This window comes from Pipistrellus hanaki, assembly GCF_964339955.1.
Source record: "Pipistrellus hanaki genome assembly, chromosome: 15".
Lineage (NCBI taxonomy): Eukaryota > Metazoa > Chordata > Mammalia > Chiroptera > Vespertilionidae > Pipistrellus > Pipistrellus hanaki.
Window position 1 is genome coordinate 36,262,189 of NC_140517.1, and position 288,358 is coordinate 36,550,546.

The 288,358-nt window shown below is 45.8% G+C and overlaps 5 protein-coding genes across 14 annotated transcripts in view; 2 read left to right on the forward strand and 3 right to left on the reverse strand.

The window, feature by feature from the left end:
* Positions 1-7,083: 7,083 nt before the first annotated feature.
* On the forward strand, positions 7,084-156,167 carry SIPA1L3 (signal induced proliferation associated 1 like 3; the record flags this gene model as incomplete). 2 transcript variants are annotated; one of them, XM_084860829.1, is made up of 20 exons in its annotated part: positions 7,084-8,584; positions 12,481-12,611; positions 25,834-26,022; positions 26,902-27,076; positions 35,839-35,942; positions 39,071-39,228; positions 46,586-47,162; positions 53,859-54,133; positions 92,824-93,075; positions 95,226-95,363; positions 108,573-108,700; positions 113,204-113,322; positions 116,561-116,988; positions 127,980-128,201; positions 141,957-142,122; positions 143,091-143,340; positions 147,089-147,232; positions 150,976-151,111; positions 152,608-152,689; positions 153,952-156,167. In XM_084860829.1, 20 exons carry the CDS (start codon positions 7,084-7,086, stop codon positions 154,093-154,095), a joined length of 5,319 nt encoding a protein of 1,772 aa, XP_084716955.1. In that variant the 3' UTR covers positions 154,096-156,167. The 2 variants fall into 2 exon arrangements, with proteins under 2 accessions (XP_084716955.1, XP_084716956.1); XM_084860830.1 differs by lacking the exon at positions 92,824-93,075.
* A 2,359-nt stretch (positions 156,168-158,526) lies between these two features.
* On the reverse strand, positions 158,527-171,209 carry DPF1 (double PHD fingers 1). 6 transcript variants are annotated; one of them, XM_084860854.1, is made up of 12 exons: positions 171,010-171,205; positions 165,315-165,475; positions 165,128-165,235; positions 163,831-163,958; positions 163,501-163,590; positions 163,040-163,118; positions 162,711-162,842; positions 161,753-161,803; positions 161,542-161,661; positions 160,414-160,526; positions 159,526-159,607; positions 158,527-159,382 (listed from the first exon to the last, which is right to left on the reverse strand). In XM_084860854.1, exons 1-12 carry the CDS (start codon positions 171,150-171,152, stop codon positions 159,312-159,314), a joined length of 1,278 nt encoding a protein of 425 aa, XP_084716980.1. In that variant the 5' UTR covers positions 171,153-171,205; the 3' UTR covers positions 158,527-159,311. The 6 variants fall into 6 exon arrangements, with proteins under 6 accessions (XP_084716980.1, XP_084716982.1, XP_084716983.1 ...); XM_084860856.1 differs by lacking the exon at positions 171,010-171,205 and adding an exon at positions 167,110-167,221; XM_084860857.1 differs by lacking the exon at positions 162,711-162,842 and having other exon boundaries at positions 171,010-171,209.
* A 48,177-nt stretch (positions 171,210-219,386) lies between these two features.
* Positions 219,387-227,534, reverse strand: PPP1R14A (protein phosphatase 1 regulatory inhibitor subunit 14A). Of its 2 annotated transcripts, none has more exons than XM_084861392.1 (4): positions 227,257-227,534; positions 224,923-225,003; positions 224,154-224,186; positions 219,387-222,708 (listed from the first exon to the last, which is right to left on the reverse strand). In XM_084861392.1, the coding sequence occupies exons 1-4, from the start codon at positions 227,455-227,457 to the stop codon at positions 222,595-222,597; spliced, it is 429 nt and encodes a 142-aa protein (XP_084717518.1). In that variant the 5' UTR covers positions 227,458-227,534; the 3' UTR covers positions 219,387-222,594. The 2 variants fall into 2 exon arrangements, with proteins under 2 accessions (XP_084717518.1, XP_084717517.1); XM_084861391.1 differs by having other exon boundaries at positions 219,387-222,964; positions 227,257-227,531.
* An 8,460-nt stretch (positions 227,535-235,994) lies between these two features.
* Positions 235,995-268,728, forward strand: SPINT2 (serine peptidase inhibitor, Kunitz type 2). Of its 2 annotated transcripts, XM_084860867.1 has the most exons (7): positions 236,011-236,623; positions 261,462-261,632; positions 264,393-264,452; positions 265,592-265,645; positions 266,228-266,389; positions 266,709-266,747; positions 268,083-268,728. In XM_084860867.1, exons 1-7 carry the CDS (start codon positions 236,518-236,520, stop codon positions 268,247-268,249), a joined length of 759 nt encoding a protein of 252 aa, XP_084716993.1. In that variant the 5' UTR covers positions 236,011-236,517; the 3' UTR covers positions 268,250-268,728. The 2 variants fall into 2 exon arrangements, with proteins under 2 accessions (XP_084716994.1, XP_084716993.1); XM_084860868.1 differs by lacking the exon at positions 264,393-264,452 and having other exon boundaries at positions 235,995-236,623.
* A 12,968-nt stretch (positions 268,729-281,696) lies between these two features.
* Positions 281,697-288,358, reverse strand: part of YIF1B (Yip1 interacting factor homolog B, membrane trafficking protein) — a 7,785-nt gene continuing 1,123 nt past the window's right edge. For both annotated transcript variants that reach the window (XM_084860861.1, XM_084860860.1), the window contains exons 2-8: positions 284,918-285,156; positions 284,730-284,834; positions 284,454-284,532; positions 284,266-284,323; positions 283,182-283,337; positions 283,007-283,100; positions 281,697-282,084 (exon numbers count right to left, since the gene is read on the reverse strand). In XM_084860861.1, the coding sequence (XP_084716987.1) occupies positions 281,929-282,084; positions 283,007-283,100; positions 283,182-283,337; positions 284,266-284,323; positions 284,454-284,532; positions 284,730-284,834; positions 284,918-285,156 (887 nt within the window). In that variant the 3' untranslated portion in view covers positions 281,697-281,928. The remainder of the gene's footprint in view (positions 282,085-283,006; positions 283,101-283,181; positions 283,338-284,265; positions 284,324-284,453; positions 284,533-284,729; positions 284,835-284,917; positions 285,157-288,358) is intronic.

The window sequence follows — 288,358 nt, forward strand, 5'->3', positions numbered from 1 at the left end:
GTGAGATCCCCTAGAATGTCAGGCCTCCTGGAACAATGGTTGTGCCCTTGATGAAGTCTCCCCAGAAGGGCTTCCCCAGAGGCCCTCATTTGACCTTTTAGGTTCCTCGTCCGGCTCTGTCACAGCATTCCCACTGCACAAGCATGGCTGCACTCCTGCAAATCCTGGGTGGGCCCATTCTTCAGGAAACATCCTTTTGTGATTTTGTATTTCAAAGTCTCATTTGAAGTGAGTGGGACTGCACCCAGAATTAGAAAAAGAAGCTCTCAATTCACATGTGCTTTGGGGGAGATAACAACCCCATAATCTAATCCATCCACAGGGTCTTGGAGGGGACACCTCCCCATGGCCCTGGCTCTGGGCTACCAGGATAGGGTGATTACTGATGTTAGCTGGGTAACACCTCCCCCACTTGCCACCTGACTTCTGATCCCAGAGGACCCAGGGTTCACTCCAGGGAGCATTTGGTACCATTTGTTTGCTTGAGATTTCTTTTTAGTACTACTCTAGTGGTCCAGTGCATGAAATTTGTACGGGGAGGGGGAGATGTTGCTCAGCCCGGCCTGCACCCTCTCTAATCTGGGACTCCTCGAACGATGTCCTACTGCCGTTTTACAGGGATCGGGCCTAAACTGGCAGTCAGACATTCCTCTCACAATCTGGGACTGCTGGTTCTAGCCACTCAACTGCCTGCCTGATTGCCCCTAACCACTCTGCCTGCCGGCCTGCTCACCACCAGCTGCCACCTGCCACTGGCCTGCTCACCCCCAAATGCTCCCCGCTGCCAGTCTGATCACCCCCAAGAGCCCCCCCTTGCTGGCCTGCTCACCCCCATCTTCCCTCCCCACTTGCCTGCCCATCTGCAACTGCCCCCCTGCTTGCCTGCTCACTCCAACTACCTCCGCCGCCCCCTCTCCCCCCCTGCTGTCCTAATCACCTCCAACTGACCCCCACTAACGGCCTGCTCACCCCCAACTGGCCCCACTGCTGGTCTCCTTACCCCCAGCGGCCCCTGCTGTCCCATCCTGGCCTGATCACCCCTACCACCATCCTTCCCCCCCTTTCCCCCCCCCCCCCGACCCCACAACCCAAGGTCCTAGCCCCTCCTTTTTTTTTCTTTTTTTTTTCTTTTTTTTTTCAGTGCCTCCTTGAGTGGAGGCCAGGCTGGAAGAAAGTATCTAGGGTTTATTTATCTTCTATAATTGAAACTTGGTAGCCTTGAACAGAGGCCAGGTCCGGCCAGGGCAGGCGGGAAGCTTGGCTTCCTACATTGCTGGGGCATCCCAAACCTCCTGCTTTACTCCAGCTCCATGGCCAGCCGCCATCTTGGTTGGGTTAATTTGCATAGTCGCTCCTGATTGGCTGGTGGGCATGGCTTGGCGTAGCACAGTGATGGTTAATTTGCATGTTTCTCTTTTATTAGTGTAGATGAGTAAAAATAATACAGCCAATACTTGTATATCACTGTATGCCTTAGCCTAGGAGTTATGCTCAATTATTATTATCTCCAATTTATAGATGGGAAAACTGAGGTGAAGAGAAGCCAAGTGTCCTGCCAGGGTCTAGCTAGTTAACTAGCAGAGCTGGGACTTGAACCTGGGTAGTTTAACCATTATGCTACAGGTACCACATCAGGAAACATCTCCAAGATGGTAATAAGTAAGAAAAGCAACTATGAGAGCATTAATCTGTGTGTTTTTTTAAGTTTATCCCTCTCTTTTTTTTTTTTTTTTTAATCCTCACCCAAGAATGTGCTGAGAGAGAAAGAGATCAGCTGCCTTCTGTTCGCACCCCAATCAAGGATTGAACCAGCAACATTTTTCTGCAACTAAACCACTCTGGTCAGGCTTTAATTCATCCTTTTATATAAGCATGAAATGATACAAGCATTTAACCTTATGCAACTTGAACTATGCCAGTTAGCAAACTAAAAACAAAGAAGGCACCATGCAATTTAAGCACTTTGGGTGACTGCAGCCTCCCTTTCACCGAGAAGCATGAGAACACAAGATCAGTGGCCCTTTCTTTTGTGGGGCCGGAGGTGAGCATCTTCAGGCCATAGAGGAATCTCCTCTTGGAAAGGTGCGTAGTTTTCAGACTCCTTGGGCCGTAGAGGCCATGCAGACTTGGGGCCTGGTGCTCTTCTATTCTGACCACCTTTTGTGTGGTCAGCACTTTTCAGGGGTGGCTTTCATTCACTGCCATGTTTCCCCTCGCATGCTCAAGAAGGAAATCTTAAGTTCTGTCTGAGATTCCCCTCCCCTGTTCATTTGTGAGCATTTCCTTATAGACTCACAGAGAAAGGTCTGGAAGAATAAAAGCTGTTCACAGAGCCTCTCTCAGGATGTGGATTCAGGGCAGGGCCTCATACTTGCAAAAACTCAAACACATAGATTCCTAAAAGTGCAATTGCTGTATTAAACTAAAATAGCATGCTCACCTGAAATTTCAGTGGAGGGCAGCCTTGAAGGACTGCGTTCTTTACCTATGAAGCCTGCACTATAGGTAGGTAGTGTCAGGATTGAGTTATGTGTAGGACACCAGTGGTGTCTGCAGAGAACTGGACAATTTGGTGTCAGAAATTTTGAGAGTACAAAACAGATCATAGTGGTATGCAGCCATGGTCAAGTGCCTGCTCATAGTGCTTAAACCCTTTGGAGTCCAGTCCCTGATGCATTACTCCCTAATGAGGTGTCAGTGTCCCATCCATCCATTTTGTTTCCTGGGGGAGCTCTAGAGTGGTCCCGTTTATACTCCAATTTCCAATAGAGTGGGGAAACTCATGGGGGAGAAAACAGATTCTGCACTGACGAGCTGTTGCTGCCTTCCCAGAGGTTTGTCTTTATGGATTGATTTTGAAGATACTTGCGTCATTCATGTATTCACAAGACTCTCATCTTTTAACTGCTTTTTATTTAGACTGTAGTGGTGAATGTATGGGAGCATACTGTCCAGGTTTGAATCCTAGCTGCTCCACCTGTGTGAGACTTGGCCCTGTGGCCTTTGTCTCATCTATAACATGGGCATGCTAAGAAGTTCCTACATTATAGTTATTATCACACACAAGCTAATGCATGCCAAGTGTGTTGCCTCAAGCCTCACACATTAGGAGTAATCATAGTGTTAGCCTTACTGTTTATTCCTGTCATCACCATATTATCTCTCCCCTGGTTATTGGACTGAAGGAATCAGTTTGCCTGCAGACAAAAAATCCAGTAAGACTCAAACAGGAGCTTGCAGCAAAGAAAGTAGGGTTTCTTTTTAGGAAGTAGTCCATGCCCAGAATCACAGGTGAGCTAATGCTCAAATACCTGGCTCCTCAATGGCTTCCAGGGGATAGTTCGAGGTGGGGAGGGGCACGCAACCATTAATCATGGAGACCAAGGGAGTTAGGGTCATGGTCTCTATCGATTGGTCAGGGCTAGGTTAGAGGGTAGTTGATCATTACATCTGGTCCTGATGTTAGCCATGGTGTCTCTCCATCTGGTTTTGCCAATTTTCTGGGTCTGGAGCTGAAACAAAATTGAAGCCTAGATGTTAACTCTAGTTTGATTAAAACTCTGTCCCTGTGTTCAATAGACCCAGGGCTTTGTTCCTAAGATTGTTTGATGCTGAACAGAATCTCATTGTCCTGAACCTTAATGATTGATTAAGGGAGTGGATGTGCAAAGGGGTGGGAAGTAGATGAGTCAGGGTGTGCCTAGGCTGGATAAGGCTTGTTTGGATCCAATGGAAAGCAGGAAAAAAGGTCAGATTAAAGAAGTGGTGTTTCTGTGCAGATGCACCTTCTCCTCTGCACGTGTCCAAGAACACATGTCATAGATTCCAGGCCACTGCAGACTTGAAGCTGCTTATAGTCTAAGGAGGACAAACGATACTCAGAGGCTTAAAAATCCTGTATGCTAACTCCTGTAGTCAAGGATGTGTGCAGACCCTCAGAGCACAGCAAAGGGTGAACGTGAGTGATCCTGTCGGGGATGTGGAGGGAAGTATGTAGACCAGCAGCACTGGGGGACAAGAGGTGTGTACAAGGCTCCCTGGAGCAGCAGTCCCGTGAAATACCACCTGTAGTAGTTCCCCAGGACTCTTCAGACCAATAATTGTTATGGTGCATGGCCCCAATCAACAACATTCAACCCTGCAGACCACCTGGTCCCCTTCAGACCACACCCACTACTCAGGCCTCTGCCACACCTACTTGCCTGTCTCTCTGCCTAGGCTTGCTCTGCCTATGTGTTCACTGGCTCTCAGATTTGAAGCCTCTGGGGCTTAGTGTCAAACCCTCTTCTCTTTGTTCTCTCTTCCTTCCTCTGTCCTCAGCCCTGGATACATATTAGAAACAGCTGCAGAACTTTTTTTAAAATTTTTAAATTATTTTAATGATTTCAGAGAAGAAAGAAAAGGGGGAGAGAGATAAAAACATCAATGATGAGAGAGAATCATTGACCAGCCTTCTCCTGCACATCCCACACTGGAGATCAAATCTGAAACCTGGGCATTGAACCATGACCTCCTGGTTCATAGGTCAACACTCCACCAGGAGCCACTCTGGCCAGGCTGCAGAACTTGACCCCACACCAGACCAGCTGATTCACACTCTCTCGGGGTGGGGTGTGAAGCACCTGTATTTTTACAAAGCTCCCTACTGCCTCAAATGGACAGTTGGGGACAACCCCATAAGGCCTTGTCCATCTGCCACTCCCAACTTTCCTGCCCCTGCTGGTCAGCCCCACTTATCAACACACCTGGTACATGACCGGTGTGCTCTCTTCATGCAGATTCCAGGTCAGACAGCACCTCCACAACAAGCCTTCCTGGTCTTCTCCCAACTGTAGATGAGTACCCTCCACCCCACCCTCTCACATTTTTGTTCCTTTATACTGCTTACCACGTTTGAAATTACCTTGTTTTCTGTCCTTGTTTACTTATTTCTCTGGCTTCCCTCTACTGCAACTAAGTTCCTGATACAGGAGTGTAGTCTGTCTTGCTCAGGGCTTTATTTTCAGCACATACAACAGTAGTACATTGTAGTAGGTGCTAAGAAACGTATTAAATAAATGGATGGGCTTTAAGTACTCAGTGTTTGTGGAATAAATCAATGAGTTATACATGCCTGATAACATATAACAATAAGTTTTTAGTGCTTTCTTAACAATAATTTGGATTGAATGATTTATAAGAATGTGATGTTTGTTGTATTGAATGAATGAGTTGTAAGGACTAGTTTTTACTTGACAAATAAATTACTTATATCTGCCCAGAAACAGTTACCACGTGTATGCCCTGAGGAGTCATCATTCCCCTTAGCCTCCGAGAGTAGCCCTTAGACACAGCTCTGAGCTATCCAGATCTTTTAGGTCCCACTGAGCCCCCATCACTGTGACTGGATCACATTTCTAAGAAGGAGAAACACCTTCAGCAAATCAGGCAGCCTTGGATACAGAAGGCTACCTGGGAAGGAGGCCTTGGCTCCCTGCCACCCCCATCTAAAGGCCTTTGAATAGGCAATGCCCTCCCTCTCCCTCTCCCCATGTATTACTTTCAGCTTCTTCCCAGGGGCAGATACACCTGGATACCAAGCAAACTTTATTTGCCCTTAAGTCACAGACCCCTACTGTGCCAGTGCTTCCTGGTTCATCCATTTATTTATTCACCAGCTATTTATTACGGCTTTTTATTTATCAGGTCTGTGTTTTTTTAATATATATTTTATTGATTTTTTACAGAGAGGAAAGAGTTAGAAACATCAATGGGAGAGTGTCAGCAGAGATATAAGCTAAGCTATTCATCTCTCTACTAGAGATATAAGCTAAGCTATTCATATAGGTGAAACGGCCTGCTGTCTGGGATTTACTCTAAAATAGTCTCTCAAAAAAAGTGTAGGAGGGGTGGATGGATAAAATAGCAATGGCAAATACAGTAGTCCCCCTCTTATTCACAGTTTCAGTTATCTATGGTCAACTACAGTCCAAAAATATTAAATCAAAAATTCTAGAAATAAACTATTCATAAGTGTTAAATTATGCGCCATTCTGACTACCTCACTTCATCTCATCACATAGGCATTGTTTCATATCATCTCAAGAAGGGTGAGTACAGTAAAATGAGGTATTTTGAGAGAGCATATTCACATAACTTTTACTATAGTATATTGTCATAATTGTTTTATTTTTATTATAACTTACTGTTGTTAATCTCAAACTGTGCCTAATTTATAAATTAAACTTGATCATAGTTATATATATGGGAAAAAGCATAATACATAGGGTTCCACTGGTGGTCTTGAAGTATATCTCTCACAATGAGGGAAGAATCCTATACAATAAAAGGGTAATATGCAAATTGACCTTAATGGCGGAACAACCAGAACTACCGCTGGACCTTGATCACCTTGCAGTCCCTTTCCCCAGCCAGCAGGCTCCAATCACCTGATGACGAATGGGGAACCCAGGGTGGGTGGTGGGGAATGTGTGCAGCGCCAGGCCAAGGTTCCCACCCCACTGGTCACCACACACACAGAGGGCAACCCATGGCAGGGTGGGCCCGGCTGCAGGCAGTTGGGAAAGATGGCCCGGATCGCAGGCCAGGCCTACCCATGCATGAATTTCGTGCACCGGGCCTCTAGTACTATAATAAAAGGCTCTTCATAGTCTTCTCTCTGCTTTGGGGTATGTTTGGAAATTTCCATAATAAAAAGATTTTTTTAATTGCCTGGAGCTGTCCAAAAAAGTCACTCTCTAGAAGCAGTAACGTCACATCTCACCTTTGCCTTTTCTCCCTTTTCAGCATGGCACCCCTGCAGCCTGCTGGCCCTCTTCCCCATCTGCTGTTTGCTCTGCCCTGCTGAACCACTCAGACTGTTGCTCCGGGACAACACCTGCCTCCTGAGATTGTCCTGGCTCAGCTTTCCACAGCAATGGTGGAGAATTGGACTCCACAGACTCATAACCTTCCTGTCAGGCTTCAGGAGTCAGCATCCTTCATCCTGGGACTGGTAGCCCTGAACAATGGCTGAGGGCCAGAGGACCCCATAAAGTTACTCCGCAGCTTATAGGGGCCAAAGCATTCCAGTGCCTGTGGACTATGACCACTTATCGGCCCATTCCCAATGATGGCATGGACCCGGCAGCCAGCTGTGGGGCTAGGGGAGGCAATGTCCTCCCCGGGCCCCAAACAGGAGACTATGCTCCCATGGGATTCTGGGTCCAGAATGGCAGCATGCCCCAGCCTGTTGCTGAGAGCCCAGCTACTGCCATCACCCGCCCCAGTCCCACCACCCCCACAGTGCCCAAGATGGGTGTGCGTGCAAGAGTGGCTGACTGGCCACCCAAGAGAGAAGCCCTGAGAGAGCAGAACAATCCAAGCCCCTCACAGGACACAGATGGCACAAAGACCACAAAGGTGGCCCATTCCATGAGGAGCATACAGAATGGAGAGCCCTCCGCCAGCACCCCAGCCTCCTCAGGGTCCCGGGCCTTCCACCGACTCTCCAGGAGACGGTCCAAAGATGTGGAATTCCAGGATGGGTGGCCCCGGTCCCCTGGCAGGGCCTTCCTCCCCCTGCGGCATCGTAGCAGCAGTGAGCTCACCCTTAGTGAGTGTGACATGGAGGACATGGGGGAACCTAGGGGAAGCCGGCTCATGGGAGCCTTGCCTCTCTTCCGCGAATATGGGAGCACCTCCTCTATCGATGTGCAGGGCATGCCTGAGCAAAGCTTCTTTGACATTCTCAATGAGTTCCGGAATGAGCAGCCGGAGGCCCAGGGCTCCCAGAACCTCACCAAGCTCCTCCAGGCCCATTCAGGCCCACACCTCCCAGGTGTGGGAGCCAAGGGAGATCTCCGCCATGAGCAGCCCACCAGGGACAACCTTCTCCCGCTACAGCCTGGGAAGGAGAAGGAGAGGGCCCGCAAGAAGCCTGTGCGGGGCCTGGGCAGTGGGGACACAGTGGACTCATCCATTTTTCGGAAGCTGAGGAGCAGTAAACCAGAGTGTGACACTGGCCGGTCCCCTGGGGAAATAGAGGAAGGGCGGAGCCCCCCAGAGGCCAGCAGGCCATGGGTCTGCCAGAAGAGTTTTGCCCATTTTGATGTACAAAGCATGCTGTTCGACCTTCATGAGGCAGCTGCCAACAGGGTGTCATCGGCCCAGAGGCGGAACACCACCACTGGGGCCTCAGCTGCCTCGGCCATGGAATCCCTTACAGTGTCACGGGCCCATGGCCTTGGGGGCCTGGACCCGGCCTTCACCAGCACGGAGGACTTGAACTACAAGGAGAACCTGGAGCAGGACCTGGGCGATGACAACAGCAATGACCTGCTGCTCAGCTGCCCGCACTTCCGCAATGAGATTGGTGGCGAGTGTGAGCGCAATGTGAGCTTCTCCCGGGCCTCAACCACCTCCTCGGGCAGGAGCGAGTGCCGCCTGGCCGAGCCCAGCCTCAGCACCTACCGCACCAACGCCAGCATCTCTGTGCTTGAGGTGCCTAAGGAGCAACAGAGGACGCAGAGTCGCCCGAAGCAGTACAGCATTGAGCATGTGGACCTGGGTGCCCGCTACTATCAGGATTACTTCGTGGGCAAAGGTGACTGGGGCAGGTGGGCGGGTGGTAGCTTGTCTCTGAGACTCCCCTGCTCATTCACTCATTGTGTGCTAGGAACTATGGCAGAGCAGAGCTGTGAAGATTTAGTGAGCAAGCGTCAGAACACAGGGCTGGCACGCCAAAACCTTGAACCATGTGAGGCATTCATTTAGCAAATACGTGCCTGGTTCAGCACTCTCTAGAACCTGGGGAAAGAGTATTGGCCAGTTAAACACAAAAATCTTGTTTCCTATCAATATAATGTTTTAGGGGTGGGTGAAAGGCAAACAATAAAATTAGATGAATAGCCTGGCCAGTGTGGCAGTGATTGAACATTGACCTATGAACCAGGAGGTCACGATTCAATTTCTGGTCAGGGCACATGCTCGGGTTGTGGGCTCGATCCCCAGTAGGTGGTGTGCAAGAGGCAGTCTATCAATGATTCTTATCATTGATGTTTCTATCTCTCCACATCCCTTCCTCTCTCTGAAATCAATAAAAATATTTTTAAAACTAAGTAAATCGATAAAATATATAAGGTATCATAGGGTAGGGAGTGCTATGGAGAAAAGTAAAGCAGCCAAGAGAAAAATAAAGTGTCAGGGTGGGAAGTTACGATTTTCAATAGGGAATGGTTGGGAAGAACCTCCTAATGGGTGTCATTTGAGTATTGAACTGAAGTAGGAGGGGAGGAAGACTAGTGACAGTGTTTCCAGCACAGGGAACAACAAGTACAGTAGTTCTGAAACACCAAATAGGAAGAAGGCCATTGTTCCTGGGCTGAGTAACTGGATGGGGGAGAAAGAGCTAAGGCAGAAAGGTGACAGGGGCAGATAATGTGGGACTTTGTGGGCCATAGTGAGGACTCTCACTTTTACCCCAAGTGAGATGGAACTGCAGGAGGTTTCTGAGCAGGAGAGGCCTGATCTGGCTATGTTCACAGCCTCCCTCTGGAGGTAGAGAGCCAAGAAGGAGATGATTGACACATCTAGGATAGGGGCAGGGAAGAAACAGGCAGGTTCTGGATCCCCTTTGAAAGTGGAATTATTGATGTTTTGAAGTCATTAACACCAGGGAGAGATAGGCTTTATATATCATTAAATTTATTGGTGCTGGTGGGACAATTCCACGAGGCAATGTAACATAGGGCAGAGACCACAAACCCAGGCAGGACACGTACAGAAGTGAAGCACACCAAGTAGGCACTACACAAAGGGCAGCTCCTGCTCAGCTCCAGCTCATTGTTGTCATGTAGGGAATGCAGACACACTCAGGGTTGCCATCCTTTATGATTTTTTTCAAGATTCTCCTAAAATTCAGATTTTTTAAAAATGTGGATTCTTCTAATGTTTAAATGATGGTAACTATCAATTCACAATTGCTTACAACTACCAATAACAGGCTTACACAGCATAGAAGTTTATTTCTCTCATGAAGAAGTTCAGAGGTCAGCAGCTCAGGGCTCATATTGTTACTCCTCAGCATTAGTGGAATGCCAATCTGAGTACATTATCTCCAGGCCTCAGGTGGTCTCCTGGTCCAAGATGGTTGCTGGAGCTTTAGTCATTTCATGCTTGTTTCCAGGCAGAGAAAGAGAGGACAGGATAAGGGCAAAAAGGCAGACCTCCTGTCAAGTCAATCCCTTTTAAAAAGTTTTCTCTGAAGCCCATCCAACTGTTACTGCTTATTGTCTGCTCCTATCTGCAAGGCAGGCTGGATAATAGAGATTTTTAGCTAGACATACTCTCTCTTTTTTTTTCTTCCCCCAAGATTAGAGGGTTTTCTTAAAAAAGGAAGAAGGGATGAATGGATAGGCAGCTAATACTTCATAGCAACTAATTGAAAACTTTAAAGTAGTGTCCTACTCAAGCATAACCACAAGGTTCAGAGTGCAGTCTCTGGAGTCAGGCAGCCCTGGACTCGGGGTGTTCATCCCATAGCTTATTAACTACATGACACATTTCTTCCTCTAGACTCCGTGTCCTCATGTGAGGAATAGACATGATTGTAGTAGTATTACATGCCTAAAAACAAAATGACATAGAAATTGAAAATAAAGGAATTAAAAAAGAAGTTTCAGTCAGTTGCTAACCAAGAGAAAGCAGGTAAGGCCATATCAGTATCACACAAAACGGATTTCAAGGTTAAAAGTTCTTTTAGGAGGAACTGAAAAGGCCATTTCAGGCTGATATTTAAAAATTCACCAAAAAGCTCTAATAGTTGTGAACCTTTGTATTTGCCAACCAGGTTTAGGGGCATATGTATATGTATACAGGGAGAAGTGAACAAATCCATAATCAGTGGCAGCAGCTGACAAGGCCTCGCATTGAAATTGATGGATCTAGGAGCCAAAACAATAAGGTGGACGTGGATTTGAATAACCCATCAAAACTGGGTTTTGATATTAGTATATATTTATTTTGTATACATATTACATATACATATGTATACAGTTATGCATATTAATTTTGTACCTAATTAACAGAGGATACATTCTTTTTAGCTCACACCTAGAAATAACTACATGAAAGGATTGTAATGAGGATCAAATAGGATTGTACATTAAAACATGTAGCTCTTCATTAGGCTGGTAGTAAGTACTCATGCAACTTTTTAAAAAGCAGCTTTCTTTAAAAAGTATTTATTTGTAGCCCTGGAAGTTCATAAATTAATTAGTCATTGGTCATTATTTATTAAGTGCCTACTGTCTGCCAGGACCATTTGGGAGATACCTGGGTATGCATTAGTGTATTAAAAAAAAAAACCAAAAAAAAAAAAACACAGCAACTGCTTTAGGAATGAACTGGTATTTGTGGAATATAGTATTTACTCTGTTCTCTGCCAGCTGGGGAAATTATTGAACCCACTGTAGGTGCTGTTCTGATTGGGTCATTAACTAACATATTATTTGGGCCTTAGATAAACCTTTGATTTGCAAAAGCATCTCATTAGGCACCATCAGTTCAACATCAGTGCACTGGGATGGGAAGGAATTTCTAGGTACATGCTGACTTCATGGACTTGGGTCAAGTCAGACTGTTGGTGGGTATCCACCACAGGCAGGAGATACTTGGGGTATACATCAGGAAGAACAGTTTGCTGGAAGCATAATAAAGCAGCATGTTTTAGAAAAGGGATGAGATAGCTGTCATTTCCTGGAGCGAGCAAGAGACCTCCTCCATGACTCATTAATGGCTATGTAAGCACAAGGGGAAAAAAGAGTAGTGGTTAAGTCCCCTGGGTCTATAGAAATGCGATCAGATAAAGGTGATGCTTATCGGTCCTTTTTCTGTGACAAACATCATGGCTTGGGTGTAGTAATAGCTAGCACTGCTCACTTGTTTGTTGTGTGCTTGTTTCTGTGCTGAGTGTTTAATACTTTTTAACTTAATTCTCACAATTATACTGAGAAATGGGTCCATGCTTACTGATCCCATTTTACTGATGAGAAGACTATCAAGTGACTTAGGCCAAATAGCTAGTCAGATTTCAAAGGCTCTTTAGCTAGAATCTTAATCACTTCTAGAGTGTTAACCATTTCTTGAGAGGTAATTTGGCAGCTAAACTGATGAACATTTGCAAATGCAGAAGAATCACAATGATACTGGGTTATTATGTGCTGTACCACACTGAGCATTTTATATTTGTAATTTAATTTCATCAGCTCTATGAATTGTGGGTAATGTCAGGGCCCTCATTTCTGAGAGAGCACTGAGGCTCAAGTTGCGTGACTTGGCAGACATGGTATAGTAAGATGGATGTTCACCTCTTACGGTCTCTCCATTGAATGTGGCCATGTCTGGACTGAGAGCCTGCCCTGACCCGCCGTCCCCTCAGCAGGCTTGCCATGGGATATTACCAGAGAGCTGTCTCTGAACTCACCTACTCTTCTCTCACAGAGCATGCCAATTACTTTGGTGTAGATGAGAAGCTAGGGCCAGTGGCCGTGAGCATCAAGCGGGAGAAGCTGGAGGACCACAAGGACCATGGGCCTCAGTACCAGTATAGGATCATCTTCCGGACCCGAGAGGTAGGTTCGCTATTACATAAATCATAGCTGCTCATATCTGTGCACTCTTCCTCCTTGCCAGGAACTATGGGCAGGCGCTTCAGCTCCTTCATCTCATGTAATCCTCCTGATAACCTCAAATCACGAGTCTCCTCATTTTACAGAAGAGAAAACTAAGACTTAGAGAAATTAAACATATCTAAGATCAGTGAATGAGTATCCAGGCCAGAATTGGAATCTGATGTGTCTATCTGATGTGCAGAGCCCTGGGTCTTCTATTTGCAAGAAATTATTAAAGGGAGGTATGCAGAGGATTCTTTCAGTACCATGAGGTATCCTGCAGAGTGGAAAAAAGATTTAAGGCAGCTTGCCTGGGCAGAGCAGGAATTTGGAAATCTCAGCCCAAAGCACTGCTATTGATACTGATGGCTCAAAACACTCCCATTGCATTTCTTCATCCTGGCTTAGTCAGAGGCCTTCCTCTTGGTTACATGTCAGCTGTGACTAAGGAACAAGGCTTATTGGGGACACCCTGCTTGATTAGGCTCTAAAGTTGTAAGTAACAAAAATCTACTTCTAACTTTAAGCCAGAAAGATAATTCATTGGTTCATGTATCTGCAAATCAAGGGGTGGGGCTAGCTTCTGGCATGGTGACCCAGGCACTCCAACAATGCCACCGGAGAACTCTGCCTGCTCATGTCTCCATTCTGCTTAGCTTCATTTTAGATTGTGAATGCCATTCTCTTTTGCCTCTAATAAACTCTCTTCATGTCACAGGAAAATGGAGACTGGCCTCTCAATTCTTCTATATCTTTATGCCTTCCTTTCTACAGGGGAGATATTCTTATCTGCTAAGTCTCTGGGAAGGACTCTGATTGGCTCTGCTTGGATCACAAAGTCCGCATCCTGGGCCAGCCATTGTCATCAGGGATGATAGAGGAAACTGGCCAGATCTAAGATAATGCATTCCACCCAGGGAACAGGGGCAGGGCAAGGCATTGTGATTGACAGTTTTATCAGAGCCACCTGGCGGAGGCTGCTTGACAAAAAAAAAGGGGGGGGGGCGGGGGGGGGGGGAAACCTGGGTGAGCAAAAACAATGGAGATTTCCAAAAAACCTTTCCAGAAAAGGAACAATTATCAGCTGGGAAGATCCCTAAAAATGGATCTCCCTCAGCTCTGCATAGCCCCTTGGGCCTGGCCTTTGCCTAAACATGATGTGTGAGGCCATCCAAGCCTGGAACTCATTCAGATAGGCAGATGCTATACCAAGGACCCAGCCCCAACCCCTCATGAAGACCTTCCCACTGAGGGGAAATGTGATAACACAGAAGCTTTGTGGCAGCTGAGGGGAGGCAGCCTCCAAACGTTGTGCCCCATTTTGCAGGAGATTACCTGTCTCTGCAGCACTCCTCCCTCTCCTTGCCTTTCTGGCCGCATGAGCATTGGGGCAGAATATGAGGACACAGCTCAGGTCACACTGTATGAGACTGTTGTATGACATGGGAAACTGCTAGGTGTGGTGGCAATGATCAAATACAAATAATATTTACTACAATTGTTTAGCACTATGTGTTGGGCATTTTCTATACCCTCTTATGTCTGTTCACTCACTTAAATGTCATGACAGTTCTGTGATGAAGGCATTATCATCCATTACAGATGAGGAAACAACCATAGAAAGGTGAAGGGACTTGTCCAAAGCACCCTCCAGTAAGAGGCACAGTGAGGTGTCAGCCTGTGCTCCAGCCACAGCTCAGCTGCTTCTGGGATTTTAGTAACAGCTTAGACTCTATGCTGACCCATTCATGAGTTGTGAACTCAGCTTCGTGTCAGTATTACTACTATTATGTTATTGTTTGTTGTTGTTGTTGTTGTTGTTGTTGTTGTTAGTGGAAATAGAATATGTAGAATGGATTTTTAAAATACCAGACTGCATTGCACATTCTGAGTCATGAGACTTTGGTGTCGAGATGATGGGTCAGGGTGCAATATTTTTGCTGTGGCTCCTTTTCAATAAGTTTGAAACTGACTTAGAACCATTTCTGGCTTGTGCCTGCTTCCATCTCCTTGCTACCCACAAAACCAACCTCCAGTCTGCCCACAGAGATTCACTCAGGCCTGGCCAGTGTGATTCAGTGGTTGAGCATCATTCCATGCACCAAGACATTGCCAATTCTATTCCTGGTCAGGGCACATCTCAGGTTGTGGGACGTGCAGAAGGCAGCCAATCGATATTGATTCTCTCCCATCAGTGTTGCTCTTTCTCTCTATCTCTCTCAAATCAATAAAAATTTATCTTTTTAATAAAAAAAAGAGAATCGCTTAGCCCTACCCTCTGACAGCTCTATGCTGGGCACTGAGGGAATAGTAACAAATAAGGCAGCAAAAAATGCTCATGCGACTGCATTCCTGTTGGAGAGGCAGACAATTCAGATACCTTAATAAATTATGTAGTGTGATTTGACAAAGTAGAAAGTAAAGCAAGGAAGGAGAGATGAGTATGAGGGAATCCTGGTGTGGATCCTGGTTTGGCCATTAGCAGTTGTGAAACCTTAGGCATATAGCTTCTCTCACAGCCTGTTTACTCTTAGGAATTTTCAGTTTCATAGGACTGGTGTGGGCTCTGTAACATTGTGCATATAAAGTGGGCAGTGCTGGGCCAGTGAAGTCAGCAGTGGGAGTGGTCTCAGTCCACTGTCCCCTTGTCCATGCCAGTCAGTCCTGTGAATTTTGACCTGCCATGAAGTTCACAATCACAAGCAGCCCTTTCTCTGTCTTCACACACACACAGGCCATACATAGATTCAGCCCTAGGCTAAGTCCTTGCATAGCTGCTCTGTTGGGCACTCAGGCCCAGGGGCCTCATCATCTGGAGTTGGAGGGAGAGGCAGCAAGATTTGCCTGGCTCCTTCCTAAGACCCTTTATGTTGTGGTGGCAGAGCAGAGAATTTCATAGTCTCAGAGTAGTTACAACAATAGCTAACACTTTTATGTAGTCTGTATTCCTGCCAGGCATTGTCCTGTGTGTTTTCTATGCACTGACCCTTCAAATTCTCTCTACAGTCTCATTATGATCCTTGCTCTATAGATGAGGACACTGAGGCCTGTGGCAGAGCTGGACATGGACCCAAGCTGCCTGGGGCCTGAGCTCATGCTCTTCACCACTCATCACATTCACTCTCAGGTCAAAACTGAATTCTGACTGGAGCAGACAGCCTTGGGATCAGTCTAGCTCTGCCACTCATTAGCTGAGTGACCTTCAGCAGATGGATTTACTTCTGGATGCCTCAGTATCTTCATCTGTAAAATAGACTTTGTGCTGCCCCCTGTTTCTTGGAGTGGCAAGAAGAGCACAGGTGTGAAAGCACAAGGCTGCAAAGCAGGGAGCTCTAAGTGGCAGATATTATGATGACACTGCTGTCATGGCTGTCGCCCTCTGTTGCAAGGTCAGGGTATACTCTGGAGAATAAGGATTGAGTTCATGCACAGAGTTCTATCCTCCTGTTTACACATATGTAGCAGGCTCTTGTAAACTAAGGCAAGGGGGCAGAGCAAGGGCCCAGTTTTCCAAGCCATCTGTCTGGTCTGGCCACCACCAGCCACCAAGCAGACAGCCAAGCAGGCCTACATCTCCTGGCAAAAGGAGTGTAAGTATTGGCAGCACTGAGCTTCCCACTGGGGCAAGAACAGAGTTGGAGCTGGGTTTTAGCAGTACACACCTAAGTGTCAGCCCCTACGCCTGGACAGGACAAGCCCAGACCAGGACTGCCCTGTCATCAGCCTCTTTACTGGCAATGTCTCCCATGACATAGGGAGCACCAAACCAGGAACTGCCTGATCCACCAAGATCAGCCAGTTCCATTTAGCCCTCCCAATGGTGAGTTTTTGACAGACCTTAGTTTTGTGAAGGTTAGAGGTTTGTATTTGTATTTTTTGTTTATTTAAAAAGTAACAGTCACTCACTGTTAAGAATTTAAACAGTACCTAAGTGTACCAAGTAGAAAAGGAAGAATTTTGATTGGGACCTTTTAATTCTTAACTGCATGTGTGGTTTTGTACAAATACATTTGACACATGTACGTATAATAATGGCTAACACTATTGCATGCTCACTGTATGCCAGATACAGTGCTAAGTACTGTATATGTATTAACTTATTGAATCCTGATAACCTTTTGAGGCAGGCACTATAATCTCTATTTTATAGACTAGAGGCCTGTTGCACAAAATTCATGCGGCAGGGAGGGGGCCTCAGCCCAGCCTGCACCCTCTCCAATCTGGGACCCCTGGCTCCTAACCACTCACCTGCCTGCCTGCCTGATCGCTTCTGACGGCCTCTGCCAATTTGCATATTACCCTTTTATTAGTATAGACTAGTGGCCCACTGCCTACCTAATCGTCCCTAAGTGCTCCCCCCTGCACCCTCCCCCCCCCCGCCAGCCTGATCACCCTTAACTGCCTCTGCCTACTGGCCTGATTGCCCCTAACTGCCCCGCCCCTGTCAGCCTGGTTGCCCCTAACTGCCCCCTCCGCCAGACTAGTTGCCTCTCACTGCCCTGCCTTCTGGCTTGGTTGCCTCTAACTTCCCTCCCCCCTGCTAACCTGGATGCCCCCAACTGCCCCCCTCCCCAAGCCAGCCTGGTCACCTCTAATTGCCCCGCCCCTACCAGCCTGGTTGCCCCCAACTGTCCTTCTTCCCCCCCCCTCCCCAACTGCCCCCCCACTGGCCTGGTTGCCCCTCACTGCACCCACCCGCCTTTCCCTGCTGGCCTGGTGGCCCCCAACAACCCTCCCTGCCTGCCTGGTCACCCCTAACTGTCATTCCCCCGACACCCACCAGCTTGGTTGTCCCCATCTGCCCCCCAATGCCTGCCTGGTCACCCCTCACTGACCTCCCCCCCCCCACCAACGTAGTCGTCCCTCACTGTCCCCCCTGCCGGCCTGGTCGCCCCTCAGTGCCCCCCCTGATAGCCTGGTCGCCCCTCAGTGCCCCCCTCTGCTGGCCTGGTCACCCCACACAGCCTGCTATTTGGTTGTTGTGTGAGGGCCCACCGGCCAATTTGCATATTACCCTTTTATTAGTATAGACTAGTGGCCCAGTACATGACATTCATGCACAGGGGGGGTTATGTCCCTCAGCCTGGCCTGCACCCTCTCCAATCTGGGACCCCATAAGGATCAGGCCTAACCAGCAGTCGGACATCCCCCTCACAATCCAGGACCATTGGCTCCTAATTGCTCACCTGCTGCCTGCCTGATCGCTCCTAACCACTCTGCCTGCTGGCCTGTTTGCCTATAACTCTCCCCGCTGCCAGCCTGATTGCCCCCAACTGCCCCTCCTTGCTGGCCTGCTCGCCCCCAACTTTCCCCCCTGCCAGCCTGCTTTCCCCCCACTGCCCTCCCCTCCTGGCCTGATGGCCCCCAATCATCTCTGCCTCAGCCCCGCCACCATGGCTTTGTCCAGAAGGATGTCCGGAAGGTTTCCTGGAAGGTCTAATTAGCATATTACCCTTTTATTAGTATAGATGAGGAAAAGGGCCCAGGGTCACACAGCTGGAGAAGTGGTAGAGCCAGGATTCAAACCCAGGCAGACTGACTACCAAGTGGCCTCCCAGGAAAACATGCTTAAAGGAGGGTGGATGCAGCACAGAGAAAGGCAGGGATATTGGTGGAGAACCATCTGTGTAGATAGGAACTTCCTTGTTTACGTGGCCCTGAGGTCCTTTTGTGGCTCACCTGACAAGTTTCCCTCATTGAAATGCCAGGGCCTTGCAGGCAGAGCAGTAAGTGTAGATTTTATTCTAAAAGTGATGGGAAATCCTTAGCAGGTTCTGGGTAGAGCAGAGACATGATCTGACTCAGGCTGTGGAAAGAAGGGACATGGGTGGGGTGGCAGCAGGGCAGGAGTAAGGAGGTCTGGAGGAGGCTGCTGTCACAATCCAGGTAGTACATGGCAGTGGACAGGACCAATCAGAGAGTAGAGGTGGCCACTCATTGTAGCCTGCCAGTGCCCTACTTACTGTCTCCAGCAAAGAAGGAGAAGCTTGGGGAGCTTTTCAAGTAATGGCTTTTGGTCAAGTAGTCAGAGTCAAAATGTGACCATAGGCCTCCTGTCTCCATTGTGGAAGAGAATATGAGGATTTCTGGTCCATGCTGATCCCTGGCCCCAGCAGAGGGTTCTTTGGAGCAGTGTCTGTGGGATACTAACACGCTGATCTTGTTGGTGCATTAATTGAAACCCATAGTTCCAAGGCCACCCAGATTGGCATTGCAAAGCATAAGACGTCATTGCTTTTAATGATCTATTTCAATACTCCCCTGCTTATGATAAGAGATTTGTTTGTGTATTAACTACCAAGATCAGAACTGGGAACTCCCAAGCATGAGGTCATTCCATTTCTTCCACGCACACCTCTTTTCCAGTTCCAGTTTGGCAAGGGTTAGCTGTACGTTTAAAAGCAATGTCATGACACATTATTTTTTGCCACCTTCTGTGTCTGTTGACTTAGGGTGAGTATGTTTTACTAGTTAGAATTGGTCCTCCTTAGTCTTTAAACCATAGACCCAAGTATATTTTGTTTGGGTGCTTATAACAGTCCCTCAGGGGAGGGTTTTTTCCTTGTACTGCTGCAGACCTTGCTGTACCATCTTGGTGTGGTCCTGGAGCTGTTGTGCCTAACCCCACATATGGCATCACCTAGTGGCCAGCAGCACATGGTGGATAGAAGTCTGAGCTATGGTTAGTGAGAATGCAAAGCAACAGGAGTTCTCAGACAGGGAAAGTGGAAATTGGTACAACCACTTGGAAAACTTTGCAGTGCAATATAATTGAATATTAACTTACCTGGTGTTGCAGCAATTTCTCTCCTAGGTATAAATCCAAAAGAAAATGTGTTCTTGTGCTCTAAGAGGTGCTTCTGTGAATGTTCCTGACTGCACCTCACAGTTGTCCATCACTGGAAGCAGTTTCCATGCTCGTCAACAGTAGAGTGGATTAAATCCATGGTGGTAAATATGTCAGCCTCCTGCAGCAACATGGTTAAATCTCATACCCATAGCATTCAGAGACAAAAGCCAGATATAAAAAAGAAATCCAAACTGCAGGAAACTAAAAAATAGGCATAATAAGTTATGGGGTTAGAAATCAGGATAAGGTTTCCTTGGGGAAGGAGGGGAAGGCACAGAAAGGTTTCTGGGAGCTGGTTGTGTTTTTTTTATATGGGTGGTGATTACCTAAGTGTTCACTCTGTGATAATTCCTTCAGCTCTGCTTATATGTGTTATAGATTATACTTCACAGTAAAAAAAAAAAAAAAAAAAAAATTCAAATGAAAAGAATAATGAGCTTTGGAGAATTCAAGCCTGGGTTGGAACCTGGTTCAGCCACTTAGCTGTGGTGACCTTAGATAAGGTGCCTAACCTCTCGGAGCTTACATTTTCTTTTAAGTTGTGAGGGATGTCTTTTTTCCCCACATTTTAAAAGAATATCTTTATTGTTGAGAGTATTACAGATGTCCCCCTTCCCCCACTCCCCCCCATTACTCTTCTCCACTGGGTTCCCACCCTGCCCCAGGCCTTCACTATCCTATAGTCTGTGTCCATAAGTAATGCATATATGCACATAAGATCTTTGGTTAATTCCTCCCCACCTCCCACCCTTCCCCACTTCCCTCTGAGATTCATCAGTCTGTTCCATACTTCCATGCTTCTGGTTCTGTTTTATTCATCAGTGTATTTTTTCATCAGAATCCTTGTTCATTTATTTTGCTTTTTAGATTCAATTGTTGAGAGAATACCCTTCAACATTTCATGTAATACTGATTTGGTGGTGATGAACTTCCTTAGCTTTTTCTTGTCTATGAAGCTTTTTATCTGACCTTCAGTTTTAAATGAGAGTTTTTCTGGGTAGAGTAATCTTTGTTAAAGGTCCTTGCTATTCATCACTTTGTATATGTCTTGCCACTCTCTTCTAGCCTGCAAAATTTCTGTTGAGAAATCAGATGACAGTCATATGGGTGCTATCTTATAGGTAACCAATTGCTTTTCTCTTGCTGCTTTTAAGATTCTCTCTTTGTCTTTAACCCTTGGGCATTTTAATTGATGATGTCTTGGTGTGGGCCCCTTTGAGTTCATCTTGTTTGGGACTCTGTGCTTCCTGAACTATCTATTTCTTTCACCAGGTACGGGAAATTTTCTGGCATTATTTTTTTTTCAAATAGTTTTTAATTTCTTACTCCCTTTCATTTCCTTCCGGTACACCCATGATACAAATGTTGGGATGCTTGAAATTGTTTAAGAGGATCTTTACACTATCTTCATACTTTTGGATTCTTTTTTTCTTTTTGCTGTTCTAATTGGGTGCTTTTTAGCTTCCTCATATTCCAAATTGCTGATTTGATTCTTGGCATCCTCTACTCTACTATTGATTCCCTATAAATTATTATTCATTTCAGTTAGTATATTCTTCATTTCTAACTCATCTTTTTTCATGTTTTTTATGTTCTTACTAATTTCCTTGAAATTCTCACAAAGTCCCTTGTAGCTCTCACTGTAACCATTGTGATCATGAGGAAAGAGACAGCATCATTATAACCATTGTTTTGAGTCTGTACTTAATAGTTTATTTGCTTTCATTTCATTTAGTTATTTTTCTGGAGGTTTCTTTTGCTCTGTCATTTGTGACATGTTTCTTTGTCTCTGCATTTTGATTTCTTCCCTGTATTTATTTTTATGTATTAGGTAGAGCTATTATGTTTCCTGGAATTGGTGGAGTGTCCTTGTATATAAGGAGTCTGGTAGGGCCAAGTGGCTCAGCTTTCCCAGTCACCTGAGCTGAGCACCTCTATGTGGGTGTGTGCACTATCCTGTTGTAGTTGAGCCTTGATTGCTGTTGGTGCCACTGGAATTGACCTCCAGGCCAATTGGCTTTGAGGATCAGCTGCAACTACAGTGGAAGAGTTGTTGGGCAGAAGACACTCTATGGAGTAGGACTTGCTTCAGTGGGGCTTTGGTGCTCACTGAGTCTGCCCCTTAAGTGGCATGGTCTGAGGCTGTGCACTGTCTGTGCCCTGCCTGGAGCTACCTATCAGGAGCCACAGAGGGATCTACAAGTGGCTGCTACTTGTGTTAGGATTGGAAGTGCTCGGGAAAGGCGAAGCTGAGAAGCAAGGCAGGCTACTGCTAGCTCTGGGCCTGGGTCCTATTGTTGAGATGTATGGGGCATGCTGAAATCAGCTGCTGCTTGTTTGAGAGATTTTAGGAAAGTCTGGAGCCATTTATATGGAAAACCTGCTGCAAACCTGCTGCAAACAGCTTAGGTCCCTTTCACATCTCCTTGCCTGAACTAGTCACATGGCCAGCTGTAGGGACAACTTGGAAAGCAATATCTGGGGAAGTGGAATTAAATGGTCAAGATTGACTAAAGGTTTTAAACACAGACTACATGTCAGAATCACCTGAGTGGTATTAAAAATGTGTGTGTGTGTAAGTATACACATATATAAGCATATGTATACTTACATACATACTTACGTGCCTGGGCTTCACCACAGACCAACTGAATCAGAACTATTGATTGTGCTTTTTTTTTTTTTTTTTTTAGGTGTCCCTACTTTGTTTTAATTCTAACTGAATAACATTTTTAGGAGAGAGAGGAGGGATACAAGACAACTCATCCCACACCACATGTGCCATGACTGGGAATGGAACCCATAACCTTTTGGTTCCTGGATGAGCCTGAAGCCCTGCTCATTCTGCAGGCCCTGGAAAGAGCGCTATGTGTCTCTTCCCAGCTTCCAGACTGAAATTTTTCTTGGTGGTATCTGTGATTGTGATTTTTGTCAAGAAACCAGATTGAGCCCTAGACAGTTGGGCTCAGTGGATGGAATGTCAGCCTGGGGATTAAAGGGTCCTGGGTTTGATTTGGTCAAGGGCATGTATCTTGGTTGCAGGCTCCTCTCTGGCCCTGGCCCTCCCTGGCCCTGGCCCTCCCTGGGTCTGGTCAGGGAATATGCAGGAGGCAACTAATTGATGTGACTCTCTCACATTGATGCTTCCCTCTGTCTTTCTCCCACTCTCTTTGAAAATCAATGGAAAAATAGCCTCAGGTGAGGATTAAAACATAAATAAAAATAAAATGGTAATTAAAAATAAAATAAAATGGTAATTAAAACTTTTTTAAAAAGAAAGAAACTAGATTGAAAATGAGTGCCATAGTTGAAGGCCCAAGTCTTCATATACTGATGGCCAGGGCACCAGTACATGGTATTATATTTACATACTAGAGGCCTACCACACAAAATTTGTGCACGGGTACAGTCCCTAGGCCTGGCCTGCGATCAAGGCCATCTTTCCCAGTTGCCTGCAGCCAGCCCTACCCACCACCTCCACCCACACCCTGTTCCCCCTCCACCATTGAATGATCAGTGCCTGACGGCCAGGAAAAGGGACGGAGATGTTGGCTGTTTCCACCCGTTCACCAGCTCCGCTCCCACTGTGGGTGGCCATCAGGCAATTGGAGCTTGCTGGCCAGGGAAAGGGACCAAGAGGTGGTCACTGTGCCTCATAATGACTGGTCCAGAGGTCGTTCTGCCATTAGGGTCAATTTGCATATTACCCTTTTATTATATAGGATGGAGGTCTGATGTACAGGTGGGGGCCAGCTGGCCTGCCTTGAAGGAGGCCCCAGATTGGGGTGAGGGTCCCTACTTGGGGACGGAGCCAGCTGGGGCAAGGGGCCACAGGGTTTGCAGGCCATCCCTGCCCCCAATCAGAGTTGGGGGGTCCCTGCTGGGGGGTGGGGCCAGGTTGGGCGAGGAGTCATCAGCAGTTTGCAGGCCAGCCACGCTCCTGATCGGGGTGGGGGATCCCTGCTGGAGGATGGGACTGGCCTGGGCAAGGGGCTGCAGGTGGTTTGCAGGCCATCCATGCCTCTGGCTTTGTCAGGAAGGACATCCAGAAGACTTTTGATCTATCCAGTCTAATTAGCATATTACCCTTTTATTAGTATAGACTAGGGGCCCAGTGCATGAAATTCGTGCACATGGATGAGGTGTCCCTCAGCCCAGTCTGCACCCTCTCCAATCAGGAACCCCTCGAAGGATGTCTGACTGCTCGATTAGGCCCACCAGGATTGGGCCTAATCAGGCAGTCAGACATCCCTCTCACAATCCAGGACTGCTGGCTCCCAGTCACTCACTACCTGCTTACCTGCCTGATTGTCCCTAACTGCTTCTGCCTGCCAGCCTGATCCACCCCCTAACCACTACCCTGCCAGCCTGACCAATGCCTAACTGCTCCCCTGCCAGCCTGATTGCCCCTAACTGCCCTCCCCTGATGGCCTAGTCACCCTTAACTGCCTGCCCTGCCAATCTGGTTGCCCCTAACTGCCCTCCCCTGCAGGCCTGGGTTCCCCTCAACTGCCCTCCCCTGCTGGCTATCTTGTGTCCACATGGGGGTGGCCATCTTGCATGTTGGAGTGTTGGTCAATTTGCATATTCCCTCTTTATTATATAGGACTAGAGGCCCAGTGCATGAAATTCGTACACAGGGCCGGAGTGTCCCTCAGCCGAGCCTATGCCCTCTCCAGTCCAGGACTGCTGGCTGCCAACTGCTTGCCTGCCTGCCTTCCTGATTACCCTTATACACTTCTGCCTTCCAACCTGATCACCCTCTAACCACTTTCCTGCCAGCCTGATTGATGCCTAACTGTTCCCCTGCCAGCCTGTTTGCCTCTAACTGCCCTCCCCTACAGGCATGGTCACACCTAACTGCCCTCCCCTGCAGGCCTGGATCCCCCTCAACTTCCCTTCCCTTCAGGCCCGGTCACCCCCAATTTCCCTCCTCTGCCGGCCTAGTCACCTCTAACTGCTCTCCCCTAAAGGCTTGATCACCCACAACTGCCTTCCCTTGCAGGCCTAGTTCCTCCCAACTGCCCTCCCCTGCTGGCCATCTTGTGTCCACATGGGAGCAGTCATCTTTGACCTCATGGTGGTCAATTTGCATATTATTTTGTTATATATGATAATATTGTAATGACAGTGAGAGTGTCCATTTGAATGCCTACCTCATGGAGCCTATTTTATCTGTTACTAGAGGCCTGATGCATGAAGATTCGTGCAAGAATGCGCCTTCCTTGCCCTGACTGCTGGCACCATTTTTGCTCCAGCCAGAGCCACCTTTTTACTCTGGCCCAGAGCTGCTGGGGCAATGCAGAATGCCATGACAACAGTGTCCCACCCTGCCCCCTGCGCTCAGTGCCTGTGTATGCAAATTAACATGCCATCTTTGTTGGGTTAATTTGCATATTCACTCATGATTGGCTGGTGGGCGTCACGAAAATATGGTTAATTTGCTCTTTCTTTTTTTTTTTTTTCTTTTCTTTTTTTTAAATATATTTTGTTGATTTTTTACAGAGAGGAAGGAAGAGTGATAGAGAGATAGAAATGTCGATGAGAGAGAAACATCGACCAGCTGCCTCTTGCACACCCCCTACTGGGGATGTGCCCGCAGCCAAGGTACATGCCCTTGACCGGAATCGAACCTGGGATTCCACACCCTTCAGTCCGCAGGCCAACGCTCTATCCACCGAGCCAAGCCGGTTTCGGCATGCTCTTTCTTTTTTATTAGTGTAGATACTTCTTGCTCCCTGATGTAATCCATCTCCCACTAAAATGCCAGCTCCTAGAACAGGGCTGGCATTTAGGAGGTGCTGAGTCAATATCTGTTAAAAGAAACGAAGTTATGCCTGGTCAGCATGGTTCAGTGGTTAAGCATTGACGCATGAACCAGGAGATCACTGTTAGATTCCCAGTCAGGTCACATTCTTAGGTTGTGGGCTTCATCCCCCAGTAGGGGGCATGCAGGAGGCAGCCAATCATTGATTCTCTCTCATCATTGATGTTTCTATCTCTCTATCTCCTTCTCCCTTCCTCTCTGAAATCAATGTTTAAAAAATGTTATATTCCATGCACTGTCTCATTTAGTCCTCCCAACACTCCTTTGGGGTTATAATATTGTCACTACCCATTTCACAAACGAAGACACATGAAGCTCAGAGATAGGCTTGACAAAGATAAGTCACTTAGTCAAGATCACATAGCCAAGAGGCATCAAGTTCAAGTCCTGGTCCAGACCCAGGGTTTTTTTGCCCAAGAGCCCAAGCTACTGACCATCACATATATGTTCTAATCCTTCCCTGGTTCCCAAGAGCCTCCTAACAGTCCCTTCTCTCCCTTGAGCAGCTTATCACCCTGCGGGGCTCCATCCTGGAGGATGCCACACCCACAGCCACTAAGCATGGGACTGGGCGGGGTCTACCTCTGAAGGATGCCCTGGAGTATGTCATTCCTGAGCTTAACATCCACTGCCTGCGGCTGGCTCTCAACACTCCCAAGGTGACGGAGCAGCTTCTGAAGCTGGATGAGCAAGGGGTGAGCTGGGGCTGGGTGAGGGTGTGAGGGCAGTACCTTCTGTCTTGGTCACTTTTTCCCCCCCCCAAAGATCAGAAACTAACGTAAGCTAATTTCAATAAATGGAGGAATCTGTTATCAGATTCTGGGATTGCCAAGAGCAGGAATGTAACTGGGTATCAGGAGGAAAATAGTCTAGGGATAAAGGAGCCACCAGGTTCGTGTGTGTGTGTGTGTGTGTGTGTGTGTGTGTGTGTGTATACATGTGACACTGTGTTTTCTCTCTCCCTCTGCACACTGGTACCTCTGCTTCTCTGGCCCTCCCTCCGCTCTCAGAGTTGCTGTTAGAATTGTGGCCACTTGCAGAGACCATCTCACTGATTTTCAGCCCAAGAGAGCCTCTACCTGGCCCACACTTAAGTCAGATGTCGGTCCATGTTCCCATCACCAGCAACTAGAGGAATCAGGGATACATTTTAAAAAAAAACAAAAACCCACACAGTTATTGCGGGCTCACCCCCTAAAAAAATGTGTTGACTCTACTGATTCCTGCACACTTCAGAATTTCCTTTTGTAGAGTCTTAGCCAGCACCAATCCACCTAGTATGGGAAGCTGGCCCAGGCAAGAGTCTCTTTCATGAGAGAGTGGCATTGCCCTCCATAGATAAAGAATTGGAGGCACTGGCACCTTGTCATGCCTTTCTATAATGGGAGGAAGGGAGAGGGAGAAGACAACTGGGACATGTCCCCATGCCTTTTCCTTCCTCTGGCTGTGGCCCTAAATTCCTGTGTCACTCCAGCAACTTCCTGGGCTCAGTGCCCAAGAAAGTCCCCCTTTGTTCCACCCTCTCTGACATCTCTGCCTGTCCTGCCTCCATAAAGCCACTCTCGCCTCTGCAGCTCTGCCGGAAACACAAAGTGGGGATCCTTTACTGCAGGGCAGGCCAGAGCTCAGAGGAGGAGATGTACAACAACGAGGAGGCTGGCCCTGCCTTTGAGGAGTTCCTCTCCCTGCTCGGTGAGAAGGTCTGCCTGAAGGGCTTCACCAAGTACGCTGCCCAACTGGACGTCAAGAGTAAGTAGCCTGGTGGGGGAGCCAGGTAGATCATAGTTAGAATTGGTGAACCACTCCTGCATGCCCTCCTGATGGGCAAAAGACCTGGTGATACTAGGTGAAGACCCTGGGCAATGGGAGCTCCAGGTCTCTGCTGATGGGAGTGCAAGTAGTACTCCACTTTTAAAAACAGCACTGCATATTCTGGTTAAGTCTGAAAATTCACCAACTCAGTCTCAACAATTATACTGCTAGACATGTCCTTTGAGAACTCATGTACATGTGCCAGGATATATCCTGCATACTTATAACTGCAGAGCCCAGGACAGTGCCCAGTGTGCATGAGCAGAGCTGTGGTATAGTCACATAGTGCCACTCTGTGTGGTGACAACGACGACAACAAACTGGTGTCTGGATGAGATGCATGGCCAGCAGGGCTCGGAAGAGGGGGTACTGAATGATGCCTTTTATACAGTAACTAGAGGCCCCATGCACAAAATTTGTGCAAGTGTGTGGGGACCTCTGGGTGGGAGGCCAAGGCCCTGCGCCCAGCCGCTTGCTGTCAGCTGGGGCCTGGGAGTGGCGGCCCTGGCCCCTGCCGCTGCTGGTCATTTGTTTTGTTTTGTTTTTTTCTTGATGTCAGTTTTTTTCCCCCATTGCTGCTGCTGCTGGTCGCCCTCTGCCTGGCTCCCTCAGTGCCTGAGCAGCAGTGCCCACCCCCCAGCGCCTCTGCTGCTGGTCGGTTTTATTTTCCCCTTTGTGGTCAGCACACATCAGAGCAGGCATCAAACTCCCAGTCCAAGTCTCATTCAGTCAACTGCCTGAGAGGACAATTTGCATATTTGGCTTTTATTACATAGGATTATTTTAAAAGCACATTCAATAATATATTGTTTTAAGGTTTATTCTTACATAATAAAACTAAAGAAAAACAAGACAATGATAGATGCTACAGTCAGGATAGTGGTTAGCTCTCTAGGGTATAACTGAGAAATGATACATTAGAATGTTGGTGGTGGTCTATTGCTTAAGGTGGGTAGTAAGTACAACATATATGTCAGAACATCCCCTGTACATATATATGCATATATTTCTGTACAATCTATGACAGCAATTTCAACCTGTGTGCTGTAAAACTAATTTTTAAAACATGTAATACCTGATTACTTAGTCAGGGCATTGACCTATTTTCCTTTAGATTGTTAAATAAAAAATGACAACGGCCAACACAGCAGCCATACTGTGTGAATGAACCAAAGTTATACCTATTTTTTGTCAGATCGGCAAAACAATATATTCTTGGTGTGCCACCAAGTTTTAGTAATTAAAATATGTGTGCCATGAGGTGAAAAGGGTTGAAAATCACTGATGTATGGGATTGCAGTGGAAAGTAGTTTGAAGGAGGGAGTGGAGGGTAACATTGTGAACTGGTGTCACAGCCTCTCTGGAGAGGACTTGGCCATTGATCTTGGGGGTGGACTGTCATTGGATTAGTTGCTCAGGCTAACTTGGAAAGCCACAAGATGGGGCCCTGGCTCGCTCACTCATTCTTTGCTTTGCCTTGCCATGCCTCAGTTTCCTCATCTGGAAAATTGAGGTCTGGATTAGGAGACCAAGTTTAGAGGGATAAATAGGAGTTTAGTAGGTGCCTGCAGCTGTCGTCATCATCACCTTTGCCTACGCCATTGAAGAAGGCGGTAGGAAGAAAAAGCATTTTATTGTGGCAGTTACTGGTTTTGTGGTCTCAGGTTTTCTCCTCTCTGCCTCAGTTTTCTCATCTGTAAAGTGACAGTAATAATTGCACTTAACTTGGGAGCACAGAATTGAACCTAACGTATTGTGCCAGTCAGTGGACCTGTCCAGCTTCCCAGAGCTCTGAAGGTGGGTATCGCCTGCAGTGTGCTGATGGGGTGCACAGGACTCTTATTACCACCTGGCACGCAGGAATCCTGCAGCAAGTGTGAGCATTAGTATTGTGGTTTTGTTGGTGAACCGCTGAAGGGGCAATACACTCAGAAAAAGGAATAGGAGACTTATCTCCTTCTCAAACAAATGCCTGCTTTTTGAGGCTCAGTGTCCTCCACTAAGTGACGGCAATAACTGTACCCTTCACTGGCTTACTGTGAAGACCGGATACCTAGCAGTGCCTTACAGAGAATTAGCTCTCAAATAAACATCAACTGCTGCCAATCACTGCAGTGTCACCTTGGGCAAGTCACTCACTCTCTGTACCTCAGCTTCCCCTTCTGAAACATGGAGCCAGTAATGAGGTGTACTTCTCCCTCTGTCGTAACCCCCCTCACATTAAAGGTAACCAGTATCCTGACTCCCATGATTATCATTGTTTTTTTCTTTATAGTTTTGCTACTTCTGTGTGCCTGTCTACACAACATGTTTTGCTTGTTTTGTAACTTAATGTGAATGCAATCATACAATGTGTGCTCCTTTGTGTTTGGCGTCTTTCATTCAACATTATGTTTGTCAGATTCAACTATGATTACGACTCATTCCTTTTCATGGTTGTGTATTTTCCACAGTATGAGTATACCAGTTTGTTTCTCCATTCTTTTTTTTAATCTTTATTATTGAAAGTATTACATATGTCTCTTTTTTCCCAATTGATCCCCTCCAGCTGCACCTGCCCTCCCCCTCCAGGCCCTCACCACCCATTGTCTGTGTCCATGGGCCATGGATATATGCATACAAAGTCCTTGGTTGATAATCTCCCACCCACCTGCCTTTCTTCCAAGATTGTGCACTCTGTTTTATGCTTCTATAACTCTGGATACACTCTGTTCATCAGTTTATTGTGTTAATTAGGTTCTATACATGAGTGAGATCATGTGATCTTGTCTTTCTCTGACTGACTTGTTTCACTTAGCTTGATACTCTCCAGGGCCCTCAATGCTGTCTCAAAGAGTAAGAGATTCTTCTTTTTTACTACTGCATAGTATTCCATGGTATAAATGTACCACAGCTTTTGGCTGTTTCTACATCTTAGCTATTGTAAATTGTGCTTCTATGAATGTAGGGGTGTATACATTCTTTCTGGTGTTTCAGGTTTCTTAGGACACATTCCTAGAAATGGGATCACTGGGTCAAATGACAGTTATGTATTTAATTTTTTTTAGGAAACTCCATACTGTTTTACATTATGGTTGCACCAGTCTGCGTTCCCACCAACAGTGTACTAGAGTTTTCCTTTCTCCACATCCTCCCCTCATTATCATTACAATTTTCATCTCTATGATGATCAGTGATTTTCAGCATTTTTTCATATGTCCCTTGGCCATCTGTATGTCCACTTTGGAGAAATGTCTATTTAGGTCCTTTATCTTTGTTTTGTTTTTAATTTAAATTCTTTATTGTTGGAAGTATTACCTTTACGTGCCGGGGCTGACCAGCAGACCCTAAGAAAAGAATGAATGATTACTCTGACACACATTTCTGTGAAAAGGAGGGCAAAGGGACTGTCTGGCTAAAAGAACCAGACAGCCCCATTCGCCTGCTTCCTTAGGCTTTTATTGTAACAACAGCTTGAACTAAAATTAACTATTAGATACTATCATCAGGGTAAGTATCCTTGAGAAGACACATGCATCTGTAGTGTCCTTTAAGTAAGAACATCTGGAAGATTCCAGTAAATACCCGGTGGCTCAGACACTGGGGATGTGCCCACAACCAAGGCACATGCCCTCGACCGGAATCGAACCCAGGACCTCTCAGTCCACAGGCTGATGCTCTATTCACTGAGCCAAACCAGCTTCAGCTCTGCTCTACTCTTTATGATTTCCTTCCTTCTGCTTACTCTGGGCTTTTCTTGTTGTTCTCCTTCTAGTTCTTTAAGTTCTAGGGTTAAATAGTTCATTATTAATTTTTGTGGGTTTTGTTGTAGTTTGTTGTGTTTTGTTTTGTTTTCTGTTAATCGTTACCCAAGGACATTTTTCCATTGATTTTTAGGGAGAGTGGAAAAGAGAGGGAAGACAGAGAGAAACATTGATGTGAGAGAAACATATCCCTGCACAAGCCCCAGCCAAGGTCTGGGCCAGGGAGAAACCTAAAACTAAAGTGCAGGAGCTTGACTACAATTGAACCTGGGACCTTTCAGTCTACAGACTGATGTGCTATCAACTGAGCCAAAATGACTAGGGCAGTTTTTCTTGTGTTTTTTTTTTTTTTTTTTTTTTTTTTTTGAGGTAAGCCTGTACTGCTATGAACTTCCCTCTTAGAACTGCTTTTGAATTTTCCCAATGATTTTGAGTTGTTGTGTGTTCATTTTTGTCTGTTTCCAGGAAGTTTTTTTATTTCTTTCTTGATCTCTTTGGTAACCCAATCATTGTTTAATAATATGCTATTTAGCTTCCAACTGTTTGAATGTTTTTGAGTGTTTTTACTGTAGTTAATTTTTAATTTCATTCCACTGTCATCTGAGAAGGTGTTTGATATGATTTCAATCTTCTTGAACTTGTAGAGACTTGTTTTGTGTCCTAACATATGGTCTGTCTTTGTGAGTGGCCATGTGCACTTAAGAAGAATATATATTCTGCAGCTCTAAGGTGAATAATCTCTAAATGTCAATTGAATCCATTAGATCCATCGTATCCTTTAGAGTCACTGTTTCCTTGTTACTGTTTTGTCTTGAAGATCTATCCAGAGAAGTCAGCAGCGTGTAAGACCCCTACTGTGACTATATTGTTCATCTCTCCCTTAAAGTTCTCTAGAAGGTTTTTTTTTTAATGTATTTAGGTGCTCCTATATTTGGTGCATATATATTTACCAGGGTTATATCCACTTGTTGGCTCGATCCCTGTAGTATTATGTAGTGACCTTTTTGTCTCTTGTGATACCTTCATTTTAAAGTGTATTTTGTTGGATATGAGTATTGCTACTCCTGCTTTTACTTTACCATTTTTTATTTTCCCATCCCTTCAGTCACATCTTTTGTGAATCTTTTGTTCTGAGGTGGGTCTCTTGTAGACAGCCTGTATAGTTGGGTTGTGTTTTTTTTTTATCCATTCATCTACTCTATGTCTTTGATTGGAGCATTTAATCCATTACATTTAAGGTTATTATTGATAGGAACTTAAATATTGCAATTTTAATTATGTATGCCTATATTTCTCTTTTTATTTCTTCTTCCCATTGCAGCAGTTCCTTTAGCATTTCTTGTAATGCTGGCTTTGTGGTGATAAACTCCTTTGAAAAACTCTTTATCTGACCATTTATCTTTTATAATAAAAGCCTAATATGCTAAGTGGTCACCCAAACATCCATTCAACCAATCAAGGCATAATATACTAATGATATGCTAAGGCCACTCAACCGCTTGCTATGACATTCACTGACCACTGGGGGCAGGGGGCAGATACTAGTCAACCAGTCATCCAGTTGCTGTGACATCCACTGACCACCAGGGGGCAGACACTCCAACTGGTATTAGCTTGCTGCTGGGGTCCAGCTGGTCGTGACTGAGCAAGACAGGCTGGACATGCCCTGGAGCCCTCCTGCGATCCCTCCCTGGCTGGCCAACCTCCCGTTAAGAGAGCTGTGGGACAACATGAAACATTTGTTGTTTATGCACAGCCTTGATTGTGCACCAGGCCTCTAGTTTTGAATAATAGCTTTGCTGGATATAGTAATCTTGGTTTCAGATTCTTGTTTTCTATTACCTTGAGTACTCATGCCATTCCCTTTTGTGCTGTACAGTTTCTGATGAGGAATCAGATGATAACCTTATGGGAACTCCTTTGTAGGTAACAGTTTGCTTTTCTCTTGCTGCCTTTAAGATTCCCTCTTTGTTTCTAATTTTTGGCATTTTAATTATAATGTGTTTGAGAATGGGCCTGTTTGGGTTCTTGCTTGGAACTTTCTGTGCCTTCTGAACTTGTTTAACTTTTTCCTTCACCAACTAAGGGAGGTTTTCTGCTATTATTTCTTTAAACATGTTCTCTATTCCTTTCTGCCTCATCTGGCATATCTACTATTCAAATATTGTAATGTTTCATGTTGTCCCACAGCTCTCTTAAGCTGTTCTAATTTATTTATTTATTTATTTATTTATTTATTTATTTATTTATTTTGGGGGCGGGGGGTGTTGTTTGTTTTAATCCTCACCAGAGGCCCTGGCCGGTGTGGCTCAGTGGATAGAGCGTCGGCCTGTGGACGGAAGGGTCCCGGGTTTGATTCCAGTCAAGGGCATGTACCTTGGTTGTGGGCACATCCCCAGTAGGGGGTGTGCAGGAGGCAGCTGGTCGATGTTTCTCTCTCATTGATGTTTCTAGCTCTCTATCCCTCTCCCTTTCTCTCTGTAACGAATCAATAAAAAAAAAAAATATATATATATATATATATATATATATATTTTTTTTTTTTTTTTTAATCCTCACCAGAGGACAGTTTTCCATTGATTTTTAGAGAGAGTGAAAGAGAGAGGGAAAGACAGAGAGAGATATGGATGTGAGAGAAACACATTGATTGGTCACCTCCTGCATGAGCCTTTACCAGGGCCCAGGCCAGAAAGGAGCCTGCAACCAAGGTCTATGCCCTTGACCAGAATTGAACCAGGTATCCTTCAGTCTGCTAGCTGACGCTCTATCCACTGAGCCAGACTGGGTAGGGCTATCCTGTTTTATAATTGTTTTTTCATTTTGGTTCTCAGATTGAGTGATTTTTTTCTATCCTGTCTTCTATTTCACCGATTCAATCCTCAACTTCCCCTAATCTGCTATTCCTTCCAATGTGTTCTTTATTTGTGCTATGTCATTCTTTATCTCTATTTTCCTAGTTACTATATCTTTTCTCTGTTGAGCATCTTTACCATCATTATTCTGAATGCTATATCTGATAAGATTTTTAGTTCTGTTTCATTTATCTCTTCTTCTGGAGAATTCTCTTGTTATTTCGTTTGGGGATTGTTTCTTTGTCTTCTCATTTTGGCTGCCTGTTTGGGTTTCTGACTATGTATTAGGTAGATATTGTACACCTCTCAATCTCTAATGCAGGACAGTGTCAATCCCTATTTCTGCTAATTAGATCAGGTAAAGACTCAAAGCCTCCAGAGACATCCTCTGCCTACAGACTGATTTGATTCAGTCTTGAATAGCCCTCAGGTAATGGTCCCTAGGTGTGGTAAGAGTTTTTCCAAAAAGGTGGGGCAATTGCTTCTGCCTAAAGTAAGGTGACCAGATTGTCCCTCTTTTGGTGGGACAATCCCGATTTCTAACAATTTTTCCCGCGTCCCGCCGCGTTTTAAAAAAGTCCCAATTTTTGGAAAAAATCTTTCCAATCTTTCCAAAAATCAGGAGTTTTTTAAAACGCCGTGGGATACGGGAAAAATTGTTAGAAATCGGGACTGTCCCGCCAAAAGCGGGATGATCTGGTCACCTTAGCCTAGAGGCTAATTGTTATTCTCAGTCTCTTAATGGGCCTCATCAACTTTACACTGTGGGGCCAGGTGTTTTCCAAAAGATGGGTCAACTGTCTTATCCCACACAAAACTACTTGCATAGCAAATTCTGGTGAGAAAAATGACCTCCACAGCACAAGGGAATGACTCAGCACAGGAAACTGGGGTGTTTGCCTTCTGAGTTCTAACCCCAGAGTCCCCAACCCTGGCTTCTGCTCACACAGCTCCAGTCCACTCTCTTCTCCCTCTGCTGTACCACAAGATGAGTGGCTGCACAGGGTATTTTGTGTGTTGGCCCTTTAATAGGGTGCCTGCATTTCTAGCCATCTTTCCCTAGCAGTTAGCAAGCCCACTACTTTTCACAGCCAGATGTTATGTGGGCATCTTTCCCACTTCTGGTACTCTGAGCCAGGGAGTCCAGCTTGGGGTTTAGACCTCAGAGTTCTCAGTGGCAACCCCCACAACTGAAATATCTCTCTAGAACTTCAGCTGCTGTCTGTGGGAACCTGGCTAGCCCTTTTATGACTTTGCACTTCTACCAGTCTCTGTGGTCTCCACTTTCATCCTCAGTTATCAGAGTTCTCTCTGGCCAGTCTTCAATAGATTATTCAGAAAGTTTTCTGTATTTTCGTTGTAATTCCAGTTTGGTCCTGGGTACATGTCCAAGCAGCATCCACTTACTCTGCCACCATTTTTTATTCCATTTATCCATTCTTTTGACTAACATTTGAAAATACTTATACCCATCTCTCAGGGCACAGGTGTGGAGTCATCTACACCATGATCCTAGAAGAGGAAGTACTGGATCATCCATTATGCCTATCTTCACATTCAATAGATATTGCTAAAATAAATAAATAAATAAAAATTAAAAAAATAAATAAATAAAAAATCTAAGTGGTTGTACCAACTTATAACCAGCCACATAAAGGATTTAAAAAAAAAAAATGTTTATTGATTTCAGAGAGGAAGAAAGGGGGAGAGATAGAAACATCAATGATGAGAGAGTCGTTGATTGGCTGCCTCCTGCACAACCCCACTGGCATGAACCCACATTCTGGGCATGTGCCCTTGACCGGAATTGAACCTGGAACCCTTCAGTTCGCAGGCTGTTATTCTATCCACTGAGCCAAACTGGGTAGGGTCCATATAAAGGATTTCAGTTACTCCACATTCCCACCAACCTGTGTATTGTCAGACTTTTACATTGTTACCAGTCCAGTGGGAGTATAATGTAAGGTTTGCTTTTTATCTAAATATTGAATTTTTAAGAACAAAGTGAACACATCAAGTTAAAAAATGACACAGATGGTATGTGGGAGATGGCAAAAACCCAGAGGTTTTGGAAACATGGTACTAACTTGTGTTTCTGTTTCAGCTGACTCCACGGGAACCCACTCCCTCTACACGACGTACCAGGACTATGAGATCATGTTCCATGTCTCCACTCTGCTCCCTTATACCCCCAACAACAGGCAGCAGGTCAGTAGGGTCCAGCTGATAATTTCCCAAGGCACTCTTTCCCCACAGCTGCTAACTGGCTGCCTGCCTGGCACTAGTGGCTCTGGTGTTGTCCTGTGCAGCAGTTGGAGACCTTTAGCCTTGGACCCCTGCACCACAGTCCCATCACCTGGGTCAGTTGTCATTTAATGGTAGTTTTTTCTTAGCTGTTCTTTGGCCTCTGCCCCAACTATACTCTAGGGCCTCTTTGGTCATTAGGGAGCATATGAAAAAAAGAAAAAAAGTGAACATGTCAACATTCTTTTAACTGCAACTGAATGAAATGCAAACCAAACTGGCATAAACAAAAAGTGGGATGAGCTTCACTATATGATTCTCAAGTGTTGCAAGAGTACTAGCTTTACGTATGGCTAGATCCAGGGCTTAAACAGTGTTAGGAATCCTTCCATTCCTGACCTTTGCTTTTCTTCATAGTGTTCTTATTTATAGGTCTTCCCAAGAATCAAAGATACCCATTAGCAGCACTTACATCATATCCCTTTAGCATAGCCACCTCAGGGGAGAGTGGTGCCTTCCAGGTGTCCCAGAGACATTTTAGCACTAAATCTCATTAGATCACTTGCCAGTCCCTAGGCTTGGGGTAGGGATGGACTGGGCTGAGTGACCTAGCCTGAAGTACATGCCCACCCCTAGCGAGAGTGATTGGGGTCAGGAAGGTGCTTTCCAAAAGGGGATTGCTGTGGCTGCCAGAAGGAGGAAGAGGTGAGGTGCTGGTTGGGCAACAACAGCTAATGCCCACTGCCAGGAGGCTCCTCTCCTAGACACACCATGCAGACTCAGTCAAGGAGCAACTCTTCCTAATTTCTAATGAACAGAAACCCTGCAGACTCTCAATGATTAGGGATATGTATATTTTTTCCATTGGTTCAAGTGGCATTGTAGATGTTATATGCCAGAAATGGTCAACTCAGTTATTTCATAACGTTAACAGCATGCTATAAGAGGATTGGCCTTAGAGTTAGACCTGAGGGTGAGGTCTTTCTGCACCACTTCCTAGCAGCATGACCTGACCTCTCTGAGCCTCAGGTTCCTCCTCTGTAAAATGGATGGAATGATAGTGCCCGTGTCTCGGTTTCATTGGGGAAGGTTCCTGCACTCTTGCTTGAAACTAGAGTACAAGGCAGATCCTGACCAGCGGGGCAGGGGAAGCGGTACCTATTTCTAGGTATTTGGGAAGTATGGGGGAGGGTGGAAGCTTGGGTTTGTTTTATTGTTTTATTTATTTATGTATTTCTTTATTTAAAGATTGGTTTTTAGAATCAGGCAGAAGTAGATTCAAATTCTGAGTCTTTCCCTCTGTGTCTTTGTGACCCAGAACAAGTTGTGTAACCACTGTGAGCCTAAGTCTTTTCATCAGTAAAAGGGGGATAGGATGAGTTAATGCCTCAAAGGACTGTTGTGAAGATTAAATGAGATTGCATCTTTAAGATATGGGTATAAGCCCTGGCCAGTGTTCTCAGTGGTTAGAGCATGGTCCCCTGCACTGAAAAGTTGTGGGTTTGATTCCCAGTCAGGGAACAAACTCTGATTACGAGTTCAATCTCCAGTCAGAGTACATGCATGAGGCAACCATTTGATCTCTCTCTCTTTTTTTCTCCCGCTCTCTTTCTCTCTCTCTCTCTCAAATTAATGAAAACTATCATATATCCTCAGATGAGGATTTAAAAAAAAAAAAAGATAGGGTATAAAATGCCAGCCATAGTAAATGAGTATTTTTATCTGGAAATTTACTTAATCCAGTTTAAAACACACTTAAAGAACTAACAATATAACAAAATGATGTGAGTCATGTTTCTAAGAGTGTCTGCATTTCCCACTGTGGCTACCTCATATAGAACTACACACAGCTCTTATCTGTGGATTCCTAATAGTTACATGAAGGCTAAACTTAGGTAAATAAGAACCATGTAATTTCAGCAAGTAAGTAATATGCCATGAATACATCACCTCCTACAAAGGTTGCAGAGTCTCCCTTGGACTGACAAGTAAGGGAGAGAGTACAGGGCTCCCATAAGCCTATATGAAGCTGAAGTTGGCCCAGTCTTCTCAACTCAGCTGTCCCAGGGAAGGGGCAGTGGGTTGGGATCAACTCTGTGGGCTGTCTCTGGTCTGCCTCTGCCATTGTCCATGAGTGTAGCCTTGAGCAAATTGAAAGCTGCCAGCCCATGCTGCCCTCCAGTAGATGTTTCTTGAGTACCTACTGTGTGCTAGGCATTGCTTCTGGCACTGAGGAGACAGCAGTGAACAGCAAACAAAACAGACAAAATCCCTGTTCTCATGAAGCTGACATATTAGTGCGAAGAGGCAGATGAGAAAACAAATGAAGACGGAAAAGCTACTGTTTGCTAAGTGTCAATAAATATTAAATAACAGGGACAGAAGAGCAGAGATTGGAGTATTGAGGGGGTGAGATCTGGGATAATACACTCAGCAAAGGCTTCTGTGGGAGGGTGACATTTCAGCCAAGACCAGGAGGGAGTGATGTGGGTATCTGCAGAAAGAATATTTCAGGCAAGAGACCTTATGCAGAGGCCTTGAGGACAAAATGTTTCTGGCATGTTTGAGGAGCAGCAAGAAGCCAGCGTGGCTAGAGCAGAGTGAGCAAAGGGGAGTGTGAAAGGAGATGTCAGAGAGATGATGAGGACAGCATGCCTGGAGCCCCCTGGGCCATGTGGCAACTGAGTGAGCCACAGGAGATCTCTGAGCAAGGAAGGACATGATTATCCCAGGTGTCCCAGTTCCCTCAGACCAGTGGTCAGCAAATTCATTAGTCAACAGAGCCAAATATCAACAGTACAACAATTGAAATTTCTTTTGAGAGCTGAAAACCGACTTCTGCGCATGGGCCACAAAGTTTCAGTCGCACTGTACATGTGCACTGCACGTAGTATTTTGTGGAAGAGCCACACTCAAGAGGCCAAAGAGCTGCATGTGGCTCGAGAGCCGCAGTTTGCCGACCACTGCCTCAGACTGTGGGGCAGGTGGGAATAGCAAGACAGTGAGGAGACTGCTGTGATTGTCCAGATAAGATCCTGGAGCCAAGTCGAACTTTGACGCTTTTCTCTCCCATTGTATTTCCCATTTACCAGCTTCTACGGAAGAGGCACATAGGAAACGACATTGTGACCATCATCTTCCAGGAACCAGGGGCACTTCCTTTCACCCCCAAGAACATCCGCTCACACTTTCAGCATGTCTTCATCATTATCCGAGCCCACAACCCCTGCACTGACAATGTTGGCTACAGGTATGCACCTCCGCACGTATCCAGGGCATTGCCCCACCTCGCCCCTATTTCCTTAAATCCCAAAAGCTATTTCCAACATCGAGGCAGCATGCAGAGAGACAGACAGCGAGCAGTGAGATAGCTCAGGTGGGGTGCTTTCTGTGTTTCATGTTTGTGCTTCAGTGGGAGAGCTCTTTCCACACACTCGCCCACCTTATAAGAGAATGATTCTCAGCCAGAAAGTGGCATAGTGCCCCAATTTTTATATTTTCCAGGAGTTTTGAGAAAACCCACTTCTATCTGACTTAAGGCAAGAAAGCAGTTGTATGTATTGGCTCTCACAAATGACAAGTTCAGGCCTAGCTAAATTTGTTCCATTGTCCTCTACGTTGTTTTATTTGTTGGCAGCTCTGAGCACATCTTTCCAGCTGCAAATCCAGCAAAAAGAGAGTTTGCCTTTCCTGTGAAAAGAAACTACAGAACTGAGGCTTGTTTACCTGGCTGAGGCTCAGGTGCCCATGCAAGAGCAAAACCTCCAGCTACACCTAGGCATCAGGTGTGTGAGGAGTAAGGTCCCAAGAGGAAGTCGGTAGAGGGAAGGATGGAGGCAGGGCAGGTAGGAACTCCCTTGTGTTTCCTGAGGTTTTTAGTTTACAGATCAAGTGACACAGGCCTCAAACCCATTCAGTATCTTCTCTAGGCACAAGTTGTCACCCAGTCCCCAAATGAAAAGCACTCTGGGTGTGGGGTGAGGATAGAGTTGTGGTCCTTGAAAAACCAGCCAATCACTAGTTCAGGCCCAGAGTCAGCAGTTTACCCTGGAGCAGTGCTGCAATCTCTGGGGAATGGGCTAGGAAGTGATATTTTCCATCTTTTGAAAGTGATTTGAAATTCAAAATATAGAAAAGGTAAAATTAAACAGTAAAAAATGATCTAAGTCTCCCACCTTTGCTTCTTAGTGGATTGACAACGAGAAGTGGGGGAGGTCTAAGTGCATGCACAGGCCGCACTCTGCCTGCGGTCCGGTCTGGGGACTTTCTCCTAGGCGCAAATGAAGAACTGAGTTCGTCTGTAGCCTAGGCAACAAGCCTTCAGCGTGAAGTTTAAGTCTCCCACTTTTGACCCCACACTAACCCAGTTCCCTCACAGAGGCAACTCCTAGTAGCAGTTTGTTATACATTAGAGGCCCGATGCACAAAGATCTTGCAAAATAGACCTTCTTCCCCTGGCTGCCGGCACCAGCTTCCTTCTGGCACTAAGGACCCAGGCCTTAGCTCTGGCTGCTGCCTTCCGCCTTCTCTCTGGCCCTGCCGCCCTCCTGTAGCTCTCTCCATCCCCTCGCGCCCAACCTGCCCCCCTCATAGCAGGAGTCCTGCCCAGCCCCAGCAGCTCTGCAAGAGCTTTGCAGGGACAGGCTGGGGGGAGGCAGTGGGGGGAGGAGGTGCGGGGGAGGGGGGGGGTGATGACGATACTTGCATCCTAGCCTGGCCACCGCCACCTTTGTCATGTCAATTTGTATATTCCATCTTTATTAGATAGGATTCTGCTATTTTGTGCACATTCAGGCAAATACGGGTTTTTCTTTTCTACCTTTTTAATACAGAAGGTAGCATATCACACACACTAACCTGCACTTCGTATTTTTTCACTTAATAGTCCTTGAGAGCTTCCCAAACCAGTATACAAGTGCTTTTTCATTCCATAGGACTGTGTAATATTCCATCATAGGGATACCTGAGAATCTTCCTCCATCCCTGTCATTTGGGTTGTTTCCTTTTAAAAAAACCATCCAGCAATGAATAACCTATTTGTACTCTCATTGTACACATGTCCAAGTATACACCTGGAGAGATTCCCAAAAATGGAGAGACAAAGTCAAAGGCTATGTCTGTGGGTGCGTTGGTAGCCTTGGTGGAATTGCCAGAATCCATCAGTTTTTTCTCAGCTAGTGTCTGAGAGAATTGAGGGCGTTCCCAGTGTGTGGCACTTGCTGTTAAGGACCATTGTGCTGGATGTGTGGCAAGGCCTCTATGCAACACAGGCTCAGGCCTAATCCCCCACTCCACCCCAGCCACCCCTCACCCCTTTGTTTCAGCAGCAGCTGCAAGTGCTTATGCCTTGTGGCTTGAGGTCACTCAGATGATATCCCATGTTCCTCAGCAGTTGAAAGATAGCCCTGAAGAGGAAAGATAGAGTTGTGCCTGGGTGCATGCACATACTCGGAGGAGGAAGTAGTCCTCTCATCACACATCAGAGGCAGAGGCTGAGCAAGGTTGGGTGGGCCTTCTCCCCTTCCTCCCTACCACCCTAAAAAGTACAGAAAATAATACAACAGAAGCCTGTGTGCCTACCACCAGATTTAACAGATGTTAACATTTTGCCGTATTTGTTCCAGCTCTCTCCTCTTCATTTTTAAGAAAGTAAATGTTAGAGATACAATCAAAGCTGCATCCTCACCCTCCTTAACTCTTTCCCCACAGGCCACTCCTCTCTGGACAAACCTTACCCTGTCCCCGCTATGTTCCCAAATACATTTCTGTCACAGCACTCATCACCCCTTAAAAATGACTTAGTGATGTGGCCCTTGCCTCCCTTGAAGGAAACCCTGTGTCATGTCTATCATGGCACAGTGCTTGCCATAAGTGGGTCCTTGAGACATTTTTGCTAGCTAGACAAATACCTTGCCCAAACACCAGGGACACTGAGGAAATAGTTGCTGAATAACTGTGAATACTCTAGAAATACTTAATGAGCTACAGTGAGCAGGTGACCTGGTAGTCACATGTCTCTAGTGGTGGGACAAGTTGTTCTCTTTTCCCATTTCACGTGTGCTGTTTCCAAATAGTACACCAGCATCCCTGCAGCCTGGGAGCTGTGAAAACCCAGCCCCTCCTGCTAGAGAAGTTAGAGTTCAGTGTTCTGGTTGTCCAGAAATCTTCAGCAGCTTACAGTTTCATGATTTTTTAAAATCATGAATCAGGACTATGGGAAAAGCCAAAATTTGTCACTGTAAACAGCCACGTGCTGAATGGAGAAGATGAAAAGCTATTCACATATGTAAAGCACAGTCTGAATGCACTGTTGTTTAATTAGAGTAGAGAGACTGGTGAGGTCATCTCATCCATCCCTCTGCCTGGGGACAAGGCCATGCTCACAGAAGAAAATCTGTGTGGCCTTTGAAGAGCCTTTTCACTTGAAAGTGCCACTTTCTGTCAAACCTATACACATTGTATGTGGTAGAAATCTGTTTCTTCTTTGTCTGTCCAAGATTAAATATTTAATTTTCTTTAAATTAATTAGTATTAAGAGCCTATGATGGTGCTGGAGAACCAACTAAGCCGGGGTGGCACCTACTCACATGGCCCTCCTAATACCTGGAACAGGGTCTCTGGACAGTGGACTGTGGAGGTGGAGAGAAGGGGTCTGGGCTCATTGCAGGCATCATGCAGGATCTCCCTCAGCAGTCTGCACCTTGGTCCCTTTCAGTCCTGCTTCATGGGAAAGCCACAGTAATCCTTGCAGATTGTCAGTCTGATTATCTCTCTCTTGCCTAGTGCCTGCATCAGCCAGGGACCTAGCAAGACACAAATGTCCCCCTCAGGGTTTTAGCTGAAGAGATTAATGAACTGACTACTAACAGCGTGGGTAGGTTAAGGGAACATATACATGAAAGTGAGGCATCTAGGGATCAGCAGCAGCAAGGGAAAGTTTCTGGAAGTTAGGGAGAGGTATGGCTTTGGGAGAGGGGCCACCTAACAAAAGCTATGGTTGTGAGTAAAGGACCAGGGACCAAGGACTACAGCTATCTCCACTATCAGAGCCCTGCAGAGAGGCAGTGAAAATAAATAAATACTCCACCTTCTCTCTCCTCTCACCTTCCCATCACTTGCCTGTGCTTCTGTTGGCTGAATTCACTTGGAAGACAGAGGGCACAGGAACACAGGTGAAAGTGACAATTTGTAGAAACCTACCTTCCAGGATGCTGAGCAGGTAGAGAATGGCAGGGACTGGATCTGAGAGCATAGATGGTAGATACCTGGCCCAGATAGTTAAATGCTTGCTAATTCTCATGATCAGGATGAAAAGTGCTAATACACTTGACCCCTGGTGACCTTACTAGCCTCCTGCTCTTTACTCTCTGAGCTCTGGCTCTTTCCTGGCCAGGCACATGCTACACTCTCTCTTTCGCTCTTCCTCTGGCTCCTGCTTAGCCTTAGATCCCAAGCTTCATTGTCACTTCCTCAGAAAGGCCCTCTCGGATTCCCCATCCAAATCAGTTCCTTCTATTGTTCTGTCATATCCATTCCTTTTTTTGTCTTTATAAGTTAACTAGAGGCCTGATATATTAAATTAGTGCACTGATAGGGTCCCTAGGCCTAGCCAGCGATTAGGGCTGATTGGGACCTTCTGGCTGCTGGCCGGGCCCTCCTTTCCCTGGCAGCCAGCTGCTGGCTGGGGCCTTCCTTCATTCTGCACTGCCCCCAGTGGTCAGCACATGTCATAGCAAGTGATCCAACAACTGGTTTCCTGGTTGAACTCCCAAGGGGACACTGCACATTAGACTTTATATAGATAGATTTGTGAGTATGTTTCTCCTCCTAGATTAAAGGCTCAGGAGGGTAGGGCCCATTATATCCCAATGCCCAAGGAATGGGCATCCCAGAAATGGTTGTCAAATGAATATTGTACTGGCCACCTTGTGTTGGGAGTCAAAACCAAAAAGCTTACATAGTGTTTGGGGCTCATGGAATATGTTTTAATCAAGAATCTCATTATTTAGCCCTAGCTGGTTTGGCTCAGTAGATAAGAGCATCAGCCTGTGGACCGAAATGATTCAGAATTTGATTCCAGTCAAGGGTACAGGCTCCTTCCTAGTCCTGGTCAGGGCTTGTGCAGGAGGCAACCAATCAATCTGTTTCTCTCACATCGATATTTCCTTCTGTCTTTCTTTCTCCTTTCCACTCTAAAAATGAATGGGAAAATATCCTCAGATGAGGATTAAAAAATACTTTTTTAAAATCTCATAATTTAAAAAATTGTCCTACAGTACAAAGAGAAACAGTAGATCTCTTTTTTTTATATATATTAGAGGCCCAGTGTACGAAATTCATGCATGAGGGGTTCCCCTCAGCTTAGCCTGCACCCTTTCCAATCTGGGATCTCTTGGGGGATGTCCAACTGTCGGATGACCAGCAGTCGGACATCTCTCTCACAATCCAGGACCACTGGCTCCTAACTGCTCACCTGCCTGATCACCCCTAACTGTCCCCCCCTGCTGGCCTGGTTACCCCCAACAGCCCCACCCCCCCCACCCCCCCTGCTGGCTAGTTGCCCCCAACTGCCTCCCCTCCACTGGCCTGGTTGCCCCTAATTGCCCCCCCATGCGGGCCTGGTCACCCCATGCAGCCTGCTGCTCAGTCATTTGGCCTCCCCTCACTAACCCCCCTGCTGGCCTAGTCACGCCATGCAGCTTGTTCGGTTGTCCGTTCAGTTGCGATGGTTGCTTAGGCTTATATTTATGTACTAGAGGCCCGATGCACAAAGATTCATGCAAGAATAGGCCTTTCTTCCCCTGGCTGCCAGCACCGCCTTTGCTCCAGTCCGGAGGCACCTTTCCGCCTTTGCTCCAGCCAGAGCTGCTTTCTGCCTCTCACTTTGTTGCATCAATTCCCTCCTTATTGGCTGTGGGTGCCGCCATCTTTGTCACAAAGTTACAGTCAATTTGTATATTTCATCTTTATTAGATAGGAGGATAGATATTTTTTAAATTGATTTCAGAGAAGAGAGAGAGAGGCAGAAACATCAATGATGAGAGAGAATCATTGATCAGCTGCCTCCTGCATGCCCCAAACTGGGGATCTAGCCTGTAACCCGGGCATGTGCCCTGACCAGGAATTGAACTGTGGCCTTCTGATTCATAGGTTGACACTCAACCACTGAGCCATGCCAGCCTGACAGAAAGTCTTTTATAACACCATACTCTCGAGTTGAAGTTGTTGTAGAGACCCAGTACCATACTCAAAGGAAAAATTAATGAACTTATTGCTCACTCATTTACAGCAACTCATACCATTTTTTTAATCATCATATGTAAAAAGCATTACTTGCAGTGACTCTGTAGCTCCTTGAAATGTCTTTCATCAAGAGTCATCCTCCTCAGTCCTGGGTGATCACTTTGGCAGATGCCACTGCCTATTCGCTTGATGTTAGAAATTATCTGTCTTTTAACCTCTGGGTCTCAGCTTAGTTTGGTTATTAGAATGTCCAAAGATACTTGTCAAATCTCCAAATTCTTTCCCCAAAAGGCTCAGGGCTGCTTCTGCCTGGAAGCCTCCATGGACCAAGTGGCTGGAAGGCTTACCTCTCCTCTGTTTCTCCGCCTTGCACTTGTTTCCCTGACTGCCGTGTCTCACCTGTCCAGGGTTGGAGCACAAAGAGAAAAGACCAGGAGGTGTCACTGAGATTGATTGAAGCTGGCTGCATGCTCTCTGGGCTCCTGCTAAGGGTCGCCTAGAAGGCCCTTAGCTGGGGATGGGCAGGGATAATGGGGCTCACCACCCAGCTTTCCCTAAATATTCACTCCCTCTCTCTATAGTTTGCATAGTGGGTGAGGAATTTGGGGGAACCGGTTTTATATCATTTCTTTTTTTCCATTCTCATTTGCTATCTGATTTTTATCATGGTGGCATCTTGGTCAAAACTGAAGTAGGCAGGGTTCCATTATAACTTCCTATAACAGTGAATTTTCAAAATGACCTTGATGAGATTATTTATATCACTCAGGTATTCTACAGTAGTGCTGCTTAATTCACCCTCCCCCCCTTAAACTCAGTGATTCATACATTTGCAGGTGAGCTGAGATCTAGCTGGCCTTGGTTCCAGGGCACAGGTCAGGTCTATGTCTACTCCACGTGGCCCTTATCCCTCTGGGACCAGTAGGCCATCTAGAGAGTGCTCATCTCATGGCAGGAGCACAGGAGGTGAGCCCAGCCCCCACCTCGCCACACATTGCATGCCTTTGCTTGACTAAATCAAGTCATGTGACCAGGTCCATGATCAGTGGGATAGGGGTAGACCTGCCCACAAAATATATATTACATATATATGTAAAATGAGAAAAATTGAAGTTAAGTGGTACAGGAGAATTATTCTTTAAATATCAACGATATTATAACATCTACTATATAAAAAGTAAAAAATGCACATATGTCCCCTAAGACTTACTAAAGTTTCCAGTCTAGTTAACTAGCAACTAACTAATTAGAGGTAGACTTCCATTCTTAAAAAGGTAAGCTCTGTTTCTAATCGTGTATTTTCTTTCTAAAGGGGATCTCAAATGCCTTTCTTTCTACCATCTAAATGATTTCTCCCTCTTCAGTATGGCTGTGACCCGATCCAAAGATGCTCCTCCTTTTGGTCCCCCCATCCCCAGTGGAACCACATTCCGCAAATCTGATGTCTTCAGAGACTTCTTATTGGCCAAGGTGATTAATGCAGAAAATGCTGCACACAAGTCTGACAAGTTCCACACTATGGCCACCAGGACCCGCCAAGAGTACCTTAAGGATCTGGCTGAAAACTGTATCTCCAACACACCCATCGATTCCACTGGCAAATTCAATCTCATCTCCCTGACCTCCAAGAAGAAGGAAAAGACCAAAGCTCGGGCAGGTGCTGAGCAGCACAGCTCAGGAGCCATTGCCTGGAGGGTGGCGGCTCAGGACTATGGCCAGGGGGTGGAAATTGACTGCATTTTGGGGATTTCCAACGAGTTTGTGGTACTACTGGACCTACGCACCAAGGAGGTGGTATTCAACTGCTATTGTGGGGATGTCATTGGCTGGACTCCAGACTCCTCAACGCTAAAAATCTTCTATGGACGAGGGGACCACATCTTCCTGCGGACCACAGAGGGCTCTGTGGAGGACATAAGGGACATTGTCCAGAGACTGAAGGTAAGGTCAAGACAGAAAGGGCTACAGCGGTTCTGTGGTTTGGCAGAGGCCTTACGAACCAATGAAATGCCTTTCCTCACCCTGTCAGTTAGACCATGACCCAAATTGGCCCCAAAAGAATCAGAATTGTCACATATACATAGGGATCTACTGGATCCTACAGCCTAGGTTTTTTCAGGGGAAGTTGTGGGTCAGGGATCTGAGATTGTCCTTGTCATTACCTTGGGAGGACAAAGGCATATTTATTCACTCTAGATGTTGATAGAAAACATAAGTTTAAGCTTATATTAAAAATGTAAGGTTACCTTCCAGAAGAATTAATAGAGTGAAAAGCTTCCAGGCCATTTAAGGACAGGGCATAAGCTAGGGGGGATGGGAGAGATATCAGAAAGCATGATAAAAGAAACAAAACAGCCCAGTGTGTGGCTCAGCGGTTGAGCATTGACCCAGGAACCAAGAGATTCCCAGTGAGGACAGAGGCCCAGATTGCAGGCTCAATTCCCAATAGTGGGAATGCAGGTGTCATTTTCAACATTGATGTTTCTATCCCTCTCTTCCTGTCCCTTCTCTCTGAAATCAATTTTTAAAAATACATTAACAAAAAAAACTGTAAAATTATATGGCACATCAGTAATCACAATAAATGTGAGCAGTTTAACTTCTCCTATTAAAAGACAAAGATTCAATATGGATAGAAATCTTAATCCTAGTGGGCAGCTCAGACTCAGACCACTGGCCAAACCAAGGGTGACAGATTGGTTTCAAGTCAGATAACAACTTAGTAACAACTATTTGAAACATTGTGCTAAGAAGTGCTTAGGTTGGCTTTGACTGGGCATCTCAATTGGTTAGAGCACATGTGTCAAACACAAGGCCCGCGGGCCAAATCCAGCCCGCCAGGCCTTGCAATGTGGCCCGCACCGCGCTGTCATCACTGCACTCCGCTGTCAGTTTATGACATTGTCAGTTTATGACTGTTCAGTAAACCATTCGGCCCGCGATTTAGGCTGGATTTTAGATTTTGGCCCCTTCTCTGATTGAGTTCGACACCCCTAGTTAGAGCATTGTTCCAATGCACCAAGTTTACAGATTCAATCCCCAGTCAGGGAACATACAAGAATCAACGAATGAATGTATAAATAAATGGAACAACAAATCGATCTCTCTCCCTTTCTTCCTCTCTCCCTCCCTTTTCTTCCCTCTCTATCTGCCCCTCTCCCTTTCTCTCTCAAATTAATAAATTAAAAAAAAAAAAAATACTCAGGCCACATCTGAGGTCCATGAGAAGGAATGCTGTGGTCAGTGATTGGCTGTCAGTGAGTTGAACAGAATGGCACATCATGGGTGCAAAATAGAGAAGGTAGCCTAGCATAGGAGTTAACACAGGTTCAGGATTCTGAAGGCCTGCCTTCAAGTTCTGGCACTGCCGCTTACCAGCCATGAGACCTTGAGCCAATTTGTTTAACTCCTATGTGACTCAGTTTCTCTATCTGAAAATAGGAATGATAATCATCCTATTTTGGGTGATTGCTTTAAGCATTAGATGAGTTATATTGCCCAGATAAGCTTGCTTGAGTTGGTGGACTGTGGCCTCCGGATGCCACTGTCTGCTGGCTGTCTTCACCTTTCTAGACCTTTGCACTCTCTGATTCAGTTCAAATGATTGGTAAAGCCCTGCTATCAGCTTCCCTCACTTTAAAAATCCATGCTCAGGTTTAGTATTTAGATTTTCCATTGGGATATGAAGTCCATAAACAGAGCCTCTGCTTTGCTCACTTGCTTATTTCATTTCCATAGATAAGGGATGGCACATAGTAGCTGTTTAATCAGTACTGATTAGTTGGGTAGTTGAATGGGTTTATTGAGCCCTGCTTCTATGTAATCATTTTATATGCATGATTTTACAATCCTCCAACCACCCCCATGGAGTATAAAGTGCTGTTCTTTTACCACTTGACAGATGAAATTGAGACTCAGAGAAATAGAGATGTTCACATAAGGTTATACAGCCAGTAGGTGGCAGACTAAGATCTAAATCCAGGTTTTTCTGACTCCAAAATCAATTTATGCCAGAACTCAAAACTGGTAGCCTACTGTTTACTCAGCATGTCCACTTGAGTGTCTATAAGCCCAAAAAACATGTCCAAGAGCAAACTCCTAGTTTTGCTTCCCTAGCCTCCCAGAGTTTTTCTGTCCTGGTAAAGGACAAGTTGGCACTTCATTTGTTGAGGTCAGAAGCCTTAGCATCAGCCTCACTCCCCTCTTTATATCACACACACATCCAATCTGTCAGCTCCACATCCAGTAGTCAGACTCTAGCTCCTTCTAGCCTTCTACAGCCTTCCCCCTGGCCTTTCCTGGATTAATAGCCTTCTTCAGACTCCATTGCCTCCACCCTTGCTGCCCTATAATCTGTTCTCAGGATGGTAGTCTGTTCATGTCACTGCTGTGCTCAAAACCCTCAGCTCACTCTAGGTAAAACCAAAGTCCTTATGGTGGCATGAGGTCAACCTCTCTGACCTCATCTCCCCATCACTGTCTCTGCTCCAGGCACACAGATTTTTGCTTTTCCCCAGTGTGCCAGGCAGGCATCCAACCTCAGGGCCTTTGCACTGCCCATGCCCTCTCACTGAAACAATTTTCCTGATCTGCACATAGCTCACTTCCTCCTCTCCTACAGGCCTTTATTCACATATCACTTTGCCAGTGGGGCCTCATTATCTAAAATTATAAACCCTCTCCACCCACTGCCCCTGCTTTAATTTTCTCTATAACTTTCCACCATTTGAAGTGGTTATATATTGTTCACCACTATCCCTCAGCACCAGGTCCAGCACCTGGTATGCAGTAAATATTCAGTGAACTTGTACTGAAAGCATGCATGTATAACACCTTGTAGTAAAAGCAAAAGTGAACATTTATGGAGAATTAACTGTGTCAGACCCCAACACCTTGCATGATTTTGCATTTCTTCCTCAAAGGGGCCCAGTGAGGGAGATACCATTGTCATCTCCACTTCACAGATGAGGAAACCGAGGCCCAGGGAGGTAAAGTGGTTTGCCCAGGACCCATAGTGAGTTAAGTGCCTGAGTTCTTCCTCCCCAAATCCTGAGAGCAGATTGCACATTTTACCCACATCCTCTTTGTGCCACTCCATTCCATGCCCACTTCATGCCTACTATGGGTGTGGTGCTTCTAGAGCACATTTCTGCAGCCCTCCTCACCATCTCAGTGCCCCAGAGCTCACTGAGAAACCAGGTGGCCAGGAAGTGATGGCATAAGCCATCTTCTGTGAAGGGCAGGCCCATCTAAAACAACTCATAAGAGCAAATCTCTCTTCTTAAATCTTTCGGGGTAAGGAGTCCACACCCTCCATGCCCACAGAATTGGGATTTGGACATCTTCTCTTGCTAAATAAATAAGTTTTATTATGTGCCTGGCCCTGGGTGGAGCAATGCTGAGACATAGCAGTGACTGTGATGGGCCCAGGCCTGCTCTTCTGTGGCTCCCACCTGAGGCCTAAGTACCAGGGTGCCAGAGGAACCTATCATGGGAGACACTCTCAACCAGCAGTGTGGCTGCAGCCCCAGACATATTCAGTTAGATACCAAACCTTAACATTCAAAGGATTTTATATAAATACTAGAGGCCCAGTGCAAGAAATCCTGCACAGGAGTTGGGGGGGTGGTCCCTTAACCTGACCTGCACCCTCTCCAATTCAGAACCCCTCTGGGGATGTCCAACTGCCTCTTGCAATCCGGGACCACTGGCTCCTAACTTCTCACCTGCCTACCTGATCTCCCCTAACTCCTCTGCCTGTCTGCCTGATCGCCCCTAACTGCTCCCCCGCTAGCCTGATTGCACCTAACCACCTCTGCCTCACCTGCACCCAGGACCCAGAATTCCCTCCTCTGGTCGGTCGCAGGCACCCGAGACCCAGGCTTCGTTCCCTCTGGCCAGCCGCAGGAACCCAGGACCCGGGTTGGCTGCAGCTGCAGGGTATGGCTTTGCCTGGACCGCAGCCGCTGGCACCCAGGATCGCAGGGCAGGCGGCTTGTCCCTCTCCCAGGCCAAAGCCTGACTGGTCCCCATTCTTCTCTCCCCAGTGTTGAGTGTCTGAGCCTTTATAGCTTGACAGTGTGAGGGTGTGAGGACCATTTGCATTAGCTCTTTATTTAATAGGACTAGCGGCCCACATTCCGCAGGATCCAGTGTCAAGTCCTTGCCCACCTTGAAGACAGTTGTGGACAGAAATAAGAATAGTTTCCTGCCCTAACCTTTCCTTCTCAGGAGCGCTTAAATTAACCTTCTTTGGAAGATGAGAATTGAACAGAGCAACACTTACTTGTTCCCATGAAGAAATCATATGACATTTGGTTGTGTCGTTTGGTCGTGACAGTGTTTGGTCATGATGGTATCACGGCCACAGGGTTTTTATAATAGAGATAGCTCTCTGGCTTCTCTTAAAAATGGCCTGCATTTGCATAGGACAGTAGTTAGCTGAAGCAGGTGTTGGGTGCCGCCTTTAGGTAATAAAAGAAGCATGCCATTTGACCATGGTTCCACCAACCTTCTACTCACTTACATTACTCACCAAGCACCTTAGCTTGTGAGCCTGGCCCCCAGAGTTGGGGCTTCCTCCATGAGGAAATTACTTTTATATGTGACTAGAGCAATAAATAAGAATCATCCTGATTGCCCTTAACCACCTCTGTGAAGAATGAGGGACAAAGAAACAAAAGAGCAAATGGCAGGGGGTGCAGCAGGGGAATACAGCACAGTGGCTGAAAGTTGGAGTTCCAGAGTCAGACCTAGGGGAACTGACATCACCTCAGGTTTCCACACCCAATAAAATAAGCTAATTATTAATACTAGCAAAATTGGGCATATAAAAGCATACCCAGCACCTGGTATACAAAAATCAGTCCTTAGGAGAATGAGCTTTCAGAGGTTCCTTCAAACTGATCTGTGTGTTTGGTTTCATAAGGTGTTCCCTCTGCCACTGGACCATTCTGGAACCTTGTAAACTTCAGGAATGGATCTCTTCTTTGGGCAGTGATTTATTTGGTTTGTTACAAAAGCAAAGGGGACAGGCACAGCAGTTTCAGGACATTGAGACAGTCGTCTTACCAGTTCCTGTCCAAAATGATTCAAAGTAACTGTTGTGGGTGGTTGTAGACTAAGCTGCTACCATAGTAGCTGAAATAAGGTGGGAGTTTAATACTCTTGTGCTTAGTGCTCAGGCTGTCAAGGACAGGGCTCACATCCCTTCCATCCCATGGTTTTCTCCTTTTCCTTCGGTCAGTCCATACCCACATCCCTGTCTGCTGGGAAGGAGAATGTGTCAGCATGGAGAGCAAGCAATTTTATTTTTAAAAACACAAGTAGAAGTTCCATCACTTCAACTCATATCCTGTTAGCCAAAGCCAATATGTCCACACTCAGCTGTGAGGAAAGCTGAGAAATGTGGTCCCCAACTAGATGGTCCTGTACCCATCAGAACTCTGACTTGCGGTGGGGGGTGGGGAGTCTTATTACTAAAGGGAAGGAGGGGAGAATGGAGTCTGAAGGCCATTAGCAGTTCTGCTGCAGCATTATCTGAGCTGTCTGCATTACCCGAACCCCCTCCACCCCCAGAAGACTGGGCTCTCCCCAGGACTCCCAGGGCTGGTGTGGCCTAATTGGTCATGGGCACAAACACAGAAGTGCAGACTTGACTCTATAACCCACAGCCAAATTCTTTGGACACAAGGATGACTGCTTCAAAGGGAAGAAATTTCGGCTCCCAAAGTAGAAGAAGTAGGTCAGGATAATCCAGTCATACTTTCTCTTTGAGGTCTTAAACAATTTTTTAATTGATTTGAAAGAGAGAGATGTAAAGAAAAATATTGATTTGTTTCACTTATTTATTATTATGTATATATATATATCAGAGTACACCCCAGTGAGTAAGGATTTCCACTCTTTTGTGGCATCCCCATCTTAGATGTTACCCTACTTCCCAAATTCTCTGTCCAAATCAGGAACCTAACAGATGTGTTTTCATTTTCAGGTAAATTTTTTCCATCCAAACTCATTTCTTGCTAACTACAGTCACAAATGTGATCAATTTGAGTTGCAAGGAAGATTTTTGTGTGTGTGCATATGTGAATGTGTAGTGTGGCTTGGGGGATAAATTAATTTCTTACTGTGGCCAGAAAAGTGTGAAAGCCACCACTCTTATAGGCACATTAAATAAGATAATTTCTAGCCAGGAGTTGACTTCTCACAGGAAATTTGAACCATCACACATTCTCTTCCCTTAATGCAGATTTAGGAAAGGGAAGACAGATCTTGATGGAACTTGCTTAATAGCCATAGCTTGTTAAGTTCATCTTTTTATCCCAAGAAGAGGATGTGCTAAAGGACAGGGTTCTGTTCCTTGGATTCTCACATCTATATATGTTTGGAGAACATGGCTTGGCTAGCGACTGCTGCCTCTCTCTGAGATAATGAGCCATATATTTTCTCTCCAGAAGTCAGGATCCTGGGCTGGGACTAGGTGGGTATTTGTGCTCCTGCACCCTGGCATCACCTTGGAGGTTACATGGGGATCAGCTGGGTCTTTGGCCTCAAAGGAAAGAATCTGATCAGGTGTCTTCCACAAGAGCTGACCCCAAACAGCTTGTGAAGCTAGATCCCACCTGTTGCCTGCAGGTGATGACCAACGGCTGGGAGACGGTGGATATGACTCTGCGGCGGAATGGGCTCGGGCAGCTGGGCTTCCACGTGAAGTACGACGGGACTGTGGCCGAGGTAGAAGACTACGGGTTTGCCTGGCAGGCCGGCCTCCGGCAAGGCAGCCGGCTGGTGGAGATCTGCAAGGTGGCTGTGGTCACCCTGACCCATGACCAGATGATCGACCTGCTGCGCACCTCCGTCACCGTCAAGGTGGTCATCATCCCACCCTTCGAGGACGGCACCCCCCGGAGGTAAGGGAGCTCACCCTGCAAGGTGGGAGGGGCATGGGGGTGACAGCTCCCAGAGTACTAACAGGAGGCCTCCCCAGGGTTGTTGCTTGAGGCCCTTTGTCATCTGGAGGAGTGGTAATGGTGATGGAGTAGGAGTCAACATCAACCAAACATATACTGCAAGCATATGTGTATTATCCCATTTCATCTCCACAGCAGCCCCATGAGATGGACACCCTCATCAGCCTGTTTTCTAGACAACACATGAGCATTAAAGTAACTTGCTTTAGCCCTGGCCAGTGTTCTCAGTTGAGCATCGGCCTTGCTCACCAAAGGGGCTCGGGTTCAATTCTCAGTCAAGGGCACATGCCTGGGTTGCAGGTTCAATACCCATCCTCAATCGGGATGCATGTAGAAGGCAACCAATTGATGTATCTCTCTCGCATTGATGTTTTTTGCTCTCTCTTCCCCTCCTTCACTTCCACTCTCTCTAAATATCAATGGGAAAAATATCCTCCAGTGAAGATTAACCAAAACAAAGGTAAATTGTCCCAGAGTACACTGCACTTCATTGATTTGTTTGGCACATGTTTATTGAGACCTTACTATGTGTGAGCTCCAATCAAAGTGCTCAGGATAGAAAAGTGAACAGTGCCTGTTCCCTTGGCATTTGTGTCCTACAGGGAAGGGAAGGCAATCTATACTAATAAAAGTGTAATATGCTAAGAACAAACGACCTTCCGGATGTCTTTCCGGACAAAGCCACCATGGCAGAGGCTGAGGCAGAGGTGGTTAGGGGGAATCAGGCAGGCAGGCAGGCAGGCGAGTGGTTAGGAGCCAATGGTCCCAGATTATGAGAGGGATGTCCACAGCAGGGATCAGACCTAAACCCGCAGTCAGACATCCCTGAGGGGGTCCCAGATTGGAGAGGGTGCAGGCCGGGCTGAGGACCCTCCTCCCCCACCAGTGCACAAATTTCATGCACTGTGCCTCTAGTCTATATAAAAACCTAAGTAACCAAATGACCAGTTGACCGGTCACTGTGACACACACTGACCACCAGGTCACTCAATGTAGGAGCTACTCCCTGATGGTCAGTACATTCCCATAGCCAACCTCCCACTGTCCCTCCCCCTGGCCAGCCAGCAAGCCTCCTGTGGCCGCTCCCCCCAAGCCAGCCCCTCAATCAGTCCCAATTGCTGGCCAGGCTGAGTGACCCCACCCGTGCACGAATCCGTGCACCAGGCCTCTAGTTATTAAATAGGTAGGTAATCTAGGATCAGGCAGCAATGAGATCTAAGGAGGAGAGGATTAAAGTGGGGTAAATACAGGGTCCGTACCATGGCAGAGAGCTACGGACAGAGTGGTCATAGAAGGCTCATGGGCAGAGGTAGCAATCTGGTTTTCTAGGCCAGGCAGGGCCAGGGCAGTCTCTGAAGTTCAAGTGTATTGGGCATGTTCCTACAGCACAGTGGCTGGAACAGAGTAAGCAGGGGTGAGAGGTGGGAGAGAGGGACTGAGGGGGCTTTCTGGACACAGTGATTAGCTTGGTATTATTCAGTAGGAAGCCAGTGCAAGGTTTGTTTCTTTTCTTTTTTTAATGAAATGTTTCAAACATATTAAAAGTATACTGAACCTGTTGTTTCAACATTTGTCAACATGTGGCCAGTTTTTTGTTTTTAAATCTCTAGCTTCCCCACATTGAACTATTTGAAACAATCCAAATTCTTGAATTGTATCTCTATCCCATTAGGAACTTTAAAAAATTACTACAACACTTACAAATTTTAACAGTAAGTGAATATCAAGTACCACAGTCCATTAACTACTGTCATATCAGAGAGATACTTTTAAAAAACAGTTGTTTTGTTAATCAGGCTCCTCCTCTTGCATTTGGTTGATGTATCTCTTTGTGCTCTTTTAATCTGTAGTTTCCCTTTTATTTTTTTCTTGCAACTTATTTGGGTAAGAAACCAGGCCACTGTTCCAGGAATTTCCCGCATCATGAAATTAGCTGCTTGCATTTCCTGTTCCTTTAGCACGTGTTTTTTCCCATAAACTGGAGTTCAATATTGACCAGATTGTGGTTAAATTTCTTTTGATAACACCAGTGTGTGTCGATCAGAGGCACCACGTATTTGGCTGTACCTCTGTTAGTGATGCTAAGGGCCATCAGAGGGTTCATGTGTGTCAACCTGACTTGTCATCATACATTTCCCCTCAGCTTTCAGCAGCCATTGCGACCATTACCTAGATTTGTTTTTTTCATTATAGTTTTTATTAGAGGCCCGATGCATAAAATTCATGCACGAATAGGCTTTCCTTCCCCCAGCTGCCCGCACCGGCTTCCCTCTGGCATCTGGGACCCGGCTTCCCTCACAACCCCAGCTGCAACGTCTGGTCTAATTAGCATATTATGCCTTTATTATTATAGATATGCTCAATGCTGTCATTTTTTTCTTCACTTATTGGCTGTAATTCTTCTAAAAAGAACTTGCCTTCAGTAACTATTTGGTTATTCTGAGGTATAATTTATACAGGGAAGACATGATAAATTCAATTTTTGGATTGATGAGTTGGTACCCTAGCTGCCTCCAGAACTGACCAGAGACAAAGAGGGAAAATCACTACATTCCAAGCTGCACAGAGGGCAGTCAAGGATTTGGCCCTGATGGAGCAAACAAATGGGTCAGGAGACAGACAATAAATAACTAAACAAATAAGACAATTTCATACAGCAAAAAGGGGAGGCAGGCGAGTGCAGTGGGAAGGTGGGCTCTGCAGTGAGATTGCCTCATTTTGAATCCCAGCTCCTTTTATAGCTATAGTACTTTGCAAGTGGCCTCACCCCCTGTATCTCAGTTTCTTCATTTGTAAAATGGGGACAATAATAGATCCTTTCCTCAAAGGGTTGTAGCAACATTGGAGAAGGTGAAACTGGTAAACCATATGAAATAGTATTTGGCCTGTAGGAGGCACTCTAGAGACACTACCTGTGAGATAATTGAGTGTGAAAAAATAAAGGGCATGACCTGATCTTGGAGAAGATGGTCGAGAAAGTAAGCCAGAAGAAGGCCTTTCAGGGAGGGAGCATCCATCACAAAGGTGAGAACAAAGGTCCTCCACTTGTTGACAGATCAGTAGGAGCATGATGTGACTGCTTTAAGAAATTAAAGGTGGAGGGTGGGAGGAACACCTGAAAGAATTTGAGAAGTTCCCAAAGTTCACAAGAGCCTGAACCAATTCCTCTTATCAACAGTTAAAAGAGATTAGCCGGGACCTGTTTGGCTCAGTGGATAGAGCATCGGCCTGCGGACTGAAAGGTCCCGGGTTTGATTCCGGTGAAGGGCATGTACCTTGGTTGCGGGCGCATCCCCAGTAGGGGGTGTGCAAGAGGCAGCTGATCGATGATTCTCTCTCATCGATGTTTCTAACTCTCTATCACTCTCTCTTTCTCTCTGTGAAAAATCAATAAAATATATTTTTTTTTAAAAAGAGAGATTAAACACACCCTCATTGGGTTGCTCATTGGTTATTCTGATGCACCAAGATTGTAAGTTCAATTCCGAATCAGGACACATACTAGGAGCAACCAATGAATACATAAATAGGTATAACAACAAATCAATATTCTCTCTCTCTCTCTCTCTCTCTCTCTCTCTCTCTCTCTCTCTCTCTCTCTCCCCCTCTCTCTGTCTCTCTCTCAAAATAAATATATTAAAAAGAAGAAGAAGTAGGGTGATGTGACTAGAGCAGAGTAATCCAAGAGGAAGGCATGAGATGAGGTGATAGGAGTGCTTATACACATTAACTCCCAGGACTGATGTGATTCCCCACTTAACAGATAAGAAAGTGAGGCCCAGAGTGGAACAGTCAAGTCACTTGGTGCAAAGTTGTACATTTAGTAAGTGACAGAGCAAACTCAATCCAGGTTCCCCATCTCCATATGCTCTGCTGCCTTTAAAAGATGTTTAAAACTCATCATAGCTTGTTTTGCTCAGTGGATAGAGCATCAGCCTGTGGACTGAAGGGTCCTGGGTTCAATTCCAGTCAAGGGCATATGCCAGGCTGCGGGCTCGATCCCCAGTGGGGGGCAGCCAATCAATGATTCTCATCATTGATGTTTCTATCTTTCACTCTCCCTTTCTCTCTGAAATAAATTAAAAAAAAAAAAAAAAAAGTTTAAAGAGAGATGTTGAAAACGCCCCAATATGCAAGTTCTGGTTATTCCATCCCCACCTTCCTGAGTCCTGCTTGCTCTGAACTCAGTGGGGGACAGTCTGGGCAAGTTTAAGCCCTGCAACCAAGGGTTTGGCCACTCACGTGCACATCCTAGTCCCTCAGCCTTGGAACTCCTGTCAGACCTCAGGTATCCCTTTTCCCAGTCCTATTCTGGGGCCTCCTCCATCTTTGCAGAACCGAAGCCCCGCCACCCATTATGAACTCTGCAGGGACAAGTCAAACCAAAGTAACCCCACAGGCTGGCTCCCCCTCTCCTCTCACTACATTCATGCTCATCCCTACATGTATGCATGCAGCAAGCCAGCCCACCTGTTGGATGACTCTGCACAATTCAGGGAATGTGAGAGGACGTGAAAGTGCCCTACACCTATAGCAGGGCCCAGCTGAATAAAGGTGAAAGTCTGCAATCTTACTTCTCTAGCTTTGGCAAGACATACCAGGGAGGGTGTGACTAGACAGACGAGTTCTACTCCTTGCCCTATTTAAGAGAAAAACTATCATCCTGCTTACTTTACAAAGTGGCTACAAAACAGGATCTCCTGTTCACAGGAGCGGGTGTGGGTTTTGTTGTACTCCAAATGCAAGAGTGTCTGGCCTCCTTCAGAGAGCTGATAACCCAACTAAAGAGTCCCTTCAGCCTCCTAATGCAACCCTGGCCTCCTGGCTCAAGGGTCACAATGAGCTCTGAGTGGAAACTCTCAGGGATGGGCAAAGATGCTCTCCTTGCCACTAGCCAGGCTCTGGAGGGCACATTTCCAGACCCCGTGCTCTTGGGACACAGGGTAGAGTACAGGGTGACATCCTTGCACCTCTAGACCACAGGCTGGGGTTCTCAAGTGAGCCCTGCACTGCTAGGCCATAGCTGGGCTGAACCAGGTAGCCAGGAGGACATCTCAGAGGGCCTGATGAAATATATGTCATTTTGACGTGGGTGCTTGCACAGGCTCAGAAGGGATGTTCTCACCTTGTTGTCTCTGTTTCTTTGCTTCATGCTTGGGAAAGGAGTCCCCATGACCCGCAGGAATTAGGAATCAAGACCAAGGAGGCAGTGAGGAAAAGTGGTCTGCAAGCCCAGGGGCATCCTCCTTCAGACATCTCCCGTGAGTGGCCGAGTTCGAAAAGGAATATTTAGTGCAGTGTTGTAGGTCAAGCAAAAGATTTAAAAGCAACTTAAGTATCCAGGCATAGGGTCTGGCTAATTAAATCCCAGGTTCTCACATGATGGAATAGTAATTGATTATTTAAAGTGAGGTGAGCCCTGGCTGTTGTGGCTAAGTTGGTTGGGCATCATCCCATGCACCAAAAGGTCATCAGTTTGATTCCAGTCAGGGCACATGCCTAGGTTGTAGGTTCATCCCTAGTCAGGGTGCCTACAAGAGGCAAGCAGTCAATGTTTCTCTCGCATATCAATGATCCTTTCTCCCTCCCTCCCTCCCTATCCTCCCTTCCCCTCTCTCTAAAAGTCAATAAAAACATTTAATAAATGGAAGGAAGCAAGGAAGGAAGATGAATCTGTTCATTAATGCCAAGGGGGCAGGGGGTGGGGAAGGAGGGAGGAGACAAATTGGTGTCTGAGGTTAAGTGTGCTGTTCCATCTATAATAATAAAAGAGTAATATGCTAATTAGATTGGAGAGCCAGATGTCCTTCCGGATGAAGCATGGTGACAGGGACTGAGTCAGAGGCAGTTAGGGGCCATCAAGCAGGCAGGCGAACAGTTAGGGGCTATCAGGCAGGCAGGCAGAGTGGTTAGGGGGAATCAGGCAGGCAGGCGAGTGGTTAGGAGCCAATAGTCCCAGATTGCGAGAGGGATATCAAGGAGCCCCAGATTTTGAGAAGGGTGCAGGCCAGGCTGAGGAACGCCTCCCTCTACCCCTCCCCATGCACAAATTTCATGCACCAGGCCTCTAATTTTAAATATTTCCACACCTCCATAGGATATTTCTTTTCTGTTTTGTTTTTTGTAGTATATTTTTATTGGTTTCAGAGAGGAAGAGAAAAGGAGAAAGAGATAGAAGCATCAATGATGACAGATAATCATTGCTCATTAGATGCCTTTTGCATGTCCCCCACTGGGTATGTGCCCTTGCCTGGAATCAAACCCAGGACCCTTCAGTCCTTGGCCAACACTCTGTCCACTGAGCCAAACCGGCTGGGGCTACATAGGATATTTCTGAAAGAATATGTAAGAAACTGGAAGCTCATTGTTTCTGATGGGTGAAACTAGAGGACAAAATAGGGGACAGTAATGTCCTTTTGTACCATTTTAGTCTTCAAAAACAGTTTAAAACCTAAATCCAAGAAGTGAGCTTCTCAAACATTTTTATCCCTACAGCTAGGTAAAATGCAGATTCCTGGGTCCCACCTCAAGGAGAATTCTGCTTCAGGTGAGCCAAGGTGGGATATAGGAACCTGCATTCCTCTACAAAGTTCTTAGGGGATTTACATGCTTTCATAATTTATTTTTAAATTGATGTGTACTTTTTTTAAAAAAAAAATATTTTTATTGATTTCAAAGAAGAAGGGAAGGGAAAGGAAAGGGATAAAAATATCAATGATAGAAAATCATTGATCAGCTGCCTCCTGCATGCCCCCTACAAGGTATTGAGCCCGCAACCTGGGCATGTGCCCTTGATCAGAATCAAATCTATGACCCTTCAGTCTGCAGGCACGGAGTCAAACTGGCTAGGGAAAATGTGGGTAGCTTTCAGATGGCTGGAGAGAAATTTGTTCCAGAGCCTGGGGTGGGTGTGATTTGACTTAAAAAAGAGGAAGAGAGAGACCACTCAGAGCAGGGGTCCTCAAACTTTTTAAAGTGGGGGCCAGATCACGGTCCCTCAGAGAGCTGGAGGGCCAGACTATATGAACTACTAATCCCTACTGTAACACCTTGGCTGCGCTCACTGCCCAAAAAACCTGGCGGGCAGGATCAGACTCCCCTGGGGACTGCATGTGGCCCGCGGGCCGTAGTTTGAAGACCCCTGTCTCAGAGGAATGGTAGCGTGAGAGCACACTTTGTCTTCTCCCTGTGAAATTTGAACAAGTTAACAAACTATAATTCAACAAAGAAATCTCTGCTCAACACAGACACACGCCTGAGTGACCCACATCTAAAAGTGGGCAACTGGGATTAAATGGGAGTCAAGAAGAGAGGAAAGCACAGACAGCCTGCAGTCACAGCCCTGCAACTGAGAGCTTGTGCCTTGCTTGGGAGGAGGGAGAATCTGGCAATAGCAGGTACTTCCTTGGCCAGGAGGAATAGCGAGCTGCAGTGGGGAGAAGGGGAAGGGACAGCCCAGCAAAGCGAGCAGTGAGAGAGTGCAGTGTCTGAGTCATCAGACACCAGACAGAGAATGGGGTTCTGCCATACAGCTCTCCACTGTCTGCTGGCAGTGGTATTTGAGGCAAAGAAACTGTTGCCACTTACTCCCATAACTCGCCTCCCTTTGCCCTTGAAGTTAGTCCAGGAGCATATTATTGGCAAACCAAGAGTTATTGCCGTAGAACCGGTTTCCCTCTGTGAATAGTCCCAGGAAGGGTGCTTGGGGCAGGACCCCACAGAGGTCAGAAGCCACCATTACTGTGAGGGCAACACAAACCCCACCCCCAAGCAGTAAGGCTGTACTGTCTTATGGAAGCCACAGAAATTCAAGACTGGGAGATCGCAAAGCTAAAAAAATCTTGTAATTCAGCGCCATTTACTGGAAAGTAGTAGAAAGACCTCTCCAAAGAAAGCTGCATGCCTAGACAAAGGAGAAAAGTAAATACCATGAATAACCACAGTAATAAGGATGGTTAGAAAGAAAAATCCCCAGAAAGCAAGCTGAAACACATGGAAATATCTCTCTATATAAAGAGGTAATATGCAAATTAGGCTGGAACTCCGTAATGGTCATGACCAAACAGGAGGAGGTTGTGCACACAGGTGAGGCCTGGAGCAGAGATGGAGACAGAGGCAGGGGTCCTGCCCAAGCCAGCATGGTGGCTTGGGCAGCCCAGAAGCAGACAGAGGCAAGGGGACCAGTATTGCATGGCACTGGGCTCATGGCAACTGTGGGCTCAGGCAGCTGTGAGGCCCAGGTCTCAGGCAGCCATGAGCCCTGGTGGCTGAAAGGCCTGGGGCTTAGACAGCCATGAGCCCCAGTGACTGCAAGGCCCAGGAGCTCACAGCAGCCATGGGCTTATGGCAACTGTGGGCTCGAGCAGCTGTGAGGCCCAGGATTCAGGCAGCAGTGGACTCACGGCAGCTGCTGGCTCTGGCAGCTGCAAGGCTCAAGGCTCAGGCCTTGCATCCCCTGCAGCTGGCAGTGGCAATAGCAGCAACAGCAGTGGGATGATGGGGGTGGTGCTTCCTTATTCAGCCAGGTTGCCTCCCACAGAGGGATTCCAGACTATGGCTTAGGCTCCAGAACTGTGAGAGGGAGCAGGCCAGGCTGAGCAGTATGTCCCCTCCAATGCACGAATTTTCATGCACCGGGCCTCTAGTGTGATATAAATGACAGAGATATTAAGATTGCAGTCCTGAAAATACTCAAGGATATGTGAGAAAATACTGACAGGCAATTAAGTGCACTCAGAAAATAATGGACAAAGCAAGTACTTTACCAAAAAGATTGAAACTTTTAAAAAGAACCAATTAGAAATCCCTGAAATGAAGCATGCAATTAAGGAGATTAAGAGGTAATACTTGCCGGGACCGGTTTGGCTCAGTGGACAGAGTGTCGGCCTGCAGACTGAAAGGTCCCAGGTTCGATTCCGGTTGAGGGCATCTACCTTGGTTGCGGGCACATCCCCAGGAGGGGGTGTGCAAGAGGTAGCTGATCGATGATTCTCTCTCATCAATGTTTCTAACTCTCTATCCCTCTCTCTTCCTCTGTGAAAAATCAATAAAATATATTTTTTAAAAAAAAAAAAGTTAACTACTGAGCATAGAAAACAGAACCAGCCAGATAGAGGAAAGAATTAATGATATTGAAGATAGGAATCAAGAAATGATGCAGAGGGAAGAAGAGAAAGACCTGAACATAAATAAAGGTGAATAAAGCTCTATGAGAGCAATCAGAAAAAGCAATATTAGAATTATAGGCATTGTGGGGAAGGAAGAGCGGGAGCATAGAATGGAGAGTCTATTAAAACAAATAGTGGATGAGAACTTCCCAAATCTATGGAAAGATTAGATGCTCAAATCCCAAAGAAGCAAACAGAACACCTAGTTACCTCAATCCAAAGAGGCCCTCTCCAAGGCAATTAGTATTGAAGCCATCAAAAATTAATGACAGCCCAGCCAGCATGGCTCAGTGGTTGAACACGATTCCTAGTCAAGGCACATGCTGAGGTTGTGGGCTTGATCCCCAGTGTGGGGCATGCAGGAGGCAGCCAATCAATGATTCTTGCCATTGATTTTTCTCTCTCCCCCTCTCTGAAATCAATTTAAAAATATATTTTAAAAAATTAATGACAAAAAAACTTCTCCAAGCAGCCAGGGAAAAGAGGTGACCTACAAAGGAAAACCCATCAGAATTTCAGCAGAAACTCTACAAGCCAGAAGAGAGTGGAACCAAATATTCAGACTCTGAAAGAAAGAAATTCCCAGCCATGAATAATAATATCCAGCAAAATTATTCTTTAAATATGAAGGAGGATAAAAACGTTCCCAGACATTCAGAAATTGAAGGATTTTATTACCAGAAAACCTCCATTGCAAGGAATATTCAAGGGAGTTATCCTACCTGAAACAAACTCACAACATTTGAGTAAGATCACCAAAAAACTTACAGCATAAGCACAGATAATTTTTGACAAAAAACAAAACAAAAAAGGAGGGGCAGAGGTCTGTATTGGCAAAGAGGATGAAGATCAGATGCACTCAAAAGAAAAAGAAAAACTGGTATATATGCAAGTTTATTTTGTATAAACCTAATGGTAACCACACACAAAAATCCCCAAATCGGAACACATAGCTTTAAAAAAAAAAAAAAAGGAAACCATGGAAAGAATGGAATACTACTAAACAAGCACAACAGACAGAAACACAAAGGAAAAGAACCAATTGAGGCACAGAACAACCAAAAAATAAGATAAAATGGCTATACGAAATCCTCATCCTATCTAATAAAAAGGGAATATACTACATAATTGTCATGCCCTCAAAGATGGTGGCGCCCACAGCCAATAAGTAGGGAATATGCTAATGACTGCCATACCCTCAAATATGGCAGCTGCCCAGCCACCCAGGGCTGGCCCAAGGCACAGGCAAGCCTTGGATGGCAGCTGCCCAGCCAACAGCCTAGGTGCAGGCAAGCCTCAGATGGTGGCTGCCCACCCCCCAGGGCCAACCTGAGGCATGTGCAAGCTTTGGATGGCAGCTGCCCAGTGCTGCCCAAGGCTCAGGTAACCACGACTTGCACTGCCAGCAGTAGCAGCAGCAGAGGTGTGATGGGGCGTCACCTTCCCCTGATTGCCCAGTCGCCTCCCACCCCTAAGGCTCTCCCAGACTGTGAGAGGGGGCAAGCTGGGCTGAGGGACCTCCCCCTCTCCAGTGCATGAATTTTCATGCATCAGGCCTCTAGTATATCAATAATTACCCTAAATGTAAATGGCCTGAATTCACTAATAGAGAGGCACAAAGTAGCAAAGTAGATACAAAACTATATGCTGCCCATATCCAAGTTGTAAAGACAAAGGTATATTTAAACTAAAAGGGTAGGAAATGATTCTCCAAGCAAATAGCATCGACAGAAAAGCAAGTATTGCCATACTTATATCTAGCAAAACAGTTTTCAAGATAACAAAGACAAAGATGGACACTTTATAATGATAAAGGGGACATTACATCAAGAAAACATAACTTCTATTAAGAATATGCACCCAACAAGGGAGCAGTGAAATATATAAAACATCTCATAGAACTAAAGAAAGAAACAGATCAAAACACAATCATAGTTGGGGACCTTAATACTCCATTGAAATATCTAGGCAGATTAAACAAACAGAAAATCAATAAAGAAATAACATCCTTAAATGAAACACTAGACCAAAGGAACATAATTGACATTTACAGAACCTTTTATCCCAGAACATCAGATTATTCATTCTTCTCCAGTGCACATGGAACATTGTCAAAGGTAGACCATATATTGGGTCACAAAACTAGCATCATCAACAAATTCAAGAAGGTTGAAATTATACCAAGCATATTTTCTGATTATAGTGCCCTGGAGTTAGAAATCAATTGCAAAAAAAAAGAAGTAAGGAACCACAAATACATGGAGATTAAACAACATATTACTAAAAAATGACTGGTCAAAGGAGAACTAAAATATGAGATCAGAAGATATATAGAGACAAATGAGAATGACAATATGCAACATATCAAAACTTCTGGGATGCAGTAAAAGCAGTAATAAGAGGTCTATCTCAAGAAATGAGAAATCCCAAGTAAACAACCCAACATCATATCTTTTTTTTTTTTTTTCTTTCATGTGTTATTTGTTCCAATTAATATACACTTATAAAGCCCCTACTATATCTCAGAAACTTTTTTTTTTATATATTTTATTGATTTTTTTTTTTGCCCCCCACCCTCCCTCCCACACATCCCCTCCCTCCCCAGAGTTTTGTGTCCATTGGTTATACTTATATGCATGTATAAAAGTCCTTCGGTTGATCTATTATCTCCCCCAGATCTTCCTCCCCTCCCCGCTGTAATTTGACAGTCTACTTGTTGATTTACTGTCTCTATATCTATCTTTTGGTTCATCAGTTTATAATGCTCTTTGTTATCCACAAATGAGTGAGGTCATGTGGTGTTTCTCTTTCATTGATTGGCTTATTTCACTCAGCATGATGTTCTCCAGTTCCATCCAGTTTGCTGCAAATGATGAGAATTCCTTATTTTTTATGGCCGCATAGTATTCCATTGTGTAGATGTACCAAAGTTTTTGGATCCAATCATCTGCTGACGGACACTTAGGCTGTTTCCAAATTCTGGCTATTGTAGATTGTGCTGCTATGAACATAGGGGTGCATATATCCTTTCTGATTGGTGTTTCTAGTTTCTTGGGATATATTCCTAGAAGTGGGATTACTGGGTCAAATGGGAGTTCCATTTTCAGTTTTTTGAGGAAACTCCACACTGTTCTCCACAGTGGTTGCACCAGTCTACATTCCCACCAGCAGTGCACGAGGGTTCCTTTTTCTCCACAACCTCACCAACACTTGTCGTTTGTTGATTTGTTGATGTTGGCCATTCTGACAGGTGTGAGATGGTACCGCATTGTTGTTTTGATTTACATCTCTCGGACAATTAGTGACTTTGAGCATGTTTTCATGTGCCTTTTGGCCTTCCTTCTGTCTTCTTTTGAAAATGTTCTATTTAGGTCCATTGCCCATTTTTTAATTGGATTATTTATCTTCCTTTTATTTAGTTGTATAAGCTGTTTGTAGATGTTGGAGATTAAACCTTTATCAGTGGTATCATTTGCAAATATGTTCTCCCACACTGTGGGCTTTCTTGTTGTTTTGTTGATGGTTTCTTTTGCTGTAAAAAAGCTTTTTATTTTGATGTAGTCCCATTTGTTTATTTTCTCTTTAGCTTCCATTGCCCTAGGGGTAGTATCAGTGAAGAAGTTCTTTTGGCATACGTCTGAGATTTTGCTGCCTGTGGATGCTTCTAGTATTTTTATGGTTTCCCGTCTGATGTTTAAGTCCTGTATCCATTTTGAGTTTATTTTTGTGAATGGTGTAAGTTGGTGATCTAGTTTCATTCTTTTGCATGTGTCTGTCCAATTTTCCCAACACCATTTATTGAAGAAACTGTCTTGACTCCATTGTATATTCGTGCCTCCTTTGTCAAATATTAGTTGAGCATAGTGATTTGGGTTGATATCTGGGTTCTCAATTCGATTCCATTGATCTATATGTCTGTTCTTGTGCCAGTACCAGGCTGTTTTGAGAACAGTGGCTTTGTAATATAGTTTGAAGTCTGGTATTGAGATCCCTCCTACTTTACTCTTCTTTCTCAGGATTGCTGTGGCTATTCGGGGTCTTTTATTGTTCCAAATGAACTTTTGGAGAGTTCTTTCTAGGTCGGTGAAATATGTCATTGGTATTTTAATGGGGAGTGCATTGAACCTATAGATTGCTTTAGGAAGTATGGACATTTTGATGATGTTGATCCTACCAATCCATGAACATGGTATGTTCTTCCATCTCCTTACATCTTCCTCTATCTCTTTTTTCAGTGTCGTGTAGTTTTCCCCATATAGGTCCTTTACTTCCTTAGTTAAAGTTATTCCTAGGTATCTTAATTTTTTTGGTGCGATGGTAAATGGAATTGCTTTTTTAGTCTCTGTTTCTGCAGTTTCTCTGTTGGTGTATAGAAAAGCCATGGATTTCTTGGCATTAATTTTGTATCCTGCTACATTACCAAATTCATTTATTAAGTCAATTAGTTTTTTAATGGAGTCTTTTGGGTTTTTTATGTACAATATCATGTCATCGGCAAATAAGGATAATTTTACTTCTTCTTTTCCAATTTGGATGCCTTTTATTTCCTCCTCTTGTCTAATTGCAATGGCTAGTACTTCCAGTACTATGTCAAACAGGAGTGGCGAGAGTGGGCATCCCTGTCTTGTTCCTGTTCTTAGAGGGAATGGTTTTAGTTTTTGCCCATTGAGTATAATGTTGGCTGTGGGTTTATCATATATAGCTTTTATTATGTTGAGGTATGATCCTTGTACTCCCACCTTGTTAAGAGTTTTTATCAGAAAAGGGTGTTGGATTTTATCGAATGCTTTTTCTGCATCAATTGATATGACTATATGATTTTTATCTTTCAATTTGTTTATGTGATGTATCACGTTTATTGATTTGCGGATATTGTACCATCCTTGCATTCCTGGAATAAATCCTACTTGGTCGTGGTGTATGATCTTTGTGATGCTCTTCTGGAGTCGATTTGCTAGAATTTTGTTGAGGATTTTAGCATCTATGTTCATGAGGGATATTGGTCTGTAATTCTCTTTCATTGAGTTGTCTTTATCTGGTTTTGGTATTAGGGTGATGCTGGCTTCATAGAAGGAATTTGGAAGTGTTCCTTCCTCTTGGATTTTTTGGAATAGTCTGAGGAGGATAGTTTTTAGTTCTTCCTTGAATGTTTGGTAAAACTCTCCTCTGAAGCCATCTGGCCCTGGGCTTTTGTTTGCTGGAAGCTTTTTGATGACTGTTTCAATTTCTTCCCAAGTCACTGGTTTATTGAGATTTTTAGATTCTTCCTGATTGAGTTTTGGAAGATTATATTTTTCTAGGAATATGTCCATTTCCTCCAGGTTGTTCAGTTTGTTGGAGTAGAGTTGTTCATAGTATTTTGTAACAATCCGTTGTATTTCGGTGGGGTCTGTTGTTATTTCACCTCTTTCATTTCTGATTTTGTTTATTTGGGTCCTCTCTCTTTGTTTCTTGGTTAGTCTGGCTAGAGGTCCATCTATCTTGTTTATCCTTTCAAAGAACCAGCTCTTGGTTTTGTTGATCTTATGTATTGTTTCTTTGGTCTCTATGTCGTTTATCTGTGCTCTGATTTTTGTTATTTCCTTCCTTCTACTTACACTGGGCTTTTCTTGTTGCTCTTTTTCTAACTCTTTGAGTTGTAGAGTTAGATCATTTGTTACACTTTTTTCTAGTTTTTTGCAATAGGCTTGTAAGGATATGAACTTCCCTCTCAAAACTGCTTTTGCTGTGTCCCATAGATTTTGGATTGTTGTGTTTTCATTGTCATTTGTTTCCAGGATGTTTTTAATTTCTTCCTTGATTTCTCTGGTAACCCAGTCCTTGTTTAATAGCATGCTGTTTAGTCTCCATGTGTTTGATTTCTTTGGATTATTTTTATTGTAGTTAATTTCCAGTTTTATGCCATTATGGTCTGAGAAGATGCTTGATATGATTTCTATCTTCTTGAATTTGAAGAGACTTTGCCTATGTCCCAAAATGTGGTCTATCTTTGAGAATGTCCCATGTGCATTTGAGAAGAATGTATATTCTGTGGCTTTGGGGTGGAATGTTCTGAAGATGTCAATTAATTCCATCTGGTCTAGTGAGTCATTTAGGATTGATATTTCTTTGCTGATTTTTTGTTTGGATGATTTGTCGAAGGGTGACAGTGGGGTATTAAAATCTCCTACTATGATTGTATTGCTGTTAATCTCTCCCTTAATGTCCTCCAGCAGTTTTTTTATGTATTTGGGTGCTCCCGTATTGGGTGCATATATATTTACCAGGGTTATTTCTTCTTGTTTGATTGCTCCCTTTAGTATTATGAAGTGGCCTTCATTGTCTCTTGTTATGTCCTTCACTCTGAGATCTAATTTGTCAGATATAAGTATTGCTACCCCAGCTTTCTTTTCATTTCCATTTGCCTGGAAAACCTTTTTCCATCCCTTCACCCTCAGTCTGTGTGCATCTCTTTTTCTGAGGTGGGTTTCTTGTAGACAGCAGATGTATGGGTCTTGTTTTCTTATCCAATCTGTTACCCTATGTCTTTTGATTGGAGCATTTAAACCATTTACATTTAATGTTATTAATGATAGGTACTCATTTGATGCCATTTTTATTCTATACCCCTGTGTTCCTTCTTCGCTTCCTATTTATTTATTTTTACAGTAGACCTTTGAGCATTTCTTGCATTGCTGGTTTGGTGGAGATAAATTCCTTTAGTCTTTTTTTGTCTGTGAAGCTCCTGATTTCCCCTTCAATTTTGATTGATAGTCTTGCTGGGTACAGTATTCTTGGATTCAGACCCTTTCTTTGCATGACTTTGTATATTTCATCCCATTCCCTTCTGGCTTGATAAGTTTCTGTTGAGAAATCAGTTGTTAGTCTGATGGGGGTTCCTTTATATGTAACTTTCTGTCTCTCTCTGGCTGCTTTTAAGATTCTAACTTTGTCATTGGTGTTTGCCAATTTAATTATAATATGTCTTGGCGTCGGTCTTCTGGGATCCATTTTGCTTGGGACTCTGCGAGCATCTTGGATTTGTGTGGGGTTTTTCTTCTCTATCTCAGGAAAATTTTCTGTCATTATTTCTTGAAATACATTTTCCATGTCTACCTCGGTTTTCTTTCCTTCCGGAACCCCTATTATTCGAATATTGTTTTGTTTTGCATTGTCCCAAAGCTCCCGTAGGCTCTCCTCCTGCTTTTTAATTTTTTTTTCTAGAAGCTGCTCTAATTGGGTATTTTTTTCCATCTTGTCTTCTAGCTCACTGATGCGATCCTCTGCTTCTTCTAGTCTGCTCTTGATGCTATCTATTGAGTTCTTCATAGTAGCGATGTCATTTTTCATTTCATCTTGAGTCATCTTCATTTCCTCTTGGGTTTTTTTCATTTCCTCTTGGGTCTTACTCAAATTGTCAAATTTGTCTTCCATTCTTTTTAGCCATCTTAAGATCGTTACTCTGAATTCTTGCTCTGGTAGGTTGCTTGCCTCTATATCGTTTACTTCCTTTTCTGGTGAAGCCTGCTTTTCTTTCATATGCGGGCTGTTTTTTGGTCTCCCCATGATCTATGATGTCTGGTTGTGTAGTTCTCTCTCTCCTGCTTTGATTTAAAGGCACAAAATACAACACAACCAGGTACAACACACAAGGCACTGAATCGAAATGTGTTTGCGATATTAATAACCACCAATAAGGGTGACTAGAACCCAGCTAACAAAAACATGCAATCAAACAAAAAGCATAGGCAAATCAATCTTATAAAAGAAAAGCATACAACTTCAGTAAAGTTAACATTCAACATACAACTTCAGAGTTAGAGAGTAAGACTGTTTTGTTTTTTTTGTTTGTTTTTTTTTGTTTTTAGGACAACTGCGAGGGAGGTGTGAATGGGTTTGGAGCAGGTAGTTGGAAATTAGATATATACAAGTAGGGTGAAATTTTAGGAGGGGGTAGACAGATGGAATGGGGGAAATCTAGAGCAGGAAAGGGTTAAGATAAACAGGGTATCAAAGGAGAAGATTGGAAAGAGGGTGAGGGCATAAAGGTAGGGTTGAGATAGAATAAAGCGTTGGAGAAAGAAGGATAGATAAAGACTGTAGAACAGTAATCCTGAAATTAAAAAAAAATATATATATATATATATATATATATATATATATATAATCAAATGGAATAAAAATAATAAAAATAAACAAAAGAAAATAAGATGAAAAAGGTAAATTAGTAGTAGTAATAATGTTGATTACATATACAATGTAATAATTATCAAGATAAAATCAAGTGAGGAAAAAGAAAAAAAATAGTTTCTTGAGTAAACGTTGCAAATAATGAAAACAAAAGTAAAAAACAAAAATTTAAAAATTAAAAAAATAATAATAATAAAATTTTAAAAATTTAATTAAAATTAGCAGTAATGAAGGTCATTCGCTTCCTCTATTGTTATGATCCAGTCCTGATTTTTAGGCAGGTTTTGCTTTGTTTTTATTACACTAGAGTCAATTTGTGAATTAGCCTCTGGGGGCAGTGTTTCTAGGTTGACTTCCCAGACTCTAAAGCCTCTCCAGCTTTTTTTTTTTTTTCCGTCCTCTCTGAAGCTGGAACTATGGAGGGGGGGAGGGGGCAGGTCCGAGCAACTGCAATCTCCCGCAACTCTCCGATATCCCTCCGAGCCGGATCCAAATGTGTTGCTCTTTAGATATCTCCCCTGTTAGGAGCCCCGTCCACTTTCAAGGGTGACAACCGCCCAACAGCAGGGGCTTCTACTTGTAATCACCACCCCTGTCCTCCAGCTTCCGGGAGCGCGCTCTGTGCGCACAGGCTTTTTGTTTTCGCCGCGAGCGCTCTCCACCCTCTCCCCGCGAAATCTGACCTTTTCGCTGAGCAGTGGGGCAATCCTGTGAGGGCAAGTGTTCGCGCCGCTTGGGATCCGCGTTCTGGGGGTCACAGATGCTTGGTGGTCGCTGCGGCTGTGGATATTCAGGCCTCTGACACGATCCTATCTTCCTCTCAAGATGGCGAGGTTTCCCCGTCCAAGCCGGTAGGTAGCTCCGGGCAGGGACACAGCCCGCGTGGGTGCTTCCCTGTGAGGGGCACCTCTGTCAGCAGCCCCCCAGCAGTTTCTTCTGGTGTTCGCTGTCTCCCAGCTTGCCAATAAACACTCACAGCCCCAACATCATATCTTAAAGAGCTAGAAAAAGGAGAACAAAACAGTCCAAAGTCAGCAGAAGAAAGAAAATAATAAAAATTAGAGCAGAATTGAATAAATGGAAAACAAAACTATACAAAAAAATAATAAAACAAAAAGCTGGTTCTTTGAAAAGATTATTAAAGTTGACAAACCCCTAGCTAGACTCACGGGGGGGGGGGGGGGGGGGGGGAGACCCATATAAACAAACTCAGAAATAAGAGAGAAGTCACCAAAGATATTACAGATACACAAAGGATCATCTTAGAATATCATTAAAAACTATATGCCACCAAATTCAATAATCCAGAACAAATGGATAAGTTCCTAGAAATATATAACCTTTCTAGACTAAATCATGAAGATTTGAAAAATCTAAATAGATGGATCAGCAGTGAGGAAATTGAAACAGCCATCAAAAACCTCCCCCAAAATAAAAGTCCAGAAACAGATGACTTCACCAGAGAATTCTACCAAATGTTCAAAGAAGATTTAAAACCTATCCTCAAATTCTTCCAAAAATTGAAGAGAAAATACTTCATAACACATTCTATGAGGCCAATAAACCCTGATACCAAAACCTGGCAAAGATAACACAGAAAAAGGAAACTACAGACTAATATCTCTGATTAATACAGATGCAAAAGTCCTAAACAAAATACTAGCAAATTGAATACAACAGTACATCAAAAAATAATATATCACAATCAAGTGGCACAAGGGTGGTTCAACACATGCAAGTCAATCAATGTAATACACCACATTAACAAAAGAAAGAATAAAAAGCATGAGCTTATCAATAGATGCAGAAAAAGCATTTGATATGACACAATATCCATTTATGATTAAAACACTCAAAATAGAAGGAAAATATTTCAACATAATAAAGCCATATAGGCCAAAGCCGGTTTGGCTCAGTGGGAGAGTGTCGGTCTGCGGAATGAAAGGCCCAAGGTTCGATTCCGGTCAAGAGCATGTACATTGGTTGCGGGCACATCCCCGGTGGGGAGTGTGCAGGAGGCAACTGGTCGATGTTTCTCTCTCATCGACGTTTCTAGCTCTCTATTTCTCTCCCTTCCTCTCTGCAAAAAATCAATAAAATATATTTTTTAAAATAATAATAATTATAAATAAAGCCATATAGGATAAACCCTCAACTATCCTATAAGCCCTTTGTCTTTGTTATCTTGAAAACTGTTTTGCTAGATATAAGTATGGCAATACTTAATGGTTAAAAATTGAAAGCTTTTCCTGTAAGATCAAGAACAAGACAAGAATATCAACTTTCACCACTTTTATTCAACATAGTGCTGGAAGTCCTAGCCAGAGCAATTAGGCAAGGGAACAATTAGAAACAATAAATAAATACAGTCAAGTTGCAGGATACAAAATCAGTGTGCAAAAATCCATTGCCTTTCTGTATATTAATAACAAAACTATTCTGTATATTAATAACAAAATGGGGGGAAAAAATCCTTTTGCAATTGCAACCAAAAGAATAAAATACTTATGAATAAACTTAACAAAGAACATGAAAGACTTATATCCTAAAAATTACAAAGAATTATTAAAAGAGATTGAAAAAGACACAACAAAATGGAAAAGTATCCCATATTTATTGATTGGAAGAATCAACATAGTTAAAATGGCCATATTATCCAAAGCAACATATAGATTTAATGCAATCCCCATCAAAATCCCAGTGTCAATTTTTAAAGAAATCATCAGATTTTTATGGAACCACAAAAGACCCCAAAGAGCCAAAGCAATCCTGAGGGGGGGAAAAAGAATGAACCTGACTTAAAATTATACTACAGAGCTACAATAATCAAAACAGTATAGTACTGGCAGAGAAATAGACACACAGATCAATAGAATAGTAGAGAGTCCAGCTATAAAATCACATGAATATGGACAGATAATTTTCAACAAAGGAGCCAGAAACACAATAGAATAAAGATAGTCTCTTCAATAATTGGTGCTGGGAAAATTAGAAAGCCACTATATAAGACACAAAACACTAACTTACACAAAAGAAAAGATAGGTACCAAACTTATGGACTTTGATTATAGAGGACATTTTATGAATTTGTCCCCAAAGACAATGGAAGTAAAGACAAAAATAAATGAATGGGACTATATCAAACTAAAAACTTCTAGACAGCAAAAGTAACTGACAACAAAACAAAGAGGCAGCCAATGAGATGGGAGATATTTGCAAACAGTATTTCCAACAAAAATTTAATTTCCAAAATATATAAAGAATTCATAAAACTCAATACCAAACAAATAACCCAATAGAGGATCTGAAGGGAATATAGTCAATAATATTCTAATAACTCTCCTAAGAAGACCTATGAACAGCCAATAGTTGTATGAAAATAAGTTCAGTATCGTGATTATGGAATTGCAAATCAAAAGTACAATGAGATACCACCTCACAATTGTTAGAGTGGATACTGTCAATAAGACAATGAATAACAAGTGTGGGAGAGGTTGTGGAAATGTAGGAATGTAGACTGGTACAACCACTATGGAAAACAGTCTGGCAATCCCTCAAAACATTTAAGAATAGAGCTACCATATGAACCAGCAATCCCTCTCCTGGGTATATACCCAAGAAACTCAAAATCATGTATCTGCAAAGATATATGCACCCCTTTGTTCATTGCAGCATTATTCATGGTGGCCAAGACATGGAAACAGCCAAAATGTCCTGCAATAGAGGGCTGGATAAAGATGTGGTACATATACATAATGATACTCAGCCATAAGAAATGACAAAATAGTGCCATTTGCAACAATATGGATGGACCTTGAGAACATTATACTAAGTGAAATAAGTCAGTCAGGAAAAGCTAAAAACTAAATTATTTCACTCATGTCGTATATAAAACTGAAACTCCTGGACACAAACAGCAGTGTGGTGATTGCCAGAGGAAAAAGGATGGAGGGTGAAAGTGGTCATAATATAAGATGACACGAGATTTGACTTTGGATGGTGAGCACACAAAGCAATATACAGATCTTGTAACATAGATATCCATCCCTGAAATGTATATGTCCACGTTGATCAATGTCATCCCAATCGATTTAAAACATAAATACTTAAGGTAATAATACAATTGAAAATTAAAGAAGAAAGTGAAAGAGAGACTTTGGATTCTGAGCATATGGGAAGAGCAAGGAGGCTGACAACAGAATTGGAGAAGGCTAGCCAAACAGAAACTGCCAGAAAGAAATGCCTTTTTATTAAGCACTTGGTGTGCACCAGACTTTCTACTAATGTTTCTAGAATGCTCACAACCACCCTATCTTCCTTTTAAAAGGAAATCTCTTACTCAAGGCCATTGAGGCCATGAGGGGCAGAACTGGAATTTGAAAGAGCCCAGGAACCCTGGCTCTCCACCACTGTCTGCTGCCTTCAACCTGATTGAATGAAAAGCAAGGACCTACAACCAAGATTGCTCCACCCAGCAAAGCTCTCATTTAGAATTGAAGGTCAGATAAAGAGCTATCAAGACAAGAAAAAGCTAAAGGAGTTCATCACCAACAAACCAGTATATGAAATGTTAAAGAGTCTTTAGGAAAAAGACGGAGCCCAGCCAGTGTGGCTCAGTGATTGGGTGTTGACCTATAAACCAGGAAGTAATGGTTCAATTCCTGGTTAGGACACATCCCAAATTGCAGGCTTAATCCCCAGTGGGGGATTCTCTCTCATCATTGATGTTTCTGTCTCTCTCTCTCTCCCTTCCTCTCTCTGAAATCAATAAAAACATTTTTAATATGTTATTGATTTTTTTGCATAGAAGGGAGAGGGATAGAGAGTTAGAAACATTGATGAGAGAGAAACACTGATCAGCTGACTCCTGCACACCTCCTACTGGGGATGTGCCTGAAACCTAGATATATGCTCTTGACCAGAATTGAACCCGGGACCCTTCAGTCTGCAGGCCAACACTATCCACTGAGCCAAACCAGGGCAGAACATATTTTTTTAAGAAGAAATATAAAGATCAAAAATATGAACAATAAAATGGCAATAAATACATATCTGTCAGAGAAACCAAGATGGTGGCATAAGGTAAACACCTAAGTGTAGCCTACCACAACAATTTTAAAATTACAACTGGAAAACAGAACAGAAATCATCCAGAAACACCAGAAAGCTGGCTGAGTGGAAGCTCTACCAACTAGAAAAAAGAGAAAGGATGCTGAGCCTCAGGATCTGTGGAGGTGCAGAGATCTGCGTGCGTGGAAAGGGAGGGCGGCTAAATAAGCTCCTGGCTTACTCGCGGCACGCACGGAGGGGGCAGGCAGCTAAAGCAGCTAGCTTTCTTCTTCGGGAGAAAAACAAAACCTCCCAACAGCACTGATAGCCAACTCCAGTAGGGGAGAAACTAACTGTCAGGCAGCGGGCGAAACTCTAGAGCAGCCTTCTCTCAGAGGTGCGCACAAGGCCAGCAGTCATTGCTACAGGACTCGAGAACAGGGCTATCAGTGTGGGGCTGATGGGAAACCAAAGGTTGTCTGCACCACCCTGAGACTTTGCCCCATCCAAGCTGAGCACAGAAACCTCCTAGCGAACACTGCTGATCATCACAGTCATCTGGCTTGGAGATCAACTCTCCCTTGTGATAACAACAACAAGCAAGGCTTAACTACAACAAAACTGCTCATACAGCCCACAAAGGGCTGCACCAAGAGGATCCACCACAGGTAACTGGGGAGGCTGAGCCACTGGGCCTTGCAAGGACACCTAGCACGCAAAGCCACTCCATCAACTCAGGGAAGCAGCTAAAATGTGGAGACAAAGAGGCAGGTCTCAATTGAAGGAAATGGAGGAAAGCAAAAGACTGGATATAGAGTTTAAAACCACAGTTATAAGGTTTTTCAAGAATTTCTTAGAAAAGGCTGATAAATTAAATGAGACCCTTGAGGATATGAAAAGGGATCAACTACCCTGTTTCCCCGAAAATAAGACCTAGGGCATGGAAAGATAAGACATCCCCTGAAAATAAGACCTAGCGCAACTTTGGGAGAAAAAATTAATATAAGACACTGTCTTATTTTGGGGAAAACAGGGTAGAAATTAAGCATTCACTGACTGAAATAAAAAATATTATACAGAGATATAAAAGCAGATTAGAGGATCACAAGAATCAAGTCAAAGATTTGGAATACCAGGAAGCAAAAAACATTCCTCCAAAAAAGCAAAAAGCAAATAGAATACAAAAAGTTGAACATAGTGTAAGAAGCCTCTGGGACAACTTCAAGCGTACCAACATAAGAATTATGGGGGTCCCAGAAGAAGAGAGAGAGCAAGATATTGAAAACCTATTTGAAGAAATAGTGACAGAAAACTTCCCCCACCTGGTGAAAGAAATAGATAGACTTACAAGTCCAGGAAGTGCACAGAACCCCAAACAAAAGGAATCCAAAGAGGACCACACCAACACACTTCATAATTAAAATTCCAAGAGCAGTCAAAAACCAATATGGCGGCATAGGTAAACAACTGGTCTGCCACTCGCACAACAATTTAAAAATTAAAACTAATATAAAGGACATCTATCATACAAAACCACGGGAAGGCTGGCTGAAAGAGAAAGGAGCGCATACGCTGAAAAGCTGAGGAGCCTAGGTAAGGAGGCACGCGAATCCGGCTGGTGGCGAATCGGGCTGGTGGCGGGCAACTGGACACGTGGCTTTTCTTTTCAACCCGAAAGGAAACAAGCTCCCAATCACTTTGAAATCCAGTTTCTGGGGTCACATTGGGGGACTCAGACGCCTACGGGGAGAAGCTGGTCTGTTGGCCATTGGGTCAGAAAGTGAGGGCAACTCTTGCAGAGGTGTACTCAGCAATTATTGTTTACTGTGCTGGATCGCAGGGAAGCAGGGACTTGGAAACATGGAAGGGCAGGAATGGCTGACGGCAGCCATCGCTGTTAGCCATGCCCCAACCTAGTGACATCCTGAGGCCCCACCCTGCCCTGAGACCCTGCCCTGAGGCCCCACCCACACATTCTACAGACCCTCCCTGGCACCACACAGCTGCTTTTACATATGAATAACCTGTATTGTGGCAGCTTAACCATATAAACTGCAGCTCCAGCTTAACCATATAAACTGCAAGTCCCAAGCAAACAGGAGAAAACTGTAGTTCTCACTATAGCTCCTGCAGGGTGGCTTCAGACAGTAGCTGAACTGAATTCCATTGGAGATCCAGAAGCCATTGTTCCTACTAGTCAATTTCAACCATTCACACCCATAAGTGACACATTTAAGAGACGGGCTCAGTGAGCACCAAAGCCCCACTGAAACAAACTGTGTCTCCAGCACAGCAGTTCTTCCTTTATAGACAGAGCAGGTCCTCACAGACAATTGTCCTGGAGATCAATTCCTCCCAGTATACCAACAGCAATCAAGCCTTAATTACACTAAGACTTTCCACTCAGCCCAAGAAGGGATATACCAAAAGCAACCACCTCAGGTGATGGGGGAAGCTGAACTACTGGACCCTATAGGTCACCTACCACACAAAGCCACTCCATCAATACAGGGAGGAAGCCAAAATGAGAAGACACAGAAACATGTCATGAATGGGAGAGATTGAGGAAAGTAAACTACTGGACGACATAGAGTTCAGAATCACATTTATAAGATTACTCAAGAATCTTCTAAAAACCTTTGAGAAACTTGATGAGACCTCCAAGAAGCTTGATGAGACCTTCAAGGACCTTAATGAGAATACAAAAAAAATGGGAAAGAACCAGTCAGAAATTAAGCATACAATGTCTGAAATAAAGAATATACAGAAACTCAACTATAGATCAACATACCCCAAGAATCAAACCAAAGATCTGGAATATAATGAAGAAAAAATCACCCAACCAGAAAGGCAGAAAGAAAGAAGAATCCAAAAGTGTGAGGATACACCTGTCAGAATGGCCAACATCAACAAATCAACAAACGACAAGTGTTGGCGAGGTTGCGGAGAAAAAGGAACCCTCGTGCATTGCTGGTGGGAATGTAGACTGGTGCAACCACTGTGGAGAACAGTATGGAGCTTCCTCAAAAAACTGAAAATGGAACTCCCATTTGACCAGTAATCCCACTCCTAGGAATATATCCCAAGAAGCTAAAAACATCAATCAGAAAGAATATATGCACCCCTATCTTCATAGCAGCACAATTTACAATAGCTAGGATTTGGAAACAGCCTACGTGCCCATCAGCAGATGATTGGATCCAAAAACTATGGTACATTTACACGATGGAATATTATGCAGCCATAAAAAGAAAAAATTCTCATCGTTTGCAGCAACCTGGATGGAATTGGAGAACATCATGCTGAATGAAACAAGCCAGTCAATGAAAGAGAGACACCACATGACCTCACTTATTTATGGATGATAAAGAACATTATAAACTGAAGAACCAAAAGATAGATATAGAGACAGTAAAGCAACAAGCAGACTGTCAAATTACAGCGGGGAGGTTGGGGAGATCTGGGGGAGATAAGAGATCAACCGAAGGACTTATATACATGCATATAAATACAACCAATGGACACAAAACTCTGGGGAGGGAGGATATGTATGGGAGGGTGGGGGGGCATTGGTATATGTACAAAAATAATAATTTAATAAAAAATATATATTATAAAAAATAAATTTTAAAAAATTTTAAAAAAGTGTGAGGATAGTGTAAGGAGCCTCCAGGATGGCTTAAAGTGTACCAACATCCAGATTTTTGGGGTGCCAGAGAAGAGTGAGCAGGATATTGAAGGCCTATTGAAAGAAAAAAATTACAAAAAACTTTCCCTACCTGGTAAAAGAAATAGACTTACAAGTCCAGGAAGCATACAGAACCCCAAACAAAAGGAATCCAAAGAGGACCACACCAAGACACATCATAATTAAAATGCCAAGGGCAAAAGACAAAGAGAGAATATTACAAGCAGCAAGAGAAAAACAGCTAGTTACCTACAAGAGAGTACCCATACGACTGTCAGCTGATTTCTCAACAGAAACTATGCAGGCCAGAAGGGAGTGGCAAGAAATATTCAAAATGATGAACAACAAGAACCTACAACCAAGATTACTCTACCCAGCAAAGATATCATTCAGAATTGAAGGTCAGATAAAGAGCTTCTCAGACAAGAAAAAGTTAAAGGAGTTCATCAACACCAAACCAGGATTACATGAAATGCTGAAAGGTATTCTTTAAGGAGAGGAAGAAGAAGAAAAAAGTAAAGGTAAAAATTACGAACAACAGCCAAAACCGGTTTGGCTCAGTGGATAGAGCGTCAGCCTGCGGACTGAAAGGTCCCGGGTTCGATTTCAGTCAAGGGCATGTACCTTGGTTGCAGGCACATTCCTAGTAGGGGGTGTGCAAGAGGCAGCTGATCGATGATTCTCTCTCATCGATGTTTCTAACTTTCTCTATCTCTCTCTCTTCCTCTCTGTAAAAAATCAATAATATATATATATTTTTTAAATTACGATCAACAAAAAGACATAAAATACATACCTACCAACGAGTGAATCTAAAAATCAAGTGAATAAAAAATCTGAAGAACAAAATGAACTGGTGAATATAATAGAATCAAGGACATAGAAAGGAATTAGACTAACAATTCTCAGGGTGAAGGAAGTCTGAGGGGTGAGGGAAGAGATTGGACAAAAATCTTACACCTATGGATGAAGACAGGGGCGGGGGTAAGGGCATGGGGTGGAGTTGGGGATCAGGTGGAGGGGAGCTATGGAGGAAGAGGGGGGAAGAGAGGAACACCTGTAATAATTGAACAATAAAGATTTATTATAAAATAAAAAATTAAAATTAAAAAAAATTCCCAAGAGCAAAAGAGAGAGAGAATTTTAAAAGCAGCAAGAGAAAAACAGTTAGTTACCTATAAGGGAGCACCCATACAATTGTCAGCTGATTTTTCAACAGAAACTATGCAGGCCAGACAGGAATGGAAAGAAATATTCAAAGTGATGAACAACAAGAACCTACAACCAAGATTACCCAGCAAAGCTATCATTCAGCATTGATGGCCAGATAAAGAGATAAAGAGTTCATCACCGCCAAACCAGAATTATATGAAATGCTGAAAGGTATTCTTTAAGAAGAGGAAGAAGAAGATAAAGATAAAAATTATGAACAACAAATACGTAACTATCAACAAGTGAATCTAAAAACCAAAGGAATAAAAAATCTGATGAACAGTATTAACTGGTGAATATAATAAAATCAGGGGTATAGAAAGGGAATGGACTGATGATTCTCGGGGAAAAGGGGAGTGGGGAAAGAGACTGAACAAAAATCGTATACCTATGGATGAGGACAGTTGGGAGGATGGGGTTAAGGGCAGAGGGTGGGATAGGAACCTGGTGGAGGGGAGCTATGGAGAGAAAAAAGAGGAACAATTGTAATAATCTGAAAAATAAAGATTTATTAAATTAAAAAAAAATACATATCTGTCAACAATTAAATCTAAAAATTAAAATAAGCAGAACAGAAACAGAATTAAATATACAGAGAACATTTTGATAGTTGCCAGATGGGAAGGGAGTTGGGGAGATGGATGAAAAAGGTAAAGGGATTTAGAAGTACAAATTAGTAGTTATGGTGTAGTCATGGGGCTGTAATGTATAGCACAGGAAATATGGTCAATACTATTCTAATAACTATGTAAGATGTCAGATAGGTATGAGATTTTTCAAGACAATCACTTAAGTTTTATGTCTTATCACGGGTGTACACCTGAAACTAATATGTATGCCAACTGTAATTTAAAAAATAAAAAAGAATGACTAGAAAAAAATTATTGGAGAAGGTTTCCCTCTTTGAGGTCATGCCCAGAGGCTTCTGGCCAAAGGTGAAACTATTAGTAATTGGGGGATAACGGGAGGGGAGGGAGGAAGAGTTGGGAACCCAAAAAATTACCCTTTGGTTCCCAAACCACTGCACAGTGAGCCAGTGTGTATGGTGGTTAACTTTGTGGGCTTTGGAGTCCACTGTTTGTTAATTTTAATTCTCACCTAATTATATGCTTTTATTGGTTTCAGGGAGAGAGAGAAACATCAGTCAGTTGCCTCCTATTTGTGTCCAACCAGGGAGGGAACCCACAATCTGGGTATGTTCCCTGACCTTAAATCGGACCTGCAACCCTTCAGTGCATGGGACAACACTTCAACCAACTGAACTACACCAGAAGGGCTCGGCTGTGTTTGAATGTAGTTTCATTTCTTACTGCTTGTGTGACCTTCTCTGTGCTTCAGTGTACATCTCTCTAAAGTGTGATGGGCTGATCAGGATTAACAGAACCAACTCAAGCACGATAAAGCAGAAGAGGGACAGTGCTGGCTTATGTTCTTGACAAGATTGGAAGACAGAGCAAGATTTAGGCAAGGCTCTGTGTAAGGACTCAGACACCCTCATCAGGAATCTATCATCTGCCTCTTTTTCTACATTACTGTCATTCTCAAGCCATCTCCTACTTCATGGGGAAAAAGATTGCCCACTCCTCCTCACAACCCCAGCTATTGGTCTCCCCAGCTCAGCAACCACAGAGAAATAGAATTTTCCTCCAGTAGTTTTAGAAACAGTTCCAGAGTTGATGCCCACAGTGTTGATTGGCCCCACTTTAGGGCACATGGCAAGTGGCACATGGCAGTCGTATCCAGTCATGTCCAAAAGGAGAGGAGTTTCTGACTGGCCAGACCTAGGTCACATGCTCTTACTTGGAGCCAAGCAATGGGATCAAGCCCTACCCAGAGCCCACAGACCTGCTCTCAGGAGCCAAGAGTGGAAGCTGGGCAGGCAACAGCAGGTGTGCATGCATTGCCTGAGGCCAGGATGCTGCCCTCCTCTACTTCTACCCAGCCTACCATATCTACAAGCTCTGTTAGATATTTGTGTTCTTGTCATTCCTCACCTGGTATCATTCTTCTCTGGACTGTCAGTACCATTCCTCTCTGACTGTTACAGCAAGCTGCCAAATGTCAGCTCTGACCTTCATGCTGCTGAGGGGCAATGTGTCTGCCAGGTGCCAGATCACACCCTCGGGTCACCTTCTGATAACTCTTTAGTAGCCATGTCCTGGGCTCGCAGCCACCAAGCCCTGAAAGTTCCCTGGCTCCAGAGGACTCAGGAAGGTCACAGAGTACTGGCTCATGGGGGCATGAGAGCTTCCAAGCCAAGTATTCTGTACTGAGCTCCCATGGCTGCTGGGAGGTGGTTTTCTTGAGCATAGCTCCTTCCTCAGGCTCAGAGCCCTCGCTGCACACTGCAGTCTCAGTGGAAAATGCCAATCCAGTCCAAGACTCTCCCCACCTGCAGTCAGCAATGCTGAAATTTCTGTGCCAGCCTGGTCTGGGGGAGTCACAGGCCGTTAGTTCTGCACTTATTTCAAGGTGCTGGATTTTGTGGCTTTTTATTTTTTTAATCCTCATCTAAGGATATTTTTCCATTGACTTTTAGAGAGAGTAGAAGAGAGAGGGAAAGACAAAGAAAAATATTGAGCCGAAACCAGTTTGGCTCAGTGGATAGAGCGTCGGCCTGCAGACTGAGGGGTCCTGGGTTCAATTCCGGTCAAGGGTATGTGCCTCGGTTGCAGGCACATCCCCGGTAGAGGGTGTGCAGGAGGCAGCTGATCGATGTTTCTCTCTCATCGATGTTTCTAGGTCTCTATCCCTCTCTCTTCCTCTCTGTAAAAAATCAATAAAATATATATTTTTTTAAAAAAAGAAAGAAAAATATTGATGTGGGAGAAACATATTAATTGGTTACCTCCTACACAAGCCCTGACCAGGGCCTGGGCCGGGGAGGAGCCTGCAGCCAAGGTACATGCCCTTGACCAGAATTGAACCCATGACCCTTTAGTTTACAGGCCAACTTCCTATCTACTGAACCAAACTGGCTAGGTCTGTGACTTTTTTTTCTTTTTTTTTTTTTTTTTTTTTAACCATCCTATAAAGTAGGTCCTCTGCTCCTCTTCCAGCTGTCATTGAAATTCTTGGAAAAAAGCAGATACTATCCTTTGACCCTAAGGATATCTTTCTTTCTTTTTCTTTTTCTTTTCTTTTATTTTATTTTTTTTATCCTCATGCAGGATCTTTTTTCTTTGATATTTTTATTAAGGTATTATATGTGTACATATCTTACCATTGCCCACCCCACCCCACTCCCATACATACCCACACCCCTCAGTGTTTTGTGTCCATTGTTTATGCTTATATGCATGCATACAAGTCCTTCAATTGATCTCTTATCTCCCCTACCTCTCCCTAACCTTCCTGCTATAATTTGACAGTCTGTTTGATGCTTTACTGCCTCTGTATCTATCTTTTTGTTCATTGGTTTATAATGTTCTTTATTATCCATAAATGAGTGAGATCATATAGTATTTTTCTTTCATTGACTGGCTTATTTCACTTAGCATAATGTTCTCCAATTCCATCCAGGTTGCTGCAAATGGTAAGAATTCCTTCTTTTTAATGTCAGCATAGTATTCCATGGTGTAGATGTACCATAGTTTTTTGATCCAGTCATCTGCTGGCAGGCACCTAGGCTGTTTCCAAATCCTAGCTATTGTAAATTGTGCTGCTATGAACATAGGGGTGCATATATCCTTTCTGATTTGTGTTTCCAGTTTCTTAGGATATATTCCTAGGAGTAGGTTACTGGGTCAAATGGGAGTTCCATTTTTAGTTTTTTGAGGAAACTCCATACTGTTCTCCATAGTGGCTGCACCGGTCTGCATTTCCACCAGCAGTGCACAAGAGTTTCTTTTTCTCCGCATCCTCCCCAACACTTGTCCTTCGTTGATTTATTGATAATAGCCATTCTGACAGGTGTAAGATGGTACCCCATTGTCATTTTGACTTGCATCTCTTGGATAATTATTGACTTTGAGCATGTTTTCATGTGTTTCTTGGCCTTCCTTCTGACTTCTTTGGAAATGTCTATATTTAGGTCTGTTGCCCATTTTTTTTATTGGATCATTTATCTTCCTTTTATTAAATTGTATAACTTGTATGTATTTGTTGAAGATTAAACTTTTATCAGTGTTAACATTTGCATTATGTTCTCCCATGCAGTGGGCTTTCTTGTTGTTTTGTTGATGGTTTCTTTTGCTGTGAAAAAGCTTTTTAGTATGATGTAGTCCCATTTGTTTATTTTCTCTTTAGCTTCCATTGCCCTAAGAGTAGTATCAGTGAAGAATTTTTTTCGGCATGTGTCTGAGATTTTGCTGCTTGTGGATTCCTCTAGTATTTTCATGGTTTCCCGTCTTATGTTTAAGTCCTGTTCTTTGAGTTTATTTAAAAAATAAATTTATTTATTAAAAAAATAAATCCATTTTGAGTTTATTTTTGTGTATGGTATAAGTTGGTGATCTATAATAGTTTCATTTTTTTGCATGTATCTGTCCAATTTTTACAACACCATTTACTGAAGAGACTGTCTTGGTTCCATTTTATGTTCATGCCTCCTTTGTCAAATATTAATTGAGCATAGTGGTTTGGGTTGATATCTGGATCTTCAATTCTATTCCATTGGTCTATATATCTGTTCTTATGCCAGTACCAGGCTGTTTTAAAAACAGTGGCTTTGTAATACAGCTTAAAATCTGGTATTGAGATACCTCCTACATTACTCTTCTTTCTCAGTATTGCTGTGGCTATTTCGGGTCCTTTTTTATTCCAGGTTAAGTTTTGGAGAGTTCTTTCTAGGACTGTAAAATATGCCATTGGTATTTTAATGGGCAGTGCATTGAATCTATAGATTGGCTTTGGGTAGTATGGACATTTTAATGATGTTGATTCTACCAATTCATGAACATGGTATGTTCTTCCATCTATTTACATCTTCCTCTATCTCTTTTTTGGGTAGTATGGACACTTTAATGATGTTGATTCTACCAATTCATGAACATGGTATGTCCTTCCATCTGTTTACATCTTCCTTTATCTCTTTTTTAGTGTCCTGTAGTTTTCTGCACCTAGGTCTTTTACCTCCTTGGTTTTAAGTTTATTCCTAAGTATCTGAAATTTTTTTTTTTATTTTTTTATTTTTTTTTTGGTGTGATGGTAAATGGAATTACTTTTTTAGTCTCTCTTTCTCTAAGATCACTATTGGTGTATAGAAATGCCATTGATTTCTTGGCGTTGTTTTGTATCCTGCTACATTGCCAAATTCATTTATTAAGTCTGTTAGTTTTTTTATGGAGTCTTTAGGGTTTTCTATGCACAGTATCATGTCATCTGCAAATAGGGACAACTTTACTTCTTCTTTTCAATTTGGATGCCTTTTATTTCTTCTTCTTGTCTGATCACAATGGCTAATATCTACTTCCAGTACCATGTCAAACAGGAGTGGTGAGAATGGACATCCCTGTCTTGTTCCTGTTCTTAGGGGAAATGGTTTTAGTTTTTGCCTTTTGAGTATAATGTTAGCTGTGGGTTTATCATATATAGCCTTTATTATGTTGAGGTATGATCCTTCTGTTCTGACCTTGTTGAGAGTTTTGTTTTGTTTTTATCAGGAAAGGGTGTTGGATTTTGTCAAATGCTTTTTCTGCATCGATTGATATGATTTTTTATCTCTCAATTTGTTTATTTTATGTATCATGTTTATATTGATTTGCAGATATTGTACCATCCTTGCATTCCTGAGATGAATCCTACTTGGTCATGGTGTATGATCTTTCTGATGTACTGGTGGATCCAATTTGCTAGAATTTTGTTGAGGATTTTGGCATCTATGTTCATGAGGGATTTCGGCCTGTACTTCTCTTTCATTGTGTTGTCTTTATCTGTTTTGGTATTAGGGTGATGCGGCTTCATAGAAGGAGTTTGGAAGTGTTCCTTTTGAATTTTTTGGAATAGTCTGATAGGTTTTAGTTCTTTCTTGAATGTTTGGTAAAACTCCCCTGTGAAGCTATCTGTACCTGGGCTTTTGTTTGCAAGAAGCTTTTTGATGACTGCTTCAATTTTTTCCATATTTATTGGCCTATTGAGATGTTTATATTCTTCCTGACTGAGTTTTGGAAGGTTATATTTTTCTAGAAATCTGTCCATATCCTCCCAGTTGTTTAGTTTGTTGGAATAAAGTTGTTCATAGTATTTTTTAACAATCTTTTGTATTTCTGTGGGGTCTGTTGTTATGTCACCTCTTTCATTTCTGATTTTATTGGGTCCTCTCTCTTTGTTTCTTGGTGAGCCTGGCTAGAGGTTTATCAATCTTGTTTATCCTTTCAAAGAACCAGCTCTTGGTTTTGTTGATCTTTTGCATTGTTTCTTTGGTCTCTATGTCGTTTTTCTCCATTCTGGTCTTTATTATTTCCTTCCTTCTGCTTACACTGGGCCTTTCTTATAGTTCTCTTTGTAACTCTTTGAGTTGTAGGGTTAGATAGTTTATTACCATTGTTTCTTGTTTTGTGCAGTAGGCTTGTAGAGCTATGAACTTCCCTCTCAAGACTGCTTTCACTGTGTCCCATAGATTTTAGATTGTTGTGTTTTCATTGTCATTGTTTTTTATTTCTTCCTTGACCTCTCTGGTAATCCAGTCATTGTTTAATAGCATGCTGTTTAGTCTTCATGTGTTTGATTTTTTTTGGATTGTTTTTATTGTAGTTGATTTCCAGTTTTATGCCACTGTGATCGGAGAAGATCCTTGAGATGATTTCTGTCTTCTTGAATTTGAAGAGACTTTGCCTGTGTTCCAGCATATGGCCTATATTTGAAAATGATCCATGTGCACTTGAGAAGAATGTCTATTCTGTGGTTTTGGGGTGAAATGTTCTGAAGATGTCAATTAATTCCATCTGGTCAAATGAGTCATTTAGGATTGATGTTTCCTTGCTGGTTTTTTGTTTAGAGGATTTGTCCAATGATGATAATGAGGTATTAAAGTCTCCTACTATGAATATTGCTGTCATTCTCTCCTTTGATATCCTCCTAGAGTTTTTGTATGTATTTGGGTGCTCCTGTATTGAGTGTGTATATGTTTACCAGAGTTATTTCTTCTTGCTGGATTGCTCCCTTTAGTATTATGAAGTGGCCTTCCTTATCTCTTGTTATGTTCTTCACTTTGAGATCTAATTTGTCAGATATAAGTATTGCTACCCTACCTTTTTTTTTTTTTTTTCCATTCACCTGGAAAACCTTTTCCCATCCCTTCACCCTCAGTCTGTGTGCGTCTTTTTTTCTAAGGTGGGTTTCTTGTAGACAGAGATATATGGGTCATGTTTTCTTATCCAATCCTTTACCCTTTGTCTTTTGATTGGGCATTTAATCTATTTACATTTAAAGTTATTATTTATAGGTACTTATTTGTCATCATTTTTATTCTTTACCCCTTTGTTCCTTCTTCGCTTCAATGTATATTTTATAGCAGACCCTTTAGCATTTCTTACATTGCTGGTTTGGTGGTGATAATTTCCCTTAGTCCTTTTTTGTCTGTGAAGCTCTTGATTTCACCTTCAATTTTGATTGATAGCCTTGCTGAGTACAGTATTCTTGGATTCAGACCCTTCCTTTGCATGACTTTGTATATTTCATTCCATTTTCTTCTGGCCTGATGAGTTTCTGTTGAAAAATCAGTTGTTAGTCTAATGTGGATTCCTTTATATGTAACTTTCTGTCTCTCTCTGGCCACTTTTAAGATTCATACTTTGCCGAAACCGGTTTGGCTCAGTGGATAGAGCGTCGGCCTGTAGACTGAAAGGTCCCGGGTTTGATTCCAGTCAAGGACATGTACCTTGGTTGCGGGCACATCCCCAGTAGGGGGTGTGCAAGAGGTAGCTGATCGATGATCTCTCTCATCGATGTTTCTAACTCTCTGTCCCTCTCTCTTCCTCTCTGTAAGAAATCAATTAAATATATTAAATTAAGATTCTTACTTTGTTGTTGGTGTTTGCCAGTTTAATTATAATGTGCCTTGGCATCAGTCTTTTGGGGTTTATTTTGCTTGGGACTCTGTGAGCGTCTTGGATTTGTGTGGGTTTTTTCTTCCCTATATCAGGAAAGTTTTCTCTCATTGTTTCTTCAAACAGGTTTTCTATTCCTTGCTCAGTTTTCTCTCCTTCTGCAACACTTGTTATTTGGATGTTGTTTTGTTTTGTGTTGTCCCAAAGTTCCCTTAGGCTCTCCTCCTGCTTTTTAATTTTTTTTTTCTAGAAGCTGCTCTAATTGGGTGTTTTTTCCCACCTTGTCTTCTAGGTCACTGATTCGGTCCTCTGCTTCTTCTAGTCTGTTCTTGATGCTTTCAATTGAGATTTTTACAGCAGCTATGTCATTTTTCATTTCTTCTTGCTTCTTATTTCCTCTGGTTCTTAATCATATTGTCAAATTTGTCTTCCATTCTTTTCAGCCACCTTATGACCATTTCTTTAAATTCTTTCTCTGACATGTTGCTTGCCTCTATTTCATTTACTTCCTTTTCTGATGATGCCTGCTTTTCTTTCATATGTGGGCTGTTTCTTTGCCTCCCCATGGTCTCTCTTCTCCAGATGTCTGGTTATGTAATTCTCTCTCTCCTGCATTGATTTAAAATCACAAAATACAACACAACTGGGTGCAAAATACAAGGCACTGAACAGAAATGCATTCACGATATTAATAACCCCCAATAAATGTGACCCCAGAGAAAGGCAAATTAGAGGATAGGAGAGAAAGTGGAAGAGGAAAATGAAAAAGGAGTCCCAAAATGTAATTGGGAAAAGGAAAAGGAAAAGGAAAAGGAAGAAAGGAAGAAAGGAAGAAAGGAAGAAAGAAAGAAAGAAAGAAAGAAAGAAAGAAAGAAAGAAAGAAAGAAAGAAAGAAAGAAAGAAGAAAGAAAAGAAAAGAAAGACTAAGAAAGAAAAGGGGAACAAACTATATATATATATGGAGAAAACTCCAAGAGAACAGCCACTAAGCCCAGCAAATGCTAGTAACAAGTACCTGGAGATTATTACAAACTACAAACAACAACTAATATCAAGTGAGGTGAGGGAAAACAGAAGAAACATACAAACAAAAACAAAGCAAACAAAAAAATCAGACAAAAAAAAAAAAGAATAAGCAAAACAATCTTACAAAAAAGCATAAAGAATTGATATAGCCAAAACCGGTTTGGCTCAGTGGTAGAGCGTCAGTCTGCGAACTGAAAGGTCCTGGGTTCGATTCCAGTCAAGGGCATGTATGTTGGCTGCAGGCACATCCCTGGTAGGGGATGTGCAAGAGGAGGCTGGTCGATGTTTCTCTCTCATTGACATTTCTGGCTCTCTATCTCTCTCCCTTCCTCTCTGTAAAAAATCAATAAAATATATATATTTTTTAATTGATATAGTCAACATTCAAGCAAACAACAACATAAGGACAGAGAGAAAAACAATTTTTTGGATAGTAAGACAGAGAAGAGAGAGGTGTGTGTGGACTTGGAGCAAGAGATTGGAAATTTGATATATTAGTAGGATGAAATTTTAACAGGGGGTAAAAAAGAAAGAATGTGGAAAATCTAAAGCAGGAAAAAGAGTAAGAGAAACAGGACAGCAAAAGGGAAAAAGTTAGGAAGACAGTGATGGCATAAAGGTAGAGTTGAGATAGAGAAAAAAGATGCAAAAGGAACGATGAAAACAGAATGTAGAACACTAATCCCAAAGTAAAATAAAGAGAAAATAAAATGATACTTTAAAAAAAAAGTAAAATAGTAGTAGTAATAATAATACTGATTGAAAATAAAAATGTAATAATTAAAAATGTAAAATCAAGTGAGGAAAAAAATTAGTTTCTTAAGTAAAAGATGAAGAAAATAAAAAGTAAAAAAATAAATGTGCAGTAGTGAAGGTCATTCACTTCCTCTATTGTTCTCTTTGGCATGCTGTTTCCCAGTCAAGACAGTGTTGCAGAACCCTCCTCAGTGTTGAAAGCCAGTCCTGATTTTCAAGCAGGCGGTTTCTTAATTTCTCATATTCCTTTATTTTTTATTACACAAGAGTCAATTTGTGATTCAGCCCCTGGGTGGCAGTGTTTCTGGATTGTCTTTGGGTATATACCCTGTTTCCCCGAAAATAAGACAGTGTCTTATATTAATTTTTGCTCCCAAAGATGCGCTAGGTCTTATTTTCAAGGGATGTCTTATTTTTCCATGAAGAAGAATATGGTACACATTTATTGTTAAATGAAATAAAGGAAATTTATTACCTGTATATGGTACAGTAGTACGGTGGTTGTCAACACAAACCAGACAAACTGTGAATCCTACAGTATCAAGAATTTACTCACTTATTCAATGATAATCATGTCATCATCTTCTGGAACAAAATCATAACAATCCAATTCCTGAATTTCCTGGTGAATTTCTTGTGACTCCATTTCTTTCAAAATCAGTGGACCAAATCTCTCATGTTTAGCCTAGCGGGGGGGGGCCTTAGTTTGGGGGGGATGCCTTATATTTCACTCAGAAGGAAACCTGTAAGTAGGTCTTATTTTCAGAGAATGAGAGGATGTCTTATTTTCGGGGAAATACAGTATATGGCCTCTTTAGCTTGTGTTTAGAGCCTTCTTTCACTGTGGCACTCAATACCAGTTTGTGGTAGTGGGCTGCCTCAGAGCTGGCTCTCAAACGGTCACTCTTCGTTCCAATCCCCAGGTTCCAAAAAAACAACTTTCCCCTGCAGTCTCCCAGGGTGTCCCCGATTGGGTGATCCTATGTATTGGGCTAGGGACCCATCTTTCTATTCTGTCACCATTTTTTATTCCGCACATAGGATTTCGATGACCATAGTTTTCTTGGTAAAGCCCACAAGTGATTGAGGTTTTACATGCTCTGTTTCACTCTACACAGCACCATTGCTGCCCCTGTGGCCAAACAGAGTATCCCTGGGTGAGTCCAAACCACCAACCTTTCAATTAACATTGATTTTTTTTTTCTTATAGAGAAAGGGAGAGACAGAGAGAAATATTGATGTGAGAGAAACACATTGATTGGTTGCCTCCTGCACATGCCCCGACCAGGATCCAGGTCCAGGAAGAACCCTGCAACCTAGATATGTGCCCTTGATGGGAATCAAATCAGAGACCCTTTGGTTCATAGTCCAACACTCTATCCACTGAGCCAGACCAGATAGGAGGGATCTGCTTTTCTGGCCCCAAGTACAGCTAAGGGAGGCTGAGCCAGTCCATGGAGGACACTAGCTGACTTGAAGCCTGGGTCAGGGAGAAGAGAGAGGAAGAAAAATGAATAGAGAAGGAGAAGAGGGGCAAGGAGATGAAGTCAAACCTAACAAAGTTTCTCTTCCTAGGGGGTGGCCAGAGACCTATGACATGAATACCTCGGAGTCCAAGCCTGAGCAGGACAGCATGCCCTCTGGGGGCCGGCCCCCCTACCGCAGCAATGTTCCCTGGCAGTGGAGTGGGCCTGCCTCCCACAACTCTCTACCAGCCTCCAAGTGGGCCACTCCTGTTACCCCTGGCCACGCTCAGTCCCTGAACCGACCCCCGAAGCAGACTTCCATGGTCCCCTTTCGGGAGTCCCAGCCTCTGCACAGCAAGAGGTAAGGACTCCAAGGGCATCAACCACTGTTCCCGCCTTCCTCCTGTCCTTTTCTCTTTCCTTCCAGTCCCTTTTAAGTCTTTCTCCTTTCCTTCTTGTCCTTTGTCTTCCCCCCTCCTCCCTTCATTCATCCATGCCTTCCTCCCTCCCTCTGTCCCTGCCTCCCTTTCCTTCAACTTACAATCTGAGCCTGTTGTGTGAGGGCCTAGTGCTAATAGCTTAGTGTCTAAGGTGGAAATTCACCATACTATGTATGGTTAAAACTATATATTTTTTAATAGGCCTAGGGACTGATAAGCACAGAGTATAGGATGGGATAACGTCCTAAGGGAGTCAGGGAAGTGGTAAGGGGAGCAGCCCACATGTGTATGGGTATTGCCACCATTCTAGTTTCAAAGAGTTTATTGCGGTGACATATACCTTATAGATAAATTCTTTTGAATATACTAGCTAATAAAAGAGTAATATGCAAATTGACCATCACTCCACGACAAAATGGCCACTCCCATAGCCACAAGATGGCGGCCCCCAGTCCTCTCATCCCCACTGGAGTCACCCAGTCTCAGGGAGGGTGGCACTAAGAGCCAGCAGAGTAAGCGGCCTGGAGGAATGCTGCCAAAAGGCCCTCCAGACCCTTTATAAAACAAAAACAAATTCACTCCCCACGACCCAATCCTCTCCCAGCAGAGGCAGCCTGGGGTCTCAGCCTGGGAGGGGCATACACTCCTAGGGCACAGTCCTCTCACAGCAACAGCAGCCTGGGGTCTCAACCACTGAGTCAAACCAGCCAGGCAGATATGGAGGAATCTTAAATGTTTCTTTTTAAAAATATATATATTTTATTGATTTTTTTACAGAGAGGAAGGGAAAGTGATAGAGAGCTAGAAACATCTATGAGAGAGAAACATCAATCAGCTGCCTCCTGCACACTCCCTACTGCAGGGGTCCTCAAACTTTTTAAAGTGGGGGCCAGATCACGGTCCCTCAGAGAGCTGGAGGGCCGGACTATATGAACTACTAATTCCTACTGTAACACCTCGGCTGCGCTCACTGCCCAAAAAACCTGGCGGGCAGGATCAGACTCCTCTGCGGGCCGCATGTGGCCCGCGGGCCGTAGTTTGAAGACCCCTGCCCTACTGAGTATGTGCCCCCAACCAAGGTACATGCCCTGGACTGGAATCAAACCTGGGACCCTTGAGTCTGCAGGCTGATGCTCCATCCACTGAGCCAAACCAGTTAGGGCTGTCCAATATGTTAAATAAAAAACCCTATCTAATAAAGAGGGAATATGCAGGGGAGGGCATTTATGGGTGACCAGGTTGTCAGGGAGGGCAGTTGGGGACAATCAAAGGAGCCCAGCAAAGGAGCAGTTAGGTGTCAAACAGGCTGGCAGGCAGAAGCAGTTAGGGGCAATCAGGCAGGCGAGCAGTTTGGAGTCAGCAGTCCCGGATTGTGAAAGGATGTCTGAGTGCCTGATTAGGCAGTGGAACATCCCCCGAGGGGTCCCAGATTGGAGAGGGTGCAGGGACACACACCCCCAGAGCACAAATTTCATGCACCGGACTCTAGTGTTATATATTAAAAGATAAAGGAAGGCCTTACCTGGTTTGGCTCAGTGGATAGAGCGTCAGCCTGAAGACTAAAGGGTCCCAGGTTCAGTTCTGGTCAAGGGCACAAGCCTAGGTTGCTGGCTTGATTTCCCAGTAGGGAACTTGCAAGAGGCATCCAATCAATGACTCTCTCTCATTGATGTTTCTATCTCTCCCTCTTCTTTCCTCTCTGAAATCAATAAAGATACATGGACGGGGGTGGGGGGATAAAAGAAGTTTTTCAAGAAATGGAGGAATCTAACCTGCAGAGAAGCATGTCATCCCAGGAGTGGGCTAGAACAGCCCCATGAGGCCCCTGTCAGGGCCACAGTGGCTGAGGGCATGGGAGGCCAAAGTGGGAGAGGAGGAGGGGAAGGGAGGGGAGAGGTATCCCCACCTTCCTGTTGCCCTTTGCTCAGCAGCCTTCTCGACCCCCAGGGGATGATAGCAGATAAAGGATGGGCCTGAATGTGGTTAGGTCTGTCTGTTTGTCTGTCCCTCCTCTGTGAGGGCAATGGTATCTTCCTCACTCACCAAACTTCTTCCCTCCTGTCTGTTCCAGGCCTGTTAGCTTCCCAGAAACTCCTTACACAGCATCACCAGCAGGGGTCGACAAAGCCCCTCCCTACCGACAGCCTTCTGGGAGCTTCTCCACCCCAGGCTCGGCCACCTACGCAAGATACAAGCCATCCCCAGAAAGGTCAGAATCTCCACTCTTTTTCAAACTAAGAAATCTGGTGAAACCTGGGGATCCTTCTTTCCCAGGAAATGCACATACCCTGTAAGTCCAAGGCCATTTTATGGGGTTTCTGGCACCCTGCAAGTCATCAAGGGTTGGCTGTGCCTGAGCAGGACTCTGTTGAGTTATCTTACAGCAAAATATTGATTGCCACTTTGATACCTATATCATTTGTTTGAGCAAGAGCATTCGCTTTCCAGCATGGCCATATATTTCTCTCTCCAGCCCCACTCCCCAAGACCAGGCCACCCGCATTACCCAGTTTTCATAGCCTCTCAGGCTTCAGTCCTGTCCCCTTGGATCCTTCTCCAGTCTGGTAGCCTAAGGGATTGTCCCAACTCCTCCATGACTCCGCATGCCTCCAGGATAAACCCAGCTACCTTCAGCTCCAGTGTCCTGTGCATTTCCTCCTCTGGGGTCCCAGGGACCCACACCATTCTCTTGTCATCAAATCTGAGCCATGGGACTCATTCTGGATGTCTCCCTTTATCCTCTCCTTTACTGTGGTCTTTAGCCTTCTGAGCATATCTGCCCCTACCCCACCTGCTGTCCCCACTGCCCTATGCTGGACACCTCCCTGAGCCCCCAGCTTCCCTCCCACTTCCTCTGGTTCATCCTCCACTCAGCAGCCAAGGGAAATCTTTCTATATCTGGCCATATATGTCCCCTGCTCCAGGGTGTCTTAGAGCCCTCAGGACACAGCCTCAGTGCCTCCCTGTTGGCACCAAAGCCCTATCTGTCTCTCCAGATTTCTGCAGTGCCACATGTCATTGTCCCCAGTCACTTCCAGTTTCTTAGGTAGGCTGTTTTCATTTCAGTTCTCATGTTCTTACCTCTGCCTGGTTAATTCTTCATACTCTTTTTTTTTTTTAATTGATTATGGTATCACATAATTGTCCTCATCCCCCCCCCCCCCATTCCCATCCCAAACCCCTCCCCACATATGCCTCCAACCCCCTGTTGTCCATGGCCACTGGCTAGGCCCATTTGCATGCACACAAGTCCATTGATTGTTTTCTCCCCCTTACCCCCACCCTCCCCTACTTTCCCTCTGAGGTTTGAGAGTCTGATCGCTGCTTCTCTTTCTCTGTGTCTGTTTTTGTTCATCAGTTTATGTTGTTCATCATTTCCTCTAGATGTGTGAGATCATGTGATCCAAGAAATACCCTTGTAAGAACCGAAACTGAGACAAGCCATAATGGTTATACTGAGAGGCAAATGAATCAGACTGTAGTGAGTTCCTTTCTGGGCCAACAGTTCTTTTGAGTCCCAATTTCATTGTCAAACAGTTTCTTATGTGTACATGTCAGCAATGATATTTCAGATCTGGTTGGTGGATAAATGGTGGTGATGCAGATCCAACCATCTCTGGTTTGGTCCTGTGCATCCTTCAGCAACATGCAGCTGCTGTCTGCTGGTATGGCGAGGCATCGTCTGCGTCTTCCATCTCTGAACTGTTTCTCTTCTGTCTTCATGGCTGGAGCACAATTCTTCACACTCTTGACCCTCTCACCCCACCCCTTTCCTGCCCATCTGAGCACTGGTGCTCCTCCTCCGGGAAGTCTTTCCTGAACCTCCCCTAGCACTAGGAGCTACCACTCTGCCCCTTAGTTTCCTGAGTGTTACCTGACCTTGAGCATTCTTCATTCTATTAGCCCAGTTGAGAGAGAGAGAGCACATTGATGCTTTTCAAGAGCTAAAACCTTCCCAGTTCATCTGTATGATTATCATACAGCACAGATCTGGCACATGGTAAGATTCTTGGTATATGTTTGATGAAAGGATGGAGTGAGTTAGTGATTGTGTTTATATAAGACCAAGGATCAGTCCACTAAGCTAGTGGGTCTCCATCTTTGGTGTGCCTCAGAATCACCCAAGAGGAGGCTTGTTAAAATACAAGTTGCTGGGCCTCTCCCTCTAGTTTCCAACTTGATGGGTCTGTAGTAGAATGTGCCATACCAATGCTGCTAGTCCAGGAAACACTTGAGAGCTTCTAACTAAACCATTGTTTGATTGAAAACCTCTGCTGTAAAATGGGGAAAACATACTTTTTCATCTTCTAGTAGTTACCATTCAACTTTCATTCAGCAAATGGTCCCAAGAGCTTTTTGTGTGCCAGGTGCAGGGAGAACTATTTGAAATAGTTATCAGGGGCTCCTGTTGTCAGTGTTACTGAATGATGGAGAGAGGGTTATAGAACTGATGTGTACTCTGATGTATGCTCAGATAGACTCAAGGGGAGTACAGTTCAGCTCCAAAGTTCTAGGCTGGCTATCTGGAGGAAGTGACACTTGAATGGGCTTTGAAAGATTAGTAAGAGTTTGCCACAGAAGGGAGGGAGTAAGCAGAATCGTATGGAACATAAGAGACATGGAGAGGAGTCATGCATAGGGGTGATGCTACTGATGACTCCAGAGAGCTTGTTTGTTTGTTTGTTTGTTTGTTTGTTTGTTTTCAAAGGCTTGGTGTCCTCCATTTTTATTATTTTTAAACTTTTTATTAGAAATAATAACAATTCACAGGAAGTTGAGAAGAAATGCATAGAGAATTCCTTCACCTAGCCTCCCCAGTGTTAACATCCTGCTAACTAGGATATAATATCAAACCTAGGCATTGGTACAATCCCTAGAAGTTCTTCAGAATTTATGCCCTGAGCATGCATGAAAACAAGTTATTTCTCTGGGATAAATGCCCAAGAATACAGTTGTTTACCAACATAAGGAATCAACCTAAATGTCAGTCAACAAATGAATGAGTAAAGGAAATGTGGCATATACACGCAGTGGAATATTATTCAGCCATGAAAGGGCTATTCGGCTATTTGCAACAGCATGAATGAGCCTGGAGGACATATGCTAAATGAATTAAGTCAGACAGAGAAAGACATATGCTGTACGGTATCACTTCTAGGCAGAATCTTAAAACGAGTCAAATTCAACAAAGAGGATAAAATGGTGGTTGCCTGAAGGTGGGAGAGATGGGGATATTTTGCTCAAAGGGTACAGAGTTCCAGTTATGAGATTAAAAGGTTCTGAGATGGACAGTATGGTGGCTATAGTTAATCAGTTAGCTGCCACATGTCCAAAATGGAAGGTCCGCTGCTTGTATCCTTAGATGCTTATGGGAGGCAAATGGTTAATAACTCTGTATTATACACTTGAAATATGCTGAAAGAATAGATCTTAAGCATTCACACCGCAAAAAAGTAATTGCATGAAATGATAAAGGTGTTAATTAACTTGATATAGAAATCATTTCATAATTCATATTGTACATTTTATTTTATTTTTTAAAAAATATATTTTATTGATTTTTTACAGAGAGGAGGAGAGAGGGATAGAGAGCTAGAAACATCGATGAGAGAGAAACATCGACCAGCTGCCTCTTGCACACCCCCCACTGGGGATGTGCCCGCAACCAATGTATATGCCCTTGACCGGAATCAAACCCGGGACCCTTCAGTCCGCAGACCGATGCTCCACCACTGAGCCAAACCGGTTTCGGCAATATTGTACATTTTAAATATATTACAGTTTTGTTAATTATACTTCAAAGCTGGGGAGAGATGTTTCTGAGAGTGCTCCTTGCTCAGCAAATTGAGAACAGCATTAATTCAATGAATGCGTTAACTGACTACTCTGCATTGCAAGTAAAGAAGTGTTTAGAAAAAAATACAGTTGCAAGAGAAACCAAGATGGCGGCATAGGGTAGACACCTGAATGCAGCCTACCACAACAAATTTGAATTTAGAACTGGAAAACAGGGGAAACATCGCTCTGAAGCGACGGATGGCTGGCTGAGAGGAGGCTCTACCATCTGGGAAGGAAAGAGAAGGCACGCTGAACCTCAGGAACTGTGAAGGTGCGGAGAACTGCGCACGCGAAAAGGCGGCTGCCTGACTTCGCTGCTGTCTTGCTTGCGGAGCACGGAGAGGGCAGGCCGAGTTTGCTTCTGGCTTACTCCCTGTGTGCGGAGAGGGTGGACAGCTAATGCACGGTTAGCTTTCTTGTTCGAGAGGAAAACTGAACCACCCTATTGCTGTGATAGACTGCCCCAGACAGGGAGAGGCCAGACTGTCAGGCAGTGGGCAGAGATCTCTCGGAGGTGTGTGAAGCCAGCTACCATTACTGCAGGACTCAGAAACCAGACCCTCGTAGGGAGGGGCTGACCAAAGCTGGTTTGCATCACCCCGAGACTCTGCCCCATCCAAGCTGAGCACAAAAGCCCTTCCAGTGGCTAGCTTCCAGGGAATAGGACTCTCCTAGGGAGGGACAGACAGCAGTCCAAAGCTTGTCTGTGCCTATACCAAAGAGGTGCACGCGCCTGCAACCAATGTTGCGGGATTCACCAAAGCTTGGCTGTACCACCCCAAGACTCCACCCCATCCAAGTGGAATACAAAAACCCTCCAAGCTGAGACACTTCTGATCCTCATAGCCAATTGGCTTGGAGATCAACGCTTCCCAGTGATACCAACAACAAGCAAGGCTTAACAACAAGACTGCACACACAGCCCACAAAGGGCTACACCAAGACTGTCCCCCTCAGGAAACTGAGAGGCTGACCCACTGAACCATATAGGACACCTTAGCACACAAAGTCACCCTAACAACTCAGGGAAGCTGTGAAAATGCCGAGACAAGGAAACAGATCACAAACAAAAGAAATGGAGGACAAGAAGCGACTAGATATAGAGTTTAAAAACCATACTCATAAGGTTTTTCAAGAATTTCCTAGAAAAGGCCGATAAAATAAACGAGACCTATGAGGATATGAAAAGGGATCAACTAGAAATAAAGATTGCATTGTCTGAAATAAAAATATTATACAGAGTCCTAAAAACAGAATGGAAGATTGCAAGAATCAAGTCAAAGATTTGGAACATAAAGAGCCAGAAAACACTCCTCCGCAGAAGCAAGAAGACAAGAGAATCCAGAAAGTTGAAGATAGTATAAGAAACCTCTGGGACAACTTCAAGCGAACCAACATCAGAATTATGGGGGTCTCAGAAGAAGAGAGAGAGCAAGATAGTGAAAACATACTGAAAGAAATAGTGACAGAAAATTTCCCCCACCTGGTGAAAGAAATAGACTTACAAGTCCAGGAAGCGCACAGAACCCCAAACAAAAGGAATCCAAAGAGGACCACACCAAGACACATCATAATTAAAATTCCAAGAGCAAAAGACAAAGAGAGAATATTAAAAACAGCAAGAGCAAAGCAGGTAGTTACCTATAAAGGAGCACCCATACGATTGTCAGCTGATTTCTCAACAGAAACCATGCAGGCTAGACGGGAATGGCAAGAAATATTCAAGGTGATGAATAGCAAGAACCTACAGCCAAAAATACTCTACCCAGCAAAGCTATCACTCAGAATCGAAGGCCAGATAAAGAGCTTCACAAATAAAATAATAAAAGCTAAAGGAGTTCATCACCGCCAAACCAGAATTATATGATTTGCTGAAAGGGGTTCTTTAGGAAGAGGAAGAAGATATAGATAAAAATTATGATCAACAAATATGTAACTATCAACAAGTGAAACTAAAAGCCAAGGGAATTAAAAAACCTGATGAACAATATTAACTGGTGAATATAATAGAATCAGAAGTATGGAAGGGGAGTGGACTGATGATTCTCAGGGAAAAGGGGAGTGGGGGAGGCGGGAAGAGCCTGAACAAAAACTGCACCTATGGGTGAGGACAATGGGGGGTGGGGAAAAGGGCAGAGGATGGGGTGGGAACCTGGTGGAGGAAAGCAAAGGAGGGGGGAAAAATGAACATTTGTAATAATATGAACAATAAAGATTTATTAAAAAAAAAAAAAAGAACTAATTGGACAAAAATGTATGTATAGAGATGCTCATCACAGCACTTTATATTATAATTAAAAAATCTGAAACAAAAAAAAAGAAAAGAAAAAAATACAGTTGCGTTATTGTGTGATGTGTCCATTTTTAGTTTTAAAAGGAACTGCCAAACTATTTTCCAGAGTGGCTGTACTATTTTACATCCCTCTGGCAGGGTAGGACTGCTCCGTTTCTCCTCCTCCTCAACACTGTTTGGTGTCATCACTGGTTTTTGTTTTAACCATCCCAATAGGTGTATAATGATATCTCACTGTGGCTTTAATTTGCATTTCTCTAATGGCTAACGATATTGAACACCCTTTCATTACTTATTTGCCAATTATATCTCTTCAGTGAAATGTCTTTTGCCCATTTTCTAATTGAATTTGATGCTCTTTCAATGTGGGAGATTCTTTCCATAATCTAGACACAAGTCCTTTGTCAGATATGTGATTTGCAAATATTTCCTCCCAGGCTTTAGTTTATCTTTTCATCTTAACAGGGTCTTTTGCAGAACTAAAGTTTTAATTTTGATGAGGTCCAAACTATGATTTTTTTTTTCTTTTATGGATTATACTTTTGGTATAAAGTATAAGAATTACTTGCCTAGATCTGGGTCCTGAAGATATTTTTATGTTTATTTTTCCAGAAGTTTTATAGTTTACATTTAAATCTATGATCCATTTTGAGTTAATTTTTGTAAGAGGTGAGAAGGTTAGGCTGAAGTTCCTTTTATTTGCCTACAGATGTCCAGTTTGTTCCACCATCTATTGCAAAGGATCTATTATTGCTTTTATCCCTTAAAGTAGGGGTGTCGAACTCAATCAGAGAAGGGGCCAAAATCTAAAATCCAGCCTAAATCGCGGGCCGAATGGTTTACTGAACAGTCATAAACTGACAATGTCATAAACTGACAGCGGAGTGCAGTGAAGACAGTGCGGTGCGGGCCACATTGCAAGGCCTGGCGGGCTGGATTTGGCCCGCGGGCCTTGTGTTTGACACATGTGCCTTAAAGCAAAAATTCATAGGAAAGGGAAATTAATTGGTCACATCTGCATGGGTTTATTTCTGGGTTCTCTAGTCAATCCCATTGATCTATGTGTATGACCTCAGCTCCACAGCTGGATAGTTGAAGTATATAATTTTACAGAAGGGAAACTGAGGTTCAGTGAGATGAATGCACTTAGTCAAGGTCACTCTTCTGGGAGTTGCTGAATCAGGACAGGAACTTGGGCCTATGTGATTCCAGACTGCTGGCCCTGACTCCAGACTCTGCTTCCTACCAAAGAACACTGAGCTCGTTCTCCAAATTAAGGCAACATCTCTCTGGCCAGTGTGGCTTGGTGGATAGGACATTGGCCTATATTCCAAAGAGTCTTAGGTTCAATTACCAGTCAGGGGCACATACCTGAGTTGCAGGTTTGATCCCCAGCCCTGGTCAGGGTACATAGAGAGAGACAACCAATCGATGTGTCTCTCTCACATTGATGTTTCTCTTTCTCCCTCCCTCTCTTACTTCCTTTTTCCCCCTCTCTAAAAATCAATGGAAAAAATATCCTCATGTGAGGACAAAAAAAAATTAAGGCGACATGCATGGTTCCTGTGGGCGTCACTGCCCCACTGTGATACTTAATGGCTGTGATTTTGTGTACTAGGCTCTCTGGCATTGACAAGTAGGAAACTAATACCTTTTCTTTGGGCTCAAGCCCTTCTCACCCTACCCTTCTCTTTCCAGTGCTCCAGTGGAGCCTTCCCTGGGCCTTATCTCAGCATGTTTATCTCTATCAGCAGTTGGACTTCAAGTTTTGCCAAACGTTCTTATCACACCTCATCTCTGAAACCCCCAGAAGTGTCTTTCACAGACTGTCACCAGCCTGCAGTAAGAGGCTGAAAGCAGGTCAGGGTGCCCCAGTGGCTTCTGGCCTCATCTCCTTTCCTCTTTTCCTGCTGCATAGTTGCCCTGTGATATCCTGGAGCCTGTGTCCTGAGCCAGACATTCCAGCCCAGCACCAGACATTCCTCCCTCGGGACTCCTCTGTCTCATGCTGTCTTCTCCAGCAGGTTGCTACTTTTAGGAAGGCAAAGGTCCTCATAGACACAACCTATCTTGTGGCCCATCTTAGATTTACCAAGAGACAAGATGGCAAGTTGGCCTACTCCTGCCTGCCAAGTGAGTGTGAGCAAGTGACTTTCCCTCTCTACACCTCCGTTTGCTCACAGTTAAAACGTCTGTCTCGCCGAAACCACTTTGGCTCAGTGGTAGAGCGTCGGTCTGTGGACTGAAAGGTCCCAGGTTCGATTCTGGTCAGGGGCATGTACATTGGTTGCGGGCACATCCCCGGTAGGGGGTGTGCAAGAGGCAGCTGGTCGATGTTTCTCTCATCGACGTTTCTAGCTCTCTATCTCTCTCCCTTCCTCTCTGTAAAAATCAATAAAATATATTTTTTTAAAAAGTCTGTCTCTGAGCAGTGTTAAGAATAATGAAGGATGGCCACCCTTTACAGCACTTGGAAAGGGGCCTGATACATAGTAAGTGCTCCATGAGGGTGATGACTGTTCCTGCTGAGCGTGGTTCCTATGCTGGCAGCTGGAGTACAGAGACTGGCAGATGCTGTTCCTGTCCTCAGGAGTTTGCTCCCCTCCTGTGCAAGAATAACAACCCACCCACTCAGTTCAGAGCATTGAAAGGCAGAATTGTATGCCCAGCTCTGCAAGCCGGCAGGGCTGGACTGGGCCCTAGACTTTTGCTCATCACACCACCTGGTTAGCTTTTGTTTATTTCCTGTTTTTCTCCTTCAGCTCCATAAAGAATGGTACATTTTATTAAGAGGCATTTGACTGCAAGTGACAGAAAACCTAACTCGAGAAGGCGGGAAGCATTGATGGGCTTTATCATCACTTAATAAGTCCAGAGTTAAGGTGGGTTTAGGGCTGGCTAGTTCTTCAATGAGGTCCTTAGGGACCAGCTCCATTCATGACCCACGACAGCTACTGTGGCCCCCAGCAAAACCAGTGCCCTGCAGAAGAAGAGGGAATGCTTCTCTTTGTTTACAAGAGTGCCCACTCCTGAATTAATCCCTGGCAAGGTCCCATTGGACCAGTGTGACTGTCTTTAACTGTCATGATGTGCTCAAACCACATGGCAGCATTATTGAGGGCCACCAGAGCAGAATCTGGGCTCCACCAGCAAGGACAAAGATGAAGATGGCTGGCTGTTGGAGTGGCTACATTGTCTGCCCTACCCTTCCATTGTCCCATTAGTCAGGGTAGGAGATGGATAGCAGTGGAGCCTTCCACCTAGGAGAAGCTCTTCCTCACATTCACATCTTTCTTTTTTCTTTTTTCCTTTGTTTGTTTGTTTGTTTGTTTGTTTGAAGTATTACAAATAGTAGTACATATGTCTCCTTTTTCCCCCGCTTGACCTCCCCCAGCCTCCCAGCATATGCCTTCACTTGCCCCCTACCCTGCAATTTTCATGTCTTTCTTGTTCCTCTCCTCTGTGGCCAAGTGGGAAGCTCTGTTCCAACATCCCAGTAGCCCAACCCTGCTGATCTTAAGGCAACCCCCACCTTGGCTTTCCCAGGGGCTTTCCCAGTCTGTCTAGTTTGTGCCTGGAGACACTTGAAACTGCAGCTAGTTAGTTCCTCACTAAAACCTGTGGTGTTTCTTTTTTTTCCGCGTCCCGCACGGAAAAACGACAGGTTCCTGAGGGGAGGAGCTGGGGATTAAAAAATTAGAGAAAGAAAGAGACAAGAGGCAGAAATAGATTCATAAAGCTGGGATCTAGGTGGGTGCCATCTCTCTCAAATACTTGGGTGAGTCAAGGTCCTATTTGTTCCTCATTCCAAGCACATGGATTAAGAAATCAGTGCTGATAACAGGATTCTGCCAGTGCCCTTGGGCTCAACTGATAAGAATTCAAGAATGTCCATGTGCCTTCTCAGGCGGCTCTCTACAAAAACTTCAAGCCCATTAATTTTAAAGTGATTTCCAATTATATTTTCTCAGAAGATATTAAAGATATATTTGATCTCTTGTTCTAAGGATTTTTGCCCAGAGCTGTGCATGGTGAGATGCTGAAATGTCCTGCATTCAACTTGACCAGACATGGCAGTAATAGAATGGCCCTAATGGGACTTATTTAGTACCCCAGAGAATGGTCAGCATAGGTCAGTCAGTTTGCACTAGGATTGTTATGTGAATGGACAAAGTACAGGTTGTCTTGATTGAGGACAGTAGCTGAGAGATAAAGCATAGTAAATACAGGGGAACCTCAGTTCTCAAATGTAATTCATTCCAGAAGGCTGTTTGAGAAGCGATTTGTTTTAAAGCCAAATCATTTTTCCCATTAAGAATAATACCAATTGAATTAATATGTTCCCGACCCCCTTTTCACCTATCACTGCCTCCAAAATGCTGTCACCACTGGCAAACTGCTTTTCTTTTATTTAAATCAACAACAGTTTTTCTACCTCTTTAATACCTGTGATTATTGTTTTGTGAGCACTTTCATATCCTCAGCAACATCAGCATACTCATGGCCCCTTTATGTTTTAAAATTGTGCTAATTGTATATTTCACCAGCAGCAAAAGAAGAAGAAAAAAAAACATGAAAATATTCACAGCCCAATTTCCTGAGATGTAGCATGAGAGGCATTTTTGTCATGCTGAAGTATCAGCATGAAGAGTTATCAGGTTGAGAACTGAAGTTGTATTAGAAAAGGGAGACATGTTTTTAGTGAACAACTTGGTCAAGAACCAAATTGTTAGATATGGGACATGTTTGAGAACAGAGGTTTGACTGTATGTCCCACTAAAGTTTAGGTTTAGCTGCATAAATATAGAAAGCAGATATTCAGATGAAATAGTTTCTTTCTTTCTCCCACATTGTCAGAGACCCAGGCTCCTCTTCACCAATGCTCTGCCATCCTTGGTCTGTTGCCTGTTGGTCTTAAAGTGGCTGCTGGAGCTTCAGCCGTAGGAGATGAGGCAATGGCACCCACAAAACACCTCCAAGAGATTTCCTGAAAGTCACATGTAGCACTTTTAACTCATTGGCCAGAACTGCAAGAGAGTCTGGGAAATGTAGTCTGTTAGCTATTGCTGCCCCAAATATGGTTGGGATTCTGTTAGCAGGGCAGAAGCAGAAAATAGATATGGGGGGAGCTGCCTTCATGTCTGCCACTCAAACCTTCCACTTTACTCTCATGGACCCCAGCCACTGCTGATGTTTTCCTTTAGTGCTCAGGATATGATATGATATAAACATTTTGAAAAAAAATAGAATAAATATGTCCATACTTCAATTTCCAGCTGTGGTGGAGCCACATTTTACCAGGTCACCCCATAAGGTGAAGATTGCTAATGCATTTTATTGTTTGGGCTCTCTCTTCCTTTCCTGGAGGCATTAGAAGTCAAGGTCTAGGAGGGCAGGGATAATATGTACACTCTGGGGAGGCGAGTAGAGTTGAGTTTTCAGAAAATCCAGTGCACCGCTGAACCACCACTCTGCTACCCTGGCAATGTTGATACCTAGGGGTTTGGAGTTGTCTTTGCAGAGGCAACCCTGGCTTTGTGGCTGGCAAGACGACCCTGGAGAAGCTAACTTCTGTTTGGAATGTTGGAGGTCCCAGTTTATCACCCTTCCAATCTGCAAGTATAGACACAAGCAGCCAAATGGGGAATGTCAACATCCACTTGATACATAGAGGCTCAGTAACCCCCAGAGTAAAGGCCTGTGTCCATGGGGGTGCAAATGACTAAAATTTGTCCAGTTCAAACATTTGTTTTCTCACAGAAAAGGAGGCTCAGAGGCAGAACAGGCTTCAGTGAGGCTTAATCAGGTATTGTGACAGCATTATTGAGGGCCTAGTTCCTCCGTCTCCTCTTTTCCGCCCTCAGCATTGGCCTCATCCATCTTCAGGCTGTCGTGAAAGGGCAACACAGACTCATGGTATTATATCTGGACCCAGCAATGCCTGGATGAAGAAGAGAGGCAATCTTGCCTTGTCATTTCTCTTAAGAGCAAGAGACTTTTCTCAGAAGCTCTCTCCCATGCCCCAGTGGACTTGCGCCATTTCAGTCAGGTTATGCTGAGTAACAGACATCGAAACTCTCGGTAACTTATATCAGTCAAGGTTCCTTTCACACCCACACTGCAGCCCCACTGTCAGTTGGCAGAATACCTCTAAGGACACAGGCACCACCACCTCCCAGTCATTTCCCTCACAACTCATCGATGAGATCTAGTCACACAGCCCACCCGGCCAATCTAAAGGGGCTAGGAAATGTAGTCCTGCTACCTGCTTGCCAGGTGGAGAGCCAGAATATTTTGTGGGAGTCTTAATAACTCACACCCTCTCCCATCTCAGTGGCCAAAATTGTGTCATTTGCCTGTCCTGAACCAACCCCAGGCAAGGCTGGTTTCCTTCATGACGGACTCTGATGTGTGGTGGCATGGACATCAGGCAGTGTGTTCATTGGATTCACTCCAGGGCATAGAGAATGCCACTGGGATTGAGGCCCACGGTGAGACTTCTGTCATGTCTCTTCAATTTCAGCCGTGGCCTATGGGTGTGCAGAGCTAGCCTCCAGGAGAATCTTTGACTAGGAGATAACTCTATTTCACCTGTTCCACACCCAGTGTGGTAGAAAATAATATCCCTTTTTTCAAATGGGAAAACTGAAACTGATGAGATATGCTGCTAGTAAGGGCCTCATTCTGAGACCTGAGTCCACAGCTTCTCCCACAGTGCCTTCCTCCACAGTCCGAAGGCCACTTGTCCCAGCTCACCCTGGGTCATGTGTCAGCCTCAGGCTAAGTGCTGGCATACAGGATGTCATTCAGTCCCACAAGAAAGAGACTGTTGTGATCATCTCTTGACAACTAGGCAAACTGAGGCTTCAAGTTGAAAAATTGACTGCCTGGCTGGGCAAGAGGCAGTAGTGAGGTTTAAACCCCAACCTGCTGGCTTCAGGGCTCCTATGTGTACACATAGACTGCCTTATCCTGCTTTTCCCCACCAGAGGGAGGGAGCCCAAGACGGGTCCCATTTTACAGCCAAAAAACGGGACCCCTGAAAAGCCTGTGGTAGGGTCATCGCCTAAGTGGCTTCTGCTCCTCCTCCCTGGAGAACCCTTCCTTGCCCAGCACTCCCTGCCACCAGCAGCTCCTTGGCCTCCTCCATCAGGTTGCAGCACATTTAGCCTCATCTAGTCTCCCTCCACTTGGGCTTTCCTGTGCTTAAAACCCACTGGAGACTAGCTCTCAGATGGTTTTGACACACCAGCCCTTCACCCTGCACTTGACTCCTCTCCCCTGCAGGTATGCGGCCACCCCACACCCACTGCTGTCGTTTGATCCCCACTTTGGCCATGATGGAACATCCAGCGGGGACTCCTCCTCAGGTGGACTGACCAGCCAAGAGAGCACGATGGAGCGCCAGAAGCCAGGTAGGGAAGGCTTCCCTTGGCCACCTGTTCCCTGCCTCATCACCCTACAAGATCTCTACTCACACAGCTTGACGGGTGACACCCCTCCTCCTGACAGATGGATAAAGCACATAGGAAAGCTGTGAGGGGGCCACACATAGATTAGAGAGGTCGCCCAGCAGAGCAGTGGGGACCACGGAGCAGATCCTTCTCCACCCAGACAGGGCATCGGAAGGGTGTCTTGCCAACATTGTCAGTCAAGTTTCAAGTTCAGTTGTGTGACATGAAGGTGGCAACTCCAGAGGAAAGAGATGAAAAGGACTTGAAAGTGGTGCTTGGGAAGCAGAGCCCACTGGGTTCTGAGGCTTTTCATTGCACAGACCCTCCTGTTTTATATTCTTCACTATTATGAGAAAAGAGCCCAGATCATGAATGTCCATTGTGATGACATCTCAAAGCAAGCATGCCATGTTCCACTCCCAGAGCAAGAACATGGCCCAGGCCCCTCCCAGTCAACACCCTGCACAGGCCACCCCGTCCTGCTTCTCACAGCCCAACTTCGTCTTACCTAGTTTTGAATTCCATGTATACAGAATGTAGAACTCATGCTGAATGAATGCATGAGTCTGGCTTCTGTTACTCAATATTATGTTGGTGAAAGGTGGCCATGTGATTGTGTGTAGCAACACAGTTTCTGAGTTGCTACACACATTCCATTATCTGAATGACCCACCACTGACTACTCCATTATCTGAATGACCCACCACTGACTACTCCATTCTAATGCTCATGGTCATTTGAGTGGTTTCCAGTTTGGCACTGGTTAGACTGGTGCAGCTGAAGATGAGCACTGTGTCTGTCTTTTGATGAGCACAGGCTCACACATTTGCAGGGTATATACCTGGGAGTGGAATCGCTGGGTCATATGTTTAACTTTATAAGAGATTGCCAAACCTTTTCCCAAAGTGACAAGCCATTTCACACACCCACCTATGACATCTGAGAGTTGTAGTTGCTCCATGTCCTCACCAACCTTTTCATTTCAGCTGTGTAGTAGTAGAAGCACATCGTGGTTTTAATTTGCACTTTTCTGGTGCCTAAAGAGACTAAGCATCTTCTTAGCTGTTTATTCTCCTATATGTAATGATCATCATGGATGCATACACTAAGATGAATATTTTCAGCATAATTTTTCATAACAAACTATTGCCCCTTTGAAGTCTGAGAACCACTAGATGAATGGGCAGATTCTAAAAGGGGGGGGGGAGTGAAATTATCAGACATTGGAGGGGAAGAGGATGGGGATCTTAGGGGATGTCAGCTTAGGGGATCTTCCAGAATTTCCAGGAAGCTCAGGATGACCATGTCAGCACACTAGCATCTTCCCCAGGCATTATAGGGTATGGAAGAGGATGCATAGCTCAGGACTGGTGACCTAGGGAAGTCCTTGGCATCCCAGCCCCATGGTGCCCTTAAACCAGAAAAACAGATGGACGCAGGCAAGTAGATTTCTCTCCAGGGCCTGTAGACACCCTTGGTCCTGCCTGTCCCTGCCTGCAAGTCTGTGACCTTGGCTCCAAGACAAACAGATTTGCATCTCTTTTTTTCCACCCCTGCCCAGCTCAGAAGAAGAGAAAAGTGTTACTTGGTGATCTCATTACACTAAAGTATAAACGAGGAGGAAATTTTTCCAGCATTCACCATGGGACCCAAATAAAGTGTCGCAGAAACTCACCATTATTCTTAGGTCTCCTTTCTTCTGTCTCCTAGAGCTCGGGTCCCTGGTCACTTCCTTGGGACCTTGTTATAAAAACTGACACCTTCTCCTGCTCCCCTAGACCTTCCCCCAAAAATCAGGGCAAGCATCATGAAGTCTGGGATGTATTCAAAATCCAGAAAAAAAAGGTAGTTCAGGTTGGGAGGAGTCAGGCACCATGGTAGACAGGATTTGCCTACCCCTAAGCAGATGATGATAATCTTAGTAAGAGCAACAGGGTTTTGTGTGCTTATTGTATGCATATTATATGTTCATACTCCACATTTCCTCCTATTTAATCACCTCAGGAACACAATAGAATGGGGCACTTTTCTTAAAATATATTTTTATTGATTTCAAAGAGGAAGGGAGAGGGAGAAAGATAGAAACATCAGTGGTGAGACAGAATCATTGACCGGCTGCCTACTGGGGTTCGAGCCCACAACCCAGGCATGTGCCCTGGACCAGAACCCAGGACCCTTCAGTCCGCAGGCTGACACTCTATCCATTGAGCCAAACCAGCTAGGGCTATAATGGGCACTTTTACCGCCCCATTAGAAATGAGGAAGATGAGACACAGAAAGGTGATCACTTGGCCGAGGTTCCTGCTGATAAGTGTTAAGATTTGAACCAAGGTCTGTCGGGTTCTAGAACGCTTCCTCACTCCACAGTTCCTCACCCACAGAATGTGGTCATTTCTCAAGCCTCAGAGCACACAGGTTGGGAAGGTGTCCCAAGTATCACCAGCTACCCCAAGTTCATGCATGGCCATGGTTTCAGCATGTAAAAGGTGAAGCATGAGAGTCAGGTCATTGGGGGCCAGTTCAGAGGATCAGTGAAGGGCCCAGGCTCAGGGCCAGCCAAGGGCAAAGCCAGGGATACTGAGGCAGCCGGATAGGGGAAGGAACCTGACCCTTCACTAACAGTACACCAGGCTGAGCACCAGGGATACAATGTGAGCCAAGCAGTCATATACCCTGACAATCTGCTGGGAAAGATGGACAGTGATAAGTACTTACCCATTATGCTGAGTATCAGGGGGAACTAATAGTGCTGAAATTGGTGGCATTTGGGAGAATCTCTGAGCAAATCAGTCAAAGGAGACAGCGGGGAGAACATTCCAGAGGAGGGAAGAGCTAGTCGACAACCCTGAGCTAGCATGACTCTGGTGTTGGAGGAACAGTACAAGGCCCATGTTGGGAGGTGACAGGGACAGACAGTGTGGTGCACAGATAGGATGGGATCTGCCTGAGGTGGTCACAAGGTCTCTCTTGCTACATAGTGGGGACCGTGGAGGGGGAAAGATGGGTGGATTCTGTACATGGTCATTTGAAGGTAAATTTTTTTTTTTTTTTTGGTGTTTTTGTGGGTTTTTAATTTATTTTTCTCATTTTGAAGGTAAAGTTGATAGAATTTACTGATTCCTCTATGTGAGTAAGAGAGAAAGGAATCAAGGGTGATACCAGGTTTTTGGCCTGAGGAACTGAAAGGATAGAGCAGCCATTGACTGAGCAGGAGAGACTGAGAGATTCAGGTTTGGAAGAAGATAAGGAGCTGGCTTTGACCATGTTCAGTGGGAGGTGCCCAGCCATTTATACCAGTCTGAAGTCAGGGGAGAGTCTAGGGCAGAGGCAGAAATATGTGCATCGTCAGTGTCCTAGGTGGTAGCTAAGACTGGGTGTGACAGCCCCAGGCTTGGCTCTGTAGAAACGTGGTTTCCCGGCATGGGTTGGCTGCCTCCCAGGAGACCAGCACCTTCTAGGGGTGTGGGGTGCTCCAAAGAGGATAATCATCTCCAGAGGCAGAGCAGATGGCCATCCTCCCTGCTCTCTTATATCCATGGTTCCCACGTGAAAGCCACACAGGCAGTGATACCTCGACTGTGTCAGACAGGCTGCTCTCGCAGTGATCCTCGACAGGCCCAGCTTCCCCAGAGCATTTAAAAGATTAATAGATATTAACTAGTCCTCCCTTGGTTATTTTTGGTGTTTTGGTGGTTGGTTTGGTTTGTTTGTTTGTTTGTTTGTTTGTTTGTTTGTTTTTAAGGCCAGATGTTCAATTCATGCTCACTGGTTTTAGGAATTTAGACTAATTTTTACCCACACCAGCCATCACAATTTCAAATCTGTTCCACATTTGAACCAGCAATCTCACTTGTATAATTCTGGCCCAGACAATCCTGCACTTGTTCAAAATATAAGTATATTGTAAAGTGAAAATCAACTTGTAGGACAGTGTTTATTATTATTCCATTTTCATTAAACAAAAAGAAATTGTTTATTTAACCAACAAAAGATTGCTACTTTGTGTGTATATGTGTGTGTGTGTGTGTGTGTGTGTGTGTGTGTGTGTATGTATAAAGAATCCTATACACCAACAAGATAAAAAATAGTCAATTCCATGAAAAACTGGGTAAAGTATGCAAGCAGGTAATCTTTTCTAATAAAGAGGAAATATTCAAATTGACCCTCACACCATCACAAAGATGGCGGCACTCATAGCCAATAAGGAGGGAATATGCTAATTAACTTTCCCACCCTCGAATATGGCAGTGCCCAGTTCCCTCAGCTTCGGCTGCTCCACACACCTGCTTCCAGAGTCCCACAAGATGTACATTGACCGGGTCATGGGCTTATGTGCACTGAACAGACAAGCTGGCAGGGATGTGGCTCCATCACAAACCATATTTAGGGCCAGATTCTTTGGATGGACTCAGGCCAGGACCTGAGTCACCTCTAACCACTGATGTGTCTCCTGTCTTCCTGCAGAACCTTTGTGGCATGTGCCCGCCCAGGCCCGGCTCTCAGCCCTGGCTGGAACCAGTGGGAGCAAGCACGCCTCCAGGCAGGATGCAGCAGGCAAAGATTCCCCCAACAGGCATTCCAAAGTGAGTCTGGGCCCCACCGCCTCACCTTGGGGAGTAAGGGCTATAGGAATTGGCTAATTGGTTGCTCGGCTTGCCATGACTGCTATGGGCCAGGCAGCTTCACCTGCCTGGGCCTCTCAACTCCACATGTGAGCACATTCTCTACCTTTGCCAACTTTCACTCGAGCAGAGGGGCTAAACACTAGAGTCAGAACCAACCAGGTGCACATCTTAGTTCCAGCTCTCACCAACTATGTTATCCAGAGCAAATCACTTCAGCTCTAGCTGGTTTGGCTCACTGACTAGAGCATCGGCCTGTAGACTAAAGGGTCCCAGATTTTATTCTGGTCAAGAGCATGTGCCTGGGTTGCAGGCTCAATCCCCATTGGGGGTCATAAAGGAGGCAGCTGGTCAATGATTATCATCATTGATGTTTCTTTCTTTATATATATATATTTTTTATTGATTTTTTTACAGAAAGGAAAGGGGAGAGATAGAGAGCTAGAAACATCGATGAGAGAGAAACATTGACCAGCTGCCTCCTGCACACGCCCTACTGGGGATGTGCCCACAACCAATGTACATGTCCTTGACCAGAATCGAACCTGGGACCCTTCAGTCTGCAGACCGATGCTCTACCGCTGAGCCAAACCGGTTTTGGCATCATTGATATTTCTATCTCTCCCTCTCCCTTCCTCTCAGAAATCAATAAATATGTAAATATATGTATATATTTATATTTATGTATATATTTTTTTTAATGACTTCAGCTTCTCAAGCCCTACTTTCCTCATTATTTATTCCATCATGATAAATATCTTCATCAGCTCAGGCTCTGTAACAAAAATGCCATATACTAGGTTAGCTTATATTAATAGATATTTCTTTTTTTTTTTTTCTTTTTCTTTTTTTTCTTTTTTTAGTATATTATTGAATTCAGAGAGGAAGAGAGAGGGAGAAAGAGAGAAACATCAATAATGAGAGAGAATCATTGATCAGTGGCCTCCTGCACGACCCCCAAAGGGGATCAAACTCACAACCCAGGCATGTGCCCTTGACCGGAATCACACCTGGGACCCTACAATTAGCAGGCCGATGCTCTAGCCACTGAGCCAAACCAGCTAGGGCAGATATTTATTTCTCATAGTTCTGGAGGGGTGGGAAGTCCAAGATCAAGGTGCAGGCAGATTCAGTGTCTGGTGAGGACCCATTTCCTAGTTCATAGGCAGCCTTCTCGCCCCATGTGGTGGAATGTGTGATGGAGTTCTCTGGGGTTCCTTGTATAAGGACATAAATATCCATACGGATTTTATAATCTTGTTCATGAGGAATATAAATATATATAAAAATAAATAGGTAAATATATATAGATAAGGATTTAAAAATTCTATTCATGAGAGTTTCACCCGCATGACCTAATCACCTCCCAAAGGTACTACCTCTAAATACCATCACACTGGGGATTAGGATTCTGCATAGGAATTTGGGGGGAGTAGGTTAACATTCAGTCTGTGGCAGTAGGTTAACAGCTATGACGGGCAGTCCCCAAATCTTAGTGACTTCACACAAAAGAGTTTATTTCCCTCTCATATAACAGTGCAGTTCAGGTATTCAGAGCAGCTCTCCACATGGTGATTCAGGAACGCATGTTCTGGTCTCTAACATCATCTTGTGGCCCCCACTGTCCCTCAGAGTCTTGGAGCCCTCTGCTGGGTTCCTGCCTCTTTCCAACAAGGGAATGGGAAGGAGAGAGATTCATCTGGGAAGTTTTTGTAATCCAAGCATGGAAATAGCAAAAATCACTGTCACTTATATTACCTTGGCCAGGACTTCATCCTTGACCACACCTCACTGCAAAGGAAGCTGGGAAAGTAGTAGTAGTCCTGTGTGCTCAGAAGGAGATAGTTTGGTTGAGCACTTGGCAGTCTGTTCACATCCATTCATTCAGTGAGTGTTTGATGAGCACTTGCAACAAGCCAGGCATTGGGGCCACAGTGACGAAGAAAACAGACGAGCCCCTGTGCTCACAAAGCGGACAGGCCATTAGGGGCAACAAACAATACGCAGAAAAGTCATGTAACACCAAGAACTGATTCTTGCTGGAAAAGGAAAACAAAGCACAGATAAAGGAAAAGGTGATTTAGGATGAGGAGGTTAGAAATGGCGTTTGAAGAGGTGACCTTTAAGCCAAAAACCTAAAAGAAGTAAGGGGTGATCCATGAAGACATCTGGGGGAAGAGCATTGCAGGCAGAGGGAACTGCAGGTACCAAGACCCTGAAGTGGATGTTTGCCTGCCATGCTCAAAGAGCAGCAGGGAGGCCCAAGTGGCTGGCCCAAAGTGAGCAAGAGGGAAATCAAGTTAGAGACCAGAACATGGGGCCAGATCACTCGGGGGCCTTTCGTGAGGACTCTTGCTTCTCCTCTGAATGACATGGAATCACAGGAAGGTTCTAAACAGGGAAGGAACATGAACTATTGTGGATGCAAATAGGGAACAAATGGGCAGGGTTGGCTGGGATATGGACAGGAGCAAGGAGACCTGGAAGAGGCCACTGTGGGAGATAGCGGATGGAGCTAAAAGAAGTAGTGAGTTCTAATCAGTTTTGAAGATGCTAGCAATAAGATTTACTGTTTAAGTGGGCATGGTGTGAGATCAAGAGCAGGATCGAGGGTGACTCCAAGGCTCTTGGGTGGGACAGCTGAAGGGATGGTAGTGCCATTATTGAGACAGGGAGAGGCAGATTCGGGAGGGAAGGCCAGGAGCTGAGTTTTAGACATGTTGAGCTTGAACTGTGAGCTCTTTTTTTTTTTTTTTTTTTTAATATATTTTATTGATTTTTAACAGAGAGAAAGGGAGAGAGAGAGATAGAGAGCCAGAAACGTCGATGAGAGAGAAACATCGACCAGCCGCCTCCTGCACACCCCCCACTGGGGATGTGCCCGCAATCATGCCCTTGACCGGAATCGAACCTGGGACCTTTCAGTCCACAGACCGACGCTCTACCACTGAGCCAAACTGGCTTCGACCGAACTGTGAGCTCTTGTCATCCCTCCAAGCGACCTCATGAAGTAGTTAGTATCAACCCATTTTACACATGTGGAAACTCAGGTACTTGCCCAAGGTCACATGGCCAGTAAATGAGGGAACCAGAGTTGGAAGCTGTCTGGCTCCAGGGGTCACACTCAGGGGAGTAGGACCCAGGGAGGGAAGGTTTGCCCCGTCCTAGAATCTAGAAATGACACTTCTCTTGCCTTCAGGGAGAGCCTCAGTACTCCAGTCATTCCAGCAGCAATACCCTGTCCAGCAACGCATCCAGCAGCCACAGCGATGACCGCTGGTTCGACCCCCTGGACTCTCTGGAGCCAGAGCAAGACCCCCTCTCCAAGGGCGGCTCCAGTGACAGCGGCATTGATACTACCCTCTACACCTCCAGCCCCAGCTGCATGTCACTGGCCAAGGCACCTCGGCCTGCCAAGCCTCACAAGTCACCAGGAAGTATTGGCCTTTGTGGGGGTGGGCGCGAGACCACTGGGCATTCCCACCATGCAGACAGGCGAAGGGAGGTCTCGCCTGCCCCTGTGGTTGCTGCCCAGAGCCAGGCCTACCGACCGAAGCTGTACAACTCAGGCTCCAGCACCCCTACAGGCCTGACCGGGGGCAGCCGCAACCTACCAAGGCAGACCAGGTAAGGCGCTGCTGCTCGTCTGGGGATCCTGACTCCATTCAACTTCCCCCACAGGCTTGATGGCAGGGTTCCAGTCCCAGAAACATGGTCACAAATGTATGAGCTTGTGTAAGAGTTTGCTTACAGAATTAGGAGGCTCATGGAGCACCCTCTGCTGCCTATCCATCAGCCTTTAAGGACACAAAAGAGGGAGAGAAATCCCTGGTTGGTTGTCTCATCTGTCTCTGATGTTCTCTGTTTCTTTCCTTCTCCCTCTGCTGGTTTTTATGCTTCCTGGGGTCACAGACTGCATCTGATAGGAGTGTGTTTGACTGGAGGTTATGGGAAACCTGATCCACACTAGCTTAAACACATAGAGGTTTTACAGTGCCCTGAAGAAAAGTCCAAGAGGACAGAACCTGGCTGATGCAGCAGCTCAGAGAGGGCCTCATGGCTGCACCCTGAGTCTTCCTGCTCTCCCATCCTTATCATTCAGGCTGCCACTTCCTGGTCTTTGGGTAACTGTGGAGCCCCTGGGGAACGTGGAAGCAGAGGGCAGAGGAAAGATTGTAGCATCTGTATAGGTCATTTTATATGGAGAACACAAAAGCTTTCTCCAAACCTTCTTCAGCAAGCAGTGTCACATGACCTTCCCAGCATCAGTGAAGTCTGGGAGATCAGGGTATAGTCTTCCAGCCACACAGTAACATGCAGTAGTCCCCAGACAATCCCCTGGAGGGCTGTTCAACACAGAAACTGGGTCTCACTCAGAGTTCCTAAAACAGTACATCAAAAGGGCCAAAGAATATGCATTTTTTAAAAGTCCCCAGTAGATCCTGGGACCACACTTTGAGAACCATTGGTAGACAGGCAGGGGAATGAGAAAGAACAGGCACTGGGCAACCAACAACCTGGAGTCCAAACTACACACTTAGAGAATCTGACGGAAGCAATGAACCATCTCCCAGAAAAATGAAAAGGTTTTTTGCAGCCACATGGCTCAGCCTGGTCCATGGGCCCTTTCAGAGGTCTATGGCTCCAGGCAAGGATTATTGAGCTACCTGACCCTAGAGTGAATCCCTAAAGCCGCAGCCTCACAGCCTCCCTTCCCTTCTCTGAGCACTCCTCAGCAGGGCTAGCCCAGGTCCCAGATCCCATCAGGGGTCCTTAGCTCTTTGGCTTCCTGATGCCTTTGACAGAGACTTATAGCTTCTTTCCACTCAGGACATATGCACCTTAGGCCTCCTTAACACAACTCTCAGTGGATTTATGTGTATGTCGGTATTTTTAAAAAGGTGAAGCAAAAATTTCCCAAACAATACTTAGCCTGTGTATGAAGCACTTAGATCTAGTCTCATCTTTTTAAAATGTTAGAATGCTGCTTGATACCTCCTGCAGTGATGTCATGACTTCACAGTGGTTCTGTGGCAGATTTGGATTTCAGAGTGCCTGTTGGTCAGTGCTTCCCCTTGCCTCAGTGCATAGATCCTGAGTCAAGGGGCCCAGGAGAAGGGGGAAGGTGGGGAGAGAGAAGTGTCCCAGCTGGGTCCCAGATCTCCATCTCAGACTGCCTCCCTAAACAGATAGTCTTTGATTGGAACTCACAGACTTTTGACAGCTCCTTCATTCATTCACTTATTTATTTATCTGTTCACTTTGCTCACAAATATTTCTTAGGGATTTTTTATGTACCAGACACCTCAGCCCACACCAGTGAGTGAGACAGATGAGAACCAGATCATCACTGAGACAAATGTCAAAGTGCACCCACCGAGTCCCAGGTCTCTGCTGTGGTGGCCCCTGTGCTAGGCACAGGCTGTGATAGTGACCTGAGTAACTGTAGGTTGCAAAGTCTTTGATATAAAGGTAGTAGCGCTGGGGAGTAAAGTATGTATGGCTGAGGCAGGAGGTGGGTATAAAATTACCTTGTGTCTGAGAGGATTTACTGAACCCAGAAATGAAGACAATAATGTGGGAGGGGAGCCTGCTAGGAAAGAGGGCCCTGCGGTTACAAGCTTTAATTTGCATACAGACAATTGATGCTAATTGCACATCATCCTTATCTAGTCATTAAAGCTGCTTCCGGAAGTTTTCTCCTAGGCAACCAGGCTCTAGTGTGGAACATTTCCCAAAATGTGATTTGGGTGGTACAGGAGTAAAATATATTTGAAACGGATGTATGTTTGCTTTAATGCGTAGTATTAAAGAAAGTGTTGCCACTGATCCTCTATAAAATAATATAGATATTGCCTTGACAAGTTCAGAAATATTAAATGTGTTAATTAAAAGAAACATCTTCATGGTAGGTGAGAGTATGGGCTCCAGAATCAGCCCACTGGTATTCAAAGCATCCCTCTGCCTTGTCTTGGCAATTATTTTTTAAAAGAGAGAAAGGAAAGCTGGGGTGTAGAAAAGGTGTCCCTATGCAAGTAGCATGTAAAAACATCCTGAGGTAAAAGAGGATGTGTACTATTAGGTCGCTGAACAGGCCCCTGGGCTCAAGTGTAGAAATTGAGGGGGCAGCTGAGTTTGGGGAGGTCAGCAGGGGGCAGACCGTGCAAGGCCCTTTCAGCCACGTTAAGGAGTTTGGATTTGATCCTAAGATCTGCGGGCAGCAAGGGAAGTTTTCAGCAGAAAGGGTAGTACAGACAGATTTATGTTTTGAAAGATAGTGCTATGCTGGGGCTGAGGCCAAATGTGAATGAGAAGGAAGAAGGCCTGATCAGCAGATAGAACAAGTGGCACTTCTAGGGCATAAGGAAGGAGACAGTCAGGGTCCAGGACAGTGCCAGCGAGCTGTGTAAGAGTCAGGGCCAGCTGCCCAATGTCAGGAGGCTGCTATAGACTGGGAGCTTGAGATTCTTAGAGAAGAGGAGAACATGACTCGGCAGGCCTGACCATTAAAGCACCCCCTTTGTGCCAGGCACTACTCCCAAAATGGTGACACAGCAGGGAACACAGTCAAACTGAGTCAACTTCCTTGTGTAGCTGATATTCTCCTGGAGAGAATGAGGCAGACAACTGAGCTACCATGTAATATTAACATGCCAGATGGCAATAAGGTCTGGGGAGAAAAACACTCGGGGCTACTCTAGGGCAAATAGATCATTTTGGGGGTAGAAGGAATGAGTTTGCAGGCAAAATTTGAGGGCTGCTAGGAAAGGAATGTCATGTTCAAACAGGGAAGCCCCACAAACACGGACGCCCTCTTATACTCCAGCCCTGCTGGGGAAGGCGCTGCAGCCTGTAGCAGCTTGTGCCCACTGATGATTTCAGTGCACAGACTCTCCCCCAGACATTCGTCATGGGAGCCTGGCTTCCAGGCACACTGCCAGGCGCTAGCGCCTACTGTGGGCACCACAGTGGGCTGAGTGATCCCAGGCGGGCAGCCACCTGGACCCCTGCCCTCTCCTGAGGCAGCACACACTCCAAACCTTCCTGGGTTTCCAGGGTAATTTGTCAGAGCTGTTTAGGGGCAATCAGAGGCTCTGGCTTTACGTAGAGCTGGCACAGCTGGGCGTTCCCAGGCAGGCAGGAAGCACATGGCCTCCCGTCCCAGGGCTGTGCTGCAGGAATCATCAGGATACCCTTCTGGGGGCAGAGCCCCAAAAGGTAATGTGAGGGCCTTAGGATCCATTGGGGCCATCCTACCTGTGTTAGCCAGGAGACTGGGGTCACATATGCCAGAGACCTCCAAGAGTCATAGCCATCTAGGGAAGAGGAACCCAGGCCAACTCGGAAGGTGGAACCATGAAGAGATCTTGGGGGAGAGAGGCCCTGAGGTGAAAATGTTTCTGGCAGGAATGGGAGCAAGTTCCATGCAGCTGGAGCAGAGGGAATAGGAGGGAGAATGGCAGAAGCCTGAAGGCAGATGGGACTTTCTCAGTGGCATGTGGAGGACTCTGATCTCACTCAGTTATTCCCAGACTCCTCCAGCTGTGTTGGGGGGGTGGGCAGGAGGAGGCTGCTGTGATGGTGAGTGGGCAGTGATTGCTGGAGGCAGCCAGCGCTGGTTGGATCCACATAGATTTTGACCCCATAGCCTCTGACTCCACTCTCTGAAGACCTGCCACTTCTGCTCCCAAGCCATTCATGGTTAATACACTGGCACGTTATTCCAGCCATATGTAAGGGCTGACTGATTCTCAGGCCATGGCACATACTAGGGAGAGAAGGCGAGATTGGTCCTGAGTTAAGGTTAAACATTAGGGGCCCACCTAAGGGTATTTGGGTGAGCAGTGTTATTTCCCAGGCTCTAGCTATGTCCAGGTCACAGTTCTACCACTAACCGACCATGTGATTTCCATCAGTTTCTCTGAGGCTCTGTTTCCTCATCTATAAATGGGAGTAATGATAGGCTCTGTGGTCTAAGTCTGTGTAGATAAACCAACATTATGCATTAAAGTACTTAGCACAGGACCTGAGATATATCTGGGTCCAAAATTATCAGCTGCTGCTAGATTTTCTGATCACTCACTACATATTGATCGTGACTTTCTGTTGTCATTGAAAGTACAGGCTGATGGTTAAAATCAGGTTCTCTTGAGACAGATTGTGTTTCCACCATGGCTCCATTTCCTCCCAGCTACATAATTTGGGGAAAGTTGTTTGATCTCTCTGAGCTTCAGTTTCCCCGCTTGAAACATGGGGATGGTGGTAGTTCCTGCCTTGTGGGGTTGCTGAGCTAACTGAATGAAATGACAGCTCTAAGATGCTCAGAGCAGGGCCTGGCTGTGCTCACACCAGCAGGATCAGTACTGTCACTGTCTCCTGCTCCACCACTGCTCTTCCTCCTGAAGGCAGGAGCACAGTGCCCTTCATGCTTTTCAACCACCATCGGCCACCTATCAAGACCAGAGTATTGCACAGGTCCATACAGCTGTGTGACTGCTCCATCTCGCTTATAGAGCCACAAAACCTTGTACTCCAACAAAATCTTCAATACTTCCCTGAGATAAAACTTAGTCTCTCTGGGTAAAGGTGGGGTGAGCGTGCCAAGTCCAGAGCCCATGTTTTTAGCTTCTGGACACACCATGTCCCTTTATAACTGCACCTCGGGGAGCGCATCCTGGTTCCTCAGACTTGCGAGTACTTTGCACATATGAGCTCATAAGGCGGGTGGGTTGTTGCCTCATTTCTCAGAGGAGGAAACTGAGCCTCACAGAGGGAAGGGACTCGAGCAAAGGTTGCAGTGTGTCCATTGGAGCTGGGATCGGAACCTGGGTCAGGTGAGCAGCACAGCTCATGTTCTATCCACCACTTAGTGCTGCCTCGTTTTTCAGGTCAAAGCTAAGGCCCAGGGAGGACACCTGTCCACACAGGTGCTACTGAAAGGAAATGTGTTTACTCTGGATTGCTAGACAGGTTAGGAACTCCACCCAGCACTGGGCACTTGGCACTGCTCATGTCCATTGGTATGTGGGAAAGGGTGCCCACCTCAAGGGGCTGAACTGAGATGCATGGATATTCAGAAGAATAGTTTTTGGTTGAGACCGTGGCTGAGGCACCATCTAGTCCTGAGCCTTGTCAAGGGTGAAGATGGGCACAATCATGGGAATATCTTTGTCTACAAGTAACAGAAAATCCCAGCTCAACTGAAGGAAGACGCTTAGCTCATATAACATGAAATCCCAAATTATGAAGGCCCCCAGGATTGTGTAATTTCTTGACTCAAGGACCCAGGATCTTGCCCTGTTTTTGTTCTATCTCCATCAGACTATAGGCTAGCTCCCTTCACAGTCTCAAAGAGACTGCCATTTTACCAAAGAATCACAGTGTCCAGAGGAAGTGTTGTTTTCTGTAAGTTTTTTGTTTGTTTTTATTTTTATTTGTTATAGTTTATTGATGTATGTGGGTTTTGTGTGTGTGTGTGTGTGTGTGTGTGTGTGTGTGAGTGTGTGTGTTGTTTGTTTGTTTTTTTAATTTCAGAGAGAAAGGGAGAGGGAGATATAAAAACATCAATGATGAGAATCACTGATTGGCTGCCCCCTGCACACCCCCTACTGGGGATTGAACCTGCAACCCAGGCATGTGCCTCGAACTGTGATCTCATTCATAGGTCCACACTCAACCACTGGGTCACACTGGCCGGGCAGTTTATTGATTTTTAGAGAGAGAGGAAGGAAGAGGGGAGAGAGTGAGAGAAATATTGATGTGAGAGTACAACATCAATTGGCTACATCCTGCACACTTCCTACCAGGAATTGAGCCTGAAACAGCAACCTCTTCATGCACAGGATAGTGAATCAACCAACTGAGCCACACTGGCAAAGGCTGTGTGTTTGTTTTTTAGTGAAGAGTTCTTCCCCAGAAATCACCCAGCAGACAACACACACACACACACACACACACACACACACACACACACACACCCAACATCTCACTGGCCAGAAGTAGTTCACAGGCCCACCCCACACCCATCCCAGACAAGTGGTGTCAACCAATCAGGATTTCTCTCATGGGTTGGGTGTTAGGTCCCCTTCCCCAAGCAAAGAATGAGTAAAACCAGCCTTCATATATATAGGGTGAGGGGACATTAAGATGACATGCTTAGTGTCTGCCACAGGGCCTGAAGAGGAGCAAACCCATATCAAAAGAGTCACTGGATAGCCCTGGCCAATGTGTCTCGGTTGGTTGGGCATCATCCCATGCATTGAAAGGTTGCCAGTTTGATTCCTGATCAAGGCACATGTTCAGGTTGCTGACTCAATCCTTCCGTAGGGAGTGCCCAGAAGGCAGCTGATAAATGTTTTGCTCTCACATCAATGTTTCTCTCTTTCTCCCAACCCCCTCTCTCTCTCTAAAAATCAATTTAAAAAAATTTAAAGACGCAGTGGATGGAGCTGGCTAGCAAACACAGAGACAAAGGGTATTTACCCTTTACCCCTCCTTCTTTAATCATGTTCTTTTAGCTTACAGAAGTTGACATTACTGATAACAAGGTAGAGAAAATATGTGCTGTAGAAAGTAAAAGTGAGAGTAAAATTGTTTATGATATAATCACAGAGTGGCCCCTCTGCAGCCATTCAAGAGAGAGGGCCTTGCATAGACTGACAATAGAGCGAGCTCCAGAAGATATTATTAGGGTCAAAGCCAAGTGCAAAGCAAGCTTACTATGTGCTGCCATTTAATTACAAAGAAAGGTTGGGAGGATACTCACTTCCTCACACATATGTGCTTGTGTATGCATAGGTGCTCTGTTGAAAAAAGGAAGGGTGGACCAAGGTTGCCTTGAGGAGGAAGACTGGGGTATCAGATGGTACTTTCTTTTGCCCTGTGTACCATATATATAGTTTCATTTGACTGTTATTCTGTACATGTTACCTATCTGCACTATATCCAGTGATATACAATATATAGTAATGTTAATGTATGCTCCCCCAGAGATTTTTCTCCAAACTTGTATCAGTCCAGTTCTTTCAAACATTTTTGACCATCCCCTTAAACAGGAAAGGCATTTTACTTTATAAGCCAGCATGGTCATCCCTATTGAAGTTCCACAAAACCATTTACCCTTACCTCACATGATGGTCAATGTTGGTTTTTATAATAGCCTATTTTTCCCCCCTTAATAATGGTCAGGACCCAGCAAGTTGTTTTTATGACCCACAGTTGGGAAAAATATACACATATCTTTTTGTAAAAACAAAACAAAAAACGTTACATAATCATACAATATATGTACATTTAAAAAAAGAAAAAAGAGTAGAGCCATCCTTTGCATCATGCCTTATTTCCACTTGCTGTCCTTATCCACAAACAGAAATCTACCTTATTCTTTGTATTGGCTGCATAGTTTTGGATCATGTGGGTATGGTTGTAATAATCTATTTAATCCTCTATGAAAAGACATTCAGGTCATGTCCAACTTTTTCTGGTTACACACAGCACCTTAGTGACCATCTTGTGCAGGCTTTTCTGTAGCATGGATTTCTGGGAGTTTATGTGTTAGATTGATGCTACTTATCCTTCACTTTTCAGCTCAGACACCATTGCCTCGGTGGGGGAGCCCTTCTGACCACTATAGACAGAGTTCATTCCCTATGTTATATGTCCCATGGCTCCCTGGACATCCCCCACAGATGCACAACGTAGGCCCTATTAATAGCTGTTGCTAAATTGTAGAAAATATAAATAATTGGAGCTTGCTTTTTAAAAATTCTTTATTGTTGCACATTTGCTTTTTTTTAATCCACTCTGACAGTCTCTTTCTTTTAATTGGGGTGTTTAAGCATTTACATTTAATGAAATTATTACTAATGAGTAGGTTCACATGTTCTGTTTTGGTTTTCTGATTTTATTGCTCCTCTTGTTTCTCTACACCCTCTTTTGTGCTAAAAAAAAAAAAAAGTTTTTTAATGTACTGTTTGGAGTCCTCTTGAGTTTTGGCTATTTTTTAGTTGTAATATGCATCTTATCAGGATAATTTAGATTAATACTAACTTAATTCCAACATATCATAAAAACTTTTCCCCACTATATTTTAATTCTCTTCCCCTCCTTTGTACTATTTTCTCATATATGTTATAAACCCAACAATATATTAGTATAATCACTTTACAAAACTTATATCTTTAAAGAAGTTGGAAAAGAAATAAGACAAATTTATAGAGTCTTTATTATAACCCATAAATTTACCAACTTGGACCCTTCATTTCTCTATATGGCTTCAGATTACCACTCACAGTCATTTTCTTTCAGTCTGAGGACCTCTTTTTTTACTTTTTAGGCAGATGTGCTAGCAATGCATTTTCTCAGTCTTTATCTGCAAAAATCTTTATTTTGCCTTCTTTTGTGAAGGGTAGTTTTGCTGGATATAGAATACTTGGTTAACAGATTTTCTTCAGTGCTTTGAAAATACCATTCCATTTTATTGTTTCAAATGAGAAGTCAGCAGTTGGTTATATTGCTACTCTGTGTGTGACAAATCCTTTTTCTATTCGTATTTTCAAGATTTTTATCTTAGTATTTGACTGTCATCTGGTTTTTTTTTTAGGGGGGTGAATGTCTTTGTATTTACTGGTATTTTGGGGTTTGTCGAGCTTCTTATATGTGTAGATAAATGTCTTTTATCAAATCTGGAAAGTTTTCAGCTGTTATTTCTTAAAACCTTTCTTCTACCCCATTCTCTTTTCTGGAATTCTTATTGCACATATGTTGATATGCTTAATATTATCCCAAGTATTCCACTGTGGCCAAACTTCCTTGTTCATTGAGCTGGGCAGGGGGATGAAAGGAGCCCTAAGCCAAAAATGCTTCAGATGTTTCTGTTCTTATCTGAAGTTCAGCAGTTTTTAAGCATAAATGAATCTTGGTTTGTTATATACCTTTGGTCAATTTATAGATCGCTAAAATGGTTGTTTTTGTCAAATTTCTGCTTTTGGAGTCCAGGATTTGCCAATCTCCTCATGAGGCCATAGTCAGAAGTTCCACCCCTCTAATATTGCTAAATTTACCTTCAGAGAGAATTTATTTTATTTTTCTAATTATCACCCAAGGATATTTTCTTCATTGATCCTTAAAGAGAGTGTGGAAAGGAGGTAGGAGGGGAGAGAGAGAGACAGAGAGAGAGAGAGAGAGAGAGAGAGAGAGAGAGAGAGAGAGAGAGAGAGAGAGAGAGAGAGAGAGAAGAGAGAGAAACATCGATGTAAGAAAGACACAATTGATACACGCCCCAGTTGGGGGCTAGGGATCAAACCTGCAACCAAAGTACATCCTTTGACCAGGAATCAATCTCATGACTCTTCAGTCTACAGGCTGATGTTCTAACCACTAACTCAAATTGAATAGGGCAGAAAAGATTTATTGAGGCATTATTTTCTCATTAAATACTTCTTATTTGAAGAGGAATTGGCTTCTTTTAAAAAATTAATTGCCTTTATGGTGTAAGTAGTTGGGTCCCCAAGAATTGGGTCCTAGTCAACAGCATGACATTTGTTATAGCATTAATTCCACAGGAATTCAGCATTTGTGATATTCAGCTATGGTTTGGGTTAGATCAGCTGGAATAGTGTCTGCTATGTAGTAGATGCCTTTAAAATTAATGAAGAGCTACATCACAGATATATTTTAAGTTAAAAGCCCCACATTTACAGTACAATATATTAACATGACCACAGTTATATAAACCATAATCCTCACTCCCCCTACCCTCTATTTCTGATTGTGTATATTTTAATGCGTAGGAAAAGGTTAAGACCATACATAGAGCAGACTGTAAACTATAGTTGCCTATAGACAGGCAGTCAGGATCCCCACCTTCAGATGTGTAGATTGTGCCTAGGAGGAGAAGAATTTCACAGGGGTCATCCACCCATTGGGGGCTATGTTTTTAGATTCCCATAGAGCCATGGTTGGCAAACTGCAGCTCTCAAGCCACATGCGGCTCTTTGGCCCTTTGAGTGTGGCTCTTCCACAAAATACCACGGTCTGGGTGAGTCTGTTTTGAAGAAATGGCATTAGAAGAAGTTTAAGTTTAAAAAACCTGGCTCTCGCTGAAACCGGTTTGGCTCAGTGGATAGAGCATCGGCCTGCGGACTGAAGGGTCCCAGGTTTGATTCCGGTCAAGGGCATGTACCTTGGTTGCAGGTGCATCCCCAGTGGGGGGTGTGCAAGAGGCAGCTGATCGATGGTTCTCTCTCATTGATGTTTCTAACTCTCTATCCCTCTCTCTTCCTTTCTGTAAAAAATCAATAAAAATATATTTAAAAAATAAATAAAATAAAAAATCTGGCTCCCAAAAGAAATTTCTATCATTGTACTATTGATATTTGGCTCTGTTGACTAAGGAATTTGCCAACCACTGCCATAAAGGAACTAAATGTGTTAGAAGGGCATTCCTGGTGGGATTGAGTGCTATGCAGCAGCTGTACCTTTAGAATTTTCTATAGCAGCAGTGTATTTATGTGTCTCTTGGGTTATTGAACTTTATTTCCCAAGAGTATATTTAAACAGATCTGTTTTGTGATATAGGATGAATTTCATCATTTAATTCTTTCATTTTTACTTTACAGTGACATGAACTCAAGGGCTGGCTACCCTGCTCAAGTTTACAAAACTACCAGTGCAGAGACTCCTCAGCCTTCACAGCTGGCCCAGTCCAGCTCCTTCCAGCTCTCTGCCTCTGTCCCCAAGTCCTTCTTCTCCAAGCAGCCTGTGGGCAATAAACACCCAGCAGGGTGGAAGAGAACAGATGAGCCCCCACCACGGCCCCTCCCCTTCACTGACCCAAAGAAGTAAGTGCCTGGTCACCCACTAAGGCAATGCAAGATCTAAGGCTCAGTGTCTCGGGGCCAGGAAGACAGTGACACTTCAGTCACTGATCATCAGGACACTGTGCCAATTCATACACTGGGAGTGCAGCTGTGGACAGGTGCACTGGGATCTCTGCCCTCAGAGAGCTAACATTTTGGTTGGGGAGTCAGAGAATAAAGAGAGTAACTAAGAAAAGCACACAGTGCCCGATGGGCGTGGCTCAGTGGTTGAGAATCAACCTATGAACCGGGAGATCTTGGTTCCCAGTCAGGGCACATGCCCAAGTTGTGGGCTTGATCCCCATTAGGGGGCATGCAGGAGGCAGCTAATCAATGATTATGATCATTGATATTTCTATCTTTTCCTCTCCGTTTCACTGTGAAATTAATAAAAATATTTTTAAAAAAAAAAAAAAAAGGAAAGCATACAGTAGATCAGTCAGTGGCTAACACTGTATAGTGTCTGGATGAAGAACATTTCAAGCAGAGGGAATAGTAACTGCAGAGAACCATGCTTAATCTGTAGGAGGAAGGCCAGTGGCTGGAATAGCGTGAGCACATGAGAACAGAGAGGTGCTGGGGACAGGTTACAGAGGGTCATGTAACCTGTCTTGGCATCTGCTATAAATGAAGTGATACCACGGAAGGGTGTGGAGCAGAGGAGGAACATGATCTAAACTGGGTGTCCTTGGGGGCCCTACTTCTGCGTGTGGGGCAGGGTCTGTGAGGAGCTGCTGTGACAGTCCAGGCAGGAGACAAGGAGGCTGGGACAGGGTGGAGGCCCAGGAGGGAAAGGGCTGCTTCAGAATAGATTCTCTGCTGTGGGAGCAGACAGAGTTGCTGACAGGTTGGCTGTGGTGTGAGAGAGGCAAGATAGAGATGATAGCTCTTATAGCCTAAAGGGTCCATTTGCCTTGAACTAAGATGGGACTGAGCAAGGAGCAGGCTTGGGTAGAGCTCCAGAGCACAGACCTGGATGGATTACATTCACAATGAGCAGAAGACATTGAGGAGGCAGTCGGGGGAGGAAGCTCAGGGGAGAGGTCAGGCTAGAGAGGGAAATGTGGATGTCGTCAGCATAAGGTGGAGGAGCTCACCTATAACCAGATGTGGGTAGAGAAGAGGGAAGGTATTATGACTGGTCCTGAGACCCCTCCAAGTTCAGAGAATGTAAGGAGAAGCCCAGGCAAGTGTGGATTTTGGGGAGCCCAAGAGTGATGGACCAGAAGCTGGGATGAACCTGATGCCTGAGTGTAGGAGTGAGCCTCATGGAGGTGACTGGATGGTGCAGGAGAGAAGGGTGGAGCAGAATTGGAGGCAGCTGTGTACGAAGCTCATGAGGAGAGGAGTATTCAGTTAAGAAAGGCATTTTGTTTTTTAAGGTAGGGGAAATGAAGTCTAACATTTATGAAGTCCTCACTATATGACAGTCTTGGTTCTAAGCTCCTGTGTGTTAATTCAGTGAATCTCACAGGATTCCATGAAGAAGACCTTTTATAGATGAGGCATGTGAGCCCAGACTCACACAGCTGTTAAGGGATGGAGCTTGGATTGGAGCCTTGGAACCTGGCCCAAGGCTCCTCTTCTGTTGGGTGGGAGCAAACCTGTCTTCCTTCGTTCTGTTTGTAACATCGTCCTTCATGACTTGGATGGAGCCATTCAAATGTGTGAATAACACAGACCTCATGAGGACAAGTGTCAGGAGATAGAAGCCAGGTTTGCAGAGATGGTGGTGGGTAGGCAAGCCTGCTACAGTCAACTCTGAGAATTCAGTTCACATACCTAACAGCCATCCAGACCGCTCTGAAAACTAGGTTCACATCCTCGCTCTCCTGAGTAAAATTCCCCAGCATCTTACCCCTTTCCAGGATTGATGATAAAGTCATACATTTCCTGAGTGCATAATTTGTACCAGGCAACAATGCACCGTGTGTTTTGCGCAAACTCCCATCCAGACTCTATGTGATCTTCCCTTTTGTCCCCTTGCCCTCATGTCCTCTCACTCTCCCCCTCACTCACTGCCCTCCAGCCACGTTGTCCCCTTGCTGCTCCTCAAACTTGCCAAATACAGTGCTGACCTCAGGGGCTTTGCAGGGGCTCTCCAGTGCCTGGACCGCTCTTCCCCCAGGTCTTCTGGCTGGCTCCAGAGGGGCTTAACCTAATGCCCCCTCCTCAGATGGGCCTTCCCAGTCTTCCACAGCCCCTGCCATCATTCTCTCTTTTCTCTGTTCTAATGCCTATTATCCCCACAGGAAAGCAGGTACTACTGTCTTGGTTGTTTGTAGCCTGCCTGGCACTCTGTGGGTGCTCCGTCAGTGCATGTATGAGCCATGCATCTCATTCTCACCTCATCCCCATATGATCCTGTAAGGCCCCCACTTTTCAGGGTGGCCAGAGGGCCAGGCCATGCCAGCCCTTTTATGCTTCTCCACAATGGCAGCTGCTCTGGTCACCCTTCCCCTGCGTGCTGTTCCCTCTGCCTGGGTGCCTCCAACCCCAGCTGGCTGACTCCTACCCCCCTGCATTGGTGTGTGAGGTGTGCCAAGACAAATACCAGAGTGGCTCAACAACAGAAATTTATTTTCCCACAGTTCTGGAGGTTACAAGTCTGAAACCAAGATGTGTGCAGGGTTGGTTCTTTCTGAGGGCCTTGAAGCAAATCTAAACCATATCTGTTTCCTGATGGTTTGCTGGCAATCTGGGACTTCTTGGCTTCTGCCAATTCACCCAATCTCTGCCTTCATCTTCATTCATTGTTCTCCCTGGGCGCATGTCTCTGTCCACATTTCCCCTTTTCATAAGGACACCCACCAATCACATTGGATTAGGGTTTGCCTTAAGGCCTAATTTTACCTCTATAAAGACTATAAATAAGGTCACATTCTGTGATCCTTTTGTTTAGGACTTCAATATATATTTTGTGAGGAGACCCTTAACACTAGCCCTTAGGTATCAATCAGCACTGACATGCCCTACTCAGATAAGCGCTCCTCACCCCACCCAGGCTCCTCCCTCCTGCTGACCTCATGGTGCTTTTCTTCCGTGGTGAAGGTCCCGGGGCACATCATGTCGTTCTGTTGCACCTGCTGGACAGAGAGATTTAGGAGAGCAAAAACACCTGGACCTCAACTAGGGCCTAGTACGTAGTAGATGCTCAGAAAATAGATCTACACACATGACAGTCCTAAACGAACAATCACCTCCTTTTTCCCAGGAAGGCTGTGTGTGTGTGTGTGTGTGTGTGTGTGTAAACAATCCATACAATATTTGAGGACACACAGAGTTTCATGGGTTCTTATAATATTCATTAATTAATACTTAAGTTTTTATCATATGTGTAGATATTGTTAATTTACAATTATTGCTCTTCTCCATATACTCCCATTTCATAAAGCTGTCTAGTTCAAGCTCTTCCTGGGCATTTTGGAGATAGTATCTTTGTCATTGTTAGAGACATTTCTGAGTCACTAACCTAGTTTTTCAGAAAATACTGTCATTTCCAGACCTGACTGGTTTGGCTCAATGGACAGAGCATTGGCCTGCAGACTGAGAGGTCCCAGGTTTGATTCCAGTCAAGGGCATGTACATTGATTGCGATCACATCCCCAGTAGGAGGTGTGCAGAAAGCAGCTGGCCGATGTTTCTCTCTCATTAATGTTTCTAACTATCCCTCTCCCTTCCTCTCTGTAAAAAATCAATAAAATATATTTAAAAAGAGAAAAGAAAATATTGTTACTTCCAGCTAAATTATTTGAGATTAAACATGTTTTTCTTTTTTTAATATGTTTTTCTTGATTTTTAGAGATAGAAACATTGAAGAGAGAAAACCTTCATTAATTGGCTGCCTCCTGCAAGCCCCCTATTGGGGATCAAACTGTCAACCCAGGCATGTCCCCTGACCGAGAATCAAACTGGTGACCTCTTAGTTCCTGGGTCAACGCTCAACCCTCTTGATGCTGTTACTGAAATTTTATCTCAAGGCATAAGAACTCATTTGTATGCCTAACTTATTTACATACGTTTAAATACCTGCTCTACCAGGTACTGTTGTAGCCCTTGACCTACATTAACTCATTTAATCCTCACTACAGAATGGTGAGATGAGAAAAACTGAAGTGTGGAATGATAAAATCACTTGCCCAAATTCACTCAGTTAAAGTTAATTACTTCAAAATATTATGAATGCTGGTTTTATCATTTTTGGTCCCACAAAGTCACCACATATTATGATCTTATCTCCCACCAGGAGAATTACCCAATCTATCTACTATATATCTTTGCTTCCTTTCTCCTTGGTTCTGGTCATGACTGAGGCTATGCATCCCCCAGAGAAACGATAGTGGTTGTGGCTGACACAGGGATCCCTACCTTCAGCCATGCTGCTCTGCTTGGGTTGGCCCCATTCTCCTGGCTATCCCATGAGAAAGATCCTGTTTCTGTCCCCATTTCTAGTTGAGACACAGTACCTAGCCCAGGTCACCAGCCAAAAAGTGGCAGAGCTAGGATTCATACCCAGCAAGATAACAGAGGCTCAAGGAAGACACGCACAAGGCAGTGACTCACATTTTCTGAGGCTGGGTTTCTTGGAGGGAATAGTCTCTTCTGTATTTGGCACTCCCTGCTATGTTTGAGCACATGCTCCATTTGGTGAATAGAAGATGCAGTGAGCTAGTGAAGGACGGCAATCTGCACGCAGAGGGGATTGAGAGCACTGCCACAGAAGGTCCCTCATGCTCGGTCCTTTGCTGCAGGACCCAGTCAATGCTGGCAGCTTCATCTCAGGAGATGGCCAGACAGCACCCTTAGACCGCTTTGTCTCAGGACTTGCTTAATTCATTGGCAATAAGACAGTGTCTTATATTAATTTTTGCTCCCAAAGATGCACTAGGTTTATTTTCAGGGGATGTCTTATTTTTCCATGAAGAAGAATACGGTACACATTTATTGTTAAATGAAATAAAGGATATTTATTACCTGTATACGGTACAGTAGTACGGTAGTTGTCAACACAAACCAGACAAACTGTGAATCCTACAGTATCAAGAATTTACTCATTTATTCAATGACGATCATGTCATCATCATCTGGAACATCGTCATAACAATCCAATTCCTGAATTTCCTGGTGAATTTCTTGCGACTCCATTTCTTTCAGAATCAGTGGACCAAATCTCTCATGTTTAGCAATAGCGCTGTCTTTAAATGAGTACTTCTTGTCAAGGTAGCCTGCTAGCAGCGCATTTGCAATGCAACTGTCAGTGATTTTCTCCCGTGAATTCTTCACCCAAGTCACAACTTCTTGCAGTTTAGGTTTCACAAAGTTTCCACGCTGATTTCTCTCCATTCTATTTTCAATGTAGTCATTAATTTCCATGCACAAATTGTCTTTGAATGGCTTGTTTATTGCAATATCAAGAGTCTGGAGATAGGCCGTCATTCCTGCGGGAATCATTATCTGATCTATTTTTCTTTCGTGAAGAAATGTCTTCATGTCTTCAGCGCGGTGAGTGCTGGCTGCATCCCAGACTAGCAGACCTTTTTGGCTCCCTTGCAGAACAAGCGGCAGCATTAAATCGACCCGCTTCCTTATAACTGCTTGTGTGGCCCACGCTTTTTCAGTTTCAAAAATAAAAACGCCCAAAACACGTTCAATCTTTTCCTTCTTGCCCTTAGAAATGATTAAAGGTGGGATTTTAGTGTCATCCAGACAAATTGCCAAAATACAGGAAACACGTGCACTTTCGTAAACAGTGGAGGGAATGTACACTAAGGAGGCATCCCGCTGTTTAATTGTTGTTTGAGATGATTGGCCCATAAACACTGCAGTTTCATCCATAGCGATCATGTTGGAAAGATTGTATTTAGAGAAGTCAGCATCATCAATAAAGGACTTGAATGCAAGTGCTCGCTTAATAACTTGAGTATCTTCCAACCTAAACAATGTTGTAGATCTTCTTAAAGACAGTTCACTTCACTGAAGGAAATTATCCAACCAGTGTTGTGATGCTTTGAAGTCTTCGGGGGCTATGTCAAACTGTGGTGCCATTGCAAGGGCAAATTCTTGAATCTGAGCCCTATTCACAACCAAAGCCTCTGCTCTCCTGTCAACAACCCATTCACAGATCAGGTCTTCCAGCTCAGAAAATAATGGTTGCCGACCTGATCCACACTTGCGCTTTTTAGCATTTCCCATGTCCACTTGTTCAATGAGGTTACCATACTCTGCTTGCCATTTTCGGACCAATTGGATACTCAACATCTTCTCCTTGCAGAAAGCAGTAAGATTTTGGCCCCAAGAGTCTTCCACGATTCCTTTCTTGTACTCCACGGAGTAGCTTTTTCTTTTTGCGCTCATTTCTAGGGGTAAAAAAAGGAATTTGGGTATCAAGGTGGGGGGAGGGGGATCACTTAAAATGACACAAGGGGTATCAGAGGGGGGAATCAAAATGGCACAGGAGAATCAGAGGGGGGATTACCATTTTAGTAATCCCTTTTGATCCTCCTGTGTCATTTTGATTGCCCCCTCTGATCCTCCTGTGTCATTTTAAGTGATCTCCCTCCCCCCATCCCTGTGCCACTGAACACCTTCACCAAACATTCCCCTACCCCTTTATCAGACATTTACCTCCTGGGGCCTGCCTGGGGACTGTCACTGGGCTTGCTGGGGCCTGGTTCTGGGCTGGAGCAGGGTCTGCCACTGACTGAGAACCTTCAGTCATCATGAGGGCAGCCCCAAGCACCAGGTAGTGTCACCAGAGACAGACCAGCACTCACCACCTTCACTGCATCCTGTCCTGTCCACTCTAATCCTCCTGTTCTTCTACACACATCTGCGAAAGTCTCCTCCTCTCTCCTGCCCCGCGCTCACCGCTCACTCTGACCTCCGCTCCACCTCGACACAGCAGTGACATCAGGGCTCCGCATAACGTCACTGGTTGCTAGGTGCCAGTCGGGGTGGCCCTAGCAACCAGTTTACAGTAAATTAATTTTCATTCTGAGACAGAGCCTGGGAGCGGTGGGCTTATTTTCGGGGGGATGCCTTATATTTCACTCGGAAGGAAACCTGTAAGTAGGTCTTATTTTCGGAGGATGTTTTATTTTCAGAGAAACACGGTATGCAGTCGTGGGATGGGTGGACCCAGCTTTTGTTGTTGCACTTGTGGTGAATAGGTGCTTACTCACAGTCGTGGTTCACTGGAAAACCCATGTTAGATTGCCAGGGAGGTGCACTAAATGACTCTGAAGAGCCCTAGCAGTGTAGTCCCGCAGATGAGGTGCCTGTGTGTCAGTATCTAGGCAAAGTGAATTCAAGGCTTCTACTGCTGGATGGGTGTGCGCCTCCTGCTTGTTCAAGATAGCATCCAAGGCAAGCTCACTGTGGCTCCCACTAGTGGCTTACAGTGGTCTGCTGGAACCTCACCTCTGTAGTGGCGTGTCCGTGGATATGCAATCTCAGGGCTCTGAGCTCCAATGTACACCTAGGGGTCCCAGCACTCAGTTGAGCAATTGGGCTAACCTCCAGGATTTCCACTGCAGGGCCTTGAGCCCTTGTCTGTACAGAATCCACTCTCTGGTGTTCTTGGTGTCTCCAGCGCACCGCCCCAGGAGGGATGTGCAAGCCCGGATTGGGATGTCCTATTGTGGGGTTGAAGTAACAAGTGCCCCAGGATAGGCGTGCAACCTTGGGGTGGGGTGTTCTTGCTAGTCTTAGCCTGCACAAGGCTGCTAACAAGTCAATCCAAGGGTTTTGCTGTCCAGCGCGAGCGGACACGAGGGGGCACGAATGAGCGAATCAGGCGCAAACCTGCGAATGCTGGAATCTGGGCACGAGCAGAGGCGAGGGGAAGTGAAAGGGGAGGGCAGGCATGAGCCCACGGACTCGAGGGAACCTGGGTCTTGCTGCCGGGCTAGAGCAAGCTCGAGGGGCGGCAAACACTAGAATCCGGGTGAGGGGCGGAGAATGCGCAAAACCGGGCGCGAGTAGAGGCGAGGTGGGTAAAGAGGGGATCTGGCTCAGGCGCAAATCTGCGAATGCCTGCAATCCAGGGTTTTGCTCTGCGGTGCGAGCGAGCGGAGGCAAGAGTCGGGGGGCAAATGGGTGGGGTGGGGCAGATACTCAAACCCGGGTTTTGTGGTTGGGGAGGGGGAGTGCACTTCAGCTGCCACGATCAGTGTATCTTTGGATGTGGAGGTCCGAAAGTCTGCAGCTAGGGTAGCAGGAAATTGGCTGGAATTGGTGCTGGGTTGCGGGGCAGTTCCAAGGCCTGTCTTGGTGGTGGTGTTGCTGGGTTTCTTAAAAAAAAGGCCCTTCTCCCCTTCAAGATGGTGTGGGCTCCGTGCTGGGATCCCGCCACCTGGGGAGAGCCCACAGTGGTGCTAGTCTCTCCTTGTCAAGGAGATGCCTTCTGCCAGTTCCTGCTGCTCCTGTGTGATTTAACGTTCCCTCACTCACTCACATGCCTCCCATGCCAGTCCACACACAATCCTTTCTTACTCTCACTCAGTTTCTCTCTCTCAGCTCAGTCCTACCAGCGCCATCTTTCTCCACCTCTCCCGATTCTTTTTGCTTTTTGTTTTTCTGGTTGGGTGTTTTTTCCTTCTTTGTATTTCAAATCTTTGACTTGGTTCTTGCAATCCGCTAGTCTGCTGTTGGGTCTCTGTATAATATTTTTTATTTCAGTCAGTGTGTGCCTAATTTCTAGTTGGTCCTTTTTCATATCCTGGAGGGTCTCACTAAATTTATCGGCCTTTTCTAGAAAATTCTTGAAAAACCTTATAACTGCTTATGTGAGGGAGGGGAAAATGGCGACAGAACAGACAGATCTGTTCTGAGCCTAGTCCCAGAGCAGATAGAAGGAGCACCTGAGAGTCGCTCGGGGAGTGTTTGTTGGCAAGCTAAGGGATAGCAGAACTCTAAGAGAAGGTGGGGTCTGCTGGACAGGGTTCCCTGACCAAGCAGCCTGCACTGCAGCTGAGACCTCTCCCAGAGCTACGGGCTCAGAGTGAAAACTACTCCATCTTGCAAGGAAAAATGGATCTTATCTGAGGCCTGAAAAAACCCACAACTATGGAGACCACCGAACAACTGTGAGGCCCAAATTGGCGCAAACACTCAAATTCAAGGGAACTATTCACTCAACCACAGAAAGGTCAGATTTTGCCAGGGATAATGTGAGGGATCTGGGTCCCGGCGGCAGTGGCTACACGGCTTCAGTGGCTATGACAGTGGCAGCAGTGGCAGAGAGAAACATGCACGCTGCAAGACCCTGAGGACCAGGGAAGTCTGTGCCCACAAAAGTCCCCCGCTATTGGGTCTGGCGTGATCCGTGATGGTAGAAGGGGGTCCTCAAGGTTGTTAACAGAGGGCATCTCTAAAAAGTAACCCATTCTGATCTGACACGGAGGGAGAGCATAAGAATTTGAAAGGTGTGCAGTCTGCTTAAACTTTCGCACACCTGAGCTTTTTCCCCTGCATCCCCTTGCTTCTGAGTACTAAGCAAAGACTACCCAGTTTGGCATATCCTGAGAGACTGCAGGGGGAAATTGCCTTTCTGGAAACCGGGGATCAGAGTGGGGAGAGACCGTCTGGGAGCCAGCTCGAGGCAGCCCACCTCCACAAACCTGTATTGAGTGCCATAGAGAAAGAAGGCTAGAGTAGCCAAAAAGACTGGGAAGTCACTCTAGAAACACTGCCACATAGGAGCTAAATTACAAACTGACTTCTTTTATTATTACTTTTATTTAATCAAAAATAGAGGGACACAAGAAACTAAGAAACAGCCTACTTAAAAATAAGGACTAGTTTACAACACTGAGTTGCAGTGGAACACGGGGAACTGCAATACTATCTGGACTGAGAAACAGGTGTGCCAAACAGAATAACAGAGGAAGTGAATGATCTTCACTACTGCACATTTTTGTGCTAATTTTTCTATTTTTATTTTATTTTCATTTTTTACATCTTTTACTTAAGAAACGAATTTTTTCTTTTTTCCTCACTTGATTTTACCTTTTTAATTATTACATTTTTAGTTTCAATCAGCATTATTACTACTGCAAAAGAAACCATAAACAAAACAATAAAAAAGCCCACTGTATGGGAGAACATATTTGCAAATGTTATCACTGATAAAGGTTTAATCTCCAGACAGTTTATACAACTTAATAAAAGGAAGATAAATGATCCAATTAAAAAATGGGCAATGGACCTAAATAGATTTTTTTCAAAAGAAGACAGAAGGAAAGCCAAGAGGCACATGAAAACATGCTCAAAGTCACTAATTATCCTAGAGATGCAAATCAAAGCCATCTCACATCTGTCAGGATGGCTATCATCAACAAATCAACAAACGACAAGTGTTGGCGAGGTTGCGGAGAAAAAGGAACCCTCGTACACTGCTGGTGGGAATGCAGACTGGTGCAACCACTGTGGAGAACAGTATGGAGTTTCCTCAAAAAACTGAAAATGGAACTCCCATTTGACCCAGTAATCCCTCTCCTTAGAATATATCCTAAGAAACTAGAAACACCAATCAAAAAGGATATATGCACCCCTAGGTTCATAGCAGCACAATTTACAATAGCTAGGATTTGGAAGCAGCCTAGGTGCCTGTCAGCAGATGATTGGATCAAAAAAACTATGGTACATCTACACAATGGAATACTATGTTGCCATAAAAAAGGAATTCTTATCATTTGCAACAACCTGAATGGAATTGGAGAACATTATGCTGAGTGAAATAAGCCAGTTAATGAAAAGAAAAACACATGATCTCACTCATTTATGAATAATAAAGAACATTATAAACTGATAAACAAAAAGATAGATACAGAGACAGTAAAACAACAAACAGACTGTCAAATTACAGCGGGGAGGGTAGGGAGATATGGGGAGATAAGAGATCAACTGAAGAACTTGTATGCATGCATATAAGCATAACCAATGGATGCAAAACTCTGGGGAGGGAGGGCATGTATGGAAGCACGGGGGGTTGGGGGGGGGGCATTGATAAGATATGTACACATATAATACCTTAATAAAAAAAAAATGAGGGGAAAAAAAAAACACACTTATAACCATGGTTTTGAACTCTATATCCAGTTATTTGCTTTCCTCCATTTCTTTTATTTGTGACCTGTTTCTTTGTCTCCACATTTTGGCTGCTTCCCTGAGTTGATAGAGTGGCTTTGTGTGCTAGGTGTCCTATAGGGCCCAGTGGCTCAGCCTCCCAGTTACCTGTGGTGGACATTCTTGGTGCACCCCTTTGTGGGCTGTGTGCACAGTCTTTCTGTTGTTAAGCTTTGATTGTTGTTGGTATCACTGGGAGGAACTGACCTCCAGGCCAATTGGCTGTGAGGATCAGCTGCATCTATGATGGGAGAACTTCTGTGCTGGAGACACCCTTATGAGACAAGACTTGCAAAAGCCTCTGTGCTCAACTTGGATGGGGCAGAGTCTCAGGGTAGAGCAGACAGCATTGGTTTCCCATCAGCCCTGCCCTAATAGGCTTCTGTGTCTCAGTGTCCCATGGTAATCACTGCAAACACCTCTGAGACAAAGCCACCCTCAAGTTCTGCCCACTGCCAGACAGACCAGTTTCTCCTCAAATGAGCCTGGGTACCCAGAGTCTTGCCCGGAACTGGAGTTCAATGCATTCGGGAATTTTTGTCTCCCTCCCATTTGAGAAAGCCAGCCACGTACTCAGTTGCCCACCCTCCCTGCGCACGCGCCTCAGTACCTCTGCCTTCCCCAGTTCCTCTGAGTCTCAGTGTGCTTTTCTCTTTTCTTCTAATTGTATTATTTCCACTCAGCCAGTCTTCCTGTGGTTCTGGATGATGTCCATTTTGTCTTTTAGTTGTAGTTTTAAAATATTGTGTGAGGCAGCAGTTTAGGTGTTTACCTATGCCGCCATCTTGGTTTCTCCCTACAGTTTTTTATCTGCCGCTGTGCCTTCTCTCCCTGCTGTGCAAGTTTAATAGCATACAGGGAGTCTTTGGGATGGGGGTGGTGTCTGCTGCACAATGAGGACTGTGATCCTGGTAGCTGTTGCTTTTTCTCTCCTAGCAATACCTCAGGTCAGAGGCCCAGTTTTCACCAGGAAAATAAGACCTGAACCCAAAGGCTGGGCTAGAATCAGAAGGCAGGAGGAGACCTCAGGGCAAGTCACAAGAGCAATGACCCCAAAACCCAGGGGAGGCCAGAGTGTTATCTAGTAGCGGCCTGTGGAGCCAGTAGAGGGGAGAGGGACCAGCTTAGGGTGCTGGTCAGCCAGGTAAACTGTTCTAAGGGCAGCCCTCATTTTCCCAAGCATCACTCTGGGTCAGATGCCAGCAAGTTTTGCAGCAAACCCTACAATGCCATAAGGTCAGCATATTTTCCTGGTGAGCAAACTGAGGGTCAGAATGATGGTGTGACTTACTCAGGGTCCCACAGAAGGAACAAGCAGTTAGGACTCAACTCTCGGCCTGTGTCTCCAGGGCTCCTGCCTTTAATCCAGACTGTGCTTCAGTAGCTTTTAGACCACAGAGTGTTCTGAAAGGCAGTGTGAGGTCGGCTTTGGGCAGGGAGCAGTGATTCGAGCTCACAGACCGGCTTCTAGAATGGAAGGCACAATAGAAAGTGGAGATGGGGCCGAGACCGGTTTGGCTCAGTGGATAGAGCATCACCTTCGTTCTCAAAGGTCCCAGGTACGATTCCGGTCAAGGACATGTATCTTAGTTGCAGGCACATCCACATCCCCAGTAAGGAGCGTGCAAGAGGCAGCTGATCAATGTTTCTAACTCTCTATCCCTCTCCCTTCTTCTCTGTAAAAAATTAATAAAATATATATTTAAAAGAAAAAAGAAAGTGGAGATGGGAAAGTCAGAGGCTCCAGGCCCCTGCCCAGGATTGAGGAACCTCATCTCTGGGCCCTGTTACCTCACGGTGTATGAGCTCCCTTCCCCTTTATAACAGATGAGGAAACAGGCTAGGATAGCTGATGGTAGTTCCTAGAGCACCCAGGCCAGAGATCTGCAGTCTGTAGCCTGGCACTTGCTGCTGGGGACCAGTTCCCCCACCAGGTCTCCCTCTGTGAGGTCTCATTCCTCTTTGTGACTGGTCTGGGCCATTTTGATCTCACCTGCAGGAACTTTCTCGCTGTCTCCCTGCTTCCCCTCTTGTCCCCACCTCTGTGAAGGTCACTTTTATGTTTAACAAACAGAGTAATCCTAAAAGGCAAGCCAGGACCCCGCATGCCTCCAGGTCCCCACTGTGGTTCATGAGTCTGCCCAGCCCGTACCCAGACCTCACCGCCCACCACACTGCCCTCCTCACTCCACTCCACCTTCCAGTCCTCAGACTCACCACTCTTGTTCCTATGTGACCCCCTCAGAAAAGCCATCCTCCACCCCGTCACCCTGTCCATTTACGAAGCTTCATTTTTCTTCTGACACCTCTTCCTACCGCACATTCTGGGATATCTGTTCATTTGCTCATTGTCAGGCTTCCTGACAGGAGGGCAACTCCATGCTCACTGCTGCGTTCCTCCTGAAGCAGCTTGGCGCATAGTAGGTCCCTGGGAAGTATTTGTGGTGTGAGTGAATGGAGGACAAACAAGGTCTCTCTTCTGTCACACCAGGTGGCGCCCAGTGGCATCAGGTCTTCTTGGGCCAGGACAGCTATGAGACTCAGCTTCTGCCAGGACAGCTATGAGGACTGTGATCCCATAACCCTGCTGACCCTAATCTCTTGTTTCAGGCAGGTGGACACCAATACGAAAAACGTCTTTGGGCAGCCACGGTTGAGAGCGTCCCTCCGTGACCTGCGCTCCCCACGGAAGAACTATAAATCCACCATCGAGGATGACCTGAAGAAGCTCATCATCATGGACAACCTGGCACCAGATCAGGAGAGAGATGCAGGAGTATGAAGTGGGCTGCGAGGGAGGGCAAGGGCGAAGGACCTACCTTACTCAGCCACTCCAGCCTCTTCCTGCAGGTCCTTGGCCTTTGACCCCTGCCCGCCCTGTTTGGGTGTATGTGGCTTTGTGACCGGAATTCGGGGCATCACATCATCAGTCAGGCCAGAGGCACGGTGTAAACCAGCCTGCTGGGCAGGCAGGGATTTATTCCACACTAGAGGACCTCATGTGACAGGGGATGTTCTTAGAGGTCTGGTGGAGCCCAAACCTCGGGCACTAAAAGTGGAGATAGGATTCCCAGGGACCAAAACCGCAGTTGTCCTTGGTCCCTCTACATCCATTGTCCCCACCTACCCTTGCCTGGTCTTGCTCTCAGGCATGCACTCACTCTCTCTTTTTTTCTTTTTTTTTTTTTAATATATATTTTATTGATTTTTTACAGAGAGGAAGGGAAAGAGATAGAGAGCTAGAAACATCAGTGAGAGAGAAACATCGACCAGCCACCTCTTGCACACCCCCCACCAGGGATGTGCCCGCAACCAATGTACATGCCCTTGACCGGAATCGAACCTGGGACCTTTCAGTCCACAGACCAATGCTCTACCACTGAGCCAAACCGGTTTCGGCAGGCATGCACTCTCTTGTGCAGATGGAGAGGCCTCTATCCCACAGCACTAGGGAAGGCAGCGCTCTGTCCCCAGTGGTACCAAGCAGTGGCCGATTCTCATTGGTCCAGCTCAGGTCACACTACATTCCCTAACCTTACCTGGAGCTGGAGGGCAGAACTGAGTGGTCTACAAGTTATGGAGGAGGAATCCTCAGGGGGAAACGGGGGCTTTGACCAGAAAGGGGCAAAAATGGAGGCTGGGTGGGAAAGAGCCACAGATGTCCAGGACAGGAAGGCACTTCTGAGGATAGTGACCATGGGCCAGGCCATGACCACACTCCGTGACCCTCCCCTGTCTCAGCAGCAGTCGCCACAGAAGAGTCTTCAGCGGACGCTGTCTGACGAGAGTCTGTGCAGTGGGCGGCGTGAGCCCAGCTTTGCCAACTCCACTAGCCTGGAGGCAGGCCTGCCCAGCGACGTGCTCTTCACCAGCACCTGCGCCTTCCCCTCCAGCACACTGCCCGCCCGCCGCCAGCACCAGCACTCTCATCCGCCAGGCGGCGGCAGCCCCAGCACCATCCCTGCCCCTGGCAACGGCTTCCCAGAGAAGACATGTGAGCCTGGGCTGGCAGGGGAGTTACCCCATGTTTGGAAAGCAAGAGGGACAGGGCTTGAAGGTCACCTGTAGGTTACCTGGAGGTCAAAGGCAAGAGGTCATTGGAGTCAGCTGAGGGAGGGAACTGGGCTACACATGAACTTCAAGGGGGCCTGATGGGTAGGCATAGTGTCACTCAGGAAGCAAGGGATTATTGGCTAAGACAAGATTTCCAGAGGTTCACCTTGGAACCTGGAGCACCTAAGGATTGGGTTCATCTGACGCCAGAAATAGGAGATCAGTCTTGCCAGGTATAGCTGGCTGGAGCCCTGAATATCAGGGGTTGGCATCAGCTGACCCCCAGCCCGTTACCTGTTCTAGCTTCAAACAGATTACCTAGTGATCATCGCTTTACCTACTGGACTTCCCCAGGTCTGCCTTGGAGGAAGTGAGGGCAGAGGTGTGGCTCATCCGTCCCTCTATTCATCCAGCAAATATTTACTGAGCATCCCCTATCAAAAAGCCTTTGGTCTGCCTTCAGATCCCTTTCTACACCCAAAGGCTCTGAAACTGAAGGGAGGGAGAAGGTAGGACCAGGCTCTCTGGCAGCACAACCCAACACTAATGCATGTGAGGCTCTTGATGGTCCTCGATTACCCCGCTTAGCGGGAAAGATGTTGCTTCGTTGCAGAATACCACCTGCCTCTCTAGGTGCTGCGTCACATGTAACACAGCCTCCCAAGTCCAGGCAGGTCTGGATTCCAGAGGTTGTTTTCCCCAAGGGTTTTGTCTGAAGGACTATGTCCCGTATCAATGATGGAGCCTCTTGTATGCACAGGCTGGATGGAGGAGGCTCTGGGATTTTTTTTTTGAAAGAGTCTGTTTCTCCGCTTAGAAGTCTGTTGACTCCCCACTGCCATAGTGCCTGGATCCATACTCATGTTTGGAAGCCCAAAATCAGCTCTTCCTCACAGTACCCTTCTTGAGATCCTCCAGGCCACCAGACCTTTCCTCCTCAGAGCATTCTACATGTCTGTTCCCTCTGCCTGTCATGCTATTCTCCCAACCCTGTTCTTGAAACTCCTACTTCTCCTAAAGGCTTTGTTCAGTTATTGCTCTTTCCTAGGTGTTTGCCCCAGCCCCAGGCTGGCCCATCTCCCTCGCTTCCTCTCCAGGCACCGGCCCAGCCCCTCATTACCTTCATTCCACTGTGCTGTGGGCCAGGCTCTGCTCTCGGTGCTGGGCACGCAGTGACAAGCACATCAGAGAACATTTCTGCCCCAGTGAGGCTGAGGTTTAGGGGGAATTCCTCAAGCTTCCCTAACCCTCACTCTGCCTCCCTCCTTTGTCTCTCATCCTTACTGCCCGGTCTGCCTCTGGCTGGACCTGGCACACTGTTGGCATTCAACACATACTGAGGAGAAGGTGAGAGAGGGCCAGGGCAGAGGTGGTATGCACAGAGAACAAAGAAAGACAGATGTGAATGCCTCTGACCAGCTCTGCCACATCCTGTCAGTCTCAGCTCAGATGCTGCTGCCTCCAGGATGAGTCAGGCACTCCTCTTGGCCCCCACCTCGGGGTGCTCCCATCCCATTCCTGATCCTTCTGCCATTTGTTTTCCCCATCACAGTCCCATTCACTTTGGTTGTCATGGGAGGATGGGCCTGCTTCCCTCACCGGACTGGAGGCTTCCTAAGAGCAGGCACACAGGTACACCTCTTTGCCCACATGACACCGTTCCCCTTTATCAGGGAGAGCGCCATCTGGCCTCAGCCTGGCCATGGTGTCTAAGTCTCTGCCTCTCCCAAGCCTGCTCAAGAGCCCTTTCCAAGCCATGTCAGAGCTGAGGACACCTCAGGCTTCCCTAATCACGGAGCCTCTCACAGCAGCACCTGCTGATTACTCGCTGGGCAATGGCAGCTGCTGCCCCCACCAGCTCAGCAGTGGAATGCCGGCAGGCTGAAGAGCATGGTGGTTAGGGGCTCAGCTTCCTTCCAGCCTTTGTCACTCCTATCGTCCACTGGGCAGATGCACCTGAGTTTGTGCCAGGTCCCCACTCATAGAAGTAACCTCTCTGTGCCTCAGTTTCCATGATAGCCTTATCAACTCCTCTGCTGCCCAAGCTCCTCCTGAAACTGTAAACTCTACCCTTCCTATCAGCCCTGATCCTGGTTTCCTAGCTGACCTTCAAGTTCAGCCACAAAACCCACATCCCGCAACCACAGCTCCATCACAGGCTCCCCTCTCCTCAGCCCAGCCTTAGTCACCCCCCAACAGAAACTCTCTTCCCTCAGTCCCCCACACTTCAGGGTTTCTTCTGCTCCCAAGGGTCCAGCTGTCAGAACCTCAGAGAAAAATCTTTAGTTTTTTGTCTTTTTTTTTTTTTTTAAGACATTTAAGTCTCCAACGTGATTCTCAAATGACAACCGTAGCTGTTTAAAAAAAAAATGTAAGCAAAAATACTGCCCACCTCACTGTGTTAACCTGAGAATCAAACAGTTAATATTGGAAAATGCTAGCACAATGCCTAGCATATAGTAAACACTGAAAAACAGCTATTAATTGTTTCTGTGATATTCTATCATCTGGAGCAAGTGTTATACTCTGCCATGGGTCAGCTTAACGCCTGAGTACTGGAGAGCAGGGTTAAAGCAGTGTCAACAACAACCTGACCACCAAAGCCATGTGGGCTTGGGCTTGGGCTTGGAGCAGAGTCAGTGTTGGACCACCGGCAAGTGTAACCATGGACAAGGCAACTTCTTGCTTTGAACTTCAGTGTCCCCCTGCACAACACCTGGGTCATAAGGACACCTCCCTCCTGGGTAATTGGAGGTGAAGCTGTGAGATGAGCCCCATGGTGCCCAGCAAGAGGGTGCACTCAGGGAACACAGCAGCCCTGGTTCAACCACTGGCTCTGCCTTGAGTTGCTCCTGACCTCTCTGTGCCTTGCTCTCCTCCTCTGTCCCATCCCCTTTATCACCTCTCTGGCCTCACTTCTCTGGTGCCTCGGTTTCTGTGGTAGTGAAATGGAGCAACAATAGTGCCTACCTCACTGTGTTAACCTGAGAATCAAACAAGTTAATACATAGAAAATGCTACACAATGCCTAGCATGTAATAAATACTGAAAAAAGAGCTATTTCCATTACTCTCTCTCCCCTTTTCCTCTGTCCCAGCCTCAGAGTTCCTTAAACCTACAGGCACATTCCTGCCTGGGGAATTTTTTACTGGCTGTTTCATCTGCCTGGATACTTTTCCCTTCTGTAACTCCTGGCTCAGTCCCTCCTCTCCTTCAGAGCTTTTACAAATGCCATCTTTGTAAGGCCTCCCCTAGTACCCTGTTTAAAATGGTACCCACGGAAATTATCCAACACTCCCACCCCCTTCCCTGCTGGATGTTTTCCACGGCATTTATCATCTAATACAGTGTTTCCCAAACTTTTGACATATGTGTACCCCTTCTATAATTTTCGTAACGCTGAGTACTTCTCGTACTCATGAGAATGTAGAATTAGGCGCAGCTAAGCACGGTGCAGTGCATATCCCCACCAAACTCCGGTGCAACGCGTACCCCCACCAAACTCTTCCCGTACCCCTGGAGGTACAAGTACCACACTTTGGGAAACACTGATTTAATAAATAAGGCATTTATTTAATTATATATAATGTTATAACAATTATATAATGTTCCATAATTATATATAAGGTATAACAATATATTAATTTCTTTGTTTCTCCCACCTCTTTATCTCTGTTCTCCTCACCCAGCCACCATCTCAGCCTCTGAGCTCTCACTGTCTGATGGGCGGGACCGGCCACTTCGACGCCTAGACCCTGGGATGATGCCACTGCCTGACACAGCGGCTGGCCTTGAGTGGTCCAGCCTGGTAAATGCAGCCAAGGCATACGAAGGTAAGTGTCCTCCACCCAACCCCACCAGATCCTACCGCTGCTGTGCCCTAAAAGGATCAACAGAGGGCCTTGGGGTTTTGAAAGGGGACACACTCAGGTTCCAGAATCAGGTGAAACAGAGTTCACATCCTTCCCCAGTCATTGTGCAGTCCTGGCCAAATGTCTTCATCTTTCTGATCCTGTTACCTTATTTGCAGATAAGGAGCATGACTGTTCCCATGACCTGAGACTACAGTGAGGATTACATGAAAGTTATGTAAAATATGTCAGGCACAGAACAAGCCCTCAACAGACAATACTTTATATTATTACTATAGGGCAAAACTATAGCAATCCAAATTGTGTTTAGATTTGCTTTGGCTCAAGTGGCAAAAAATCCAAATTAATGGATTTAAACACGCCTGGTTTTGCACAGGTAAAAATTCTTGGGTGGGCTGGCATGGCACCTGCACAAATGCCTGAGGGCACAAGCTCTTCACCCTCACAGTGAGGCTACTAGGGTTCTGACCATGATGTCCAGCTTTGAGCAGGAGAGAGAAGGACACATGTCCTCGTTTTAAGGGCACTTCCCAGCGCCCCCCACTTCTCCTGTGATTACTTCCATCATCTAGGATGTAACAGTTGGCCATGCCTATTTGCAGGGCAGGCTGTGAAATGAGACCATATGTCCAGCTGAAATTTGGGATATGTTGTTATAGAGAAAGGTTGTGTCGTGTGATACCTATTTTTCTTATTCTCTGAAAGCAAAATATTTCCTGTTGCACACACCAAACAAGTCAGTCCAAGACTAATGATGTGGCAATCAGCTGCTAAAATATCCATTGCTAGTATTAGTAGAAAAGGTGCACCTGCGCATAAGGGAAATGGATGCAACACAATTATAGTAGTCATTAGCGAATGTTGTAGTTCGTTATTAATAACTAGAGGCCCAGTGCATGAAATTCATACACAGGAGGGGGCAGGGGAAGGGTATCCCTTAGCCTAGCCTGCACCCTCTCCAATCTGGGACCCCTCAGGGGATGTCTGGCAGCCAGACATCTCTCTCACAATCCGGGACTGCTGGTTCCTACCACTTGCCTGCCTGATTGCCCCTAACCATTTCTGCCTGCTAGCCTGATCACCCCCTAACCGCTCCCCTGTTAGCCTGATTGACGCCTAACTGCTCCCCTGCTGGCCCAATCACCCCCAATTGCCCTCCTCTGCAGGCCTGGTTGCCTCCACCGGCCCTCCCCTACCAGTCTGGTCACCCCAAACTGTCTTCCTCTGCGGACTTGCTCACCCCAACTGCCCTCCCCTGCGACCTGGTCACCCCCAACCCCTGCAGGCCTGGTTGCCCCCAACTGCCCTCCCCTGCCGGCCATCCTGTGGTGGCCCTCTTTTGATGATGTCATGGCAGTCATCTTGTGACAATGTTGCGTGAGGTTGTCACACAACACCACCTACACTTTTATTATATAGGACTAGAGGCCTGGTGCATGAAATTCATGCACTGGGGTGGGGGGGTGTCTCTCAGCCCAGCCTGCCCCATCTCACAGACTGGGAGCCCTCAGGGGATTTCACAATCTTTATGATGGGGTGGTGGTTAATTTGCATATTACCCTTTTATTAGATTAGATTATATATAGCAGGATATTGTAAAAATTAAGTTAAGAAGTTTTTATTAAAATGTTTCTTACATACTGTTATATTGGCGGGGCTACAAAAATATTCGTTGTGGGCCATGGCCCGTGAATTTGACATGCTTGTTTTAGGCCAAGCTTAGTTGTCCCTCCTCCAAGAAACCCTCCTTGGTATCCCCTCATCTACATCAGTCACCTCCTCTGGTCTCCCATCGCCCTGGCCCCTATGCCTGTACCTGACCTTACTCTGACCTGTCTGAGCCATCGCTATCTAATGATGGGTATGTTTCCCTACTGGGTGGGGAGGCAAGGACCTAATGGCAGTCACTGCTGCGTGCCCAGCACGACCTGGCACAGATCTGCTAAATCAGACCTATATATACACATCCTTCATTTTTCCATGGTTGAGCCAATCCACTCTGGCAGGTGGCTTTAGAAATGCCTCCCTCATTTCTTCTGCCCGTTGCTTCCATCCCATCCTGCAGCCTCCACTGGTCACATGATGAAGGCATTCAGGCCTGGGTTGGGGTGAGAGGGAGAGTGGTTAGAGCAAACGAGGCCCTGCCTCTGGTCTACCTCAGCCTTCCCCTTGAGGATGGCTGCCAAGCAGAACCCCAGTGCTGCTGATGCATGTGACCCTCGGGAGGCCTGGCACGCTCGGGGGTGGGAAGAGTTTCTTAGTGGTGCTCCCTGAAGGTGGGAAGCAGCCAGCACTTCATCATTTCATAAGCAGCATTTCTTCTGGTCTTGTCTGAGGAATGTATTCAAATTCCCACTTACAGCTGAGGAAACTGAGGCTCTGCCAACAAAGGCACCTAGGCAAATTGTGCACTTTCAACATTTGCAGTTTGTTGTATGTCAGGTAAACCTCAAGAAGCTGTTTGTAATGTGGGAAGGAAAGGAGTTATTGGATAATAGAAGCAAAGGACAGGTGGGGAGGAAGCCAGAGGATGTTGAGCATTGTTGGAGCGGGTGATGGGTTCGTGGGAATGCAGTGCTGTTCTCCCTGCTTTGGGGCATGTGTGATGTTGTTCACAGAAGAATATTTTCAAAGAGAAGAGATATTAAGGCCAGGTGATAAGACAGCAGCTATAGGGATGTTATTTAGAGAACAAGGGATTTCAAGATAACGATTAGCCATCCAGTACAAATGTTAAAGTTCTTGAGTATGACTGTGTTGAGAAGATGGAGGAGAGAGTCCTGTTCTTTGGAGAAGTGTAATGAACCACACAGAGGGGAGCACCATGATGTTGGCACTTTACAGTCAATAGTAGGAAGAGCACACAGATGAGTGGGGAGAGGTCAGTGTGGCCAAGTATTACCGGTTGGTGGATCTAAGGGAAGGGTTGTTACTAAGCAGAGAGATGTCCAGCTGACGTGAGCCACCTTGGCGGGTGGCAGTGCATGTCCAGCATGTGCACCTCTGCTCCTGGCCCTGCCTGTCCCCACTGGGCACCGCACAGGCCCACCTCCTGGCCTTCCTGCCACGCTCTGTGGTGCATTGGGGCCCTCGCCAATTCTTGTCATTACAGAAAGATCCCCTAACAGTCCTGTTTAAAATGGCCAGCACTCAGGCCCCACGCAGAGCAAATTTTCTGCCTGGAGTCCCCGTGAATGTTCACTTGCACCAGCAGGCCCTGTGACTTCTGTTCTCTCTTCAGCATATGTGATTTTGCATTTCTGTTTTGCATTTCTTATTGCTTTTGTGATTTCACAGACATTCTTAGAACTGGACTTAACTAGCCTTCATGTACTGTATCACTCAGTACACTCCACTTTTTGCCATTTTTTCCACCATTTATTTGTTGACTAAAACAAGTCATTTATGCTAAGAATGTGCCAGGTTCTGAATTGGGTTATTACTATAATTTAACCTGTCTCTCTCTCCCTTGAACTTTGTCTAAACTGGTCATTTTGGTCTAGGGGTTTGCTCAGAATCACAGTGGGATTTTGTTGTGTCCTTATCTGATTGGATTTTTTGGCAAAAATTCGCCCACATTACCTGTGTGATCTAACAAAGGTGTGGTTGGGAATGTAGTGATGGTTCATGTGTGAGGAGCAGAGGGAAGGTCATCAAGAAAGAGCCGGATCCCCGCTGACCCCTCTTCCTTCTCTCTCCACCAGTGCAAAGAGCCGTGTCACTCTTCTCTCTCAATGACCCAGCTCTGAGCCCGGACATGCCACCTGCACACAGTCCTGTCCACAGCCACCTGAGCCTGGAGAGGGGACCCCCAACCCCCAGGACCACCCCTACCATGAGGTGAGGTTTCCCTGGAGACATCCAGGCAAGTGACAGCCACTGCAGGTTACCCCACCACCCGGTCTGCAGTATCTGGGGAACATCTGCTTCCTCATCTAACACTGTGGAGTGATCCACACACGGGGCCCAGCAGTGACCAAATCAGAGTGGGTCCTATCCTCATGGCTGGTTAGACACACACTATAATCAATGTTCTCACAATTGTTGCACTTCCAACTTTGAAAAATGTGCTAAGTTGTGACCCCCGTTGTCCCCTCTGTCAGCTTCTGGGTCTCCTCCTCTGCATATTCCTAAATTATGCGAATTTTCTCCCTGTCACCTTTCACCTCTTCCCCAGCTGGTCCCTGCTGGGCTGTCTGGGAACTGGGAATGGGGAGGCAGGAACCCTGCCCTCAAGAGCCTTCCTGGGGAAGGGAGGAGACATGGGCCAAGTTGTCACGTTTGCCATCTTGTGTCACGTCTTTGACTGCATTGTCTTGGAAGACGGTAAAACTAAAGAGGGAGACAGAATGAAAATGATGTGTGCAAGTCCATGAGTGTAAAGAGTGCACTGCACATGTGCACAGCCGTCCTCCCCTGGCAGGACTCTATACCACAGTCATGCACTGGACCTGTGAGCGGTACAAGCATTTTTCAGGATAATTTTGATTCTTCTTGTTGGCGTCACACAGTGGCTTCAGGACTCAACCTCCTTCCAAATGTGGCCCCACTAATTACAGGAATGAGGCAGTTACAGGTGGTGCTGCCACAGAAAGAGTAGGAATCGAGTTGATGTAGAACTGGTGGCACCAAGTGGCATCTTGGTGCTCTCCTGATCTCCTCCACCTGCATTCCATCTCCCCCTGCAGAAGATCCAGGACCACAGAGGGAGGGAAGAGTGAGGAGGCCGAATCCTCTCCCCTTCTTGGGCTGAGACCTCTTTGTCTGCTGCAGCTCACCCCCTCCCAGCGCCCTCCAGATAATGTGTATCCCACGTGCCCAGTGGAGCCTTCTACAGAAAGGGGCTGCCCACTGTGCCCCATAGAGGATAGGCAAGCCCAAGACAGGGAAATCTGCACTGAGGAGGAGCCGTAGACTGAGGCCCTGGGTTTGCCTTCTGTCCAGTGGGTAATGTCATGGTGACCTCTGTGTTGGGCCAGAGCCTGTTAGATGGAGACCATGTGCAGTGCAGGGTGGGTGCCCATTGCCAGCGACTATCGTCCTCCTCAGTCCCATTGCTAGTCCTGTCCACTCACAGGCCTCATATGCTCCATGGATGTCTGTGGGATGGATTCTTTGTTTTGTGCTGGTCACACTCGGGCAGAATTTCTCCCTAAGCACATACATGGTCCATCCTCTGGGGAAAGCACACTTCAGGGCAGGCACACACATAGCCTTCAACCTCCACCCACATCTGACTTCCCTCAGACTTGTTCCCCTTGGGGATACCAGCAGGGAGAGGATGCCCCAAGACCTCAGGAGTGAGAGTGGCCTGACCCTGTCTTCTGTCTTTCCAGCGAGGAGCCACCCCTGGATCTGACAGGCAAGGTGTACCAGCTGGAAGTAATGCTGAAACAGCTGCACACGGACCTCCAGAAGGTAAGCCCCACACTCCACTGCCCAGACACTCCGGGGCCAGCAAGGCTGAGGTACCTGTCCCTCCACCCCTGCTATTCTAGGGGAGGCCACCCAGCTTTGAATATAGTCATGAGTAAACAGTAAAAAGTAACTTTACCGAAGGCTGGTGAACACAGAGAAATCATATGTTCTTGAAGAAGGAATAAATTAGTCTAAAATTTTGGGGAGCAAGAAAAGTAACTATGTACCATGTTGACCCACCAATTCCACTTGTGGGAATTTGCCAGCAGGATCTCAAACATGGACACAAAGAGACCTGTGAGCGAAGGTGTTCATACTGCACTGTTGACAGAATAAAAAATGGGAGCCAGGCCCAGCTGGCATGGCTCAGTGGTTGAGCGTTGACCTATGAACTATTTCCCCCCCTAATGGGAAAGTGTAGCCATCCCTGCACAGGTCAGTGCTAATGGACGTGACAGGTTACCCGGCAGCATGTATTCTGCAGCCAGTTAAAATAGTCACAGAAATCTATGTATTTACTAATATACAAAAGAAATCCAATAACCTAAATAACAAACTAAGCAAGCTGCAGAACTGGTTTCTAGAACAACGTTGTACTTGAAATAAATGTTTAACATCCATGGGTCAGAGGACTACATAGAAAGCAGCAGTCTGAATTGTTTATCGTATTTACCTCCAGGGTAGAAAAGTGAGAAGAAATAAGGATGGAGACTTTTACTTGTTGCTTTATATATTTTGAGGTAAAAGACAGCATATACTGTGAGTTTCAAGCACAGAAATCACAGGGGCTCTGGTTCAGCTCCCACCCCAGCACCTCCTGTGACCTTGGACGAATGGCCGCCTCTGGATGTGGATATCCTGGAAGGGTACCCCAGGAGAGGCCATGGAGGCAGCCTTGCGTCCACACCCAGCTCCCCCTTGCTGTGTGGGGCTGGGTTTCCCAACATCCTGGGGTGGCTGAGGGTGAAATGAGGTGATGATAATCACAGTGATGTCTGTCTGACTGTCACCCCACATCCCGCTGTGTTGTGAAAGCTCCACATGTATGACCTTAGTGAAAGCTCTCAGCCACCCCTTTGTAGAGTTGAGGCTCTTGGTCCCAGAGAGATGAGATGACTTGCCCGGGGTTACTCAGCTGTAAACAAGCAGAGCTGGGCTTGGCACCTGGCAGCCCAGCTCTAAAGTACAGCTGAGCCAGGGCTCACAGGGCTCGGGAGCCCTTGGCTAGACCACTCAGCTGATGCCCACACCCCTCCCTGCAGGAGAAGCAGGACAAGGCAGTGCTGCAGTCGGAAGTGGCCAGTCTGCGTCAGAACAACCAGCGGTTGCAGGAGGAGTCACAGGCCGCCAGTGAGCAGCTGCGCAAATTCGCCGAGATCTTCTGCAGGGACAAGAAGGAACTCTGAGGTGGAAGGCTGCCTCACCCCTCCACCTGAGTGTGTGGGGGTTCCTGCTCTCCTCTCTCCCTTAGCTCAGTTCCTGGTTGCAGGTGTGACCAAGATCATCCAGCTAGGACCCCACCACACTCCCCTTAGACACAGAAACCTGAGGGAGGCCTCTCCGGGGCTGTGAGGTAAGGTCTGCTCATGGTCCTCGAGCCCCAGCAGGCCACAGGGCCTCAGGCCTCCCTTGACACTTCTCACCTCTGGTCCCTAGGGCTGCGCCCTGCCCACTCTGCCCCCAAGGGCCCGTCTTTCTGGGCTCCATCCTGTCTCTTTCTAGGATCTAGACATCAACACTATAGGAAGGAAACAGGGAGGGCAGTAGTGAGTTTCTAAACTCCACAGCTCCAGGCGTTCATAAACCAAGTTTCTTCACCACTTACAAGAGTTTGGGCTTGGCTTGTGGCACCCAGCCCCCTGCATGAGAAATCACAGTGTGAAAACAGCCCATTCTGCCCCCACCCTGGAGAGATGAGGGCCCGTGTGGAAACAGGCAAAGGCTCTCCTTCCTGCACTGGCACCGAGAAGCACGGACATCACCCCCTCCCAACCCCGTATTTCAGAAAACATCCAGGAGCACATTCTTAGCGTTTCAATTATTCCTTGGGGATCCCAGGATCGAGAGGGGAAACTCCAACATCCAGAGTCATGTGCTGTGAGGGGGAAACTAGTGCACATTGATAGTCTTTTTCTATCAGCCCCTCAGCCACAGAAGTCATAGTGCCTCAGGCCCTCCACCTTCAATTTGAGCTCCTGCCCCGCCAGGCCCAGCTGCAGAGCTGCCGCAGCCCCACCAGCCCTGGCCCCGCAGCCACAGCCTCTTCCCGGCACCAGGAGCCCCCAGGTCACGGCTGGAGAGAAACAGCCTCCATCTCTCTCTGCTTTCGTTTTCTGTTTGCAAGTCCTTCGGCCCACCTTGCAGCCCCCACAGCAGTGGAGACTAGGCCACCCTCACTGTGCTCCCCGGGAGCCTTTGCTGTGGGAACCCCCATGAGACGCTGGTCCTTCAGTCCTCCAAAGGCAGTGAGGGGCAGCTTGCCATGCAGCGAGCTGGTGTGACACTACACTGTTCACCCAGAAAACAGTTTCTTTTTTTTTCCTTTAAAAACAAATATTATTTTATTTTATTTTTTCATGTAGAGTTGTGCCAGAACAAGCCTATATGGCCACAATCTGTGGATTCCCCCAACCTCAAGCTGAGGATGGAAGCCAGTTCCCTGTGGCTAGTGCTCAGCAGGAAGACTCAGAGGGACAAAGTCAGGGTGGGCAGGCCCATGTCTTTCCTTTTCAGGAAGCACCAGACCAGGGGAGAGGCGTGGGCCTGGCTCAGAGCTGCAGCTCCAGGCTGGGAGCCAGCACCAGGCGACCCAGTCCTTGTCCAGAGACCTCACCGCCTTCTCTTTGGGACCAGAAATCTCAGGGAAGGGGGTGCTGGGACACAGGCATTCAGGAAGCCGGAGAAAAAGGCACCGATCATGTCCCCCTGCAGTCAGCCCCTGGCCCCTGGCAGCCTGTGACAAAGCCTGCACATTCGCCACCTCCACGTCCTCACCTGGGCTGTGGCGTGAGAGAACCTGCCGGGTCCCCTCCCTGGCCAACTACTGTGATGTCTCCACTCCCCTTCCCAGACCCCCTTTTTGGACGGGTTTTCCAAGACCTCCCCATCCCCTTTCTTCAGTCCCTAGCCTGGAGCCCGTGCCTCCCCCACCCCTTGCTTTTGTCACCTCATCTTCAGATCATTCTAATCATTTTGGGGACCTAATCGGACCTAATCATGAACATTGACAAGTATAAACTATGATTTTTGGTTTTTCTGTTATTTTTTAAGGATCTCTGCAAAACAAATCTATTTAATTTGAAGCTGGTGTTCTATCTCATGGGTAAGATAGAAGCATGATTTGGTTTGGGGTTTTTTGTATGATTTGTTTCATTTGGATTTTTTATTCTTGTCTTTTTTTCTATCCCTGTCTTGAGATTTTCTGGCATGTTTCTGGAGGTTTCAAAGGAAATAAATATTTCATAGAAATAGTTTGTGTGTTCACTAGCTGGGCAGCTGCCTGGAGTCACTGATGAGAGGTGGTCTAGCATCAGCCCCCTGTGTTCCCCTTGTCCCAAACAGTCACCGTGCGCGCGCACACACTTCCCTACGTACCAGGGGACACCAACTTGGCATACATTTTTTTCCCTGAAGCCCAAATGACAGAAATCCACCACTCAGAACATAAAAGTCCTTCTTACATTAAAAAGGAGATTCTACCTCAAAAGTCACTACCACTAGTAAATGCCTGAAAGCAAGGCCCAGCCCACAAAGTTGTGTTAGTTTTAGAATTAGTGGGCAACTTTTAAAAATCGAGATTGAACAAAAGGAAAGCCAGATTTCCAGCTTGGTAAATCTGTCCTTTACAGTAACACTCAGAACTGAGGGCCCACCCACGCCTCCTTCGGCTAGGCAGCCCCCCAGGCCCCTCCCCCCAGCTCAGGCTTATTGGCACCCTGTCCACCCATCGTGAGGAGGGTGGTGCCAGGCACAGTGAGTTGAAGGTGTCCAAGAAAGACTGACGCATCCCCTGTGACCTCCCCTGGCCAAGGCCTTTCTCTAGGGACTCCCATCTGGGGAGGGGCCTTGAACTTCGGGCCCTAGATCTGCAGCTGAACTCCCAGTTTGACCCAGTCTGACTCGCAGTCCAAATCTCAAAATTCCATGTGAACATTCCAAAGTCTGGCCTTGATCTGGATCTGAGAGCAGCCCAGCCCTCTTGGTAGAGCTGGCCAGGTGGCTGGCTCTTTCTGGCCCACCTCACCATTTCCCTGTCTCTGACCCAGATCCTTCCCTCACCACACGCAAAAACTTTTTCCTAAACGGGTACATATCCTTTTTCCAGAGGAGGTGGACCAGCTATTTTCACATCTAAAAATCCTAGAGTGTTCCAGACACTCCCTTCCCGGCCCTCCTTGAGGCCCCATCCTCAACCGAGCTCCCTCCCCCCACCAGGGAACACTGGAACAAGCTGTTCTCACATCTTCTCCTGGCGCCTGTGACACACCAACTTCCAACACCCCACAACTCACACACGCACTTGCCAGTCCTCGCTCTCGCCTGAACTATGTCCTGCTTGTCTCTTCCCCATTTGCCCGATTTCAATTTCTGTCTCGTCCTATTTCTCCTATAGGCACCATTTGGAGCCTCCCCTAGTCTCTCCCACCCCACCTCCGGCTTTCTCCTCACTCTCTTTGAATCCCTTCATACCTTTGGCTCTTGCACAATTTTTCTGTTGTCCCATTAAATTCTTTATGTCCTTCCCTCCCACGAAATCTCACTCATATCCCTGTGTCCTTGTCCTGAGACTTTATCTGTCCCTGGGTCCTAACTCTGTATCTCTCTCCCCAACATGCTTCTCTTATTCTTTTTCTCTATTTCATGTGCGCTGGTTCTCTGCCTGCCCTCCTGTCTCTCCCAACATGTCTTTTTATTTTCTAAATCTCCATCTCTTCTCTTCCCCTGTAATTCCTGTGGCTCTCATCTGTATATATATATTTTTGCTTCCCTCTTCTCCTGCTGTCTTTTTTTCTGATTCTCTATAAATTTGTGATTCTCATATCTATGTCTCTCTCCTAATCACTCTTTCCTGGTTCCCTCTCCTCACCCCACCTCACCCAAATCTCAGCCTCTCTCCTAATGTTCCTGTGTCCCTATCTTTCTGTCCCCTGCTCCTTCCCCTCCTCTCTTGGCCCCATACAGGAAGTCCCAAGTGATGTCTAGTACTAGGATGATTGTGCCCCTGGCAACCTGCCCTCTACCCCAGCCCAGGAGGGGCTGACCAGCTTCATCTGTTCATCCCTTCCCTTCCCCCACCCCCAGTTCCCGCCTTCCTCCTCTCAGCTTTCTGCTGCAGCTGCAGTAGTCTGTTGCCAGGACAACCACAGCTGGCTGGGCGGGAGCCCCCTCCACCCCATCCCCCCTCTTCCTTCTGCCAAGGCAGTGAGGAGGTGGGACAAAGCCAGAGAAAGGCGGGGTACAGGAGGGAGATGGAGGTAGAAGCCAGCTCCAGCTGTTGGCCTCTGTTTCTTCTCTCCCAAATGAGGCCCCAGCTCCCCTTCTTGGTGACGCCCCAAAACCAGCCTGGAGAAGGAGGTAGTCATGGCAGAGGGGTCAGGCCCAGTTTAATACACAGAACAAGTTAATTCACAGCAGAGGCAGGCAATAAAGGAGACTCATTTACAGGAGGAGGGGCGGGTTGGGGGGGAGGGGCATGCCTGGATTGGGGGAAGCCCCCAAATCCACAACCTCATCCACTTGCAATCTCAATTTCCCTTTTTTTAACCCGAACAATAAACATACACAACCACAAGAAATAACCACTACCCCTTGCTGCCCTCAATATGGCCAGTAATGGGGCAGGGGAGGAAGAAAAACTAGTCCATTGCAGAGTCTGTGCTTTTCATCCCAGCAGGCGCTGGGCAGGGACCCGCCTGCCCCACCAGTAACACTTGTGGTGGTGGCAGACAGAGTGGGGCTCTCAGGAAGGGGCAGGAACAGATTTCAAAGCCACAGTTCAACATCATGCAGTATCCACAGTGGGCACCAAGAGGGGATAAGGGGTGGGCATCACACCCATCTGCCCTGGGCAAGAGTGGGGAATGGTGCCCACCTGGGGAGGGGAGGTGGAGTTGTTGCAGCTCCAAAACTGGGGGAGGGGTTGCCAGGCAGGAAACTGATATAGACTGGTGCCCTGTGGACTCACTCAGCAGTGCCCCCTCACCCAGCCAGGCCTTTTAGGATTCTGTATATATTAATTTCTTTTTTCTTTTCTTTTTTTTCTTTTTTTTAACTTTTTGATTTTTTTCTTTAGAAAAAGGCTGGGTCCAGGCCCTGGGCTGGCATTCACCACCCCTCATGCCCGCCCAGAGGCGGGGTATGGCTTTGAGGGGAGCAGACGCCCCTGGTGCCCATTTGCCAAGGGATGGGGAAGAAGGGAGGGAGAGAGAGGAGCCCTGCTGGGCCCACCAACCCCAGGGCAAACATTCCACTTGCACAGAGGGAAGGGGGCAGCCCAGCCCCCTCTCAGGCTCCCAGTGCCCCATCCCACTGTGGTACATTAAGGATGAGGAGAGAGTAGAAGAGCTCTGAGAGGCAGATGGGCAAGCACCACCCCAGAGGTCCAGGTGAGCCAGAGCCAGGCCTAGGTGAGAGTGATGTAGGCAGAGGCCTTCTCTTTCAGGTGCCGAAGACACAGGTGACAACTCCAGCTCCCTGTGGAATGAGAGGAAAGGGAGTTAGGCCCAGGTCCAGAGAGGGCTGCTCAGCCCCTCCTATCCAGAAGGCAGGGTCCTCACCAACAAGAAGACAACTTTCTAGCCCACCCACCCCAGTGTCATGCCCACCTCTGCTCTCACCTTCCGGGGGCTCCGCCATGGGAGGGCTCAGGCAGTACATGTGGTAACCCCGATCACAGTCATCACAAAACAGCAGCTGGTCCTGGGGGGTGAGACCTGCCCAGTTGGCACCCTGGGAGCACAGGCACTAGAGATCGGGGTTGGGGTTTGGGCAGGGGCTAGTCAAAGGAACTGGGGGAGGTGGACCCCTCCGAAAGAAAGGGCTCCTTCCCTAGCTGGTTTGGCTCAGTAGATAGAGCGTGGGCCTGCAGACTGAAAGGTCCCAGGTTCGATTCCAGTCAAGGGCACATGTCTGGGTTACAGGCTCAATCCTCAGTGGGCGGCATGTAGAAGGCAGCCAATCAATGATTTTCTCTCATCATTGATGTTTCTAGCTCTCCCTCTCTCTTCTCTGAAATCAATAAAAATATTGGAAGGAAGTGGGAGAGGTGGGGGAAGTGGGAGAGGTGGGGGGAGGGAGGGAGGGCTCCCAGAGGTCTGGGCCATGGAATCTTTGCAAAACCCCGTTTAGCTGAGCAAAACACCCCTGAGCACTGTACATTGGCCATCTGTAGTGCGGGCTTCCACTGAGATGGCCAATACCAGCTCCAAAAACAGTGGATGGGTTCAGGCCCCAGCTAATCCATTTCCCTAGCTGCCTGACCTTGGGCAAGTTTTTTCCCCTCACTGTGAAGTGGGAACAGGCGCCTGCCTCAGAGGGTGTTGGGTCGATTCAGAAAGATGAAAAGCATTACATACTGAGCTCAGTGAGTGGCCACTAACAAAATGATAATACAGGTTATTCGAGGTCACCAGGAAAAGGCTTTAGGCCCAACCGGCAAAGGCAGAGGTGCCAGGTGGGGAGGCCAATGGGGCTATGTCCTGGGGAGGTGGGGGCAGGGCACTCACATCGTTCTCCGAGGTGCCACACAGGCTGCAGGACTTGCACTCGATGCACTGCCAGCGGTAGGTCCGAACGGCTGCTGTCATGTTCACCGTGAACTGTAAACACGAGGGGTGTCCTGGGGGCGGAGGGGCAGGGATGTGGTTAGGGGTCATCATGTCCCTGTGACTACAGACACGGGGGAAGAAATGACTCGGTCCTTACCCCTGGCTCATAATGATGAGTTTCTGTGGTCCATAGCTTAACCCCACCCTGACCAAGGTGCACAGCAACCTACTGCAAGCGGCACTACTGTGGCCACCAGTCTCCTACCCAGCCACCATGGCAACCGCATTCCATTACCCACAGTGCTATGGCAACCACTTCCTACCACCCACAACACTGGGCAGCTACACTCTGTTAACTACTGTGCGGAGGAAACCACATAACGTAGCAACCACATTCTCCCAGCCACAATGCCATGGCAACCACCATTCACAGTCGGGGGCACTCCGGAGCTCCTTGCAACCCAAGCCTGTTATATAGGATGCCCCAGCAATCAAACTGTTAATAGCAACACTGTGCAATGCCAATCTGCTAGTCCGCAAGTGCCACAACTACATTCTACCACACCCAATTGCCATGACAACCATATTACACTACCCACAATACCATGACAACCACAATTCATTAACCACTGGGCTGAGGCAACCACTGTCTGTCACCCACAAGTCCACCATGAGAAACCACATCTATTAACCACAATTCCATGGCACCCTCTGTTATCCATAGTACCCAGGCAGTAGCAATCATTACTCACTTATCACAGCCCACTACCCACAATGCCTTGGCAACCAGCTCTCACTACTCCCTACCAGGATAAGCACATCACTACTGGCAATACCAAGACAACCACATTCCATTATTCCCAGAGCCTCCCTGATCCCACTGTTTCCCACAATTCTCAGCAATTGAGTCAACCCCATGGATTCTTGTTCTCAGTGCCATGGGACACTCTGGGTCCTCTCCCCTCCTCTACCGTAACCTCCCCACCCCCCGCCCCAGTCCTCACTCCTCTGCCCCCATCCTCCAGACCTGGACTCCTGGAGTCCTCTCTCCACCCTGGTTCCCAAAAACCTCAGTGGGGGTGTCACCTGATCGCCCACAGTCGGCACAGGAGATGAGGTCCTCAGGACACCCTGTCTTCTTGGAGCCACCCAGACAGAAGTCACAGTAGCCGTTGGGGATGACAGTGCCGTCAGGCCCCTTCTTGGCTGAAAGACAGCAGGTGGGGTTGTTGTGGGCAGGCAGGGGCCCCCAGTCAAAGGCTGCTGCAGAAGTAGGGGGAGGGGGAGGCGTCCCTACCTGTGTGTTTCCTCTGTGCCTCAGGGACCCAGGCCAATTCTTTGTAAAACTCTGGGAGAGGGAGAGGACAGAGAGAGGGACTCTCACCATAGGCAAGGCTCCACCCTGTCCCCAGCCTCAGCTCCAGGGAGGGATCCTAGGTGCGGGCTTGGGGGAGGTGGGAAGAGAGAGTACTACCCCAAGCTGTGGCCAATAGCAAAAGACACTTTGGGGACCCAAATAATTCTCATCAGGATCACACACACACACACACACACACACACACACACACACACACACCATTTCTTTGTGGTCAAGTGACATGTCCTTTTTATTAAGTAAAAAGTGACAAATACAGCTTCAGGTAGAGTCTGCTGCTCCCCCATGCAATCACTTTTATCAGACAACCACCCCCAACTATATAAAAATTTGGGGAGATACTACTGGCCAAGATCTGGTATGAAAACATTCAGAAGGAAAATTGTGAACACAGAAATGCCTGGGTGTGCAGTGGGGATAGAAAAAGAGGCTGTCCTCTCCCACCAAGGGATGGGTAGGAAGATGGCTTCTCCACTGACAGAACCTCCCTCCAGGCCCTCCCCCATCCTTTAGCTGGCCGGGTTGGCATGGAATTGGCATGGGTGGTCCAAGGACTCCTAGGCCACAGACCCTGCCCCTCCACCAAGCTTAGCAGAGAAGGGAGAGAGGGAGGCAGGGACGGAGGGGAGTCATCTATCACCCCCCTCCCCAAGCTCTAATTGAAACAATAAATCAGACCCAGAAATATTACAGCCGGGAGAGAGGGAGAGATGGTTGGTTGCCATGGCAACCCCAGAGCCAGCTTCCCCATGATCCGTGGGGGGAGGGGATGGCTGAGCTGGAGGTTTTCCAGAAATATCTAATGTGCCCCCTCCCTCCCAGGCTCCTAGCCCCCATTCCCAAGGCCCCTCACCAGCCCAAAGCCCGCCTGCCTGCTCACGTTTATGGTTGTTTTTCCGGTGGAAGGGCAGGGCGTGGCGCTCGGTGTTCTCCTCCCCCTCCTCCTCAGCCAGGTGGGTGTGGGTGTAGTGGTAGCTGAGCCCTGGCCGGTTCTTATACCGTTTCCCACAGACTGGAGAGCAGAGTGAGCATGGAGGGCCGGTCAGCCCTCCCAGCCGCTGCCGCCTCCATTCTGGCCTCTGGGATCGCACCTCCCCCTCTGCCAGAGGCCTGAGCATCCTCCCCCCAGGGTCCTGAACAGGAGGAGGTGACCAGGACGGGGCAGGTCACCGGGCCCACTTGCTCTCTTTCCCTCTCTTCAGGACTCACTATCACAGACATACGGCTTGTCTCGGTCCTCCAGGGAAGCGGCGTCCTGGCGTTTCCGGAGACCCCCGATGCCATATGCCTGGGGGGAGAGAGAAGTGAGGGGCCAGAAAGGGAGGCAAGGGAGGCAACTGAGAGAGTTCTCATTTTTTGGGCCTGAAAGTTGAATTGCAGCTGTCACTTCCTTACAGTGGGCTAACTCAACTTCTCTGGGGTTGTTTCCTGTCTATCTATAGCACAGGTACGAAGACAGTCCTAGCCTACCTTCCAATCTCTGGTTTGCAGATGGTTTAATATAGCCAAGCCTCAGCTTCCTCATCTGTGAAATGAGTATAAGATCCTCTCTCCACGCCAACCGCCCTGCTGTTCTGAGGGTTAAATCAGGCCAAATTGGGACAGGCCTCATCACTATGTCTGCTTAGTACATGGGCTCTGCTTTGAAGGGATGGGTGATGGGGAGGTACCTTTCCTTTGGCCCTGTTTTTCCTCCTGGGAATATCATCCTCCAAGTCTTCCACCTCAAGATCATGCGGAAACTCCAGCAACTGCTGTTTCTGAGCACCAGAAAAAGGGGGATTGGAGTCAAGAAAATGGGGAGCACTGTTTTGTTTTGGGGGGGTTCTGTGCAGAGCTGGAGATTGGGGTGGCAGGGCAAGTCAGGAGACATTCCAAAGAGAATGATGTTGGAAGACAACGACTTAAGATGCCAGAGGCCCTAGGGAGCCAGGGAGGTTTCGGAGCAAGAACGGGATATGCCAGGGCAGGAGAGCTTGGGACCCTGAGGTTGGTCCTACCTGGCAGTCCATAATGGCCTCTTCCTCCTTCAGCTCAATCTTCTTCTCCCCTGTCTCAGCACACAGGAGAGCCTCAAGGACCGGCCCTTCAGGAAGGCCGCCCTCCTTCTTCAGGGGTGCCTCACAGTCTGGGGACAAGGCCATGGGGAGGGGGGGGTCAAGTGGGAAGTTGTCCCTGGAGGATTCCTCAAACTGCCCAGGTGGGGGAACCATGCGCACTGAGGGAGAGATGAGGCTTTCCCACTCTCAAGCAGCATCAAATTTGAAGACTCAACTACACCTACTGAGAAGGACGCTCAGACCCTGGAGAAGACACAGCCAGACCCTCAGAATCTCTAGGACACCCTCAGGAGGAGTCACAGCAGACCCTTGGATACACCCAGAGACACTCAAAGAGATTGTTAGACCATCAGACATAGCCAGACCCACATGGGGAGGAAGACACAGGCCAACCCTATTATACACCTGGCCACACATGGGGATACAGAAACAGCTAGGGAGAATCACTCAGATGGATACACATAGACAATACAGGCAGTCCCTCTGAGGCAGTCAGACGCACCCAGGAAGGTACAGCCAGGTAGACACCTGGGCCTAATATACCTGGACCCAAACAGATCCTTGATACACCAGTGACCCTGATAGTACTGGACATATTTAGGTGATAAGGCCAGACACTCCGGTGGACCAACACACATGGGCCTACCTAATACACCAGGTACTAAGGGAAGAGAGACATTCCAAGCATCTGGGCACTCAATGGAAAAGGCAGTCAGGCCCTGATATCACACACACACACATACACACACACACACACACACACACACACACACACACACACGAAAATCAACCTAATACACTTTGAAACACCTGGAAAGAGACTCAAGACACTTAGATACACTCCACTACAAAGGCAAGAGTTACAATCAGACACTCTGATGCACCCAGACATATTCAGGCATCCACAAGAAGAAACAGAGCCAGACATTCTGATACATCCCAGCTCACAAGGGGAGATATACAAAGGCTGGATACACCTAGACACACATAACAGATACCACTCTGCTCTCAATTAAACCTGGGCCCACATGGAAGATACCATCTGAAGCTCAGGCACTCGGGAAACTGGAGAATCTGTGGACTACACCCAGGCACACACAGAGACATACAGCCAGCCATGCTGACACTGGCTAGAAGGGAGAAAAGGTGAAGGCTCAGACACCCACTGGCAAGCCACACACTAAGCGGTGCAGGGGAGCCCATGGAGGACACCTCAGGCACAGACAGCTGCACCCACCAATCTTGTACTCGCAGGGCCGGAGTCTGGGGTCCTCCAGGATGTTGAGTCTCCGTTTCTTTCTCCAACAGCGAGCAGGGTACGTGTAGATCTGACCTGGAGCCAAACCTGGAGTGAAATGGGAGGTAAGACCTCGGGTTTCATTGTGGCCACCCCTGCCCAACCCTCCCCACCCTCCCGAAGGTACCTGGCCCACGGTGGGTCTTCTCCATCCAGATGTAGCAGTTGTTCTGGGCCACTCCCGTCTGAGAGTCCAGGAAGGGCAGGCGCAGGCTGCGCTCGGCACACAGGCGTGCGTTGTAGCTGCGGCAGTGCTCAATGGCCTCGCGGTAGAAGTCCTCGCCTAAACTGTGAGGGGCAGTAAGCAGGCCAGCAGGCAGCTGTCAGCAAGTGCAGGAGGACCAGGTCGCCAGCATCCCTCCCCCAGCCCTCCCATCAAGAATGGGGGGGGGGCAGAATCCTCCAACCTCACCTCTCCCCTCCTGTGGCTCCTGGACTTAAGGCCTCCCTTCCCCTCCACCCCTCCGCCTGGGACTCAAGCAGGCCTCTAGCCAAGTAGATATACACAATATAGAAACAAACAAAAATACACCAGGCCCCATTCATATGTGCACATATTCCAAAAACACAACATAAAAAGATCACACATAGTGACACCAATTCACACACAAAGAGAGATATCCTAAGACACAAAGGAGCAACACAAATCTCACATGTGTGCACATACACATATCTACTGAAACACAAATATCCCAAGTCACAGTATAGAAGCAGACAGATCACACATATACTAGTATCCATGCACAAGTATGCATCACATATCCAAAGACACACAACATAAATCACCCACACAAAGAAATACAACATGCAACAGACAGATCAGACACACCATAGCACACATACACACAAACTCAAGCATCCAAACACACACACAAATGTTAAAAGAAGGAATGTTAAAGCAAACTACCCATATGCACTTACACACATGACCAGAGACACAACACAAACAAATATCTCTCTCTCTCTCTCTCTCTCTCTCTCTCTCTCACACACACACACACACACACACACACACACACACACACACTGAAGGGCCCCCTGGGGTTTGATTTTGGGGCAAGGACAAGGCAAGTGCCTGGGTTGCAGGTTCACTTGCTCCGGGCCCCCAGTCGTTCCCCTCTGTTGCTCCCCACCCAGGTCCCAGCACATGTACATGTGGGACAGTAGATGTGTTTCTCTCACATCAATGTTTCTCTCTCTCTCTCTCCCTCTCCCTCTTTCTCTCCACTTCCCTCCCTCTCTGTGAAAAGCAATGGAAAAAAAATATCTTCAGGTGAGGATTAACAAAGCAAAAACAAAATAACTTATTCAACACAAAGACACAAACATACACAACATAGATATATCTGCCCATATCCACACAAAAATTTACACATAGACACATGCACACCTACATATCCAAAAACTCAGAACACAAATGATGCACAGTTTCAAAGGAAATGTACACACACTCAGACCCAATGAAACATCCCCAATGAAACACACATATCCCCTGAAAAAAAGAGAACACAAACACGTGACACACACTCCACATCCCAAGACAAAGGTTGTGTGGGTTTCACTCAAGTTTACCAAGGTCCCCGCACCCCACAGCCATTTTATCCCCCTCTACTCGGGGGTGGCAGTGGGGACATGACCCTGCCCCGAAGAGGGCTCCACACCCTCCGCTTTTTCAGGAGCATTGTGTCGACCCCAGAAACCCAGTCACACACTCGCACCCCCACGCAGCCGGCCACGGTGACAGCCCCCAGACACCCCATCGGCCCCACCCCCAGTCGAGACACACATACATACACATACACATACACACACACATACACACACGCACGCACACGCGCGCACACACACACACACACACACACACACACACGCCCTGCAGACCCGCCCGCGCCCTCCCCCCGCCTCCCGCCGGCCCGCAGCACCTCAGGGGGCCGGGGATGACCGTGGCCATCTTGCTCCCCGGGTCCTGCCCCTAGCAGGTCCCCGCGGGTCGGTCCTCCCAGCGCTCGGGCGGGCAGGCGCGGAGGCCGCCCATCCATTCATTCCCGGGGGGGCGGGAGTACGGGGCTGCAGCCAATCAGGGCGGCGGGGCGGGCCCGCCCTGCCATGCTGGGAGTCGTAGTCCCGGCCTGGGGGCTGGCGGGATCCCGCGGGGAAAGGGGGTGCAGAGGTGGAGCCCAGGCAGCGCAGTCACTCACACATGCTCACTCAAACACACATCTGGTCTCATGGGCGTACACTCACACGCACACCTGGACTCACACACGCCATTTACATAAAAGTTCACATGTATACTCACTGCTTCCCACGTAGACTTACGCACACTCCATTCCCACACCCCGCATATACTCACAGGCATTTACACTACACACACTTCGGTGCCAGGTGCCCACACAAATGTCCCACCAATATCCCCGCACTCACGCAGAGACGTAGGCTCACGGACACCGCCCCTCTCTCTCCCCCACTCCCTAGTCCCTCCTGGCTCCAGAGAACCTTATCTGGTCGGTCCCACTCGGTCCCACTCGAGGCTGTCACTCTCACAGTGACCCCACCCAACCCGCTCAGCCCCTTGGAAGGCCAAACAGTGGCGGTGCTAGTTAGGGACTGTAGCCACACCGCTTAGGTTCAAATCCTGGCTCTGCCACTTGGTGGCCATGTGACCTTGGGCAAATGATTTAATCTTTCTGGGCCTCAGTTTCCTCATCAGGGTAGTGCTTCACTGTATTGTTGTAAGGATTAAATGAGTAACTCTAAGTGAAGTGTTTTAAAAGGTACCTGGCAGATAGTAGGTGCTCAATAAATTCATCCCACAAAAAAGAATCTGATATGTGCTAAGATGTAAAATGGCAATATAATTACCATATTAGAAAGAATAATGCCTGGCATATAGTAAATGCTCAATAAGTATTTTTTAATGAATAGACAAATATACTGAACACCCATCATGTGCTGGACACAGTTCTTAGTGCTTTACAGGGCTTAACAATTTAGTCTTCATAATAACCTTCCTGGATGATGCTATTATTACCCCCATTTTCCAAATGAAGACTTTGAGGCACAGAGAGGTGGAGTTACATGCCCCCAGCCACTGGAGACTGTTTGAAGTTGTGACTGAGGGAAGGATTCACTCATTCAGATGTTTGTATCCCCAAATGGGCCTTACTGCCTTCTCTTTCCCACTGTCTCTCACAAAGACTCTATACTAAGGGATCCCCAGAGAGCGAGCTGACTCAGCTAGTCACACACAGTCTCTCTATGCACACACCCATAGCCCTCCTAGTCCAAACTGTGTCTTCAGGTTTGAGCCTCTGCATGGATGAAAACACCACTAGGGGGCTCTCCAGCAGAGAGAGGAGGTATACTAGCCTTCACCTCTTTTGTTACTTCATACCCTCATGTCCCCCTGATGAGAGAGACCTTCTCAGGCCTCCCATCCCATGTCACTTCCACACACACACACACACACACACACACACACATCTAGTCTTAAACCCCTTCCACAAACTCTCCCCATCTGCTCCAGGTAAGGCCTTGAGGGAGGGTGTCTCTGCTTCACATCTGGCCCAGAGGTGTAACAAGGGTGAATGATAAGATATGCTGGCAGCCCCACTCTCACTCTGGCCTCCAGGGCCCTATAGTGGCCAGTCCATATGCCCACAATAAGGCCCCTGACCTGTCAGCTCAGCTCAGAGGGTGCCCTTGCCACCTTCCTTCACCTGCCACCACCCTCACAGCTCCCCAACACACCCTCTAACACTCCCCACACCTCCAGCCTCAAAAACCAGGTTTTCTCCTTTCCCATTCCAGACCCTCAAATCAACTGTATCCATTTAGCCTTATGCAGACATTCCACCTCCTCCAGGAGGCCCTAGTCTGCCCACCAGCACAATTTGACCTACAGGCTCAGGTGGAAACAAAGAGAGGGGTCTTCCACCCTTTTCTTACTCCTGTCACCTTCACAGACCCCTCTCCCAGTTCTTTCCCCTCCCAAACAATCCCCTCACCCCATCCACCCTCCTCCCCCCACTGCTCTTTGGGAAACTGGGCCACAAATGAAATCAATATTGACACTTTACTACTAGTCACTACATTTAGTCAGGGTCAGGCTCTGTACTAAGTGCTCTACAAAGATCAAACAGCCCCCTGAGATAATAAGAATGGCTGATTCCCCAGTTCACATAAGGTAACACTGAGGCTGGGAAGGGGAGAACTAATGGCTCAAGCTGGGTTTGACAGCGGGCACTTGGAACTCCTGAGGGCTGCACCCTCCAGCCTCTCAATCCCAAGGAGATTTGACTTTACAGTCTTTCAGGAGGCCCTCCCTTCGCCCCTGCCCAACCCTCAGCAGGTGAAAGCAACGGAGGGTGAAAAAGCTGGCATTCCCACCAAATGCTGACTCTGGCCTCCAGGTCCCTGCAATGGGTTGCCCCACATATCCTAGAGATCAGAGTGAGGAGGCCTGGATGTCTGCCTATAGATCCACCAAAAACAGGAATCCGGTCCCAGCCGGTGGAAGGTATCCCTCATAGGGGAGACGTCTCCCTGTGTGTGAGACAGAGAAGGAAGCTGAAAGGAGTCTCATCACACAACACCTCGTACTGACCCAAACCCCACACCCTCCCTCTAAGCCTGCTTTTGCACACCTCTAAGCCACACGTGTAGGTGCGAGCCTGTGAGCCTCGCCCACCATCTCTCCCAACTTCTAGAAACTAGAAGCAACCCAGGACTTTAGGTCTACATCTCCGGCACAGCCTAAGGGTGGGGAGCGCTCCTGGGCCCCTCCCCTCTCCTCACCCCCAGCACAGCTCAAGGTCGTGGCAGGGGGCGCAAAGGTTGGGGGACGGTTGGGGGAGGTAGCCCCGGCCCCTAAGAGCGGCGCCGCGGCGCTCGCCCTCAGTCCTCTGCCCTGGCCCGAAAGGAGGGGGAGGGGAGCGCGCTGGCCAGCCGGCACTCGGAGCACGCAGTCTCCTGGAAAGGGGGTGGGGAGCGCTGAGACCTTGGAGTTCAGGGTCCTGACGAGGGAAAGAGGTGGAGAGATCGAGGAAAGGGAAGATGGGAGGGTGCTAGGCTCGAACCCAGACATCCTGGGTCCCAGACACTAGGAAAGAGCTAAGGGAAGGAGAGGGACTTGGACAGGGAGGAAGGGAGGGAATTCTCGGAGACTGGGGGCACTCCCAGAGCCCTCTCCGGAGGCATCCTGTCCCCAAGAGGATGGGAGATGCTCGAGTTAAATGTGTACGAGCGGGCAAGACAGCAATCCCACGGTCAAGCTGACCAGGCATCGAGGCTTCTAGGTCCTGGAGACCCGAGGAGTGAAAAGGGAGACAACAGGGATCTCACCGGGAATCCCCGAAATCTCAGCTCTTTCCCCCGGTCGCGTGGGCCGAGAAAGAGGGAAAGAGAGAGAGGTGCTTTGATAAGGGGAAAAAGGGAGACCCTGGAGACTGAGGTCTGGACTTAGGCGTCCGGACTCCCAGCGTCGTGTCCGGGCAGGCCCGGGCTCCCAGAGACCAGGAGGAGGAGAGATGGAGGAGAAGGAAGCCCCTACCCCCACTCTGGGTGAGGAGACGGCCTCCGCCACCCCCCAGCCCCGCGCCACATTCCTTCACTGACAGCCACAAAGAAGGGGCTCCCCGCGACCCTGAAGGAGCTCCCAACCCCAATCCCACGGGACACAGGGGAGTGGACCCCCCCAGGGGGCATGGGGACTGCGCTGAGGGAGCGGGTATTCAACTATCCTCCGCGCATTGCATCCCCCTCCCCAGCTAGGGCGGGGAAGGGCGGGGTTACGGAGGGACGTGGACGGCAGGGACACTCACGACTTGAGCGGGTTCTGAATGGCGGTGGCCATGGCCCGCTCGGCAGGGCCGCCTCCGGCCCGGGGCGCCGCAGCCGCCGCGCGCGGGCCCAGCCCGGCCTGAGCCGCCCGCTCAGCCGCCCAGCGCGCTACGATTTCATTCATTCTTGGGGCTGCGGCGCCAGCGGAGAGGGGCGGGCTGGGGGCGGGGCTGGACCAATCCCCGAGCCTCAGGGCGCAAGACGGGACGTGAAGTCTAGGGGCGCGCAGCGGGGCCCAAAGCACTCCTAACCGGACTACACGTCCCAGGGGGCGTCGGGAGGATCGGACGGCCATTGGCCACTGGGGATACAGGGCAGGGCGGGGCTTGCCCCTGAGCATCCTTCCCTCCTCCCAGGGGTGCTCCATTCCCAGCTAGGACTCTATCCTCCAGGCACTGGAGGGCGGGGGGGGGGGGGGGGGGGGGGGGGGGAAGTCCCCGGGGAGGGGGGGACAGCAGGTGTTCCTGGCTTCTGGGTATGTGGACAACCTCAGGCTCTGTCCTGGATTCTTGTCTATGCCTGCTTGTCTGGGTGTCTCTTCTGTGTAAGCCAATCTGTGAAGGGGCAGGGGGTTAATCAATGCCTTTGTTCCTTTATTAAGTATTTGCTATGTGCAAACACTCTCCTAACCACTGGGGATACAGCAGGGACCAAACAAGTCGCTGCCCTCAAGGAGCTGACCTTCTAGTAAAAAAAGACAGCTGATAAACAAAACAAAGGGTGAGATCATTTTAGAGAGTGGTAAGTGCTATAAGAAAGGGGTGACTTCTCTGTGGAAGTGACATTTAAGCTGAGACCTGAGAAATTGCCAGCCATACAATGTACAGGGAAGGGGAACACGCTTGGCATGTGCAATAATCAGTAAGAAAGTTAGTGTAACTGGAGCGGTGGGGTGGGGGTGGGGGGGAAGCAAGCTTAGGGAGAGAGCTTGTAGAGCCTTGTAGGCCATTATAAAAAAAATTAGAGCCGAAACCAGCCGAAGCCGGTTTGGCTCAGTGGTGGAGTGTCGGTCTGCGGACTGAAAAGTCCCGGGTTCGATTCCGGTCAAGGGCATGTGCGTTGGCTGCGGGCACATCCCCTGTAGGGGATGTGCAGGAGGCGGCTGGTCGATGTTTCTCTCTCATCGATGTTTCTGGCTCTCTGTCTCTCTCCCTTCCTCTCTGTAAAAAATCAATAAAATATATATTTTTTTTAAAAATTAGAGCCGAAACCAGTTTGGCTCAGTGGATAGAGCGTCGGCCTGTGGACTGAAAGGTCCCGGGTTCGATTCCGGTCAAGGGCATGTACTTTGGTTGCGGGCACATCCCCAGTAGGGGGTGAGCAAGAGGCAGCTGGTCAATGTTTCTACACTCTCATCAACGTTTCTAACTCTCTATCCCTCTCAATTCCTCTCTGTAAAAAATCAATAAAATATATATATATTTTTAAAAAAGGAAAGAAAATTAGAGGCCCAGTGCATGAAATTTGTGCACTGGGCGGGGAGGGAGGGGTTTACTCAGCCCAGCCTGCACCCTTTCCAACCTAGGACCCCTCTAGGGATGTCCGACTCCCGAGTTAGGCCCGATTCCTGGGATTGGGCCTAACCTGGAAGTCAGACATCCCTCTCACAATCCAGGACTATTTTTTTTTTAATATATTTTATTGATTTTTCACAGAGAGGAAGAGAGAGGGATAGAGAGTTAGAAACATCAATGAGAGAAAATCACCGATCAGCTGCCTCTTGCACACCCCTCACTGGAGATGTGCCTGCAACCAAGGTACATGCCCTTGACCGGAATCGAACCTTGGACCCTTGAGTCCACAGGCTGACGCTCTATCCACTGAGCCAAACCGGTTTTGGCAGAATTCAGGACTATTGGCTCCCAACCGCTCACCTGCCTGCCTGCCTGCCTTATTGCCCCTAACCACTTCTGCCTGCCAGCCTGATTACCTCCTAACCACTCCCTTGCCAGACTGATCAATGCCTAAATGCTCCCTTGCCAGCCGAGGCTCTATCGACTGAGCCAAATAGGTAGAACAGGATGTGACATTTTTTAGTGCCTCCAGGAGTGGACCTTCATTTTTTTTTTTCCTCCAGGAGTGTGGTGGAAAAACCCTAGATCACCTTCTTGGATTCTTATTACCCAAGTTACCAAGAACACTGTGAGTGGCGGCATACAGGGAGCTTAGCCAATAAGCGGTCAGAAAAGGTGTTTCCTCTGCAGCTCACACGCAGAGGTGGGACTGCTGGTGCACTGTCTCCCAGCGAGGGAGGGCCCTCCTGTGTGTTGTGTTTCTGCTCTAAGCCTTGCCCCAGCAGCTGTCACGCTGCAGCTGCTGTGGCCGAGGGTGAGCTCCCCTGTGTGTTGTATCTCCACTCCAGGCCCATCTGCATGCACAGCCTCCTCCTGAGCCGGTCATGACTGTTATGGCATCCCAGCTAATGTGCATACTATACACACACACACACACACACACACACACACACACATATCCTATATAATAAAAGGCTAATATGCAAATCAACTGAACGGCAGAACAACCAGTCACTATGATGCTCACTGACCACCAGAGGGCAGACACTCAATGCAGGAGCTGCCCCTGGTAGTCAGTGTGTTCCCACAGCGGGAGAGCTGCTGGGCTCACAGCTGGCAAGCACAGTGGTGGTGGTGGGAGTCTCCACGGCAGCACTAAGTAGACCCCTCTGGGGATGTCCGCCTGTCAGCTGACATCAGTCAGACATCTGTCAGTTGGACATCCCTCAAGGGCTCCTGGACTGCTAGAGGGTGCGAGCCAGGATGAGGGACACCTCCCAAGTGCACGATTTCATGCACCGGGCCTCTAGTATATATATATATATATATATATATATATATATATATATATATATATATATATATATATATATTGTCCCAAGTGCAATCAATCATCCTTGACTCTCTTCTTCTTTTTCACACACACACACACACACACACACACACACACCAAGCCATCAGAAAATCCTGTTATCTCTACATTCACAAAATAAATCCAGGACTTACCCACACTTTTTCTCTTCACAGCCTCCTGTCCTCTATTGTCTTCCCCTGGACAGCCCCAGAGTAGTCAGAGTAGACTATATAAAACATTTGGCATCACACTGTTCTCTAACTTAAGACCTCCAATGACCTCTTTCACAATTAGAATAAAATGCAAAGCCTTCAGCACCTTTCTGGATCCCCTCCCCAGACCCCATCACATTTTGGACCTCATCTCCTTTCTTCTTCTTCTTCTTCTTCTTCTTCTTCTTCTTCTTCTTCTTCTTCTTCAAGATTTCGTTATTGATTAAGGTATCACATATTTGTCCTCAACCCCTCATTCCAATCCCCCACCCCCACCCCTACTCATGCCCCCACCCCCTATTGTCCTTGACCACTGGTTAGGCTCACATGTATTCTCATAAGTCCTTTGGTTGATCTCTCCCTTTTATCCCCACCCTCCCTTTGAGGTCCAACAGTCTGACCCATGGCTCCTTATCTCGGGGTCTGTTCTTATTGATCAGTCTATGTTGTTCATCATTTCTCCTCTCCTTTCTTCTTTCCCTTGACTTACTTTTCTTCAGCTACACTGGCATCCTCTCTGTTTCTGAAACATTCCAATCTTGTTTCCATCACAGGAACTTTGCACCTGCTATTTCCTCTCCTAGAATGCTCCTCCCCCTTATACCTACATGGCTTCATTCCTATCTTTATTCAGATTTCTAATTAAAGTAGAGGCCCAGTGCACAACATTTGTGCGCTGGCAGCCCAACCTGCACCGTCTCACAGGAAGTGGGCCTAAGCCAGCAGGCGGACATCTCCTGAGGGTTCCTTAGTGCTGCAGCGGAGGTTGGGGAGGTTCCTACCACTGCCTCTCCAACCTGAGCTTGGCTTCTTGCTGAGCAGCACTCCCCCTGGTGGTGCACTCACCACCAGGGTGCACATCCTGCATTGAGTGTCTACCCCCTGGTGGTCAGTGTGCATCATTTGATTTGCACATTAGCCTTTTATTTTATAGGATGTTACTTCCTCAGAGACAATCTCAACTAAAATAGCACTCTCCATAATTCTCTGTCCTCTTAAATGCTTTCTTTATCTTCCAATGCTTATCATAATTTATCATATTATAGACCTATTTAGTTATTTGACTTATTGTCTGTCTCCACTCATTAGCATATCAGCACTTATGAGGACAGGGACTGTTGTTCCATCCACTGCTGTCTCCCAGTGCCTAGAAAAGGGCCTGAAAAATAGGTGGTGCTCAAAAATTATTTGTTTACTAAATAAATGAATCAGTCATTATGCTCTGTGTCTCTCTGCACTGTCCAGATCTGAGGCATGCAAACAGCGGAGAGAGATGGTAAGATGGGCTCCAGAACAACCTGAACGGGTGGGTATGGGGCTGTAGTAAGGAAACCTTCCCAGAAAAAATGGTCTGGAGTTAAAAAGTAAAAAGAAGAGAGAGGTTAATGGCATATTCACTGGTTTGTAGAACATTTGTGGTCCCCAGCCCTGAGTGGACACACTGAGAACTCAGAAGTGATATTTCTGATGGCTCTCTGTCCCAGGTTCTGCCTCAAGCTCATGGTCCAGTGAGGTAACAGACCCATCACCACACAATAATAGCCAAGAGTGGGGGAAGCCAACCTAGAGGGACTGGGAGGCTCCTGGCTCAGCCTAGGGTACCAGGGAGGAGTTTCCTGGAGGAGATTTAAGAGGTGTCTTTTTCAGTCCTGACCCGCTACCTCTCCAGACACAGGACAAATCCCTATTCTGGCTTGATCCTCCTGTCACCCAAATAGTGACAGAGGAAGTCCCAACCTTAGGTCACATCTAATGCTGGAACCTAAGGATTTGGCCACTAGAGGGCAGGGTGGCCTCAGTCTTTGGTACAGGCTGCTCTATTTCTTTTTTTCTCTTCTTTTTTAGAAATTTCTTTATTGATTAAGGTATTACATATGTGTCTTCATCCTGACTCAGAAGAGACATGATTGGGCAGTGGTGTTTGCCAGCAGAGATATTGGTCCCCCACCTCTGACTCCCTCCTCACCAAAGGAATCACTAGCAGACCCCTGGGACCTCTGAGGAAGATACTATTACCCTCTCCCCATGCCTCTCTTCCCCACTAATCTTCAGAGGATACAGCCTCCCCTATGCTGAGATATTCAAACGTGACCTTCAGAAGCCTCCTTCCCAGGTGGGAAAACTGAGGCACAGGAGATGTGAGATTGGGCCACACAATACCAGGGCAACAACACTAATGATTAATAATAACAACAACATGGAAAGGTCCTGTTGATTTGACTCTGTGGGCAGGGACTGTTATTCCATCCACTGTTGTCTCCCAGGTCAGGACTTGTATCGAGCTTTTACAGGATTTACATCACTGAATCATACAGACCATTCTTAGGAAGCAGGACTTGTCACCTCAATATCACCTCAGTATCAGACAGGAAACTGAGACTCAGAGGGCAATGCCCTCACCAAGAGGTCCTACCATCAGGACAGGTAGATCTGAGATTTGAACTGAAGTCTGACTCAGATGCTTATATCTCATGCCTCCTCTCTGTGCTACTCTGAAGTGGGGGAGTGCTGACTATCTGTGTCAGAATCCTCTTAGACCCTCTGTGAAAATGTCATCCCTGCTCACTCACCCCAGCCCCCCATGTACCAGGGATTTAGGGTCTCTGAAGACAGATCCCAGAATCTGTCGTTAACAAGTCCCCAAGCCTTTCTGATGAACACCAAAGCCTGAGAGTGACTGGGTTAATGCTTGGGGACAAAGCAGTTGAAACAAAATGCAGTGAAGGAAAGTTCTTAAGCTCTGGGATAGGGTGGGGTGGGGTGGGGTTTGGTGGGATAGGGTGCTCCTATAGGTTGATCAGAGGCCATAGAGCCAATTGCCCTTGACCACTGGTTAGGCTCATATGTATTACAGAGAGGAAGAGAGAGGGATAAAGAGTTAGAAACATCAGAGAGAATCACCAATCAGCTGCCTCTTGCACACCCCTCACTGGAGATGGGCCCGCAACCAAGGTACATGCCCTTGACCGGAATTGAACCTTGGACCCTTGAGTCCACAGGCCGACGCTCTATCCACTGAGCCAAACTGGTTTTGGCAGAATTCAGGACTATTGGCTCCCAACCGCTCACCTGCCTGTCTGCCTGCCTTATTGCCCCTAACCACTTCTGCCTGCCAGCCTGATCACCTCCTAACCACTCTAGTGGGTTCTGCAGGCCAACTTCCTGTGTCACCCGATGGTCCTACTGGAACTTCCCAAACCTTTCTGGGATTTTTTTTTTTTTTTTTACTTTGGAATACTTTATTTTTTTTATTTTTTTTTTTTGCACTCTTTTTTTTTTTTTTTTAAATAAGTTTTTATTTATCATATTATTACAAATGTTCCTTTTTTTCCCCCCCACCATTGCTCTCCTCCACCAGGTTCCCACCCCACCCTCTGCCCTTTCCCCTCTCCCCATTGTCCTCATCCATAGGTGCACAGTTTATGTTCAGTCTCTTCCCACGCCCCCCTCTCCCCTTTTCCCCAAGAATCGTCAGTTCACTCCCCTTCCATACCTCTGATTCTATTATATTCAACAGTTAATATTGTTCATCAGATTTTTTTAATTTCCTTGGTTTTTAGATTCACTTGTTGATAATTACGTATTTGTTGTTCATAATTTTTATCTTTGTTTACTTTCTCTTCTGAAAGAACCCCCTTCAGCAATTCATATAATTCTGGTTTGGTGGTGATGAACTCCTTTAGCTTTTTTTTATTAGTGAAGCTCTTTATCTGGCCTTCGATTCTGAGTGATAGCTTTGCTGGGTAGATTATTTTTGGCTGTAGGTTCTTGCTATTCATCACCTTGAATATTTCTTGCCATTCCCTTCTGGCCTGCATGGTTTCTGTTGAGAAATCAGCTGACAATCGTATAGGTGCTCCTTTATAAGTTACTACCTTCTTTGCTCTTGCTTCTTTTAATATTCTCTCTTTGTCTTTTGCTCTTGGAATTTTAATAATGATGTGTCTCGGTGTGGTCCTCTTTGGATTCCTTTTGTTTGGAGTTCTGTGAGCTTCCTGGACTTGTAAGTCCAATTCTTTCCCCAGGTGGGGGAAGTTTTCTGTCACTATTTCTTTCAGTATGTTTTCGATATCTTGCTCTCTCTCATCTTCTGGGACCCCCATAATTCTGATGTTGGTTCGCTTGAAGTTGTCCCAGAGGTTTCTTACATTATCTTCAATTTTCTGGATTCTCTTGCCTTTTAGCTTCTGTGGAGGAGTGTCTTCTGGCTCTTTATGTTCCAAATCTTTGACTTGATTCTTGCGATCTTCCCTTCTGTTTTTAGGACTCTGTAAAATATTTTTTATTTCAGACAATGTATTCTTTATTTCTTGTTGATCCCTTATCATTTCTTGTTGACTCCTTATTAATTCTAGTTGATCTCTTTTCATATCCTCATAGGCCTTATCCATCTTTTCTAGGAAATTCTTGAAAAACCTTATAAGCGTAGATTTGAACTCTATATCCAGACGCTTTTTGTCCTCCATTTCTTTCGTTTGTGATCTATTTTGTTGTCGCATTTCGCAGTTACAGACGGGATGAGGTTTCAGGGTGGAGCCTGCAGCTTTGGCTTCCGTCAGCCCCGCCCTATGCGGGTCCTTCAGTGCTCGCTGCCGGCGCCTCTGAGAGAAAGGTGCCCTCGATTTTCGCCTGCTGCCAAACAGTCTATGCTCTCCCACAATGAGCCCGGTATTGGGGTTCAGTTCAGTTGGAAGTGGAGTTGGACGTGGCGTTCAGAGCAGTCTGGAGCCCCAGTCTCCTTCCCGTCGGGGCAATCCCGCGGCACAGCCGACCGTCCCTTCTCTGGGGGCAGTGTGCGCGCCTCCGGGACCTCCTTTCTCCGCTTCCCCGGGGTTCCGCTTTACAGCCCAGCTCCCTATGGCTGAGCCTGAGTCCCCGGGGTCTGGGCTAGAACTGGGGTTCAGAGCAGTCGGGGGCCCAGCACAGTCGGAGTTTTATCTCCTTTCCGCTAGGGAACGCCCGCCAGGCACTCGGCCTCCCTCCTCTCCGGCTCCGTCCTCTCCGCGCGCCGCGTCTCCATACCTTGGGCTTTTCCAGCTCCTCCGCGCCTCCTTCTGGTTTTCTCCTTGCTTCTCGCTGTAGAATTTCCAGTCAGTCAACCTTCCTGTAGTTCTGGGCAATGTCCGTTTTATATTTTAGTTGTATTTTATTGAAATTGTTGTGTGCGGCTGCGGCTAGGTGTTCACCTGGGCGCAGCCATCTTGTCGGCCCTCCTTTCTGGGATTTTGTTGTCAAGCACCACTCACACCTCTCACACTCCCGTGGCCCTTACAACAATCCTGAGCCTGGAATATCCTTTCTCTCTCTCTCTCTCTCTCTCTCTCTCTCTCTCTCTCTCTCTCTCTCTCTCTCTCCCCCCTCTTTTGGTGAAGATTTATTATTTTTTTTAAAGTGTTCCAGCTAAAAAAGAAACAAAAGGTGAAGGAGGATAATTGAAATAAGAATGACCATGCAGTGCCTGGCCAGTGTGGCTCAATGGTTGAGCATCAACCTCTGAATCAGAAGGTCACAATTTGATTCCTGGTCAGGGCACATGCACAGGTTGCACACACACACATTGGGGGCCTCCCAAGGATTGAATCTTTGACCCTTCGGTATGGAGGCCAAAACTAACCACTTTAGCCGGCCAGGGCTAAATCTCCATTATTAAAAATAGGGCATTTCTTATAGGCTAGCTGTCTGATCAGGCCACATACCCCCACCCCTCAGGACTGAACATTGAGAATACATTCTTATGAAGTACTCCCCTGTGGAAATAAATATGTATAACCAATTAGCTGTCATTTACATGCCAAATGTGGACGTGCCCCAAGAATGGGCCACATTTTGGAGAAAGCAGCTGAAGTGAGAAAGCAGATTGAGTTGGGTGGCCTTTAATGGCTTGCTGTAACCCTCCATGGTAACAAAACTGCCATAGAGAATGGGGGTGTCCAAGGAGAAGTTCTGTGGAGCCACTGATGTTTGAAGAGCTGCACTCCTGGCCTACTAGGTGGACCCCTTAATGCTGACTTGAGGTGGACTTGGCTACATCAATCATAGCCCAAAAAGAAACCAGTTTGGCTCAGTGGATAGAGCGTCGGCCTGTGGATTCAAGGGTCCCAGGTTCAATTCTGGTCAAGGGCATGTACCTTGGATGCGGGCACATCCCCAGTGGGGGGTGTGCAGGAGACAGCTGATAGATGTTTCTCTCCCATAGATGTTTCTAGCTCTCTATCCTTCTCCCTTCCTCTCTGTAAAAAAATTAATAAAATATATATTTTTTTAAAAAGAAATGGGGGGTCAGTAAATTAGGATAACTTGAGTAAGATAAATTCTAATAAAGAGGCTATTTACAGAACTATGAGCAGGATAGAGAGAATCACTGTATAGGGAATCACTCTAGAGCTAATAGCAGTGGAACAGCATGGTGTTTGTTTGTTTGTTTGTTTGTTTGTTTGTTTGAACAGCAGGTTTATGTTTCATGATCTGCCATGATCGAGAGGTGGATAATGGAGAAAGGCAAGCAATTATCTGATGAATGACCTGGAAGCTCAGATTGCCTGGCAATGAGTTCACCAAGAGCAAGGACTTCCTCCCTCATCCCCAGTGGGAGAAGCGTCCCATGGGACCCTCTGTGGCCTCAGTAGAACCACCCCTCTTTCAAGTGAATTGCTGATCTATTCACATGATCCAATTGGAAACTGCCATTTTGCATGTGATCCAACCCCCTGGTCAGTGATTGGTTCTGATTGAGTCAGCCGGAGTCTTTCCTTGGGATTTTTCATCTGAGATATCACCTTAGTTCGAATATAAGGTCTGTTACTGGCAACCAAAGAATCCTAGTGCATATAATCTAGGTGTCTCCAAGTCTCTGCACCTCTCAGAATCATTCATTGATTCAGCAAATGTGTACCAACTATGTGTTCTCGCTGCATCTTGGGGCTACAGCAGTGAATGGATTCTCACCCTCTTTTGGGAGTATGAGAATTTCCAACCATGGAATAATGCACCCCTTGCTTCAAAGTAGATGCAGATTTGAAAGAATGAAGTTGAAGATCAGAGACACAGTACAATCTCTGCCAATCAGAGTTGCAGCTGTCTTGTGGTTAAAAGTGTGAGCTCAAAAGTCAGATTGCCTGAGTTTGACTCTCTTTGTAGGTAACTGACCCTCTCTATGCTCCAATTTTCTCATCTATAAAATGGAATAATGTAACAGGACTTGGCACCCTAGCTGACTTGGCTCAATGGATAGAGCATTGGCCTTTGGACTGAAGGGTCCCAGGTTCAATTCCATGATCAGATTGAGGGCTCGGATCCCCAGTAAGAGGCATTCCGGAGGCAGCCGATCAGTTGTCCTTTCTCATTATTGATGTTTCCCTCTCTCTCTCTCTCTCTCTCTCTCTCTCTCTCTCTCTCTCACATCAGCCCCGCTGACTGGAGGGTCTCAGGTTTGATTCCAGTCAAGGGCATGTACCTCAGTTGTAAGCTCGATCTCTGGCTCCAGTAGGGGCGGGTGCGGGAGTCAACCAATCTGTGTGTCTCTCACGTTACATCAATGTTTCTCAGTGTGTGTATCTCCTCCTCCTTTCCACTCTAAAAAATCAATGGAAAAATGTCCTCAGGTGAAGATTAACAACAACTACTACTACAACAACAACAACCACCACAACAAAAGATGGTGAATCTGCTGGGGGAACAAACAGACAAACATCCCTGCCTTCCTGAAGCTGATACAAGGAGGGAGGAGACAAACAATAAATGTCTGTTCAAAGTAAGTTCTACAGAGGGTGCCAGACTTCTGAGCTGCACAGCAGAGGCAGGGGGATGCTCTGCGCAGTGGTTGCCTGGATTGCAGATCAGGATGACCATCCCTTCTCTGGAGGACCTGAACTCCTTTAAGTACAGTGACCTGCAGAACTTGGCCAAGAGTCTGGGCCTCCAGGTTAACTTGAGAGCAGACACGAGACATGTCAAAAGTCTTGAAAGCCCATCTGACAATGGGGGTGTGGAGGTGGGGACATATGTAATACTTTAAACAATAAATAATTAAAAAAAAAAAAAAAAAAAAAAAAAGCCCACCTGAAACAGGAAGCAAGAAAGTCAAATTTCTGCATCCTCTGTGAGGAGACGAAGACACAGATTAGCAGCATGGACAAGCTGAGAGGAACCAGCTATCCATGCCAAGAAGGGTGCAGAACTATCCATAGCAATCCTGACTCCCAGCAGTCATTCAAAGATAAAAACAAGTGATCTCTTGCTGGACCGGCGTGGCCCAGTGGTTGAGCATCGACTTTAAACCAGGAGGTCACAGTTTGATTCCTAGTCAGGACACATGCCCAGGGTTGCAGGTTTGATCCCCAGTAGGGAGCCTGTGGGAGGCAGCTGATTAATGATTCTCTATCATCATTAATGTTTCCATCTCTTTCTCTCCTTTCCTCTCTGAAATCAATAAAAATATTTTGTTTAAAAATGGAGTCCATTAATCAATATATTAAGTGGGGGAAAAAGAAACATTTGAACAATACAATTTACTTAACAAACTGGAGAATTAGTCTGTCACCAAGAAAGTGATGGCAACTTCAGATGACCTCCAAGGAAGACTCTCTATGGCTTATACTTCTGGCTCACAAGGCCGGGCCAGGCGCTGAGGTGGGAGTACTTTGTGTATGAAGGGCTCAGTCAAGCAATTAAATGAATCTCAGTTTTTCAACTGCTACTAAAGATATTGAGTATAAGCATTCACTGACCACGACTTTGACCAGAAATTTTCCACGTGTGACCATATCTAGGAATACACCACAACACCAGGCTATGCTTGGGACAAACAAGTTAAAGACCACAAAGGGAGATTCTGCTGCACTTAACTGCCCCAGTTAAGTTGGCTGTTGAAGTAGCACAGATTCATGTCTCCAATGGGAAACCAATATTTGATCTCAAAGCAAATGTCTCATCCCCTCAACTATGAGCTACACAAAGGAAAGCTAAAACCATGGGAACAATCTAAAGGAAATTAACCTCTGAATGAGCATGTAAACAGAGCTAGCTTCCACAAGAAAACAAACAACCTGGTCTCCAGACCAGGGAGAAGCAACAGAAGAAACATGAGCAAGAACAAAAGAAGAAGAAAGCAAAGGTTTTGGGAACTCAAAGGGGCCTCATATGGTTGCAGATTAATGTTTAACATCCTATAAATATTCCTTTATTCTGAACCTTTTAAAAAATAATGTTTATTTATTATTGATTTCAGAGAGGAAGGGAGAGGAGGAGGAGGAGGAGGAGGAGGAGGAGGAGGAGGAGGAGGAGGAGGAGGAGGAGAGAGAGAGAGAGAGAGAGAGAGAGAGAGAGAGAGAGAGAGAGAGAGAGACATCAATGATGAGAGAGAGTCATTGATTGGCTGCCTCCTGCACACCCCACACTGGGGATCGAGCCTGCAACCCTGGCATGTGCTGTTGACTGGAATCAAACCAAGGACCCTTCATTCCACATACTAATGTTCTACCTATTGAGCCAAACCAGGTAGGGTCTGAACCTTTTTTTGTAAATTTTTAAAAAATATATTTTATTGATTTTTTACAGAGAGGAAGAGAGAGGGATAGAGAGTAGAAACATCAATGAGAGAGAATCATCCATCAGCTGCCTCTTGCACACCCACTACTGGAGATGTGCCCACAACCAAGGTACATGCCCTTGAATGAAATCAAACCTGGGACTTTTCAGTCCGCAGGCCGACGCTCTATCCACTGAGCCAAACCGGTTTCAGGTGTAAATATTTTTATATTGTTCTTCTTACAGTAGTCAAAATAACTTTTTCTACTCTTTGTTCATAATATGTAGTGTTGGTGGGTTCTTCACATGCTATACTCCCTGAAAAGATATTACTACCTTAAAGCTCACAAACTCTTCAAAATAGTTTTGACCTAAGTCCCTGTACCTCGGTTTTCTTTCTTTCTTTTTTTTTTTTTTTTCAATAAATCTTTATTGTTCAGATTATTACAAATGTTCCTCTTTTTTCCCCTCTCCATTGTTCCCCTCCACCAGGTTCCCACCCCCTTTTCCCACCCCCAATTGTCCTCATCCATAGGTGCACATTTTTTGTTCAGTCTCTTCCCGCACCCCCAACTCCCCTTTTCCCTGAGAATTGTCAGTCCAAGCCCCTTCCATACCTGTGATTCTATTATATTCGCCAGTTAAAATATTATTCATCAGATTTTTTAATTCCCTTGGTTTTTAGATTCACTTGTTGATAGTTACGTATTTGTTGTTCATAATTTTTATCTTTATCTTCTTCCTCTTCCTAAAGAACCCCCTGCAGCAATTCATATAATTCTGGTTTGGTGGTGATGAACTCCTTTAGCTTTTTTTTTTTTTTTTTTTAATATATTTTATTGATTTTTTACAGAGAGGAAGAGAGAGGGATAGAGAGCTAGAAATGTCGATGAAAAGAGAAACATCGACCAGTTGTGTCAGAATCCTCTTAGGCCCTCTGTGAAAATGTCATCCCTGCCCACTCACCCCAGCCCCCCTTCACAGTTCCTGAGGTTCAGTGTCCCTTCTCTTCCCTTCTCAGATGGTAGAATCTCCTCTTAGCCAGCCTTCCAGTGCTTCAGGGCGATGTTTCCCCCTGTTTTCCAGTTGTAAATTCAAATTTGTTGTGATATCTCTGTACCTCAGTTTTCTAATGAGATCCATCTTATAGATTTCTTTCCATCTTATAGATTCTTGACCTAGATTTTTGTGGTTGTCAATCCTTACCTGAAGATTTTTTTTTTTCCATTGCTTTTCGGAGAGAATGGAAGGGAGGAAGGAAAAGGGGAAGAAAGAGAAACAAGACACATCAACTGATTGCCTCCTGCATTTGCCCCAATCCAGGGTGGGGAAAGAACCTGAAACCTAGGCACATGTCCTTGACTAGAAATTGAACCCATGCCCCTTTGGTGTGCAGGCCAATGCTCCAACCACTGAGCCACACAAGCCAAGGTTTGACCTAGATTTATTTATTTAATATATCTTCATTTTAAAAAATATATATTTATTGATTTTTTTTTTGATTTTTTTTTTTTTTTTTTTACAGAGAGGAAGGGAGAGGGATTAGAGAGCTAGAAACATCGATGAGAGGAACATCGACCAGCTGCCTCCTGCACCACCCCCTCCACTGGAGATGTGTCTGCAACCAAGGTACATGCCCTTGACTGGAATCGAACCTGGGGCCATTCAGTTCTCAGGCTGACACTCTACCCATTGAGTCAAACCGGTTAGGGCTTGACTGAGATTTTTAATGTCAGATTCCTCATGCCCTGCCAAGGAAGCTCAGTTGGTTAGCACATCATCCCAATGCACCAAGGATCGATCCTCAGTCAGGATAGATAGAAGAGTCAACCAATGACTGCATGGATGAGTGGAAAAGTTGATGTTTATCTATCTATCTATCTATCTATCTATCTATCTATCTATCTACCTACCTATCTACTTATTTACCTATCTATCCTCTCTCTCTCTCTCTCTCTCTCTCTCTCTCTCTCTCTCTCTCTCTCTCTTTCTCTCTCTCTCCCCCCCCTCTATCTTTCTCTCAAATCAATAAATTTTAAAAAACTATTTTTAAAAGTTCCCCTGCTAGCTCTAATACTAACAGAATTACAATCCTCTTCTAGGCAAGAGTGTTTACCTGAAGAAAGCTAGTTAAAGCATAGGCTTAGTACAAATTGAACCACAATAATTTATGAATGGAGTAAGCTGGGGAAAGCCACCTCTTCATCCTCTAGAGCAGGCATGTGCCATTTGGATATTTATAGCATCATTCAAGCGCCATACAAAATTATCAACTTAACAATTAGCCTGCTACATTTAGTCAAACATTTAATTAGCTCACCCCTAATGCCTTGGCAGGACCAGACCAAATAATTTCATAGGCCTTCCACTAACCAATGGGCTGGATGTTCCCCACTCTTGCTCTAGAGAATCTAGTTATGCTAATAAAACTTTGGACCCATGTAAAGTGTGCGTTTTTTTCAAGTTTATGTACCTTTGTTCAGATCACTTCATGTAATAGCCATCTCACATAATATATTCTTTTATTATTATTATTATTATTATTATTATTATTATTATTGATTTCAGAGAAGGAGAGAGAGAGATAGAAACATAAATGATAAGAGAGAATCATTGATTGGCTCCTCCTGCATGGCCCCTACTAGGGATTGAGCCCCAACCCAGGCATGTGTCCTGATCAGAAATTGAACCATGACCTCCTGGTTCTTAGCACAATGCTCAACCTCTGAGCCATGCCAGTTGAGCTTATGCAATATATCCTTAAAAAAACAAAAACTCTATAACTCATTCTAGTCTTGGTTGTTTTTTTTTACATCATTTTTTTCTTTCAGTTACAATTGACAAACAGTATTATATTAGTTTCAGGTGTATATCATAGTGATTAGATATTATAAAACTTATTAAGTGATCATCCCAAAATATTGCATCCCCATCTGAAACAATGCACAGTTATTAAAATATTATTGAATATATTCTCTATGCTGTACTTTATACCTTCATGGCTACACTATAATTACTAATTTGTACTTCTGAATCCCTTCACCTTTTTCACCCATCCTCTCAATCCCCTTCCCATCTGGCAACTGTCAAAATGTTCTCTGTTTCTATGAGTCTGTTTCTGATCTGCTTGTTTGTTTATTTTTAGATTCAATTATTGATAGATATGTATTTATTGCCATTTTATAGTTCATATTTTTTTTTTTTCTTCTTAAAGAAGACCTTTGACATTTCATATAACACTGGTTTGGTGGTAATTAACTCCTTTAGCTTTTTCTTGTCTGGGAAGCTCTTTATCTGACCTTCAATTCTAAATAATAGCTTTGCAGGGTAGAGTAGTCTTGGTTATAAGTCTTTGCTTTTCATCACTTTGAATATTCCTTGCTATTCCCTCTTGCCTGCAAAGTTTCTGTTGAGAAATCACGTGACAGTTGTGCTCCCTTGTAGGTAACTAATTGCTTTTCTCTTGCTGCTTTTAAGATTCTCTCTTGCCGAAACCTGTTTGGCTCAATGGATAGAGTGTCGGTTTGGGGACTGAAAGGCCCCGGGTTCGATTCCGGTCAAGGGCATGTACCTTGGTTGCGGGAACATCCCCAGTAGGGGAGTGTGCAAGAGGCAGCTGATTGATGTCTCTCTCTCATCGATGTCTCTAACTCTCTATCTCTGTCCCTTCCTCTCTGTACAAAATCAATAAAATATATTTTTTTTAAAAAAAAAGATTCTCTCTTGTCTTTTACCTTGGGCATTCTAATTATTGTATGTCTTGGTGTGGGCCTCTTTGGGTTCATCTTGATTAGGATTCTATGTTTTTCCTGGGCTTGTAAGTCTATTTCTTTTACCAGGTAAGGGAAATTTTCTGTTATTTCCTCAAATAGATTTTCAATTTCTTGCTCCCTCTCTTTTCCTTCTGGTACACCCATGATACAAATGTTGGGATGCTTAAAGTTGTCTCAGAGATCCTTATACTATCTTCATATTTTGGGGTTCTTTTTTCTCTTTGCTATTCTGATTAGGTGTTTTTTGTTTCCTCTTATTCCAAATCACTGATTTGATTCTCAGCATCCTCTACTGTAAATTATTTTTTATTTCAGTTAATGTATCCTTCATTTCTGATTGATTCTTTTTTATGTTGTTGATGTTTTTGTTGTGGGGTCGAACCCTGGAGTCAAAATAAGACCACTAGAGGCTGCTAATTGATAAAAAAAAAAAAAAAAAAAAAAAAAAAAAAAAAAAAAAAAACAGGCAAGAGTTTTTGAACTGGCCAGGACAGCCACAAGAGCACCACACACAGGTGGAGTCCACACTCATGACTGCACCGTTCCAGGTGTAGGCAGTCCTTTTAAAGGTCTAAACCACAAAAATTTTCCTTGGTTCTAAATTCTAAATTCTAAATTCTAAAGGCTGGGAACAGCCAGCAGGGTTGTTCCCCAGGGCTGTTCCCAGCCACATCCTGCTGGACGTTGGCATGTGGACCTACCTTGTGATAGCAGATAGTACAGAAGCAGAGCTGAGCAAAGTTAATCTCTAAAGGTCATCTGCAGTTTCAATTCCTGGAGCTACTGAGTGAATAGGAATCAATCTCCTGTGGTCCTGGTCCACAGGCACAGGAAAATTGCCTTAGCCTCCAGGTTTCAATCTGGAAGCTGAGGTAACTACCCTATTGTCTAAGCAAGTAAGTGAGTGCAGAAGCCAGAATAGCAGGGTTAAATTCAAACAGCAGTTTTTACCTAAGTATGGTTGCTACCACACTTCAGTTTTCACTAAGTTCCTTTCACTTCTCACTAAGTTTCTTGACATTCTCACTAAGTTTCTTGATCATCCTTATAACCATTGTTTTTGAATTCTGGTAGTTTTCTTACTTCCATTTCATTTAGTACTTTTTCTGGAGATTTCTCTTCTGTTCATTCATTTGAAACATGTTTTTTTAACTTCTCATTTTGGTTGTTTCCCTATTTATTTTTATATATTATGTAGAGCTGTTATGTCTCCTGGAATTGGTAGAGTGGCCCTGTGTAGTAGGTGTCCCATAGGGCCCAGTGGCTTAGCTTCCCCAATCACCTGAGCTGAAAGGGTGTCACCTCCAGGCCAGTCAGCTGTGAGGACTAGCTGCGATGACAGTGGAAGAGCTGCTGTACAAGGAGCCAATCATATGGAGTAGGACATGCTTCATTGGGGCTTTGGTACTCCCTGAGTCTACTCTTGAGTGGGTCACTCATGAATATAGTGGATGTGGTAGGGTTGTAATCTGGTGTGGTCTGAAACTGACCACTGGGGTTAGCTCTAGGGCCTCCTGTGAGGTACAGAGTCAGCTACTGCCTGTACCCTGCCTGGAGCCACCCAGCATGAGCAACAGAGTGATCTGCAGATTATTAACACTTGTGTTGAGCTTAGAGGTGCCAAGGAAAGGCCAAGCTGTGAACCAAGGTCGGCTGCTGCTAGTACCTGGCCTGGGGCCACTTAGCAAAATGAATAGGGCATGCTGAGGCTAGCTGCTGCTTATTTGAGAGATTTTAGAAAGTCTGAAGCATGAGCCAGGAGAAGCCATTCATATGGAAAAGCCGCTGCAAACAACTTGGATGAGCCTGCAAGTTGGGTGGGGCAAATAATGTGAGCTAGGCTGATGGAGACTCAGATATGGGTGCCTACCTGTCTGCTCTGTAGTGGGGAGGTCTCAACAAAGGAATAATGACCTCTTGCAGCACTTTTGTCTGGTAGAAAGCTGTCTCCCACCCTACTCCCCAGTTCTTGCCGTGATGCCAGACAATTTAGTTCTTCCCTATATGTCCCTGGTTCCTTTCAAACTGCTGCCCAGGTACTGAAGTTCAGAGGGAGTAAGTCTGTGTTCAGGACCTTTAAGAGGACTCTAGCAGCCTCTGTGTCACTCATCCACAATTCCCCCCTGGTTTGTTTTTTAAATATATTTCTTTTTATTAATTTCAGAGAGGAAGGGAGAAGGAGAGAGAGATAGAAACATTTATGATGAAAGGTAATCATTGATCAGCTGCCTCCTGCACGCCCCCTACTGGGGATCGAGCCTGCAACCCAGTCATGTGCCCTTGGCCAGAATGGAACCTGGGACCCCCTTGTGTGTACAGGATGATGCTCCAACCAACTGAGCCACCCGGCCAGGGATAGATATATTTTATTTTCCCTGGCCAAATAGCTCAGTTACTTGAAGCATTGTCCGGATACACCAAAGTTGCAGGGTCAATCTCTGGTTAGGACACATACAAGAATCAATCAGTGAATGCATAAATAAGTGGAACAACAAATCTTCTCTCTCTCTCTCTCTCTCTCTCTCTCTCTCTCTCTCTCTCTCTCTCTCTCTCTCTTTCTCTCATCAATAAATAAATAAATAAAATTTAAAAGAGTAAATGTCAGGCCCTGGCCAGGTGGCTAAGTTGGTTGGAGTGTCCTCCTATATACCAAAAGGTTTTGGGTTCCATTTTCAGTCAGTCAATCTCTCTCTCTTTAAAAAAAATAAGAGAGCCCTACCAGTTTGGCTCAGTGGATAGAGCATTAGCTTGCAGACTGAAGGGTCCCAGGTTCAATTCCGGTCAAGGGCATGTATCTTGGTTGTAGGCACATCCCCAGGAGGGGGTGTGCAGGAGGCAGCTGATTGATGTTTATCTCTCATCTGATGTTTCTAACTCTCTATCCCTCCCCCTTCCTCTCTGTAAAAAATCATTAAAATATATTTAAAAATTAAAAAATAAGAGAGACTTAGCCAGTTTGGCTCAGTGGATAGAGCATTGGCCTACAAACTAAAGGGTCCCAGGTTTGATTCTGGTCAAGGGCAGATGCCCGGGTTGCAGGCTAGATCCCCAGTGGGGAGCATGCATGAGGCAGCTAATCAATGATTCTCTCTCATCATTGATATTTCTATCTCTCTCTCTTCCTCTCCCTCTCCCTTCCTCTCTGAATTCAGTCAAAATAAAAATTAAATTAAAAAAGAATAAATGTCACCTTTACTTAGAATATATTCAAGTACAAAAAATATATACCTAAGACTATTAAGAAAAAAGTTAATCATTCCACCTGGCCAGTGTGGCTCAGTTGGTTGGAGCACTGCCCCCATACACCAGAAGGTCACAGGTTCAGTTCCTGGTCAGGGCACATACTTAGTTTACAGGTTCAAGTCCCCAGTTGGGAAGCCTATGGGAGAATCGATGTATTTCTCTCACATCAATGTTTCTCTTTCTATTCCTCTCTCCCTCTCTAAAATAATAAAAAGATAAAAATACTTGTCTAAGAAAAAAAAAGTTAATTGTTCCAAGAATACTACTAAGGCACTGAATTCAAATATCCCTTGAGATATGAATTATGTAAATTTTTATATCTTTAATATTCAAATATAGAAATTTAGTTATTTTTTAAGAAACAATTTTAATTTTTATTTATTGATTTTAAAGAGAGAAGAATGGAGAGAGAAACATTGACTTGTTGTCCCACTTATTTATGCATTTGTTAGTTGTGCCCTAACCTGTGATTGAACCCACAACCTTGGCATATCAGGACAATGCTCTAACCAATTGAGCTACCAGCCAGGGCTTAAAACTTTTTTTAAAAATTCCCACCCAAAGATATGTTTATTTATTTTAGAGAGAGAAAGGAAGAGATAAAGAAACATCAATGTGAGAGAGAAACATCACTCAGTTGCCTACCATACATGCCCTGACCAAAAATGGAACCTGAAACCTTTTGGTATACAAGGATAGCACTCCAACTAACTGAGCTATCTGGCCAGGGCAAGAAATACCTTTAGTAAGATGATTCAATCTTATAATTTTTCCCCCTGGAAGACAGAGTTTTAAACAAGTATGTAAAACAGCCTAGTGAAAATACTATGATAATACCCAGGTTTAAAGGCACTAGAAAAAAAGGTTTGTATACCTAGATGTTTTTACTTTTAGACATATTTTGTTTCATCACAATAATATGTCATCCACAATAAGGTATATGGAAGCATGGAAGGCCATCATGTTACATAAAACTAGAGGCCCAGTGCACAAAATCACGCACTAGTGGGATCCCTTGGGATGGCCTGCGGGATTGGGCCGAAACTGGCTCACCGACATCCCCTGAGGGGTCCTGGATTGTGAGAGGGTGCAGGCCAGGCTGAGGGACCACACTGGTGCATGGTTGGGGCCAGGGAGGGATGTTGGGAGGTTGGCCAGCCAGGGAGGGACCACGGGAGGGCCGAGGTGTGTCCAGCCCTTCTTTTTTTTTTTTTTTTTTCTTTTTTTTTTTTTTTTTTTTTTTACAGAGAGGAAGAGAGATAGAGAGTTAGAAACATCGATGAGAGAGAATCATCGATCAGCTGCCTCTTGCACACCCCCTACTGAGGATGTGCCCACAACCAAGGTACATGCCCTTGACCAGAATCGAACCCGGGACCTTTCAGTCCACAGGCTGACGCTCTATCCACTGAGCCAAACCGGTTCCGGCTGTCCAGCCCTTCTTGCTCAGTCCAGATCTGCCAGCAGCAAGCTAACCTAGCAGTTGTAGTGTCTGCCCCCTAGTGGTCAGTGTATGTCATAACGAGTGGTTGAGCATCCTTAGCATATCATTAGCATATTATGCTTTGATTGGTTGAATAGATTACCAGGCACTTGGCATATTAGGCTTTTATTTATAGGATTTGATACAAAAGCTCAGGATCATTTTACTAATTAGATAATTACATAAATAAATTTAATTTTCTGTAAAACTATTGAGAGGTTAGTTTCAGGTGTATACTACCCTTTAAAATATATTCTCAGCCCTGGCTGGTGTGGCTCAGTTGGTTGAAGTGTCATCCTGTGCACTGAAGGGTCTCAGGTTCTATTTCCAGGTAGGGCAGCAAATACCCATGTTGTGGGTTTGGTCAGTGCACAGACTGATATCTCTCTCTCTCTCTCCCTCCTTCTCACTTCCTCTTTCTAAAATTAAAATAAAATATATTCCCCAAATTTTACCTTTAGTATGTACAAACTAAAGGTAAAAAAAAGATTCATCTTGGAATATAAATGCAATCAGCCATAATAAGGGTGAGTTGTGTATTTTCAAAGGCACTGACACTGCTCTGTGTTTTAAACTCTGCAAAGTGACAATAAGTGGGCAGCAGGAGAAACTATCTTGATTCAAGACAAACCAACAATCTAAAATGTGTAACAACAGTGAATATATAGTGCTATCATCCACTCTGGCTTATGATTGGATCTCATACTTAAAATTGTTTTTCCACCCAGCCACTGTCGCTCAGTGGTTGAGTGTCAATCTATGAACTGAGTTTTGTGTTTGATTCCCCCACTGTGGGGCATGTGGGAAGTAGCCGATCAGTGATTCTCTCTCATCATTGATGTTTCTGTCTCTCTTTCCCTCTCCCTTACTCTCTGAAATAAAAATATATTTTTAAAAAGCACTTTCCCATACATGGCAGTTACTATGTCCATTTGCCAAATGTAGAATGAGTGATAAATCAAATAAAAATAGCAAGAAAGTCACAGCATACTTCTAGAATTTTTATATTCTTTGCTTGTGTTGAACTTCTGTGATCTAGAACCTATGTTTTATGTAAAAATGGAGTTCTTACATTCCTTGCTTTTCTTCAGTTGCCACCCATTGCCATAAAGGTCTGATTATGGAATATGTCAGAGGTAGCTTTCTTTTTTAGATAAAAAGATTATTTCTTCTTTTGAAAGCCTTCTCTCTACTTCAAGTTTCATTCTCTCTTCCTGGCGAACTTTTTTAAGGTGCTCAAATTTGGCCTGTAGCTCCTTTCTTCTTTACTTGCTGCACATCTGCTTCCTTTCTTCCTCCTTCCTCTGATGTTCTCCATAAAATTTATGTCTTTTGTTTTTGGCTTAAACAATCCTAACATATAAAAACCCAGGGTCTGTAATGTACAAAATGACCAAAGTCACGACAGACCGGAAATCAGTCCTGCAGTCAGTGCTGGGTACCCTGCTGCTGTTATAGGCATGGTGACCCAGCACTAACTGCTGAGGGGGCTGCAGATCAGGCCCAGAGAGAGGCCCAGGGAGAGAGAGGTAGTGTCTGATCCACAGCCTCTGTGGTAGCTGTTGATCAGCCATTGCCTCTCTCTTTCTCTCTGGGCTTCACCAGCAGCTGCACCTCTCTTTCTCTCCAGGCCTCCACAGAGGCTGCTGATCAGCCCAGAGGTAGGCTCAGATATGCTGAATGACATAGAAACCAACCAATCAGAACCAAATCTGGGTGAACTGTGAGGTGCCAATGGCTGCCTAGGAGGCGGAGCTTTTGATGCTGACTGGCATAGAAACCAACCAATCAGAACCTAATTTGGGTAAACTGCGAAGGCAGAACATAAGGTGGGGGGCTGAGGAGAGATTTTAAGGGCAACAGCTGTTTGATGTAAGGCAGGGGTCTTCAAACTACGGCCCGCGGGCCACATGTGGCCCGCAGAGGAGTCTGATCCAGCCCGCCAGGTTTTTTGGGCAGTGAGCGCAGCCGAGGTGTTACAATAGGAATTAGTAGTTCATATAGTCCGGCCCTCCAGCTCTCTGAGGGACCGTGATCTGGCCCCCACTTTAAAAAGTTTGAGGACCCCTGGACTGTAAGGTGTAAGAAAACTGTTCAATTTTTTAATGACTGGTTTGGCAGTATAGTGCATATGGTTGGCTATCGGTCCAGATATAGGGATTATGTATTTTTGTCTGCCAAGAGCATCTCCTCCTGCTGAAAAAAGCTCCCCCCTCCTCATTTAAGCAATCCTATATAATCTATCTATACTAATAAAAGGACAATATGCTAATTAGACCAGGTCACCCAGCCTATCTTCCGGACATCCAACTTTTTTCCAGACAAAGCCATGATGGTGGACATCCAACTTGCAGAAGGCAGTTGGGGGCGAGATCAGGCCAGCAGGGGAGGGCAGTTGAGGGCAAGATCAGGTTGGCAGGGGAGGCAATTAGGGGTGAGATCAGGCAGGCAGAGGCAGTTAGGGGTGAGATCAAGCAGGCAGAGGCAGTTAGGGTGATCAGGCTGGCAGAAGAGAGCAGATAGGGGCACGATCAGGCCACCAGGGGAGAGCAGTTGGGGGCAACCAGTGCAGCAGAGGAGGGCAGTTGGAGTGAGAACAGGCTGGCAGGGGAGAGCCATTTAGAGAGAGATCAGGTCGGCAGAGGAGGGCAGTTGGGGGCAACCAGGGCAGCAGGGGAGGGCAGTTGGGGTGAGATCACGTCAACAAGGGAAGGGTAGTTAGGGGTAATTAGGCAGGCAGAGGCAGTTGGGGGCAATCAGGAAGGCAGGCAGAGGCTGTTAGGGGTGATCAGGCAGGCAGGTGAGCAGTTAGGAGCCAGAGGTCCCCGATTGGAGAGGGTGCAGGTTGGGCTAAGGGAAACTCCCCGCCCCCCCAACCTCCACCCCCACTCTGTGCATGAATTTCTTGCACTGGACCACTAGTATGCCGGAACCTGCCGGCAACGAACAGTACCTGAATGAGGGGGTGAGGATAAGAAAAAGACAGACAAGAACAGATGGGGTCAGGAGGGCTCAGACCCGAGGTCTGCAGCAGCGAATTTTATTTTTCCAACCTTTAAATACAATTCTGAAGGAGGAAATATTTCTTTCAGGCAATCATGCAGGTGGCCATTTCTGCTAACATGATGAGTTCCTGTACAGATAAGTTCCTTCAGCACCTGACCCTTTACAACCACCTGACCTTTTACAACCACCTATCTTCCTCTTAACTCTCAGCTCCTTCTGCATCAGCAGGCTCCTATCAATTGTTTTACCCTAAAGCAAAGACATCTGCAGTTAGCAGCATTCCTAGGGGTAGTAGTAATTTTCCACTTAGGTTAATGGAAAGGGGGGCACATGGAGAGCTGTGTCCTACACCCATGCCTGCATTCAGGCATATAGGACCCCTGCATTCAGGGCAGCTCCCCACACTAGTATAAATATATTGTCTCTCAGTTCTGGAGGCTAAAAATCAAAGATCCAAGTGCCATTATAGTTGGTTTTGTGAGGCCTTTCTTTCTGGCTTTAGATGATCACCTTCTTGCTGAGTCTTTACATGGCCTTTAATCTGTGTTTCAGAGAGAAAATTCATGTCTTTTGCCTTTGTAGGTCTCTTGGAGACTGAATAGCTTATATTATGGGCCCTGTTGGGTCTGAGCCTTTCTGCCAGGGGCTGGGTATATGAGAGTCTTTATTGTAGAACTTGTGGCCATATAGCCATTGCTAACCAGGAGCTACTAAACAAAACAGCTCTTCATAACAGTCTCATACAGGTAGCTACATACTGGCTGGTTAACGAATACATCTTTCCCACAAAACAGTAGCAGCCTCTGTACCCACAGCCATTATCTGAGCAACCACATGCTGCCTCTGAACAACAGCCTGACATAGGAGCTGCATCTGAGCTCACCAACCTCAGTAGCCTCAGTAGTCTCAGTAGCCTCTCCAGCCTCTTTCTAGCACACTGGCTGGTCAGTAACATGTATTATACTATTTAGACAAAAGAGGCTTCTTTCCAAGTAGTGACCTCACTCATTTGGGTTATAGAAGGGTATAGTGTACCATGAGATTGCTGCGGCCTTGAATATGTGTATAGTCCTTGGACACCTGATTAAGATTCCCATGCTCAGAGTGGCCTTGGCCATCTGGTTTATTAAGAACAAGGCCTCGCCAAAACCGGTTTGGCTCAGTGGATAGAGTGTTGGCCTATGGACTAAAAGGTCCCAGGTTCAATTCCGGTCAAGGGCATGTACCTTGGTTGTGGGCATATCCCCAGTAGGGGGTGTGCAAGAGGCAACTGATCAATGTTTCTCTCTCATCAATGTTTCTAACTCTCTATCCCTCTTTCTTCCACTCTGTAAAAAAATCAATAAAATTAAAAAATAAAAAAATAAAAATAAAAGAACAAGGCCTCAATATTCCAATTGACCTTGAGCATCCCACATACCCTGGCATGGTTCCCACAGGCCCACATCAGAAACCCATTTCCTTTAGTTTGCAATGGCCTAAGGTTCATAGTGCCTGTTGTGGGTCTGTTCTTGCAGGTCGTCCATGTTTGTACTGTGGACCCTGATTTAAAAAAAAAAAAAAAAAAAAAAAAAAAAAGATACCTACTAAGAAGGTTTCTGGGCTTAAATTTTAAAAAATAAATAAATAAAAATAAATAAAAATAAAAATCGCAGAACCTAATAGTCATTTCTACACAGAGGCCTCTCAGGCAAACTACACTTCACGGAGAAGCCTGCACTGAACTATGTGGCTGCTGCCAGGCACAGCAGCCATTATAAAGGCATTCCTGGAGTCCTATTTCAACCTATAGGACTGACACTTTCCTCATCCAGTCAGAACTGTATAGCTATATCTCACCCCCTCCCCCCATCATCTTATTCACCAACCAATTAGAGCAGCTCTATTATGACCAACCAAGACAGTGCCTTTTGGTTCAATCAAACTTGGAGGATTTGGAATCTTCATTTGCATGAGAACAAACCAATCAGGAATTGGAATCTGTCCAAGTAAATCAGCTCTCCTCTGACTGTGAGAGCACATTTTCCCTTTCCACCAAAGCCTGGGTTTCTTCAGCTGAGCTGAGGCACCAAAAATGTTTAGGGGAGTAGATCAGAGCAGGGAAAAGCAGAGAGACTTGGGGCACACTTCACAGCTCTGCCATTTTCACAGTCATGCTGTATCACCGTTGAGCTCTTCCACAGCCAAGCTGAGGATTTCTTTTCTTTCTTTTCTTTTCTTTTTTTTTTTTTTTAAATGAGTGTGTTTTAATATATTTTATTGATTTTTTTACAGAGAGGAAGGAAGAAGGATAGTGTTAGAAACATCAATCAGAGAGAAACATCGACCAGCTGCCTTCTGCACACCCCCCACTGGGGATGTGCCCACAACCAATGTACATGCTCTTGACCAGAATCGAACCTGGTGTGAGGTTCTCCCTCCTACCAACTGGTGGGCTTAGTTATAACATTACTGGCATCTGTCACAGAGATATCCCCAAGACATTGAACCACCAATCAGCATATGCCAAAGTGTCCTGGAGCCCACCCCTTCCTGTTCCGCCCTTGGGCCTACCCTCTCCTGTTCCTTCCTTTAAAAAGACCCTCAAACCAACCATGTTGCTTTTACCGCCATGTCTATCTGGAGGAGCCCAGCTGGATCCACTCTCTCCTCCCCACTCCTTCAATTCTGATTTCTCTACCTCCATAATGAGTCCTGCTTAATACTGGGGAATAAACTTTACTTTAAAATGTCTTGGTGGTCAGTTTCCTGCACCTCAAACCTTACACCTGGGACCTTTCAGTCCGAAGACCGAAGCTCTATCCACTGAGCCAAATCGGTTTCGGCCAAGCTGAGGATTTCTATTGGCATTGTATTGGCACCAATGACCATAAGTTGACAGTATAAATGAGCATTTCCTGGAGCTTTACAAAGTCACAGTGGTTTTCATTTTCTAGTTGTACAATACCCCAAGGTGAGCTTTGGCCATCTTGTTCCCAGCTTTTTTCTCATCCATACTTCCTACAACAGCAAGTGGCAAGTATCCATTCATTGGGGAATTAATTATCACAGTTTTATCATCTATTGGTAATAGGTATATCTGGGCACTATTGCTGAATAATTCACTCAGGAGCTTGATCTTAAACTTCTATAATTCAGTTTTAGAAATGTCATCTGCTATGGCAATCACTGTATAAAGTTTACTTGCTGTCAAGGCTCTTAGTGGCTAAGAGATCAATTATCTATTGGTGACATGAAGTAGAGGCATGCATGGATCCAAGAATTATGGTAGTTAAAAAGAGAACTTTTAATCTTTAGTTCTTGAAAATTGGCCTTGAACTGAGCCAAGTGTCAACTATTGGTTGTGTTAACAAAAAAAAAAAAAAAAACATTGAAACCTGTAAAGAATTTTTTAAAGAGTTTATTTGAGCCTTACTGTCGACAATTGCCGGGAAGAGATAATGCTCCGAAGGAATGAGATAATGCTCAACGGATTGAGATAATGCTCTGAAGAATGGCGGGTTACATTTCTCTATTTATACGCTGAAATCAAAGGAGGGACATAGGTGGGTTACATGAAATTCATTGGTGATGGAGTAAGGAGGCGGGAGAAAGCAAAGCGGTGGGAAACTCCTGGGATTGGATAAAAAGTAAAATGATGGATGTATACTCAGGTGAGTGCAGGAACAATTAACAAGATAAAGAAGGAATTTGAGGCATCTGTCCTGGCGCCCACCACATTTGGTTGTTCCCCAGGGGCTCCGGAAAAAGGGAAGTTACAAGTTACCCAGACATCTCACAGATATGTTATCTTAGAGGCAAAAAGGCAAATGGGCTCAGTAAAAAGATCAAAGTTGATCTTTGTCTGGGAAAATATCTGGGACATGACTACCTACTATAACCTGTTAGATATTTAATTTTCAAACCATCTTTTGTGGTTATCTTAGGTCTCTGGGTTTTGTCAGGTTAGCATGTGGCTTTTTTCTTTCACAGTTGGTAGCTCTTTTCTTCTTTTTTTTAATTTAATATATTTTATTGATTTCCCACAGAGAGGAAGAGAGAGTGATAGAGAGCTAGAAACATCAATGAGAGAGAATCATCGACCAGCTGCCTCTTGCACCCCCCCCCCCCCCCACCGGGGGCATGTGCCCTTGACCAGAATCGAACCTGGGACCCTTCAGCCCTCAGGCTAACACTCTATCCACTGAGCCAAACCGGTTTCGGCAGCTCTCTTCTTTATTTATTTGGTTACCAAACCCCATTGTATTCACAATGGTCTATTTCAATTGAACATTACTTCCTTGGAATTCATGTCTCTGCTTTAATTAAGCCTAACATGTGGGTAATAATATGAGGATTCATGGTCTTTAAAATTTGTATTAAACAATTATCAATCATCACTGATTTTCCAATTTCAGCTTCCCCAACACTGAGACTGTTAAAACAGAAGCCTTGCTGAATGGATCTATTGACCAGCTGACCACGCAAACTCCAGAAACCAAAGTGGCCACTTAGTTAAATATTGAATATTTTCTCTTTTTTGTCTCTGTTCATCATCAGATACTTGAGAGGACATATAAATTTTGTCGCCTTCTGAGAGCAGGTGCCATACCATCTCAGAGGGCTTGATCCCAAGCAGAGCGGAGTGAAACTGGCCGAGGAACAGTGAAGCCCTGGCCGCAGCCCTGGCCCCAGAGTGGTGCATCCTACTGTCCAAAGGAAACAAGGGGCACCGGGAGAGCTTAATGTAAATCAAGGCTGGAGACAATATTTTCTTAATCTTCGACTGTAAGCCATATGACAATAATAGCAATTGAAACATTTAGTTAAAGCCTCTACCTATTGTTAGGTGGAGGCAGGGGGGAAGCCCATTGCCGATAACTGTGCCTGCCTTCCTAGGGCCTTCCTAGACCCCTGGCCCGAGGCAGGAATTTCACACCTCTCATGCCCTCCACCCTCCCCTCACTAAACAGCTGTATAAAAGAAGTACCTATGCCGCTTTTTGGCAGGAACTTCCCTGGCCCACCCTCGGACCAGGGAGCTTCGAGCTTCACCCAGGAGCTCAGATTAAAACCTCCCCCCTTTTAATGGCCTGGATTCTGTGTCTGGCATCTGTGTTGCAAACCTCTCAGCTGGAACATTATACCTATATCTCTAGACTCGATACCTAAACCTGCTAAGTTGAGTGTCAGTTTCAGTAACAATGCAAGCAAGAAGACAGCAATATCTTTTTTTAAAATATATTTTTTATTGATTTCAGAGAGGGGAGGAAAGGAAGAGAGATAGAAACATAAATAATGAGAGAAAATCATCAATCAGCTGCCTCCTGTATAACCCCCACTGGGGATCAAGCCCACAACCAAGCATGTGCCCTGACCCGGAATCGAATTATGACCTCCTGGTTCATTGGTTGACACTCAACCACTGAGCCACACTGACCAGGTGACTGCAATGTCTTTTAAAGAATTGCAATTAAAAAAAACAAAACTGGGGAGGAATCCAAGATGGCTGCTCGGGTAGACACCTAGCCGCAGCCGCACGCAACAATTTCAATAAAATACAACTAAAATATAAAATGAACATTACCCAGAATTACAGGAAAGTCGACTGACTGGAAATTCTACAACGAGAAGCAAGGAGAAATCCAGAAGGAAGCGCGGAGGAGCTGGAAAAGCCCAAGGTACGGAGACACGCGGCACGCGCGGAGAGGACGGAGCCGGAGAGGAGGGAGGCCAAGTGCCTGGCTGGCGTTCCCTAGCGGGAAGGAGATAAAACTCCGACTGTGCTGGGCCCCCAACTGCTCTGAACCCCAGTTCTACGCCAGACCCCGGGGACCCAGGCTCATCCAGAGGGAGCTGGGCTGTAAGGCGGTACCCGGGGAAGAGGCGAAAGGAGGTCCCAGAAGCGCGCACACTGCGTGCGCGCAGAGAAGGGCCAGCCGGCTGTGCCGCGGGACTGCCCTGGCGGGAAGGAGACAGGGGCTCCAGACTGCTCTGAACGCCATCTCCAACTCCACTTCCAACTGAACTGAACCCCAGTTTCGGGCCCAGTGCGGGAGAGCCTACACTGTTTGGTAGCAGGCGAAAATCGAGGGCACCTTTCTCTCAGAGGTGCTTGCAACAAGTACTGAAGGACCCTGAGTCTCAGGAGTCGCATAGGGCGGGGCTGACGGAAGCCAAGGCTGTAGGCTCCACCCTGAAACCCCGCCCCATCAGAAAAGCTGCCTGCGAAAATGCCTAAACCAAATAGATCACAAACGAAAGAAATGGAGGACAAAAAGCGACTGGATATAGAGTTCAAAACCACACTTATAAGGTTTTTCAAGAGTCTCCTAGAAAAGGCCGATAAAATAAATGAGACCTATGAGGATATGAAAAGGGATCAACAAGAAATAAAGAATACATTGTCTGAAATAAAAAATATTATACAGAGTCCTAAAAACAGAATAGAAGATCGCAAGAATCAAGTCAAAGATTTGGAACATAAAGAGCCAGAAGACATTCCTCTGCAGAAGCTAGAAGGCAAGAGAATCCAGAAAATTGAAGATAATGTAAGAAACCTCTGGGACAACTTCAAACGATCCAACATCAGAATCATGGGGGTCCCAGAAGATGAGAGAGAGCAAGATATCGAAAACATACTGAAAGAAATAGTGACAGAAAACTTCCCCCACCTGGGGAAAGAATTGGACTTACAAGTCCAGGAAGCACACAGAACTCCAAATAAGAGGAATCCAAAGAGGACCACACCAAGACAAATCATAATTAAGATTCCAAGAGCAAAGGACAAAGAGAGAATATTAAAAGCAGCAAGAGCTAAGCAGGTGGTTACCTATAAAGGAGCTCCTATACGATTGTCTGCTGATTTCTCAACAGAAACCATGCAGGCCAGACGGGAATGGCAAGAAATATTCAAGGTGATGAATAGCAAGAACCTACAGCCAAAAATACTCTACCCAGCAAAGCTATCACTCAGAATCGAAGGTCAGATAAAGAGCTTCACTAATAAAAAAAAAGCTAAAGGAGTTCATCACCACCAAACCAGAATTATATGAATTGCTGAAGGGGGTTCTTTCAGAAGAGAAAGTAAATAAAGATAAAAATTATGAACAACAAATACGTAACTATCAACAAGTGAATCTAAAAACCAAGGAAATTTAAAAAAAAAATCTGATGAACAATATTAACTGTTGAATATAATAGAATCAGAGGTATGGAAGGGGAGTGAACTAATGATTCTTGGGGAAAAGGGGACAGGGGAATGTGGGAAGAGACTGAACATAAACTGTGCACCTATGGATGAGGACAATGGGGGTTGGGGAAAGGGCAGAGGGTGGGGTGGGAAGGGGGGGGGAAAGGAACACTTGTAATAATATGAACAATAAAAATTTATTTAAAAATAAATAAATAAATAAATAAATTAAAAAAACAAAAACAAACAAAAAAAAAAACAACAAAACTGTTACCCTGGCCAACTTGGCTCAGGATAGTGCGTTGGCCTATGGACTGAAGGGTCCCAGGTTCAATTCTGGTCAAAGGCATGTACCTTGGTTGCATGCATATCCCCAGGGGGGTGTACAGGAGGCAGCTGACTGATGTTTCTCTCTCATCCTCATTTCTAACTCTCTATCTCTCTCCCTCTCTGTAAAAAATCTACACTAATAAAAGAGGGAAATGCTAACTGACAGTACCTTCACTACGCCCACAGCCAATCAGAGCGAGTATGTAAATTAACCCAACAAAGATGGTGGTTAATTTGCATATACGGAGGGAAGGGGGAGTGAAGACTGAAGACAGCATAGAAGGAAGAGGGCGGGAAAGGGGAAAGCAAGGTGGCTGCCATAGGGAAAGTGTGGCCACAGTTGCGGGTGGGGTGGGGCAGGCAGGGCCAGTGGGGTGGGCAGCAGCAGCTGTGCGGGAGGCCGTGGTGACCAATTACAGGAATCTTCTTGCAACAGGGCCCTGGTCAATAAAACACACACACACACACACACACACACACACACAAAGTGTCGACCTAGAATTTGATTCCCCAGGAAAATATCTTTCAAAACCAATGGCAGCCGAAACCGGTTTGGCTCAGTGGATAGAGGGTCAACCTACGAATTGAAAGGTCCCAGATTTGATTCCGGTCAAGGGCATATACCTTGGTTGCGGGCACATCCCCAATAGGGGGTGTGCAAGAGGCAGGTGATCGATGATTCTCTCTCATTGATGTTTCTGACTCTCTATCCCTCTCCCTTCCTGTCTGTAAAAAAAATCAATAAAATATATTTAAAAAAAAAAAAAAAAAAAAAAAAAAAAAACAATGGCAGTGCCCAGCCAGTGTTGCTCAGAGGTCACAGGTTCAATTCTCAGTCAGGGCACATGCCCAGGTTTTAGTCTCAATCTCTGACAAGGAGTGTATAGGAGGCACCCAATTGATGTTGATGTTTCTCTCTCCCTCACCTTTCCTCTCTTTCTAAAAATCAATAAACCAAAGGCAATTAAAATGAATATTATTCAGCCATAAAAAGGAATGAAGTCCTGATATATGCAACAAAATAGATGAATTGGGGGAGTTCCAAGTGAGATAAAATAAAAACAAGCCTTTTCAACAGGAAGCCACCAGACAGGTCAAAACAAACCATCACAATTATTTGAGAATAAGGTCCATCTGTTCCCTCTGGTACCAGGAATGTAGACTGTCATCTACCAAGGCTACCACTGACCTGGGGAGCAGAAGGTGGGGCCAGGATAAGTTAAAAATGTAACAGTTAGATGGTTTTGGTTTATTTTCTTCCTTTTTTGGGTGGTGGGAGGGTTTGAATAAACATTCACCTGGCTGCTGTAAACTTTTGATTACTTTCTAGCATTCAGATAAGGTTGAAACTGATGGTTTTTGCCAGTTTACACCCTGCTTTTGTGGAGGAACACTAATTGATATCCCTAACCTGCTGCTTTTGCTGATGTCACTCCCCCATGTCCTTTTCTGCCTTGTAATTTTGCCTCTGTCCCATCAAGATTTGGAGTCTGGTTCCTCTCCCTTTTATCTGGACTTGCTTTGGTGACTCAGATATAATCAATAGAAAGGGTTGAAAGTTACATTGCATCACTAAGAAGGCCAAGTCAAAAGACTTCTTAGAACTTTCACACAACCATCAAGCTGTGAGGAAGCCCCCAGTCCAGGCACCAGACACATGAATGAAGAAGCTTCCAGATGAGCTCACAGCCAGCCATGTCAGCCGCCACCCACCACACAAATCCTCCCGAGGTACCGACATTCCCCAGAAGCACGAGCATCACAACATGGTTGTGGCGCCATCTCACTCAAGATGAAGTTCCACACAATCTAACCCTATCACCTCTCTGATCTCAGTTCTGCCCACTCTCTCCCTCCCTAACTGTTCCAGCCACAGGGGCCTCCTCACTAATAACCCAACAAGCAGCATACTCCTACCTCAGAGCCTGTGCACTGCCGTTCCTTTCACGTGGAATAGTCTTCCTCCAGATATCCCTCCTCCCCTCTCAGGTTCTTTGCTCACATGTCCTCTGATGCCTCTCTGGTCACCGGCATTAGTTTCCTATGACTGCTGTAACATATTACTGAAAACTTAGTGACTTCAAACAACACAGACCATCTCATAGTTCTGGAAGTCAGAAACTGGAAGTAGGTCTTAATAGAGCTAAAATCAGGGTGTCACAGAGCTGTGTTCCTTCTGGAGGCTCGAGGAAAACATAATCACAGTCTCTGGGGATTAGGACATGGACATTTGGGGGGCCATTTTATTTTTGGCCATCACACTACCCTGCTAAAAATTGTAACTTCCCCCATCCTGGCACTTCCAATTTCTTTACTCTATTTAATTTTTTCCTCTCTCTCTCTCTCTCTCTCTCTCTCTCTCTCTCTCTCTCTCTCTCTCTCTCTCTCTCTCTTCTCTCTCTCTCCTCCTGTTTTAATTTTTTCCATAATTCTTATTACCTTCTAAAATAATATATGCTTCACTTATATTGTTTATTATCTGCTTTGTCCTGTTAGAATGTAAGCTCCTGCATAACCTGGTGCCTAGAAGAGTGCCAGACACATAACAGGAGCTCAAAATGACGTGTGAATGAATAAACGGGTTACTCTCCAGAAGCCTAGACCATAATCCAGTCCCACCTGCAGTGCATGGGGAGGGAGAGGCTATTTCCCTATGCCCAGGCCAGGTGTTTATATAGTTCACTCATGTGTTTTACCACTTACCATGTACTTACTGATGTGTTTTGTTGTTGTTACTGCTACTCCAGCCAACACTTAGTATATACAGCTTCCTAATGTTTACCCGATCAATAGATGTCAAATAATACCTAATTGCTGTTTCAGTTTGCATCTTTCAGATTATTATTGATTTTGAGTATTTCCTAAAGTGCCAATAAGCAATTAGGGCTTCCTACCCTATAGTCTGTTCCTGTTCCTTGTGTCTTTTTCTACCAAGGTTGTGGTCTTGTGATGTTGATTTGTAGGAATTCCTTGTAGTTGTTGATTTTCAATTTCTCATCCATTTTAGATGTTGCAAATATCTTCTCTCATTCTATCCATTAACTTCAGCCTGGCTAGTGTGGCTCATGGTTGAATATCGACCCAGGAACCAAGATGTCACTGGTTCAATTCCTGGTTAAGGCTTATGCCCAGGTTGCAGGTTTGATCCCCATTAGAGGGTGTGCAGGAAGCAGCCAATCAATGTTTATCTCTCATTGATGTTTCTGTCTCTTTACCCATCTTTTTTCCTCTCTCTCACTCTAAAATAAATACATTATTTTTATTGATTTTTTACAGAGAGGAAGAGAGAGGGAGTTAGAAACATCGATGAGAGAGAAATATTGATCAGCTGCCTCTTGCACACCCCCTACTGGGGACGTGCTTGCAACCATGGTACATGTCCTTGACTGGAATTTAACCTGGGATCTTTCAGTCGCAGACCGACGCTCTATCCACTGAGCCAAACCGGTTTGGGCTAAACACATTATTTTTAAAAATATATATTAACTTCAGCTAAAGATGTCTTTCCTTAAAGAGAAACTCTTAAATTTTGACGTGATTAAATTCATCAAATTTTTTCATTGTAGGATTCATACTTCTTTTTAAAAAAATATTTTTATTGATTTCAGAGAAGAAGGAGAGGGAGATAGAAACATCAATGATGAGAATCATTGATGGGCTGCCTCCTACACGCCCTCCACTGGGGATTGAGCCCACAACCTGGGCATGTGCCCTTGACTGGAATCGACCCTGGGACCCTACTGAGCCAAACCAGCCAGGGCCTAGGATTTATACTTCTGTTTTGTTTTAGAACAAAACAAAAGTGACTACCCCCAAGTCACTACCCTGTTATCTCTGGCTGTGTAACAAATGATACTAAATGTAATGGTGAAAACAGCAACAATTTATTACACTTATCTCTCATGGTTCTTACAGGGGACTGGGCTCAGCTGATTGTTTGAGTCCCTCCCAAATTCACATGTTGAAGCCCTCACCCCCGATGTGATGGTATTTGAAGATGGGGCTTTAAGAGGTTATTAGGGTTAGGTGAGTTCATGAGGACAGGACTGTTATAGTTATAAGTGTGTGATTTAAACTTAAGTGAAAGTGTTTACCTTGTGTGATTTAAACTTAGCATAACTGCCTCCATTTTAAAACTTAGAGTGTATATTTTGAAGTTGTAACCCTGAGTATGTGTGAACGCCCTAACAGGTGCTAATCTTTAAAGTTGTAAACAAGTTTACCCCAAGTGTGAACGCCCTAACAATGTGTTAATCTCTAAAGTTGTAAACAAGTAGCAATGTGCCAGGTAATGCTGCCTGTGAGACACCCTCCTGGCCCCGCGCCCCCCCCCCCCCCCCCCTCGCATAAGACACACTGAAGACCCATTGGTTACACCCAGAAAGAACAAGGGAAAACCCAGAAATGGCCATAAAAGAAGGGACCTAGAGGCACCGGTCAGAGACCACGAAAGGCTCCTCCACCTGACGTGCTCTCCGCTCCCTTCCTGTTCCTGCTCGAGATACTGTGTGAAGCTCTGCCCGAGTGAGTTGTCACTCTGCCCGTGAGCCGAAGATCGTGGCCGGTCGTGACCGAAGTGCTGCCGCGGCGTGTTCCCGTCCAGTGTGTGCGGGTGTTGGCGCGGATCTCCAGGTGACCTGCCTAAGCTTCTGGAAACCACCAGGACTCTGGTAAATAAATTGTGTGATTCGTGCATCTTAAATGTTTGTCTCTTGTTTTTAGTTTATGCTCAGTCAACTTAGTAAGAACGTGGGGAACCCATACAAGTCCAGTTTCTGGCTGAGGGACCCCAGTCACCTGTGCATACGTTCCCACCTGAGGGTGAGTTGGAACCAGGACCCTCATTGGATGACTTGATATCTCCTAAGAATACCAGAGAGCTTAATCGCTTTCTGACATGGTGGGACACAGTGAGAAGGCAGCTGTCTCCAAGCTGGGAAGAGTCCCCACCAGAACCCAACCATGCTGGCATCTCAGACTTCCCAATGTCTAGAACGGAGAAAAAATATATATTTGTTGTTTAAACCAGTCTGTGGTACTTTGTTATGGCAGCTTAAGACAGTCATTCAGTGCCACTTCCATCACATTTTATTTGTTAGAAGCAAGTCACTGAGGCTGGCCTATATTCTAGACAAGGGGAATGGAAAACTACCATTGATAGAAAGTATTGTTACGCCCAGACTTCGTGATCCCCAAGGACCACCAGGGAGCAGAGTCTGATGCAATAAACAAAAGAGCCTTCTCCATGCTAGCATGGGCCCCCCAACTCATGCCGGCAGCATGGCAGAAGAGAGCGAATTTCTCCCAGTCCAGGGGTTTTGAGGGCTAGGGATAACTCCGCCCTGCGGGGCGGAGTTGGGAGCTCATCCTCGCCCCGCCCTGCCCTCTCATTCCCCTCTTGTCTAATGTGCCTAGTCAAATCATTGACTCAGCCTACTTCCTTTCAGCATAAACAACAAATACAGTTATCAAGACCCTTAGTACCACAGTTCCCATCAGTATTGTCCTCACTGAAGTCCAGTTCCCCTCCTGCAGGCACTAGTTCTCCTCCTGGCCTGTAGTTGCCAGGATCCAGGCCATGCAGGAGCTGGGAGTCATGTAGTCAGGTCTGGGTGCCATCTACTTCAACAGCAGTGGGCGTGCTCAGGATAACAGTGCAGCATCCCTTTGAGTCCTTGGGCAGCAAATTTCTTTACCCACATTTAGTTCTGGGGCTACAGGGTCTGCGGTGGGCACTGGCAGTGCATCTGGAACAAGCAAACTGCAGAGCCTGTAAGGACTTGAGCAAGGAAATGGTTACCATATATGATCCCCTCCCAAAAAGGGGAAACTTGTCCCAGTAAGGGGTACACCTGGCCCTCAAGAGGGCAAAGGACAGGGGGTTGGTCCAATTTTCACCGATTCTAAGACACATTTAGTTAAACCCCCTTCCTCCCGAGTCGCACCTACCTGTCCTAAGGCTAGAGCCATACTCTGAGATACCTTAGCTACCAAGGTGGAGCTATTATCTGACAGTGTCTATAAAAACTAGACCTTAATGCTGGTGGTTTAATCTCTGAAATCCACCTACCAATGCTCTCCTGGGGAAGTTCCCTGGGACCTGAATTCCCAGGGGGGAATCCCCTTACCTTGCTTAGCATTTACCTGTGCACAGACAGTACTTCTAGCAACTCTGCCTCATAGAAGTTCAGAAGTTGGTGACACTTAACCTGGTGTCACCGGGCAACTCTGACCTAGAGCCTCTGGGACCAACAGTCTTGTCATCTGGAGGGTCCATCAACCATCTGGTCATTCAGTGGCTTGCTTCTGTTCAGCCAATTCCTTCTGGCTGCAGTTGGTAACCCTCTTTCCTCTGTGGATGGCACAGTGACTCCATCAAAGGGCCTGGATTAAGGCCAAAAGTTCTGAAACTGTGCCCAAATGGTGTGGTCCAAGGTGACTACCACTGCCCCTGCATATCAGGTCCCATCCTGAACGTAACTGCTCCCATCCGTGAACAGTACCTTGTCGTCTGTTACCTCTGTGCAGTCATGAATGGGTTCCCTCATCATCATCTGGAAGCAGGCCGGCAGGGTTGATGGCCAGAGTCTTATACCTCCTTCACCAGCAATGCTGTGGTGGCCACTGCCTGGGAGCACACTGGCCACCCTACTGCCACAGGGTCCAGTCTCTTAGACAGATAGGCAACAGGTCTCTTCCAGGGACCTAGAGTCTGAGTGAGAACCCCTTTGGCAATGTCTCTTACCTCACTCACGTAGAGGTGGAAGGGCTCCGCGTTGTCCGGCAAGGCTAGGGCAGCTGCTGAGATGAGAGCCTTCTTGAGCTCCTCAAAGATCCGTTGTTCCACTTTGGACCAGTTCAACAGCTGCATTCCCCAGTACGTGTTCCTTCCGAGGACCACAGTCCTTCTTGATGTCCAAGGAAAACAGGCAGTTTGTCCGGTGGCTTCCTGGGCTGATGTACGGGTCCTATTGGCTCTCTCAAGACTAAATAGGGTGCCCCAATGCCCATCAGGAAACTAACAGGCTTGCCTCTCCTAGCTAACCTGTCAGGACATACTCTTTATAATTTTTATAAAAATCTTATCTTCCAAAAGTACATAACCATGCCTCAAATTTTAAAGAAAAGGCAAGGGAGGAGGGAGCAGGTCCAGTACCTGTTCCCAGGCCTCTAACAGCTTGAATTTTAAAATGTCACATTTTTCCTACAGTTACAGATCTATCTGCATTTCTAAGCCCCCTCTACTCCCCCCACGCAGAACATCGGTGAAAATTGTCCAAGCAGTCTTGGGGGGTTAAATCATACAAATAATTGTTTTCACATTGTTTTAACACAATTCTAAATAAATTATAAACCTTTGTGATGAAGTCTACTTAAACCTATAAAGTAGATACACATGACTGAAACCAAAAATGATTCCCAAAGTTTAAACAAAATACAAGATGCAGGTACAAGCCCAAATTCAACAACAATGGCATATGAGAAAAGCAAAACAAAACAAATCAAATATAAAAGTTTCATATGTTACATTAAGCATTACTTTAGAAAAACTGACTTAAAAAAATATGCATCACTGACTTAAAATAATTTTTTTAAGTGTAAGCATTACATACTTTTTCATCTGACAAATGAGAATAAATCAATTCTTGAGATCTTTGATCATTACTGCTTATTCTTAACACATATAATACAGTTTAGCCTGCCATATTCTAGGCATCTAGTTACTGCAATTAACTTTTCCTAATTCAATTTATACTTTGAGATTTTAAAGCTGGCAAGTCAAATATATTTGGCATTTTTTTAGATTAACAACATTACATTTCTAATACATCCTGCTTATTTAGGGTAAAGTTTAAGCAACAGATCTAATCATACAGTTTTTTCAGATCTCAAATTTTTTTTTCTGAAGTTCAAACAAAGCACTGAATAATCTCTTTGTAGGAGAGCTAATAGTCTTGCGCTCTCCGGCCTCCCCTAGACCTCTCCACACCAGAGGCAGTTTACTAGGATTTAAGACAATGTCAGAAAATCATAGGTCAATCACAATTCATACTTAAGTAGCTATATGACTCTGCTTAGCTGATACCAATGACAAGGAAGAGGAACCATTGTGGGCTGCTTCACCACCAATCACCTGCCACTCCCTGCTGCTGGAGCAGCATTCAAATGCAAATGAACACATTCTTTACCTGAAGACTCTCAGCCATTATCATCTAGTTTCTGCCTCAAGGCTGGGAATTTCAAAAGCTGCTTACAATGACTTGGGAAACTAGTTTTAATTTATCTCCCAGTTATCTTCACCATTTTTAAACCTCATTCTGGCTCATTCTGTACACACAAAAGTTTTAAGCACAGCCCAAAACTATGCTCACTCATTTTGAACTGGCCTTTTCACTTTACTGAGCACAGAGATTCGCCCTTGAGCTCTTCTCCAGTACCCGATGTCACCAGGGACCAGATGCCTCCACTCTGGCCCAGGCCCCTAGGGCCCAGGCCCCCGGAGCGAGGCTGCTTTGGCCACCCCAGCCACACTACTCAGGCGGCCCCCGAGGGGAAAGCGCGGATCGCCCCAGCGGCTTCCCGGCTCCACTTCCCCTTCTCCAGGCAGCCAGCAAATTAACCCAGGTGCCTGCTACCCGAGCAAGGCCACCACTGCCCAGCCGCGCTCCACCGCGCAGACTGAGCCACGAGGGAGCCCCCCCTCCGACCCAACGCCGCCAGGGGGCCCCGCACCGCCACGCCGGCCACACTTCGCCGGCTCCATCCTGGGGTGCCATGTCGCCCGCAGATACCAAACTCAGACCTGGGAAAGGCTCACTTTCCGCAGGTGAGGCAACGGCTCACGCCATTCCTCTCCCCATACGAGGGTCCCTCTCGGGCCCTCCCGGGAGGTCAGAACATCTTCTGATCCTCCTGCCCGTGGCCTTCATGGTGCGTCCACCAGGCGTCTTCGGGCACCAATTCCACAAGGGGTTTTACGTCCCTCCAGAGCGCGCACACAAAAACACAGACACACACACACCTACCTCGGCCAGTCAGACTCTACGGATTGGGTTCCTCATGGCCTTGGGGATCCCGGACGAATTCCCCCATATGTTACGCCCAGACTTCGTGATCCCCAAGGACCACCAGGGAGCCGAGTCCGATGCAATAAACAAAAGAGCCTTCTCCATGCTAGCATGGGCCCCCCAACTCATGCCGGCAGCATGGCGGAAGAGAGCGAATTTCTCCCAGTCCAGGGGTTTTGAGGGCTAGAGATAACTCCGCCGGAGTTGGGAGCTCATCCTCGCCCCGCCCTGCCCTCTCAGTATATATAAAAAAAAAAAAAATTGGGGGACATGTTACAGTGTTATTCTCCAGTTTCTTTTATATATTTTTAATTGATTTTTTTACAGAAAAAAAAAAGAGAGAGGGATAGAGAGTTAGAAACATCGATGAGAGAGAAACATCGATCAGCTGCCTTTTGCACACCCCCTACTGGGGATGTGCCCACAACCAAGGTACATGCCCTTGACCGGAATCAAACCTGGGACCTTGCAGTCCCCAGGCCTACGCTCTATCCACTGAGCCAAACCGGTTTCGGCTATTCTCCAGTTTCTTTTAATAATTCAAGTTTTAGCCAAAACCAGTTTGGCTCAGTGGATAGAGAGTCGGTCTGCGGACTGAAGGGTCCCAGGTTTGATTCCGGTCAAGGGCATGTACCTTGGTTGCAGGCACATCCCCAGTGGGGGGTGTGCAAGAGGCAGCTGATCAATGATTCTCTCATCAATGTTTCTAATTCTCAATCCCTCTCTTTTCCTCTCTGTAAAAAATCAATAAAATATATTTTAAAAATAAATAAATAAAATATTAACATTCTAAAAATAATAATAATAATTCAAGTTTTATTCTTTACATGTAGGTGTTTATTTAATTTGGAGTCCACCCTACTATATGGTGTGAGATAAGGATCCATTTTTCTTCTTCATATAGTAAGCCAGTTTTCCCAAAGCCATGAAGAACAATTAATCCTTTACCCCATGGAATGACAGTGCAAACTCTATCATTTTGTTATGCCCCTATACATGCCTGGGTCTGATTGTAAGTCTGTTGTTTCTTTGGTGTATTAATCTGTTATTGCACCAGTACCACACTATTTTTATTATTATGGCTTTGCAGTCTGTCTTCATATTGGTAGAGCAAGCATTTCCCTCTTTCCATTTCAATGTTGACTTAGCTATTTGCACAGCTTTATTCCTCCATAACCTTTTTGGAATAGATTTATCAAGTAGCTTAAAAAATATTTTTATTGAAATTACTTTGGATTTGCTGGCTAATTTGGAAAGAATTGGCATGTGGCTTGCTGGAGGCAAAGACCAACAGTAGTTAGCATAATTATGGGAGAATTCCACTGGAAGGCTAATTGACTTTGATATTCAGCAGGGCTGAAAATCAGCATAATATTGCTCTGTTGGCCAAATGGCTGAAGGCAATCCCCTAACCTGATAACCCTTTTATTGTTTACCAAACTTTACCATTGATATGCCTGGTTGCATTCCTAAATAGGCAAATGTGTATTCAAGTAAATAAAAGCTGATGGGCCCAGGTTTCAGAGAGCCTCTCCACTAAAGAAAGGTCTCCACCTGGCTCCCCATGCCTTCTAAATTTGTATTTCTTGTCTAGTGTATTCATTTGTGCATCAGCCCCTTATCCAGACCTTGAGCCCTAGCCACAAATGGATGCGGCCTTCACAGTGGCTAATATTAAGCTACCTTATTTAAGGCCATGAATGGTGTCATTTTTTCAAATTATCTTCTATATTCTTTCTAGCATTTAAAAATTTTTCCATGTGTCTGCATCTTTAAGTTGTTTGATAAACTATTGTTTTTATTGCTGTTAAAAACTGTAAAGCCCAACAGGCATAGCTCAGTGGTTGAGTGTCGACCTATGAACCAGGAGTCATGGTTCAATTTTGGTCAGGGCACATGCCCAGGTTGTGGGCTCAATCCCCAGTGTGAGGTGTGCAGAAGGCAGTCAATCAATTATTCTATCTCATCATTGATATTCCTATCTCTTTCTCCTTCTCCCTTCCTCTCTGAAATCAATTTTAAAAATTTAATTCTTCTTAGAAAAAACTGTACAGTTTTTAAAAATTATATTCAATTGCTTACTACAGTGTTGGTAAATAATACTGATTATTGTAGGTTGATTTTGTATCAACCAGGATAATTCCCTTGCTAAGAGCCTTCCTGCCTGAAATATAGTGGCAACCATACTTTGGTAAAAACTGCTGTTTGAATTTTAACCCTGCTAAGTCTGGCTCCTGCATCTGATTAAAACACTGGGTACTTACCTCAGCTTCCAGGTGGAGACCTGGAGGCTAAGGCAATTTTCCTTTGCCAGGGACCAGGACCACAGGAGATTGATTCCCACTGACTCAGTAGCTTCAGGTATAGATACTGTAGATAACCTTTAGAGACTAACCACTGAGCTCTGCTTCTGTGTTATCGGCTATCACAAGATAAGGCCACATTCCAATGTCCAGCAGGATGTGACTGGGAACCAAACCTGCAGGCTGTCCCAGTCTTTAGAATTTAGTTTTTAAGATTTAGGAACAAAGGGAAATTCTTGCGGTTTAGGCCTTTTAAAAGACTTGCCTACACCTGGAACAGTGCAGTCGTGTGGAGACCACCTGCGTGTGGTGCTCTCACAGCTGTCCTGGCCAGTTTTTATTTCAATATATCCTTGCCTGCTTTTTTAAATTAATCATCAGCTTCCAGTGGTCTTATTTTGAACCCAGGATTCAACCCCACAACATTTGGAGGCCCCAGCAAGATGCCCGAAAGAGAGGAGAGAGGGACCCCTCAGAAGGGGCAGGAGGCTTGTCCTCCACAGGAGGCTCTCCCTCCTTTCGGGGACCTTAGCCAGAGACAGAAGCCGCAAGGATTTATTGAAATCAGGGAGATCGGTCTCATAAGGTAAGGTGCCCAAGTTATGGTTGAGATCTCAAAAAGGGTAAGGGTCCTTGGAGGGCTGGAGGCGGCTTAATCTCCAGCCTCTAGTTGGAGGACACGACGGTGTCCTTGGCTCAACAGGGACACTATGGTGTCCTCGGCCCCAGGTGTCCGGACGGGTTGTCTTGTGTTTGTGTCAGGCCTATTTGTTTTGTGTTTTGGTCTCTGTCAAAATGTTCAAGGTTCATTTATGTTTCCGTGTTCCCCTCTACAGTGTTTTTTGAAAATTTCCAGGACTTCAAGAAACGGGAGGACGAATACGACTCTGATGTTAATGCTTTTGATTTAACCAGTCTTTTTCCTAGGTCAACGCCGGTCTGTAGGATAACTTTCCCCTCACAGTTCCTAGAGTATTGATCTTGTTTCCTTGGTCCAACATGAGTGCCATTTCTGTTTTGCTAAAACATTGTAATGTTACTTGTTTACTGAAAGGGTTAAGTACAGACGTTTGTTTGATATTTTGTTTATCTACTTGGGTATAATTATTTGTTCATGTAAGTATGAAAATCTGTGAAAAAGAAAAAAAAAGAGAAAGAAAGAAAGAAACCTTTAATTTATTTAAAGCTGAGTGCTCTGATGACTAGCAAACTGCCCCAAGTGGCCACTGGGATTTCTTTTCCCAGGGTGCTTTGCTTTCTGTCAGAAGGAAATCAGCCCACCTAACAAGATTTATATGTTTATTAATTTGAAGGTATGAAGTTGTAACAATTATGGTCCAAAAAGGTTAAAAGCAGAGACCAAATTCTAAACTTAACTATTTACTAGAAGGAAGCTTGAGCTGGCAAAGTCACCAAGTCTGCCCAGCAAGCTCAAAAACTAAATGAATCTTATTTCAGATACCTGCCTCCATCCAGTCTTCATCAGTGGTGGAGGAATGGTCTCAGAACTGTTTGTTTCAATTGGCCATCTAAGTTTAATGTGATTAATGATTACAGTGCATTGTAAAACCTTTAAAAGAAAAGGAAAATATTTTGAGGGCAACTTGGTCCTTGTGTATGTGTGTCAACTCTTAAGTTATAGTTTTAAAATTAGTAAGATTAATGGAAACACACGCAGAGGAGCTTTTCAGAAAGTCCAGGGAGTCTGATTGCAGTGTAGGGGTTACCAGTTCCCCCACTGCACCTTAGCTACCGTGTTTCCCCGAAAATAAGACATCCTCCGAAATAAGACCTACTTACAGGTTTCCTTCTGAGTGAAATATAAGGCATCCCCCGAAAATAAGGCCCCCCTAGGCTAAACATGAGAGATTTGGTCCACTGATTCTGAAAGAAATGGAGTCTCAAGAAATTCACCAGGAAACTCAGGAATTGGATTGTTATGATGATGTTCCAGAAGATGGTGACACAATTGTCATTGAATAAATGAGTAAATTCTTGATATTGTAGGATTCACAGTTTATCTAGTTTGTGTTGACAACTACCGTACTACTGTACCATATACAGGTAATAAATTTCCTTTATTTTCATTTAATAATAAATGTGTACCGTATTCTTCTTCATGGAAAAATAAGACATCCCCTGAAAATAAACCTAGTGCATCTTTGGGAGCAAAAGTTAATATAAGACACTGTCTTATTTTCGGGGAAACAGGGTAGCAAGAGGCAAGCGCTTTTCCCAGTGAGAACAGAGTGGACTGCTAGATGAAAACACCTCCAAGGGAGCCCTTCCTTTGCCACCTGGGACCTGCCTCCACCCACCTGGTATCCATTCCCTCCAGGGGTTGTTTAGAGTTGCTGGAGGAGGTGGTTGCGGCTAGTGGTGGCTGCGGCAAGGAGAGAAATTCCTTTGTGACCCCCTGCACCCCAATGAGACCTCCAAAACCCCCAGCAACTCCTTAGACATTTTTCACCGTGTTCTGTTAGGGAGCTTAAAGGCACAACTAGAAATTCTCCCATTCCCCTTTTCAGGCTTATCAGAAACTGAGATCCTTATCTGTAGGAAAAACTGTGTCACTTTAAATTTCAAGCGGCTGGAGGTCTGGGAACAGGGCACTGAGCCTGCTCCCTCCTCCCTCTGCCTTTTCTAAATATTTTAAAATAATAGGAGGTTTGAGGCATGTTTATACATTTTTGAAGAACATAGAAAGAAGGTTTGAAGGCTAATTTGAAATAGTAAAGGTTTTTGTAAAGGTTATGCAAGTGATGAGAAGGGGAACAGGAAAGGGTTGAAAGGAAGAGAAGACAAGCTGCAAATAGGAAGGAATTAATATGCCTATTGTAGGAAGCAGGGACACTGAAAAATAGAATGTCCTGGCAGATTAGCTGGAGAGGCAAGAAGGGAGACTTAGACTCCAAGGATTTTTTTGTGGTTTCTGAACAGAGGAACATCAGTAAACTTTTGGCCTGCATAGAGGTAACAGTTTCTGAACAGAGGAACATCAGTAAACTTTTGGCCTTAATCTAGGCCCTTTGATGGGGACACTGTGCCATCCACCGGGAAAAAGGGTTACCAACTCCAGCCAGAAAGGACATTATTTTAGCCTTATTTGAGGCCATCTGACTCCCAGAAGCAGTTGCAATAGTGCACTGCAAAGGACATTAAACAGGGGAGACAATTAAAGCCAGAGGAAATAGAGCTGCAGACCAAACTGCTAAGAAAGATGCCCAAAAACCAGTGGGGCCTTTACAAGTCTTAGTAACCCTGCCAGACCCAGACCTACACCAAACAAGAGGAGAAATTGGCTGAACAGAAGCAAGCCATCAAAGGACCAGATGGTTGGTGGCCCCTACCAGATGACAGACTGTTAGTCCCAGAGGCTCTAGGTTGGACGTTAGTTGCCCAGTTACACCAGGTTACCCACTTAGGTGTCACCAAGACTTCTAAACTTCTGTGAGGCAGATACTACCAAGCTTAAATAAGATAATTAAAAACAGTCACTAGAAATACTGTCTGTGCACAAGTAAATGCTAAGGTAGGAGGGTCCCCCTGGAAATTCGGGCCCCAGAGAAATTCCCCAGGAAAGCATTGGAAGGTGGATTTCACAGAGATTAAGCCACCAGCAATAAGGTACAAGTACATGCTAGTTTTTATAGACACCTTCTCAGATTAGGTTGAAGCATAGTACAGAAACTGCCTCTATAGTAGTCAAGAGATTACTCCAGGAGATAATACCTAGATTCGAGCAGCCAATAGTCATAGGATCAGATAACAGCCCAGCCTTTGTAGCAAGGTATCTCAAAGTATAGCTCAAGCCTTAGGACAGGCATGAGCAGAACTCTAAAAAGTTTAATTAAATTTGTCCTGAAAACCGGTGAAAATTGGACCAACCCCCTGCCCTTCACCCTCTTATGAGCCAGGTGTACCCTCTACAGGGAGAAGTCCCCCCCGCCCCCCTTTTTGAGACCATGTATGATAGATCTCCCTCCATCCTTCCTGGGGTCAGTGAGAAACTGAAAGCTAGAATTCATAACCATTCCCTTGCTCAAGTCCTTACAGGCTCTGCAGTTTACCCAGAGAGCCACCCATAAGCTTGTTCCAGATGGACTACCAGTGCCCCCGTGGACCCTGTACACCCTTCCAGCCCGGAGACTCTGTGTGGGTAAAGAAGTTCACTGTCCAAGGACTCACCCCAACCTGAAAGGGATGCTACACTGTTATCCTGAGCACACCCATGGCTGTTGAAGTAAATGGCACCCAAACCTGGCTACACCACTCCCAGCTCCTGCACAGAAAACAACCTGGATCCTGGCAACCAGCAGCCTCACCCGCGAGATCCCTAGCCTGGGCTCCACACAGGCCAGGAGGAGACTTGATGCCTGCAGGAGGGAATTGGACTTCAGTGAGGACAGTACTAATGGGAACTGTGGTACTAGAGGTTTTGGTAACTGTAAGAACATTTTTGCTAGCCAGTGAGAAAGTCTGGGGCTAAGTAAAGCTACATGTGCAAGGGAACGGGAGAGCAGAAAGAGAACAACAAATACCCTTAAAGGAAGTAGGATGAGTCAATGATTTGACTCATGCACATAAAACCAGTGGGGAATGAAATATAGTGGCAACCATACTTTGGTAAAAACTGCTGTTTGAATTTTAACCCTGCTAAGTCTGGCTCCTGCATCTGATTAAAACACTGGGTACTTAGCTTCCAGGTGGAGACCTGGAGGCTAAGGCAATTTTCCCTTGCCAGGGACCAGAACCACAGAAGATTGATTCCCACTGACTCAGTAGCTTCAGGAATAGATACTGTAGATAACCTTTAGAGACTAACCGCTGAGCTCTGCTTCTGTGTTATCGGCTATCACAAGATAGGGCCACATTCCAATGTCCAGCAGGATGTGACTGGGAACCAAACCTGCAGGCTGTCCCAGTCTTTAGAATTTAGTCTTTAAGATTTAGGAACAAAGGGAAATTCTTGCAGTTTAGGCCTTTAAAAAGACTTGCCTACACCTGGAACAGTGCAGTCATGTGGAGACCACCTGTGTGTGGTGCTCTCGCGGCTGTCCTGGCCAGTTTTTATTTTAATAAATCCTTGCCTGCTTTTTTTAATTAATCATCAGCCTCTAGTGGTCTTATTTTGAACCCAGGATTCGACCCCACAACACTGCCCTCTTTATGAGGACAAGAAGTGTTTCCAAGACATTTTAGTCAGTTGTGAATACCAGTCATATCATTGATGCAAGCCCATTTCCAATAGTTATTCTTATTTTTAATTGTTTAAAGCATTACAAATAGTAGCACATGTCTTCTTCCCCCACCCCCATTGACCTTCCCACAGTCTCCCCTTACTCCCCCCACCCCGCCCCCACCCCACACATGCCCTCACACCCCACCCCAGTGTCTTGAATCCATTGGTTTTGCTTATATGCAACTCCTTGGGTTGACCTCTTACCTCCCCCTCCCAAACCTCCCCTGCCTTCCCGTAATAGTTATTCCAATCAGCAAAGCCGCTGGTATAGAGCAGAAAGGTCAGTATTTTTTAGTAGTTTCCTCAGAGCCTTCTCTTGTAATTCATTATCTCCTGACCACCCCTGGAGTAACTGACCTTTGGAGTTTAGTTGTAAAACTCAAAACAGGCAGGAGGGGGCACCAAGGCCTCATTTCTACACAAGGAGGGTTACTATTGTATATGGTGGCCACCAGGGGGCACTGTCGTTGGATAAGCACTATTGCTTGCTAGCTGCTGTTGAAGACATTAGGAATAGAACCATGTTTGAGGGCAAGCCAGAAGCTAATATTCTAAAAGTGGGGGAATCTAGCCAGACGATAAAATGATAGATAATTCAGGGTCTCATAAATTATATGGAGAAAATAAACCAGGGTAACAGGATAATGACTGAGCATGGCTCCTTAAGGAAGAGGTGTAAGGACTCCTCTCTGATTACATCTAAATGAGCAGGACTCTGGAAGAGTGCTCTGTGAAGAGGAAAGCTGTCTGTGGATCCTGGAGGGGAAGAGCCAGATGGATGGAGTGGCCAGTGCAGGCAAGGGACAGAGTGGACAGGGAGGAAGGCAGAATGGTGACCATGGAGGGGAGGACTTTGGCTTCTGTTCTGGGGCCAAGGGAAACCTTTGGAGAATTGTGATAGGAAAGATCCCCAAGATAGGCTATTACAGGAACAAGCAAGGTTAGGAAAATGTTCACAATGTCTGTCAGTGTATAGAGGGGAAGCAATATAAGTTCACATTGGTTTGTATTTGCATGAGGATATACCGGGACAATAGCAAGAAAATGTTTAAAACAGTGACCTTTGGAGGAAAGAGAAGAGGGAAAAGGATGGATGGAGACTAATGTAGGAGTGAGAAAAAGCGTCCTCTGGCTGCTGAGTAGAAAGCAGACCACAGACCTTCATAGGCAGAGCCTAGTGAAGGAGGCAAGGGGGGCAGGCCAGGTTTTTCCATGTTCCAGGGGTGTGGGTTGGTATTCCCAAGGGACAACTTGCTGGCCAGGTATGGGGGTGTAGAAGCAAATGGTCCAGCTCCCTCTCCCTACAATCAGGTTGATAACAGTGCTTATTATGTGCCTATGGTCTGTGCATTTAAGCCTCAACTACCCTGGGAGGTAGATACAATTATAATCACCTTAATTCTACAAATGTGGAAACAGGCACAGAAAGGTTAAGTGACTTGCTCAATATCACACAGCCAGAAGTAGGAAAAATGGCATTTGAATCTGGGCTCTTACCCATTTCAGTATGTTGCTTCTCAACCCTTTGTTGTAGCCTTATTTTCAGTCAAGTTGTATTGCCCTTTAGATAGGATTTCTCAGATAGGCTGTGAGAAGTTACCAGCACCTTAGTATAAATCAGTCAACCTCTTCCAGCCACTGAACAGCAATCATTGCTATCGTTTACAGGAGTGCTATAGTGTGGGAATAAAATAGCTGGGCTCTGGAGCCTGAAATTAAAGCCCAGAGCCACTTCCTAGCTGTGTGACTTCGGGCAAATGACATCAGTAATCTGGGCTTTCGTTTTTTGTGAAGCCCTCCTTTTCCTAATGAGGAAACTGAGAGGCACACCCAGGACTTTGGAACCTGAGTATATGCCGCCTCCACAAAGATGAGGAACCAAAAACAGGTTCTGTGAGAGGGAGTTCAGAGTTCCTTAGGCCTCAGTGGGTGTCCTGGGAGAGGCCCAGGCGCTCAGATGCCAGGAGGTGGGATACCTCCAGTCTCCACACATTCATTCTCTGCACATTTTGTGTGGAGGAAAGGGGCACTGGAAGCTGAGGCCTATCTGTGCAGGGACAGCAAGGCCACCCGAAGGGTTGGACCAGCCAGGCCCACCCTGCATGCTCTTCTTCAGGGGCACCTTCTCTTCCTGCCAGATGGGAACTCAGACTCCCTGGGATGGGTGCCTGATCCTGGCCAGACTGCAGGGTGGCCCGGAGTGGGAACTGCAGCTGGGGCCCCAACTTCAGTCAGCAGAGGCAAGACAGATGTGCTTTGTCCTGGGGGGGGGGAGGGGGGGGCGGGACACACTAGCTCTGGTCCTGTGGGTCCTTGGTGCAACCCCAGCCACACTCCTGACTGCACCCAGCTGGGATCACTAGTACACTAGACCTGCTGTTAAACTATTGAAATAGCCCTAGCCGGTTTGGCTCAGTGGATAGAGCATTGGCCCACAGACTGAAGGGTCCTGGGTCAAGGGCACATACCTGGGTTGCAGGCTTGATCCCCAGCTATGGTCAGGGCATATGCTGGAGGCAACCAATTGATGGATCTCTCTCACATTGATGTTTCTCTCTCTGTATCTCTCCTGCTCCCTTCCACTCTCTCTTAAATATCAATGGAAAAATATCCTCCAATGAGGATTAAAAAAGAATGAATTTTTTTTTTGTAAGTACTAACATACCTTTCAGTTTTTGGTCAATAGTCACTACCCATGTCTGATGCTCAGGCTCCTGCCCTGGGACCCTTCAGGTCTCCCCATGCCCCAGCCCAGGGGCTCTCCTGATGGACCCCTGGAAGACTTGCCTATTCTGATTGGTGGAGGGCCCTGCCAATATTTATCTTCCCTGGCTCAGCATCAATGTCAATTCCCACACACACAGGTTCCAAGTCCTCAGACATGGATATCCATTTCACACAAATGCCTATGCATCCTCCAAAGCCCTGCCTCAATGGGACTTTCTTCAGGAAGCCCTCCAAAAACTTACCACCCCCAGCATGACAGGTGCCTCCCACTCTCAGGGCTCCCAGGTATCTTGGACCGTTCACCCCTTTGTTCTAATCTTCTGCACCAGTATGTGAGCACCTTGACTCCAGGGGTCATATTCTTCTCCTCTTTGTGGTCTCAATTTCAATGACCATGTCAAGTACACAATAAGTGCTCAATAAAATTCATGGCATGATGACTGTTCATGATGTGTTGTGGTGATAGCAGGCATATTTGGTCCTGTGCAGGCCATCATTCCCAAAGGAGCTGGGTGCCTTCTGTACACTAGGGCCTTGGCAGCTGGGACAGGCCAAGGCTGGGGGAGGGGAGGACAGGATGTGAGTCCCGGGGGTGGAAGGTCAGCAGAGCCTGTTCTCATGCTCTCTGGCCGCTGAGGAGTGATTCTCCATCTGTGTGGGCCAGCTGTGGGTGCTGGACACAAGGAGACCAGCAGGAGAGGAAGATTTTAGGAGTGGAGCTAGGGGAAGCCTAGAGTGACCAAGGAGAGGAAAAAGGCACTCAGTGTTACTGTTACAGAACCATTAAATACTACTTATAAACAAGCCAGGAGGGCACTAGGAAGTGGGGGCTAAGGGGTCTCAGTGGCCAGAGAGTGTCAGGGTGGCAAGGTCCGGGCCCGGTCTTGGAGTGGGCTCAGGCTTCTGTCACCGGAGGGGCTGGGCTGGCGGAGGCCGGGCTGCTTGTGGAGGCCTCGCAACTTCACCAGCAGCTCCTGGACGAAGTCCTGAGGACAGGGTGGAGGGTGCTGAGAACAGGGGGAGGGGTGGGGCCCTGCCCAGCCCAGCCCCTCTGACCTGACCAGGTCAGTGAGAGGAGGTGGAGGTGAAGTTAGGGAAGAGGAGAGGCCATAAAGAGGAAGAAGATTGGGGTGGGAGGGGAAGGGAGGAGACAGAGATGGGAGAGGGCAAAGAAAGAAAGATATAAGGAATGAGAGAGATGGAGACACAGAAAGCAAGACAGGGAGCTATAGAGATAGATAAGGATAGAGAGACTAGGAGAGAGATGGAGACAGAGGCCAGAACACAGAACAGACAGAGATGCAGAGAGAGAGAGAGTCAGAGAGAAAGACAAAGGGACAGAGAAAGATAGATAAGGATAGAGGGACTAGGAGAGAGATGGAGACAGAGGCCAGAACACAGAACAGACAGAGATGCAGAGAGAGAGAGTCAGAGAGAAAGACAAAGGGACAGAGAAAGATAGATAAGGATAGAGGGACTAGGAGAGAGATGGAGACAGAGGCCAGAACACAGAACAGACAGAGATGCAGAGAGAGAGAGAGAGAGAGAGTCAGAGAGAAAGACAAAGGGACAGAGAAAGAAACAGAGCCACAGAAACATTCAAGATGTTTCCTAGGCCAAGAGATCACCAGAAGGGTCCCCAGGGACAGAGCCTGAGCCTGCAGAGCAGCAGACGCACAATCTCCCTCAGGCAGCCAGAGCTAGTTAGAGAAACATGAATATTTTTCCCTTTTAAAGCAGAGAAGGAAGTGGGAGGGGTTGGGCTGCTCAGCTTCAAGGCCTGGAAAATTGGGCGGGGGGGGGGGGGGGGGGGGGGGCGGGGGGGGGGGGATTGGGGCAGGGACACAGAGATGTGGAAGGGAGCCCCAGGGTGGGGAGACAGATGTGGAAGGGAGCCCCGAGGGGGAGGAGGGAGAAGCAGACAGAGCATAGCAGAGGTAAAAAAAAACAGGAGACAGATGGGGGAGCTCTCAGAGGAGAGGAGATAATGGAGGCCCAGTGGCAGATGGGAAAAGAGGAGAAGATAAAAGACACCACTAGAGAGAGAAAAGGGTTCCCCAGAATTCCCTCTGCTGGTCCTGGATGGCAGCTTTCCCCTGCTCCCCAGACACCCCCCTTCCCCATGAGGATGCAGGGGGCCAGAACAGGGCCTGTAAGGGGGAACAAAAAACTCACCTCTGTGGGGTTCGCGCAGGATTTCAGGAGCCCCTAAACCCCCACCCACGGAAAAAAAAAAAAATTAAATAGTAAATGACTAACAATACCTCTGCCCCTCCAGTTCCTTCCCTTACTAACAAAGCCCCAAGCAACAAAACAATGAAGTCAGACTCCAAGGTCCCACCTGTCTTTAAGGGGGGACACAGTCTGAGGGCAGGTTGAGGTGAGGTCACACAGCATTTCCTGCCTCTAGGAGAAAACAGGCCATAAGAGCCAAACTGCCCACTTGCTATGACTCCCAGCTCCGCTCCTCCTGAGCTGTGGGACCCTGGGCAAGTGATTACATCTCCTGGGGTTCACATTCACCATCTGGAAAATGGAGAGTAGTGTCTACTTCATAGGGTATTGTGAGGATTAAATAAGATAATAAGTGTAGCCCTGGCCGGCTTGGCTAAGTGGATAGAGCATCGGCCTGTGGACTGAAGGGTCCTGGGTTCGATTCCAGTCGGGAGCACATGCCTTGGTTGTGGGCTCTATCCCCAGTGAGAGGCAAGCAGGAGACAGCTGATCAATGGTTCTCTCTCATTGATTTTTCTATCTTTCTATCCCTCTCCCTTCCTCTCTGAAATCAATAAAAAATATATATATATTTTTAAAAAGATAAGTGTAAAGCAATTGAAATAATTCCAAGTACATAGTAAAGATTCAATAAACATGGTAACCATTGCTGTGAATCTTAGGGAGGGGCGTGGTGGAGGACTGGGGGGCAGCTTTCCCCTCCACCTACCTGGATTTTCTGGCTTCTGTCCTCTTCACTCTCTAATTCCAACAGCTCGTCAATGTTGACTTCATCAGGCATCTCTGCCTCCTAAGGCAGGGAGAAGAGAAAGCTGGTCAGGAGCCCTTTTCCCTCCCTCCCCTGCTTTTGTCCAGGGGCTCTGTAGGAGCCAGGCCCAAGGGCCCAGCTGGCGGATTCCAGAGCAGTAATGTGGCAGTCAGGGACAGCACCGCCAAGGCGGGACATCTGGGTGTTGGGGGTAGGAGTGACAGATGAGTTGACAGAGGCCCAGGGCCTATGCCAGCTCAAATGCCTGGACCCCTGGGCCCCAGGGGCCTCAGGGCTGTCATGGGTCTCTCTGCTTGGCCCCAGTTCCCACAGCGGGTGGAGTTTTGGAATGTCAGATTCTGGGACTCAGGAGAGGGGCTGGCTCTGCCCTTGCAAGGAAAAGTCTGAGAGTTAGGTGTGGGGGAGGGGAGCTAGGGGAGCTGCCGCCAGAGCCTGCTAGGGTTGGCCCCTTGCCCCAGGCGACAGGAAGGAGCACAGGGGGTCAAGTGCAGCCTCCTGGGCTCAAGGAGATGGCCATCAAGCTCCTTTCCCACAAAGTAGGTAGGATGAGCCACGAGCCTAACTTTAAGCAACTAAGAAGGGGATTCATAATGGCCTCTTGGGCCAGAGGGCCAACCTCAGGCTGGCTCAGTATCCCTGCTGGGGACAGAGCCCAGCAGTCTGAGCATGAGATCTCTGAGTCTAACAGATGTTTTCTTCCCTCACCCAAAGTTCTGCTGATTTTAGTGCAGCCTTCAGGAGTGGGTGTTCAGCAAAGGCATGGAGTATATAAGTGTGTTACACACCTGTGGGTGCCCCTGTGCTGGGGGCTGGGGCCAGCATGATGGTGCAGAGGTATGTGGCATCATGTGCGTGGCCTGCACAGGGGCCTGTGGTCCTATGGGTGTAAAGTGTGTGGCTCTGGCTTACTGTGTTTTCTCATGATCATGTATTACAGACAGCCATAGTGCCCACCGCCTGAGGGTGACCTCTAGGATATCACTTACCACTAGCAACTGGACTTCACTGTCATCTGTACAAGCCCATTTGTGTCTGAGAACAGAGGGACCTCATGTCACTGTGAGGGGCCATGGCTTCTACCATCTTCACACTGTGTGGAGGATTTCAGCCTCCTGTGTGTCTGTGTAATCCTGTGATCATCAGGAACCAGAGCTGTGTCCCCAGCATCTGTGTTGTACAAAGTATGACTTCCATCAGAGGCTCCAGTGAATGCAAGACTATAGTTCATGCTCTGTGTGCCCAGGGGCAGCTACAGTTTCTGCCATTTCTGTGTCCACATGTACCTACACCTTCTGTAGCTTACTGTTCTCTATCTGGGTGAAACTGTTATTTCTGTCTTTTTTGCTTTTGTTTTTTCAAACCTCACCCAAGGACATGCTTAGCATAAGTGAGAGCAAGAGAGACAGACATCGATGTGAGAGAGAAACCTCAATCAGCTGCCAGTAAGTGTTCTGATCAGGGATTGAACTCTCAACCCTGACCGACAATCAAACTAGCAACCTTTCAGTGCACTGGATGATGCTCCAACCAACTAAGCCACTCCGGCTAGGCTCATTTCTGTGGTTTTATGCCTGAGTGTCTGTAGCATATGTCCTGTAGTTATTGTTTTTGCCTTTAGGGAGTAACGGTATGATTTAGTTGTAATGGTTGTAGCTTGTATCAACCAATAGTTGATACAGCTTGTGCTGGTGTATATCTATGAAGAGCTGTAACTGGAGTCCTTTTATGTGACTGTAGTTTAGTTGTGTTGTGTGTCTGCATATGGCTGTGGCCTGTTCTACTATGCCATGGATGTCCACGGCTGTAGCATATGTTGATTTGCAAGTGATCACAGCTTGTGTCCTTGAGGGTCTGTGTATGGCTGTTGCTTTGCTCATTGTGCCTGTGAGTGGCTATAGCTTGCTACTGTGAACGGCTGTGACTATTGTTGCTTCCTTTGCTATGTATCTCTGCGTGGTTATAATTCCCCTGTCATCATGTCTATGTTTGGCTTTAAGACATCCCCTCCCCCCACCCTTTCTCCAGATATGGCTGCTCCGACTCCTCAACTTTGCCTCTTCACCCCCCAGATGGTAAACCCCTGGCCCTCCCCAGATGTTTGGTCACATCTCAGGTGATTCAAGTGTGTGTCTCTGTGTCCACAAGCAGAGTGCCATCGACGATGGATGGCCAAGCCAATAAGTGCAATGAGTGCCCGACCCCTTGGCGTGCGTGTGCAGCAGCTAGCACAAGCAACCAAAGTCCCCGACGTCTTCACGCCCCTCCCAGTCTCACCTGGCCGCGGTATAGCTCCTCCAAGCGCCCGTCTATCCACTTCTCCACGTCCAGCCGCCGCTGCAGCTCCCGCCGGTCGTACTTAACTGTGACACGCGCGTGTCGTTTCTGCAGCCCCCCTGGACTGCCCCCCGGCCCGCGGGCCCGCGACGGAGCCTGCAGCTTACTCAGCACCCTCTTGCCCAGCCGCTGAGCTGCCATCGCGTCCCGGCCCGGACGCTGCCGCGCAGTGAGCCTTCGCCTAGCGCCCGGGGGCCCTCTTACGCGGCGGGGCGGGGTGGGGCGGGGCCGGCGGGGGCGGGGGCTCCGACTCCTCGGGGCCCACCCCGCCCCAACCTCCCCGGGCCTCAGTTTTCTCTCTGGCCGCAGCGCTGGTGTAAAGCCGGTAGCCGACAGGGCCTCAGGTAAGGGTAGGGTCTGTGAGCCTCTGGCCAGGCAGGGCGAATGGGGCTCCAGGCCACTGGATCACAGGATCGGGGTACCAAGACAGACTCAGGGAACCCGCCTCTTGGCGCCTTCTGGCGGTTGCAAGGAACGGTGCAGGAGGCCCGTGCCATCCTTCTTTGCTCGGGAACATCAATCCATAGTACTCACTGTACATCATTTGTTCGTTGCTTCATTTATTCACTCATCCATGCATTCATTCGTCCATTTATTTGCTCTACAAATACTGAGTGTCTATAACAGGTCAGTGAACAAAAGAGACAAGCCCAGTCCTCATGGAGTTAGCATTCTTTGGTGGAGACAGGCATTAAACATATAAGTACAGTATATTATAGAGTTTCAGAATATGATAAATTCTATGGAGTTGCAATTTTAGCAAGAGTGACAAGAAACGTCCAAGAAAGATACCTTAACACTTAATTTTGGCCATGTCCCTCCCCTGCTTAAAACTATCCATAAGTAGGCAAATATCTTAGATATCGTCAACATAAGAAACATCAGCGGAGACCCGGAAACCGGTTTGGCTCAGTGGATGGAGCGTCGGCCTGCGGACTGAAGATTCCAGGTTCGATTCCAGTCAAGGGCATGTACCTTGGTTGCGGGCACTTCGCCAGTGGGGTGTGTGCAGGAGGCAGCTGATCGATGTTTCTAACTGTCCCTCTCCCTTCCTCTCTGTAAAAAAAAAAAATCCATAAAATAAAAATAAAAAAATAAAAAAGAGACATCAAAGGTGCTAGCTGGGTAACTCAGAGCATTATCCCAATAATTCAAGGTTGCAGGTTCCACCCCGGATCAGGGCACATACAAGAAGCAATCAATGAATGCATAAATAAGTGGAACAAATCTATGTTTCTTCTCTGTCTCTGAAAAAAAATCAATCAATAAATTAAAAAAAAAAGTGTTCAAACCTGTAGAGAATTTTTTAAAAATATATTTCATTGATTTTTTTTTACAGAGAGGAAGGAAGAGAGGTAGAGAGTTAGAAATATGGATGAGAGAGAAACATCCATCAGCTGCCTCCTCCACTGAGCCAAACCGGTTTCGGCCTGTAGAGAATTTTTATGAGTTTGAGCCACACTGAGGACATATGCCAGGGAGCAAGATCTCAAATGCTTCAGAGAATAACAGTTTTGCATTTCTTTCATACATTTAAAAGATCAAGGAGGGAACTAAGTAAGATAATGTGAAGTTGGGAAAAAGCAATGCAAGCACTGGATTACAGGATAGTTCTCTTGAGGGTGGTTAAGTTTATATCAAAGATGGTCAGAAACAATGGACAGAGCTTGCTTAAGGCAAAGATAACTTTTTACTAAAAAGTTATAGAACTGGGCCTCTCTACCCATAATGACCAGCCCAGTTAGAAATTTATGATCAAATTACACTGTGAGGTTGGTTTTTTCCACAGATGATATCCAACTTATGTATTTTTTTCTTTGTTGCTTGTGCTTTTGGTATAATACTGTGGACTAAAAGAAGGGAAGGGGATATAGAAAGTAACCTCACAGGTTGATCTTGTCATAAATTCCTAACTGGGCAGGTCATGGTGGATAGTTAGGCTCAGGCCTATAACTGTCTAATAAAAGGTTTATCTAGTCCTAACCATTTGGCTCAGTAGATAGAGCGTCAGCCTGAGGACTCAAGGGTCCCAGGTTCGATTCCAATCAAGAACATGTGCCTTGGTTTTAGGCATATCCCCAGTAGGGAGTGTGTAGGAGGCAGCTGATTGATGTTTCTCTCTCATCATCAATGTTTCTATCTCTCTCTCCCTTTCCCTTCCTCTCTGAAATCAATAAAAATATATTTTAGCCGAGACCGGTTTGGCTCAGTGGATAGAGCATCGGCCTGCGGACTGAAAGGTCCCGGGTTCAATTCCGGTCAAGGGAACGTACCTTGGTTGCGGGTATATCCCCAGTAGGGGGTGTACAAGAGGCAGCTGGTCGATGATTCTCTCTCATCGATGTTTCTAACTCTCTATCCCTCTCTCTTCCTCTCTGTAAAAAATCAATAAAGTATATTTAAAAAAAAAAAAAAATATATATATATATATATATATATATATATATTCTAAAAAATAAAAATGGACAAGATCTGAATAAACATTTCTCTAAAAAATATATATGAAAGACAGCATTGTTCAAAATAGTCAAAAGATAGAAATAATCCAGCCCATCAACTGATGAATGGATAAATAAAATGTGATATAGCCATACAATAGAACATTATTTATTAATAAAAAGAAATTAAATATTAATACATGCTACAACATGGATGGACCTTGAAAACACACTAAGTTAAAAAAATCCAAACACAAAAGGCTATATGTTGTATGACTATTTATATGAAATGTTTAAGTTGCTTGGGGCTAAGAGAATTGGGGTGCAGGAGGAATGACGGCTAAAGAATATGGCATTTCTTTTGTTCTTTTTTATTCTTTCTTTTGTTTTTTTGAGGTCCATTAAATTTTCTAAAATTATGTGATAGTTGCACAACTCCATGAATATACAAAAAAAATTGAGTTGTACACTTTAAAAGGGTGAATTATATGATGAGTTATATCTCAATAAAGCCCTTATATTTAAAAAGAAAAAAAACTGTCCATAGCTCTTCATTGCCCTGAGGCTAAAGGCTAAGCTCCTTCCTTTACACTCAGAGCTCCAGGCATGGTTCTGTTCCAGCAGGTTTGCACTGGCAGTTCCCTCTGCCAGGAAAGCTCTTCCCCAGAATGATATCCACAAGTCTCACTCTTACATCTTCCTCAAATGTCGTCTGTTCAGTGAGGTCTTCTCTAGCTACCCTGTTTTTACATGTTTTATTTATTGTCTATTTTCCAGCTAGTGGTGTCCCAAAAGGAGGGCAATGTGAGTGGTCCACCTTGGGTACAGGCAATAAGTGATATACTGTCTGTAGAGAACTTGAAAATAATAAAAATGACCAAAAGCCTTTATTATACCATGCGCTGAAAATTCTATACAGTATCAGTGATAAAATGATCCTCCCACCCCCCAGGAAAAGAAAATTTTTTGTTGTTCTATTTACTAAACAGTTACTATAGAAATTTAATAATACTTACATAGGTACGCTTCAAATTAGACTTTTTATTACTCTATTCTTTAGCAAACATTTGTATTTATTTTCTATTGTTGCACAATAAATGACTACACACATTTATTACCTCATAGTTTCTGTGGATCAGTTCAGTCATGGCTTTGCTGGGGCCCTCTGCTCCAGAATAACCAGTTTGCAATCCAGGTATCAGCTAAGGCTGTGGTCTCATAGAGGCTCAACTGAGGAAAGATTTGTTCTAATAACTTGAGGGATTTGGTCTTCATATTACTACTGGCTGTCCATGCGGTTCCTCTTATTATTTTTTTTTTCACTCTTCTAAATTTTTATTTATTTTTTTTAAATAAATCTTTATTGTTCACATTATTACAAATGTTCCTCATTTTACCTCCCTCCATTGCTCCCCTCCACCAGGTTCCCACCCCACCCTCTGCCCTTTCCCCACCCCCCATTGAACTCATCCATAGCTGCACAGTTTATGTTCAGTCTCTTCCCACTCTCCTTACCTCTGATTCTATTATATTCACCAGTTAATATTGTTCATCAGATTTTTTTTAATTCCCTTGGTTTTTAGATTCACTTGTTGATAGTTACATATTTGTTATTCATAATTTTTATCTTTATTTTCTTTCTCTTCTGAAAGAACACCTTTCAGCAATTCATATAATTCTGGTTTGGCAATGATGAACTCCTTTAGCTTTTTTTTTTTTATTATTAGTGAAGCTCTTTATCTGGCCTTCGATTCAGAGTGATAGCTTTGCTGGGTAGATTATTTTTGGCTGAAGATTTCTTGCCATTCCCGTCTGGCCTGCATGGTTTCTGTTGAGAAATCAGCTGACAATCATATGGGTGCTCCTTTATAGGAAACTACCTGCTTTGCTCTTGCTGCTTTTAATATTCTCTCTTTGTCTTTTGCTCTTGGAATTTTAATTATGATGTGTCTTGGTGTGGTCCTCTTTGGGTTCCTTTTGTTTGTGGTTCTGTGCGCTTCCTGGACTTGTAGGTCTAATTCTTTCACCAGGTGGGGGAAATTTTCTGTCACTATTTCTTTCAGTATGTTTTCACTATCTTGCTCTCTCTCTTCTTCTGAGACCCCCATAGTTCTGATGTTGGTTTGCTTGAAGTTGTCCCAGAGATTTCTTATACTATCTTCAACTTTCTGGATTCTCTTGTCTTCTTGCTTCTGCGGAGGAGTGTTTTCTGGCTCTTTATGTTCCAAATCTTTGACTTGATTCTTGCGATCTTTCATTCTGTTTTCAGGACTCTGTATATTTTTTATTTCAGACAATGTATTCTTTATTTCTTGTTGATCCCTTATTATTTCTAGTTGATTCCTTTTCATATCCTCATAGGTCTCATTTATTTTATCAGCCTTTTCTAGGAAATCCTTGAAAAACCTTATTAGCATGGTTTTGAACTCTATATCCAGTCTCTTTTTGTCCTCCATTTCTTTCGTTTGTGATCTGTTTCCTTGTCTCAGCATTTTCCAGCTTCCCTGAGTTGGTAGCCTTAAAAGTCTCTGTGTTCAGCTTGGATGGGGCAGAGTTTCAGGGTGGAGGCACTTCTGAGAGAAAGGTGCCCTCGAGTTTTGCCTGCTATCAAATAGTCTAGGCTCTCCCCCAATGAGCCCAGAACTGGGATTCAGTTCAGTTGGAAGTGGGGTTGGAAGTGGAGTTCAGAGCAGTCTGGAGCTCTTGTCCTCTTCCCACTAGGGCAATCCCACGGCACAGCCAACCATCCCTTCTCTGCGCGTAATGTGCGCTCCTCTGGGACTGCCTTTCGCTGCTCCCCTGAGATTCCACTTTATAGCCCAGGCTCCCTCTGAATGAGCCTGGGTCCCCAGGGTCTGGCCTAGAACTGGGGTTCAGTGCAATCAGAACTGGGGGTCAGCACAGTCCGGAGCTTTTATCTCCTTCTTGCTAGGGAACGCCAGCCAGGCACTCAGCTTCCCCCTCATTTCCGGCTCCATCCTCTCTGCGTGCACAACGTGTCTCCGTACCTTAGGCTTTTACAGCTCCTCTGCTTTTCCTTCTGATTTTCTCTTTCCTTCTCGTTGTAGAATTTCCAGTCAGTCAACTTTCCTGTAGTTCTGGGTAATGTCTATTTTGTATTTTAGTTGTATTTTATTGAAATTGTTGTGTGAGGCTGCAATTAGGTGTTACCTATGCTGCCATCTTGGATTCTCCTAAAGTCCATGTGGTTCCTCTTAGCTCCTTGAGGCCATCTACACTTACTTGCTGTGTGGTCCTCTCCATAAGTCCTCTCACAATGTAGTAAATTATTTCAAAGCCAGCAAGGAGATTTTCTCTCTCCAGTTCATTAACATGGGGTTTTACATAATGTAATGTAATCATGAACCTCCTTTGCCATATTCTAGTGGTTACAACAAGCCACAGGTTCTGCTCACACTTGAGGGGAGGGGATTATACAGGCCATGAACATGAGGGCTTCCCAACATCTATTTGCCACAATGTTCTACAGGGAAACAAATACAGATATACCTTGTTCTTAACTATTTATTTGTTTTGTTTTGAACTTCGCTTTATTGCGAAGTTCAAAACAAAACAAATAAATAGATAGATAAGAACAAGATGTTATTTTATTTTTTATTCACAGATGTTATTTTTTTTTTTTTTTACAAATTGAAGGCAAGACCTTCCACCAGAAAAAAATGATTACAACTTCCTTTTACTTGCTTTATTGCAGTGGTCTGGGACCAAATCCAGAGTCTCTCCTAGGTTGGCCTGTATAGAGAATTCCCAGAGTTAACCTCTAACACCTAAAGATTCAGCTTTATGGTCCATTTTGAAAATAAGTTCATAATAATTTAGAATCATTTAGGTTTGTATCAGGCACAGCTTGAGTCTCTAATTTCTGTGATTCTACATATTCTTGAATTTAAATAACAGATTAGAAATTAGAATGATAGCCAAAACCGGTTTGGCTCAGTGGTAGAGCGTCGGTCTGCAGACTGAAAGGTTCCAGGTTCGATTCCGGTCAAGGGCATGTACCTTGGTTGCAGGCACATCCCCGGTAGGCAGGAGGCAGCTGATCGATGTTTTTCTCTCATCGACATTTCTAGCTCTCTATCTCTCTCCCTTCCTCTCTGTAAAAAATCAATAAAATATATTAAAAAAAAAGAAAAGAAATTAGAATGATAGCACTATGATCCTAAAGATGAAGAAACTCTACAGCCACTCTATTCCTTTGGAGTTTTTGTGTTTAAATTTTAAAATAGTGAATCATGGTATGAACTGCAAGGTATAATATTTTTATTTGGTAAATGCAAATTTTTATTTATACATGAAATATTCTTTGAGTAATATGTCTAAAATTGAAATCTATTCATTTTCAATTGTTAATTTTAAAATGAAATAACAGCCTAAACAGGTTTGGCTCAGTGGATTGGGGACTGAAGGGTCCCGGGTTCGATTCTGGTCAAGGGCAGGTACCTTGGTTGCGGGCACATCCCCAGTAGGGGGTGTGCAGGAGGCAGCTGATCGATGACTCTCTCTCATCGATGTTTCTAACTTGCTATCTCTCTCCCTTCCTCTCTGTACAAAATCAATAAAATATATTAAAAAAATAAATAAATAAAATGAAATAACAAATAAAATAATTATTAAAATAATTTTCTATCAAAGAGAAGGAGCCAATACCAGTTTGTCTCAGTGGATAGAGCATCGGCCTGCGGACTGAAAGGTCCCGGGTTCGATTCCAATCAAGGGCATGTACCTTGGTTGCGGGCATATCCCGGTGGGGGGTGTGCAGGAGGCAACTGATCGATGATTCTCTCTCATCAATGTTTCTAACTCTCTATCCCTCTCTCTTCCTCTCTGTAAAAAATCAATAAAATATATTTAAAAAAAAAAAAAAAAAGAGGAGGAGGTGTAGTAAAAAAGTTAGTTCCACCACTGTTCCCAACAATATAAAAGGAGTTCCAAAAAGCACAAATTTTGCTGTTTGCTGTTGTATCTTCTCAAGCATTTACAACAGTACCTGACTCACAGTGGTTACTCAATGAATTACCGAAGGAAGGAATAGATGAATAGATGAATGAATGAATGAATGAATGATGCCTGTGCCTCCTCATCAGCCTCACATCTTACTATAGTCCTTTCAGTCTTCTTGTTCAAGCCTGGGCTTAGCGGGATAGGGGAAGGGGTGGAGTGCTCAAGTGCTGGAGAGATCTTTGGGCTCACAATATGAATCTTGATCTGGAGTCCCAGGACCTCGCTGCAAGATTAAAGAAGATGGCTGGCATAAAACTTTAAGGTAAATACCATTTTACCCAATTAAGGCTCTTTACATGTCAGGGGTGGGCAAAAATAGGTTTATAATAGGTAAGTACAGAAAACAGTTTATTCTTGTATTATTTATTTTGTCCACCCCTGTATTAATATGTCAGGAGGGAGGCTGACTAGTGGGAGTGGCCCTGGCTCCTATAACATACTGTTGTCTTTCTTAACTTGGGGTTTTTTTTGGTTTTTTTTTTGCTTTGCTGTTATAATTCCTGGAATGTTTGTCTATTGTCTCTTTTAATTTGTCAGTGTTCATTTTTAAAACCACCTCCTCATGGGTCCTCCTCCACTACCCAGCTCAGTAGGTCTCCGGTCTCCTTTATTTTCCTCTTTTTCTATATGCCCGTCCCACTCCATCCTCCTTTTGAGATTCTCTTCCAGGAAGCCAAGTTACGTCAGGTACTTCCTCTGGGCTTTCCTTCTTTAGGGGCTGATTACTCTGCCTGTGCTTCCCTATCGCTGCCCCATATCCCAGTCTGGTGAATAATTTGTCTACTTCTCAGGACAGAGAACCATAGAAGCTAGTGTTCATTCATAAGTCTGTCACCTCCTCCGGGGAAACCCTTCTTCACACTGAAGCGGGGATTTGTCTGGGTTCCCATCATTCACCACCCCAGCTCATGATCACTTGGCCTGTGCTTCCCCAATCACTCTGCCCTGTGGCTGCTCCTATCTGGAGACGCAGGAACTAGTCTGACGTGGTCAATGCTGCATTACCAAGTTCCGACTAGGCGCTTAGGGAACGTCGAATTTAGAAAAAGAAAAAAAAATGCTCTTCTTCAAAGGCAGGGTGAATTGAGGCGGGCAAAAAGCCAGATTTCTAGGAAGAGCGTGTGTGCGCCCTCTGCTCCCACTTGGAGTTGGGCGAAGGTACTAGGTCATCACCTACCGGCACGGGGAAAGGGTAGCAGGAAGCCTGAGCTCAGCCGGCAAGCGCCTACCCGCAAGCCAGGCTTTACCCGGGGCGGAGCCAACGTGAGCCCGGGCCCTTTCCCCAGCGCCGGGGGCGGACCCAGGTGCGCCGAGGGAGGAAGAAACCGCGCAGGTGCCTGCTCCCTGCGCCTGCGCCAGGTGCGCCCGTCCCCTCCCAGGCGCCACGGCCACCTTAGACGTCTCCTTCCAGGCGGCCGCCATCGGCTCCAGTCCCCACCGAGCCATTGCCGTGTGGTGGGCTCTGAACGGTGGACAGTCGCTGTGTGTTACTGGGGGCCACGGGGCGAGTGAGGAGCGTTCTCCCGCGTTGTGGGCATAGGCGATAGAGAAAGGGGCTTTCTTCCGGAGACTTCGGCGCCAGCACCAGTGCCGGCGCCCGCGCAGCCCCTCTTCGAGCGTCCGCACCTGCCCGCGAGGGGCTCCAGTGCGCGTGCGCAGCAAGGGGCTTCTCGCACCTGATCGCGAGACCCCAACGGCCGGCGGCTGGAGGCTTCGCCGCGCGCGGCCGGTGGAGCTAGACATGGCGCAGCTGTGTGGGCCGAGGCGGTGCCCGGCGCTCCTCGCCCTGCTGGCATCGTTGCTCCTCTTCGGGGTCGCAGCGGCCGACGGAGAACGTGACGTCCACGGTGAGTGCCCGGGCGGGTCTCCAGGGAGGAGTGGGTGGCCGAGAGGCCGAAGACGGGACGTTAGGGGCAGGATGTGGGGCGGGGGTGTAAGTTGGATCCGAGAGGCCCTGAACAAGGTCTGAGTGGGGAGAATTGGCAGGGGAGGCGGGGGGCGACGTGGTGAAACCCACAGCGGGTGTGGTGGAGCCCCCCTGGGCGAGTGCGCCGGCCCAGAGAAGGGGTTTGGCAGCTCTGGGGAGTGAGGCCGGCGGAGGATCCAGTGGGTGAGGGAGTTTCCAGTGGGTGAGGGAGGGGACCAGCGCGGCCCCTCCCTGTGGCAGGAAGGGGTGAGGGCCCCCCCGAAGGCCTGCCGCTTCCTGGGCGCAGAAAGTCCCAAGGCTCAGGAAAGCCTCGGAGGCCTGGGAGGAAGGGTTTGTGACTTGGTGGCAGTTTGCTTCTGGAAGCAGGCTCCACCCCCACCTCTTCAGATCTTGGACATCAGCCTCCTGAGAAACCTTTCTGGTTCAGCTGCAGTGGAGCGCCTCCAAGAAGGAAGGTGATTCTCAGTGAAGTCAACAGGAAGGAGAAGAAAAGCAAAAGTGTTGGAGGGGAGGAATTTTACCAGATGCCACGGTATAAGAAGAGTATTAAGAGTATTGGTTGAAGCATTGTCCTGTACACCAAAAGTTGCGAGTTCGATTCCCGGTCAGGGCACATACCTAGGTTGCGGGTTTGATTCCCCTCCCCCAACACCTCTCCTCCTCCTCGGGCTTGTGCGGGAGACAGCGGATGTTTCTCCTTCGATGTTTCTCTTCCTCTCCCTCCCTCTCTACAATCAATAAAAAAACATGTCCTCAGGTGAGGATTTAGATTTATTAAGAGGTTCGGATTAAAACCTCTCCACTCTTAAAGAAGTTTAGCTTGAAAGGTCTTTTTGAACAGGTGTTGTTAGAACCTTAACTTCTTAAGACAAGCACAAGTGGGCCTTGAAAATAACTGTTGGAAGAATTCATTGGTTCAGCAAAATTTTTTGAGGCCTTGCTATGTGTCAGGGACAGTGCTTGTGACTCAGACAAGCCACAACTCTGCACTCCCAGGATTTATAATCTGGTAGGAGAGACAGTGAGTAAACATTTAAATAAAGAGCACTCACCACAATATTAAATTACTAAGAACAAACAGGGTGAAGTACACAAATGAGGTGAAATAAGATGATGGGGGCCACTTTTCCCCCCCAGTATCACCTAAAATTTTATTCTCTATGATTTTTTCTCTATGAGAAAAAAGCAACAGGTTCCAAACTTCATTTTTCCCCCTAGTTCCGACTAGGCGTTCCCTAAGTGCCTAGTCGGAACTATTCAGATTCCATGTGTATATTTTGAGGCAATTTGCTTCTCTTGCCATGCTTTCTCTATGACTTGCTCTGTGACTCGGATATATAAATATCTATGTTCCTGTGCTTCCTCTCCTAGTCTTTTATTTATTTATTTTTATTTTTAAAAATATGTATATTTTATTGATTTTTTTTTTTACAGAGAGGAAGGGAGAGGGATAGAGAGCTAGAAATATCGACCAGCTGCCTCCTGCACACCCCATACCGGGGATGTGCCCACAACCAAGATACATGCCCTTGACCGGAATCGAACCTGGGACCCTTCAGTCCGCAGGCCAACGCTCTATCCACTGAGCCAAACCAGTTTCGGCCTCTCCTAGTCTTTTATATCCTTCAGCAAGATTGTGTTCTTAGAATTGTGCCACCCTTCCATACCCAACCCCTCTCAGGTGGGTGCCTGGCATGTGCTTCTTGTAAGATCCATATAAAAATATGTCTGATGGGGTCACTTCAGTTCGGTAGTCAGGGGAGATCTCTCTGAGGAGGGCCACATTTGAGCTCTAAGATAAAAAGTGAGGAGGTGACAGCCACACAAAAACCTTAGGGCTGAATGTCCAGTTGGAAGTAATGGAGTACAAAGGCCTTGAGCCTGGAACACACATGGTGGTTTTGAAGAAAAAGACCAGGAGAGCTAGCCAGCCAGTGTGTGTGGCTGGATCAAAAAAGGAGGAAGGGAGAATTGGAGGAGTATGTATGTGAAATGAGAGAAATAGGCAGGAGCCAGTGGCTTTATAGGCATAGGCCAGCATATTGGGTGTAAATGTGCAATAAGTCATCACCTGCAGTCATTTCTGAAAACTTAATTTCCCTTTGCCTGAGGCAGGGGGGGGGGGGAGAATGAGTTAATGGGTATGTCAAGGGCTCAGCTCTAGAGGAATAAGAATTAGGAACGCATTATTCTTATTCTTTGTTCATTATTCTTGCAGTCTGAACCAGGATTTGTCAGCCCTTCTGGACTTTTGTAGATGAATTAATTATGTTAAGGATGTATAGTACCTTCCAGTTACCTGGCATGGACTTTATCAAAACCGAGTTTGGGACTAACATCTATTGCTTACTCTGCGCCTGTATGTCAGGGGAACCTTTTTTCTGCCAAGGGCCATTTAGATATTTATATCATTAGAGGGCCATACAAAAGTATCAAATTAAAAACTAGCCTGCTACATTTGGTCAAACATTTAATTAATTCACCACTAATGCCTTGGCAGGGTCAGACCAAATGATTTCACTGGCCTGATGCTCTCCACCCCTGCTGTATGTGTTATTTAATTCTTGAGACAACTGTGGTGTGACGTTACCGATCTTATCTAAGGTCACAGAATAGTAATTGACAAAGCCAGGTCTGGCTGCAGAAACTCTGTTCTCAGTGGCCTCCCTGACTGCTGCAGATGGCTGAACCTACTGACCTTTCAGAAGTACTCCTGTTTGGCTGGGTCAACTAAAGCCCTTGCTTATCTGAAGTTGTTTGTTTGAAAGCTCTCTATCTTTTTCTTCATCGTGGTAGTCAACTAAAGCCCTTGCTTATCTGAAGTTGTTTGTTTGAAAGCTTTCTATCTTTTTCTTCGTCGTTGTCGTTGTCGTCGTCGTCGTCGTCGTCGTCGTCGTCTTCTTCTTCTTCGTCGTCTTCTTCGTCTCTTCTTCCCTGATTATTTTGATTTTCCCTGAATGAGGCATTTCTCTAGCCACATGCAACTGCATAGGCTTTGTCAGATAAGTAGGGTGGAGCTGCATAGGCTCTGTCATATAAAAGTGTGTGGTAAAGAAATGTTTAGGGGCTGATTATAATAGTAGATCAAGGAATTTAATCTTCGTGAAGACATGAAGGGGTTGAGAAGTCTTGGAAAGGTTTAGGGCCAATGGATTGTTGAAATTGAGGTTTTGGAGGAAATGAACTAGGTAAGAAAGGTAGGATATGGTGGGCAGTGAATGAGATGCATGAAACTGAACTTCTGAAGAGGCTACAGATTTATTTTAAAAATTATATTTGTATTGATTTCAGAGGGGGAGCGGGAGAGAGATTGAAACATTAGTGATGAAAGAGAATCATTGATTGACTGCCTCCTGCATATCTCCCCTTCTGGGGGTTGAACCTAAAATCTGGGGGTGTGACGTGGATGGGAATCGAACCAGGACCCTTCAGTCCCCAGACCAACGCTCTATCCACTGAGCCAAACCGGCTAGGGCTAGACTGTAATTATTATTTTTTTAAAAATATATATTTTATTGATTTCTTACAGAGAGGAAGGGGAGAGATAGAGAGCTAGAAACATCGATGAGAGAGAAACATCGACCAGCTGCCTTCTGCACACCCCCCACCGGGGATGTGCCCGCAACCAATGTACATGCCCCTGACTGGAATCGAACCTGGGACCTTTCAGTCCGCAGACCAACGCTCTATCACTGAGCCAAACCGGCTTTGGCTAGACTGCAATTATTTAGAAAAGGCCTGGAAGAGTCTGGGGGAGGAGAAGATCTTTGAAGGAGAGGAAATCTACAAACCAAGAGATCAGAATGATCCTAGGATCTTGGGCCTGGATATGGAAATCACCAAGAATGATGATGGGAGGAGGAGGAATGGCAGTGAGCCTGGAGCTAAAATCATGGAGAAATGAGGTATAATGGCCTAGGTCAGAAGATGATGCCCCAGGTGGATACTATCTACTCTGATGATAAGATTCTTAGCTGGGGGCCTGGGGAGAGGATGGAGATAGAATGGAAGTAGCACCTAGGAGCCAGGAGAACTACTCACTTAGAGGGGAGAACAGATTAGGTTAGAGATAAGAAAGTCACCATGTTTAGAGAAGTGATTGAGAAAATGAGAGATTTTGCTTAAGATAGGTCATAAATAGAGAAGCCCTAAGAGTTGGGGAAAGGGAAATGGTAACAAAACGGGATGGTGGGCCCTAACCAGTTTGGCTCTGTGGATAGAGCGTCAGCCTGCGGACTGAAGGGTCCCAGGTTCCATTCCCATCAAGGGCATGTCCCTTGGTTGTGGGCACATCCTCAGAAGGGGGTGTGCAGGAGGCAACTGATTAATGTTTCTTTCTCATTGATGTTTCTAACGCTCTATCCCTCTCCTTTCCTCTCTGCAAAAAATCAATAAAATATTTTAAAAAAACAGATCAACAAATAACAAATCCAAGATGGCTGCCCAGGTAAACACCTAGCCGCAGCCACACACAACAATTTCAATAAAATACAACTAAAATATAAAATGGACATTACCCAGAACTACAGGAAAGTCGACTGGAAATTCTACAACGAGAAGCAAGGAGAAAACCAGAAGGAAGCGAGGAGAAGCTGTAAAAGCCTAAGGTACGGAGACACGCGGTGCGTGCGGAGAGGACAGAGCCGGAGAGGAGAGCGGCTGAATGCCTGGCTGGCCTTCCCTAGCAGGAAGGAGATAAAAGCTCCGACTGTGCTGGGCCCCAGTTCCGACTGCTCTGAACACCAGTTCTAGGCCAGACCCCAGGGACCCAGGCTCATCCACAGGGAGCTGGGCTGTAAGGCGGAGCCCTGGGGGAGCGGCAAAAGGAGGTCCCGGAGGCACGCACATTGCACTCAGAGAAGGGACGGTTGGCTGTGCCGCGTGATTGCCCTGGAGGGAAGGAGTCTGAGGCTCCAGACTGCTCTAAACGCCACCTCCAATCCCACTTCCAACTGAACTGAACCCCAGTTCCGGGCTCATTGTGGGAGAGCCTAGACCAGTGTTTCCCAAACTTCTCTCATGATGAGAATCACCTGGTGGAATTGTTAAAATACAGATTCCTGAATCCCAACTAAGAAGTGCTAAACTAGAATTTTTGGGAACATATAGGTAAAATTGTATACTTAACTAGTGGGGTGACCAGGCCTGCACTAGTTAAGTATACAATTTTACTTATATGTTCCCAAAAATTCTAGTTTAGCACTTTTTAGTTGGATTTCAGGAATCTGTATTTTAACAACTCCACCAGGTGATTCTCATCATGAGAGAAGTTTGGGAAACACTGGCCTAGACTGTTTGGTAGCAGGCGAAAATCGAGGGCACCTTTCTCTCAGAGGCACTTGCAGCGAGTACTGAAGGACCCTGAGACCCAGGAACCGCATAGAGCGGGCATAGGGCGGGGCTGACATAAGCCAAGGCTGTAGGCCCACCCTGAAACTTCGCCCCATTAGGGAAGCTGCGATAATGCGACAACGAAATAGATCACAAATGAAAGAAATGGAGGACAAAAAGCGACTGGATACAGAGTTGAAATCTACGCTTAAAAGGTTTTTCAAGAATTTCCTAGAAAAGGTCGATAAGTCCTATGAGGACATGCAAAGGGATCAACTAGAATTAATAAGAAATCAACAAGAAATGATAAGGGATCAACAAGAAATAAAGAATACATTGTCTGAAATAAAAAATATTATACAGAGTCCTAAAAACAGAATGGAAGATCGCAAGAATCAAGTCAAAGATTTGGAACATAAAGAGCCAGAAGACTCTCCTCCGCAGAAGCAAGAAGACAAGAGAATCCAGAAAATTGAAGATAATGTAAGAAACCTCTGGGACAACTTCAAGCGAACCAACATCAGAATTATGGGGGTCCCAGAAGATGAGAGAGAGCAAGATATCGAAAACATACTGAAAGAAATAGTGACAGAAAATTTCCCCCACCTGGTGACAGAATTAGACTTACAAGTCCAGGAAGCGCACAGAACTCCAAACAAAAGGAATCCAAAGAGGACCACACCAAGACAAATCATAATTAAAATTCCAAGAGCAAAAGACAGAGAATATTAAAAGCAGCAAGAGCAAAGCAGGCAGTTACCTATAAAGGAGCACCTATACGATTGTCAGCTGATTTCTCAACAGAAACCATGCAGGCCAGACGGGAATGGCAAGAAATATTCAAGGTGATGAATAGCAAGAACCTACAGCCAAAGATAATCTATCCAGCAAAGCTATCACTCTGAATCGAAGGCCAGATAAAGAGCTTCACTAATAAAAAAAAAAAGCTAAAGGAGTTCATCATTGCCAAACCAGAATTATATGAATTGCTGAAGGGGGTTCTTTCGGAAGAGAAAGTAAATAAAGATAAAAATTATGAACAACAAATACGTAACTTTCAACAAGTGAATCTAAAAACCAAGGAAATTAAAAAAAAATCTGATGAACAATATTAACTGGTGAATATAATAGAATCAGAGGTATGGAAGGGGAGTGAACTGACGATTCTTGGGGAAAAGGGGAGAGGGGGATGTGGGAAGAAACTGAACATAAACTGTGCACCTATGGATGAGGACAATGGGGGTGGGGAAAGGGCAGAGGGTGGGATGGGAACCTGGTGGAGGAGAGCAATTGAGGGGTGGCGGGAGGAAGGAACATTTGTAATAATATGAACAATAAAAATTTATTTTAAAAAAATATAAAAAAACCCCACAAAAACAGGATGATGGGTATGCTGGAACTGATGTGATAAGCAGGTGAGAGGAGAATCATGGAAAGCACAAAGAAAGTATAAATCGACCATTCCTTGGAGGCCTCAAACAGACTTTATGTGACTTGTCATTTCTAGAATTTGGAATTTTTAATGGGAAAATTTGTTTTGGCCTTGCTGAAAATATGAAGATCTGGCACCCACCCGGCCTATATTCCCACATATCACCATCGGCTTGGACAGGCTAGGTACTCCTCTCCCAAAGGGTATGTTTATTCACTTGGCCTGCCCTCTGTATCTGTAAACATTGGAGCTGTGACTTCCACCTTAAGAATATGCTCCATTTAATAAGTAGAAGTGGATGAAACAACTTTATGAATTGTACAGTGAGTGTATGTGTGTATTATTGATGTTAAGGAGGGGAAAACCCCTTATCAGGTGACCACAAATGTGCATAATTTTTTCTTCTCTTCCCCAGGTATTTGGAGGGCCCCCAAATAGGTAATTTTGATCAATATAAGGACAGTAATATATTCCTCTTCAAAACCTCAAAAATTCCTTTAGGGAGTGGTCAGTTAGGCATACTATAAATAACTGTTGCCAATACCTTTATCCCTTTATCCCGTCCTGGGACTTATTTTTTGGGACTTATGCTGAGGACAAATGCAGCAATTGAGAGCCTCTGTTGCACTTTCAGGTGACTTTCAGTTTCCATCCCCCTCTTGGGTTAATTACAGTTTCCTCAGAACTTTGACTAAAAGGGTGAACTTTAGCAAATCTCCAATAAGCGTTTATTAGTACATTTTTCTCTTCTTCTCACCCCCATGGATGATCAAAGACAAAGATAGGAGCTAAAGTGCAGTTAGTATTGATGATCAGCTGGGGGTTCTCCAAAATAGCATCTTCTGGTATTCTTGTCCGCCGTAGAAGAGGCTCTTGTTCTGCTTGCAGGCAAGAAAGTGGTTCCAAGACAGTTAGAAATAATTATTCAACACATTTATTGAGCACATACCAAGCTTTATTTTTAGGTCTGGGAAACAGAGCACTGAAAAAAAGACACACAGTCTATGGTAGTTACATTGTGAAGAGATGACAATACAATAAAGAATTGAACAATGAATATAGATCTGGGGATGAGTACTTTGAAGAAAAGTAAGACATGGGCTTTGAAGCTCCAATGGCAACAATCCCTAAAGAACATCCAGGGCCTTCCTTTTCAGTCCACAGAGGGAGAATGGACCTTGTGGAAAAAGATATTTTCCATCAGAAACATTCTTTTGTCCTGGTCAGCATTTGAAAGTGCAGCCTGTGATAGAGAAAGCCAGCTTCTCTTTCACTGCCACTGCCCCACCTGTTTCTCATTTTACCTCTCCCCAGAGTCATTTGCTTGCTCAAGCTTGTCTCTTGGTAGTTGGCCAGACAGCCAAGCCTCTGTTTGCTATGACCTTAGACTGACAGGGAAGGCCAAATAAGGGATATGGTAGCCTGTGATTCATGAGAGGGGAGATAACTCTGAAGAAGTCACACCAAAATGATTTCATAACCACAGAGGCTGATGGTCATATGACTAATTCACAGATGAGTCTAGAATCATTAGCTTATGGATTATGGATATTTTTGTATGATCCTGGTCACAAATGTTATTTCAGGTGTTGTTTCTGGCAAGATTTTTTTGAAAACTCCCTGTGATGGAATGTGAAGCCCAGGAACTTTGAAGAAACAGTTTTAGAAATAAGGGTTGCCCTGGCTGGGTAGCTCAGTTGGTTAGAGCAGCGTTTTTCAACCGCTGTTCCGCGGCACACTAGTGATGTTGCCTGGTGTGCCGTAGGTGCAGACAAGACAAGAATTTTATAATTTTTCACTATTTTGTTTACTTAATATTTCATAATAAAGTAATTATAAAATACTTTCTTTGTGTTTATTTGATTCCTATTCAAGAGAATTACTTTATATATAGTCAATATAGGCACAGAGTTAAATTTTTTAACATTTTCTAATGGTGGTGTGCCTCGTGATTTTTTTCATGAAACAAGTGTGCCTTTGCCCAAAAAAGGTTGAAAAACACTGGGTTAGAGCATCATCCCAATGTGCCAAGGTTGCAGGTCAGGGCACATGGAAGAATCGACTAATGAATTCATAAATAAATGGAACAATACAGATATTCTCTCTCTCTCTCTCTCTCTCTCTCTCTCTCTCTCTCTCTCTCTCTTTCTCTCTCTGTCTCTTTCAAATAAATAAAAAGAAATAAGGGTAAAAATTTAATTGTTGTTTTTCACATGTTTGAGATGAATCTCATCAATGGGGTCCTGGGTCTGTGTCTTCAGAAGCCTTTTAATCTGAAGTCCCTAAATTCACATGTGATATTTTGTCCATGTGTTTCCCAGTTTCTAAGGCATGTTCGGGGGGTTGGAGGAGATATTATATAATACAACAGTTTATGACCTTTTAAAGGGCCACTCTGTATAAAAAAGTATACAGTATGTGTGGTATTGGAATTTCCTGGGGTAACTAAGGAAAAACATCTCAAGGATCCTTGGGGTGGGTGAGGAGTGTGATATTAAAAAACAGGTTGAGAAACACTGCTCTAGGAAGAGGGTCCAATCTGTTTTATCAGTTTCTGAAAATGATCCATTATTCAAACAAGGTTAAGATCCCCTGAATGTGAACTAACAGTTTCATGAAAGACTTTGAAACTGTTTCCAAGTTGTTCAGATGGGCTACTGTATTTCTAGTTATGAATTTAGGTAAGAGTATAATTTATAGTCCTGTTTGGGTGATGAATATGAAAATATGAAATGCCAGTGGGAAGGAGTGCTGGTTGTGTAGTGTTGGTAGTTTATGAAATGTAAACTTTATCTAAATATTTTATATCTTAAAATGCCAAGATTTTATATCTAAAACATCAAGATTTTATGAGCCTTATAATTGAAGTTGGGTTTTTCCATGTAAATATTCTTTCCTCATAAATACCTACAGGCTATTTTAAAGTTTCTGAATTATCCTATTAATGACAACTTCCAGATACTTGGACCTAGAGGAGATGGATAGTTAGTAGTTTTCCACCCTGTAAACAGAAGTACTCAAGTATGTAAAACTTATCTAGCTACCAAAATATGTGAATTAAGGCCTATTATAAAATAAATGTCAACTTTGGAATTTGGCATGGTAGAATTAAAACAGCTTGCTTACCTCACTGGTATTGACTAACTCTTCACTCGTACAATGGGATTCTCTCAGTCTTCAGAGGAAAGATATTTGCAGTCCAAATAGGTAACCAAGGCATATTTTTTCCTTATTTTCTCCAGTCCCACCCTTGGACTTTCTGTCCCTGAACTCTTGATCTCATGACAATCTCCTGGTGCAGGAGTTCAATCTGTGTGATAGTTTGCCATTACCTTACTTTAGGTGAACATAGGGAGTTTTGTCACTTCAGTCATGACAAATGGTACATAGCAGAAAAACCAAGGGAAGGAGTGATTAAGCTGGTTTGATCAATTCTTTAATCTGAGGTTGTATTTTTGATTTTCTGTATTCCTTATATCCTGAAAGTTGGACTTTCCAGTGAAGTGTGTCAGCCTTCTCTTTATTTTTGTAGCCACTTTCTCTATTAGTATTTTAGTCTGGTCTTCATAAAAGTATAATATCTATTATTTATTCAAAGCTTTGTGCTAAATGTTTTAAGCACTTGTAATGGATCAAAAACTATTAAAATCTTCACAGCAATCTTCTGATATTAACCTGTGTGTGTTAACGACAACACTACATTTGTTTTGTTTTTTAATATATTTTATTGATTTTTTACAGAGAGGAAGAGAGAGGGATAGAGAGTTAGAAACATCGATGAGAGAGAATCATCGATCAGCTGCCTCTTGCACACCCCCTACTGGGGATGTGCCTGCAAACAAGGTACATCCCCTTGACTGGGATCGAACCCGGGACCTTTTAGTCCGCAGGCTGACGCTCTATCCACTGAGCCAAACCGGTTTCGGCAACACTACATTTGAATTGTTTTCTAGAAATGCTTCAGAGCCTGGCTATGTGGTTGAGCGTTGACCCATGAACCAAGAGGTCAGTGGTTTGATTCCCCAACAAGGCATATACTTGGGTTGCAGGCTTGATTCCCAGTATGGAGTGTATCAGAGACGCTGATCCATGTTTCTCTATTCCTCTCTATAAAATCAATAAAAACATTTAAAAAAAAGAAAAAAGAAATGCATCAGAGCAAGCCTACAGAATTTAGCTCAGTGGGGCCTATGGAAGGAAAGACAACTGAATCTCCTCACTAGTGAATTCAAGTTACAGTGAGCAAATGCCCTTTCCCATTGTCAAGTTATACTCAAGGTTAATGATGCATTATTAGCAGGAAACATAGGGGGACATTTTGCTAACAAACTTGCCAAATAACACTTTTATACTAACTAGATCCAGAACAGGTATAAATCACACACAGAGGCCTTCACATCTACTTGGGCTGAGTTATATTTATAATGTCCTCAAGACTGTTCTCTTGCTAACATTCTTAGCCCTTAACGTGAAAAGACTTTAAAGTGGCTGAAACCAGTTTGGCTCAGTGGATAGAGCGTCGGTCTGCGGACTGAAGGGTCCCAGGTTCGATTCCGGTCAAGGGCATGTACATTGGTTGCGGACACATCTCCAGTGGGGGGTGTACAGGAGGCAGCTGGTCGATGATTCTCTCTCATCGATGTTTCTAGCTGTCTATCCCTCTCCCTTCCTCTCTGTGAAAAATCAATTAAAAAAATATATTAAAAAAAAAAAAGACTTTAAAGTGAAAACTCTCCTGTTTACTACAGAATACGTTTGACACCAGATGTGTGGGCTTTTCTACATCAAGCAGTTCTTAAGTTCTCAGACACTGATGGGGTGTCCTATGGTTTAACTCATAACTCAATTTTTTTTCATAACTCAATTTTGATAGTACCCAGAATTAGCACAGACTCCACTGGTTAAGGGCTCAGTCCCACAAAATGCCCCTTTTCCCTAGATGCCACTTAAAAATCCCAGGTTGTCATATGTACTTCTGACTAACTTGCTATAAATGGAAGATTCCTTTTATGTACCTTTGGGATTAGTAGTTCAATAATTTGCTAGAACACTCACAGAATTCTGGAAAACAAAATTTGCCGATTTATTATAAAGGATACAGATGAATAGCCAGGTGGCAACATAGATGAGGTCCAGAAGGTCCCAATCACAGAAGCTTCTGTCCTGGGTGGGGTGTGAGCCAGCCACTCTCGTGTCATGTGGATGTGTTCACTAACCCAAAAGCTCTCCTAACTCAGGTTCTCACCCCTGTCCCCTCCCTGGAAGGGAGGGTAGGGCTGAATGTTCTAGACCAGGGGTCGGCAACCTGCGGCTCCAGAGCAGCATGCGGCTCTTTTGAACCTTTGCTGCGGCTCCCAGCAGGGCCGACAGGGGGCGGGCGGGGAGCTGTATCACTTGCCTCTAATACTAATTTTTGTTGTTGGTTAAGCATGGGAGACAGGTCCTTTTGTAAGATGTACACTGTAGGAAATTTTTGGCTATTATATAAAAATTTTTTAAATAAATAAATTAATTAAATTATTATTTACATTTTTAAATTTAATTTACTCAATTTAATTTACGGAATATTGGGGGGCCTGATGAATTATTTTTATGGCATGCATGGCTCACTAATTAATTTACAAAATATTGGGGGCCTGATGAATTGTTTTTTTTTTTTAAAAAGGTGACTTGTTGAGGCGGGCACAGGGGCAGGGTGGGGAGGGAGCAGCCGCGCTCACCGGCGCTCTCTTTCGGTTTGCTCCGGCTCCGGACCCCCCACACGCTGAGGCGCTTCTTCTCCGAGCGTCCCCGTCCCGTCCTGGTCCCAGCCCCACGCGGGGTTCGGGGATGCCCGCCAGCATGTTCAGCATCGACAACATCCTGGTTGCGCGGCCACGCTGCAAGGATGCGGTGCTGCCGGTGGCTCCCGACCCCACCGCCCCTGTCATCTTCCAGGCGCTGCACGGGGACTTGCCGGTGGCAGCGCCGCCTCCTCCCCGGACTACGGCTAAACAAGGGGTGAGGATATCTGTAAATTGTCCTGGACTATTTAAGTGCCGAAAAAATAAACACCAACCACCTGGTCTCAGTGGCTACTGATGGCGCACCGAGCATGAGAGGAGCACAGAAGGGCTTTGTGGCTCTACTGCAGAAGGCTCTGGGTAGAACCCTGCTCTCATTTCATTGCATCCTGCACCAAGAGGCATTGTGTGCTCAAACATTTCCCCCGGAATGCACAAAAGTGATGGATGTGGTCATTCAGATTGTTAATAAGATAATGGCAGAGGGTTTAAACCACTGCCAGTTCCGTTTGCTATTGGATGAGGTGGAAAGCATATATTCTGACCTCCTGCTCCACAACAAGGTCCGGTGGCTGTCCAGAGGCGAGGTGCTAAAACGCTTTGTCGCATGTTTGGAAGAAGTAAAAACTTTCCTGGCCAGCAAAGAGCTCACCTTTCCTGAGCTGGAACAACCAGAGTGGCTGGAAAAATTACATTTTATGGTAGACATGACAGCACATCTAAACACACTAAATACAACCCTTTAGGGAAAAGGAGGCACAGCCCTGCACATGCTGGAGGAGGTTTTGGCATTCGAGCGCAAGTTGACAGTGTTTGTCAAAGATTTACAGAGAGGTACACTGTCTCACTTACCCTCTTTGAGAGAGTTCAAACAAAGTCATGATATGATAAATTTGGAATATTTGAAGTCTGCAATCACCACAATGCAAAGTTCGTTTGGGAAACGATTCTGTGAGTTCAGAGAGGAAAAAAACACATTATCCTTCCCTGTCACTCCCCTGGCGATCGATCCATTCCTATTGAATATGATTGCATTTGCAGGTGTAAGTCAACCTGATCTTGAGATGGAACTGGCCGATATAGCCGACAAAGATATATGGGTGTCCAAGTTCAAATGCTTGGCCGCTACTCTTGAGGATGTTGCCCGTCAGAAGGCCATTCTGGCTCAGAATCATAAATGGAGTGATATTGAAAACCTTCCCAAACAGGACAAACTTGTGTTCGAAACATGGAATGCCATCCCCAACACTTACATAAACATGAAAAAGTATGCATTTGGAGTCCTGTCGATCTTCGGCTCCACATATGTATGTGAGCAGGTCTTCTCCAACATGAACTATATTAAAAGCAAACATTGATTACGCCTCACAGATGACAACTTGCAAGCCTGTGTGAAAATGAAGGTAACATCTTACAGCCCTGATGTGCAGACACTGTGCACTGAGGTTCAGGAGCAAAAATCCCATTAACCAGGTAAATTAAATATTTTAATTAGTTATTAATTTGCAAAAATATATTTTACATTGTTAAGTGAAAAAGTCCTGTTTTTCTTCAAATTGACAGCTAACTGCACGATCAGGTATATAGCATTAAGGCAAGAAACAATATATGCAGTGTTATATTTGTTTTAAATGTCGCAATGGTTTTGCGGCTCCCAGGTTTTTTTTTTCCTTCGAAAACCGGTCCAAGTGGCTCTTTATGTCTTAAAGGTTGCCGACCCCTGTTCTAGATCTTTAACCTGGCCTTGGTCTTTCTGATACACAGCCCCATTTTGAAGCTCTTCAACCCCCCTCCCCCCATCATCTCATTAGCATACAAAAACTAATTGTATCACTCCAGAGATTTCCAGGGTCTTTAGTGTTGGGAACCTGGGTCAAAGACCAAATACTAGAACAAAAGATGTTCCTATATATGCACCCCTATGTTCATAGCAGCACAATCTACAATAGCCAGAATTTGGAAACAGCCTAGGTGCCCGTCAGCAGATGATTGGATCAAAAAACTGTGGTACATCTACACAATGGAATACTATGCTGCCATAAAAAAGAAGGAATTCTCATCATTTGCAGCAACCTGGATGGAATTGGAGAACATCATGCTGAGTGAAATAAGCCAATCAATGAAAGAGAAACACCACATGACCTCACTCATTTATGGATAATAAAGAACATTATAAACTGATGAACCAAAAGATAGATATAGAGACAGTAAAGCAACAAGCAGACTGTCAAATTACAGTGGAGAGGGGAGGAAGATCTGGGGGAGATAATAGATCAACTGAAGGACTTGTATACATGCATATAAGTACAAACCAATGGACATAAAACTCTGGGGAGGGAGGGTATGTGTGGGAGGGAGGGAGGGGGGCAAAAAAAAAATCAATAAAATATATTTAAAAAAAAAAAAAGATGCTCCTAGCACTCAGAAAATTATAAGGGTTTTTTTGTTTTGTTTTATTTTGTTTTGTTTTTTTTTTGGGGGGGGGGAGGCGGGGTAGAGGTTCAAAGACCAAATATATTTTTCTTATTGTGTTACAGAAAGTACTACCTAATCTTCCTAAAACCTCCTAAGAGTCTTTGATTTAGATACTCCAAGTCTCTAAAATCTACATGATTTTTTTTTTTTTTTTAAGTAGGCAGGCCTAAATCAATGAATATGGGACTTGGTGAATTAAGAAATACACTGAGTGGCCAGATTATTATGACCTCTGAACGCATAATAATCTGGCCACTCTGTATATCCTATATAATAAAAGGCTAATATGTAAATTGTCCCCTCGACCAGGAGTTCAACCAGCAGGCAGGCCGGCTAACCGCCCATGTCCCCTCCTCCTGGCCAGGCTGGCCGGACCCTACTCATGCATGAATTCATGCACCGGGCCTCGAATACACACACACACACACACACACACACACACACACACACACACACACTGAGTGGCCAGATTATTATGCGATCAGAGGTCATAATAATCTGGCCATTCAGTGTATGTGAGTTACACATTTTCCAGTTTTATTTAGAGGCCTATACATTTTTGTTCCCATGTTATGAATGAAGAAATACTAGGATGTTAGGAAATGCCCCCGGTAACTTCATCAGGTAAAAGAGCCAGGTATTCCTTCAAGTTTTGGTTCTTCACCAGACTAACTCCTGACTCTCATCTGTCCTACACACTTTTGCCAAATGACTCCTCCTTGTTTTGTCGCTCTCCTATACCAAAGTCTTTAGTTATTTCCTCTGTACCTTGTATGGCTTATAAGCCCTTTGAATTAGGCTATGATTATAATATTTTACCTTGTATGATTCTTTTTTTCTTCTCCTTCATACCCAAGGGAGTTTTGTGGCTGTAATTGAATTATAAACCCCTAGAGGACAAAGGACCACATCCTTAGTTAGTACCTACAGTGTATAGAATGGCTTGGAGGATTTACCTTGGATGGTTCCAATTTATACCACCATATGACCCAGAGTAACTATTAACACTCATTCATTCTGAAATGTGTCTTGATGAGGATAAATTATGTGGTCACCATATTTGCATATTATAGCTCTTCACAAACACTATAGCTTAGTACTGCTCCAGATATTTGGGAATTTAATACATTCAGTTTTAATTCATGTAGTTTAAAATTTTTTTACTGAAAAATTGAAGCAAACAAACAGGACCATAATCTGCTGCCCAGATAAGGCCACTGATGGCTTACACTATACCAAAAAATACAGATGAAAAAGAAAACCTGTATGTAAATGTCTCCTTTAGTCCCTTTCCCTCGAGGGTTAGATTCATACATGTGTCTAAATTAAAAGTTTAAAAAAGGAATTACGATACAGAAACCATTTTTTGCCCCTGCTCCTTTCCTCATCTCAGATTTAGCCATGTTTCTGTACCAGCACATACGCATTGGACTGTTCACAGCTCTGGTTATTCCATTATGTGGATGTCTCACAGTTATTCACTGGCGTAAACAAGATGCCTTGGTGGTGAATTTTCAGCTGTGGTAGGTCTGTGAAAACCAAGCCCTGGTAATAGTTGCCCTGGTCTTTGAATTCTTGAATTATATAACTCTTCATTATTTTCTTTGCTTTTGAATCTTGAACAGTGAACTGTACTTTGTCTTATTTTTTGTGAATAAAAAATAAGACGAAGTACAGTATGATTTTCAAATGTCCAAGAATTTAAAAAATGTTTTTCTTGATTTTTAGAGAGAGAGGAAGGGAGAGGGATAGAGAGATGGAAACATCGATGAGAGAGAAAACATGGATAGGCTGCCTCCTGCACACCCTTACTGGGAATTGCCCCTTTCTGGGAATTGAGCCAGCAACCAGGGCATGTGCCCTGATGGAATCGAACCAGTGACCTCTTGGTTCATGGTTTAACGCTCAATCACTGAGCATCACTGGCCAGGCTCCAAGGATTTTTTATATCAAATAATTTCTCTTTGGCCTTTTTAGAATTCTAAGTGGCTTCAATGAAGAGAGTAGAGCTGTTTTTAGTGGTGGAAGGGTGTGCTACAGTCTTTTTAGCAAAGGAATGCATGGTCAATGCTGTTAAAGAAATGTGAACTCTAGCACTCTATGTGGTAGCTTCTGACTACACATATAAGACTGAGTTCTGTAAGGGTGGAAAATATGAACAGGGAGTTTTCTATAAACATTGTAAAAATAATTGGCAAGCTAAGTACGATTTTTACATTTTTTTAATGGTTGAAAATAAAAATAATTTTAAGAAACATTTATAGATTATGTGAGATAAAATTTTTAGTGTCCGTAATTCAGCCTTGTCATTCATTTACATATTGTCTGAGGTAGCTTTTATGATACAATGACAGAGTTGAGTTAGAACTATGAGATAAATGGTGATGGGAAAAATACTGCAACTAAAAGTTAAAAAAAGAACTGTAGCTCACAGCTCTTGAAATAATGACAGTCCTTGCTTTGCAGGGTTTTCAACATGCAAAAATTTCCATTACCACACTTTCATAAATAATTTCAGTCCCTTAATAATAGGGCTCAGATTTCAGTTACCACAGTATAATAACTGTAAGTACTTGGGTACAGGTTTCCTCTGCTAGTCCTACAGTCACAAATTACTATAAACTACACATGCAGCAGTGATTGGGCCTTGCACATTTGTTAGTTCATCCATAGCAAAGCATGTAGTTGTGTGCCTTGTTTCCCAGTGATAAACCTATGTAACAGTTTATATAAATGGTTAATCAGGGACTTGGCCAAAAATAGACTCCAGTGAAACAAAGAAAAAAAGTGATAATGCCAGAACTGAAATTCCAGTGGAGCATAAATGGAGTGATAGAATAACTAGCTGACTGTGTGGAATGTCAACTCTACCTCCAGTTGAGAGACTGGAAATGCCCCAGAGGACCTTAGTGAGGGCCCACTTAGCAACAGAAATGTGGCAAAAAGGATGATGTCCTAGAGGAAGTAACACCTTCACAAAAAGTAAAATAATTCTCAGAGCAATTTTGTTTTATTTTATTTTTTAATCCTCACCTGAAAATATGGTTTTCATTGATTCTAGAGAGAGCAAGGGAGGAGAGGAAGAGAGAGAGAAACATTGATGTGAGAGAGAAACATCTATTGGTTGCTCCTGCTATGTGCCCCAACCAGATCTGAACAGAATTGAATTCTTTGAAACATATTTTTTCCTGTTTATTTGCATGATTTCAATACTAGCATGCAAAGCAAGTACTTTCTGTATGTGCTATTTGATTAAGGTGACCAGATGTCCCACTTTTGGCGAGACAGTCCCGATTTTTAACAATTTGTCCTGTGTCCCGTGGCATTTTTAAAAAGTCCCGATATTTTGCCGAAGCCGGTTTGGCTCAGCGGTAGAGCGTCGGTCTGGGGACTGAAGGGTCCCAGGTTTGATTCCGGTCAAGGGCATGTACATTGCTTGTGGGCACATCCCCGGTGGGGGGTGTGCGGGAGGCAGCTGATCGATGTTTCTCTCTCATCGACATTTCTAGCTCTCTATCCCTCTCCCTTCCTCTCTGTAAAAAAATCAATAAAATATATTTAAAAAAAAAAAAAAAAGTCCCGATATTTTGAAAGAATGCATGACAAGCTAGGGAACAGCGGGAGAACGGGAAGGGAATATATGGTTTTCGGCGGCCATGTGGCTATTAAGCCAGGATATGAGTTTTATATTCTTTTTGTTAATTTTATAATGTTAAACTTTAATAATAACAAATAATTGTTGAGAACTGATTATCAAGAACTGCTTATCAAAATACGAATTGTTGATCAGTTGTTAGAATTGTGGAATACGCACTGTCCTTACCAGGAACTAATGCTGCGACTGAATGTATTTTTTCTACGGTAAATAAAGTGTGGACATCAGAAAAATCACAATTAAGTGTTGAGACTTAGAAAGCCATTTTATGTGTGAAATATAATTTAATAAATTCTTGTGAAAAATTTCATGACCTTTTAAACAACGATAGCAATCTACTAAAAAAAATTCACTCAGCCGAAACTGGTTTGGCTCAGTGGTAGAGCGTCGGTCTGCGGACTGAAAGTTCCCAGGTTCGATTCCGGTCAGGGGCATGTACATTGGTTGTGGGCACATCCCCGGTGGAGGGTGTGCAGGAGGCAGCTGGTCGATGTTTCTCTTTCATCGACGTTTCTAGCTCTCTATATCTCTCCCTTCCCCTCTGTAAAAAATCAATAAAATATATTTTTTTAAAAATTCACTCAAATGAGAAATATGCCAAGAATAATATAATACTATACATGATTTTTTTATTTATTATATTTGTAAATTGTACTTATGTTAAAATTAAAATATATATATATTATAATACTATTTTTGTGTTCTATAAAATTTTTTGTTGCTCTATATAGACCAAATTTTTAATCAAGGAACACCCTCCGGTCAATGGTGTCCCGCTTTACCAATGTTAAAATCTGGGTCACCTTATATTTGACCCATCATAAAAGAAGTTTACTGACATTTGCTCTAGAGAAACAAATGGTGGTTGGGAAGAGGAGGGCCATTTCAGGGCAGGCTTCAGGCTTGGGAGATGATTGTACTTTTTAATCAGGCCTATAGTGAGGCAAGGTGTTCTTTAGTTTATAGCACTCATGGGAGTAAAAAGTGATTTAAGGACTTGAATCCTAGGAAAGTTATTTTTGTTTTAAAAATAAACTGACTCTGGCCCAGCTGGAATGGCTTAATGGTTGAGCGTCAACCTATGAACCAAGAGGTCATGGTTCGATTCCTAGTCAGGGCACATGCCCAGTTGCGGTGCGGGCTCAGTCCTAGTAGGGGATTTGCAGAAGGCAGCCGATCATTGTTTCTCTCTCATCATTGATGTTTCTATCCCTTTCCCTCTCCCTTTCTGAAATCAATAAGAATATATTTTTTAAAAGTAAACTGGTACCCTGGCTGGTTTGGCTCAGTGTATAGAGTGTTGGCCTGCGGACTGAAGGGTCCCAGGTTTCAGGCTTGGTCCCCAATAGGGGTGTAGGAGGCAGCCAGTCAATGATTCTCTCTCATCATTAGTGTTACTATCTCTTCCTCTTCTTTCCTCTCTGAAATCAATTAAAAATATATATATTTTTTAAAAAGTAAACTGGCCGAAACCGGTTTGGCTCAGTGGATAGAGTGTAGGCCTGCAGATTGAAAGGTCCCGGGTTCGATTCCAGTCAAGGGTACCTTGGTTGCGGGCACATCCCCAGTGGGGGGTGCGCAAGAGGCGGCTGATCTATGATTCTCTCTCATCGATGTTTCTGACTCTCTATCCCTCTCTGTAAAAAATCAATAATATATATATATATATTTTAAATAAATAAATAAGTAAACTGACTTTGGGTATGAAAACATGAATAAAAGAAAACACCAAGTTCAAGAAAGGTGTTAATTGCAAGTGGGATTGAAGTGAGGGATATATAAAATATTTCAGCTATATCAATATTTTAGTCCTTTAAGATGTTGTAATTTGATAAAGCTGAAAACTAGATACCCCAGTGTTATGTTTTCTATACTTTTCAAAATATTTGCAATACTTTATTAAAGTAAACTTTAAACTTATTTTTCAGTCTGCACAGCTGTAATTGTCCATTTAAAAAAATTTTTTTTTAATATATTTTATTGATTTTGTACAGAGAGGAAGGGATAGAGAGTTAGAAACATTGATGAGAGAGTCATCGATCAGCTGCCTCTTGCACACCCCCTACTGGGGATATGCCCGCAACCAAGGTACATGCCCTTGACCGGAATCGAACCCGGGACCTTTCAGTCCCCAAGCCGACACTCTATCCATTGAGCCAAACCGGTTTCGGCTAATTGTGCATTTTTTGAAGAATAATTATACACCATCTTCTTCAGCCTGTGAAGTTAAATTAGATCGGTAGTTCCTGGGAGCATAGTTTCTGTGATGCCCTTGTTAGGGGGTGACTGCAGATGGTTCCAGCCAGCTGCACACAGAGAGGAATTGTCTGAGTCATTGACTTGGTGTCTAGGTTAAAGCTCTACTGGTTTCAGAACCTGAGAAACCTGTTTTCCAAGATAAAGACCCAGCTATTTGGCAATTTTGTAATAACTAATGTTCAAAATGCCTGCTTGGGTTTTATAATAAAACAGTATATTTCAGGTGATGTGTGATTTTTAACCATTTTGGATGCTTTTCCAAGGGTCTGTTACTGTTACTTGAAGGCCAAAATTCTATTTTTGCATATTGTGAAGCAAGTATGTTCAAATTTGGTTCCCTTCAGCTTTTCTTACTCTGCATTTTGAAAACAGAGAGAGTATTTAATTTTTTTTTATCCTCGCCCAAGGATATGCTTACTTATTTTAGAGGCGGGTAAGAAAGAGAAACAATGATTGGTACACACACACACACACACACACACACCCGTGTGGGCCCTTACCAGAGTATCAAACTCACAACCTAGGTATGTGCTCTGACCAGGAATCAAACTCACAACCTTTTGATGTATGGGGAATGATGCTCCAACCAACTGAGCCACACAGGCCAGGGTGGAAAAGTTTAATTTTGCACTAGCATTTGTGAGCATACAAGTCGGACTTTTAAAAAATATATTTTATTGATTTTTTACAGAGAGGAAGAGAGAGAGATAGAGAGCCAGAAACGTCGATGAGAGAGAAACATCGACCAGCTGCCTCCCGCACACCCCCCACCGGGGATGTGCCCGCAACCAACGTACATGCCCCTGATTGGAATCGAACCCGGGACCCTTCAGTCCGCAGACCGACGCTCTACCACTGAGCCAAACCGGTTTCGGCCACTGTCCCCAGTTTTAATAAATGTCCCCTAAAATAAAATTTTAAAAGGCAGTACCTGGTACTGCTCAGGAAGCAAGGACACACAGCAATCAGGGTGCTTTCCAGGGCTCTCAGCTCGGCAGGGCATCAGGCAGGCTGTTGCTGCCTCTAGCAGTTGGGTGCTCCCTGCCTTGATGATTTCAGTTGGGGGTCCTAAGTGGATCCTCCCTGTCTTGTCTCAATAGCTATGCTGTCACTGACATTTGGCCAGCCATATGTGTTGGGCAGAATCATATGCCAGAGAACTCTCCTGCCTTGTTTCCCCTGGGTTGTATTGACTGGTTATGTTTTGTGACCTTTTTTGTTTGTTTGTTTGTTAATCCTTATTTGAGGGTATTTCCTCCATCACTTTAAGATATATATATTGATTTTAGAGAGAAAGGAAGGGAGAGAGAAAGTTAGAAGCATCAATGATGAAAGGGAAGCATTGATCAGCTGCCTCCTGCACACCCCCTTCTAGGGATCAACCCTGCAAGCCAGGCATATGCCCTTGAATGGTTATCAAACCTGGGACCCTTCAATCCACAGGTCAACTCTTTGTCCACTAAGCCAAACCAGCAAGGGCCCTCCACTTTTCTAGAGTGGAAAGGAGGGAAGGGGAGCGAGAGAAAAAGAAACATCGATGTGAGTTGACTGGCTGTTCCCAATATGCATCCCAACCGAGGGCAGGGAGTGAACCCACAACCCAGGCATGTGCTCCTGACATAGAATCGTCATTGGTATATAGTCCAATGCTCTAACGGCCAAACCATGACAGCCAGGGCTGTTTTGGGACCTTTGGCACATTGTTGAAAGACCCTGCTCCATGTGTACATCCAACTGGTTCTGGTTGAAGTGTTATGGACAAAAAGTATCCCTATTTAAAAAAAAAAAAAAAAAACAAACACTACAAGCCCTTATTAAAGTATTATTTACATACCAAAGGTCATTGGTACGTTTACAGAGTTGTACAACCATCTATTCCCACAGTCCAATTTTGGAACATTTCCATCATCTCCAAAAGATTCTTATGCCCATTTGCAGGGACTCTGCACCCCATCCCACAGCACCGGAGACCATTAATCCACTTCTTGCCCTATTGATTTGCCTTTTCTGGACATGCTGTATGATTCTGTTCATATTATATGTCCAGATAGGTATGTTTTAACTGGTGATTTCATTGATAGTTGCTTTCAAATTAATTTTTTTACTTCAGAATATACTTTTCCTACTATACTAGTTACTTGTGATTTATTGGGGTGTGTGTGTGTGTGGGGGGGGGGTATTTTGCACAGCACCAACCATTTTTGTGCAAAGATTGATGTTTTGTGGAACATTTGGTTTCATGCTTATCATTGTGACATATTTTGGAGACACAAGAGAAGCACAAATCCTCTTCCAATGCTTTCTAAAGTCATCCTCAAGTTTATTGGTCCATGAGGTCCAAAAGATTGGTGACTGCTGGTTTAAGGAAACCTTTAGAGCAGCTATCACCATCTGGTAGTCCGCAAAGTCCGAAAGGTTGGTGACTGCTGCCCTAGTTGGTGAAGTAAACCTAATAAACATGAAAACAACATGGAGCCAAGTGTTGGGCCCTGGGATGTTTATTGAGATGTTTGAGATGTTTTTCGAGCACCCTGTGCCAGAAGGTAGAGATTATGGAGGCCAGGATGTAGGAAGAGGTAGTCCACACTACCTCATGATCACATGGGAAGGTGATAGATACAGTGGTAGAGGGTAGACGTTAAGTCATCTGGCTTTTTTTTTTTTTTTTTAAATATGTTTTTATTTCAGAGAGAGCAAGGGAGAGATTTAAACATCAATGATGAGAATCATTGCCTCCTACATGTGCTGTACTGGGGATCAAGCCCATAACCTTGGCATGTGCCCTGACTGGGAATCAAACCTTGACCTCCTGGTTAATAGGTTAATGTTCAGCCACTGAGCCACATCAGCCAGGCTATCTCTCTTTTTTAAACAGTGGGAACAGGTTGATAGACCTATCTTAGGCATATGTATCTGGCTGGAATTTTTTTAAAAATATATATTTTATTGATTTTTCACAGAGAGGAAGAGAGAGGGATAGAGAGCCAGAAACATTGATGAGAGAGAATCATCAATCAGTTGCTCTTGCACACCCCCTACTGGGGATGTGCCCGCAACCAAGGTACATGCTCTTGACCGGAATCGAACCCGGGACCCTTCAGTCCCCGGTTTCGGCTCTGGCTGGAATTTGATAACATTATTTTGTTTCCCTTGTACAAGAGCAAGCCAAATTTGGGGGCACCTTGGTGTGCTCAGGTGAAAGCAGAGAAGTGACTTGAGTTGCCCTTGGAGCTGGGGGTTGGCGGGGGGGGGGGGGGGGGGGGGAGGGCAGCTAGAGTTAGGGAGTTCTTTCTGAGACTCTTGTGGTAGTTTATGTATGAAGTGGTGTGCTGGGTCAGAGAGTGGGTAGGAAAGGTTAAGAGAGTTCCTCATGAGAGGTGCTCAGAGTGCTACTGTGTTCCTTCCTCATCTCCCATCACCAGTGCTGGCTTTTCAGCACCCAGTTCCCCTTAGCCCACTGTGATGGGACACACATTCAGAAGGACCTTGAAGTCTATTTTTTTGCATCTGAACATCAATTTCTGTACTGGATATGTGTGTTTTTGATATTGGGGACAAGGACAGAATCAACATGCAACTGAAAGAATTCGGTTGAGTGGGCTGGTATCTTTGTCATTAAGTGATGTGCTTTCCTGCATAAGGAAGGAATCACCATGGAGGGCCGAATGGTGATGTTGTAGAAACAGCTTATGGAGGAACTGTGCTGGACTAGCTCGTGTCTTGGTGCTCTGGGCGACTGTGGGCCTCTCCTGCAGGTCTGGGCATGTTCTCTGTTGGCTGGGATTGCCCTGCCAAGCTAACTGGTGTCTGCTTTGTGTTTTAGACTTTTGCCAAGTTCCAAAGGTGGTGGGGAAATGCCGGGCTTCCATGCATCGGTGGTGGTACAATGCCACTGGCGGATCCTGCCAGCAGTTTGTGTATGGAGGATGTGGTGGGAACAACAATAATTACCTGACCAAGGAGGCGTGTCTTGAGAAATGTGCTGATGTCACAGGTAAGACAGTGGTAGTTGAGGATATGTTACATTTAGAGTCAGTTTATTCATTGGGATGTGGGTGCCTTTTGCTCTTCACTAGTTCTTCATGGCTGAACTTGGGGAACAGGCACAGTGCGAAGGTCACCAACACAGTGGTTTCACAGTGGTCCTCTCCATTCTCTTCCCAAAAAGGAAGAGTAGGCAGCAGGCCAGGGTGGGGGCAGGACTATGTCTTCTCTATGACTTCCTTTCTCCCACTACTGAGTGCAGGTTCCACACCAGACCCCACACAGGAGGAAGTGACTTCCCCTTGAGCAGAGTCCAATGTTCAATCAGGTAGGCTGCTCCAATTGCTCCCTGGGCATTTTGGTTATTTTTGCCTCTGGGGCAAATGACTTGAAGAGCTCACCCAGCCAGCTGAGTTCTGAGTCAAGTTAAAACTAGAACAGCCTGGCCAGCATGGCTCAGTGGTTGAGCATCCACCTATGAACCAGGAGGTCACAGTTCGATTCCCCATCAGGGCACATGCCTGGGTTGTGGGCTCGATCCCCAGTAGGTGGCATGCAGGAAGCAGCTGATCAATTGTTCTTTCTCATCATTGATTTTTTTAAAGTATATTTTATTGATTTTTTTACAGAGAGGAAGAGAGAAGGATAGAGAGTTAGAAACATCGATGAGAGCCAAAACCGGTTTGGCTCAGTGGATAGAGCGTCAGCCTATGGACAGAAGGGTCTCAGGTTCCAGTCAAGGGCATGTACCTTGGTTGTGGGCATGTCCCCAGTGGGTGGTGTGCAAGAGGCAGCTGATCAATGTTTCTAACTCTCTATCCCTCTCTCTTCCTCTCTGTAAAAAATCAATAAAATATATATTTTTTTAAAAAAAAAGAAAAAAAGAAAGAAAGAAAAGAAAGAAACATTGAGGAGAGAAACATTGTTCAGCTGCCTCCTGCACACCACCTACTGGGGACATGCCCACAACCAAGGTACATGCCCTTGACCAGAATCAAATCTGGGACTTTTCAGTCCTCAGGCCGACGCTCCATCCTCTGAGCTCACCAGCTGTAATCTCTCTTGGCTTTGCACTCTGCATTAAAAAATCAGATAAACTCATCTCTCTCTCAAAAAATCAGATAAACTTATTAAAGTTCTATGTAAAGAGGGGGGGAAATAGTAGCCTTGGCTATGACCTGAGATTTGAAACAGAGCTGAACACACAAGCCCTCCAGTGACTGAGTGCCTTGAACACTTTGCTGATCTTTGTGTGCCTGGTGCCCATTGGGCACTCAACAAGTGTTTGGAGAGCTGTGGTGATGGGGTATTGTTTTTGGATCATACAGACAAGCTCTTCACCTTTCAGGGAGCAACTGGCAACCTTACCAGATGGTGACTGAGGAAAATAGCATCCATTGTAATTTTCCATCATCAGCTGGGATCTAGTGTTGGGGGAAGAACTAAGGGAAAATAATTTTGCTACTTTTCTGTCCCTTCCTAATTGATTTGACTGTAGGAAGTGCACCTACCCATTCTGGTTGCTCCTCATTTTCTTAGGAAGAGAGGTGTTTTGTTTTTTTCCCCCCCACTTTTTTTTATTTGAAGTATTACAAATAGTAGTACACATGTCTCCCTTTTTCCCCCCTTGACTTCCCCCCAGCCTCCCCTTCCCCCCCAGCATATGCCTTCACCTGTCTCCCGCTCTCCCCCCATGTGAGAGTTGTTTTTAACAATGCAAGCAGCAGACACTAGGCATTAAGACAGGAGGTCACTACAGGGGGTTAGGGATGGTTGTGTTTGTTTGGGAGAAGACAGATAGCTGTCTTCGTTCAGAGTCCGGCCCTAGTCTTAAGGGCCCAGAAAGCTCTTTTTTTCCACCCAAGCATGTCTCCACTGCATGTCTCTTGAGGATCTCTTGTGAGTCTGTGCAAGAACTTGAACTGTCAGAGCCTGCTAGGCACTGGGGCCTTTGCTAGCAAGTTCTCTCCCAGGCAGGCAAGCTCTGTGGGAAGCCACATAATAATGAGAATACTAGTTTATTAATTTATAATGAAAACCAGAATCACCAAGGGGACCAGAAACTCAGGTCCCTGTGCCTGCACCTGTAGTCCACTTAGGAAGTCCTCTTAGCCAAATTCCCAGAAGATTGCTTGATGAGGAGCAAGGCAGAACAAGGGCAGCTGGTTTGTGACATGAATGTTTAATGGCATCTGGTCAGGCTCGCCTCGTGCCTCTCCAGAAGGTCTGTTGGGACCAGTAGGGAGACGGGAAACCAGGGTCCCTCCCTCCTGCACCCTGCCAGCACTCCTTTTTGTGCTTCCTTAAGTGGCTAGCCTCTCTACCTCACACTCTTAACTGTGTATTTGTGTGTATGAGAGAGGGGGAGAGAGAGAGGGAATATACATAATATAAAATTTACCATTTTAACCATTTATAAGTGTACAGTTCAGTGGCATTAAGTACATTCACATTGCTTTTTATTCATTAATAGGTTAATACAGTTAACAGGGTATTTGGCCCTGTAAGCCATATTATCTTTTTACATTCATTTCACACATCTTTGTTCCAGTTACCAGCAGGTTGATCTTAAAATTTAACCCACAAGGACAGTCTTGGTTCCTTATTTCTAAGTTCTGGCAGGCTTGTGGTCGTGTGCTCATTGAAAGGCCCACATAAAGGAGAAACAGGAGACTTCATTAAGCTCAGTGTTACACTGCCTTGTTTTGTTTCACTGGATATCTTGAAGGGAGGTGCACTTTTTCACTGTGGTTTATTTGTCTCCTTGTAGAGAACACTAGTGATGGTCTGGCCACCAGCAGGAATGGAGCAGATTCCTCAATTTCAAGTGGTAGGTTTTTTAATAGACCCAGGATTGAATGAGAGCCATCCAGATGGGGAACTGTGAAAGGACATTTGGGACTTGTACATGAGCTTCCATCTCCTGGTTCTATTTACTCAGCATTGGCTCTGCCTGATCTGCCACCTTCTGGCTCCTTAATGGAAAGGAGGGCCAGGGGAGTCTGCAGTGCTTCTGAGCTGGCCTCAGCTTCCTCCTGGGGGTCAGGGAATTGTGATCACTGCCCATGTGACTCAGGCCACTTCCTTCTCCCTAGGCTGGCCTCTGTGTCTCACCATCCACCCCACCTCTCCTTGCCTGTTCTGTCTCCTCTGCTCCCTGTGCTAAGAGGACTGTCCTCTGCCACATGCCTCCATTCCCACTATAGTTCTTGATCTTAGCTTTGTGTTATCTTGCTTTGTGCTGCTGACAGTAGTTACCCAGTTCCTTCTATATGCCTACAAGGCTCTGCATCATATGCATTAGCAAGTTCAACCTAGCTTTCCCAAAGGCCAGTCCATAGGTGATGGGTCCTGCTAGGCAAGTCCTATTGTGGAGGGAGGAAATCCACTCCCACCCAGTTGGAGGCAACCGCCTCTGACTGTGACACCAGCACTTAAGTGAGAGTGTTTATTCTGTGACTTGCAGAATGCTGAAAGTTAGGCCAAAAATCCTGTGACCATCCTGGCCATCACTTTGCCTGGGCTCACTGTTTATTCCCAATCTGGACTCTCCAAGGTCATCCAGACCCTGGGGCACTGGCATAATAACTGGTGTCAGTCCTGTTTCAGAAGAAAATTTCCCTAGGAGAGTAAGAGAGGGATCTCCTTGCTGTGTAGAGAGAGAACACAACCAGCTTCCTCACTGTCGTGTAGAAAGTGAACAAGACTACCTTCCTCATAACCCCAGAAACTGTGACTGGGATTAGTTTCCATAGCATCCCCTGGAGTGACAGGCGGGCCTCCCCATTTGGCATTCATTTGATAGGTGCTATGGAACCCATTGGAACCGGAGTTAATGGTGCAAAGCTGCCCAAATAGGGTGCCAGTGTCCACACTCCCTCAGTGGGCCCTTTTAGATTCAGCCCCAGCCAGACCACATGTCCTGTGTCCTCCTCACCTCCCTGACACAGATGTTTGTTTGTGTTTCAGTTCCCAGAATACAAAATTTTGATCACCCCTCTGGCGATATTTTCAACTATGAAGGTATAACAGTTTTGAAAAATTTTTTTTTTTTTTTAATTTTAGATGGTAGAAAGTATAACTTTTAAAAAATACTTTTATATGGGCAAGACGTATTTTCTTTAGTTAGTTGGAATTGAGACACATTGGAAGATCTCCACTAAGGAAACTGTAGCATGGGCTTCATGGCCTTTCCCAGGTGGTATTGAATACACAAGGATGCCTAGCGGGGCATGCACAACGTGCTGCAGGAAGCTGAGCTCCAGAGAGACAGTCCAGCATGCAGGCCCAGCCTCAGAGTTCCTAACTGTGAAATAAGGGGCTTAGGACAGATCTCTTTGAGATCAAGTTAATATATGGAAAGTACCCAGAATAGTGCCTGGCATAGAGGAATCTCCATAATAACATAGTCTGACTATAAAGAGAAAGGTACTAGAAATGTAGAGGAGGGTGTCTAATGGGCCAAACTGGCCATGCCTGTAGTTTACCAGTTTCTGTAGCAGAGAGACAGTTCTCCCTTGGCTGGCAACTGTGTAACTGCCCTGGAACACTCTAACTCCATCTCCCTTCCTTGGGCCCTGCTCATTTGTGCTCCTCTGCTCCCAGAATACTGTACTGCCAAGGCGGTCACCGGGCCTTGCCGCGCATCCTTTCCACGCTGGTATTTTGATACCGAGAAGAACTCCTGTGATAACTTTATCTATGGAGGGTGCTGGGGCAATAAAAACAACTATCTCTCCAAGGAAGCATGCATGAGCCGCTGCGTAGGTGAGTCTATCTGATCCTGGATCCAAGAAGCAATGGTGGGTGGATGGCCCTCCCAGAGTTCATCCCCCATCCCTAAACCGCGACTTAGGCTATCATCTGGCCTCCATCTTTCTCTGGCTCCCTAGTGGGGAACAGGTGGGCTTTGGCCCTGGCTGTTGAGCAGACATGGCCTAGGTCTTAAAGATCTCAGAAGACGATTCTGCCAGAATATCTCGGGACGATTCTGCCAGAAAGTCTCAGGGCCGAGGGGGTCTTCAGGTGGTGACAGCTCTGGGGGAAGAGGACTGAGCTGACCTCAAGGTTGTGTGTTCTCTTGCAGGCAAGCAGCTGTATCCTGTCCTGCCCCGTAGCACTAAAGGTAAGTGGCCTCCTACCCCTCCCACCTGCCTGCCTGCCTAAGCTAAGCTGTGTTTTGCAGGCTTATGTTGTCTTGGACACATCATTCTTCACCATAAACATCTTTAGTAGAAAGTTGTGTTTCTGCACAAGAATAGCCAGGCAGCTTGGAACGTGTGGTTGATGTTTGTCCGACCGCAGAGTGTACATAGCTGGGGCTGGGAGTGAGGCAGCTGGGGGTGACTGGAGGCAGCAAGTCCTGCTGTTAGGCATGCGGGGATCTGCAGCACACAGGCCTGAGTCTTACTCCAGGTTTGGAGGGAACTTTGCTTTGAGGGGTGGACAGAGTTGGTCATGAGTGACAGGAAGTTGGAAACCTTGCTGTGTGTGAGGCGCAGCCAGTGCTGCTGTCCCCAAGCAGTGTGGACTGTGGTCTGAAAAGGAGGCGGGGCCTGTCACTTCTGTTTCTGATTCTGAGCCTGTCATGGAGGATAGTGTTTGCACAAGGACCTGCCACACTGGTTTGGTTTCTTTCTACCTGTTGCCCTGGTAAGGAGCCCCAACCTGGCCTGATGCCTGCTCTATTTTAGAGGAGGGGTGAAATGAACTGGTTTGCCAGGCCTAAGCTGAATGCAGCCCAGCCCACATCTGGAGTGCTGGTGGGGTAAAGATGGAGAGGGACTCACCCCTTTCTGATTCTGTAGCCAAGTGGGAAAAGGGAACCAGGTAGTGTCCACAGGAGCTACATTTCTTTAGTGGAACCCTAGCTGGAAAGAAAGCATCTTCACCAACGTTAAATTTTCTAAGTTCCATTAGGAGCAGTAGGGGTCTCTTCCTGGCACTGATCCAAATACACCCTTGCCTCCACCTTTACTTCATTCCACAGGCAGCCTCCCAGCCACCTGCAGCCCACCTTTCTCTGTGGCTAGTCAGGGGTGGTATGTGAACACATAGCCTGGGGTTTTGTTTCCATACACCCCAGAGATGTATGCTCTTTGCATCCCGGTGTGCAAGGGCTTAGAACTCCTGTACAGTTTGCTCCTGAGCCGTGGAGGGACATAGAGAGTTGAAATGAAGCATTTATTCAAACAGAAGAAACACAGTTGCTGTTTGTGTGAATATAGCATGGCACCTCCCTTTTTCAGGAACCAGCTTCTTAGGTCTCCTTGATGACCTCCCTGGTGGGCCATGTCAGTTCTCCAGACTCCCAGCTTGGGTGGAGGAATGTCAGGCACAAGGGATGCTGGTCTTTACCGTCAGCCCCTAGGGCACTTGTGTCCTTCCTAAGCTCTGTGCTGCCCCACTCTGGCTGTGGCCCTCCTTGTCACCCTGGTTCTGAGGCCCCTCTCATCCTCAGTGGTGGTCCTGGCGGGGCTGTTCGTGATGGTCCTCATCCTCCTGCTGGGAGCCTCCGTGGTTTGCCTGATCAGAGTGGCGCGGAGGAACCAGGAGCGCACTCTCCGCACTGTCTGGAGCTCCGGGGACGATAAGGAGCATCTGGTGAAGAACACATATGTGCTGTGAACGCCTTGTCACCAAGAGGCACTTCTCTTCAGGATTCAGGACTCCCTGCCAATGAAGAGAACCTGGTGGTGGGGGCACAAGTGTAGAAAGTGTGTGTGCGTTTTAAAATAGAGTGATTGATTTGTATTTTTGTGATCATTAGGGCTTTTGGTCTGTTTGTTACTTCGGAAGAGGGCTTCCTGGTCCTCTGCGCAGGTTTGCTTTGTTCACATTTGGGTTGCTTGGCCCCAGACCAGAGTCAGTTCCTCTTTGATTTCTTTACTCCATGTATAGTTTTCTTTGTCTATGCTGAAGCCTTTTGCCTCCTTCCCCATCATAGAAATTTCTTTGTTTGATTTGTGGTGTATTTTTTTTTAAAAGTAAACAGAAATAAAAGGTTTTGTTTTTTTTTTATTAGAATTTTGAAAGGAAGAGAGTAAAATGTACCAGTTCAATAAAAAGGACCTCCCCTTTTAAAATAAATTTCAGCATGTGCTTTCTTTCTTTATGGGACTGTTAATTTAAACTCTACCAAAATTATCACAGGGCACTACATAAAATGTCCCATTCTAGAAACAAACTCTTTTAGAAAGAGCATTTTCAGATCTTTTTGAATGAAATATATCTTGCATTATCAAACAACACAGCCTTATCATCCATGGTGAGCTCTGGGTGTTTGTTTCTTTGTTGGTGGTGGTATTTTCTCTTCTAGCTCCCTTTTTTAAAGATTCTGGCCATATCCCACTCAAGAACAGGAGGGTTACTCTTTATTTATTTATTTTTTGTTAATCCTCACCTGAGGATATTTTTCCATTGGTTTTTAGGGAGAGTGAAAGAGAGAGAAGACAAACATGTCAATTGGTTGCCTCCTGCATGTCAGGGCCCGGGCTAGAGAGGAGCCTGCAACCGAGGTACGTGCTCTTTTTATATATATTTTATATATATATTTTATTGATTTTTTACAGAGAGGAAGAGAGAGGGACAGAGAGTTGGAAACATCGATGAGAGAGAATCATTGATCAGCTGCCTCTTGCACAGCTGATGTGCCCGCAACCAAGGTACATGCCCTTGACCGGAATCGAACCTGGGACCTTTCTGTCCACAGGCCGACGCTCTATCCACTGAGCCAAACCGGTCTTGGCCTGTGCTCTTGACCGAAATCAAACCTGGTACCCTTTGGTCCACAGGCCAACACTCTGGTTTGGCTAGGGCTATTTTTTTTTATTTTTAAATGATCCACTAAAATGGAACACTGCACAGGAGGGTTGGAATAAGGATGCATCCTGTTTAGGGGAAGACCAAGACCTTCCTAAAATTGGAGTGGTTCTAACCAAAATCACTTGGGCCTCATGATTTTCATCTTTTCCTACAATTCTACAGTTTTCTCAGGTCTCCCATGAGTCCCTGTATTGAAATGGGGACAGGGATAAATTCAGCCCCCAGGCTCAGTCCCAATTCTGCTGCCTATCTGTGGGTGTTCCCTTCCTGTCTTGACTCTAGAAGCCACTTTTCTTCCCTCTATCTTTCAAACATATAGTCCTAAACATAGCAGAATCCAGGCCACAGCAGCAGCAGGTAAAATTTCCCAGGGTTAGAGACCAAAGAAAAGCCTAATAACTCCATCAGTGCATCAAGAGTTTTTTAAGGGAACTTGGTGCCTTATCTTGAGCAGCAAGAGGTTCTAGAGGCACTAAAGTATTATATTGGACAGAGCAAGATGACGAAGGTACTGGGGGGTGACTTGTTCGGGTAAAGGAAAATGGCTTATTATGCTTGCCTGGGACAAGCAATGGTCTATTCCTGGAACCAGTTCTAGTGGAGATAGGGTAGGAGACAGATAGTCTCTGAGGAGGCTTACTGGGAAGCAGTCTCTGTTCTAGCTAGGTGAATTAGTCACATCAAGGAACATGCTCAGTCTCTCCACCTGCCTTGGTGACTCAGAAGCTGGACCCTGGCTCTGGAGTGGGCAGAGGTACCTGGCCAGCCTGTGTGTCCTATGCAACCTGACAGTTCCAATATTGCTTTGGCTGCTCCTTGGAACAAAATAAAAACTCTCCTTCCTAGAAATCCCTCAGGCCAAAAAGGACACATTCTGTACATTGGAGGAAAGATCTGCATCCATCAGGGCTTAGAAATCTATTCCAGAAGCAAGTTGGCAAATACCTCATCTGCTCCATCCTGGCCTCCCTTGTCCATGGTAGATGTTGCTCGTGGATTCGGACATTTTCCCTGCCAAGCCTTTCCGTCACTGCAGTTGACTCAGTTGGTGAGCAGGGAAGCCTGCACTGTCCTACACACACAATTGAGAACCCCAAATGGGAGAGCCTGTGGTCCAGGAAAAGGCCTACGCATTGGGAAGAGACTGCCCACCACCCCAGGTATTCAGTAGTGGGCAGTTTACTTAACTCCTTTGAATCTAGAGTTCCCTCACCTGTAGGATAGGAAACTAAGATAGGTGGAGGTGAGGGTTACACGAGATCACACGGCAGGGCACCCAGGGGACATGCTCAGCAAGGGGGCCTACTTCAGGGAGTGGGCTGGTTTCCACCTCTGCCCATGTACCTACTTCCTTGTTTCTCAATAGTGGGTGGCTCTCCCTTAGACCTACCTTGCCATCATGAGCAACCATTAATTCCACGTAAGTCTCCATCTTAGGAAGCTCAAACTCACTGATGCCTCAGACCTAAGAGAAGGCCTTTCTCCACCGACAACAAGCATTGCTACCTAAAAAACTTAGTAACATGAAAGGAACGTGTTACATGTTTGGATTTTTTAAGAAACTTGGGAATCATTTTACTGCTGTAGGGAAATCAAATAAATTTTACTTTTTATTTTTTTAAAAAAATGTTTTATTGATTTTTTTTTTTTTTGAAAGGTTGAAAAATTTTTAATTAGGACAGTAGGTATAGGTGATAAGTTCAAGGTGGCCTTTGTTGTTGTTGTTGTTTTTTTTAATCAATCTTTATTGTTCATATTATTACAAAGGTTCCTCATTTCTTCCCCCCTCCACCAGTTTCCCACCCCACCCTCCGCCCCCTCCCCATCCCCCATTGTCCTCATCCATAGGTGCACAGTTTATGTTCAGTCTCTTCCTCCCTCCCTTTCCCCGATAGTAAATCCCTTTTCAGATAGTAAATCAGTTACTTAGCATTTTCTCCTATCAATAATACCTCCACATGCCCAATGATACACTTCACACAAAAGACATTTCCAAATAGGTCAACCAGCCTCATCCAGGCCCCACCCAAGGCACTCACAGATCAACACCCCAGCACTATACTAACTCAACACATCCAGATCTAAGCCTTCATCACTTGATTCAGCAGACCCTCAAGTTCCCGCAAAAGTTTCCAGCCATGTCTGAGAGGCAGCCTTGGGGCAGGGGCAGGCGAGGAGCGAGCTGTTCCGGGCCTGGCTGCTCCGGGCCTGGCCTCTGTTGCTCTGGTTCGTTCCACAACCAGCTGCTCCGGATCTGGCCACTGCCGCTCCTGACCTAGTTGCTCTGGATTTGGCTGCTGCTGCTCTGGGCCTGGCTGCACCCGACCCGGCTGCTCTGGGCCCGGCTGCTCCGGGCCAGGCCGCTCCGGGCCTGGCCGCTCCCAGCCTGGAAGCTGCTGCTCCGGGCCTGGCCGCACCAGACCCGGCTGCTCCGGGCCTGGCAGCTCCCAGCCTGGCAGCTGCTGCTCCGGGCCTGGCTGCACCCGACCCGGCTGCTCTGGGCTTGGCTGCCCCGGGCCCAGCCGCTCCGAGCCTGGCCGCTCCTGGCCTGGATGCTCTGGGCTTGGCTACTGCTGTTCTGGGCCTGGTTGTTCCTGACCCGGCTGCTCTGGGCCCGGCTTCTACGGGCCCAGCCACTCTGGGTTTGGGTGTTCCTGGACTGGCCACCCTGGGCTTGGCCGCCTCCGCCTCAGGCCTGGCTGCCACTGCCCAAGGTCTGGCTGCTCCAGTGCTGGCTGTTGATGCTCTGGTTCTGGCTGCTGCTGCTCTGGGGCCTGGCCATTGCTGCTCCGGGCCCGGCTGCCACTGCCTTGTGCCTGGCCACTCTAGGCCTGGCCACCGCTGTTCCAACATTCTGTCCTTTTGAAAAAAAAACAAAAAAAAAAACCGCATTTATGTTGCAATGTTGGCTGGTGAGTTGAGTTCTGACTTAGTCTTTGATTTTTCAAGATCTTCTTTGTATTCTTTCTTAAGTAATTTTACTATCTTTTGCTCTCACTTGATTTCTTCACATTGAGAACTTCTTTGGTTTCTTCCTCCTTGTCCTGGGAGCTCTGCAGGTTGGCCTGTGGCACCCCTTTGTTCTCCGCGGGCTCCTGCGCTGCTTCAGCCTGTTGCCGGGGTCGGCGCCGCCCAGGAAGCAGCCCCCGTCCTTGGCTCCGTTCCCCGTGCTCAACGGTTGAAGGCTCAGGGGCACCCCCCCCCTGGGGGCCCCATCACCCGGCTCCTTGCTGGTGCCAGGCTGGTGGGTGTCCGTCAAGGGCTCCTGCTCCTCGTCGCATTCCTCCAGTCTGGAGCTCTTTTTCTCCTTCCCGCTAGGGGAGTCTAGGATCAGAGTCAACAGACTGTCCTCTGCGCGCAGTGTGCGCGACTCTGGGGGCTCCGCTTTTCGCCGCTCCCCTGGGATTCCACCTCACAGCCCCGTCTCCTCCTGCCTGAGCCTGGGTCCCCAGGGTCTGGCTTATGACTGGGGTTCAGAGCAGTCGAAACTGGGGCCCAACACGGCTGGGGCTCCTGTTTCCTTCCCTCCAGGACAATCCCGCATCAGAGTCAACATTCCTTCCCTTGTGAGCAATGTGCGCGACTCCTGGGGCTCGGCCTTTCATCGCTCTCCCAGGACTCCACCTCACAGCCCCGTCTCCCTCTGCTTGAGCTTGGGTCCCCAGGGATTGGCCCAGAACTGGAGTTCAGGGGCGGTTGGGAGTGGGGCTAAGGACCGCCGGAGGCTTTGTTTCTTCCCACTAGGGTAATCCAGCATCAGAGTCAATATTCAGTCCTCTGTGCGCAATGTGCGCGCGACTCCGGGGGCCCTGCTTTTCGCCGCTCCCCTGGGATTCCGCCTCACAGCCCCGTCTCCCCCTGCCCGAGCCTGGGTCCCTAGGGTCTGGCCCATAAGTGGGGCTCAGCACTGCTGGTTCGGGGGTTCAGCCCAGGCCGGGGGTTTTATTTCCTTCCTGCTAGGGAACGCCAGGCGGGCCCCCAGCCTTCTCCTTCTCTCCCGCTGCGTCCTCTCTGCGCGCGCGCAGCATGTCTTCGTACCTTAGGCTTTTTTTCAGCTCCTGGTTTTCCTTCTGGTTTTCTCTTTCCTTCTTGTTGTAGAATTTTCAGTCAGTCAACTACCTGTAGCTCGTTTTATTGATTTTTTAAAATATATTTTATTGATTTTTTACAGACGGGAAAAGAGAGAGACAGAGAGTTAGAAACATTGATGAGAGAGTCATCGATCAGCTGCCTCTTGCACACCCCCCACTGGGGTTGTGCCTGCAACCGAGGTACATGCCCTTGACCGGAATCGATCCTGGGACCCTTGAGTCCGAAGGCCAATACTCTGTCCACTGAGCCAAACCGGTTAGGGTTCAGTAAATTTTCTTAACACCATCAAGACTAGTTGAACTTTTGAAGGCTTTATATTTTTTTTTAAAAAATATGTTTTATTGATTTTTTTACAGAGAGGAAGGGAGAGGGATAGAGAGCTAGAAACATCGATGAGAGAGAATCATCGACAGGCTGCCTCCTGTACAACCCCACTGGGGATGTTCCCGCAGCCAATGCACATGCCCTTGACCAGAATCGAACCTGGGACCTTTCAGTCCTCAGACCGATGCTCTATCCATTGAGCCAAACCGGTTTCGGCAAGGCTTTATGTTTCTGTCACAGACGTTTTCACTATGACTCACTTCTGTCAAAATATGTCTCGTCTCCTGGTCAGGGAGGCCACAAGGCCCACTTGCTCCTGTAGATTGACTGCCAGTGGCCAGAGGTGTCACCTGCACTTTTTCAGGTGTGGTGCTGTTGTGCCAGGCTGGTCAGCCACTTTCTGCCATGCCGCTGGGCCCTGAGACAACTGTGCCATGAATCCGACTTGCTGGACCATTGACAGGCTAACAACAGTGCTCTTTTTCTTTCAAAGGCAGTCCAACAATGAGCCAATAGCCAGGTTACTCAGTGGACACTTCACAGTCTTTGCCTTATTAAATGAAATGGACTTTTTAAAAATCACCTCACGAAAATCTCACTTCCTCCTGGTCCATATACCTTAGGAAGGCAGTTTGGTCACTGACTGGCAGTTCCCAGAAAGGGCCTTCCTATGGTAGCTGTCCCTGTACATTTGTAAAAATGCCTGTTCCACTCAGATCTGACCCAACTAAAGGTCTGATGAGTATGAGTAAGTGTTGGTAGAAGAAGTGAAGCTTTACCTACTGGGATGGGATACACACTGATTTCAAGTCCTTGGAGGGAGGCCTTTGACCCCAGGAAGTGGGGGTGGGAATAAGGGTGCAGTCAGCCTTCTCTGTCCTCTAGATCTAACACCGTATCCTGGCCAATCAGCCAACATGACCGACAGGCATGGCTAGCCCTGACCAATTCTGTGCCTAATCCCATCAGTAGCAACTTCTGAATGTGGGCTCCACCTCTAGACATTTATAAACACACAGACCTGCACAGCCTGTCCTAATCTGGCTGGTGAAATCACACACTGCTGCCTGAGCAGCCCTGGGTTATGCCATGTATGGCAATGGAGGCTCTAACTACTCAGTGGCACTGCCCATGTGGCTTAACCAAACCAGTGGTGTTCCAAGTTTAACAAACCTTGAACTGCTGTGCCCTGTGCCCTAGCACTCTGTGCTTTTGTGTGTGGGAAAGAATGAGTCATAATGTCTCTCATGGGGCAATGAGGGCTGCTTCCGGCTTTGTGATTATTAGCAATGACATGGAAGATCAGCAGGGCACCCTGCCCTCCCTGTGTGGGTCCTAGCAGGTGATAGCCTTTACACTAGATCTTGGAATGAGCCCTGCTCATTCACAACTGGACGGTAGATTGGCCTCATAGCAACAAGACTGACCCATTGCTGTTTGGAGTCCTCTGTTAATTGTAGCCTTAAGTTCTGTATGAGAAAAATTGAACAAATATGGTCCCAGCCCCTGTTAGATTAACCAGTGGCTGACAGGATGGCAACTCATGTGAAAATGCATCAGGAACCGGAGGTAGGGGGTGGGAAGAGACAGATTGTTGATAGAAACAGTACTCCATGTTGCTACAGATCTTTTTGGTGTGCCAGATGTGCCAGAAATGCCTGACCCTGACAGCTGTTTACCTAGGCCATTTCTTTGCAGTGAGCACCTTGAGAGATGAGGAAATAGCTCCAAAGAGCACATGTGTATACTGCCTACTATAAGGTGGCAGGTCCCCACTCTTGTAATACAACCCTCTGTATGTGGAGGGCCCATTTAGACCCTCCATTTTGTCCCCATGTGGCAAGGGAAACCAACACAGATGCTGATGCTTATGTGGCTTGCTGTGAGTAGTAAAGCCTTTTATCTCTGACCCAGGTCTGGAGGCTTCTGCCAGCATTTTGGAAACTGCTATAGACCAACTTACTAGTTCGCTGGTAAATAGAGTAAAATCAAACCCCAGACACAAGTCAGCTGGGCTGTCAGCCTCTTGGCAACTCCCAAAGGATGGTTTTCAAGAGTTTTCTGATTATTAGCATTCCAGAAAGCCTAGGGCCAGCACAACACTTTTGTGGGAAAGGAGACCAAGGCTCTGCCTACTGCATGCTTAAGGTCATCCATCTCCTGAGATGTGGTTAAGTTCTAAGGAAACAGTCCACAACGGGGATTATGGTGTTTATAGGACCAGGGCACTCTGCTCATGTAAATTCCAGAAAGAAACTAAACCAGGCCTTGAAGCAGTTGCTTTTCCAGTGAATTGTGTCAGTCTTGAGACGAGTAGGAGTGTGGGACCCCCATGGAGGATGTCTTTCCCTACACCATCTTGTCTTCCCTGGCCACTAAAGTTAGCATCCAGAAGTCTCTTCCTAAATTGTAGTGATTAAAATGTCAGGGTTAGCCGAATCCGGTTTGGCTCAGTGAATAGAGCGTCGCCTATGGACTGGGGGGTCCTGGGTTCGATTCCGGTCAAGGGCATGTGCATTGGTTGCGGGCACGTCCCTGGTGGGGGGGGTGTGCAAGGGGTAGCTGATCAATGTTTCTCTCTAGTCGATGTTTCTGGCTCTCTGTCCTTCTCCCTTCATCACTGTAAAAAATCAATAAAATATATATATTTTTTAAAATGTCAGGGTTGGAGTGACCTTTTGAAGAATGTGTGCTAGTGAAAAGTTGGAGGAAGAGCCGAAACCGGTTTGGCTCAATGAATAGAGTGTCGGTCTGTGGACTGAAGGGTCCCGGGTTCGATTCCGGTCAAGGGCATGTACATTGGTTGCAGGCACATCCCCGGTGGGGGTTGTGCAGGAGGCGGCTGGTCGATGTTTCTCTCTCATCGATGTTTCCAGCTCTCTATCCCTCTTTCCCTTCCTCTCTAGAAAATCAATAAAATATATTTAAAAAAATAAAAAAAATTGGAAGAGAGAATAACATCAATATTGCAGATAAGTTGGAACACACGTCCCTTTTCCCACAAAGGAGAAGGCATTACTTATACCCTTAAGTAGGTTTTTAAAAATTTTTTTAGTTAAAAATAATAAAACAAGCAGGGGCATAGGGCACAGCAGTTCAGGGTTTATTAAACTAGGGCCCAGGGCACAGGGCACAGCAGTTCAGGGTTTGTTAAACTTGACTTGGAACACTACACTGGTTTGGTTAAACCACATGGGCAGTGCCACTGAGTAGTTACAGCCTCCATTGCCATTAGATGCCGGGGCCAGGCACGGACTGGATAGGACAGAACTAAGCTACTGTCTCAGAACTAAATGCCAGGGAACTAATATTTTCCAAAGAGCAGAAAGATGAACATGCTCTTAGGACTTCACACCTGTTTCCCATCCAAGCATTTGCGTCTGCCTTCCCAGCGTTGCTCTGGCCTCCATTTGTAAACCTTCTGGGTCAGGCAGAGCAGGGCAGTAAGGGTCACTCCTGCCACTAGTGACACAGACTCCTGTATCTATTTTCCTCTTCTTCCTTTCAGTAATAGTCCCCAGGTTTTAGGGGCTACGTGGCTCCCCAGCTAGAAACTTTATCTCCATCTCCCCTGCAGTAACCATGTGTCTGTGTCCTGGCAGAAGGGGTGTGTGCTGCCTCCAGGTAGATAACTTAAAAGGAAGTACTGTACCCTCCATTTGCCCCTTCCCTTCCAGAAGAAACGTTGGTGGGGGCCAACCTGTCCAAGGCAACACCCTGGAGGGATGTGGAACCAGACAGAAGGAGCGTCCCATACCACCCACTCACCCACTCGATTCCCATCAGCTCAGGCTTTGTGGTAGAGAAGAATAAGCTATGTTGTTCAACCTCTTGTCTTTGGGTCTCTGCAAAAGCTGCCACGTCCTATCTATAATACAAGAGTGATTAGAGGACCAGGCCATGGTCTCCCCAGACCCATTCACCTTCTGCAATTTTAGCGCAGCAGAGTGCTACTGCGTGTTGCATTTGGAAGACTGTTCATACTGCTACCCACAACCTTCTAGCCCAGTGTCGTTGGGCATGGAATTGTACCTTTTGAGGCTCAACTACTTTATATTTAACATGAGGATCCTATTTGGCAGTTTTATGAGGAATCATGAAATTATGTTTGTGGATAATAAAATGTGACATTTAATGAGCATCTATTTACCTTGTTCCAGGTAGGCTCTGTGAAAAACCTTATCAGGTAAGTTTTCCGCTTTACAGAGGAAGAAACTGAGGCCCAGAATGGTTGACTTCTTTGTCCACAGGGCATTAAAGTGAGGGTTTACCTGTAAGCAAATTGACCTATGGAACCTAATTCATGGCCACTCTGCTTGCTCTAACCTGCCATTATTATTAGCATAGTGCCTGGCATCAGGTAACCTCACTCATTCACCAAGGAACAAGCACCAACTCTGAGCCATGCTGTTCTTGGGTTGAATAAAGTAGACAAAGTCCCCACACTGCTGGAACTTATGACCTGCGTGGAGAGACAGCCACTTTCGTATCCTGCATCCAGTTGTGGGGAAAACCACAGTCATTTCTTCTCATTCAGAGTAAAGAACAAAGATCTTTGATTTACAAGACATCGTCCCCCATTCCTCCCCATTTTCTTTCCCTCCATTCTCACTGCCATTCTGAGAGCCTTTGCACTTGATAGTCCCTCCAGATCCTTCCTTGCATGGCTTGCTTCTCATTGTCAAATCTTTACTTAAAAATTACTTTAATAGCCGAAACCGGTTTGGCTCAGTGGATAGAGCGTCGGCCTGCGGACTGAAGGGTCCCAGGTTTGATTCTGGTCAAGGGCATGTACCTGGGTTGCGGGCACATCCCCAGTGGGGGTGTGCAAGAGGCAGCTGATCAATGATTCTCTCTCATTGATGTTTCTAACTGTCTATCTCTCTCTCTTCCTCTCTGTAAAGAATCAATAAAATATATTAAAATAAATTTTTTTTTAAAAAAAATTGCTTTCCTTGGTATCTTCACCTAAAATCCAACCCCTCCCCAACATACCATATAGTTATTACCTAGTCCCTTTTTTGCTGCATTTCTCTTCTTAGCACATATTATTTTTAATATATTTTATTTATTTTTTACAGGGAGGAAGGAAGAGGAATAGAGAGTTAGAAACATCGATGAGAAAGAATAATCAATTAGCTGCCTCTTGTACACCCTATACTGGGGATATGCCCACAACCACAGTACATGCTTTTGACCAGAATCAAACCTGTGCTGTCGAAACTGGTTTGGCTCTATCCATGGAGCCAAACCAGTTTCGACAGCACATATTATTTTTAATCGATTTTATTGGGGTATAAATTACATAAAACTCACCCCTTTCAAATGTAAACTCAGTGATATTTAATAATTTTACCAAGTGGTTCAACTGTCTTCCTAAATCCATTTTAGAACATTTTCGCCCCTCCACTCCAAGATCCCTCCTGCCCATTTAGTTAAAATCTATTCCCACTTAGCTCTCAGCAACCACTAATCCATTCTAATTGCCTTCTGTGAGCACATCATATGAATGCTATCCAACAGGTAATCTCTGTGCCTGGCCCCTTTCTCCCATGATGTAGCAGGCATGTGCCAGTTCATCCTTTTTGTTGTAGAGATATGTCGTTTTCCCTATCCATTCACCAACCATTGGTCAATTTTCCAGTTTTGTTTTTTTTTCTTCTTCTTCTAAAATACTATACATTTTTACCTTGTTTCCCCACACAGAATATCAATTCCAGGAGGCTGGACATTTTGTTCACCTTTGTACCCCCAGCACTTGCATTGTGCTGGACACATTGTAGGTACTCACTAAATATATGCTGCTGGGATGAGTGAGAATCAAGATAACAGCAAGGGCTGTGCTGGCCATCAAGCAGTGGAGAGATAAAATGACGGGACTCTGTGGAGCCAGCAGGCTCTTAAGGAATGGACTTTGGAGCAGAGACCCGAGTGCACAAAGCTGACTACTGCACATTCATCGTCATCCCCAGGCCCCAGGCCCAGCCACCTGCTTTAGATACACGCTGCCCAGCTGTTGGCAGGGCTGGGTTGGAGAGAAATGTAGACAACTTAGCCTGACAGTGAAGGGAACAGGTGGCCCAGTCCAGTGTGGGGAGGGAAGACTGGGTTCTGCCAGCTGCCCCTTCCCCTAAGCACCCTTCAGGTGCTCAGATTTGATCCACACTGTGTGAGCCCCAGCTCTAGGCTGTTCATTGCTGCATTTGCCCCTTGTCATCTTCCTTAACTGTTTGATCCCCCAGTTTTCTCATCTGTAAAACAGGAACAGTAATAATATCTACTATTTATTTTTAAAAAGCCAAAACATGATTTCATAAGCACTTCCTCTGGCCGGGCTGGTGTGGCTCAGTTGCTGAGCATTGACCTATGAACCTGGAAGTCATGGTTCGGTTCCCAATCAGGGCACATGCCCAGGTTGTGGGCTGGATCCCATGTGAGATGTGCAGGAGGCAGCCAATCATTGATGTTTCTATCTCTCTCCCTTCTTCTCTGAAATCAATTTAATATATATGAAAAAACACTTCCTCTGTGCCAGGCACAGGTCTAGGAAACTAATCCATCTGATTCTTACCTTTACCCCATATGGTAACTGTCATTGACAGAAGAGGAACTTGAGGCCCAGGGCAGCAAAGCAACTGTCGTTAGAACACCCCACTACTAAATGGTATAGCTGGCCTTCAAATTCAGCAGGCTGGTCCCCAGTTCACACTCTTCACCCTTTTAGACTGCTTGGCATCAAGCCACAGAGGGGGTTGCTAAAGTAATACTGTACGAAGCCCTTGGAACAGCGCCTGGCACACAGTAAGCAAACAAGGAGTGATAGTGTTCTCACGGCATTCTGGTCCCGGGGAGCCACCCTCCCTCATATTTCCCCTTTTGGGGGAAGCTGATGACAGCTCTAGTCCCCGGAAATCTGCAACTACCCACCCCAACTCCCATCCACACAGCCCCACCTCACTTGCCAAGGCTGGAGGTGAGTGGGGGTTTTTCTTGTAGTTAACTGTCCACCTCCACATTACACACAGGAAAAGCTGGGCGGTGCTGGGGAGGGGCTGAGGCAGAACTGAGGACTCTGAACCAAAGTCTGGAGGGACTCCTCAGCATTCCTTTCTAGGGCATGTCCCACAGCTCCTCCCCCTGCTCGCGCGCACGTGCACACACACACACACACACACACGCACACACGCACACACACACACTTTGGACACACCTCTCACCACAGAGTTGGACCCATGTTCCTGGGAGTGTGCAGGAGACATTCCCTATTCCAATCCAGCCAACTTCTCTCTGGAGTCCACCTTGAAGAAGTTTACAGGGCAGGCCAGGTGAGTGACCCCAAACATAGCTTCCCCAAAGTTCAGGGCCTGTCAGAAGCACCTCTCAACAGGGGAAGGGAGTGCATGGTGGAACTGGGTGCTTTTGACCCGAGTCTCAAGCGCAGGCTTTCAACTTGCGGGGCCCTTGATCTCACTGTTATGCTTTCTGCTAGCACGACCATGGCCCTAGCAGCTCCTCAAGTTCTCACAGTAACTCAGACATGGAGGTGAAGGTAACGGACTTGTCTCTCCCAGTGGGCGCCTCTCCCCTCTCCTATTCCCACAGCCCCACCCTGCAGATTCTCGGAAGCACCCCAGTCAAGGTCAAGAAGCCCAAGTTGAAAAAGGGGAAGAAGGCTTCCCACTGACGAGCCTGGGCTAGGCTCATTAAACCTCCAGGTCTCAGGTGGCCTCCAGGTTGCAGACCACTGTGAACCGCCGACCGTCCCACTTCTCCAGCGGGCCTGGCCTGCCCCCTGTGGGCAACTGCACAGCCACCAAGGAGAGGCTACCCAAGCTGGGCTCACCAAGGTTTATTGTTTCCAGAACAGAGGCTGCCTGCTGAGGGGCAGCTGGTGCCCCAGGGGATCTCCAACTGGGGTGGGAGCGGGGCAGAGCGTCTCAGGCTGGGGGGCCAGGCAAAGGTGGAGCTGGCAGGTGGCCCGGAGATCTGGCAGGTGGCCCAGAGATGAGCCGGCAGGTGGTCGGGAGATGAGGCGCCTGGAGCAGCAATTAGGCGGCGCGCCGCCCTCACCTCACCAGGTGGAAGGTGAGCCAGTACATGAGCAGAGGCTGCGCTGCCGCCACAGCCATGGTCAGGTACATGCGCAGCTGATTCCGCGCTCCGCGCACAGGGACTCCCTCAGCCGCAGCCTCCGCCAGGATCTTCAGCCGCAGCGTCCGGATCTGGGGCCGGTAGAGGTTACCCTTTTTAGCCCTTCCCGCCAGTGGGAGCGCCTGGACACTTTCAGTCCCTGCCCCTCTGCCTTCTCTCCCTCCCTCCACAGGGGCAGCTGTGCTCATCTCCACTTCTGGGGCTCCTTGGCTTCCCCCAAATCTAGTAGATGCTCTTCCCAAGGCTTTGAGAAAATGTTAGGGTTCAAACCCAGGCCAGTCCGCTAAGTGAGTGAGGGAGGAACTGCACTGTGATTACGCTGTCTGAACCGTGTGGCCAGGCGTGGCTCTGGTTGCTGTCATTGCTTATGCTGGCCAGATTTTTAACACAAACCAGAATGTCTTTTTTATTTAATCTTGTAAATAACAACATCTAAGTCAAAGTTTATCTGATGATTAGACATGGCCCACAAGTTACCCATTTGTGCCCTCTGCTTCTCTCACCAAGTCCTCCAAGTATCCTGAGGTGCAGTTATCCCGATTTTACAAAAGAGGAAACAGATTGAAAAGGAGAAGGTGATCTTCCCAGGATCTAGCTAAGCTTGGGATCAAACCCAGGCCTAGCTTATACAGCACCCCCACAAAGAGCTCTCAAACTAGCTACTTCAGGGGTGCTGAAACTTTTTCATCTTAAAGAAAACCCTGGCAGGAAAGTCCACCATGTAAGGAGAGTGCTGTGAGGATGAGCACCCGCCCACCCTAGCGGTCCAACTGGATCCTCTCTTCCTTTAGGCCCTAGCTTGGGCACCCCCTCTTCCAGGAGGCCCTCCTGAACCCCAAGCTGTGGCACCCACTCCAGGGCTCCTCAGTTCAGCAATGTAGCTCTGGTCTAAACTCTCCACCTAACATCCTCTGTTTGGATGTCTTCAGGGGAACCTAATCTGCTCAAGGGACCCGAGTCTTTAACTTCATGCTCCCTTGAGCCCCAACTTACCATGAACACAAAGATGGACATGCAGCACCAGCCCAGCACCAGGTAGTAGCCAATCTTTCCGAAGAGCAGGCCCATGAGGATCCCACCAATCATCCTGGGAGGAAGAGGGAAAGGCTGGTCTGAGGAAGAGGCCCAGGGCTGGGGCTGTTTGTGGAGAGGAGATGGTAGTACTCACCCAACATATTTGTAGCCCAAGAAGGCAACCAGGTCGATAGTGGTGAGGTCAGTGTTGACAGTGACCAAGTAGAGGCTGAGCAGGATGGCCAGCACCTCCAGTGTCAGCCAGGCCAACGCCGAGCTGGCCTGTAACCCTAGAAGGTCTGGAGAGAACCTGCGGACACCCAAGCTGTCATTTGATTGGCCTCCTCAAACCCTCCCTACACATCCACTTGGGACAGCCTGTGTTGGGTGGGGCTGGAGACCAGGCAGTGACTAAGGTGGATCTGGGCCCGGTCCTCATGAAAGTCCCACTTTAGGAAAGGCAGATCTGTCCTCAGTGACACCCTAGACATGTCAGGGATGCAACTGGGAAAGCACAGGGCAAGGGAAGTGCCTGACCCAGCGGGGAGGTGTCAGATAGGGCTTCCCAGAGGGACACCTGCCTGAGGCCTGAAGGAATGATTCAAATGATAATTATTTTCAGTGCCACAAAGGAAATGAACAGGGGCCTATGTGGAGGCTTGACCCAGCCTGGGATGGTGGGAAGACTTCCTTAAGGAAGTGACATTGGAGTGGAGACACCCTGAGTGAGCAGATGCTCAGCAGGTGATGATGTAGGGAGGAACATGCTCCTGAACAAAGGAAACTAGATGTGCAAAGGCCCTGGGATGGCAGTGCTAGACCTAGTGGAGGATGGAAAGAGGACCAGAGTGGCACAGCAGAGCGAGGTGGGGCAGAAAAGGGCCTCGTGAAGGGCAGTGCAGGGCTAAGAAGCTGGGGCTTGGTCTGAGGTCTGGGGAGTATGGACAGCTTCTGAGCAGGCTGGGATGTGGTCAGGCCTGCCTCTCAGACTTTCCTGGCTGCTGCTAGAATCAGGGTACAGGGGAGTGTGGGGTCAGGGCAGCTGGTTAGGAGTGTGAGAGGAGGAGATCTAGTGGTGGAGGCGAAGAAGGATGGATTTAGAGAATCACCCTGCACAGAGAAGGTGACACCTACAGGACACAGTGGGGCTATTCTGAGAAAGGGAACCAAGAGACTATCCCAACTGCCCTCAGCCCTCCAAAGCCCATGCCACCCTACCCACTTGAGTTCTCTCTTACCTATCCTGGGTTCCCAGTGCCAGGCCAGCCACCAAGACGTAGGTGATAAAAGCCATAGCTATGGGAAGCAGACACACAGACACATGTCAGAGGAAGGACCATCTGGGCCTCCAGGTACCTAAACCTCTGCCATAGATATGCCCACCCAGGGGGAGGAGGATGCAGGGCAGTGGTGGATAGGGTAAAACCTGGAATATAGAGGTCCGGAGCGTTGACATCAAAGCGGGGGGCCACTGGGGTGTCCTGCTGGTACTGCACCTCCCAGTCCTGTGGGGACAGTGGGGGAGCAGACAGAACCCCAAAGCTGGGCTCCTCTACCTTATTTACAGGCCCCCTCTAAGGCAAATCACCCACCCTGCCCCTCATGCAGCCCCCAGACTCTGACTCAACCCCATCCACTGCCCTCTTCCCAGAGGCTCTTTCCCTCTGAGCGTGGATGGTCACTTCGGTAGGGGTGCTCTGACCTGGTGCAGGTAGGGGAAGAAGAGCAGGCCCAGCTTTTTGCCCACGTACAGGGTGTCCACGGCGAAGTAATACTTGAGCTTGGTGACAGGGATGAAGCGGTCGATCTGGAGAGGCAGAACTCTTCCTGAAGCCCTGGCCTCATGGCCCCGGCCTTCCCCCCACTCCCACCAGCCTTCCCCCCACTCACATTCTTATCCACCAGCTCCTTGCCCTGTGCGGCTAGGCTGCTCCCATAGGCCATGGCCATGTTGGACACAGGATCAGCTAGGAAGGCTGCCTGGGGCGAGGCAGAAGCTGTAGGGTAGCCCAGGCCGCTGGGTCCCCGCTGGGCTCCATAGCCCTGGCTCTGAGCCGAACTTGTGTCATCAAAAAGCTGGTGGGGGTCAGCCATGCCCAGATGGGACACAGGGATCCTCCGCTTTGAGGCTGCAGCAGGAGAGAGGCGGATACCTCATTCATTCTGTGGGCGCACCCCCTCCCACCCTGCTCCAGTGGAGCACTGGTTTTCATGGTAGATGGGTCGGCCAGTCAAGTCGGCAGGCTAACAAGGATGATGATGTTGCTAGCTACTATGCACAGAATGCTGTACTAAGCTTTTTACAAACAAGTTCCCTGTCCGTATCCCTCTTCATGTTTCCCCCTCACTCATTCAGCTCCAGCCACATGGCTTTCAGGGAGCAGACCAGGCGTACTCACAGCTCAGGGCTGCTGCACTGGCTGTTCCTCTGCATGAATGCTCTTTCCCCAGATGTCCTCATGGCTCACTGCTCTCCTTGAACTCTTGGCTCAATGGGACCTTCCCCCCTTGTCCTGGACACAACTGCGCCTCCGTAGATGGCATTCCCCCTTCCCTGCTTCATGTATATCCACAGAACTCGGCACCAGCTGGGATACTAAATGTTTTACTTCCTTTTTGCCCTGTCTGTCCACAAAAGCGTGAGTCCCTCAGAGTGGGAATCTTTGTCTTGTTCATGGCTGATTCCTGTACACAGCACTTGACAAAAACCTACTAAATAAGTCAGTAGCTATCTCGATTTTACAGATATGGAACCCGAGGCCTGGACAAGCTAAATTACTTGTGTAAAGGGCCAAACAGAGTGAGGGAAGAGCAGGAGTCCAATCCAGGTTGCCCAATAAATATTACAATAATTCAACCCCAACTGAGCACTAACCACATATCAGGCCATGTTTTAAACACTATGGATTAACTCATTTAATCCTCACAACAACCTATTTGTATTGATGCTATTAGCAACCCCATTTTACAGATGGGAAAAGCAAGCCCCAAAGAGGCTCAAGACCCCTCCCAAAATCATACAGATAATATGAGGCAGAGCCAGGGTTCAAGTTTTTAAACTTGGCTTCATGTTGGCGATAGTTAGAGGAAAGGAAGGAGGAATTTATTGACGGTCCAGATGGGAGACCAGGATGGAGAATGGAGATGAGGAGAGGGGAATGGGCTGCTTCTGTACAGATTTTGGAGGCAGGTGGGAGGGCCAGGACTTGCTGGACGTGTGCTTAATTGGGGTGGGGTAAGAAAAAGGAGATAGGAATATCGAGATGACCAATTTGAACCCAGCATTCTGGCTCCAAAGCCCCTACTCCTAAGCAATAAGCAATGCTGTGGCAGCCAATATTCATTGAGCACCTTTGTGGGCACAGGAAACAGGGTGGTAGGATTACAATAGATGGGGTAGAAGGCAAGTCATCTGCATCATGACTTTCTCTGTGCCTCGATTTTCTCCTCTGTAGAATGAGTTAATAGTCCACAGCGAAGTGACACCCATAGACTCCTCAGCCCTTGGCCTGGCACCTATTGTCAATTATAAGTCCCTCCACTCTTCATTGCAATTATTTGTAGCTAGAAAACTGACCCAGGTGTCCTCAGTCCCAAAGATTGCAGCAAGCTCCACTTCTATTTTTCCTCTCTGTTATGGCCTGAAGGTCACTTCCTGAAAGCTTTGGTGTGAACCTGTCCTCCCTCCTCGTCACCCCCTCAGCCAATGGCATTTGGGGTCCTGCTCCCACTGGCCTCTAAAGGCTCTCTGCACCACCAGGTCCAGTCCATCATTCTGCTCTCATCCAACTCAAGTCCTCACAGCACTAGGTGCATTGCCCCAACTGCCAGCCTCCAACTCTTGGCTTCTGAGACACTGTGCCTGTCTTTTTCTCTTTTCTGTCTGAGGCCCACAAATACCTACTTAGCACCCCCTGTGTTAAGCTCTGATGCAGGTAGTAATGATCAAAAGGACAAAAACTTCTGCCTTCATGGAGGTGATGGTCTCCCAATGTCTCTCTCAATCAGTGACTTATTTCCAGCTCCCTGGAATGTGTGACCCAATTCTCCACCCTCATGTAGGGCAATTTCACCTACACTCACACCTTTCACAGTTTTAGGCTCTGAGCTCTGTCTCTGGCCACCACTTCTCTCCTGTAGCCAGACCCAGGTAGGCCACTGGCTTCTTGGCAATGGCCTCTGATTGCCCCTGAACCCTAACCTCAGTCTCCAAACCCTGATTCCCCTTCGTCTGGCATCCAACCAATGAATCGCTAATTCTTGTCCACTATGTCTCAATGTTACCCTCCCCTCTCAGACTATGTCTTGCACCTGACTTAAATGACCTCCCCCCAGGTCCTCTTGTCCATTCTTAGCTGCACCAGCCTTCTCTCCGGTGGGCAGCCAGAGACATCTTTTTTTTTTTTTTTTTTTAATATATTTTATTGATTTTTAACAGAGAGGAAGGGAGAGGGATAGAGAGTTAGAAACATCGATAAGAGAGAGAATCATCGATCAGCTGCCTCCTGCACACCCGCCACTGAGGGATATGCCCACAACCAAAGTACATGCCCTTGACCGGAATCGAACCTGGGACCCTTCAGTCCACAGGCTGACACTCTATCCACTGAGCCAAACCGGTCTCGGCCAGAGACATCTTTTTAAGTGAAAAAGAGGACTTTTCTGTCTTCTGCCTAAGATCAAGGCCCACTGTGTTTAGAATAAAATCCTAATGCCTATGAGGCCCCGCAGGACTCAGCGCTGCTAACGACCCTCTTTTACTACCTTGGGGCTCACTGCATCTCAGCCACAATGGCTTCCTCTCAGACCATGACCTTGCCAAGCTCTTAGCCCCCACAAGCTTTTTAAAATATATTTTTTTCTTGATTAAGGTGAGGGAAAGAAAGAAACATTGATAAGAGAAACATCCATCGGCTGTCTCCTGCAAGCTCCATACTGGGGATCCGAGTACACACCCTGACTAGGAATTGAACCAGTGACCTCTGGGTGCCTGGAACAATCCTCAACCAAGCCACACCGGCCAGGGCCCCCCACAGGCTTTTGAACATCCATCACTTTGGAACACCTTCCCACCAATGACAACTGCCAATGTTGCACTCAGGCCTCAGCTCAAATGTTTCCTTCTCAAAGACCTTTCTCATTCCTCAATGTAAACACTAGCCCCACCTTGTTCTTTCTCATCATATCCAGTGATTCTCCTTTCCCTTCTGAGCACTTACCACAATTCATTTGTCTCCTTGTTTACTCAGCACAGGCCTCAAATACTTTTCCCTCACTACAAATCCCCTTCTTTGGGCTAATGAGCTGTACCTCTTCCAGGAAGCTTCTGAC

Coding starts and splice junctions, on each gene's coding strand:
- SPINT2 (XM_084860867.1), top strand. CDS start 236,518: ATGGCGCAGCTGTGTGGGCCGAGGCGGTGCCCGGCGCTCCTCGCCCTG. Junction 236,624..261,461: donor CGGAGAACGTGACGTCCACG/GTGAGTGCCCGG, acceptor TTTGTGTTTTAG/ACTTTTGCCAAGTTCCAAAG. Junction 264,453..265,591: donor AGATTCCTCAATTTCAAGTG/GTAGGTTTTTTA, acceptor TTTGTGTTTCAG/TTCCCAGAATACAAAATTTT.
- PPP1R14A (XM_084861391.1), bottom strand. CDS start 227,457: ATGGCAGCTCAGCGGCTGGGCAAGAGGGTGCTGAGTAAGCTGCAGGCT. Junction 225,004..227,256: donor AGGAGCTATACCGCGGCCAG/GTGAGACTGGGA, acceptor TCCCTGCCTTAG/GAGGCAGAGATGCCTGATGA. Junction 224,187..224,922: donor ACAGAAGCCAGAAAATCCAG/GTAGGTGGAGGG, acceptor GTGGGGGTTTAG/GGGCTCCTGAAATCCTGCGC.
- DPF1 (XM_084860854.1), bottom strand. CDS start 171,152: ATGAATGAAATCGTAGCGCGCTGGGCGGCTGAGCGGGCGGCTCAGGCC. Junction 163,119..163,500: donor AAAACAGGGCCAAAGGAAAG/GTACCTCCCCAT, acceptor CTCTCCCCCCAG/GCATATGGCATCGGGGGTCT. Junction 159,608..160,413: donor GTGGCACCTCGGAGAACGAT/GTGAGTGCCCTG, acceptor CTCACCCCCCAG/GACCAGCTGCTGTTTTGTGA.